The sequence below is a fragment of the Neodiprion fabricii genome, chromosome 5, assembly GCF_021155785.1.
Source record: "Neodiprion fabricii isolate iyNeoFabr1 chromosome 5, iyNeoFabr1.1, whole genome shotgun sequence".
NCBI classification, from domain to species: Eukaryota; Metazoa; Arthropoda; class Insecta; order Hymenoptera; family Diprionidae; genus Neodiprion; species Neodiprion fabricii.
This window is the reverse complement of record NC_060243.1, coordinates 20,895,707-21,157,844: the sequence shown is the minus strand read 5'-3', so window position 1 is coordinate 21,157,844 and position 262,138 is coordinate 20,895,707. Positions and strand designations below refer to the sequence as shown.

General features: G+C 39.5%; 16 protein-coding genes across 51 annotated transcripts; 10 read left to right on the top strand and 6 right to left on the bottom strand.

Moving 5' to 3' along the window:
• Window positions 1–20,701: 20,701 nt before the first annotated feature.
• On the bottom strand, window positions 20,702–24,788 carry LOC124182608 (prolactin regulatory element-binding protein). Of its 2 annotated transcripts, none has more exons than XM_046570102.1 (5): window positions 24,654–24,788; window positions 23,965–24,508; window positions 23,209–23,603; window positions 21,695–22,389; window positions 20,702–21,209 (listed from the first exon to the last, which is right to left on the bottom strand). In XM_046570102.1, exons 2-5 carry the CDS (start codon window positions 24,100–24,102, stop codon window positions 21,124–21,126), a joined length of 1,314 nt encoding a protein of 437 aa, XP_046426058.1. In that variant the 5' UTR covers window positions 24,103–24,508; window positions 24,654–24,788; the 3' UTR covers window positions 20,702–21,123. The 2 variants fall into 2 exon arrangements, with proteins under 2 accessions (XP_046426058.1, XP_046426057.1); XM_046570101.1 differs by having other exon boundaries at window positions 24,659–24,773.
• Window positions 24,789–26,714: 1,926 nt separating this feature from the next.
• On the top strand, window positions 26,715–32,356 carry LOC124182455 (venom dipeptidyl peptidase 4-like). Its single transcript, XM_046569760.1, has 12 exons — window positions 26,715–27,204; window positions 27,684–27,953; window positions 28,902–28,976; window positions 29,198–29,250; window positions 29,411–29,607; window positions 29,813–29,982; window positions 30,255–30,355; window positions 30,454–30,920; window positions 30,985–31,276; window positions 31,363–31,557; window positions 31,669–31,829; window positions 31,907–32,356. Exons 1-12 carry the CDS (start codon window positions 27,190–27,192, stop codon window positions 32,227–32,229), a joined length of 2,319 nt encoding a protein of 772 aa, XP_046425716.1. The 5' UTR covers window positions 26,715–27,189; the 3' UTR covers window positions 32,230–32,356.
• A 10,892-nt stretch (window positions 32,357–43,248) lies between these two features.
• Window positions 43,249–83,151, top strand: LOC124182454 (inactive dipeptidyl peptidase 10). 9 transcript variants are annotated; one of them, XM_046569755.1, is made up of 14 exons: window positions 61,819–62,190; window positions 62,267–62,335; window positions 71,929–72,151; window positions 75,947–76,053; window positions 76,300–76,498; window positions 76,978–77,052; window positions 78,444–78,496; window positions 78,905–79,450; window positions 79,732–80,050; window positions 80,121–80,299; window positions 80,377–80,599; window positions 80,829–81,273; window positions 81,724–81,929; window positions 82,371–83,151. In XM_046569755.1, the coding sequence occupies exons 3-14, from the start codon at window positions 72,050–72,052 to the stop codon at window positions 82,470–82,472; spliced, it is 2,556 nt and encodes an 851-aa protein (XP_046425711.1). In that variant the 5' UTR covers window positions 61,819–62,190; window positions 62,267–62,335; window positions 71,929–72,049; the 3' UTR covers window positions 82,473–83,151. The 9 variants fall into 9 exon arrangements, with proteins under 9 accessions (XP_046425710.1, XP_046425711.1, XP_046425708.1 ...); XM_046569752.1 differs by having other exon boundaries at window positions 61,819–62,206; XM_046569754.1 differs by lacking the exons at window positions 61,819–62,190; window positions 62,267–62,335 and adding an exon at window positions 43,249–43,357.
• A 6,062-nt stretch (window positions 83,152–89,213) lies between these two features.
• LOC124182850 (meiotic recombination protein W68) lies at window positions 89,214–147,469 on the bottom strand. The gene is made up of 5 exons (XM_046570603.1): window positions 146,914–147,469; window positions 91,671–91,876; window positions 91,022–91,572; window positions 90,106–90,463; window positions 89,214–90,038 (listed from the first exon to the last, which is right to left on the bottom strand). The coding sequence occupies exons 2-5, from the start codon at window positions 91,730–91,732 to the stop codon at window positions 89,738–89,740; spliced, it is 1,272 nt and encodes a 423-aa protein (XP_046426559.1). The 5' UTR covers window positions 91,733–91,876; window positions 146,914–147,469; the 3' UTR covers window positions 89,214–89,737.
• Window positions 133,516–145,973, top strand: LOC124182849. Its single transcript, XM_046570602.1, has 6 exons — window positions 133,516–133,715; window positions 142,342–142,444; window positions 142,676–142,906; window positions 143,280–143,549; window positions 144,189–144,285; window positions 144,601–145,973. Exons 1-6 carry the CDS (start codon window positions 133,705–133,707, stop codon window positions 145,833–145,835), a joined length of 1,947 nt encoding a protein of 648 aa, XP_046426558.1. The 5' UTR covers window positions 133,516–133,704; the 3' UTR covers window positions 145,836–145,973.
• A 196-nt stretch (window positions 147,470–147,665) lies between the features above and the next one.
• Window positions 147,666–149,669, top strand: LOC124183654 (elongation factor Ts, mitochondrial). 3 transcript variants are annotated; one of them, XM_046572397.1, is made up of 4 exons: window positions 147,666–147,920; window positions 148,383–148,543; window positions 148,773–149,304; window positions 149,392–149,669. In XM_046572397.1, the coding sequence occupies exons 2-4, from the start codon at window positions 148,388–148,390 to the stop codon at window positions 149,616–149,618; spliced, it is 915 nt and encodes a 304-aa protein (XP_046428353.1). In that variant the 5' UTR covers window positions 147,666–147,920; window positions 148,383–148,387; the 3' UTR covers window positions 149,619–149,669. The 3 variants fall into 3 exon arrangements, with proteins under 3 accessions (XP_046428353.1, XP_046428354.1, XP_046428355.1); XM_046572398.1 differs by lacking the exon at window positions 147,666–147,920 and adding an exon at window positions 148,001–148,130; XM_046572399.1 differs by lacking the exon at window positions 147,666–147,920 and having other exon boundaries at window positions 148,459–148,599.
• A 945-nt stretch (window positions 149,670–150,614) lies between these two features.
• On the bottom strand, window positions 150,615–154,275 carry LOC124183658. 2 transcript variants are annotated; one of them, XR_006871023.1, is made up of 3 exons: window positions 153,912–154,275; window positions 152,791–152,999; window positions 151,289–151,401 (listed from the first exon to the last, which is right to left on the bottom strand). XR_006871023.1 is itself a non-coding variant. In XM_046572407.1 (2 exons), exons 1-2 carry the CDS (start codon window positions 151,792–151,794, stop codon window positions 150,940–150,942), a joined length of 606 nt encoding a protein of 201 aa, XP_046428363.1. In that variant the 5' UTR covers window positions 151,795–151,860; the 3' UTR covers window positions 150,615–150,939. The 2 variants fall into 2 exon arrangements, 1 of the variants encoding a protein (XP_046428363.1); XM_046572407.1 differs by lacking the exons at window positions 152,791–152,999; window positions 153,912–154,275 and adding an exon at window positions 151,651–151,860 and having other exon boundaries at window positions 150,615–151,401.
• Window positions 152,873–160,373, top strand: LOC124183653 (villin-1). 6 transcript variants are annotated; one of them, XM_046572393.1, is made up of 10 exons: window positions 152,873–152,958; window positions 153,849–153,895; window positions 155,429–155,524; window positions 155,664–155,780; window positions 156,068–156,411; window positions 157,095–157,854; window positions 158,313–158,499; window positions 158,593–158,841; window positions 159,518–159,814; window positions 159,882–160,373. In XM_046572393.1, the coding sequence occupies exons 2-10, from the start codon at window positions 153,878–153,880 to the stop codon at window positions 160,241–160,243; spliced, it is 2,430 nt and encodes an 809-aa protein (XP_046428349.1). In that variant the 5' UTR covers window positions 152,873–152,958; window positions 153,849–153,877; the 3' UTR covers window positions 160,244–160,373. The 6 variants fall into 6 exon arrangements, with proteins under 6 accessions (XP_046428349.1, XP_046428347.1, XP_046428348.1 ...); XM_046572391.1 differs by having other exon boundaries at window positions 152,885–152,958; window positions 153,844–153,895; XM_046572392.1 differs by having other exon boundaries at window positions 152,889–152,958; window positions 153,833–153,895.
• On the bottom strand, window positions 160,316–162,795 carry LOC124183655 (proteasome subunit beta type-7). Its single transcript, XM_046572400.1, has 4 exons — window positions 162,638–162,795; window positions 161,916–162,095; window positions 161,526–161,841; window positions 160,316–160,718 (listed from the first exon to the last, which is right to left on the bottom strand). The coding sequence occupies exons 1-4, from the start codon at window positions 162,697–162,699 to the stop codon at window positions 160,443–160,445; spliced, it is 834 nt and encodes a 277-aa protein (XP_046428356.1). The 5' UTR covers window positions 162,700–162,795; the 3' UTR covers window positions 160,316–160,442.
• A 136-nt stretch (window positions 162,796–162,931) lies between these two features.
• Window positions 162,932–165,051, top strand: LOC124183657 (dTTP/UTP pyrophosphatase). Its single transcript, XM_046572406.1, has 4 exons — window positions 162,932–163,446; window positions 164,070–164,311; window positions 164,566–164,712; window positions 164,846–165,051. The coding sequence occupies exons 1-4, from the start codon at window positions 163,357–163,359 to the stop codon at window positions 164,976–164,978; spliced, it is 612 nt and encodes a 203-aa protein (XP_046428362.1). The 5' UTR covers window positions 162,932–163,356; the 3' UTR covers window positions 164,979–165,051.
• A 529-nt stretch (window positions 165,052–165,580) lies between these two features.
• On the bottom strand, window positions 165,581–169,552 carry LOC124183656 (cytochrome b5 type B). 4 transcript variants are annotated; one of them, XM_046572404.1, is made up of 2 exons: window positions 169,374–169,552; window positions 165,581–167,818 (listed from the first exon to the last, which is right to left on the bottom strand). In XM_046572404.1, the coding sequence occupies exon 2, from the start codon at window positions 167,809–167,811 to the stop codon at window positions 167,254–167,256; it is 558 nt and encodes a 185-aa protein (XP_046428360.1). In that variant the 5' UTR covers window positions 167,812–167,818; window positions 169,374–169,552; the 3' UTR covers window positions 165,581–167,253. The 4 variants fall into 4 exon arrangements, with proteins under 4 accessions (XP_046428360.1, XP_046428361.1, XP_046428358.1 ...); XM_046572405.1 differs by lacking the exon at window positions 169,374–169,552 and adding an exon at window positions 168,963–169,335; XM_046572402.1 differs by lacking the exon at window positions 169,374–169,552 and adding an exon at window positions 168,959–169,333.
• A 5,573-nt stretch (window positions 169,553–175,125) lies between these two features.
• Window positions 175,126–213,104, top strand: LOC124183652 (junctophilin-1). Of its 9 annotated transcripts, none has more exons than XM_046572387.1 (12): window positions 175,126–175,262; window positions 182,080–182,540; window positions 185,814–186,025; window positions 192,998–193,299; window positions 193,545–193,712; window positions 194,327–195,364; window positions 195,693–195,779; window positions 196,572–196,906; window positions 197,085–197,222; window positions 198,262–198,544; window positions 209,468–209,677; window positions 210,215–213,104. In XM_046572387.1, the coding sequence occupies exons 2-12, from the start codon at window positions 182,233–182,235 to the stop codon at window positions 210,299–210,301; spliced, it is 3,168 nt and encodes a 1,055-aa protein (XP_046428343.1). In that variant the 5' UTR covers window positions 175,126–175,262; window positions 182,080–182,232; the 3' UTR covers window positions 210,302–213,104. The 9 variants fall into 9 exon arrangements, with proteins under 9 accessions (XP_046428343.1, XP_046428342.1, XP_046428341.1 ...); XM_046572386.1 differs by having other exon boundaries at window positions 175,126–175,298; XM_046572385.1 differs by lacking the exon at window positions 175,126–175,262 and adding an exon at window positions 175,368–176,262.
• A 6,827-nt stretch (window positions 213,105–219,931) lies between these two features.
• Window positions 219,932–244,545, top strand: LOC124184080 (RB1-inducible coiled-coil protein 1). 7 transcript variants are annotated; one of them, XM_046573479.1, is made up of 13 exons: window positions 219,933–220,088; window positions 220,522–220,604; window positions 224,914–225,996; window positions 228,299–228,507; window positions 231,328–231,616; window positions 232,064–233,042; window positions 234,445–234,665; window positions 234,752–234,899; window positions 235,341–235,838; window positions 237,117–237,854; window positions 238,385–238,732; window positions 239,206–240,153; window positions 240,636–244,545. In XM_046573479.1, exons 3-13 carry the CDS (start codon window positions 225,929–225,931, stop codon window positions 240,816–240,818), a joined length of 4,629 nt encoding a protein of 1,542 aa, XP_046429435.1. In that variant the 5' UTR covers window positions 219,933–220,088; window positions 220,522–220,604; window positions 224,914–225,928; the 3' UTR covers window positions 240,819–244,545. The 7 variants fall into 7 exon arrangements, with proteins under 7 accessions (XP_046429439.1, XP_046429435.1, XP_046429434.1 ...); XM_046573483.1 differs by lacking the exon at window positions 220,522–220,604 and having other exon boundaries at window positions 219,932–220,088; window positions 238,385–238,672; XM_046573478.1 differs by lacking the exon at window positions 220,522–220,604.
• Window positions 244,546–244,892: 347 nt separating this feature from the next.
• Window positions 244,893–246,310, bottom strand: LOC124184081 (cytochrome b-c1 complex subunit 7-like). Of its 2 annotated transcripts, XM_046573486.1 has the most exons (4): window positions 246,150–246,310; window positions 245,915–245,965; window positions 245,155–245,321; window positions 244,893–245,083 (listed from the first exon to the last, which is right to left on the bottom strand). In XM_046573486.1, the coding sequence occupies exons 1-4, from the start codon at window positions 246,184–246,186 to the stop codon at window positions 245,006–245,008; spliced, it is 333 nt and encodes a 110-aa protein (XP_046429442.1). In that variant the 5' UTR covers window positions 246,187–246,310; the 3' UTR covers window positions 244,893–245,005. The 2 variants fall into 2 exon arrangements, with proteins under 2 accessions (XP_046429442.1, XP_046429443.1); XM_046573487.1 differs by lacking the exon at window positions 245,915–245,965 and having other exon boundaries at window positions 246,150–246,286.
• Window positions 246,311–247,093: 783 nt separating this feature from the next.
• On the top strand, window positions 247,094–252,178 carry LOC124182580 (tripartite motif-containing protein 45). Its single transcript, XM_046570034.1, has 8 exons — window positions 247,094–247,946; window positions 248,469–248,725; window positions 249,281–249,468; window positions 249,723–249,917; window positions 249,987–250,201; window positions 250,985–251,265; window positions 251,359–251,475; window positions 251,848–252,178. The coding sequence occupies exons 1-8, from the start codon at window positions 247,642–247,644 to the stop codon at window positions 251,976–251,978; spliced, it is 1,689 nt and encodes a 562-aa protein (XP_046425990.1). The 5' UTR covers window positions 247,094–247,641; the 3' UTR covers window positions 251,979–252,178.
• A 2,407-nt stretch (window positions 252,179–254,585) lies between these two features.
• Window positions 254,586–257,688, top strand: LOC124182581 (COP9 signalosome complex subunit 8). The gene is made up of 5 exons (XM_046570035.1): window positions 254,586–254,755; window positions 254,992–255,240; window positions 255,544–255,614; window positions 255,697–255,875; window positions 257,280–257,688. Exons 2-5 carry the CDS (start codon window positions 255,184–255,186, stop codon window positions 257,528–257,530), a joined length of 558 nt encoding a protein of 185 aa, XP_046425991.1. The 5' UTR covers window positions 254,586–254,755; window positions 254,992–255,183; the 3' UTR covers window positions 257,531–257,688.
• The last annotated feature ends 4,450 nt before the right edge of the window (window positions 257,689–262,138 follow it).

Below are 262,138 nucleotides of genomic sequence, written 5' to 3'. Positions count from 1 at the left end.
TTCTGACTCATCGGACCATGAGGAACTCAGAAAATGCAGCAAAAAGTGCGTAGGACCAACAGCAGAGAAACAACGATGGAAAGAGCACCACCTGAAAAATATCGAAAACACAGGAACTCGTTTTCAGGCTGTAACTTCTGATCCGTTGATCGCTGCGTATTGGGACTGCGCTCAATCGATTTCTCTCGCAAAAGTACGTCGATATAGTGCGCCAAAGATTTTATTCGAGCACTTTTGAGAATGGCGAAAATTTTCGCCAAAAATACAAAGGGGTTAGCCTTACTTATTTTTTGGGCAAAAAATTTTTGGTCTTACATTCGATTTATATGACACTTTTCTGACTCATCGGACCATGAGGAACTCAGAAAATGCAGCAAAAAGTGCGTAGGACCAACAGCAGAGAAACAACGATGGAAAGAGCACCACCTGAAAAATGTCGAAAACACAGGAACTCGTTTTCAGGCTGTAACTTCTGATCCGTTGATCGCTGCGTATTGGGACTGCGCTCAATCGATTTCTCTCGCAAAAGTACGTCGATATAGTGCGCCAAAGATTTTATTTGAGCACTTTTGAGAATGGCGAGAATTTTCGCCAAAAATACAAAGGGGTTAGCCTTGCTTATTTTTTTGGCAAAAAATTTTTGGTCTCAGATTCGATTTGTATGACACTTTGCTGACCTATCGGGCCACGGGGAACTCAGAAAATGCAGCAAAAAGTGCGTTGGACCAACAGCAGAGAAACAACGATGGAAAGAGCACCACCTGAAAAATATCGAAAACACAGGAACTCGTTTTCAGGCTGTAACTTCTGATCCGTTGATCGCTGCGTATTGGGACTGCGCTCAATCGATTTCTCTCGCAAAAGTACGTCGATATAGTGCGCCAAAGATTTTATTCGAGCACTTTTGGGAATGGCGAAAATTTTCTCCAAAAATACAAAGGGGTTAGCCTTGCTAATTTTTTGGGCAAAAAATTTTTGGTCTCAGATTCGATTTGTATGACACTTTTCTGACTCATCGGACCACGAGGAACTCAGAAAATGCAGAAAAAAGTGCGTAGGACCAACAGCAGAGGAACGACGATGGAAAGAGCACCACCTGAAAAATATCGAAAACACAGGAACTCGTTTTCAGGCTGCAACTTCTGATCCGTTGATCGCTGCGTATTGGGACTGCGCTCAATCGATTTCTCTCGCGAAAGTACGTCGATATAGTGCGCCAAAGATTTTATTGGAGCACTTTTGAGAATGGCGAAAATTTTCGCCAAAAATACAAAGGGGTTAGCCTTACTTATTTTTTGGGCAAAAAATTTTTGGTCTCAGATTCGATTTGTATGACACTTTTCTGACTCATCGGACCACGAGGAACTCAGAAAATGCAGCAAAAAGTGCGTAGGACCAACAGCAGAGAAACAACGATGGAAAGAGCACCACCTGAAAAATATCGAAAACACAGGAACTCGTTTTCAGGCTGTAACTTCTGATCCGTTGATCGCTGCGTATTGGGACTGCGCTCAATCGATTTCTCTCGCAAAAGTACGTCGATATAGTGCGCCAAAGAATTCATTTCAGCACTTTTGAGAATGGCGAAAATTTTCGCCAAAAATACAAAGGGGTTGTTAGCCTTACTTATTTTTTGGGCAAAAATTTTTGGTCTCAGATTCGATTTGTATGACACCTTTCTGACTTATCGGACCACGAGGAACTCAGAAAATGCAGCAAATAGTGCGTGGGACCAACAGCAGAGATACAACGATGGAAAGAGCACCACCTGAAAAATATCGAAAACACAGGAACTCGTTTTCAGGCTGTAACTTCTGATCCGTTGATCGCTGCGTATTGGGACTGCGCTCAATCGATTTCTCTCGCAAAAGTACGTCGATATAGTGCGCCAAAGATTTTATTCGAGCACTTTTGAGAATGTCGAAAATTTTCGCCAAAATTACAAAGGGGTTAGCCTTGCTTATTTTTTGGGCAAAAAATTTTTGGTCTCAGATTCGATTTGTATGACACTTTGCTGACCTATCGGACCACGGGGAACTCAATAAATGCAGCAAAAAGTGCGTAGGACCAACAGCAGAGAAACAACGATGGAAAGAGCACCACCTGAAAAATATCGAAAACGCAGGAACTCGTTTTCAGGCTGTAACTTCTGATCCGTTGATCGCTGCGTATTGGGACTGCGCCCAATCGATTTCTCTCGCAAAAGTACGTCGATATAGTGCGCCAAAGATTTTATTCGAGCACTTTTGAGAATGGCGAAAATTTTCGCCGAAAATACAAAGGGGTTAGCCTTACTTATTTTTTGGGCAAAAAATTTTTGGTCTCAGATTCGATTTGTATGACACTTTGCTGACCTATCGGACCACGGGGAACTCAGAAAATGCAGCAAAAAGTGCGTTGGACCAACAGCAGAGAAACAACGATGGAAAGAGCACCACCTGAAAAATATCGAAAACACAGGAACTCGTTTTCAGGCTGTAACTTCTGATCCGTTGATCGCTGCGTATTGGGACTGCGCTCAATCGATTTCTCTCGCAAAAGTACGTCGATATAGTGCGCCAAAGATTTTATTCGAGCACTTTTGAGAATGGCGAAAATTTTCGCCAAAAATACAAAGGGGTTAGCCTTACTTATTTTTTGGGCAAAAAATTTTTGGTCTTACATTCGATTTATATGACACTTTTCTGACTCATCGGACCATGAGGAACTCAGAAAATGCAGCAAAAAGTGCGTAGGACCAACAGCAGAGAAACAACGATGGAAAGAGCACCACCTGAAAAATGTCGAAAACACAGGAACTCGTTTTCAGGCTGTAACTTCTGATCCGTTGATCGCTGCGTATTGGGACTGCGCTCAATCGATTTCTCTCGCAAAAGTACGTCGATATAGTGCGCCAAAGATTTTATTTGAGCACTTTTGAGAATGGCGAGAATTTTCGCCAAAAATACAAAGGGGTTAGCCTTGCTTATTTTTTTGGCAAAAAATTTTTGGTCTCAGATTCGATTTGTATGACACTTTGCTGACCTATCGGGCCACGGGGAACTCAGAAAATGCAGCAAAAAGTGCGTTGGACCAACAGCAGAGAAACAACGATGGAAAGAGCACCACCTGAAAAATATCGAAAACACAGGAACTCGTTTTCAGGCTGTAACTTCTGATCCGTTGATCGCTGCGTATTGGGACTGCGCTCAATCGATTTCTCTCGCAAAAGTACGTCGATATAGTGCGCCAAAGATTTTATTCGAGCACTTTTGAGAATGGCGAAAATTTTCGCCAAAAATACAAAGGGGTTAGCCTTACTTATTTTTTGGGCAAAAAATTTTTGGTCTCAGATTCGATTTGTATGACACTTTGCTGACCTATCGGACCACGGGGAACTCAGAAAATGCAGCAAAAAGTGCGTTGGACCAACAGCAGAGAAACAACGATGGAAAGAGCACCACCTGAAAAATATCGAAAACACAGGAACTCGTTTTCAGGCTGTAACTTCTGATCCGTTGATCGCTGCGTATTGGGACTGCGCTCAATCGATTTCTCTCGCAAAAGTACGTCGATATAGTGCGCCAAAGATTTTATTCGAGCACTTTTGGGAATGGCGAAAATTTTCTCCAAAAATACAAAGGGGTTAGCCTTGCTAATTTTTTGGGCAAAAAATTTTTGGTCTCAGATTCGATTTGTATGACACTTTTCTGACTCATCGGACCACGAGGAACTCAGAAAATGCAGAAAAAAGTGCGTAGGACCAACAGCAGAGGAACGACGATGGAAAGAGCACCACCTGAAAAATATCGAAAACACAGGAACTCGTTTTCAGGCTGCAACTTCTGATCCGTTGATCGCTGCGTATTGGGACTGCGCTCAATCGATTTCTCTCGCGAAAGTACGTCGATATAGTGCGCCAAAGATTTTATTGGAGCACTTTTGAGAATGGCGAAAATTTTCGCCAAAAATACAAAGGGGTTAGCCTTACTTATTTTTTGGGCAAAAAATTTTTGGTCTCAGATTCGATTTGTATGACACTTTTCTGACTCATCGGACCACGAGGAACTCAGAAAATGCAGCAAAAAGTGCGTAGGACCAACAGCAGAGAAACAACGATGGAAAGAGCACCACCTGAAAAATATCGAAAACACAGGAACTCGTTTTCAGGCTGTAACTTCTGATCCGTTGATCGCTGCGTATTGGGACTGCGCTCAATCGATTTCTCTCGCAAAAGTACGTCGATATAGTGCGCCAAAGAATTCATTTCAGCACTTTTGAGAATGGCGAAAATTTTCGCCAAAAATACAAAGGGGTTGTTAGCCTTACTTATTTTTTGGGCAAAAATTTTTGGTCTCAGATTCGATTTGTATGACACCTTTCTGACTTATCGGACCACGAGGAACTCAGAAAATGCAGCAAATAGTGCGTGGGACCAACAGCAGAGATACAACGATGGAAAGAGCACCACCTGAAAAATATCGAAAACACAGGAACTCGTTTTCAGGCTGTAACTTCTGATCCGTTGATCGCTGCGTATTGGGACTGCGCTCAATCGATTTCTCTCGCAAAAGTACGTCGATATAGTGCGCCAAAGATTTTATTCGAGCACTTTTGAGAATGTCGAAAATTTTCGCCAAAATTACAAAGGGGTTAGCCTTGCTTATTTTTTGGGCAAAAAATTTTTGGTCTCAGATTCGATTTGTATGACACTTTGCTGACCTATCGGACCACGGGGAACTCAATAAATACAGCAAAAAGTGCGTAGGACCAACAGCAGAGAAACAACGATGGAAAGAGCACCACCTGAAAAATATCGAAAACGCAGGAACTCGTTTTCAGGCTGTAACTTCTGATCCGTTGATCGCTGCGTATTGGGACTGCGCCCAATCGATTTCTCTCGCAAAAGTACGTCGATATAGTGCGCCAAAGATTTTATTCGAGCACTTTTGAGAATGGCGAAAATTTTCGCCGAAAATACAAAGGGGTTAGCCTTACTTATTTTTTGGGCAAAAAATTTTTGGTCTCAGATTCGATTTGTATGACACTTTGCTGACCTATCGGACCACGGGGAACTCAGAAAATGCAGCAAAAAGTGCGTTGGACCAACAGCAGAGAAACAACGATGGAAAGAGCACCACCTGAAAAATATCGAAAACACAGGAACTCGTTTTCAGGCTGTAACTTCTGTTCCGTTGATCGCTGCGTATTGGGACTGCGCTCAATCGATTTCTCTCGCAAAAGTACGTCGGTATAGTGCGCCAAAGAATTCATTTAAGCACTTTCGAGAATGGCCAAAATTTTCGCCAAAAATACAAAGGGGTTAGCCTTGCTTATTTTTTGGGCAAAAAATTTTTGGTCTCAGATTCGATTTGTATGACCCGTCTCTGACTAATTGGACCTCGAGGAACTCAGAAAATGCAGCAAAAAGTGCGTAGGACCAACAGCAGAGAAACAACGATGAAAAGAGCACCACCTGAAAAATATCGAAAACACAGGAACTCGTTTTCAGGCTGTAACTTCTGATCCGTTGATCGCTGCGTATTGGGACTGCGCTCAATCGATTTCTCTCGCAAAAGTACGTCGATATAGTGCGCCAAAGATTTTATTCGAGCACTTTTGAGAATGGCGAAAATTTTCGCCAAAAATTCAAAGGGGTTAGCCTTACTTATTTTTTGGGCAAAAAATTTTTGGTCTCAGATTCGATTTGTATGACACTTTTCTGACTCATCGGACCACGAGGAACTCAGAAAATGCAGCAAAAAGTGCGTAGGACCAACAGCAGAGAAACAACGATGGAAAGAGCACCACCTGAAAAATATCGAAAACACAGGAACTCGTTTTCAGGCTGTAACTTCTGTTCCGTTGATCGCTGCGTATTGGGACTGCGCTCAATCGATTTCTCTCGCAAAAGTACGTCGATATAGTGCGCCAAAGAATTCATTTCAGCACTTTTGAGAATGGCGAAAATTTTCGCCAAAAATACAAAGGGGTTGTTAGCCTTACTTATTTTTTGGGCAAAAAATTTTTGGTCTCAGATTCGATTTGTATGACACCTTTCTGACTTATCGGACCACGAGGAACTCAGAAAATGCAGCAAATAGTGCGTGGGACCAACAGCAGAGAAACAACGATGGAAAGAGCACCACCTGAAAAATATCGAAAACACAGGAACTCGTTTTCAGGCTGTAACTTCTGATCCGTTGATCGCTGCGTATTGGGACTGCGCTCAATCGATTTCTCTCGCAAAAGTACGTCGATATAGTGCGCCAAAGATTTTATTCGAGCACTTTTGAGAATGGCGAAAATTTTCGCCAAAAATACAAAGGGGTTAGCCTTACTTATTTTTTGGGCAAAAAATTTTTGGTCTTAGATTCGATTGGTATGACACTTTGCTGACCTATCGGACCACGGGGAACTCAGAAAATGCAGCAAAAAGTGCGTTGGACCAACAGCAGAGAAACAACGATGGAAAGAGCACCACCTGAAAAATATCGAAAACACAGGAACTCGTTTTCAGGCTGTAACTTCTGTTTCGTTGATCGCTGCGTATTGGGACTGCGCTCAATCGATTTCTCTCGCAAAAGTACGTCGGTATAGTGCGCCAAAGAATTCATTTAAGCACTTTCGAGAATGGCCAAAATTTTCGCCAAAAATACAAAGGGGTTAGCCTTGCTTATTTTTTGGGCAAAAAATTTTTGGTCTCAGATTCGATTTGTATGACCCGTCTCTGACTAATTGGACCACGAGGAACTCAGAAAATGCAGCAAAAAGTGCGTAGGACCAACAGCAGAGAAACAACGATGGAAAGAGCACCACCTGAAAAATATCGAAAACACAGGAACTCGTTTTCAGGCTGTAACTTCTGATCCGTTGATCGCTGCGTATTGGGACTGCGCTCAATCGATTTCTCTCGCAAAAGTACGTCGATATAGTGCGCCAAAGATTTTATTCGAGCACTTTTGAGAATGGCGAAAATTTTCGCCAAAAATTCAAAGGGGTTAGCCTTACTTATTTTTTGGGCAAAAAATTGTTGGTCTCAGATTCGATTTGTATGACACTTTTCTGACTCATCGGACCACGAGGAACTCAGAAAATGTAGCAAAAAGTGCGTAGGACCAACAGCAGAAAAACAACGATGGAAAGAGCACCACCTGAAAAATATCGAAAACACAGGAACTCGTTTTCAGGCTGTAACTTCTGTTCCGTTGATCGCTGCGTATTGGGACTGCGCTCAATCGATTTCTCTCGCAAAAGTACGTCGATTTAGTGCGCCAAAGAATTCATTTCAGCACTTTTGAGAATAGCGAAAATTTTCGCCAAAAATACAAAGGGGTTGTTAGCCTTACTTATTTTTTGGGCAAAAAATTTTTGGTCTCAGATTCGATTTGTATGACACTTTTCTGACTCATCGGACCACGAGGAACTCAGAAAATGCAGCAAAAAGTGCGTAGGACCAACAGCAGAGAAACAACGATGGAAAGAGCACCACCTGAAAAATATCGAAAACACAGGAACTCGTTTTCAGGCTGTAACTTCTGTTCCGTTGATCGCTGCGTATTGGGACTGCGCTCAATCGATTTCTCTCGCAAAAGTACGTCGATATAGTGCGCCAAAGAATTCATTTCAGCACTTTTGAGAATGGCGAAAATTTTCGCCAAAAATACAAAGGGGTTGTTAGCCTTACTTATTTTTCGGGCAAAAATTTTTGGTCTCAGATTCGATTTGTATGACACCTTTCTGACTTATCGGACCACGAGGAACTCAGAAAATGCAGCAAATAGTGCGTGGGACCAACAGCAGAGATACAACGATGGAAAGAGCACCACCTGAAAAATATCGAAAACACAGGAACTCGTTTTCAGGCTGTAACTTCTGATCCGTTGATCGCTGCGTATTGGGACTGCGCTCAATCGATTTCTCTCGCAAAAGTACGTCGATATAGTGCGCCAAAGATTTTATTCGAGCACTTTTGAGAATGGCGAAAATTTTCGCCAAAAATTCAAAGGGGTTAGCCTTACTTATTTTTTGGGCAAAAAATTTTTGGTCTCAGATTCGATTTGTATGACACTTTTCTGACTCATCGGACCACGAGGAACTCAGAAAATGTAGCAAAAAGTGCGTAGGACCAACAGCAGAGAAACAACGATGGAAAGAGCACCACCTGAAAAATATCGAAAACACAGGAACTCGTTTTCAGGCTGTAACTTCTGTTTCGTTGATCGCTGCGTATTGGGACTGCGCTCAATCGATTTCTCTCGCAAAAGTACGTCGGTATAGTGCGCCAAAGAATTCATTTAAGCACTTTCGAGAATGGCCAAAATTTTCGCCAAAAATACAAAGGGGTTAGCCTTGCTTATTTTTTGGGCAAAAAATTTTTGGTCTCAGATTCGATTTGTATGACCCGTCTCTGACTAATTGGACCACGAGGAACTCAGAAAATGCAGCAAAAAGTGCGTAGGACCAACAGCAGAGAAACAACGATGGAAAGAGCACCACCTGAAAAATATCGAAAACACAGGAACTCGTTTTCAGGCTGTAACTTCTGATCCGTTGATCGCTGCGTATTGGGACTGCGCTCAATCGATTTCTCTCGCAAAAGTACGTCGATATAGTGCGCCAAAGATTTTATTCGAGCACTTTTGAGAATGGCGAAAATTTTCGCCAAAAATTCAAAGGGGTTAGCCTTACTTATTTTTTGGGCAAAAAATTTTTGGTCTCAGATTCGATTTGTATGACACTTTTCTGACTCATCGGACCACGAGGAACTCAGAAAATGCAGCAAAAAGTGCGTAGGACCAACAGCAGAGAAACAACGATGGAAAGAGCACCACCTGAAAAATATCGTAAACACAGGAACTCGTTTTCAGGCTGTAACTTCTGATCCGTTGATCGCTGCGTATTGGGACTGCGCTCAATCGATTTCTCTCGCAAAAGTACGTCGATATAGTGCGCCAAAGAATTCATTTAAGCACTTTCGAGAATGGCCAAAATTTTCGCCAAAAATACATAGGGGTTAGCCTTGCTTATTTTTTGGGCAAAAAATTTTTGGTCTCAGATTCGATTTGTATGACCCGTCTCTGACTAATTGGACCACGAGGAACCCAGAAAATGCAGCAAAAAGTGCGTAGGACCAACAGCAGAGAAACAACGATGAAAAGAGCACCACCTGAAAAATATCGAAAACACAGGAACTCGTTTTCAGGCTGTAACTTCTGATCCGTTGATCGCTGCGTATTGGGACTGCGCTCAATCGATTTCTCTCGCAAAAGTACGTCGATATAGTGCGCCAAAGATTTTATTCGAGCACTTTTGAGAATGGCGAAAATTTTCGCCAAAAATTCAAAGGGGTTAGCCTTACTTATTTTTTGGGCAAAAAATTTTTGGTCTCAGATTCGATTTGTATGACACTTTTCTGACTCATCGGACCACGAGGAACTCAGAAAATGTAGCAAAAAGTGCGTAGGACCAACAGCAGAGAAACAACGATGGAAAGAGCACCACCTGAAAAATATCGAAAACACAGGAACTCGTTTTCAGGCTGTAACTTCTGTTCCGTTGATCGCTGCGTATTGGGACTGCGCTCAATCGATTTCTCTCGCAAAAGTACGTCGATTTAGTGCGCCAAAGAATTCATTTCAGCACTTTTGAGAATAGCGAAAATTTTCGCCAAAAATACAAAGGGGTTGTTAGCCTTACTTATTTTTTGGGCAAAAAATTTTTGGTCTCAGATTCGATTTGTATGACACTTTTCTGACTCATCGGACCACGAGGAACTCAGAAAATGCAGCAAAAAGTGCGTAGGACCAACAGCAGAGAAACAACGATGGAAAGAGCACCACCTGAAAAATATCGAAAACACAGGAACTCGTTTTCAGGCTGTAACTTCTGTTCCGTTGATCGCTGCGTATTGGGACTGCGCTCAATCGATTTCTCTCGCAAAAGTACGTCGATATAGTGCGCCAAAGAATTCATTTCAGCACTTTTGAGAATGGCGAAAATTTTCGCCAAAAATACAAAGGGGTTGTTAGCCTTACTTATTTTTTGGGCAAAAATTTTTGGTCTCAGATTCGATTTGTATGACACCTTTCTGACTTATCGGACCACGAGGAACTCAGAAAATGCAGCAAATAGTGCGTGGGACCAACAGCAGAGATACAACGATGGAAAGAGCACCACCTGAAAAATATCGAAAACACAGGAACTCGTTTTCAGGCTGTAACTTCTGATCCGTTGATCGCTGCGTATTGGGACTGCGCTCAATCGATTTCTCTCGCAAAAGTACGTCGATATAGTGCGCCAAAGATTTTATTCGAGCACTTTTGAGAATGGCGAAAATTTTCGCCAAAAATTCAAAGGGGTTAGCCTTACTTATTTTTTGGGCAAAAAATTTTTGGTCTCAGATTCGATTTGTATGACACTTTTCTGACTCATCGGACCACGAGGAACTCAGAAAATGTAGCAAAAAGTGCGTAGGACCAACAGCAGAGAAACAACGATGGAAAGAGCACCACCTGAAAAATATCGAAAACACAGGAACTCGTTTTCAGGCTGTAACTTCTGTTCCGTTGATCGCTGCGTATTGGGACTGCGCTCAATCGATTTCTCTCGCAAAAGTACGTCGATTTAGTGCGCCAAAGAATTCATTTCAGCACTTTTGAGAATAGCGAAAATTTTCGCCAAAAATACAAAGGGGTTGTTAGCCTTACTTATTTTTTGGGCAAAAAATTTTTGGTCTCAGATTCGATTTGTATGACACTTTTCTGACTCATCGGACCACGAGGAACTCAGAAAATGCAGCAAAAAGTGCGTAGGACCAACAGCAGAGAAACAACGACGGAAAGAGCACCACCTGAAAAATATCGAAAACACAGGAACTCGTTTTCAGGCTGTAACTTCTGTTCCGTTGATCGCTGCGTATTGGGACTGCGCTCTATCGATTTCTCTCGCAAAAGTACGTCGATATAGTGCGCCAAAGAATTCATTTCAGCACTTTTGAGAATGGCGAAAATTTTCGCCAAAAATACAAAGGGGTTGTTAGCCTTACTTATTTTTTGGGCAAAAATTTTTGGTCTCAGATTCGATTTGTATGACACCTTTCTGACTTATCGGACCACGAGGAACTCAGAAAATGCAGCAAATAGTGCGTGGGACCAACAGCAGAGATACAACGATGGAAAGAGCACCACCTGAAAAATATCGAAAACACAGGAACTCGTTTTCAGGCTGTAACTTCTGATCCGTTGATCGCTGCGTATTGGGACTGCGCTCAATCGATTTCTCTCGCAAAAGTACGTCGATATAGTGCGCCAAAGATTTTATTTGAGCACTTTTGAGAATGTCGAAAATTTTTGCCAAAATTACAAAGGGGTTAGCCTTGCTTATTTTTTGGGCAAAAAATTTTTGGCCTCAGATTCGATTTGTATGACACTTTGCTGACCTATCGGACCACGGGGAACTCAATAAATGCGGCAAAACGTGCGTAGGACCAACAGCAGAGAAACAACGATGGAAAGAGCACCACCTGAAAAATATCGAAAACACAGGAACTCGTTTTCAGGCTGTAACTTCTGATCCGTTGATCGCTGCGTATTGGGACTGCGCCCAATCGATTTCTCTCGCAAAAGTACGTCGATATAGTGCGCCAAAGATTTTATTCGAGCACTTTTGAGAATGGCGAAAATTTTCGCCGAAAATACAAAGGGGTTAGCCTTACTTATTTTTTGGGCAAAAAATTTTTGGTCTCAGATTCGATTTGTATGACACTTTGCTGACCTATCGGACCACGGGGAACTCAGAAAATGCAGCAAAAAGTGCGTTGGACCAACAGCAGAGAAACAACGATGGAAAGAGCACCACCTGAAAAATATCGAAAACACAGGAACTCGTTTTCAGGCTGGAACTTCTGTTCCGTTGATCGCTGCGTATTGGGACTGCGCTCAATCGATTTCTCTCGCAAAAGTACGTCGGTATAGTGCGCCAAAGAATTCATTTAAGCACTTTCGAGAATGGCCAAAATTTTCGCCAAAAATACAAAGGGGTTAGCCTTGCTTATTTTTTGGGCAAAAAATTTTTGGTCTTAGATTCGATTTGTATGACCCGTCTCTGACTAATTGGACCTCGAGGAACTCAGAAAATGCAGCAAAAAGTGCGTAGGACCAACAGCAGAGAAACAACGATGGAAAGAGCACCACCTGAAAAATATCGAAAACACAGGAACTCGTTTTCAGGCTGTAACTTCTGATCCGTTGATCGCTGCGTATTGGGACTGCGCTCAATCGATTTCTCTCGCAAAAGTACGTCGATATAGTGCGCCAAAGATTTTATTCGAGCACTTTTGAGAATGGCGAAAAATTTCGCCAAAAATTCAAAGGGGTTAGCCTTACTTATTTTTTGGGCAAAAAATTTTTGGTCTCAGATTCGATTTGTATGACACTTTTCTGACTCATCGGACCACGAGGAACTCAGAAAATGCAGCAAAAAGTGCGTAGGACCAACAGCAGAGAAACAACGATGGAAAGAGCACCACCTGAAAAATATCGAAAACACAGGAACTCGTTTTCAGGCTGTAACTTCTGTTCCGTTGATCGCTGCGTATTGGGACTGCGCTCAATCGATTTCTCTCGCAAAAGTACGTCGATATAGTGCGCCAAAGAATTCATTTCAGCACTTTTGAGAATGGCGAAAATTTTCGCCAAAAATACAAAGGGGTTGTTAGCCTTACTTATTTTTTGGGCAAAAAATTTTTGGTCTCAGATTCGATTTGTATGACACCTTTCTGACTTATCGGACCACGAGGAACTCAGAAAATGCAGCAAATAGTGCGTGGGACCAACAGCAGAGAAACAACGATGGAAAGAGCACCACCTGAAAAATATCGAAAACACAGGAACTCGTTTTCAGGCTGTAACTTCTGATCCGTTGATCGCTGCGTATTGGGACTGCGCTCAATCGATTTCTCTCGCAAAAGTACGTCGATATAGTGCGCCAAAGATTTTATTCGAGCACTTTTGAGAATGGCGAAAATTTTCGCCAAAAATACAAAGGGGTTAGCCTTACTTATTTTTTGGGCAAAAAATTTTTGGTCTTAGATTCGATTTGTATGACACTTTGCTGACCTATCGGACCACGGGGAACTCAGAAAATGCAGCAAAAAGTGCGTTGGACCAACAGCAGAGAAACAACGATGGAAAGAGCACCACCTGAAAAATATCGAAAACACAGGAACTCGTTTTCAGGCTGTAACTTCTGTTTCGTTGATCGCTGCGTATTGGGACTGCGCTCAATCGATTTCTCTCGCAAAAGTACGTCGGTATAGTGCGCCAAAGAATTCATTTAAGCACTTTCGAGAATGGCCAAAATTTTCGCCAAAAATACAAAGGGGTTAGCCTTGCTTATTTTTCGGGCAAAAAATTTTTGGTCTCAGATTCGATTTGTATGACACCTTTCTGACTTATCGGACCACGAGGAACTCAGAAAATGCAGCAAATAGTGCGTGGGACCAACAGCAGAGAAACAACGATGGAAAGAGCACCACCTGAAAAATATCGAAAACACAGGAACTCGTTTTCAGGCTGTAACTTCTGATCCGTTGATCGCTGCGTATTGGGACTGCGCTCAATCGATTTCTCTCGCAAAAGTACGTCGATATAGTGCGCCAAAGATTTTATTCGAGCACTTTTGAGAATGGCGAAAATTTTCGCCAAAAATTCAAAGGGGTTAGCCTTACTTATTTTTTGGGCAAAAAATTTTTGGTCTCAGATTCGATTTGTATGACACTTTTCTGACTCATCGGACCACGAGGAACTCAGAAAATGCAGCAAAAAGTGCGTAGGACCAACAGCAGAGAAACAACGATGGAAAGAGCACCACCTGAAAAATATCGAAAACACAGGAACTCGTTTTCAGGCTGTAACTTCTGATCCGTTGATCGCTGCGTATTGGGACTGCGCTCAATCGATTTCTCTCGCAAAAGTACGTCGATATAGTGCGCCAAAGATTTTATTCGAGCACTTTTGAGAATGGCGAAAATTTTCGCCAAAAATACAAAGGGGTTGTTAGCCTTACTTATTTTTTGGGCAAAAAATTTTTGGTCTCAGATTCGATTTGTATGACACCTTTCTGACTTATCGGACCACGAGGAACTCAGAAAATGCAGCAAATAGTGCGTGGGACCAACAGCAGAGAAACAACGATGGAAAGAGCACCACCTGAAAAATATCGAAAACACAGGAACTCGTTTTCAGGCTGTAACTTCTGATCCGTTGATCGCTGCGTATTGGGACTGCGCTCAATCGATTTCTCTCGCAAAAGTACGTCGATATAGTGCGCCAAAGATTTTATTCGAGCACTTTTGAGAATGGCGAAAATTTTCGCCAAAAATACAAAGGGGTTAGCCTTACTTATTTTTTGGGCAAAAAATTTTTGGTCTTAGATTCGATTTGTATGACACTTTGCTGACCTATCGGACCACGGAGAACTCAGAAAATGCAGCAAAAAGTGCGTTGGACCAACAGCAGAGAAACAACGATGGAAAGAGCACCACCTGAAAAATATCGAAAACACAGGAACTCGTTTTCAGGCTGTAACTTCTGTTTCGTTGATCGCTGCGTATTGGGACTGCGCTCAATCGATTTCTCTCGCAAAAGTACGTCGGTATAGTGCGCCAAAGAATTCATTTAAGCACTTTCGAGAATGGCCAAAATTTTCGCCAAAAATACAAAGGGGTTAGCCTTGCTTATTTTTCGGGCAAAAAATTTTTGGTCTCAGATTCGATTTGTATGACACCTTTCTGACTTATCGGACCACGAGGAACTCAGAAAATGCAGCAAATAGTGCGTGGGACCAACAGCAGAGAAACAACGATGGAAAGAGCACCACCTGAAAAATATCGAAAACACAGGAACTCGTTTTCAGGCTGTAACTTCTGATCCGTTGATCGCTGCGTATTGGGACTGCGCTCAATCGATTTCTCTCGCAAAAGTACGTCGGTATAGTGCGCCAAAGAATTCATTTAAGCACTTTCGAGAATGGCCAAAATTTTCGCCAAAAATACAAAGGGGTTAGCCTTGCTTATTTTTTGGGCAAAAAATTTTTGGTCTCAGATTCGATTTGTATGACCCGTCTCTGACTAATTGGACCACGAGGAACTCAGAAAATGCAGCAAAAAGTGCGTAGGACCAACAGCAGAGAAACAACGATGGAAAGAGCACCACCTGAAAAATATCGAAAACACAGGAACTCGTTTTCAGGCTGTAACTTCTGATCCGTTGATCGCTGCGTATTGGGACTGCGCTCAATCGATTTCTCTCGCAAAAGTACGTCGATATAGTGCGCCAAAGATTTTACTCGAGCACTTTTGAGAATGGCGAAAATTTTCGCCAAAAATTCAAAGGGGTTAGCCTTACTTATTTTTTGGGCAAAAAATTTTTGGTCTCAGATTCGATTTGTATGACACTTTTCTGACTCATCGGACCACGAGGAACTCAGAAAATGCAGCAAAAAGTGCGTAGGACCAACAGCAGAGAAACAACGATGGAAAGAGCACCACCTGAAAAATATCGAAAACACAGGAACTCGTTTTCAGGCTGTAACTTCTGTTCCGTTGATCGCTGCGTATTGGGACTGCGCTCAATCGATTTCTCTCGCAAAAGTACGTCGATATTGTGCGCCAAAGAATTCATTTCAGCACTTTTGAGAATGGCGAAAATTTTCGCCAAAAATACAAAGGGGTTGTTAGCCTTACTTATTTTTTGGGCAAAAAATTTTTGGTCTCAGATTCGATTTGTATGACACCTTTCTGACTTATCGGACCACGAGGAACTCAGAAAATGCAGCAAATAGTGCGTGGGACCAACAGCAGAGAAACAACGATGGAAAGAGCACCACCTGAAAAATATCGAAAACACAGGAACTCGTTTTCAGGCTGTAACTTCTGATCCGTTGATCGCTGCGTATTGGGACTGCGCTCAATCGATTTTTCTCGCAAAAGTACGTTGATATAGTGCGCCAAAGATTTTATTCGAGCACTTTTGAGAATGTCGAAAATTTTCGCAAAAAATACAAAGGGGTTAGCCTCACTTATTTTTTGGGCAAAAAATTCTTGGTCTCAGATTCGATTTGTATGACACTTTTCTGACTCATCGGACCACGAGGAACTCAGAAAATGCAGCAAGAAGTGCGTAGGACCAACAGCAGAAAAACAACGATGGAAAGAGCACCACCTGAAAAATATCGAAAACACAGGAACTCGTTTTCAGGCTGTAACTTCTGTTCCGTTGATCGCTGCGTATTGGGACTGCGCTCAATCGATTTCTCTCGCAAAAGTACGTCGATATAGTGCGCCAAAGAATTCATTTCAGCACTTTTGAGAATGGCGAAAATTTTCGCCAAAAATACAAAGGGGTTGTTAGCCTTACTTATTTTTTGGGCAAAAAATTTTTGGTCTCAGATTCGATTTGTATGACACCTTTCTGACTTATCGGACCACGAGGAACTCAGAAAATGCAGCAAATAGTGCGTGGGACCAACAGCAGAGAAACAACGATGGAAAGAGCACCACCTGAAAAATATCGAAAACACAGGAACTCGTTTTCAGGCTGTAACTTCTGATCCGTTGATCGCTGCGTATTGGGACTGCGCTCAATCGATTTCTTTCGCAAAAGTACGTCGATATAGTGCGCCAAAGATTTTATTCGAGCACTTTTGAGAATGGCGAAAATTTTTGCCAAAAATACAAAGGGGTTAGCCTTACTTATTTTTTGGGCAAAAAATTTTTGGTCTTAGATTCGATTTGTATGACACTTTGCTGACCTATCGGACCACGGGGAACTCAGAAAATGCAGCAAAAAGTGCGTAGGACCAACAGCAGAGAAACAACGATGGCTAGAGCACCACCTGAAAAATATCGAAAACACAGGAACTCGTTTTCAGGCTGTAACTTCTGATCCGTTGATCGCTGCGTATTGGGACTGCGCTCAATCGATTTCTCTCGCAAAAGTACGTCGATATAGTGCGCCAAAGATTCTATTCGAGCACTTTTGAGAATGTCGAAAATTTTCGCCATAAATACAAAGGGGTTAGCCTTGCTTATTTTTTGGGCAAAAAATTTTTGGTCTCAGATTCGATTTGTATGACACTTTTCTGACTAATTGGACCACCAGGAACTCAGAAAACTCAGCAAAAAGTGCGTGGGACCAACAGCAGAGAGACAACGATGAAATGAGCACCACCTGAAAAATATCGTAAACACAGGAACTCGTTTTCAGGCTGTAACTTCTGATCCGTTGATCGCTGCGTATTGGGACTGCGCTCAATCGATTTCTTTCGCAAAAGTACGTCGATATAGTGCGCCAAAGATTTTATTCGAGCACTTTTGAGAATGGCGAAAATTTTCGCCAAAAATACAAAGGGGTTAGCCTTACTTATTTTTTGGGCAAAAAATTTTTGGTCTTAGATTCGATTTGTTTGACACTTTGCTGACCTATCGGACCACGGGGAACTCAGAAAATGCAGCAGAAAGTGCGTTGGACCAACAGCAGAGAAACAACGATGGAAAGAGCACCACCTGAAAAATATCGAAAACACAGGAACTCGTTTTCAGGCTGTAACTTCTGATCCGTTGATCGCTGCGTATTGGGACTGCGCTCAATCGATTTCTCTCGCAAAAGTACGTCGATATAGTGCGCCAAAGATTTTATTCGAGCACTTTTGAGAATGGCGAAAATTTTCGCCAAAAATACAAAGGGGTTAGCCTTACTTATTTTTTGGGCAAAAAATTTTTGGTCTCAGATTCGATTTGTATGACATTTTTCTGACTTATCGGACCACGAGGAACTCAGAAAATGCAGCAAAAAGTGCGTAGGACCAACAGCAGAGAAACAACGATGGAAAGAGCACCACCTGAAAAATATCGTAAACACAGGAACTCGTTTTCAGGCTGTAACTTCTGATCCGTTGATCGCTGCGTATTGGGACTGCGCTCAATCGATTTCTTTCGCAAAAGTACGTCGATATAGTGCGCCAAAGATTTTATTCGAGCACTTTTGAGAATGGCGAAAATTTTCGCCCAAAATACAAAGGGGTTAGCCTTACTTATTTTTTGGGCAAAAAATTCTTGGTCTCAGATTCGATTTGCATGACACTTTTCTGACTAATTGGACCACCAGGAACTCAGAAAACTCAGCAAAAAGTGCGTGGGACCAACAGCAGAGAGACAACGATGAAATGAGCACCACCTGAAAAATATCGTAAACACAGGAACTCGTTTTCAGGCTGTAACTTCTGATCCGTTGATCGCTGCGTATTGGGACTGCGCTCAATCGATTTCTCTCGCAAAAGTACGTCGATATAGTGCGCCAAAGATTTTATTCGAGCACTTTTGAGAATGGCGAAAATTTTCGCCAAAAATACAAAGGGGTTAGCCTTACTTATTTTTTGGGCAAAAAATTTTTGGTCTCAGATTCGATTTGTATGACACTTTTCTGACTTATCGGACCACGAGGAACTCAGAAAATGCAGCAAAAAGTGCGTAGGACCAACAGCAGAGAAACAACGATGGAAAGAGCACCACCTGAAAAATATCGTAAACACAGGAACTCGTTTTCAGGCTGTAACTTCTGATCCGTTGATCGCTGCGTATTGGGACTGCGCTCAATCGATTTCTCTCGCAAAAGTACGTCGGTATAGTGCGCCAAAGATTTTATTCGAGCACTTTTGAGAATGGCGAAAATTTTCGCCAAAAATACAAAGGGGTTAGCCTTACTTTTTTGGCATTCTTCGACCGAAAAACTACTGGTTTCAGATGTGATTCGTATGACTATGACGCCTGACTAATTTAATCATTGAGAACTCAGAAAACGCCTGAAAAAGAGGGTGGGACCAACAACATAGAAATTACGAACGAATTCTCTCGTTTTCTCGCTGTTACTCTTGATACGAGTCTCGCAGCGTATTTGGACTGCGCGTAATCGATTCTTTTTGCAAAATCACGTCGATACAAAGCATCAAGGAATTGGTTTCAGCATCGTTCAAAATATTCAAAAATTTCACCGAGAATTCAACGGGGTTAACCTTACTCAGGAGACAGGATTTCATGATTTGAGCCGACAGATTATTCCCCGTGAAAATCAGTTACCGAAAAATAGCCTTCGAATTTTTAATAATGTTATTTATGTAGTTTTGAACATTTCAAATCTTGCCCTGTGAGAAAAAGAAATGTTCACACACCTTTTTTATCACTTCGAAGAACCATGAGTTGACAATAATCAATATTTAGCATTTGAACAATTGAGAAGAAAAATATGGATTGATGAGTACGTCAATGTTACGCAGAAGGTGATGTAAATTTTGTTAGCCATTTTTCATTATATTCTCAAAAAGTTGCATTACTGAAAGACCATGTTGACACTTCACCAAAATTTAAAATAAATTTACAAGACTCTTCATGCCACTTAGTTTGCAACGAACCCCGTTACAGATTTATTCTCATTATTCATTTTTTTACTCGCAATTCAAAATTGACTTTGTAGAAAACTTTGAAAAAATAAATTGAGTATCTTAGAGATGCTGCTTTTGCTAATAAAAGATTTAATGTATTTAGGTAAATATAATCGATACACGTTCATGTATTTGATTGATATTTATTTGTCCGTTGTATAATTATAGCGTACATATTTTTCATGCGACATTTTCTCTACTTTTAAATTTCGCAACGAGGACGGTACGTCACCAATGTTTTGCACGATATAATTCTTGCTTATGAAAAAGTTCTTTTATCGGCATGGTCAGTTACTTGGTTGATAGTACACGAAACTGCTAATACCCACAAAACCATCCAGTTCCAGTGAACTATTACGAAAAATAACTCGGGGCTGTGAGCCTTGATATCCATGTATCTTGATTGGTTGTTCGTTAAAAAATTCTTAAAATTGACCAAATGACAGCCAAAAGTGTAAAGATATGCACAGTACTCGAAACTCATAGTATCGCAAATACCAATTAAATTTGGCATTAATTGAGACCCACAAGTCCCTTTTGTCGATAAGTAAAGTGAAATAAAACGCACAATCATCTAGTTTATGTTATTTTCAAATTTGGCTGGAACACATCGAAAACACTACCTTCTTTATCGTAAGACCCTTCGGATTTTTGATGCAGAATCCCGGCGTCTGAGTAATGACTGACGGAAGAATACGGTCCAAGGTTTAGGGCAATAACGTTGGTGTCCGTGAACACAAAATATTTGTTTTTTTTCGAATCAAAGTCAATAAAATGAAAATGAAGAGTAAAAGAAAAAACATATTCTAAATACATAGTCTTCATTTATCGCATCCCGAATCAACTTTGAAAAATAGCGCTTCAAAGGATGTCTAACCCCTCAAGAATTTGAATCAATGTTTTTTACAGTCGATTTTGATATATGCATTGTCTTAATTATCAACGGTACCAGATTTTTCTCTCTTTGCTTTCAATGCTGTGCTCATACATTTTTCCGCGAAAGAACCTCCCTTGCTTAATCGTCATCGCAAATACACAACGTGGCTCGCGTCTGAGATTCAGAGTATTTCGAATTCTGCACCAAGTTAAGATTTCAATGGATTGTTCGGAAGAAACAAGGAATCATCGTTGTACTAACAATAATTGCCCATTCATTTATTTACAGTAGCTTATCGGTCGACCATTCTCTGAACATACTATGGATGTTATTATACTATAATAGTTATAACTCATTCACCGAAATGGACAAGACTTACTTAAATTTTATTTAAAGTCATAATTAACGGTAAAAAATATGCCCCGGTTGATATACATATCAAACGGAATACGAGTCGTATATCAGAAACAGATAAAATGACTGAAAGTTTCGAAGCCAAATGTTGTTCAGTAAAGTGATCTTGTTGATTTCCAGGATTTATTTATTGTCGTACTTAAACCCGACAGTAAATAGCGGCGTCAAATTAATCATCTATCTTATATACAAAAAAATATTTCATAACAGCGTAACCTATATGAATAAATAAAGAGCATTTAAAACTCTCAGAGTTCATATCCCATTTTGTCTTTTCTTATCCTATTGGCGATAATTTTCAATCACTCAACATGTCTTGCTACGTCATTCATTATCTTCGCTTCTTGGTGCATGGGTCATATACCGAGATAGCTGCAGACTACGAAAGCTCCAAATATGCTCAAGACGATCAGAACAATCACGATCCAGAACGGCAGCGTGTCTGTAAGAACGAGAACGAAAAAAGTCAATTATCTCATCATTTGCTCCTATGATTTATACAGACTATCTTCGTCTCAAGATCCGTGTTCAAAACGTTAAAGTTTTAGCATTTCAGACAAAATAACATTTCACATGTTTCACGATAACGACTTTGAACAGTCTAAATTTACAGCAATATGAAACTTTTTTTTTATGTATCTCAGAGCAAACTCAGCACCGAATTTGCCGAACATCCCTGAAAATCAAACATATCTCTGACGCTTCTGGTTCAAAAATATCCTGTGATATTATCCAGGAATATTCAGAAAATTCTCGTTTACAAATAATGTTGCAAAGAACGAACTTTCACAGAAGTATCTCATTGATCTTTGAAACTAGGTTAATTTTTTTTGTCGAGTCTTTAAGAGCTCGGAGCTTTCTCGGAGTGATTTTTACAACCAAGGATAAAACTTTCAAGTCAAATATAAGCGTGTCGGTGTCACTCACGTCTGAATGGAATGCTGTGAACACATATCCTGTTGTCGACAGAGATGCTGACGACGGCCGCCTCAGTGTTGCTGGTGATAGCAGGGCCGTCGAGTTTTGTTGGTAGGAATTCAAGGCCGGTGATGAACATGCTGTGGGCGCCGGGAACATGCAGAACACGCTGGAGGCTGAAGGCGATGAAGATATCAACGTTGCCGGAGAACATTGTGCCGACAGCCACAAACCTGCCGTTATCGGAGACGGCCAGAGCTGACAGGGTCTCCTTGTAGGGCGCAGACTTGAGCACAACGCCGCCATCGGCGTCCCAGAGTTGAAGAAAACTAAGGTTCTTGCTAGACGTGGAGTTTGAGAGGATGAACAATTGCGTCCTCGCCTTGTCCTCCTCCACGAGGCGGAACCGGCACCGCTTGTACATATACTTCGTGCCTTCCGGAACCGCCCAACACAGCTCTTTCCGTTTCTCTCCGGAAGCTACGTCCCAGATGAACCCCTTTCCATCCTTGGCTATGGTCGCCAAGCTCTCGCCTCCTGGGCTGAAGTCCATATCATCTATCTCCTTAGTGTGCCCAATCATCTCGTGCACCTTCGTCATGTGTGGAAACTTCCACAGACGAACACAGCCGTCTGTTCCTCCGGTCGCCATGTACTTTCCTGTTGGACTCACTCGCACTATTCGCTGCAACGGCTCGATTTTACTGAGAAAGTTTAACGGTTTGATTAGTACAGCTCTATATCCATAGCTATTATATTGTGATCGGCAAGTCTTTAAGGTTTTGGGGTGAAGGAAAATGTATACCTTTACAAAAACGTACAAATTATAAATCGATTACAAGGATGGTAATAGCATTACAGAGATTACAAAGATTACAAATTGATATAGGTTACAATTTCACAGACTATAGACCAGTTAAAAGAGGCTACAAGGTAATAGAGATGGAAAAAAAAAATTACAAGGATTACAAAAAATTGTAGAAATGAATACAGGGTTATACATTCTACAAACAAAAATTGAAGTAAAATCGCAAGGGCCAAAAGGTTGCAAATATTGAAAACAGATCACAGAGGTGACAAAGGTAAAAAAATTGATTACACTAATCACAAAAATAATAGTAATGAACGAAATATTACAAGAATTACAATCAGATTACAGAGATCACAAATAGTTTACGAGGTGTTAAAATTATAAATGTAATATATAAAAGTGAAAGAATTATCAAGATTGCTCAGGGGTTTAAAAGAATATTACAAAAATTACATTGAGTATACAAAGATAAAAAAAAGTACATATATTACAGGAGATTATAAGACGATAGAATATTCTATGTAAGCCAGATTGCAACAGTGATTAGTTCCATGGTGAATCAAGACTTCGATGACATGATTTAATGAATTTCGAGTAGAGTCCAGCGCCACTCAGATTTGAGAATGATTTTGATATGTGGCAATCAGCAGTTATTTCTCTCTATACTGTATGAACATCTCCCACTTGCAGGTTCCTTGCTCCAAAACCTTACCTAAAATCAGTCTGAATGCTGTCAGCTGGTTTGATGACAAGCTGCAGTTTTTTGTGCCTGATGTTAGAATTGCTGTCGACAACTTCCTCGACTCTCTCCTGTTTCAGCTTTTCTTTTTCCCTCTCTGCATCATCCCTCTCGCTTCTTCTGCGCTGCCGGAGTCCTGCTGTGCCCGTTCCGGTTACACTTCCCTTAGCGACTTCTCCGTTCTCAAGATTAATTATCTTCATGTTGACGTTGTATAACTGGCAGTGGCTCTCCTGTCCAGCCACAACCACAGTCCTCTTCCCATCATTGTGAGATGCACAGTTCATCACCACACTGGGTCCTGTTTCATGTCTCGTCACCTCCTCCGCCACAAACTGAACTCCGTCATGGAAAAGCTCGAATATTTCCTATAAAATAACAAAGAAAAGTAATTGAAGCTTTGGTTAGAGGATTTATGTCGCTTGTTAGGTATTTGTGTTAGCGAAGCTGCAGCGACAGAATTTCAATTCAGCATCGTTTAGATTTTTCCACTCATTCAAGCCATCGATAAACTAGGCAGAATGAGAAAACATATGTTGAATATCAGTTTTCTTTGCTTTCTCTCCAAGCTGTCATTGGATATATCAGTAGCAAAGCAAGCTTGAATTGCTTGTTGTTATTCTACTGAGCTATAGTTTTGCAGATAAATTCAATCATGAAGTTTAGTTTGTGTTGGACTTGCTTTTGTCTATTCATGAAGTTATTATCGCTCTCAGTCATCATACTCACAAACCCATTAGCGACGCCAGTTTTTGAGGAACCACCACCGCCGCCAACCAAGACATGACGACTAGTCAGCATTTGGAGCGTGTACAGCGGGAAGTTGACTCTGGCTAAAAGCCCACCCTTAGATCGTCTCGAAGGCATTGCTCGTTTTTATCTTGGTTGATTGCCTGATTTGCCAGATGTTACACTACAGGAATAGTTTTGTTAATTATTGTTTTTTTTTTCCCTCTTTCTCGTTTTATATCGAATTTTTGTACTATGAACTATTTTTATTATTATTGTTATTTTAGTTGCTTTTGTTATTTTTATTATTTATTTTTTTTTGGTTCTTTGTTTTCTATCTTGGTGGGGTTAGAATCGTGGCTGTTTTCCTTAGACTCGAAAGCGGTCGATCGATGACGTCGGGTTGATTGTCCACATTTTGCTAGACTAGTATCGTTATATTTCCTCTCCGATAATTAATTATTCGTTGATTTATTCATTTCGACTGGCACAATAATACGGCGTCAATATACTAGTTTTCATTTATCGACTCCAGTCGTTATATCTGCAAGGTTGACACCATATAATTAACCCGGCTATCACCGTGACAGCGTGTCAATAATGCGAATTAGGTTAAGAAACTACGATCTTCTGCAACACCGAAGGCCGTACAACTTCTCCTGTCGCCGTATTTCCCGTCTTGTGCCTACCGTACCCTGCTGATTTATTCCTCATTTAGGCACTGGCCCCGCAACGCCACGTTCCACGTGTTCACGTAGGTATTCGACATACTTCACGCCACTGAAATGTATTATTTCGCACACAGAGAAGGATAGCTCAGTGGAGTAGCTTTGTCCCTTTCTGTACAATCGGGTGAAAATATTTTGAGCGGCATGACAGGTTGCAGCGTATCAGGCTGCAGCGCGTAAATGGCGAGTAGAATATTATTAACTGACTGTACGCAGTGCGAAGGAGACAGATATACCCCGCCAAGCTATTTCTTTCTGCGCGCGCCCCACCGCGACAGTTGGCGTTCCAGTTTTAAGATATTTTAGTGCTTTACGCCAATGCGAATAATCAATTCTGCCGTGCATAGAGACCCAAATTTGTCGCTCGCTAGTGCCCTCTGGGTAGTTCTGACGGCAGAGTTAGGAAGGTACTGCAGAACGTCGGATGGTTATCAAACTGAGCCTGATTCGGGTTGAGTTACCTTCTGAGTTACTCGGTTCGCCAGATGGTGAGCACAAGTTCATAACTGCCGAATTAATGAAAATTAATGATAATAATCGAATTCGTCAATAATGTTTGGACCGTACGTGAATTGAACGTATGTATGGATCATTGGTATACATACAAATCAGATTGAATTGTAATATGTGTGGATTGCATTTGGGACTTGCGTGGAATTTGCCGATATGTGATTTACACATGTGACTCTTAGGCTCTGGTCACACTTGTCGTTGCAAAATAGTGTTATTCAAACACTTCCGTCGTTTGAATATACCCGCGTTCAATAATTAGAGTAGAGAAACCGTTGAAACCCAAGCGTAGATTTTCTCGACTCAGTTTATAATTATATGTCATATAATTTTGTTTGAAAAAATTTTGTAAGGTACAATTTTGTGGGATATAATTTGTATGTATAATTTTGTCGAATATAATTTTAAGCGGTTTGATTTTGTGTGGCATAATTTTGTGTGGTACAATTATGTGTAGAGTAATTTTGTGGCGAATAATTTTCGGGTGATATCAATTTGTGGAGTACAATTATGTGTAAAACAATTATTCCTGACAAAACTGCCCCACTGAAAATTATTCTACACCAAATTATGCCACATAATATCATTCGACACATAATTATACGACTCAAAATCATTCCACTTGGCATAAATGTACCTGATTGCCTGAGAAAGGTCGTGGTTCTCGAAGTCCTGTTGAGATAGTCAATTTCCGGTACACCGGTACATGACTTTTGGCTTTCATATTGTTTGGATCGAGCTCCCAATTTCTACAGTGGCATATCTGCGTGCACTTAGCAGATAACACATGTATGTATAACCAAACACCCGAGAGCGCGACACGGCGGTCGCATAGTTCAGCGAACAACTAATTGAGCCGGTTGTCCAATTCATTCTGGTACAGGTGTAAAATCGATTCTACACGACATGTATTCTCTTACTCCTGTTGCTCCTCCTTCTCTAACTCCCACTTTTGCTCCCTTGGATTATAATAGGAATTTGGCTAGGGATTACACCAATTTAGCAGCGTGAACCATGCAATTTACAGATTGAATCGTCAGGAAATTGCACCGCTTCCCTTTTTCGGAAATACGTTTACATAAAAGCATAAGAAATCCCAGAGCCGAAAGTCCCCATGGAGCTAGTTATCTTTGAACAGAACCACCTCTTCAAACGCTCTTATGGATATTTTGTTTTTAAATTAGTCCGGATATTTCAAACGATCGATCAAATGATCCGACATATTGAAATTCAAAAAAAAGCATTAATTATTTTCAAAATTACCAAGATATCGCGGGAAGACCAATGACCCCGTTGACTAAGAGAACTTCGTATGTGGAATCAATTACACGAGCGTACAGAATGATGGGAAGTTTTCAAATACGTGTAGTCAATATCTTCTTATCTCATCATAATAATATCGAGACATGGGTTCCACTGACCGGCTCTCGAAATCTTTGTCAAAGAAATAAGGAATGACCAAAGGTAGTGGTTTTGGACTCGTCGTACTCATCGTAGAGACTTGAGCATATCTCAAGTACTAGCTGACCAATAGCATAAACCAGTTCCGCACGTTTGGTGAAGTCAGTTTGACAATATCTACCACCGGAGTGTGAAGTGATAGAATAGATATCAGTCTTGTCGCGAGCATCGCTATAAAATAGCAGAGTGTCGATATCGCGGAAATATCTGGTTTATTACAGCTGGTAGTGCGAGCGTCCCGACGGCCTGCGGAATTGCGGACGTCGTGGAAATTATCAATTTTCTCAACGCGCGGTGCTGAACGAAAAAACGAAAGGAACAAAGACAGGAGAAAGAAGGATAAAAGACTTTAGTTTACTCTTTTACTCGGTGTGCATGTTCCAGTGACGCATCTCTACGTTATAACATCTCGCCAAAATTTCAACCGGATCTCAGAGAGTCGATCGATCAACTTTTCTTTTTCATTTTTTGATTCTCTCATCCTCAACGTCACCTCTACGTAACTGCAGCTTTATTTTCACCTAGGATGTCGCTGAGAATGGCAAGTATCTTCATCGTCACCGTGTCAAGTTGAAAAATATCATAGAATTCGATAGCTGCATTTATTGCGACACGAAAATTTTCACACATCATTGAAACAAAAATGAATTTCCTGTTTAAGTCTTACCCAGACTTATTTTTTTTCTATGTTAAAGTAGCTTGAAGTAAATAACAATGGTAGTAATTTAACAACACCAATTTATATTATGCAATGTGAAAACAAATATTATTAATAATAGTTTCCCTTAATTAGGAATAATTAATCTTGTATTTCTTCTGATTTTCTGCAGCCCAGAGCAGTATAGCAGCTATTCATCCAAAAACAATTTACCGTTAGTCTCGAACAAATGAATAGTATTTGTTTATCAGCGTTTACGTAACGGATGTTTCTACTTCTTCTTTCCTTACCTTGAACTCGAGTCAATTTGGATTCAAATGCGTATTTCTTTCGTTGTTGATTATTCTCATTGCTTTTGACAGTGCCTATTGGCAATTTTTCTGACCGGTTTGGCCGGCCTCGGAGCCGGACGTCCATCCGATGAACCCGTGAAGGTACAGATCCGTGAGGATGACGACCTGGTCCCTGTTACGTTGGAAGACATCTACTCGGGATATTACTCGGGAACATCGTTCAACGGCAGTTGGATTTCAGCAAACGAGATTATGTTCCGAGAGAGCGGCTCCCTCAACGTTCTCACGTACAACGTCGAGGATTTTACAACGTCCACTTTTCTCAATGCTACTGTACTGGTGAGAAATAAAAAGAAGGAGCCTAGTCAATTTTCAACAAATTTAAAACAAACACGGAGAAGAATGATTTATCAGATCCACTGAAAAATTGTATTTAAACTCGCTCCAAACGTTTAAATAGAAAAAAAATTTCGTACCAATGAACTGATTTCGAAGGTTTGCTCTACATTTGGTCTGAAAAGGGAAAAAATCTAATCAGATACTTGATTTGTTTTAATGATGACTATTTAAAAATCAGTTGATTGTATCCATATACAAATTCAATTTGTTTACAGTATATTTCACTTCAGCTACCAGATTTTTTTCTGCTCTTCTTTACTGTTTTATATTTCTGTATTGCTAATTCAGAAATAGTGAATTTCGAATTTCCTTTTATTTACTTTATTTTACTTATTTTTATTTAACGTGTAAAGCAAAAACGTATAGAGATTTTGAAATGAAAACTAGTATTGTAAGAAGTGGTGTTTTGCGCCGACGATTTTATTAATACCTGTACAACTGTATATCAATAATGTACACGACACAATATTTCACTTGAAGCGACGAACCAACGCCTCGAGGATTAACAGTCGTATACAACCATATACCTACAACGATATATTGATAAAAATGCGCGATGTGAATTTATTGTCTCTGATATCGCATACTTGACATACCGTGTCAAACAAATTTGATAATCATGACAGTCTAACGATGATTAAGAACTCCGTTTTTTTTTTCTCCTCCACAGATTCGATTATTTAATACTTATTATTTTCTACATTCATTTTAATATCGCGAAGAAAATTATCATTGTCATTATTATTATTAAGATAATTTTATCTCACAACCGCACCGATGAAATAAATGTTTTCGGCAGATGATTCGACACTTTAGTTTTCAACTTTTACCTGCACTACAGGAAGAACTGTTGATTATTAACATTTTTTTCCAAATTCTCTGGCTCAGACTGATTGGAACGCTACAACTTATTCCTTGTCTGCCGACGGCGCCTACGTTCTTATCGGTCACTCGGCCGTCTCGGTAAGTAAAACGTGTCATTTTTCACTTCCACTGTTCTACCCATTTTTAAGTTCGTTGTTTGTTTTCACATCTGTTTATCACTAAAAACTTTTTGAGAAGCTCATGTGATAAAAGTTTCTGAAAAATATTCAGTGAGAACAAAGAAACGAAATAAAAGAACAAGTATTTTAGTATCGAGTGGTATTTTCTCATTCTTCTCTCGTTTCTTCCACTATCTGCAGGGATTCAGACATTCGGTGTTTCGGAAATACGTCGTTTACGAAATTGCCACCGAGTAAGTATACAGGAAGTTAATTATAGCTGTTATTTTTTGAAGTTACAAAAAATCTGGCGTTTTTCCGCGGCAAATTTTATCCGTTACACAGAATAATTTTTATTTTTTTTTTTGCTAAATTCTTAATGCTCGCTGTTAAAATGTACTTTTTTTCGTCTAGAAATTACGTCGAGGTAGCGGACGGGGAAACTCTACCCCTTGCCAAGTGGTCACCGGTTGGCAACTCACTGGCCTTTGTTCTGGAGAACAACGTTTACTACAGAGAAATTTCTGACGGCAATGTTACCGAGAGACAGCTCACGTTCAATGGAATTGAAGATGTTATTTACAACGGGGTTCCCGATTGGGTTTACGAAGGTTTGTGAAACGGATGGATGAAGACAAAAGTGAAAACAAACGAAACAATAAGGGAAAAAAGTAAAATCAATAGAACTTGAGATCTTTCAAAAATTTTTGTTGATGGCTTTATTCATTTCGATTCATCAAATACCACACAGATGCGAAATATCTTCATGAAAATCGGTGCTGAAAATTAAGTTTCTAATCGAATCGTACCTTTCAGAGGAAGTACTAAGCGCCGGAAGTGCCCTCTGGTTTTCTCCGGATGGTCAGCGGCTGGTGATCGCATCCTTCAACGACACGGATGTCCTAGAAGCGGAGTACTTCTATTACGGTGAACCTGGAGACCTCCAATATCAGTATCCTGAGAAAGTCACGCTGAAGTATCCAAAGGTGACTATTGATGTCTGACTAGTGGCAATGAATTCCTAGGGACATTTTTAGAGATCATAGTTTCTTCATCCGAAGCACGTCTTTCAGAACCATTTTTCGGTATATATACAATTCGATGATGTGATAGAGAGTATAAGCCATGAACAGGATTGCTTTTGAATTATCTGAGCTGTTAGAAGACGCGGAATAAATTCAGAACACGAGAGCCATTCCCAGCTTGTTATGGAAATTTCAAAAATGACTTCGAAACATGTTATTTTATGTTTGTTCAGGCTGGGACGACTAACCCTACAGTCACTTTGAATCTGATTGACTTGAGCAACAGTTCAGCATCGTGGATCGACTTATCAGCGCCCGAAGATGTTGTGGGAGAGTGAGTAAGCAAAAGAGCGATCAACGACCATTTCTGACAATCACTTAATAACCGGTCGAATCTTTATATGGTTAAAAATTTGCTCTTTCACTTACTAGGGACCACATCATCTTCACAGTGGCTTGGCTAACGGAGGACTTGGTTGTCGGAACATGGACAAACCGAGTCCAGAACGTGGCTCAGCTCGTTCTTTACAACGCCTCAACTGGCGAAGGATCGAACCTACTCACAATCGAGGAATCCGAAGGTTGGGTCGAGGTCCCGACGCCGATTTATCACGAGGGTTCGGTACTCCTTCTGACGAACCAGGACTCGGGAACGTCTGCCGGGTCCTTCTCACATCTGACCAGATTTACTTTGAACAATGGCGTTCTCTCGAATGAGACTGACCTCAGCCCCGGAAGCCAAGCCGTGACTTCTCTAATCGGGGTCGACAGCCTGAATGAGAGGGTCTATTTTCTGGCAACTGGTGATGGCGCCCCAAGCCAGAGGAACTTGTACGTCGTTCCTCTAGATGGCTCAGATTCACCAACCTGTATTTCCTGCGCCATAGAGACCCCGGAAGGTGAGAGAAAACAGGAAACGAGATCAAAAATGGGATATTTTCATTCACCGTTTGATTCCTCCAGGTAATAACTGTCTCTACGCTGCGGCCAGCTTTTCGAGCGATTTCTCCCACTACGTCGTGACGTGCTCAGGTCCGGACCCAGTCACAGTCAGAGTATACAACTCGAGTCATGAGCAAGTGCTGTCCTGGCAAGAAAACGAGACTCTGAGGGCAAAGATCAGCCTCGTTCTCAAACCGGTCATCAAGGATTTCTACGTCACCGTAAATGGCTACAATGCAAAGGTCAGGCTTCGACTTCCCCCCCAGCTCGATGAAAGCGATACTGATACAAAGTATCCGATGCTTGTCTACACGTGAGTCTTTTTTCGCGTTACTGCTTTTTCTTTTTGTGATGCTGGAAAGACGATTTTCGTCTTATCTCATCCGCACCTGATTACAGCTACGCAGGTCCAAACAGTGCGAGAATAACGGAGTCCGGCTCTTACGGTTTTTGGAACTACATGGCGACAAACCGGAGTGTGATTCACGCTGAGATCGATGGTCGAGGAAGTGCCTACAAGGGTAGCAACATGCTTTACGAGATCTACAGGAATCTTGGAACCGTCGAAATTCAGGACCAGATAGCCGTTACGAAGTAAAATAAAATATCACGCTTTCTTGTCTATCGTTGGTGCTATTGTCACCGATGACTCGAATATCCATTTAATCTGTACCAAACCTTAAAAATGTTTGTCCATCATATAAGAGCACTCCAGGAAACTTACGGATGGATTGACGCGGATCGAACTGCAATATGGGGCTGGAGCTACGGCGGTTTCACTTCGACCATGGCTCTCTCTACCGATACTGACTCCGTCTTCAAATGTGCCATCGCCGTGGCGCCAGTGTCGTCATGGATCTATTACGGTACCGGTCCTTCGCAATACGAGCAAAATCACTCTCCTTCTTTCCTAATTCATTTCATCCATTTCTCAATGATTCAGACTCGATATACACTGAGAGATACATGGGACTGCCAACGGAGGACGATAATCTTGCTGGTTACAACGCCAGCGACGCAACGAGACTGGTTGAAGGTATTCGAGGAAAGAAGTACATGCTGATCCACGGGACGGCCGATGATAACGTCCACTATCAGCAGGCTTTGGCTCTTTCCCATGTTTTGGCGGCTGCAGATATTCAATTTGAGCAAGTCTCCTACACCGACGAAGCCCATGGTTTAACCAGCGTTTATCCTCATCTTTATCATACCATGGATAAATTTTGGGGAGATTGTTTCGACCTCGAGGATATTTACTCGACGTAATGTATTATATGAAAATATAAGTTGAGATGCACAGAATGCGTCATATATTGATGTGTAAAATATCTTTTGTTATTATTTTTGCTGAATACCTGAGAATAAATTGGTTTTACACCATGCTATATATATATTTACTTTTACTGGTTTTCTCATTTTTGTTATTCTCACGTTTCACTCCTTCTGTTTTTTTTTTTTTTTTGTAACTGAAAGAAGCTGAGTTTGGATAAAATATGAATTTAATCGATCTGCCTCCCGTTCTCTGTAAAAGCAGAATTAGCATGAAGCCGTCGACATAGCTCGGTGAATAACTAATTGAACTTGTCCTATTATACCTTGCACTGATGATGTGAAAATATTGGTTATACCCAACGTTCTTCCACCTACCCCCGATGCTTGTTTTCTTTTTTCTCATAATTTTCCTCCTTGAGATGACGTTAGAAATTTAGGTAGATATGCATCACAGTCGACGTGACTGTTGGTTCATATTCGTCGAGGATGGGGTTGAAAACGGTACGTATATATCGGCATAAAACAAGGCTGAGAAGACATGTCGATTTAGCAAATGAATTATTGATACCAAGTAAAATTCATAATCATGGATTTCAACGTCATCGTTAATGGCTACGGTGCAAAACTGAGACTTCGTCTTCCTCCTCAGTTGAACGAAAGCGATACTCATAGGAAGTACCCGGTGCCTGTAGAGACACGAATCGTTTTGGCTTCTTCTTCGAAGATTGTCTAGACCTCGAAGATCTGTATTCGATAATGCAGTATTTTATTGCAGTTACAGTTATTATAAAGTTGCATCATATTCATGTTGAATTGAACTTTTGATGTTTTTATTGGTATCGGACTTTCGGAGATAAACTCATTTCACACTGTGCAATTTACGTTGTGTCCTATGTCCACATTTTTGAAAAATAATGCACTCGTTCCTTATAATTTCATCAAGATTTGCTCTATAGATAGAAACTGGATTGTTCTTGAGTGACAGTCAATTTTTGGTGATTGTTTATGCTTGACAATAATTCTTTACGATTAGCAACCGAAACATTTTGAGACCACTAATTTTTGTATTTTACGGTCGTCTAGAATTGCAATTACAGACACAGCGTTAGTTACATCATGATGTTCGAACTAACTAATATCAAATCAGGAATAAACGGAACTAATTTAAAAACAAGAATTGATTATCGATGCTGCTAACCACATTGTCCTTAATCTTGAAAGGTCCAAAGGTCCAAAGTGTCAAAGACAGTCAACCCTACGATTCTCATTAAACTCGTTGGTAAGCCAGTGCCATCTACAGAATTATGTCTGAAACTGATAAGAAAAATGTCGGTAACCAACATCGAGTCAATTTTTAGGGTAGTTATTCTACTTTCGAGTTCAAATTTATCCAGGCAGATCAACCGGTGCATGGATTTATTTCGAGACTCAATCTCAAAGTCAGAACAATAGTTTCAGAGCTGGTAAGTAAAATGAAACCTGCACTGCTGACAGTTGAATCTATAAAACTACCGACTGACTTGAACAAATTTCTACCCGCACGGTTGAGTGCATTGGGATGTGGATATCAGAAGACAACCCTGTTTTGTTTCTCCAAAACAATCTAGGGAGTAAAAATAACTCGAAAACAAGTTATGGGATAAATAGTCTGGGTCGTTTCTTCTTCATGCAGAAATTCAAAAGTTCGGCTCACTCTGATTAACGCAAAATACAAATCAACCAGTTGAAATATCGACTGGTGAATAAAAATAGCCGTAACTGAATTTTTAGAAAATCAATTCCGCTCGTTATTCAAAAGTCCTCTGGTTTCTGGATTTACATGTTGAATTAGCATTTAACCACAATCATGGGATGACACGATATAAATTTTACGATATTCGTCGCCTCATTCATTTTTCAATTTATTGGGGTTTAAGAAATAACGAAAATGCTCGTTTCCGTTGCCAGGATGGCTGACTTCCTATCTAGCTGTTTGCCCAGCAATTAATGGGTTTGTTTCGTGACGCGGAAGCAGCAGAGAAACCGATTATGGACTACTATACGCAATTCCGGTCACCATAATCAATTCTACGATCTTCTGATAACCAATTATAATCCTTCAAGAACAGTATTACTGTTATTCAAGCTATTCTACGATTCTATCGATCTAATCATCTTGCTGATGATTAATAAACGAAAACATGATTATAGAGAAGGTCCTGACCCAAAAGTCATACTATTAAAGATTTTGAAAAGTCAGCATGCGAGCCAAAGTTCTTCGTCTCGAAAAAAGATCTTCTCTTTTTTGGTTCAAAAATATTCGCAAAGGCATCTTTCGCATTCAGAATATAATTCAAGCATTTTAAGCTTTGCTTGAAAATTATGGTCAATACTATTTTTGGCACGAAAATATACCTTAAAAGTTATTTTGCTTGAAACGACCAATTTTCGAAACATAGGAAGTCTTTTGCAGGACTTTTGGCTTTTGGATTATTCAAGTTGAGCCTCTTCCCGCAACGCGTAAATGCGTCCACATGGCAGATTATACATGTAGGTGTACCTACATATGTACAACCTGAAGCCCAAAGCCGCGGATCGGCGGCCGCATAGTTCGGCAAACAACTAATTGAGCCGCAAGTCTAATTGACTCTGGTACCGGTATACAACCGATTCTACACGAAGTTTATCCGCTGGCTCCTGCAGCTCCTCTTCCTCAAACTCCGACTTTTCATCATCCGGATTACAATTGCAGGAACTTGTCCTAGGTATCACGCCAATTTAGCCACGTGGATGGTACTGTAAACTGCAGATTGATCTGTCAGCGAACAATTTTCACCTCTCGTCTCTCGTCTGTCTGCAAAATACTCTCCACCAGATATCACAATGAATTTCTTTTCAACGGATCTCTGGATTCGAGACTGTTTTTATACACGACTGACGCTAAACAAAACCAAGACCAAAACGATAAAGGAGACCGAAAGAAAGTTTGAAAACGGTAAAGTGGCCCGACGTCCGTCGAGGAAACTATCTCAATTTATCAATCACCTTCTGCACATGCGGCTTATTTGTCACTTCATACATACACGCAGTCTTGCACACATGCATGCCGTTTCTTAACGTGTATGCAGCGTCGCGGCGCCGCTGTTCTTCCCCTCTCTTCCTCGCCTGTAACTCGCGATGTCGATATTTGTATGAAACAATTTATTCCCAACGGTGCCAGAAACCATGTGCAGCTGCAGCGAACGATTTGATTCGCATTCCTCGCCTGCGAATTTTTTCTTTTTACTTTTGTTTCTACATAAAAAACTATCCCGAGATAAAAAAATGTCTCATTTTTCATCAATTTTAAACTGTTTGGTTTATAGCATTTTTTTTTTTTTTTTTTAAATCGGTAAATGCAGTTGACGTAAGAACTACAGTATACGAATTTAGAAATTCAGATCTTCAATTCTTCATTTTTAAATTTAATTTATTTTTTTTTTCGTCATTTTCACTTTTCTTCGTAAAAATGATAACAGAATGATAGTGCGTATAAAAAAATTGCGTTCCGTAAGTGACGATGATCGTGATGTACATCCGTGTATATATCTGTCCCTATGTATCATGCTTTATATACACACACGCACCACCCACAATTCGCGATCATATATCTCATTTGAGGCGACGTACTAACACCCGGAGGATTACCCGCCGCATACATATACCTATGTACGAACAATATGTATTGATAAAAATATGTACACACCAAGCAAACTTGATGATAACGTTCACGGCAGACTTTAAATTGTCACTCCTGTTTTATAAAACTCATTATTTGTATTCCAAAATCGTGCACTAGAAATTTTGATCTCTTCACCTGCGATATTATATATACACGACACGATAAATTTCAATCTCAAGAATTTCACCCTCGCTGTTTTCAACATATAGGTGTGGAAAAATATAAATATATACATAGTGAGTAAATTATGCATCAGGCTAATGATTATTTATGTATATTTATTTATGCATATTCGTATCGCGTTACTTATTTATTTATTTATTTATACACTCGTTCGAGTAGCCTTCCACCCGAGGGAAAGTTTATTACAGGCTGCATTAATAACCCCCCATTAGGGTGGTTTGGACAGGCTCTGAGTGAAAAAGGAAGGACAAATCACCGACGAAATATAAAACTTCGAAATTTCCCGCTGAAGCAAAGATGACAAGGTGTCCATGTGCCTTCACTTATCGTGTTTCAATCCCGGGAACGGCGGGAGTAAATACCGCGATAACAGCTCAGCCCCCGCCTTCTGCGCTTAAGGGCTCGGAGGCACGTTACAGCAGGTATACCAGGTGAGAAGATGGGTCGAGGTGAGGGTAATTATTAGTTGGCCGGCTGGCGTGTCCCGGAGGCATCAGTCAGGCCGAGCAAGCGAGGCGAGGGTTGCCTTGCCTGACGCGACGCAACTCGACGGGTCGAAATAGCAGACCCTGAACTGATGCTCGCGATGACGATTTGGACGGCGATGGCACGGCCAAGACTTACCTACCACCTTCACTACTCAAGGCTGCATATTGTCGGCATTTCCTGCTGCACTGTGGGTAAAAAATAACATCCGTGATATGTCAAGGAGAGTCAAGGATAAAACCTCATACCGAAATCGAAGGTGTGGACTGTCAGGAATGAAGTCATCGGAAGATAGTATGGAGGTGAACAAGGTTCAACTATTCGGTGATGATGGCACGATCAAGATTGCATTTTTTGCACGGATCCTGTACGTCAGACTCCAAAATGGAGGACTGGATCCCTTTGCTTCTTCTGATGCCTTAAGAAGACCGTAAGATCGAACTCGTTGTCTGTCTAGTCTCGAGGATTCTGGAACGACTGTAACAGTGTCGATAGAGTGTCTCAAGTTAAATGATGGAGTGCTTCAAAATCGAATACTAATCACGGATTTCGCGATTCCATGAGATAGAGGATTTAATTCTACAGTTGTCGAAAGCCTCCATCGCGAGCGGAGGGCGACAATGAAGAGAATGTTCGGCGGTTCCGAATGCCAGTATAAAAAGAAGGCCAACAAAGAGTTGGAAAGGGTGAGGCAGGGTAGACAGGGTAGCTGGTCGTGGTGCATTGCAGTTGTGTGGCAGGAAAGGTTAGACAAAAGGTGGTCTATTTCCCAGCGGTGGTGTAGCGGGCTTATACAGCGGGCCGTTTCGCCATTGTCGAGGGAGGACGGAATTGACGCACAATGAGAGGCACCGAGACGCTAGCGCCGCAACGCTTGTCCACACTTACAAAGCATACGCGATGCCGGGTTGGTATCTCTTGGTGTCCCTGACTTCCCCGCCCACCAGACCGGAGGATAATGATCTCTTCAATTCAGGAAATGAAGCAAAGTTTGACCGTACGACGCGCTCCTAAATGCGTCAGACAACGCGTATAACTTGATTCCAAGTCGGTCCACGTGCATGGACCTTCCTTACTCGATATCGCGACCATGGTCGAACTAGTTCACGCCTGTTCATTCCACAATGATTCATGCCACCCTAAGACCTTGGCGAACGGTTATCTCGACTTGTCTGGAGAACGGTAATTAACCGAGTTTGACGGCCGGTGCGGGGCGGGAAAAAAGGATTCCGGTCACGCGACCGGAAGTAGGTGAACCGAAGACTCTGAACCGTACGTCAGAAGACTCCATCGCTGCGTCCTGCTGACGGGCCTCGAACCGGGAGGCGGAAGTGGAGTCATCCAGTTCCAGTCCCGAGGAAGCCTTGCGCCATCCGAAGCTGATAACGTCGCGCGTTGAGCCAAAGCTCGATCATCGGTTTCGGTTGCGGAGCTGATTGGCGCCCTTGAACCGGGGACTTTTGGTGCTTGCAGGAATGAGTTCGGAATCCCTGCTTGACACGCGATGCACCGATGCCTTCGAGGCTGCTCGCGCCGACCGGAGGCAGACACGCACGTCTGACGTCACGCGTGTTTGCATAAACACCCTGGTGGCGGTGGCGCGGCCTCCTTCCTCCCCACCGTTCCCGAGCCAAGGGCATCAATCACCCATCGAATCCGCGTCTTCTTGATCTCGACGCGACGCTACCGCTGCCAAGCTTTATTCTCCTGCGTGACTCACAAATGGGATGCGGTTTAACGGGTGGATACATTTGAATTTCAGTTAGCAAGGGTAGGATGATCATCATAATCATCCTACCCAAAGATCTAAGACTGGTTCACTGATTCGTGAAGAAAATTAAAAATTCAGAAACAACGTGGTCACGCAAATGTGTGTGATGGAAAATTAGTGACAGCGGTGGGATGCGAAATATCGGAAAAAGTCATTCCGAGTAAACCGATACCTTGCGGAGCATATGCATATGCACTGTAAAATTTCAGATTTCAAAAATTCTCACAAAAAGAATAGGGTTAGGCTAGGTTTGAACAAATGACGAAGGTTTCTATCGACTTTGGTTGATCGGCAGGATGATTGAACACAGGAATGAAAAGAAGGATGAACGTGACAGGCTTGTGGGTAACTGTGAATGCGAATAGATGGAGAATTTTTCACTCATTCTGTCTATGTGTGTGGAGACTTCGTGACTGGTGGAATTTGAGAAAAAAGTACAATGGCTGCTGTTCGACTCGGCCTGTGCCTACTTCATCTCCTTGTCGTTCATTGGCATAGGATATTGAACACGTTGATTTAAATTCGAATATTCGATATCGATGATAACTTACCAGACTAAAAAGTTGAATCCAGGAAAACGAATATGCGCATACAACCACACGGAGAATAGTTATCCACTTTGAAATGTATATCAGTTAGTCTCGGGAGGCGTCGGTATATTTCAAAGTATACCAAAACAATTTATCATCTGTTACAATCCGTTGTGAAAGACGTTGAAAGAATAAAATAAAAGCGGGAATAGAAATACAGAAAGGGGAGAGAAGAAAAATTCCAAGCCTATATGTTTCCTATGCATAAACATTCGTTCCCGTTTCATTATCACGTGCACCGAGGTAGTTGCGATGTTAACCAAATTACTTGCGTACACCTGGTCCTTGATGCTTTTTTTCCTTTTCTTGTAATTATACATTCATTCTGTGAAGGTTAGATTGTAATGGATATTCGAATTTCTTTGCGCCACGCGAAGTTACAGAGACAAAAGAGAAGTACAATAAATAATTGTAAAAAAAGAATTTTCGAACAGTAAAAAGTCAAAGATGAATGTTAAAATTAGGAGATTTGAACAGGCCGTGGAATTATTTAAATTACCACGTGACAATGACTAAAATAGTAATAATATTAATCACCACTACGAATAGATTGAATTCATAGATACATATAACAAGTGGGCCAGCAAAGAAGGTTTCTATCAAGCGCGTAAGATTATAATTGCGAAGTCGAATGAAAGCCTTGAATTACTGGAGCATGGTGTACAAGTGAGTTCGTACAGCATAGACTATACACATAATACATACGTAGACGACGACGGTAAATCAGTCAGACTGAATTTGAAGTGAAGAAACTAAAAAAACTGTTTTAGATTAAAACTACTTGCTATGTTTAAGGGTAGAGAAGTGAAAAAAGGGGGTCAAATCGTACAATGGCGGGACTCGAGGATAATTACATTATCAACGATTGCTGAAACGTCGAGGTAAAGGTGGCGAAGGGGGGAGGGGAGGGGGGCGCGAAATGGGTAAACTAATTTTTCGGAGAGCAGCTACTGTCGGCTATCTTCGGTCGCAATAAATCGACGATTAAGTTGTTTATCCCCAGCGGTGTTTGATATCTCGCCAACGCTGCCGGCTAGCTTCCAGACTTCTTGCACAACGGGGGCTGAACAAACTGAGCAAATACGAGATTGATCGACCCTCCAGGAGAGCGGCGCATTATCGCATTTCTCTCTCGCTCTCTCTCTCTCTCTCTCTCTCTCTCTCTCTCTCTCTCTGTTTTTATCCACCTATGTACAATTTGCTAATCTGTCATACGAACTGGCTGCAGGTAAAAAAAACGAAAGAAAGATCTTCAACGTGAGTCCACCTTTTCACGTCTAACTACGCAATAACATGTCCAACCAAAAATCGCTCACGAATTGAACCCTTTGTAATTTCGTTAATTATCACCCGGAACGCGAGGCGATCCTTGCAGTTTCCGATCTCGTTGGTTTCCTTTGCGAAAAATGAAGGAAAGGAAAAACAGGAAGAAAGAAAATACAGAATTCGGCATACTTGCGGGTGTACATAAAACTTTTCTCTGTGAACTGATGATATAACGATGCCTGCACGATGGAACCGTAACGAATTTTTGGCACAACACGCGGCTGCGCGATGTAACGCATACATAGGCACACGTAGACATTGTACATATGTATGTATGTAAGTATTATATATACATATACACATATATATATGTTTGTGCACGCATTTTCACATGTACATACCTAGCAATCTCTCCGCAGGCGGCCGTCCGCCTCCTCGCTACCCTCACTGAGCATCTCTTTCCCTCCGATCATGGTTCCCGTCTTTTCATCCCTTGTCGTCGACGTTGCAAAGGGTCGAGCCTAGACGCTACGCGCCCCGCGCCTCACGCATCTTTACATGAGGTTCGAAAATGGTTTCCATAATAGACGCTAGAAACGAAAATTACACACGTACACTACAACATTTAACAGAGTGAATAATTTGTATAACGAATTGAAGCTCCATCAATTTTTCAATACCAATGATTTCAAGATTATTTTTCTACTCCGTATGGACGAGATTAATCATCCGCGCGTCGAAAGCTCAGAGCCTTAGTTTCTGCGGCATGATAAGGCCTCCGTTTCAAAATTTAATATCAATTTTTATCGATACTCCGTATGAATTTGATGTTTGGAAAAAAAAAAAAAATGAAAACTTTTTTATAACCACGTCGGTGATTTCTTGTTGCCAGGAAGAATTCTCAATTTTCAATCATGATCGATCAAAAGTGTCTTGATTGCTTAAGCCGGCAAAAAAAAAAAAAAATAATCCCGATAACGTATCTGAGGATGATTTATAACCGATGGCCGAAATGAATGTTTTTATAATCAAGAGAGACGTTGTATACGTACCATCATTACAAAAAGCTCGAAATACCGATTTTTAAACGACAGAAGAAAGAAAAATTAGGGCTCCATTTATCTATCTACTATCTGTTTGTTCATCTTTACATCTAAGTCAATCAGAAATGTCAAAGAATAATCTACTCGTGGCTTTTCCGACGGTCTAATTGTTTCAGGGATTAAAACGCTCGATTGATAACAGGAAAAAAATATGGGGTAGGGAGTCGAAGAGTTGTAAAGTATGATAACGGCGATATGCTTTTTGAGAAAAAGAAAAAGAGATTGAAAAATAGAACGCGAGTTGAGAAGAAAACGATAGGGGGTGGGGGGCGGTGGTAGAAGAAAAAAGAGTGATCCTTGCAGATCGGGGAGCCCGAATATTACAGCGTTGGTTTTAGCTTGTATATACAGCTAACTGTCGAGAAGGGCAGGGGTTGAGGGAGTGAGTGAGAGGAGGAGGCTGCGAGGGATTTGGGTTGAGGGGGGGGAGGGGTTGAAAGAGCGGCCTGAAGCTGCGGCGGAGGCTCAGTGCCGGCGCAGTGGCCGGGCCGAGATGTCCTGCGCCCCCGGAATAAGAGAATGATAATGCAGTGACAAGAGTAATGGAAAAGGATTAAAATCGTTAAAAAAAAAAAAAAACGAAAACGAAAAAAAAAAAAAAACACAAAGAAATGAAAGAAGAACATGAAAAACGAAATTAAGAAAAAAACGCCTCGAAACAAACGTGCTCCGTTATTGTATATAAGTGAAACAGAGAATATAAATAAGAAAAAACCACAAATAATAATAATAAATAAGTAAAGGAAACGAAGTAAAACGAGAAAAATAAATAAATATAGAAATGCGTTAAACGATGAATGACAAAATCGACAATTGTTAAGGGGAAGAGATTGAAATTTAACTAGTACGTATAAGAGAAAAAATAGTGATAACGTGAGCTGTAGGGGTGAAACGGGGTGAGACGTATAGAATTGAAGAAAAAAAATCATTCTCATGTAAAGAGAAAAAAACATGTATATGAAGTGCGTGAATTTTATTAATTTGCAAAAGGAATCGCAGGGTTGTTCAATATTGTTGTTAGAATATTAGATGGAAAATAAATTCTATAATTTCGTTGAATATAACAATAAAAGTAGTCATAATAATACAACGCGACACTATATACATTTATTTATGAATATATTATGATAAGACAATAACAGCGAATGAAATTTGAGAAAATCAAAATCGTAATATCATGGAGGTAAAAGTAATCGAACAAAATAAATAAATACACACGTTGATGATATTTGAAAACACGGCAAATAATTTTTATGCATTCATACCGCCTGATACATATTGGTACATATGTACGTGTTTAATACGTGATTACAAGCGTTCGAGTGCGAACGGTCTTTTTAATACAATTTTTTTTTTATTTTTCACACAGTTGTCTCATCCTTAGTTTCAGTTGACAGTGTTTATTCTTTAATTTTCTTGTCTCTTATATTTTTGCTTCCGATCGTTTCATCGTTTGTTAATCCTATTTAAACCACGTTTAATTATTTAATAAAATCTGTAAGCCTACGAACAGTGCAGTGAAAAAGAAAAAACTAAAATAATCGCAAGTGAGAAATTATTACCAGCGGTAAGAAATCGCGTGGCTATTAACTAACAATAAACGACTTGGAAGATACTCGCGAAAGAGTATAAAGAAAATCATGCGAATTGAATAGATTAAAAAAAATAAGAAATAAATTTGAAAAAAGGTAAAAATACCGTTACACACTTTGGTATACGTCTATACGTGTATACCTGTATAGCACATACACGCGAGAGGGAAATAAATTGTATTACATCAGGATCAAAGGATACTACGGCAGCCAGCGACCGCTGGAAGAGGAGGCGAAGGGGGGTGAGGACGCAGAGGCGGAGGCGGCAGCGACGAGGGGGAGGCGCGAAGGAGAAGGAGGAGGCGGGGGTGGAAGAGGGGGAGGTGGCGGAGGAGCCATGCCGCCCGGGCGAGCTTGCTTTGAGCCCCCCAGGATTCTTGCGCTACCCCCGGTTCCCCGTTACTCGAAAATACTAACCTACCACCTATAAGGTAAGACCTCGTTTCCCCCGGGTGTATTGAATTTTTATTGGCGAGGGGAAAAAACGGTACAAAAATTGGAAACATCGGAATAGAGGATATTCTGGGATGCGAGAATTTACTCCGTGACTTGTGAAAATACAGAAAGTCGTCGTGATGTCGATAAGTCAGAGTGTAGACAATTCGAAGTAAAAAAAGCCAAAATGTGAAAGCAGTCTGTTATGTAGAAAAATCGAACTGTCTTAGAAAGCCAAAATCTAGAATCGTTCTTTACTTTGACCTGTCCATGAATATATAGAAACTGTCATTCCTTTGAAAATTCGATATTTTTACCCTTCTGTTTTACAATCTCTCCGCATATTTACCATCACCCAAATAACTACAACAGTGACTTGAAGAAAAGAACGGGTGAAAGTCGAAAAGTAGAATGGCCACACAATCTAAAGTTCAGAAAAGCCAAGTTTTAAAAAGCTTTATAAATACATATATATTTGGTAGAATCTTCAAATGCAGAAAGTCGAGGGATACAAATGTTGAAACATAGTATTACAGAAAACGTACAAATGAATGTAGAATATGGTGTTCATCATTTTGGTCATTTAAGAATTTTCTTTAATCTTACCCCAGAAATATGTTTATATTATACAAAAAAAATTCCTGCCAAATATGAATATTTCTGAATAATATTGACATGCATCACCAAGTGATTGAAATTTGATGTGTAAAATACATAAAAATTTTCGATGTTTATTCATTATTTTTTATTCAATCATAAATTGAAATGGCTTAAGAAAATTAATTTGAAGCTTGGGAACAATGTTTATACTTCCAATTAGACTTAGGAATCATATTTCGAATGACCGCACGTATTTCGTAGAAAACGACACTCGATTAAAACGTAAAAATTATGATTTGTGAAATATAGGAGAGCTTCGAGATTCAATGTATTATTAATGCACTTCAATATAATAATTTGATATAATGTTTTTATTATAACGTATCGTAGGAAATAACGTCGAATTCAAATATAACGACAAAAACGGTGATAGGGGGATGGGGTAAAATGAGCCCCCTAAGAAACAAGCACCAACCATTGCTTTTAAAAGTTATTTTTCAGGTCGGTCATTGTTCCCGACATTCCGACTTTCCTTGTAATTACTGTGTCACAGTAATATCAAATATTCAATTGGTAACTCAAAATAATTCAAAATAGTGAACAAAACTACAATCATTGGCTATTGTTCCTTAGGACCTTCCACCTCTCATCCTTTTTACCCTTTCATTTGAGTTCAATGTTATTTTCTTGAGTACGTTGCAATAAAAACATTATATCAAATTAATATAATATAGTACATAAATGATACATTGAAACTAAAAGATCTCTTATATTTCACAAAGCCATGATTTTTACGGTTTTATTGAGTGTCATCACTTGTTCCAAATTTTTTGGTCCTTACATTTATTTGGAAGTATAAAGATTGTTTTCAAGCATCGATATACTTTTATAATCTATTTTAATTTATGGTAAATAATATTAATCAAAGAACATCGTAAATTTCAATATATTCTGCATTTAAAATTACCCTGAAATGTTCAGATTTGGTAGGACATTTTTTTCAATAACATGAACATATTTCTGGGGTAAAATTGAAAAAATTCCCAAATTATCAAAATAACGGTCACCATTATGTAGAAGTACGGAAAAATACAAAAATGTGGGTAAAAACATAGAAACCAAAATACAGAATCGTAAGAATAAATATAGAAATGTAGAAAAATGTTGAAATTCGGCTTCGTAAATTTTACCATTATACATCTTAAATTTCTATTAATTGTAGATTTTTGCCTTTCTAAGCATTCTGTATTGTAATCGATTTATCATGTGGCTATTTTACTTTTTCACCCCCTTCAAAGAAATACAATTGACTGATGGTAGAAAAAATTGGAAACCCGTAAAGCATTAAAAAGGTTCGGCAAGCCTAAAAGCTAGGCAAACCATCGAAAGTATTTTAGTCTCAAAGAAACGTGACATGATTAAGTTCAAAATTTTTATTTATCTCGACAGCGAATAAACTGCGTCAACATATATGGCGCAGTCGGTTCAGAATGACGATACTGGTATGCCGATCAGAAACGATCTTCGACATGGAATTGGGGTAAAGAAAAACAGCCGAGACACAAGAAGTACCTAAGTAGAGAAATAAGAAAAAAGTCAAAAACAAAATTGGTAATCTCATTTTCACGGTCGGTTAATTTTGTCCCGTCCCTCTTGATCTGGAACGTTAGACGCTAAGTACATATTATACGTCGTGAATCGAAAAACGACAAAACTTTCAATCCTGTAAGTATAAGTAACAAACAAAATTTTAATGCTCTCATTATATACCACTTTCCGTTTCTCTTTGGTAAAAGGAATCGCTGATTGTTATGGTTTAAAGAGGTATCAAGCAGAAAAAGAAAATAACAATAATAATAAATTGGTGAACCGAAGGTTCAAGAGATACGATTGAACCCGATGGAGTTCGATCTAACTATAACGACCTGTCCTTGGAAAGGTGAAAATGTCTAAGCTCCCGAATTCGAAGTCCAAAAGCCCGGGTATCAGAGAAATTCAATATCGTAACGTAATTTGATAGTTTTTTCAAATTTTGATAATTTATGAACGATTCTGTTCGTGCGTGAGATTGTATGACAAACAACAGGACTTGGGGCTGAGACCCTTTCGAGGTTACTCTTAATTGCAAAACTTTCTCTACTCGAGCTTACAGATTTCACAATTTTCTGTTCACATTCACGTAAGCATAGATTCCTCGAACAAAATCTAACTCAATTTACGCGAATTCAAGTTTCCAAGTTTAATTTTTCAGTATCGAGTTTTTACAGCGTTTATTACAGTATCCCTCGAATCCCAAAGTCGATATTGCACAAGCATCCCAAACTCCAATAATATAATATCACAGTTTGACACCGTCGTAAAATGCCTCTATATAACAGCCACAGACAGATAGACAAGCATAAATCGTAATACTCTGTCTGAAAAATGGTGCATCGTATGGCATAAAATATGCATGAATATAATAATATAACGCGCAAAACGCTTTTGCGGTATACATTATACGTGTGTGTATATGCATATCGTCGACATATACAAGATACGTAACACGCGTGTGAATGCGGTGAACGGTATGCGGCTGTTCACGTAATATCCCATCACGTTTCCCTCGGCTTTATTTACACACATTCAAGTATATATCCGAGGCATATAGAGCTAGGTAAATAGATTATGAATACCTATATATAAGACCAAACGACGTACAGTGCGGATATTTGCGTTGCATCGTATTACAAAACTAATTTCCTAAATCCTTTTCGTTTTGATTTATTCATTCCCTTACTTTTGTTCAACAACTCTGCTCTGTCCATCTACGAAAAGGATTGTAATTACAATGGTAATGAGAAGAACGACGACAATGACGATATTTCGCTTACCCAAAAGTCGAAATTCCGCATAATTCCAAGCAGCGAGTAAGCACGCTAGATCCAACGTGGTACGCATGTTCAGATGTACACCGTTACATACGTGTTATCTACATGTAATATGTATAATAGGGGTGGCCCAATGCTGGCCCCGTACTTCTGCGCCAGTCGCGCATATTCGTCGGCGTGGCCGAGGTACATCGACCCTGACTCTGCGTCACTATCTGGCATTGTTGTGAACTCTGCGTGGTTATTGCGGAATGGGAATGGAAAGGGAGGATGAGGATGACGATCAGAACAAGGGTGGGCGGGAATAGGCAAGGAACAGTTCGCTCGTTTGACGCATCACATACACGTAGGCTTGGTGAAGAATGTGTGTGTAATGTGTTCACGATAATGTATGACATCAATAATTTCTAACCACTCGGTTCCTTCGGGATGAGAATGGAACAGATACAAAAAAAAAAAGCAGCAGATGTATACCAATCGTTCATGCAGTTTTGCAAAATGATTAGTATTTGAATTTGATGTACAATAAAGTGAGTCACGTTCGATTAATTGCACTAACTTGCAGTTGGTATTTTATCCACAGTTGTGTAAGTCTCTTGGCGCGGAGACAGAATGAAAGAAAACGAAGGACATTTTGGAATAATGCTAAAGAAAACTGTGAAACACACATAGAATTGAAACTTGGAACAAAAGGTTCAACAAGAAGACCAAGAAGAAAAGAAATGAAGCAAACGAGAACAATTGGTATTATAAGAAAAGTAATTAAAAAAATTAATGTATAATCGATATTAATATGTATAATTCATAAATAAGATGAACTGTACGTATAATTATGAATTTATTTTGTTTTACTTTGTTGTTTGCGATTATTTATAGCTTAGGAATAGTTTTTTGTTAAATCGAATTTGAGACTTATTATTTTTATACCAATTTTATGAGAAACGCTAAATTTTTACACCTGCGATTGATGTTCTTACTCAACACTGTCCACCTTATATTTACCACTAATATTTATTCCCAAACTAATGTTTTCCCAACCTGAACCGTCAATGAATATTTTAACATAAACATTTTGATTGCTTGTACTTGATTTTCGAAATAATCAAATTAGGATAATCAAAAGCTGATCCAATATGCTTATAAAAACATAAATTCCCCATATTCAATTCACCGCGTAAATCCGGATGAATGTGCAATCCTCGTTTAGCGTGCGAGGCATCAGTAGAAGATCCGGAATTAGTCAGACGCGCCAATAGTGGAATAAATTAAGCCGAGACCTGGCCATGAAGCGCTAGGCGAGCAATGAGAACCCACACTGGCGGCGGCGCAAGCGCAAGTGATGTGAGCCGATTAAGTCAGACACGCAGAGCCGTATAAACAGCGCGAATGCAGAAATTACAAGGAAGGTATCCCGGGTCGATCTCTCCGATTTGATTTCTTTTCTAATTTGTTACAGTAGACTAAAAACAAAGCGACGCGTATTTTTTTTTTTTATCTGCCATTAAACAGTTTAAGGGGGTGAAACGACCCTCCAAAGTAAAGCATGTCGACGGGCGATTTGGCAGTTTCATCCACAAGAACACAACATTTATCAATTAATCCTATTGGAAAATTTTTCTCATAACGAGAAAAGAAAAATGCAATTTTCTTATGTAAAAAAAAAAAATATATATACTACTGCAAAATCGCCCCTCGCTATGCCGTATTTTGGAGAGTGGTTTCACCCCCTTTAAAGTGTTTAATGGCAGACAGAAAAAATACGTGTCGCTTAGTTTTTAGTCTAATGTAACATATTACAAAAGAAATCCAATCGGAGAGATTGACCTGAGATACCTTCCTTGTTAGTAGACAAAAACCGTTCGTCGTCAGCAACGCAGTTCCGCGGCGCTCGGCAGTCAGACAAACGCCTCAATTTGTTCAAAGCTTGCATCGAGGGTCGTGTTAAATATTAGAAATTGTGGGTATTGTCGATTATTAGTTTTTGGTGTTATGCATTTATTAAAAAAAAAAATTAGAATGTATCTTCATCCTGTACATAATTCGAATTTCTAATCACGTCAGCAAATTGAACTTGGAATAGAAATTTTTTCATTCCATATCAAATTTGGTATCGTTGGTTCTAAATTAGCACAAGAGTGAAAATCAAGTTATGCATATAATATTGGCATATATTAATATATGAGGTAAATAAACTGCAAAATGTGAAATCGGGTGCAATCAATATTCCAAAAAACACACGAATTTCAGTGAAATTTCTATAAAAAATTAATTTTGACGATTCAATATAATATAGAAATATTTCCGAACGGTTCGACATCAGTTACAGTTTTGTACGTACATGTACGTTATATACAAAGAGGAATGTCTATACATCTACACCCGCAGTAAACGTAAATCCTAAGATAGAATTGGGATTTGTTCCTTTGTTTTTTTTCCTTTTGTTTTTCTTTTATTTATATATTTTTTTTCTCTTTGTCTTCTCAACAGCATCCACACATCGTTATTGCGCGGCCATACTATAAGCTTTTGTGGAAACGGTTTCCTGTTCCGACGTCTTCTCCGTTTTGTTTGTGTTCTTTTTTTTTTTCCCTCAGTTTTTGTTTTTCCTCTTACACTTTTCCTATTTCTTCTTACATTTTGGCAGCGATTCAAGAACGTTAATGCCTGTCGAAGCCGAACGGATGCAGCGGAACTTGAATCGTACCGGTCACGACGACAAATTCTTTCCGAGTGACTAAATTTCCATTTTTCTGTAGACGTGAAGAAATTTACCGATGAAGAATGATTTCATTTCTTATCATTTTCCTGCTATTGTTCTTCTTGCTCTGGATGAATAAATGCTTACATCCTCTTTACCTTGCATTGAGGTTGTGACTTACACCTCTTGTTTGAATAATTGCGCACAAAATCGTCCCCAATTTGATTTTAAATCATTTTCATATAGCCGCCTTCGCACCAAATAGAAAATGGATGCTGTAACCGCAAGAGTGCATTTAAATGGGTTCTTTGGCTTAAAATGTAGCCGTGGATCTGTGGAAGGCGAGGCGACAGAATGTATAACAGGAATACATCTATAGGAAATAGATAACCGCCGGCTAACGACAGCCAAAAAGAGTATGAGGGAGGGTAAGAATCAGACAAATATGCCCAGCGTCCTGCAATGACGCACTCGCGGATGTTTGCCGCGGTTGAAAATGCATTGTGTCTGACCGACTCTTTGCATTCTCAGTCGTCTCGAACGACGTCGAAATGTCGTTATTATTTTAAGTAGGTAACCAGAGTTTGGCAAGCTCGATGCACTTCCAGACGCTTTTCAAGAAAAATTGCAGTTTGCTGCTCAGAAATCAGTCGAAAAAAATGTATCAGTAATCGAATGTCCTCTTATTGGATATATTTTCACCCAAGTTATATCTTCAAACTTGTTCCAAATCATTCAAAAATAATGCGTCTAAAATTCCAACCCCCTTCATCCACGGAATTGAAATTTTTATTGTGTATCAGGAAATATAAATACTTCGTGACTAAATATTTTGTTTTTCTCGTCATTTTTGAGTATTATTTTCATCGCAATATAAGATGGTGAGGCGAAAAAAAATCTTTAGTTGTCAACCGTATAAATTTTTCACTAAAAGCCATTCGAATTTCCCGGTATGAAAATTTTTCATGCTTGGGAATCAACCCTAAATAGGAAAAATTCAAACTGCTTCCCACACGAGTTCTCATTGATGCAAGGGCTTAAAAATTTGAAAGTATTATTTTTCATCGATTTTGAACAGATTTAAGGGTCGAAGGGTGAAAATTTCTTCGAACCTAGATTAAGGATCACCCTAACATACAGTAATGATTTTATTGTGAAGAAAGGAAGCGAGAAAGGAAGAGAGGAAGAATCACGAGAAACCGAAGGGAGGAGAAGGGGGATGATGTTGAAACTGTGCGCAAAAGAGTTTCGCAGTGAGGGACGGGGATGAAGATAGAGAAAAAAGAGAGAGCAGGGAAGAGACTGAAACTGAACAAGTCGGATGCCAGGGATCGATAAGCCCCCTTCGTCCCTACAACACCCCTCTCCAAAAACTCGTCCCTGATCCCTTATAACGATGCTTGGTCGTTCAGGCGGCACGTGCACCGCGACGTCGACGAATCCCGTCCCCGGCCCATACTCAAGCTATTTCAACGGCAACATTTGCTAAGTAGTAACGAATTTAGACGCGGCGTGGCGTCAGCGCAGTTTGAGGAAATTGAAAGAAAAATTTATTTTCTCAGTGAGGGACAGAGAGAAAAAAAAAATTGAGAAAGAGAAGAAACTCGGGGGGAAAAATTCTTCGTCAGATAATTTCAGACCTGGATTTAATCACGGTGAAAAACTTTTCTTTCATTTCTTGGTATCTATTTTCACTTTTTGATTTGTTCGATTATTTATGAATAAATCTTATTTCTCCGATCAAGTTCTATCATAGATTAAATATATTGCAGTTGAGAAGATATGTGGATAAATTTATTGGATTCAACGTTCATTGAGTAAAAAACATTGAGGATATAAGAAAACATTAAATGGTTTTATTTTCCATATTATAAGAAAATTTTAAAACCTTAGAACTTTTCCACATAATTCTGAATAAGGTATCGAGTAATGACCTGTAAAAAAATTGTTCAAATAAGATAATACTGAGAATTTTGATGAGGCTTTTAGAAAAAAGGCAAATATGTACCAGTTACTCGACTCGATGTTTTTTGTTACTTACATTCATTTTTCATTTTCAATTTTGATTCCGGTTCGTTCTTTGTTAACGTTGCTTCACGAAATAGTGATAATAATTATTATCAGAATGGTTATTATGCCTATACCGGGGTAATAGTATAAACGAGTAATTTGAACGCGACGTTAATTGCGTTGATTGTAAGTTTTAGTGGTGCAGAGAGGGGATGGAACACAGGGTGCGGAGTGTAGTTTTAGCGGCGTCTCCGCAATAAGTAGCTGCACGTTATATGTGTGTGTATATATATATATATATATATATATATATATATATATATATATATATATATATATATATATATATATATATATATATATATATATATATATACATATATATGACGCATGTATATAGGTGGGTATATCTTACGAGACTGTAGGTATACGTATAATTTGACACGGAATCAGAGAAGGAACACCCATTACCCTCTGCGACGAGATTCTCTGGGGGTGAAACCAACGACCATGGACGTATATAAATGGATACATACATACATACTACGTGTGTAATACTACGTACCCATGGATATGCGTATTATAGACTAGGCTCTACCTAACCCTGCCAATTAGAAGACGATATCAGTTTCTTTGCTTCCTCTAATTTCAGATCAGGGATCAAAATCTTCGAGCTTGCGAGTTTTTACTTGCCACTCCTGACGTTACTCGATTTCACATTCAAGAAGCAAACACTGAATTCGTGGAATGTGCTCAATAACGAAATTATTCAATTTTATTTACGAATGAGAAAAATGTATGTACAATTTTTAAATATTTTCCTCAAAGATATCATTCTATCATCCTTATTAAGCGTTAAAGTCATCATGAGGTCAGAGAAAAAAATTGGAATTCATTGAACAATATGTACGAATATGAAAAACGGAACGAAGAGATACGAAGTACAAGATAATTCAAAGCTTCGCTTGTGAAGTAGTAAACTTCATGTTACACGTCCGCGTGTTCAGTTGCGGTTGAATCACGAATAAAAACTTTACTTCCCGGGAAATGAATTTGAAAGCTTCGGATTTTGCGGAGTGATTAGAATTTTGACATTTTTACGACTTTGTCCATGCGTCGATACGCGAAATCGTGACAGCAAAAAATAATTGAAATTGCCGTATAGAAAACACGAAAAAACTCGAAGGCTTCCAAACAATTCGTTTCCAAAGTCCCGTGCTGTTCCTGAACGAATCTCAGTCTTTCTGCTGAATTCAACCTTACAAGTCATGTTTCGAGGTTCAAGGAAGCCGCTGAGATTCCGGAAAAGAAGCTTGCAAGCTGCGTACGAAATTCAGCTTTTCGCATGGATTGGTACACACTTCGCTCTGCTATCTCAACGCCGGAATTTTCGTCACAGAGGAGAATTTGCGAGGTGACCGGACGTCCGGGTCAGCTGGAGAATGTCTCCACTAACTCCGAGATGAAGAGCATAGCGTCCCGTTCTGGGAGAGCCCGGTGTCGTCCACTAATTACAACACCCTGGACGATGGCCTAGGTTCAGGACGACCATCCCCGCAAGCTCGTTTACCCTTTGGGGCCCCCGGCACGAAGGGGGCATAAATTATGGCGCCCCGTACAGCCGATGAACATCTGCAAAACTCGGTCGCGCACGTCGTTCACGTTTCGAGATCCAGTATCACAGATGATCCCGGAGATATCCTTGCTGTAGGATACGCTTCTTCAACATCCAAACTTGAATTATTAATAACACCAGCCAGCTCAGCTCCTCAAAAATCCAGAACCACTTTGACGTTTGCGTCGGAGCTTAAGTCAAAATGCCTTTTAGAGTTTCGGTAAATTGTGGAATGCAAGTTCAGATGGAAACGGAATCGCGAAAACTGAAAAAGAAGCTCTGAAATTGTTCGGACATGTGTGATGTTCAAGAGAAAAATATTTGAGACGTCTCCGAAAATTCGTTGAAATGCTTGGAGCTTGAAGAAATATTCGCATTTTGTTGAAACTTATAATTTTGGAAGTGGGTCAATCTTCGAAATTTCAAGGATTCTGGTGGCTCGAAATCATTCTTAGAACCACGTAGCAATAAAAAAAGTCGGGTATAATTCAATATTGAGTTAGAATTTGACAGTCGTGAAGGCTCGAAAAAAGTCCATTTGGTTATCTGAAAAACGTCCAGTTGCGTTTCATTTTCAGCATCGAATGCACGAGACATCCTATGAAAGAATCAAAATGGATGTACACATATATTTTCGGAAACATTTCTCACTTCGAAAGCTCAAGCTTCACGAATTTCGAATGTCACGACGAATCGAAAGGTTTGCCATAGTGAGGGCTATGTGGTCAGATAAAAACCTTATTGGAAAATTAAATATTCACGGTGCATATTCTCTTTTCAAAAAATCTCCATATATTGTAAACCTTTACTCGATTTTCGAACGATAAATTCGGTTTCAAGAAATTTTTCATCGATACCACAACTGAAATTTTTCAAATTTTGAAACTCTCGCGAAATGCAAACTAATTGTCAGTGTTATCAATCCCTCTCCAAGAAGAATTGAACAGTCTAGGGGGCAAAATGTTGGAAAGACAAGCAGATAAATATGTCAAGTCCCAAATTTGAATAGCAGTTGATACGTGAGAAAAACTTAAAGGGATGTTAAAAATTCGTGGATGAAATTCGCGAGGTGATAAAGGGTCAGAAGGACGTCGTGTGCGTATGTGTGTGTGCGTGTGTGTAAATATGCGGGAAATGAGCTGTGAAGGTGAACATCGAGCTGCTTAAGCCTCCTAGAAAATTTTAATTGCAAGGCGGTAAAGTTATTTCACAAGTCTTCTGCAAGTCGACGCGACGAGACGCTACGCGGGTGTTGTAAGGCCGCGAGGAGGAGGGTGAGGGTTGGCTTTGCGGTAGTTGAGAAAGAGAACGCGTTGCGGCCGACCCTCAAACCCAGCGTGACTCTTGGCCGCTTCTGCCGCCGACGCTGCTACTTTAATTTAGGCGTCCCTCCGGCTCCGCAGATATTTTCTCATTTCGCCCTTAATTCACTGCCTTTACAGCTCTTCCTTGGCTTTCGTTGCAAGACTCAAGTTCGCATGGTTTTTACTACAGGCCGGTTGCGTAGCTGGGGCTACACATGCGGCGCGAGAGCGAGAGACAGAGAGAGAGAGAGAGAGAGAGGGGGGGGGGGGAGTCAGCGTCGCGACGCCCGAGGGCTAATTACAGGCCAGGCTTGTTTTAACGGTCCTCATTTGAATAAGAGTCAACGTGACCCGCACGCCCTGCACTATATATATATATATATATACCTTACACCCTCTCTCTCTCATTTTCTTTTCCTCTCTCTTTTGCCTAGAGAAACTCAAACGCCCAACACGAACTGGCCCCGCAGTGCGTTATGTTAAAACACGGACTGGCAAAAGTACGAGGAACTTTTTTCTCTGCTTTACTGTTCTTTTCTTTTTCATATTCTGTAGCTACTTTTTTTCTGTGGATATGTATTAGGATGCATATAACTCGTTCCGCATAACTTGACCCTTACTTACGATCATTACTGTGGGTATGTCAACGATGCGATAGACGAGATATCAGATATTTCGAGTCAGGGAGTCTAAAATTCACAATTTTGCATTATCTGTTAATCGATGCCGAGATAAATTTTCATATAAAGTAATATAAACCATTCATCAAACACTTTTTCGCTCAATTTTCACCTTCCATTAAAGCTTGAGATCACGATAATTCCAATTTCCAGATTTCACCGCCATTGAATTCTTTTCGGTATTCGATTACTTCAATGGTCGAGAAAAAATGTCCAATGCGTAGCGAAGTATCAATTCAGCATAGTTCAATCTTGGAACCTCGTCAAAGCTCTGAATCTCATTTTTTAAAGAAGCCAGTTTTTCTCAATATGTAAATTATTTTATATGTTGGCAGCTGTTATATATTTGATTGTATTAAAAATATTAAATACAAGTAAAGGAATCATTTCAGAAATTTTATATGGAGTGGATCTGTTCTCAAAAAAGCTTTGACTTTTTTCATTAACGACGGATATTGACTAATTACTGTGAAGGTTGAAGTCGGTCAAATTTAAAATTTCTTTTTCTACTCGATCCTTTCCTTTCACCATTCGAAGGTACGTCACGTGTATTATGAATGGAAATGCGTGAATGCGGTGCGGGGAAACGATATTGAGGTATGCAAATCCAGGCAAATACTCAGAGAGTCGGCTCTGCGAGGTCGGTCTTTCCTTGGCTTTTCCACGTTTCGTATCATCTCATTCCGTGGAAACTTAACCCGAGGAAAAACGAAGAGAAAGAGAAATGAGGGAAATAAAAAGAAGAGGAAAAAAAAATCCAGGAGCCGTAACGCGCAGGTAATTTAATCAGAGCAAAGAACTGATTCCGCAAGACTCTCGCAGGAAATTAGTTACAATAATATGATATTGGTGTACCGATGCATGTATCTGAGTGTCGATTTTCTTATTAATTTTTTTTCTCTTCCTTTGATCTCAGAAGCGGAAGAGAAAGAAATTTTTTTCCTACGTTTACCGTATCCGAGATTAGCTGGGATGTATTGATACACAGGTGATATGATAAAAGGGGCTTGTCAAACATTTTACGTCGTCCTTTTCACCGTACCCTCACCTCTTGACTCCGGAGAGGGTCTTTTAATGGGATGAGAGAGAGAGAGGGGAATTGAAAAAAGAAAGAAAAAAATCCCTGTCAACATTTCGAGGTAGTTAGGAGCGCCGATCGAGGTACCTGAAGGTTATAGTGGGCCCACTCGAATCGCGTCGAGCCGTTGACAAGGAGTTTGCGGATTGAAGAAGGTTTCAAATTGGCTGCTGCGCTGCTCACGCCGAGCTGTTGCAGGAAAGGAGGGGTGAAAACTGAAGTGGCTTAAATCTAAATTGCCGTTTATAAAATTCAGCTAATTTCGCGCCCTTATCTTTATCTCTCTCTCTTTCACCTTTCACCTCGCGCGATCCTAACGCCCGGCTTCCATTCTCACGTTCAATTTTTCCCCCAATCTTAGCGGACTTTTTGCCCCGTTTACAGCCGGACCAGCATCCACATTGGACCCAGATATCCTCATTCATTCTCGGCCGGATAACCCGGGGGCATCTCAGTCGGGACGCGGGAATTTTAGAGGTTAAGAAGCGCTGGAACGACGAAGCGTATAAAGCACAAGTCGACCGGATACAAGAGCACCAGCCGTCGCTCGTTCAGACGTGAAAATCCGGTGCCAAGCCGAAAGCGTCCGGAGAACGATCGATGAGTCTTTTCAGATCTCGAGGAGCGATGCAAGTGCATCTTGTCCACCCTGCAAGCTCTATATGCCCCGAAAGCGTTTCCCGATCTCCAGTTTTAACTTTTCGCCCTGAACCTGAAATTTGGTTCACGAAATTCTGCGAGAATCGCGTTTATGCATATGAAAAGAAAAATGAGAAATTCATGAAAGCACTACGGCGATTCTGGGACCCGATTTTTCACAGGCTGCACTCGATATCGTCAGAGGGCTGCCAGGTTCTTTTTTCGTTGAGCACAGAAGACGTGGAATCTCATCGTTCGATCCGGGGTGTCCTTGTTCAAATTGAACTCGGTTCGGTGCCCAATAGAAGGAGATTGCTCAACAAAGCGAATAACTCTTTTAGAGGGCGGAGATGAATCGAATTCGGTGAATCGAACTGGGAATAGAGAGAAAGATGAAAATTAAAAAAGATTGAACTGTAAAATTTGCTGTTTTAAATAAAGTTCCAAGATCCTTGGATGGCATTTTTTAAGGAAAACGACACACCTCGACCCAACGAGTTCAGTTCTTCTGAATCGGAGTGTCGAGGCAGGTATATATCGAAAGTTTAGTGCTTTGAGTCAGGAATGAATAATTTAGAGAGCTTCAAGGGCAACACCGCGCCGACTAAAAGTTTGATGAACGATTTCAGCCTTTCCCCAAAGCGCAAGGCGCGAGCCCCGCTGATGTAATTGTAGCATGATTCCCGGAATCACGAAGAGACCTGGAGAATCGGAGGTCGGGTGTGAAAAGATGATATCGGAGGCAGGCGGTGAGCGAACCTCGTCGATATGCAGATGACGAAAAGGGAATATAAAGTGACCCGGAGCCAATTCAGCCCTCGCCTCGACCCTGGACCCCGGAATATTGAATCGCCGAGTCCCGCGGCCGCCTCCTGCCATCGGCTAAAAGCTGCCGGTTCTTCCGCGGCCCGAATCCGACTTCCGCTCTTCAATCGGAATATTCAATGACGCCCTGCAGCTGCGCCCGCAGAGATCGAGAAAAGTGGTGACAGCGGTGGGACGCGACGAGACACCATGCGTCTCCCGGCCCGCCGAGCGAAGGCCACGCCGGCTAGGGGAAACCGGACGAAGAGCTCCCGGGAAGTCAGGGACCCGTGGTTCGAGAGCAGAGACTGCGTGGGGTAGTAGCTTCGCTATCGATCCCAAACGCACCACGCGTCTCGGGTAGGTAGGTAGGTTAAAGCTACCGGCAGCGGTCCCCGACGAGCTTGCTAGACTTACGAGAGGTGGTGCGAGCCTTTCTCTCTCCCTCTTTATCTCTCTCCCTCTATCTAAGTGTTAAAGCGGATATGTAAGACGTTCGCGGCCTTTGATTCCCAATTATTCAACCCTTGAGGCATAATCGCGACGCCTTCATCCGGTGCATCAACGAAATCCTTGGATGGAATTTTCCTCGGTATCATGATCCGAAGTTCTCCAAACTCACTGAGAGGAAAGTCTTGAACCTGGAACAGTGCGTTCTTTTTTTTGTTTAATTCGTTATTACACTTTGTAATTATATGTGTAAATACTGAATGAGGTAAATACGATGGCTCGGAAACTTTGCTGACGATTCTATGCATGAGCAAACTTTAACAGTGTGAATAATTTTCGCAATTTCTTGCTTTTCGGAAGCTTGGTTCAGAGAGATTTCTTCCATGATTGGGTGGAGAGCTCGAATTACATCATAATACAAGTTACGAAATTTAAAATGATTCGTGATTTTTTTCTGGAATACGCACACCATGGATAACAGATCGACAATATTCAGAGCCTCGTGGGTTGTTTCACTTCAGAATTGTGGTTCGAAGGGCTTTGTTTCACAATTGACTTGCGAGCTGAAATTACATCGTAATAAGAATTACAAAATTGTAAAGGATACCCAACTTTTTTTCTGGAATATAAATACCTTGGATAACACATTATTACACAGGCTATTGTGCATGGTGTTTTTTTCCAATGGGTTTCTGCGACCTTTCAAGAGAAATACAATGAAGTGCTGAAGTGCAGACGGGGGTAGTTTTTCCACAATGAATAAGTCATCGTATCGAGACAAGTTTAGAGTTGTAGAAACGGTGGAGAGGCCGAGTATCAGAGTATCGTACACCTGTTTGCCGGCCGCGACGGGGCTGGCCCTGACCTAGGATCCGGGAGGCCAGAGCCTGGTAACCATGGGAACCGCAACCCTCACCTGGGTAAGGTATAAACGGGAAAAAAGCTCACCGGGAGTAACACCGGGAGTAGGTACTTCTCCCTTCTCCAGCCTTCTCCCCTTATTCCGCTTTCCAGTATTCTCGTTCTGTCTCTCCTTCTTCCTACCCCCCCCCCCCCCCCCCCCCCACCCATTTGGCTCACTCTCTCCCTCTTCCGAGTCTCTCCATTCCGCCCTGCCCTTCCCCCTCGCTACACCAAGGTTACTCGGTTAAGCGATTGCCCACGAGGGTTATCCTCACACGCGTTCGGCCATCGATCTCTGATCCGTTCGGTCAGTAGGAATGACACCGGCTTCTGCCATGGCTTTGATTTTCCTGGAATTTCCGGCATCCCCCTAGAGAAAACTGCATCGCACCATTTGGGTTCTAGGTAATAGCGGTAACGAAAGTATACGAAAGCTACTGATTAACCACACACTAGCTTCCAGGTTATAGCATCTCCACTTAGGAACCATACGGTTGATTTTGCATTTCTTTTCTGAGTATCCTGAAGATTAATGACCATGAAGTGATCTCATGGAGAGACATCTGACCTTCAATTTTCGACTTCTTTTGGTTTCCAGCTTTGCTGGTCATTCCTTTTCGAAACTACATCGCACCGTTCAATGTCGGAAACTAATAGAAACGAAAGTCTATCGTGGTTACCGATTGACTGTAGTCGCAGATTTCCAGTCTACTTTCTTTAAACTACATTTTTGCTGAGGAACCACACAGTTGCTTTTATTTTTTAAGTGTCTTGAATGGATGACGTCATCGAGGAATGATCTTACTTTCAAGTCAACTTTTCTTCGGTTTTTCAGCTTACCTGGTATTTCTCTCATGAGGGTGTATGGCATTGTTTAGTGTTTAGATACAAAAGGAAACAGACATCCGTAGTAAAAGCTTGACATTAAGGGACACTTGCTTGAATTTTTGAATTTGTAACAAATTTTTCACGACCTCCTTTTTTTTCTAAGCGAAACTAGATCGCTTCGTTTGGTTTTCAGATACTAACAGAAATAAAGGTGTACCATAGCTACTGAGTGACCAGAAACTAGCTTCCAGTCTGCTTTTCTTTAGCTATATTCTAGCATTTTAAATCAGGCACTGTACAGTTTCATTTCCATTTTGAGTATCCTTAAGGTGAGAATGTTTGCTTCAAGAGCATCTCAAATTTTCAGCTTTCCTGACGATGGTTTTTATGAAACTGCAGGCTAAGGTTTGATTTTCAGGCACCAATAAAACGAAATATTCAAAAAATGTCTGAATCAAGAAGATCCTGCTCTGATCGAGTGACGATCAGGAGCCTCTAAAGGCTTTAAATTTTGTCAGTCGTCTCAGCTTTCTTTATCTTCTCACTGTACGGAGAAACTGCAGGATATAGTCGTCCGACACTTGAAGCCTTAGGGAAATTTGAGTAACGGTGTTTCTTTAATCGTGCCAGAGTCGTTACGGAAAGCGTTATACAACCTCTTTCTACCGTTCTGCGCACCGTACATACCATCTGCACTGCAGGAACGACGAGCTCTACAAGCATTCAAGTAGGCTAATAAACCGTGCTAATAAAGCTGAAACCATATCCATCGTCGCCCTTCTCGAGCGGTGACGAAACAGGTCCGTTTGCCGTTTCCTTCTTTAATTCGTAAGTTAAATTCCAACTACTCTAATTCGCCAAATATAATAATTTTACGTCTATTAAATCACCTCGCAATTTTTATCGTTTCGACATTGTTTCGATTTTATTCAAATGAGCGTGAAGTTAATTTCTTCACTGAACGCTCCGATTTTTGCAATATCAATTATTCTGTGTACAACGGGAAATGGATTAACCAATTAACAGAGTTCTCAATCCGACCAGAATCGGAACTTTAACCTGACCTTGGCTTTGGGCTCGCATACAACTTCAAAAATTACTATATTTCGTAAGGCATCGGCGCAAAGGAAAATGATTTTTTTTCCAGTATAAATTTTCAGCGGGGTGAAAACCTGAATCGATTTTTCCCAATTTTAATGTCAAACTTTTATTTGATGTATGCATTTTATCTTTCGCCTCTGCTAGCTATTTTTATTATTCTCAACCAGACTCGTTCTGGACACAAATATAAATACTGCATTGCCGTAGAAATTTATTTGGCAAACCAGCCAGGTGATTTTCACGTACCTTTGGAGTATGTATCTAAGTTTTCTCACGTTCGTTCGGATTTGGGCTATTCAATTCATACCGTGAAATAAAAATTGAACGACGAGGTTTTGAAAAAAGAAAACGGACATTTCAAATCTATGGGTAAACGAAAAATCGTGATCGACGATTAAAATCTATTTTCTTCACTTTTCTGAATGAGCATTTATCGTCTGGATCGTAAAAACACGGTGTTCAAAAATATTTTTCGCGTGATAATTTTTCTGGCTGTGAAAACACGTTGCCGCCCAGATACGAGAGCAAAATAGAGGTTATAATAATCCGAGAAGGTCTTTGAAGATGCACGTCGTTGTGGTTGGTGACCGTTTCGGTTATTTTTGGCTGTTGTCGCCCCTCGGCTCTTATTCCAAGCGTTTCTATAGCTATATTGAATAATGTTTGCTGCGTATTTACGCCCGTCTATTTTGACACTTAATTTCGCAATGAATTTCGAAAACTGACCTCTCTATCTCCTTTTTTTTTACTCTTCTTTTTCCATATTTCACGGATGCCGCTAATGTCTGACACGTGGCCAGCTGACCAGCACGTGGATAGAGTTGACTCGAAAACTAGGAAAAAAATAAAAACAGGCGGAGGAGATGCTTCTGACCGAACGGAGACGACGACAGTACAAAACGGAGACCGAGACCGTCGAGATTCTCGTCTCTTTTAAGAGCGTCGTTTGCAGTTTGCAAAGGTTCACATAAAATTCACGCGGATATCGGCATTTCCATCCAAGAATAATCATCTCATCAACTAATGATCAACCCGCGAGTGCATGAATGATAGAGTAACAGAATTTGAATTAAGCGGATAAGATAAAAAAGAATTATTTAAAACGGAGTTTGATAATTTCGATAAAAATGTGCCGAAAAATGGACGAAATTAAGTTCAAGCTCAAGTGAGGCTTGCAACGTACAGGACTTTTGTTATTCCTAAGATAGAAGAGTAAGAAGAATAAGAAGCAAGGATAAAGAAGAAAAAGGTTGACTTTGTGAAGGGTAGATATACATAAATTACGCTGGAGAAAATTTTTCTTTACAAATTTCTCTAACTCACAGCCGCTTAAATGATAAATTACCGTGAGAAAAGAAGAAGAGGTTTTTTTGAAGAACAATCTAGAAGAAATGGTGAGTAAAATAGAAAAAAAAAGAACACGAAAAAAAATAAAAACGCACCCGCGATTGTTTCTAGAGAAGAATAATCAACTAAGGCAACGATGACAACTTAATTCTTCTAGAGTTTCTCAGCTCCTTTCATTCTCTCGTTGACAAGAGCTTTTTCCGTTTTCTCAACTTTGTAATTTTCACTTTTGTGACTTTTGCTTGCTCACGGTAATTCGTATGGGAGAAATATGAATGATTTTTTGATAACTTTGATTTTTCTCGCGTTTTTGTTTTTCTATATTCTCAAAATATTTGTTAATGACACGTCTATTCAATTTTGTGTATATTTCCAGTCAAAAAAATCTCTTCCTCTGTGAATTTGTTAATATGCGTACGAGCGAATGATACAAAAAACGTGTGAAAAAAAATAATTTAACGACGCACAAAAAACCGATCACGTAATAGAATAGTAGCCACGTGCAAATAGATCAGCTTTGCACCTCCCTGGTTCACATGAATATTAAACGCATGTCTATACGCTATAAATACACACGACGGACTGTATAGAGCATTCCATGCTAATTCAACCAACGTTTTCAACCCTGACCATCCAGTATTTGCTCCATGTTTTCCTACACATACATTATACATACAATATATACATATAACATATATTCCTTAGTATAAATCGTACGCACACATGTCACATCGCACTTAATTCTTTATTATTCACGATGAATTTTTCTTTGCCTCAAAATTTGCTTCTCAACGCGCATTTACCTTTGAACTCAATTCTTCACTCAATCACTATTCAAGCAACGCGATGTTTTCTCTTTTGTTTCATGTTTTTTTTTTTTTTTTCTCTACGTTAATTTTTTCAATTTTTTTTTCCGCCTTTCTGCACACTCTACAGGCTCATCGTTATTAATTCGCTGCCCCGAGTGAAAAGTACTATACAACCCCACTTAAGTAGTTTACGTGTGTTTCACATATACCTACACATATATAGATATACGATATACCTATGCACGTATAAAATATGTATACATACACACACACGTGGACGCGTACACATTAATTTATGCGCACACATTCACACACACACACACACATGTCATATATATATATATATATATATATATATATATATATATATATACCTATGTATATACACAGTTTAGTCAGCAGGTTTGAAGAGACTGATAATTAATGATACGTCAGATATGGCTGGCGCGCTCAAGCTCTGTATATGTGTATAGGTATACACACGTACACGTTAAATTATATAATATGTATGTGTATGTGTGTAGCCGACTAAGGTGCGTCCCTGCAGTGTCATCGTTCATCTTCACAGTCACCAAATTTCGCCGTCGTACCGCCACTTTATTATGTCTGCGTATATATAAATGTATATAATCTACCTATATTGTACATACCTGAGGAACGAAATCAGGTTGAGTCAATTTCAAACCCCGACACCGAAACCACCCTTGTCAATTTTATCACTCCTTAAAAACCTGAACCATATCCGTTTAAGCTGTTGGGAATTTTTTATCCACTTCGTGCATTCTTTTTCTGTTACAATTGCGATGATATTCTTTTGTTTTAAAAGTGTTTTGACTATTTTAAAGTCGATGTAAGATATTCCTACATTTGTTGGATTGGAATTTTCAGACGAGAACTAAAAACCAAATGAAAAATAAGAGCACCGTATAATCATGTGATGAATATTTGAATTAGTGAAAAATTTCCAAACTTTCAGAGAAACTTCGAGATTATCTATCACGGTTGGAAATGTTCACGTTGTAAAACGATACACGGCATACAGAGAGAATAATTTATGGACGTTGCTATAGACGAGACTCTCTGCTTGAGAGAAGCATGTTCCTCCACCTCTTCATCCTCATCCTCACTCTCATCCTCGTATTTAACGCGCCATCTCATCTGGCAATGTAGTATGCACCACGAGGGACTTGAGCTTGTCTCTCTTAATTCTCAAGATGGTGAAATGACGCGGCTAATGACCCCTTACTCGTCATTACTTTCCTTATTACTATTATCAACGTAATCATTGTCAAAGTATATTGTCTGCACGTATATCTTTGCATCAAGGCTTAAATAGTGAGCTGAAAAAGTTCGACAGCGTTAACTCTTTTTGCAGGTCCGAATAGCGTAGTATAAGCTGATAGCTCAAGGCGGTGACGAACACCTCGAAGGCACTGCAAATTTGGTTTTGGTAAAGTTAGACGTAGATATAAGAGGCTATATGCAAAGCCACCAAGCCTGAAAGTTTACCAAGATTCCGTACAGGCTGCAGATTCGACTCAGACGAAATGCACCACGCGCAACCCCGGCAAATGGGATTGAAATTCCAGACTTGAAATTGCGAAATCCACTCGAAAATGCGGCAGCTAAGTGGAATCGACGTAAAACACAAGTGGTCAGATTCTGATGGTTCAAGTGACCGTTTGAACAAACTTGTTATGGCAGCTTTATGGCCATTCGCTCTATTTCGACTTAGAACCGTCGAGAGGCACTCGAATGAACATGTGAAATGTAATCATCGCTTGCCTTCGCGACGTGAGATCGATTGGCGAAGGTTCGCTTCTCTTGCATATGGCGTTTACCAATTTCTCACCATTCAAGACAACGTTAAGCATTGAACTTATCTGCGATATGGTGCGACTTCGTCAAGTTCTTTTCAATTTCTGCGTAAGCAGTGTTTGTAACATTACGTCAGTTGCGGACTATGAGATACTTCCATAGTGGTTTCTCATACTCGGTCACCAGCAGTAAGCTTCTCATTTCACGAGCCATCCTCGAAAGTTGCTCAATTCCGGAACAATAGCCGGGTGAGGGGTGGCTGGTGGATGGCGAAAACTGGAAAGGGAAACAGAGAGAGATTGAGAGATGGAAATTTGAAACAATAGCGTGGAGAACAAACAAGACAGTCCCGAGCGCTCTAAGCATCAAGCACGTTATAGGCATGGGTAGGTATTGTTGGGCATGCGGAGAAAGTTTTCCCTCCTACTGCCAAGCGCGGAATTCGCACGTATCTAAGGCTTTGAGGCTCACCGCTGCAGCACCGTACCGGGAAGAATCTCTTCCAAAAAGATGAGGATGCGGACCGGAGGGAAACCGTGGAATGGAAAAGACGGAGAATGGGGAACAAGAGCAGGCTAACGCGCAAGAATTCAGTGCCTTGTTCTCCGGTAGAGGCGCAAGCCTCTGAGGAAGGAGAAGAGGCGGTGGCACAAACAGCCCGATGCAGTGTTCACAACTTAGCGTCATTGTTACAGTTCATGCATGCAGTGGAAGGCAGAACGTCCGATGCAAGTGTCGACTCTCTGCCTACGTGACACACAATACTGCAGAAGTTAAGTTAGGTACCTGTTAGCCAGTCCTTCTGGCTGTGTTTCCTGCAGTTTTACCATCACACATGCCTAAGCAAGGCTGGAGCAGCACTATCCTTGTTTCGAGACACGGAACTGTTCGTACATATATCGCGTTGCGTGACACGAAATGGAAGCAACGTTCGTCACCCCGGCATAAGCCACCGTAATTAATTCGGGCCCGACCCAAACGGGACCACGCTCAAACCTTATTTTAACCCGGAAGTCACACCAGGACGTCGTTATGCCACTCTGAAATTGTGTACACCGTGCTTCTGTCACCATATGATTCGCGTGTATTTTTAAACAGGCTTTCTTCATACCCGTCATACTTTTGTTGGCTCATCTCTATGTCTGGGTGAGAGAACAAAGCGCATTTGGCATTTTGGTCAGAATTCATCGTGCTCCTGAGCACTCGGTGATCGGAGAACGAAATAACATGTAAGCTCCTGTTGGTCGATGACTTCAATTCTTTGATCGAATTCGTTGTCAAATAACGTTCAGTAACATCACGCGAACTCATTTTAATTTAAATATGATCAATCTCTCGGCTGCACGCGTTGCTGAAAGAGTAAAACAAACCTACCAATTTATTTACCATCGAAGAGGTGATTCGGAACGAATTCACCCTATCAGGATGATCTTCAGGAGTGTCACCCTTTACGACGGTGAATTCTTTACGACTGGAAGACTTCCCTCCTCAACTAACGTCTACCAATGCTGTCATCGTTAAAGTTCACCCATGAATAAGTGATGACCGAGACGATGCACCGCGCAGATATACACTGATAGAGTGTTGAACCTGTCCTCGAAGCGAACGTCGTGATATATCGTTGATGGACTTGCACAGCTTGGGAAAACACTGAGAGTGAAGTATCGGGCCATTGGACCTGTAGCACCGTAGCAGATGCTGCAGTCACTAGTTACACGTATAACCAACCGCCAAGGTGTAGGTGTGTTTTGTGTATAACTCGGAGAACTAGATGGAGGAAAACAATCCGAAGTAACGATCGGATATCAGAGTACGACGATCTTGTTTGGTATAACGATCCTGCGAACTACATGACTAGACTAGATTGTAGAGTGTAAATATATATTATAGACACCCACATACTTTGCTCCGTCTTCTCTTTTTCCTCTTCCTCTTTATCTCCCTTTTTCAACGTGTGAAATAAGGATGCAGTAGCAGCGGCAAGTGAGACCTGAAACAGGATAAAGTCTCTCTGGTTGCAGTTATAACATCTAAGTAGTGTTTCAACGTTAAATATACAGGAGAAATAGAGAGAGAGAGAGAGAGTGAGAGAGAAATTCGGGAAGAAGCTGTCTTTGCACTGTCTTGGCGAGTTGTGTTTTCAAGAAGAATATAAATACCCCCGGGCAGTACGTATAATGCTGTAGTTAAGGAAACTTTCTTATGAGCATTTATGGAGCATTCCATGCTAACTCCTCCGTCGTCCAACTCTAACCATCTCAAGCGTGATTCATGCTATTTTTCGAGATCGTGTTCCAATTTGTTACCGAATTTTTTTATTTTTTGCTTATCACTGTCTCGACATTTGGAAATTATTTTCGAACTTTATTAATTCTTCGACTAAAAATACAAGTGCAAAGAAGTGCAATCTAAAATAATAATGCATGCATACATATTGTACGTTTTTATAAAAGTTTGGATAAACGCTGAAAACACAATGAAACAATCATAACAGCAAAAAATTAATGCAAATAAGCGCACTAGAAGCGCAAAAGCGCAGAAATGAAGTAACTAGCAAGTGAAAAAGCGCAGGAGGAGAAACAGGAAGAAAAACGAGGGCGAGGTAAAAACTCGAAAAGCTCGTGCGGAGTTTGTTTAATTCACTTCGTAAGACTGCAGACAGCGAGGGGAGGCTGGTGTCGTCGGTCTGTGTATTTGTGTATACATAGGTTATTCCTATATTGATTTATGCCACACGGGGTAAGAAACGCCGTGCTGTCTGTCGCTTTCCCGTCTTTCTTGATCCTCCGGAGCACCCACATACATATACAGGGGTGGATGGAGGGTGGAAAGACAGGAAAGAACCGAAACAGTCGAGGAAACAAAAAGAAAAATCTGGCCGAAAAACTTGATCTACAGATACAAAGAAGAATCGAAGTCAACTAGATTAAGAGATCTTAACTAATCCGCAATCCCCCCCCAGAGAATATATATATATATATATATATATATATATATATATATATATATATATATATATATATATATATATATATATATATATATATATATATATATATATATATATATACAGAAAAATGAAACGGATACTCAAAAATTGGACTTCAGGAAGATTCTTATAAATTTCAAAAATCTCTTTTACCTTATTTAATGTTTTGGTTTTCACTGTACGTACTACATGTCATGTGCAATCTGATGTTCTTTATATTTTTAAGTGTTTTGCAATGTTGGCAAAATATGCATGTAACGTGCATAGCGCCGGGCGGAAAAATTGGCGGCGGTTGCCGAACCGAATGCGACTGCCTCCCGTCCGCCTTTTATCTCCGTTCCGGTTGTTCGCCCCCATCCCGCAGCTTTCATCCCCTTCCCAACTCTTGTTATACGGCCGCCCACCCGGTCTGCCGCACTGCCGCTGACGTAACACGCTTCGAACCTCTGACGTCACGGGCAGTGGAGGGAACAGTTATATACATACATATGTGTATGTACGAAGTATATGTATATTATAATATGCTGACGCCGTCGCCGCTGCATCGGCTACACGCCGCAAATCCCAGGCACCTCCCCCTCAGGACCCCTGCGAGGTGTATGGATAATATAACCTACCCCCCATCAGGTTCCCAATTCGTCAAAGTTTAACATCGGGTTGATCATGCGCTTGTAAAAGCAATATCTAGCATGTTCCCGTACGTACTTCGAATCAAACTTTTGAAAATAATAGGCACGGTATGACAGAATATTCGGAGGATGGGGGGATAGCGTCCTGAGGAAAAACGGGCACCTGCGGCAAAATAGGATCCTAGAACAAAATGGGATCCCTGGAAAAGAATGGTAACCTGGGGCAAAACAGTCCTCACCCTCTCTGAAGGAATCGTACACCTTTTGTGCACGTGTCATTTACGGTTTACAACATTTTTTTTTTGTCGAAGGACCATTTGATCCCAGAGTTCACTTTTGACCCGTTTTCCATCTGCATGCAGCGCATGTTTTTCTTTGATTTTTTTAATATACTTCACTCGTGCAAGAAAAGAGAAAATGTGTAAGCATAGATATTCTTGTACATGTTTCGTATAAGAACAGAATTTCAGTTTTGATCATTCTTTCGCAGTGTTTTTCTGTTTTTTTTTTCTTTTTTTCCTTTTCATCATACTATTTCCTTCTTTCTTCATTTTCTCGACATCGCGTTTACATAAATACAAGACATGTATACCAACTTACCAATGTGTGATAACGGGAAAGATAAAACGAGTGAAAAATGGGTGGAAAAAGAGAACGGGATAGATTTAAAGAAAAACCAAAGAGAAGAGTGATATATACGTGGGGGAAAGGGGAATTTGTTTTGTCTACGCGAGAATATTTTGTTGTTTTAGGTTAAGCGAGCGTCTACATATGTATAACTACGTAATCTATGCTCAACGATGTGGGGGCAAAACATATTATGTAATACGTATAGGACATACATACACACCTATTTTACGTAAACCGATTTCTTTGCGCATTTTTTTTTTTTCATTTGTTTCAATTCTATTGTTTATATTTTTTTTTAATAAGACACAGAGAAATTACTGATAATAGAATGCACACTGCAAGTACTTACAATGTTTCCTCGTATAATAAATCACAATAACGATAACAAATTGTAAACAGCGGTGAAAACTATACCAAAAAAATTAACCACTCACCGTCCATGGATTTGTTATTTCAGATAATATGTCGATACCGATTGTTTTCTCATCACCAGATTGTGTCTAAGTAGTACATTGGTACTTATGTACAACATCAACTTATGTACATATATAAATGTGTAAATATCTTCTGCAAATTATAGATGCGGCATTGCTAATGCAGCGTCCAATAATGAAGAATCGATTGGCAATATAGATAGATAGGATACGGAACTTGCACTTCGGTTTATACCGTCTGGAGAATTTTCCCGCTACTTCATCTACTCCTTTTTCTTCCGCTTCCTCTTACTTTCCTGTCACAAGAGCTACAACGACGACGAATATGCCGCATCCAAATCAATCTTCATTATCGAAGCTCATCCCCCGAAGACTCACACGCGAAAGTAAATTTTACCGGCTACTTCCGCATGCTTGCCTTATACAGTGTTACACTGCGGATGTGCTTTAGTTAAAAGAGCGTGGCGCGGGAGGGAGGGGATGGGAGGAGGAGAAAATCCGAACCACGCGGATGTAAATATGAGTATGAATAACGTGGGCGATAGAAAATTGATGATATTATACGTGGAACAAGTTTAAAGAAAAATTTTGCTCGCCCTGTTTATCATCGTAAAAGATTCCCACGGAGTTTTTTAAAGGCCAATCAATGGTCGGCTTGGAACTATAAAACTGATTTTAACCGACGAATTCTACGTACAAAAAGACTATAACAAGCATTCCCTTAGACGGGTAATAAGCGAATAAAAACATTTCCTTCTTCTTCTTCTTATTTTTCCATCAGGGAGGTATTCAGTATTTTCCTTACTTTTTTTTTTTTTTTTATATTTATCTTTCCTTGCACATGTAGTCGTTATTGGGAACGAAGGGCCGCTATTCGCTTTGTGAAATCACTGAGCGCCCCTTCTGATTCACATTAATATAGATCAACACGAAATCGCTTGAAATCACTCGGTGAACCGACACTTAAAACCACATAAAATCACTCGCCATTGGCTGACGCAGATGCGTAATAGAAAATTACGATAATCAATGATACCACTGGAACCCAAATTTGGTCTGAATTTTCTTCATTTCGCGTACGTGTTCAACGCGCGAGGCTGTGTATTAAAAAATTCTAACCGCAGAACACTTGACGTCAGTGTACGCTCATGTATACATGTATAAAATTCATACTGTAACTTGTATACACTTTACGATGCGGAGATGCTATATAGGGATATATAACCAAAGGGACGTAGGGTTTTCTCAATATCATCAGATATCGTAGGTACTGCGATGCGTATACGCAGACATTATATGGTCGCATTCGAGAATGGAAGAGGGATTTTTTTATGACCACGTGTCGTGACACTTTTATTTTATGTTTACGGTGTGGGTGTACGCACATAACACAAGTCGCAACTGTGTAGACTAACTGGAATTTCAATTATTTTCTCATCTCATATTGTTTCGCCAACAGTGAACAGCAACATTTTGTCACAAGAGTGCCTTATCTCTCTCTCTCTCTCTCTCTCTCTCTCTCTCTCTCTCTCTTTCTCTTCATCTCCGTCCAAAAGTAAAAATTAAAACAAATGAAAACAGAGTAGAAACGAGAAAACTCGAAAATGTTTTTCAAGCGTTTCATATTTCTGGGTACAAAACTCGGGGCATCTAGACGTAACTGCGAGAGAAAGAGAGACAGAGAAAGTATAGAGCCCTGGATTTCTGGAGCAAGTCTCAAGCCTCTGCAGGCTGCGGGTATTATAAGTTATATACAGTTTCTGTAGGCCCGGACTAATTCCGGGAGAAAATCTATACAATGGTAGATAGATGTATTCCCACTTACCTCGAATAACCATTACGAGGATTGGAAGCCACAGAGAAAGTCATACCCGATACATGCTTCACAGAATTCATCATTCTCTAATACGTTATAGTACATCAAAAACCATTGGACACGTATTTTTTTCTACTTGATAATGTGGCTGTTCAAGGGGTAAAAACCACCCCTAAGGTTTGCAAAAAAAAATAAATGCAACCCCTGGGGACGAAAACAGCACCCATATTATCATCTCATGGTAGTGAATATTGTCAAATTGATTTTATCCATACATTTTACGTCTTTATCGAGAAATCGTAAGAATCGAATTTTGGGGTGGTTTTTGCACCTTGAACGGCTGGATTGGCACGTTGAAAACAGCCGTGTGTAATGTTTCTTGATGCTCTACGAAATGTCACAGAATAAAGAAAATCAGTGAGGTACGCTTCGGGTACTCTCCTTGTGATTGACGAAGGAGGCGAAAAGTATCCACTATCCATATGTGAAAACCGTTTGTCTCGTTTTGGTTCAAGGTGCAGAGCTGTGGATCGGAGAGCTTCCCGTCGGCCCCAGGAGTGGCCCAGGGGTTACCCTGGGGAGCCGATAACGCGAGCCCTGAACGAAGGTGGCTCGTAGCTGAATGAGGCAGACGCTATGAACGCCAGCGTCAACGTCGAGAGGAACTCCTGGCGGCTACCTCCCGACGAGACCGTCCAGGTCGCCGATCCCCGGTCAAAGTCTGCCCAGGTAAAAGAGGTAATCAATCGCCGGCTTTTCTCTTCTCGATGTTTCGTCGTTATATTCGTTCGTTCGTCCGCTCGTTCGGTCGTCAGTGTTTCGTATATTCAGTAAATCCCGGTTCACGCACTCACAGATTTCACCTACACATCCATCAGGGCATGCTCGCACCTCCCACTCACCGTATCCAAGCACTGTTTGACACTAATTGCCCGTGTATGTGCCTCGGTGTATGTATGTGTCTCTATCTAATCAAGACGAATCACTCACACGATCGCTCACTGAATCGCTCATTTGACAATAAGTTCAGGAGCAGTAAAATTACGATCACGATGACGAAGATGAAAAACCTTGAACTGATTCACTTGGTCTTGAAAACCCGGTCGAAAGACTTATCTGAGTAGCACCGTGATGGATTTCACTTCGTTTCAAGAAGATTCAAATTATTACAGAAAAAAACAACAAACTAAGATGAGAACGAATATGAAGAACCCGAAGAAACACTGATTTACTAAAGTTTTCAAAGCGATCGAAAATTGTTAATGATTACCGATTAGTACTCTGTGAACTTGCATGTAAGTCGTAGAAGATCGAGTAGAAAACGATGCAAAAAAGAGATGACAAATAAAAAAAGAAAGAACAGCTGTTTCAACAAAATTGTACAAGGACTGAGAGAACTTCACTGTTCGCTGATCATTCTCAGCGGATTCAAACGGATGAAAGAAAATGATGATAAGGAAGAAAACGAACTTAAATGATGATGATTTTAAGTGAAGTGAAGTGAAGTTTTAGAAAGTTTCCGAAATCTACCGAAGATATTACTGATTACTAATTAAACTTCTACCACATTGGCTATGGATTTAAAAGAATTGAATGAGAAAAATAAGGAAGCAAAAAACGATGAACCACCGAAAAATTTCATACGGATAATGTTCAATGACGATGGTTGTCAATAATACAGGTCTGCGGATTAAAATACGATACAGATATGCCTGACTGGAACACGGGAAAGCAAATTAAATTGTAAATCAATGATTGCGTCGAACGTTAAACAAAAGGTTGTCAAGATGGTATGCAGGGAAGAGAGCGTGAGACTGAGGCAAATCCGTCCTCGCGCTGGTCTAATGCACGGAATCGATACTGGCGAACGACACTGCGGATAAACCATAGCGTGGGGCTTTTGGTTGCGAGGGTTTGCGTCGCGGTGAGACCGAGCGTCGAGTGAATAGAAGAAAAAGAAAGTGTCGGTCGTCAAAATCGTCCTGAGAATATAAAGGGAGTCTTTTGAACGAAGGGTGTAGCCAATACCTCGTTTATAACTGTTTCGAACGATCATCCCGAGGCTGGGGCTTGAGATCCTGCATTTTGCGGCAGAGTTGAGGAGTCTTTTGGAGTCTAAAACCTTAACGATCCTCGAGAGCAATTGACGAAAAGTAATAAATATCACGGCTCTTCCTCGCCTCACGTTTTGATCCTTCTCACGGTAATTCGAGCAAGTTCACGGCCGGTTGTCACTCTCTAATTCTCCTTACTGGTATAATTCATTATTCTAACGTGGCGCAAATCTATTCCAGGGATAGTAGACTGGTGCAGACTAGGTTTCCTGGTGGATCTAGTCGTAGTAGAGTTCCTCGCAGGCACACAACGTAAATTCGTAACTCGATTACCACCTGATAGCAACAGCCTCCTCCTACTTCTCCTTCTCCTCCACCTCCTACACTCCCATTCTCGAGGGTGGGACGAGGAAATAAACACCAGTCCAGCTTAGCTGCAGACCACAGCGTAGTCACAGACCAGACTGACAGAATCGCGTCCTCGATTGCCAAAGTGAGGGTGAACAAGTTTTCCTTTTCTCTTTGGAAATCCAAACAAAATATCATCTCCACACTTCAGAAGTCACGCTATATTCATATCTGTCTTTGGCTTGCAAAATGGCCTTTTGCAACGCCGTCTGCAACTGGGTAGGTAAGAGGCTGATTTTTGTAAATATCAATTCACCTTCTCTGATTTCGATTGTCCTCAGTCAGTATTCTAGAGAAGGTTGCGCATTTGTGTTTAGTTTGTCAGACGTGACCTTGCACTGTACGGTTTCCAACTGGAGGTGTCAATCCACCCAGCTTTGTATATATTTCTGTCACAATCTGATTATAATTAACAAGAGGAAAAAGTACTTCATTTTGTCACCAAAATCAAGTTTGTGAGCGACGATAAGTTTAGTTTAAGATTTTTTTTGTATAATCAAAAAGTGGGAGTGAATTTTTATTTTACAATAGAGGAAATTAAGAACAGTGGCATTTTATAAGAACTGGAAGAATAGAAAAAGAAATATAATAAGAATATCATGAGGAGAAAACACTGGTAGTATAGGAGAAGTGGAAAATAAATTTAAAAAAAGAGGTTGAAGGAGGGTGCAATATTTAAAGGGTGATAAACAAGTCGTTGGAAAACGATTACCGCGTCTGATGCTGGCCAATCAGAGATCGTTACTTCCAGAGGAAGTCAATCATTTGTCAATTTATAACTTCGGTTCAAGGTTCAAGGCAACGTCTGTGTATGCACGTGTGTCTATATATATATATATATATCTGGAGATACATATATATATATTCGTGTAAAAGATGAGTCTTGAGAAGTAAAACACGTAGATATGATTTCAGCGTGTGCCACAAGAAATGCGGCATGGCAGATCTTCATCAGTGAACTTGAACGTTTTTCTTAATTTCGTTCTTGATTTTTTGTCTCATTCTTCGATTTTGGTTTGTTTCCTTCTTGTCGACTCATGAGCATCAATCACATATACGACGAGGGTGAGATTCGATGCTAATATATTTTACTCTGCCAATCTGCGGACTGCTGGTAATTGACATTATTTTTCTAGACCTGACGATAATAGCTAGAACGGTTTCGTTGGAGCCTTGAAATAAAGAATCCGACTTCAACCGTCAAGGCGTCTGACAATATTTTTAGAACTATTCAACGTATACACCTCGCTGAATAAACATCGTTGCAGAACAGCACCAGAGCTGACTCTATCAACCGCGTACACTGTGGCTATCGTAAAAACGTTTTATTTTTTAATTTAACGACCGAGTAGTGAGGTTTACAATTCGCGTCAATCAAAGATTTCGCATGGCGCTAATACAGGGAAAAAATATATACGTATAATAATAATAAATAGCAAAAATTAGAGCAACGAGATTAGGAATAAGAAAACAACATGTACAACACCCGTCAGTTACTTCGTAGAGCAGAATATAAAAAATAAAAAATCTTTTTACCGTATCGCGTTTCGCACTCTTTCCCACCACCGAAGCTCATTGTAGAGTATCTCCAGATGTACCCATCGACCACTATCGTCAGTTTTACACCAACATTCGCTTCTATCATACCGTGAACACTGTCGCTTTTCAATTGACTTATTAAAGTTAGTTTTCATCCATCGTCTAATCACCAAAGTGAATGAACAATATTTAAACCTGACACAATGGGAAAATTGCTGGCAAACTAAATTCACCAAAGTACATACCACGTTCGACACGAGCACGGAACATGCATGGAACGAGTTCTTAGGATGTCTGCACCTTGCGAAAACTTTTACTAGGATGGTGGTAATAATTCGTGATTTGATTTTGGCGGGAGTATTTCACTCACGTTGGAAGAACTCCGCGTTGTTTTCGTTCTATATCTGCATGCTCGATGCCTAGCAAAGCTTTAACTCGATCTTGAGCTCCTCGTGGACCGTCCAATGCCGGACAGTTCCGGGGTGAAGATGTTACGCCTTTTTCTTCCTCTAGGAATCTGACCATGTTTCAGGACCTGACTTACGCCGAGGGCGGGCACAACTGGAGGAGCATCGTTTTCTCTCTGCTGGTTATCGGCTTCGTCATAGCAGGCATCGTAACCGCCATTTATCTCCTCGGGTAAGCCAAATAGCTCGTCATTCCTTATGTAGAAAGCACCAAGGTGATGTTGAATCGCGCGTTCGATCATGCTTCAGATTGATCAATTGTCTCAGTTTCTCCGAAGCCACAGTGTGAAGAGAGTGTTCGTTGGACTTGGAAGACCATTGCCAGAGGCTTTGGCGGAAGAATCAAGACTCCCGATAACCAATTCCAAACTCTCGTCACTCCGCGGTGGTCTAATTGACTTTTTTTTATACAAACTAGGTACGTTGACGAACTTCTTTACTGGAGCGGGAAGCGTTTGACACTAGAAGAGTGCCTGCGCGGTGATTTGACGCCACACCGTCTACCGCCAGCCTGGTTGTCGCACGACAAGTTTGTCTTCCAAGCGGACGACGGTTCCCTGGCGCTTCTGGACACCTCAAACAACTCCGTGTCGCTATTGGTCTCGAATCACACCCTCGTAAGTTAGGTTAGGGTTTATACACGCGGTTGTTCGGTATATGTCCGGATACACGCGCATGTCTGAAAGGTTTGAAGTGACCAAAAAACCGAGAACTCATGCCACGTGCCAACACGCTATTCCATATGCTGAGGACCTTATACCAGGGCCAGCTCAAACTCGCGGAGCATCATCGATCCGCGCGGTGATCACCGGGGTGCGGCGCCCTCGGCACCGCTCCAGTCCACTCCGCACCTCGGTGCGCTTTTCGGTAGACGCACAAATACACACCCATGTACATTATATGTACATCTATTTCGGTAAGGACGTAAAATCGAAAAGAAAAGTCAAATAGTCGCAATATCCAGAATAACCTTTTCTCGTGATTGCTGCTGCGGAGCTTTGCGAGTATAAATTAAACCAACTCCCTCACCCATCCGCTGCCCCACCAGGACTACACTGATATTATCCGATTTGCATTCTATCTTGACCAATTCCAGAGGCAGCTCAATGTTCAAGGCTACCAGTGCAGCTCTGACCTTCGTTATGTGCTGTTCAAGCACAATGTCAAACCGGTGAGTACGTCAATGACGGTAAAAATCGCACTATCTTTATCGGTATTAATTTTAGAACAACGGGGAAGGGGGCCTGGATAATTAATATATCCCACTTCAACTAGCATTGCGCATATGCGCTAATCTATCTTTCTAACCATATATAACAACGACTGCAGGCTTCTGCAATATATTAAACGGGCCTCGTGCCCGTACACCCATCCGGGCTGGGAGGTGGGTAGGTACCACGTTCAATCGACCGTGATAAATACATATACTCTATATACGGGGCTCAGGTTATGTAATAGTTTGAGAAAAGTTTCGCGTTAGTTCCCCTCTCCTACCACCGATAACCCGCGGTAGGCACTCTGCTTATACCGCGGGTGGCTAATTTTTACTCACTTTTTTATTATTCCCATTCATCTTCCTTTTTTTCCTCCAGCTCGGTTTGCTTTTTCAGTTTTGTTTATCGGATTTTCTCTTTCTCTCTCTCTCTCGCTCTCACTCTCCCTCTCTCTCTTTCTGGCCGGTAGAAAAAGTTAGGCGGTTCCGCGCTAATTAAAAGCAAAACTTTGAATCCTATATTTTTAGAAACTAATACCCCTCGAATCTTCTCTCTCTTTCTCCCTCTTTCTCTCTATTCCTCGGCTGCTGCTGAATTCTGGCACCCGAAAAATTGATTGCCCGCTTCTTCTAACAGCTTCTGATCACGCGAGCGGGAAAGAATACTCATCAACCTCTCAGCGTATAGATGTACAATGTACATACCTATAATGCATATACTGTATGAAATACGTGTATAATATACCTACGCAGAACAGTTGGGAATAAATATATGAATCACAGTATCGCGGAAATTTGTGATTATCGTAACATGAGCTTCAGCAATAAGTTATTTAAAAAAGTGAACCGAAGAAGTATTTTTCCGTTCTGGTTTTCGCTTGACTTATAAATGATAGAGTTGAAAATCTACACCCTGAGCTATCGGAAGGGTTGACTACTTATAAAGAGACAGAAAACGAGGAGGGGAGACATAGAAAGAATGAGAGTTTGTTTTCCTTCCAAAGTGTTCGATTAATTTGTTGGCCATTGACTCGGGGGCGAAGTATAGTAGTAGGTATATATAACCACGTATCTTTAGATAACGTGACCTCCGTTCCCGAGTAAACAGATGTTGATGATGTCTTACATAGAGGCACAGTCGTAGGTATGGGTATTCATATAATGGACGGAATTCAAAGAAATATTATGGAGAATTATAAAGATAATTCAGATCATTCGGCGAAATAGGGCATGAACATATTTATCCCGAATTTGGTTATACCCACCTAGGTTTGTTTGGACTAATGCCGTCTTTTCACTACCCAGCCTTGCTTTTCTTTCTTGACTGATTTTTTTTTCCGGTCCCGCAGGTCTTTCGACACAGCTTCACCGCACATTACACTGTTTACGACGTCACCAACGAGTGAGTAACTCAGTGATAATGAAATCTATAGGTTTACTTTTCACCACACTTTTCAATACCATGTTCAATTCAGTCGAGTTTTCTCGAAGATAACTACTCCATACTTTTTCGTCAGTTTTTTCAACTTTTTTTTTCGTGGAATCATTATTATTCTCCATTTTCCCAACTCACACCATTCGTTAATATTGTGTTCTACTTCTTCCTCATTTTCCCTACCAGTTTCAACACTTTCTATGGTATTAATTTTATTTTATTCATGGAAAGTCTGAACATCTTTATGTTATTCTTCTTCAACCTTTATATTAACGAAAACATTCTTTACGAAGGTGATTTCTTCTCATCACTTCCTGATTAAGAATATCTTCAAGTGCAATACACCGACCTTGACTTTTTAATCTGTCGCTCCAGCCACCACACGCCTTTACGTCTCAACACGTCGCCAAGAGTGCAGCAAACGAGGTTGCAGTTCGCGGCTTGGCTCGGTAACACGACATCATTGTTGATGATATCGGACAACGACATATACTTAAGAGCGACGCCGTCGGCGGGCGAGGACACGCGTCTGACGGACACTGGGATACCCGGTGTTGTTTACAACGGAGTTCCGGACTGGCTCTACCAGGAGGAGGTGCTGCCGAGGTCAGAAGTCGTCTGGCCGAGTCCGAGTGGGTCCCACATCCTCTTCGCATCGTTCAACGATACCAGGGTATCGGCCTTCCAATTTCCCTGGTTTGGAACTCCCGTTGGTCAGGACGGTGTTGACGCTGGCCCCCTCTCGTCGTCCAGACAAAGGACTTTCCCCCCCTCGAGGTCTGTCCGATATCCCACGCCTGGATCGCCCAATCCTGAAGTCGACCTCTGGCTCGTCGACCTCGCCAACGCAACTGCCATGAACGGTACCAACACCACAGTCGCCAGAACGAGGCTGAAACCTCCGCCGATCTTTGACGGACAGTAAGCATTAGGGTGATGATGAAGTTGAATTTGATAAAATTCGTTTAAGAGGTACCATTTATGAGTGGAACAGGTCAATCGTCAATTTTCAGGATACTCTTCAGGATTTCCAAACAGTTTCGCACGAGTCCAAAACCCTATAGTCGAGGAATTACTACAAAACAAATGACATTTCCTTATCTTGAAAATTGTTTCACCAATTTGAGAGTGTCAAGGGCACGTTCTTGAGGCACTTTCACCTTTCTTCTTTTCACTTTGTCAAGCATCACTATAAATTTCAGGGAATACTACCTTATATCGGCTGGCTGGGTCGGGAACGACGCGACGCAAATATCTGTGGTGTGGATGACGCGATCCCAGAATCTCTCAGTAGTGTCGGGATGTCATGCACCGAGTTGGAACTGCGAGGAGACGCACTCAGAGCGAGCGCCGGAAGGGCAGTGGTTAGACGCTCAACCACATCCGGTTTTCGCCCCGGATGGTGACAGCTTCCTGCTTCTAGCCGCTGTCCAGGAGGGTAGTCAGGAACACTTCACACACATTAAACACGTGACTCTGACCCAGCAGAGGATAGCCGTTATATCCCACGGCCGTTACGAGGTGCGTATAGGGTTACACGGCTTTGCCTCGCGCCGAATCCTCAAATTCTCACCCATGCAAATTATTTCAGGTCAGCAAAATCCTCGCCTGGGACACTCAGGCTCATCTTGTCTACTACTTGGGAACGCGTGAGCGGCGGCCAGGTCAGAGGCATCTTTACGTTGTTCAGGACCCGACAACGGAAGAACCGAGGCGGCTGGAACCGCTTTGCGTAACATGCGATCTCGGTGGTGTTTTGTGGAGCAGTAGGTTAGTCAAGGAAGACCTAGAAAAGCTTGTCTTCGTCATTTTGCTCAGTCTATTAACCTCATTTGTCATTTTATCAGACTTTACTACACCAACTGCACACACTTCGGAGGCTCTGTTAGCCCATTCTCAGAGAGCGGTGGCCAGGGGTTTTACGTCCTGCACTGCGAGGGTCCCGGGCTTCCATTGGCCGGTGTTCACTCGGTCATAACCCACAAAATGGTCAGGGTGCTTTACGACACCAGGGTACAACGGGCAGATAAGCTATCACAACTCGCACTGCCGACACGTAAGAGTTTCGAGGTTAGTCTTGCGTCCGTTACTAATCAGATAACCAGTTGTTCGCAATTGGTTCTAAGCGCGTTTCGAATACTAATCTCAATCTCTGAAGAGTTTGCGATGATTCAATTCCGCAAGAAACGAGCATGCACTGTTGTTGCTCAACATTCACTGATCAATCTCGAATGACAAAATTTATCCATCATCTTTCATGTGGCGGTTGAAAATAACTAATCCTTCTTTCTCTGTTCAGATCCCACTTCCCCAAGGCTGGAAAGCGCAGGTCCAGTTGCTGCTGCCTCCATCATGGCGAGAGGAGCTTCGGGACGCAGCATTTCCTGTGTTGGTGGAAGTGAATGGTCGACCAGGTAGCGAGGCAGTGACCGATAGGTTCGGTATAGACTGGGGGACGTACATGTCCAGCCACAACGACGTGGTCTACGTTAGACTCGATGTCCGAGGTGCCAGGGGTCAAGGAAAGCGAGCTTTGTTCAGGAGGATCGGTGGCGTTGAGGTCCAGGACCAGCTCACCGTCCTCAGGCACCTTCTCGACACCTTCAAGTACCTCGATGAGACCAGAGTCGGAGTCTGGGGCTGGGGTTATGGCGGATATGTCACTGCCATGGTCCTTGGTAGCCAGCAAAACGTGTTCAAATGCGGAGTCGCGGTCAGCCCTATAGCCGACTGGCTCTACTACAGTGAGTTCATAGCCTGAAGACAGCGCTCCGCTTGTCAATAACGGTGAAATAAAGAGCATGAAACGTTCGAGTCGATCGCACGCAAATTTCACAGTTCTCATCTCTGTTTCATATAAATTGACAGTGATGAACATTAGGAAAAATATTCCTCACCTTGAACTGACTCACGTCCACGCTTGAAAAATAGTTTTACCCTGTCTATTAACATAAAACATCTCTCAATTCACCCTAGATCGAGTTTTTGTAACTTGGAAATCGACCACACTGGGTTTCCGTAGTTTGTAGCTTGTTTTAACTTGTATTGTCAATGAAGAACCACAGGAAAATTCCTGTTTAGCATAAACTCACTCGGTTTCGTGTTTGGATAAGCATTGCACTCTGTTCATCAATAAATAGTACTGTCAATTTCATCACTGAACAATGTGGACCACTGATTCCGGTTCTTTTCAGATTCCGCCTTTACGGAACGAGTCCTTGGCGCACCTTCCGAAAATTACAAAGGTTACGTCGAGGCTGATCTCACTCAGAGGGCCCGACTGGTCCCGAGTCACAGTCTCTACCTTCTCCATGGTTTGGCTGACCTCACTGCTCCTTACACACACGGCGTTGCATTTGCTAAAGCTTTGGCAGAGGCTGGAGTGATCTTCAGGTATCAGGTGAGCGAACTTTCTGCTGTTTTCTATCGTTTTACAGTGCCTTACATACGGCTGAAATTCCCCCCCTCCTCAAATCCCGCAAAAATCGTCTCACAAGTGTTTCTGAAAATATTGTATGCAATTTTACTAAACGATTTACATATACACAGGAGATTTTGCGACAAAAAACCTTATCAGCAGGGCACGGTTCAGGTTTATCTTCTTCGTTTCACCATCTTCGCATTTTTGTTCATTCTTTTCACGCCGGTGACAGTAATTTTCACGCCGCTCCTCGTGTTCATAATAATTTTATTCAAATTCTTCGTGGTCTGGATATTTGCTTGGCATTGTCCTTGCGGCTTTACCATACAAGGTTAGATTTTCGTCTACCTTCTATCCTGCGATTTCATTCTCTTCGTATTTTTTTTTTTCAAATGCTTCATCATCAGACGTGAATTTCAGAGTTACGCGGACGAGGATCACGAGTTGACTGGAGTAATCGAGCACGCCTACCGTTCCATGGAGGACTTTCTCGCCGAGTGCCTCACCCTCGAGCCCTCCTAGTGCCTGAGGTTAATTTCCCTCTTTACCACGGTGGCGTACGAAGAAAAGGCCTACCTATCTACCTAAGTCATAGAGCTGTATTAGCCAAATACCCGGAGGCTAATAGTTAGCATATACATGTATGTATATATATATCTATACAGCTGCGAATGGAGCAACGACAAAAAGAAAAAATAAGTGAGAGAGAAAATATTTCTTTCTTTTTTAAAAAAATACTTTTTCCATTCTTTCTCTCTTTCTATCTCTCCCGCTCCAGCACTAAACTATCGACCCTCCACGACCCGTCGACGATTTTCATTCATAATGGTAAATTCCCCGGAAATTAAACTAATTGTTGAACGGAAGAGAATAGGAAATATGAATTTGCGAGTGAATATTAAAATGAACGATCTTAACGATCGATTTAACCACTCTATACATGATAAATAATTCATTAGATTGTTCTTACGAGATAACAAATTATTATATGATAAAATTGCGAATATTTCCATTTCACATTATTTGTATCCTCGAGGCACATTATAGTATGGCAATTCGTATATACGTACATATATACATTAAATTGTATATATCTATATATATATGTATATACGGGTTTGTATAATATCTGTAAGGCCGAATCGGCATTCGTATTATATAGATATACCTTACATGTAATTATTAAACTTGAAAGCTGTTATTCACTGAATCGACATTTCTGCCCCATCCTTTTCCCGCAGCTCACAATTATCCCCGACATGTATAATATACGTCTGAATTTTAAGCGAAGCAAAAGGAAAAAACAAGGCAGGTAGCAAAGAAAGATGAAGTTTAAAACAAGGAAAAATTTCTCATCGGTCGGCGTCGTCAATTTTACCTTCGTATAAAAATTAAAAATCCTCAGCTCCTCTACCTGGTCATTATCGTTATGATTACTGTTATTATTATTACTATTATTATTAGTATTATCATTATGCAGGTATAATATAAGAAAAACTGTGTTGTATAGCTTCGCGCCTACATAGTCTGTATATGTACAGTAATGTTATATATTATTATTATTGTAATAAAAATTCCACGTAGGGTTTAATGCATATTGTATAAATAATTGTAAAAAAACAACGGGAAAACAACACGAAGAAAAAAAAAAAAAAACACAAGACAAAAAATAATTAATATTAAAACAATACGCATAATATCTATATGTTTTTGTATACGTATATACTACGCATGTATATATATGCGTAGTATATACATATATATAAATACATACAGGGTACCTGTAAATTCTTATTTTTATTTTCCCTAAATTCATCTTTTCGAAGAAGAAAACGAACTTACACGTGAATGTAAGATTTATGTTATTTTAAACTTTATATAAACCTTTGACTGCATCCGTTCGTTTGATTTCAGTTTCTTCGTTTAGTTTTACAATTTTCACACTCGTGTAACTTGTCATGATTTTTTTTTCTCGACACTTGTGTTCTAATTTCCGTTATTTCTGCTGATTCTTCTTTTTTTTTTTTACTGCTAGTTTTTCCGTCTCCGAAACTTGGGATACCCTGTATACAATTTTGAGAATTATCACGCTATGAAAAACAGTTTTCTCTACCCTCAGGAACTCCCCTGGATATATGTGAATAGTGAAATCTTGGCCTCCCTTACACCCTGCTTCCCTTTGTCTTTATCGAGTTTGCGATAACCGCTAGATTGAATCTGAGTAAATAAACGTCTTGAAGACGTCTTCGATACTGATTTTTGATTAGAAAAAATTTTTTCTTTCAATATTTTTATCCCTACTCTGCCATCTTTGTCAGAATGACTTTCAAATCTTATTCTTCGCGTATCTTTACATTAATATATTACTCTTTTTTCTTCAGCCACTAAAGTTTTTCGTCATTGGTATTACAAAAATTTTCGTTCATCTTTAACGTTTCAAGACGTCTTACTTAAACCCCGAAAAAATATGTCTTCTGAACGATTGTTATTCATCATCATCGATGATATTGTATGTATTTTTTCTTTGTTCCATTTTTGAGGACAAGATAAAAGAAAAAACTTTCAAAATGGAACGTTTTGATTATTTTTTAAAATTCTTTCTCCGTCTTCATATTTGCAAAATCCGTTTTTTCGACTTTTCAACCTTCTTCTTTTCTGTGGTTTCCATAATTCCTCACGTTCTTCTCGTGTATGATTCACTTTAAACATTTACCAGATTATATTCTGGGTTTCTTTATTACCCCTCAAGGTTCGATCTTCTTTCAATTTTGCGATTTTTATTTTTTCATCTTCTCTTTCGGGCGGATTAAACGGCGACGCCACGCTATAACGCTGCTTTCGTAATATATAATAATTGTATAAACACATATTAATTAAAATTATAAGCAGCCTCTACATAATTATGCCGACAATCAAGGCTAGTGCAACTAATCAAACAATAAATAAGAACTAGCTGAGGACAATTAAATTTAAAAACATACTAAATTAAATAGAAAATATTGAATAAACTTGACGAGAGAAAGAGATATACATATATATATACATAATTTATATGTATAAAAAAAAAAAATATATATATATATACTACAGCAGTTATATATTCTTGTCAAGAGTCACATTATTACAATATTTAAATTGATTGAGATCCATGTATTATTGATTGTTCACGAATTGTTGTGTCTAGATTAATGAAAATTTTCGAATTTGTTTCTTTACTTCTTGTTTCCGCTGTTTGCCATGAAACGTGTTTATAGTACTTAAAAATATCATGTCTGTCGTGAGTGGCGAACGAATCGGGGTTAGAAAAAGGAAAAAAATATTGGAAAGAAAATTGCATACCTAGTTGAAAAAAAAAAAAATCAACCACAATACTAAGAAGAAATTAATAAAATTAGGGAATGAAATATTGATTCGAAACTAAATTGAGTACGATAGATTTCAAGGTGAACAACGAACAAGAATTTCAAAATTAACCGATATATCAGATGTTCGTTGAAAAATTTGAGTACTGGTTTCAATCTGTTATAATTTGTGTACAAAAATTTCGTCAATTTATTGTCACATTATTGACAGCAACCATGTTATAATTGCAAGAAGATTTTTCAAAAAGTGTATAGAAGCGCTTGTATAACGTGAATCAGCTATGTGCATGACAGCTACGAGCGGTATAGGACTAATGGTTAATTGATACATGCAAAAAAAGAAAAAAATACTTTCCAATACAAATGAGGAAAAAAAGAAACAAGGATAAGCACCTTGAAAATTCCGGACGGACGCGCGCAACGCATCAAAGTCGATAATTTCAATCATTCATAACGGCATAATGAAAACGACGAATTTAACAGTAAGTGAATTGTTAGAATTGTGATTCAGTGAAATGAACTGTAATAGTAAAATGTATACAACAATAATTTCGTCAGCATAATAATAATTTTAACGCGCGAAATTCTGACAGAAAGAAAAGGAACTTTAAAATAAGATGAACCGTGAACCTGATTCATAACAGTATGATTACCATTAATTAATATTACTATTATTCTTCTCATTATTGTCACGATTATTATTATTATTATTATTATTATTATTATTATTATTATTATTATTATTATTATTATTATTATTATGCTTATTATTATTCTTGTTGTACATAGATGTATAATGTTAAACTAATTATTGCCTTATTATATTACCTGTTCATATGTAATACATATTACACATACATTAGATAAACATAAAAATATGCAAGTCCGGGATGACCGCGTGAGTCCGGAAATCGAGGTATATATTCGACTTGTACTGGTTAAATAGCGTTGAGATGATAATTCGGTAGCGAAAAAGCGACGAAGGATAAATATCGAACGAAAGAAGTGAGAAACACGCGAAGGGTAGGAGTATAGAAAGGTAAAGAAAAAAAATTAAGGGTTATTACATTCTCGCCTTTGAACTGAAGCCTGAATTCCCCAGAAGCAACTACAATCAATTATTAACTATAAATATTAACACAACAAATTGACTATTAATTAATCAATCAATCAATTGATCCATTAGTTAACAACATGAATGTAGATATTTACTAACGTTAACAATAAGAACAATAACAATAATTATAATATTCATGTGATAAGCATGAGAAATTCAATAATAATAATAATAATGATGATAATGATGATAACAATAACAATAACAATAATAATAATAATAATAATTCTAATAATGATGATGATAACATTCAATAAATTATTACAATACCGTTAATCAATAATCAATAATAATAATAATGATACTAACAGTAAAAATAATAATTATTGGAAGGGAAGAAACAATAATGCATGATAATGATGAAAATGATATTGTTAATAAAAAATTGTGAGCTATTAAAGAACATAAATGAAGAAATAAAAATGAGAAAGAATCTTTGTAGCAGCGCATAGAATTGGTTTACTGTAATAACATATGATAGCTGTTGGTAAAATGTGTTTCCTTTGCTAGGCTATATACATATGTATGTATACATTAGAGCGGTCCTTATTTCGGGATCGGACAAATTTTCATTGGACGCCCCCCAGATATATTCCTAATTGTTAAAAAAAATCTGTGTAAAGTTCAAGTTCAAGCCTTTACGTCAACGGGAACACGTGCCTTTAAGCTCCGAAAGTTTTGAATGTAAAATGCATGTAGTTTTTTTAGGCAGTTGTTTCATTTTGTATGACCGATTTGAAACTTGGCAGAGCTGTTGCTGATTATGATAGGAACAAACCTGGAAAATTTCGATATTTTGTAATTAATTTCCCGAACACGAAAAAGAAATATATTATAAAATTATGATAAAATTTTGATATACTAAGGATTTGTTCGTATCATTATAAGCAACAACTACGCTAAGTTTCAAATCCGACCCTTAATTTATACCAAAGTCATAAAAATCGAAATAACTGGCTATAAAAACTACATGTACTTTACGTTTCAAACTTTCGGAGCTTATTGTTAGAGGCACACGTTTCAGTTGACGCAGAGGCTTGAAAACTTTACACAGAATTTTTCGGAATGATTTGGAATAGATCTGTGAGGGTATCCCATTGACAATTTTTCCGACCTCCAAATAAGGACCACCCTGGTATACATGCATACATGCATATGATGTAATAATGAATAATAATAATAGTAATGATAACATTAATCATAATAATAACTGAAACCCCGATTTTTGGAAAAAGTCGGCCTACTTCCAGTGTAAGGATAACTACTATTAATATTGTTTAAAAAGAAAATGTATCCACGGAATCGGTAGACAATAATGTATCAATATTTGCGGATATACACACATTTGTAAAGAATTTTATCATCGTTGTAATTGATGTAATCTGTTTGATCGAATGAAAAAAACGTGAAGGAAACTTCGAAAGCTTTTGAAGCAAGATTGAAAAAATAAAAAAAGAACCATACACGCTTCGTACAAGTTTAATTATTGTTTTCTGTCATGACGCAAAATCAATTAAAAACATTATGTTTTCACCAATTTGAAACGATTCATTTTATTCGCTAGATTTACATTGTGTCAAATTTATTCGCGATTGTTTGTATTGCTCTTCCGAAAATTTGTAACAAGTGTGAAAATGTAACGGTCTATGTATATATTCATACCAAATGAGCAAAAAAAAAAAAAATAAAAAGAAACAAATAATTTGTGAGTATATGCATACCGGTTCCGTCGATCGTTATGTATACTATACATACATATATACATACAAGTATTGAATAATATGTATATATGTATATTCTATACTACATATGTAATAAATAATATACATGTATATATATATATATATTTATGCATTATTGTATACATACATATATATATATATACGTATATACGCATATAAATTATATGATAGTTAACTACGTATAATGAAAAAAGAAGGGAAAAAATAGAGACGAGGGAAAAAAAGAGAAATTTCGTGTAATACGCCCAACAGGATAATCAATATAATCGTGTTATTAATCTGCGTTTTTTAATATCAGCGATACTCGCCCAACGTACGTATGCAGCACGAAAGCTGCGTCGACAAAAAATTGTTTTCAATAAACTGTTACATTACCTGAAAAATAACCACGACTCACTTTGATCATCCCTCCTCCCACTCTCATTCGTAGGTCGTATGTGACAAAAAGAGGTACACGCCTGGAAAGGTGGATCGAAAATAACTGCACCCGGTATGTTGCCGACAGTACCGCAAAGTTGATAAAACAGTACGAGGATCTCTATTTCTTGATTGGTATTTGTTCGAGTAGATGTCGATCGATTTTTAAAATCGATTCTGCTCTTCAGTATTTTTGTGTTAGAAATTAGTATCATCGGCACGTCAAAATTAACCGACTACAGTTTATTTATTCTCCGCTCATATTGAATATTCTCATTCTCACGGTTGTATTTTACTAATTATCAACGCGTTGATGATATTGTCCCAAACAAAATATATTCCGATATCACAAGCGTACCGCAGTGGAAATTACAATTTTTATTCAACATAAATTTTGTTTAGATTTTGTTCGGAAATTTTTCTGAAACAAGGTTAGTCCGTCTAAAGCCCATTATCCACAAGCGAATGAACACGAATAAACAATGCGTTCACCGCGAGATACAAAGGCGAACGGTATATATAGAGAACGGGGTATAAAGAGAAGGAAAATCTTCCGTCGTAAAAAAGAAACAAAGCAGCTCACCTCGAAGATAAACGAGAAACGAGCATTATACCTCACGATGATTTGTAGAGAGAAACGAAACCGTCGACTACATCGTAGGTGAGGACAAGAATTTCAAACTTTCATACCATCAAGTGGAAATGATCAAATATGTCATAACGTGTATTTTTTTCGTTTTCTTACCTTTAGGAACCAGCTTCGAAACATCGAAAAAATTCTGCCGGCTGAGCGACTACTTCCTCGGCTTCGATCATCAACCTCGGTTCAGAGCCTTTCGAGTGTTACTTACTTGGGTACTTTTAGGAAAATACCCCAACTCATTGTTCTGGATGACAATGAAGATACCGAGGGTCCTCGAACTTATCCTCAGAGGCACCAAGTGCTTTAAGGAATTTAACAAACACTTAAAAGCAGAAAATCCTTCTTTAAGTTGTGGCGTTATCACGTGAAAGAACTGTCGTATACTTGATACATCGTTCGACGTCCTTCAAAACGCGCCAACACTGTACATTTTATTTTCTCTTATAGTAATTATGAACGAAAATCCTATGTAACGAAAATTGTTTACAACTGAATACTAGTAGGTATTACAGATAATTTTCGGCGGTAATTTTACTACTAAGATAGACGGTGGTGAGAAACCGGGATGAGAGACCGGCGACGGCTTCGATGTCGACTTTTCCAGTTCGCAGAAGCTGAAGCTGGTCCAAAATCGTCTCATCAACGTATTCGCGGCTCTTGAGCGCGGCTATTTTTGCCTTATCCGGGGCAGCGAGAGGTTTGGAGGAGAGACCAAGGGCCGAGAACTCGGATGGATGAATGCCGATCCATCGAGCACCGGGCAAAGCCAGTTGCCGATCTTCCCGCGATCGAGTAGCTGATCCGTATCTTCAATGGAGTAAGAAATTCGAGGAGTAATTGAAAGAGGGAAGGGACCAGAGGAGTCTTGACAAACCTGTAAATGCACATGATCTCAATCCCGAATGGATCGGCATCGACGAGAACGTAAACCGGAAGCTTGAGCTTGTTGCCAAGAAAGCTGACCAGCATCCTCGTGTTGATGTCCGGGTATCCCTTTCCGGTAACTAGGATGCAATTCAGGTACTGTGTGCATTCTTCGCCGATGAGTCTTTGGAAAACGGCGTCCTTCTCGACTACCAAAACGTATCTTGCCGAGGTTCGAGCCGATGTGACTCGGTTGACGTTCTGCGGTATTAGTACACCACCCGCAACCTCACAGCTGACCAAATCTTCTTTTGAGAAAGTCAGACTCAGGTCACCGCATACCAGACCTTTACTTGTCGCGGTGAAACCTGGTCAGGATTTGGAATATGTGATGGGAATTTGAGCCAGAGGTGCGAATAAAGAAAATTTGGAAGGTCGATGATTAATTAATTATGCTCCACGAGGTAGGAAAGAAGGTGGATCAATTACAAAGGTGATGAACAAGGTGAGAAAAATGATAAAGAACATGCGATAAAGATGAAAAACACTGAAGCGAAAGATAAGGTGACTTACAACGTGAAAATTGTAATGAGACACTTGGATATAAGGGAAGATGATGTAATGACTATGCGGAAGAAGTTCAAGACAATAATAAGAGTATAGAAAAAATTGAAAATGAGTGGAATATTACGTAATATTCTATGTTTACAATTAGAAGAAGGCCAATAATGGATAATTTAAAGAGGAACAAGAGGATTGTTTTAAAGATAGCAAAAATGTAATCAAAAACGGAAGAAGAAATACATAATAGACCTGTTGAAAGAATATGAAGAGTGAAATAAAAAATATCACCACAGGATGCGAAAAAGATTAACAAGAAGCTGAAGAATACAATACAAAAATTGAAGAAGATGCATGAATCTCACCCAATTGCCATGGTGGGCATTCCAGAAGGCTGGCAACATGGTTGACGGCGTTATCGAGGATGCGTTGATTCTTAGCGAGTCTAGCCGAGTTGCGTTCGGACTGAAGTTCGTAGTAGAGGGATCGCCGAGTTTTGCTTGTGCGGTTAATCAGCATTTTGTGAACATGGGACATGAGAGTGACGAGAAGAGCGAGGTTCTTCCTGCTCTGCTTTCGCCTGAAATCGACAGTTATCGATCTGCCAGTGTCAGAATCCTTTTCTGATTCCAAATCCTTATTCACAGGATTTTGGGCGTTCTGCGGGGTTTCTTCATCGTCAACGAGCCAACTCAACGATTTTGAGCTGTCAAATGAGGTCAACGGATTCAAAGCAGAATCGCTCAAGTTTCGAGCGCTGGTTTGTCTGTTTCGAAATTGTTCAACGCTGTCCTCAAGTTCAGCTACTCTACCACCTTTTCTTGCCTCCTTGTAAATCAACTTGGGAAATGTTCTCGAACTTATTTCCTTGATCAATTGTAAGGTGAGTTCCTCTATTCGACGGATCGTCAAGTTCCTGATGATAATCAAACCGGTCATTCGAAATTCGAACCCAATTTTACAACCTTTCTTCTTTTTTTCGCCCTTGTTTCTCTTTACCCTACAATTTCTTACCTAACTCCGTCGTCGCTGACCTCTGGTATCTCGACAAACTTTTCCTCCGATCGGAAAGTCATATTCCTTGATATGAGCGTCTTTATTGCTTGTATAACAGAATAATATCTATTGTACGATTGATGAAGCTAACTTGGGTTAATGGGCGAGTTTATCACTTTTGTTCTTGTCGTCTTCCCTTCTCTTTATCTCATCTATTACCAAAACTGGAACAAAAAAAACATAAACTGACCATCACTTACTCCGATTAATTAATCAGAAGCATCTTCATATCATGCATGCAGAGATCATCCCCTCGACGATAAATTATCAACTGCTACGGAGTTATGTATGCATGTTGCATCAACCATCGGTTTCTTACTGAACAACGACGAACAGCGCGATCGGTCACTAGTTACCATTCGTCGATAAAGTCGGTTTTCACAAATTAGCCTACAACTATCGACAGAACGCGGACGGATTCCGAGAACAGAAATTTATCGTTGTAGTCGCGGAACCACATTTCTATATGCGTCCTAATATTTATTTATAACATTCGACCAATCTCATGATCACGATTATGGTAAGCATTTGTGTTATTTTATACCGATAGAAGTCTGAGCATGCCTTTTTTTAGGTTTTTGGCTTCTTTTTTAATTCGCATTTTCACAATTTTCTGAGACAAAAATATTTCTCATTGATGCTATTCCTTTTTCTTCTCTTTTTGTCCTTCGGAATTATTCTTACCTTTATTTTATAATTTTTTAATCTAGACAAAGACAAAGATGATATAAAAAGAAAAACAATATCGCATACGGTCGTAGTATGTAATGAAAAAAATCGAAGAGATTGAATAAAGCTCGACTTGTTGCCTTCTGCCTTTCTGTGAATACTCGAGGGTAAAAAAATGTACAAGAAAAACGTTCAGCTTCAAGATTTTATCTTCCTCTTTTCAAGAAAGGCGCGTAGGTGTACCCCAAATTCAGGCAAATTTCGATACAATCGGTTCACTACAATGGTATTTTTTATCTGCTATTGCTGCTTCCGAATATTTTCTTCTATCTCTTACTTTTGGAAGTCGTCTATACAGCACACATGCATATGTGTATACTAGACAGTATAAAAAAAATCCACTATTTTTCAAAATTCAACTTGGAAATATTGCTTGAAATGACAAAAAAAAAAAAAAATGCTGTCCAAATTTGAGCTTTTAATATTATTGTTTAAAGGTGCCTCATCACGTTTTTCTACTTCCCATGTAAATAATATGGAAAAATTTTATTTTAAACTTTGGATTTTTGTAAAACATGATTTGAATAACATGGGAATTTTTTTTTTTTAACTATCGAATTTTATAACTCGTCAACGCGTTAGTGTACCGATAGGACCGGAACGTATATTTGTAGGTAATTGAACGCTCTACAAAAAAAGGTTTTTTTCATCATTTTATGATAAATCTACTCATTCAAAACTTATTTAAGGTCAAAGGTCAACAAAGGACCTTGGAAATATAAAATCGCGACGAGGCACCACTAAATATTAATATTAAAAGCTGAACCTTGGACGGCATCTTTTTTTCGTCGGTTGGAACAATGTTTTCGACTTGAAATTTGAAAAAAAAAAATAGTCGATTTTTTTGATACAGTCTAGTGTATACCCACACCGGAGGTAACAACAGCAGCAGCGCCGATCGAGAAGGGCCGAGAAATCACAATGGTTGTTGAGTGTCTTTAGTTGAACAGTAGCCCCATTCAATGGTGGATCTAGGTGGCTGTGCAGGCACAGGGCTGCCTCGAAGGCAGGCGTTCTGAGCACACAGCAGCAGCAACACAAATGCACAGCGGGGCGTCTCTCACTCAAGATTCGCTACTCGATATGAATGCTCCACCACTGTGTAACATACGCGTATATAGGTATACATAAATGGTTGGATTTTCGTTCCCGATCAACTATAATATTTTATTTATACAAGTATGTTTCTGGGCTTTTTTCTCCATATTTATCTCCTTCATTACTATGAGAAATATATTTCGCATCTATGGCATGTCGTTTTGAGTGATACGAGAATTCTATTCCAGAAAAACAGATGTTTCGAAAGCCCATTTTAAGCAAAAATTGGAATTTCGACTTTACGAATCATGTACGCGAAATATAGGAATGATTTTCATCTCTCTTGATCTGGTGAAAACGGATGAAATGAATAAATTGAATTTCTCTGCTTTTTAGGGGTGTTTTGAGCGCATAACAATGACGATGTGTAACCGGGGTCACCATAGGGAGGTTTCGCAGGGGTTCGGTCCAGTCGCAATTACAGACCATAGAAAAATAGAGAAACACGAGGGATTTTGCGCTTCGAACGGTATATCGTAGTACATAAAGTATGATAAATCATCGTGGACATGTAAGGGAATCGGGAGTTTTTCCTTATATCGAACAGCGTGTCCAGTGTGGTAGTATTTGCATCTGCAACTGGACATATCACGGTGATTTTTACAACCATCACAATGTACTGCCTAATGAACCGAGCATCCAAAAGTGCCAAAATATTTGTTGAATAAGTGTGAATAATTTCCATGGTGGTATAAAATCATGACCAGGATCAATTGTAGGGAAGAAAAAAAACGAATTGGTCAATAAAATAAGAACTTAAACTATATTTTGTCAGAAATTATGGTTGCTACGAAAAATTGTATTTTGAAAAGCGATGTAAAAGTTTTCAAAAACACGAGGAATTCGATTTTATTCAAATCCGATTTGCCAGGATTTATTGTTCAGAAGATAGTGGGATGATTGTGAGTGAAATTTTCATAGACTGATCTATTCTTGCATTGCGTAAGAGAGAATGAAAGTTTGACCAACTATTCGGTTACACTTACGATACTTTTACTGTGTTTATAATGGACATCGGTATGTGTACCTTCTGCAAGGAGGGTTGAACGAGCTTGTTCTGCCTTACAAAGGGGTAGGTATAGGTAGTTAGGGCACAGATCAGGTTAGGTTCGGCACTGTATTTCATTGTGGAATAAGTGTATTTTAAAAACACCCTTAAGACGACTACTCAAAGCCCTCAAGTGGCCCGTATACCTTCGCTAAAATATATACCACGATGCGATGATGATGATGATGATGCTCTTCTCAAAATATCGGTTGCGGCATTCAGCACATTGAAGAATCTATGAAGTACAACCGTGCCGTTATAATGCCGTTTGTAAGCATTCAAGGTGGCCATAGAAGCTGCAACATTTAGCGATTGTTTTTCCATTCGTTGACTCGATTTTTACAGAATTGAACCAGATTTCCGTTTTCCCTCCAAACTGGAAGTGACGGGATTTTTTTCACATGGTACAGCGATTAGCATAAAACTCTCCGAGAGCTCGTCCTATTTGAAATTCAATAACCACGGGGTTTTCCGCTCCGTTGCTCAATTTCGAATTGTAAACTCGCGAATGATGGAATTAGACTTGTGAGCTGAGAATGGAATGAGGTGACACGAGAATGTCAAAAGCGTCAATCTGGCTATCGAGCGTCCTATTTCCCTGTGCTCACGTGTTGAAAAAGAGAATCACGATTTGTGGCTACGGTAGATGCGCTGGATTTGCCAGCCGAAGAATGTCTAATACCTGTTCAATCTCGTTTCCGGTTGACGAATTTCATGTTTTCACATATTCACTCTCTGCACGTACAATTTTATAACAGTCCATATCCTGGGCCACCTTCTTAGCGTTCTTACGCTTTTCTCCTCATCTCAATCCATCAGGGTCGAAATACGACCCCGATATGTGGGCACCGACGACTGTTACTTAAGGTGCGCTTCTATAGTGTTGAAAAAGCGGCGGTGGTGGAAGGTTACGAGCGTCAATCGAATATCGGCCGAATTACGCGACGGGCAGTCTTCTTTGTGCTTTTGGTTGAGGCTTTTACCCTATGAGGGTATCTCTTGCCTTGACGACGTTTGCATTTGATCATAAAAAATATACTCAACTATTTTCACGTATAAGATTCACAGAACTACCACTCCCGGAGTTCAGCAAAAGTTAATTCCCTGCAAGAAGCTATAAAACAACCATTGAACGGCTATAGCTAAAGTCAATCAATGTGCATTTAGTTGAGGCGCACAATTTGTACCAAAAGCGTTTGATTATTAATCGATTTACCTTTCTTAATACCCAAATCGTTTGCCGTTCATTTAATTTTCATTAATCGCAGTTTGTTGTGTTATCGTGAGTAAATTATCTGTCATCGTTATTCTCGATCATGTTATTCAACGATATCTGGAACGAGAAATCCACCAGCATCGTATCCTATTGAAAATTTCAACAAATCAATATTATACTGCCTAATATCGAACGCGGGATCGATGCGGTATTCTTGATACAGATTTCGGTTCAACCCCTCGAAAATAATGATTTACTTACACGGTAGGTACATGCTTAAACGTTACATACGAAGGTATAGAGGGCAGATCTTATCTGCCGTATACGGTACGATTTCTTCCCTTTTTTTCTTTTTCTCTCTTCACTCTCCACACCGTGACTCAAAAGTCGAGTCCTTACGGTGAAAATGTGTTATACTTGTACAAAAGTGTCGTATGTGGATACCTACATACAGGTATACACACGGGTGTATTGGTGGTTGCAGGGGACCGCGATAAAATCAAATCTGTCCAAACAGTGCGGGGGGTCGTTGCGCGGTTGTATGAGGTAAAAATTTTGCGGAGAGATGTGGGGCTGGGCGCTTTTTCACGCGCGAGTCAACCGCACGCAGGTAGGATTACCCATTGCTGGAGAGAATGAGAGGTGGAAAAAACAACCCGTAGCCATTAAAATTTTTTTCCCATACACGTTGCAAACCGAAAAAAATGAAATTGGAACAGGAATAGGAAAAAACATGCGAGTAAACGATAGTAATCAGGAAACGTAAAGAGAGAAACTAAAGAGACTTGGGTTGTAAAATATTGGTTCGATCTAGATTAGCTGTTAATACGAAATTTGTTAAAAATCCTACCGAGTCTACATTGTCGAAAGAATCTGTCTGAAATTCAATACACATTTGTTGGAAATATTTTCATGCAGATACAGTCTATAAAAATTCAAACGCGATATTGACAATTAAAGAAGTGTGCTTTAATCATAAATTCACCGTGTAGTAATATTATTATGCAAGTGTATTTTGTCAATCACGTGTATGTAAAGGAATTTCAAGCTGCAAGTATATGAAAATGTTTTCCTTTATCGTAATATTCCATGTTACATGCGTCGTATTTTTAATTCGACCGCGGTTAATATTCTAAACTATATTGCATTTTTAATACTCTGTTGGTTACGAATAATTTAATATACAAATTTTGTAATTTTCAGTAAAAAATTTATCATTACTAAACATGATTTGTAAATTTCTCAGCGGGTTTTGATGTCGACTATCGTGTGTATTAAACTTTGCATCAATGCATGAAAATTGATGTGCAAACACAAATTTAGCTATGCAAGGGTATGAATGGTCATTTCATATACCTAATTTGTAACCGTCATACGACTTTGCATTATTGGAAATTTAAAATCTCTTTTAATAGTATAGATATGCCACTTTTTCAATTTCCCACGATGAATCACTGTTTTATAACGCATCATCTGATTTTGAGTAAAGTATTTATTTCACTTTTTGATTTAAATTTTCGTGAATTGCATAGGAATAATACATTAAACTGTCACTTTCAGTGTTCTTGCAGCATCGTTATTTACCGTATATTCCAAGAACATGTTAACCCTCTGTGATTGATAAGAAATTAGTAAATAAATTATGCAAAACAGTAGAAATTGGCGAATTATTATTTTACGAAATAGCCGAAAGAGAAGAGCCCTCGATCATCACCACAGTTTTTCGTACACTGAATACATGTAACATAGTACGGTATAGTTATTGTAGCAACCGCGCTGGTTCACACACTCTTGAAGAGCGCTTGACTCTCTAGTGCCTGCGTACTTATCGTTTCATTTCGATTTGTTCTGATTTCGTGTCAAGTCAGGGTCGGAGAGCGAAGTACTAGAGTAGGTACTTTTCATACACAGCTTGGGAAATTCCTTGCCCTTCTCTCCCGTTGCCGTAAATTTTTTTCTTCCATCTAATTCTTCCGTCTACTCAACATTTTCACACTCTGTCACGTCATTAGTTTCCATCATTGCGATTTTTATCACCCTAACATCGTCGTTCGTTACTTTCATGGTTTTCTTCGTCGCGTTCACGTTCTGCATCGCCCTCACGAAATCGCGAAAGTTTCTATGTTTTCGGTTTTCAACGTTTATGCAAGATTCGTGAGTGTGTGAAAAAAATTAATGCAAAAAAAGGAAATTATCAAGAAAATATAATAATCGAGAAGAGGGGGAACGGAGTGTTCCGTAGGCTTTAAGGGACATGGGCCAGGTGGACGATCTATCACGCCTATCTCCGTCTCCTTCCCCCTCTCCCACGAGTCCTCTTTCTCTTCCTCTGGGGCTTTGCCGCGCTTATAACGTGCACAAGTATGAATACCGGATTGCCGTATGTGCACGGTGTGAGCATAGGTCAGTAATACCAGCCGGACTGGTTGCGAGGTGATTCGGCTTTAACCGACAAACCAGTGGCTTAACCTATCCCAACCGAATGTCTTTCGAGACAATCTGCAATTCATCATCTTCGCAAATGATCGTGATACAGTCTGCAGAGTCGGTCGCGTGATGCGTGATTCTCGGAGCTACGAGTTTAAAAAACTACAGCAATTATGCAGCTACTGCACCTGGTGCTCTGACTTTCATCGTATTTATTCAATCACCCGTTCAACAGAAAAGTGAGAAAAGAAAGAAATAGACACTAAATTGCGTACTGCAGACGCAAGTACTTTGCGCATAGGCTGGGTTGAGTTGGGTTAGGTTAGACACGGCATTGCGGTCGCCGGGTAAGCCGCATCTGCCTTTAGAGTACCTTCTGCTTTTTACCACAGTTTTCTACTTCTTATTCTCTTTTTTCAACTTTTACTCCAAGATCACTCAATATATCAACGCGTCTATGCACCGTGCAGATTTTTGCCAGACGGTATAGCAGTATATGTCAGCAGTTTGAGAGACGCACTGAAAACGGTAACCGGTTAAGACGCCTGAGCTCGCGAAGTTTCGCCTCTACGCCGTTCACACTTCCAATAATCGAACAATGCTTGACTAGATTAATTGATTCTTACGCCACTGGTCAGCAACGCAACTTCGAATCCAATAATTATCCAGTATTCTTGGTAGGGTGCAGTGCGTCGTTCGCAAAAAAATACGAAAAATACTGGAAGAACAAGTATGCAGGTCAATTTACGGCTCCCTGAACTTTTTTGCGACAATATTTTCTTTTGTCCGTAGCCCGGTAGGAATTTAGTTCGAGGAGGACCTCAAGTGTTATCGGTAATTATCGCGGTCCATAGCGGACTTAGCTTTTCCCCGGTTGGGATTATCGGTGAGGGATGAACAGCCATCAACTGTAAGCTCGCTCTCTTAGCTCGCGGAGGAACCTAGGATCAATTCTACTCCTTGCACGACGGTATAGATAAGGAAACCGGACTCGCAGGAGTCCGCTTGACTCCGAACCTGAGACACGAAAATCAAGAGGCTGAAGCAGGGTTTCAGTGGTCATGCTGTATATATCTATATGTATACGTCCGTAACCTCTGAAAGCTAGCTGTAACGATGCCACAATAAAACGATTCGCAATTGCCACCACATTAATGGCCTCGATTGGTACATCAAGAAATTCGAAATTTAGGCACAAATGATCTATTCAATATCCATTCAATATACTATTTGAATGAAAATGGATAGGGAAACTGTTCGAAATTCAATTCAACACTCAATAAATAGCCTTTGGTTTCTACGAAATCGCATTAGTAAATTCATAAAATTCGTCTCATTCCTTTATCTCTACACCAAATGAAAATGCATTGTCTGCACAGAGTGTTTTTGTTCAGGGTTGTGTATAAAATCGGGTTGTTGAGCCCTTTTCGCGATTGCGATACATGGACTTTGATACGACAGCGTCGAAATCGACTAGGGCACCCCGTTAAACACTCATTAGAATACGACCGTTTGTTTGAGGTTGAACGTATAAAAGCCTGAACCTATCTTGAATTTAGATTGTACGTACTGGCGCAGTGAATAAATTGATACGAACTATCATAAGTATGAATCAAACAATGGTGGTACAATAACGGTAAGGATGTGTTTGGTGGTGTTTCAAACGATGCCTACGAACGTAGTTGCGTCTGCCCGTCGGCTCGCGTTGCACCGGCATTGTCCACGATCCAAACATATGTTTTTCATCGAGTGTTAAGCTCTTAACCGACGATTCGACGCATGCCTACAAGAGTCGACTAGCTGATCGAAACGAGAGAGAAAGACGGGACCCGACTATTCCAGCAACATATTCCTCCTTCACTGCAAGGAAAACGGAACTGCATGTACACGCATACCTACGGCTGTCCTCCCCATCACCTGGACTATCACTCGACTGTCGTGCCAATGCTGCAGCACGCGCCGTTATACCTTCCCTACAATTCAATACGCATTTTACTCTACACCTTCACACACAACGATCGAGGCTCCACGGTGAAACTGTACACCCACCCCAACCCAGCCAGCCAGTTCCAACTCCTCGATCAGAAAACGAGGAGTGAATACCAATCGTACCAAGTTACGGTTAAGACCGGACAACACAACTCTGAGTTTAAGGTTCTCCCTGGATTTTACTGATGGTGTAGTGGCTTGTACCATCCTGAAATCGATTCGAACCCATGCGTTATTTGAAGTCTACATATCGATTGTATTTCCACGAAAAGTAGAATATTCTAACAGATTTATTGGCTGCTGAAGAAAATGACAAGAGTAATAAAGAGTAATTGTTTCGAAGGGTTTGAAATTTGTTTGTTTGGTCATTGGGATGACGGATACCATTTGGCTAACCAATATAGGATAAAGAAATTCGGCACGAGGGAGTGAAGTGTAACGATATTAGGGCGAACAATGCGGTGGGTACTCGTCAGAAAAATAGGCAAACCCCCTTGAAAATCCTGTTAACTCCCGCCCGCCGGCACATACCTACTGACAATGCGTGTTTTTCACCGACGCACTCAACGGGCCTGTTGCGGCTTCGCTCGAGTGCAGGGATGGCTAAAAGTTGTTGCGCGCTTGGACTAGCCCATTGTCATTCTGATTTCGGGACTTCGGTCACTCCTCATATACAAATAACAATAACACATTATATCGGGTATAGAACGTTAATACGTCACGGGAGTGTGTCGCAACTTTCGAAAGTGATGATGACAATATTTGCAACGCAGCAGACGGATGTCGTAACCCTTTGAAGCATTTTGTACGTTGCACCTTTTAATTGTTTAATGGAAAGTAAATTCTTTTTAAAAGTAATTTTTACGATCACCGGTTAACTGATTCCGAATTCGTACAGTGACAAGCATCGAGCAGCTGGAATTCACCTTTGTTAATGATGTCGCGTTATTCGCTGCAGTGAAATTTAACATAGTCGGTTACTATATCTAAATCCAGTGAACAAATTAGAGGATCATAAGATGAAGAGAATAAGAAAAAAAACTCTTGGAAAGTCAGGGAAATACTTGGGGTGATTTGGTGAAGTGATGAACGCGGGGTTGGCACCTGGATGCGAAGCCAGCTCTCCCCTTCCCTGAATCAGTGAATTTAGATAGAGAGGATAATTCTTTAGTTGTCGTTTGGTTTGACGCGCGTTGCATGAGGGTTGGCTGTGAGTTGACTTCCTCGTTTTGAACACGGTGAAAGACGTCTGGTATTTTTTCGTGTGAATAACAAAAAGAAAAAAGGATGAAAACCCTCCACGAAGAACTTCGCTCCGCGTTCCATTACAATCGTCTATATAATATAATATTTTCGTCTAATATAATATCGCGGAGGAATGATGCGTGCGGGCGTTTCGTTGGGGATATCCAGCTCTTCCTCACTTGTCTTATCTGATCGCCGCATAATAGGGTATATATAAAAAACGTTCTCATAACTAAACTTACCTACATTAAATGTGGGATCACTGTGCGGCCTCGGCTGTGTACGACATAACCTAACCAGCCAAATTTTTGAAAAGATTCCTATAAGGCCCTTTTATAGGCCCCGTGATGGATCACTAATATGGGCGGGTTCTAGCTGCGGTCGTGGGGGTGGTGCACGTGTGTCGCACGATGCGAAGTAGCGCGAGGATCTCTTCATCGAGTAGTTTTTTAGCCATGACCACGTTTCACTCCTTCCACATCATTTCTAATACACACCGTGACACATTAGCGTCTCACTACTGGATCAACTATACATAATAATATTGTATCAGTGTGTCCCAACGGCCAACAATGGGAACCGTGGAGGAGGGGGGAGAGGAAGAAGCGGAAAGAAAGGAATAAAACGCGGAATCTTGCCATTCCCAGGCGATTACATCGCTCCTTCGGTTATTCCGAGGGCCAGTCATTGACGGGACGCTTTGTGCCAGAGTCGCTCTTTCTCTCTCCTTCACGGTACCCTCAGGAGTCAATGGGCGACACCCCAAACAGCGCCTTGAACACCGGTAAGTCGTCGGTCTCCTGGGCGACCCCGTCGTAGGTATCGTCTCCTTTGCTGAATGAGAAAAACTCGATTTTCTCTCTCACTCTCTCTCTCTCTCCCTCTCTCTTTTGGCGCTCTGAGTATGCGTGATCTCTGTTATACTTGGTCCCCGTAGAGCATCGGGACGCACTAGTAACGTGGAAACACCTCAGACGAATGATGGTTTTATTTACAATACATACCAAAGCGATGCACAGGTCCGCGTCAGGTCCTTTTGTCAAAGCTTATAGTTCAGCTAGCGTCTTCTCTCAAGATGTCGGTTACAGGTATGTGCCGTTTTATTTACCCCTGACAAGTGCCACTGTATACTGCACCAGCTTCTTAGGTTATATACCTGCTAGTGGTTACGCACTCACTGCCTTGAATGTTCATTCATTTTTCAGAGTTTTCGAACGTTTTCAATCTTTCCTTATCCTTTCCCTTAACCTTACTTTTATCTCCATGTCCCCTGATAAAATTTACCTAACTATGGAGCGGCTGATTGTAAAAGACCCAACTCTGGCGTCACGATTATAATCCAAGTAACTCTGTGAACCCTGATGATAAAACAGTAACTCCTGTGTATAAGCAAAGAAGATAATTGTTTTATCATCGGGGACCGTATAATAGGTTTATTTGGATTGTAATTGTCACGTGAAAGTTGGATCTTTTATAATCAACCTCGCTAAAGTTGAGTGGATTTTGTTAAGGGTCATCGATCTGTACGCTGCCAGATTTTTACATTTCACGAAGCTTCCTATACATCTTTGCAAGATGTGACGACAACTTTTTTAATTACGTCACATGTATTACACCTAGGTGTGTATAAATTGTAACGTGATAGTATGCGTGTGAACCGAAGAAACGGCTGCAGCTTTGCGTTATAGCGTTGTGCGCGAAGATCGTAATCTTGTAAAGGATAGATCCACGATCGTTTTGTAGCAGCTGCGATATTTTTCCTAGTTGTTAATGGTCCCGCGTCTCGGTGCGCCGTTGCTGCGGTTACCTTGCTCCTGTTGCTCCTGCTTCTGCACTGGCTTGCACTTTTAACATGCGTTATACGTCGCCTGCACGTTATGTACACATATAAATATATTGCTAGGTCACAGTGATGATAAATGTACACCGCAAGCTGCGAGCCAAGTACGGCGAGTGGAAGGACATTTCGTTTGAAACCAATATCGATTTTTAAAAAATTAGAGAAACCAAGGTAAAAAAAGCGCCGACGATACGCGAGTTTGAATACCGATCTCGGCTACCGGTTTCTCTGAGAAAGATGAAAAGAATGGCAAAAGTGGGCGGACAAATTATCGGCCTCACGGGGTAGCAACGGAATTCTCTACTGATTTATTGAAATATCAACGCCACCCCGACGGTCGGGGGTTCGGACCCCCTGGGTTGTCGCCGAGATCCTGCCCTGGGGAATTCCTCGGCGGTGGTCCGATCTTTGCGACAAGGTGGACATCGGGGAATTGAATATCAATGTAGAACGTGGCATATAATGCGAAGACATCAAAATGTATACAAGATCACTCAAAAATAACAGACATGCATAGAATTATAGTAAGTAATAATTACAGACTGATGCCATATGTATATCCTATAACCGATTTCATCGACAATTATTTTAGTCTCATTATAGTCGCAGCTTATCTTAGAAAATGCACGCAATCAATAATCGGAGACTTGCTTTGAGAATGGTGAGGCTTGAAATTGGCAGCTGCCGATTCAAAACCAATATATTATATTATGGTAATTGGAGTGCGTTGAAAACAAAATTTTAATCCGTGACGCAATTCGATTTAAAAAAAAGCACTGAGAACGATTAATGGCGCGAGTCTTCAGAACCGACATCTCGTGATTTTCAATACAAACATTGTTAGAGCAGAAATCGAACTCTTTTACTGCACTGAGAGAAATTTTTAGTTTTGTTTACCGCTCGGTACTTAACTATTTTCATTTTTTACCACAATCGAAAAATATAGCTCTAGGTACAAAATGAAAATTAGTTTTCTAGCTTTTACCAGAAAGTCTAGTATCGGTTACTATTCTTTCTCATTACGATCACTGTTACTGTATTTTCTTGTAACTGTTGCGAAAATTGAATGCTTGTGCAATAACAAATTGATGTTCAAGCCTTGTTTAACTAAAAAAGTAGAGTAAACCGAACAAACTGATTTTTCGTTGCAATTACCAGAAAAGGATCGACAATAACGCAAAATGGTTACGTGTGCCTCATTTTTCGTAATACCAACAATATTCAAACAGTTTTTTTATCGATACCTGTTTTACTGAATTTTTCTCAGTGTGTATAACTAGACCAGTGTTTAATCGATTTAACATATGAAAATCGACCATTTTCAGGCAGATTTTCATTCGTTTTGGGAAATCGGTTCAACATTTTTATTTCATTTTCCCTACCCCGTCAAATACAGGATTGTATTCGAGGTTTGGATCACTCGTGGAGGTTGAAGGCACGCTTCTGTTGGATCGTTATTATTGAGATGTCAAAGAGGAAAAAAAAACTGCCTTGGCAGATGTGTGCTAGACGATAGACTCAGTTCTCCACCAAGCCGAGTCTTCTTCTTCGGAGACTCCGTGCATTTATATTATACACACCATACTCTTCTTCGACTGTATCTCAAAGTAGATGACACGGACGATATATATTATTTATTTTCTAAGGGGTTGCGATTTGACCCTGGCACCGAACCCCTCGAAGACGAGGCCGCGAACCCCCTGGGGTACACGGAGTTACCGATCAGATAGCGCAGCAGGCTTCATTTTTTTTCCCCTTTCTCATGTGTTTTTTTCTCTCCTCTCTTTATCCCGATTTCCCTTTCCATCATTTCTCTCTTCCTCGTTGTATTTCGCCAAAAATAATGCTAGGTAAATAAACAAATGCATGAAAGTGTTTAAGCTGAAGACAGTTAAATTAATAATCGTACGCTGCATTCGTCCTCTACGAATACCGGAATATCTGGACAAGGTCTTCAACACGCGGCACGCGACCAACTCGCTGTCGGCTCGGCAACCACGACTGGTCGAGAAATCTTCGCTGCATCAGAGATGCAAAACGACCGAGATGAGCCTGGAGGGATCAACAAGTCGGCCTTGGAATTACTAACCCACTTCTAATCCTGAATAACACGTTATTCCACCCACTGACACAGATTTTTCTTCATTCAACTTTTCAACTCTCAGTTTATTGTTCCCGTCTCTGTTCATCGAAACTTATGTACATCCATTTCCATTTTTGCACTTTGATATACAGGCTTTATCGCACGTTAGGCGTTTTGCTCAATTTGAAAAATATCACGCTCGAAGACTTTTATATGAATAAATACCTACATCACGTGATGTCTGTGATTATGTAATTCTCACGATACGTCTATCTTTGAATTTGAAATTCGTGCGATGTCAGATTGAAAATATTCTTCTACGAAATTTCGAACTGGTGTTTTAAAATGTATTTGGTTTCACTAATACTGTCCACGCACGGGAAAATCTTACAGCCCAGACGATGGGATGCATCTTGAATATATGAAATTTCTTCATAAATCAATTCCCTGCCGAATACCTACAATATTTCATGCGATATAACAAGAACGGAATATCAATATAACCACTCACAAGTAGGTAACAAATTGAATATAAGCTGTGCTTACCTTGTGAGACATGCAGTAATGCGACAAAAAATGAGGAAAAAAAAAACTAAAAAAGATACAAATATTTTTTACCCCGATTTAATCTCTGAACAACGAATGTATAATTAGGCACACAAGGCGTACGTGTCAGGAATTCTTCTTTTCTAACTGCGCATACTGTTCAGCCATCGCCGCACTTGTAGATTTTCTCATCCTAGAGCTTTTTTCTCATCAGTACGCGTGGACTCAACTCGCTCGGTAATAAAATGAAAATTATCGTCTGAGCACAAGTTAACGTGCGATGTTCCAGACAAGTAACATACAGAAGAAACGATTCAACCCATCTTTCTATTGGAAAGAAACGAAAATAAATGAACAATGAATTGAGAGAAGAACCGAATCACAGTGTAACTATTGTCAGTTGAATTCGTATTCTCTTAGAGTAACCATATTGTGGCTATTAGTTTTGTTTTCTTTTCCATATTCGCAAGGGAAATTCGTAGGTGCTGGAAGGAGTTGGAAAGCAGGTCTCGAATCGGCACCGCGGTCGTTGTGGGGTTATCCTATCGGTATTATACGGTCGTGCGCACGGCTCGTGCCCCGTAATGAGCCCGCATGGGATGCGGCGAGGCGACACGACGTTGGACGCGCGCCTCCTGGACGGACAGACAGAGGGTTACGCACGGTGTTTAAAACGCGTCACGAAACTGTAGAGGGTCAGGGGAAGAAGAGAGATACGGATAGAGAAAGTGAGAGAGAGGTGAACGCGACGCACAGCGAAAAGGAGAGCATGAGACGCGTTGTGTTGTGTAACGTGCCGCGAGGTTGGGTTAGGGTTGAGTCGAGCTGGCTTCGGGAAAAATAGACCAAGGCGAACCGAACTGAACAGGGTTTCGCTAGTTCCCGCCCATCGCGCATGCGTGAACATGTTCAGGCTTTGCGCACCTGCCGAGCCTACTTATAGGTTATATGGATGCCTACGTGCTGCGCCATCTAGACGCTGCAGCTTGTTTAACACCGACGAAAAAGTTGTCACTAAGAGAAATGTGACGCGCGATGAAACGAAAGCCAGGCTTCACCTCCAGTCTTCAATTTTCGTCGACGATTCTTACTATTCGTCATCTTTCTTACCGTCTACCCCATGCCGGGTGTACAAGAGAAACTTTTGCATAGGTGCAGAAGATAAATGTAAACATAAGTCACATAAATTTCTTGCGGTCTCGGTTTTCCTATACAAATAACAACAAGCTAAACAAAATAGAACGGAGGAACACCGCTGCCTGCATTCTAAGGAAGGGTTTTGCGGTCATTTTATACGAGCTTGCTGCTATGAGGATCCCTTGAGACTGTATATAATATACAAGATGAAGTCGAAGACGAGGACGAAGGTGCAAAGAAAGAAGATGACGGCAGATGCCACGCGCCGTCTTGTGTCTACGTTCGCATCTTACTTTTCATCAGCGGTTTTTCACTCTATACTGCTGATCAGGATCGCGATACCGTCACGAGGTGCGGGTCTGCTTCTGCTTCTGCTTCTTATGCTTTTACAGACACCGGATTAATGTAAACTCTTCTCCTTGTCAAACAACTCGCCAAGAGATGCTTGGCTACGACCATCTCCGAAAAAATTTGTCTCTGCTTCCAAATCTTGTCCCACTACATTTTACCTGAACGATTTTCTATTTTTATCCTAAACTGGGACACACTAGGATGATGCTCAACTGGGCGGCCTTCTGTTCACTGTTTTAACCACTGTGACGGATGATGGTTGCCAATGAGAGTGTAATCAGAGCTTGTGGTATAGGAGAGACTTTGATCTCTCAGATGTTATACACTCTCTGTTTATAAAGGTTGAGGTAGTATAACGCATCCTACTTTTTACATTTTTCTCTTCTCACTTTGCACCATTCGTTAAATCCCTGAAATAAAATAATTTCACACAACTTGTTGTCTTCTTATTTCTATTTTTGTCTCCGATATTTTTTGCTAGTTACTCTGATTCTTGAGCTTCAACGGACATAAAATTGTTGAATTTAACCTCAGTAGGGATATTGCATTTTATGGAAGAATTGCACAGGGGATAAGCAAGACTCGGACATATGCATCCAAGGCTCAGCATATACCCATCCATATACTTATATAGGTATACGAAACACATTACGTACATAAAGTAGAGCCATACTTCACCACCTTTAACCTCGGCATGGCTCGGTTGGCATGCCGAACAAAAGACGGTGGTCGAGCGTCGCTTTTGCGGTTTTTGATTCCCTCGTTCCTCTTCACCCCCCTCTCTCGATCACTCTCTCTCTCTCTCTTCTCGTTTATTATTATACAATTTTCTTCATTGGTACTGCAGCATGTACGCTCGCCTCGCTCTAAAACGCATCTTCATTTCATTCATCTCTCTCTTTTTTTTTTTTATTTCGCTTTCCCCCTGCAATTTGGCACGCGCTTAACGTGCGCACGACGAACGCAACGTCGTATACATCTAGCGCCATACATACAATAATACGACGTTGTCTGTTATAAGGTAAGCGGATATCCCACAAAGCACTTTATTGTGTGAAATTCAATACCCGCTAAATACTACAGGGATTCATTCCATCCCTCCTCCTCCTCGCCCTCCTTTTCCTCCCCGTCCTCGTCTCTGTCCAACCGACTTTCTCAACACAAGAATTTTTTTCATTGCTCAATGGATCGGTATAACGTGTCCACGACTGTGCATCATTTTACACGAACGTTACGCGTTGCAAAATTATACACGAAAGTGTTTGCCAATTTGGTTGATAAGAAAATAAGGAAAAATTGTTTTCAATGCCAAAATATTTCTTTTTCAAAATGAGAAAATATCCAGCCCGTTCCACTACGGAAGAAAATAAATCAGTCTAAATGAAAAAATCAAGAGAAATGAAGAGAAAAAACGAAGGATAAATATAGGCGAATGTTGGATGAACGTGACACGTGTATCGAGGTCATAGATATATATATATATATAGAAAGGTACACGAATCGCGTAGAGTACATATGTGAGATGTAGTTGTATGTATATGTATAACTTAATATGGCGCAACTGGAAATCAATTATTTAAATTCAGCCCCAGATTAGGCCCCGCCACAGAGTCGGTTATTCACTGTGTCTTGTGAGGAACAAGGCGGTAGATTATAGCTACTTCTCTTCGGCAGCGTCGATGAACTCGCCTTGTGCATGTGTGCGTACAAATGGCTGTAATGTTGGGGCAATATCGAATTAAATAACAAGGCGATAATGAGCTGCAATACTCGACAGGTGTCACGCTAGGCTGCGCCCAACGAGTTACAAGATGTGCGCGCATCTGTATATTACCTGCTTTTCACGTACGTATTAAAGCAACCAGGCATCTGGAGACACTGATAAAACCGAGGACTTGATCAACAGTGATGATGTTTCGCAGTGAAGTTAATTCTACGTTTTATGGCGATTGAATCGAGCGTGAAGCTGTTCAATCTGACTGTGTATTTAAATTGTTGCAAAAGGGTGAATTTAAAAAATTCAATCGATTGGTCATCGGTAAAATTATAGTTTGGGATTATTTTGAGTTCTGAACAAGTAGTCTCAACTCATTCAACATTATTTCCAAGTCTTACAAAGTCATTCAAAATGATGCGTGATTTTATCCTGCATGTTCGCGTCGTTAATTGAAAGATTCCAATATCCGTTGCTTCGTTAAGTCGTTACAAACATATTCGATGACAACTCAAGCTGGCTTAAAGTCATCGCAATGGGTGCTAAACTTGTTTATTCAAGAGATGGTTCAAAGTGAAATAGTTTGACGTTATTTTGATCGTGTAAGGTAATTTCGAGAATCGCAGAAAGTGTAACAAACTCCCACTCACATTTATTTGAAATCAAGTATCGGCGTCTCATGCAGTCACTTTTTCTATCCACAGAACTCAGCATTCAAGCTTAGATGGTGAAAATTGTAGGATTTGGAAGATGCGTCCCAATTTCCACCCTCTCATGGTACGCGGTGGAATTCTCTGTAAGTATTAATAGTCGCGTTTGACGTTGGGGTCGATAGGTCATAACTCATATCGCACACCCCAGACCTTCGTACTTTTACAAGCAGAAGCGAGTCTAATCATTTCAACAGCATCAGGTCAATTCCTGACATATGGACCCATCATCGCCGCATCTCGTGCTATCGTCACTTAACCAGCATCAAATTTTTCCCTGATGACTGACTGACGCAGTTTGAGCACAAGCATGCCGAATCCATCCAAAAGCCATAAATGCATCGACGTAAGGGAGCGTACCTCGTTCCGAACTTTGCTCTGAAGTGAACTTAACTTTACACGGCCACTCATACGACTTCTGTTCTCTGTAAGTCCGAGTAACGGTGGAGATGAACCGAATGCTATAGATCACCTGTCAACATAAAATGATGGCGGAAATGATGAACGGTAAACGTTGTCGAAGCGAGGCGCGACAGCGTCGAAAGTGAGCCGCGTTCAGCGATAATCAGCCCCTATGATGTTTTGTGAACACGGCCATTTGTTTTACGCGTTATCAAATCAACACGCGTTTAAAAAGCGTTTCACCTGCCCCTCGAGCAGGGTAAGGTTTGCTTCCTAGAAAAGACCCGCGGCTGCAGGTAAATTGCGCAATAAGTTGATCCTCTAGTTACGCCGATGCGGTGGAACGGGCCTGAAGATGAGCGCGGTCACGGCGATGAGGCCCTAGTTTCCCTATGAAAGAAGCGAATAAGGGGCCATCCGAAGACACCGAAGGTGCCACACACGGCGGCTGGCGTCGCGGGTAACCGAAAACCCTTTCCTTCCTTTCATTATGGAGAACCGCGACAGACATGCCTTGGCACAAAAGATGCTCTCTAGGCCCTCTCGAGGCCCACGCCGGGGGAGATCATCTTTCTATTGATGCTCCTCGAGAGTTCTGAGAGTTTTGCGAAGCCGCGTGATAATAACAACGGTTCCAGTAGGCCTCCTCCTCGTCCTCCTCCTCCCCTTCCGCGTCTCTTCTTCTTCTTCTTGTGGGTACGCATAGGTTGGAATACCTGTTATACCACCGGACCTCTGCGTCACTATACACAAACTTAATGCGGCTAAGACCCAAAGCACCACCTCGTCATCTCGGGTCGCTTTAACAAACTCCTTGTCTAGTCGTGTCACTTTGGGGTTTGGGGTTTATAAAAATACCGATCTATTATTTAACGAGTTGTGTGCCGACAGAAATAATGGAGGAGGGTAGGTTAACAGATGAAACGAAAACAAAAATATAACGCGCTGGTACTTACAAATACTGACAATGAGCAGTGGAATTCTTCGAGTTACATCGTTGATCATACGAGCTAGTGAAATTGATCAATGCATAAAAAAAACTTTCATCAAATTTTTAAGCATTGAATAAATGAAAGGACAATGCCTTATGAATGCCGATCAGAAGTATAGTTCACCGTAATTTACCATTTGTAAAAACGGCATAAAACAGTCGGTCAGTAGAGATGAATCAGAAAATTTCCATACGTAATTGCTGCGATTACGCTCTCAGGCAACTGGTGCCGGTTTTTTCCCCCCTTAGTCGATCCTCCCCCGCGACGAACGGACGGCTCGTGCCACCACCGGGCCAGGGTGCGGGTCGCGGACCGCGGCACCATAGAACATAAGCATGCATTCGTGGCTGGTAAAGCGCCCCACGTTGACTTGTGCGTTTATAACCGCGGCGACGGCGGCATCCTAAGTACGAGTTACCTACCCCAGATACCTGGGTCCGATTATCTGCGTTAAGGTATTTAACAACCCCCAATTCTCTAATCCCGGTTACATACTGGTGGTGTCAGCCGTTTAGCCAGGGAATAAATTACGGCATATGGGGTGAACAATATGGCGCCAGTCACCCGTCCCTCTGATCATTTCGAGTACGGATGCACGGAATGACATTATATGCATCGGTGTGTCACTACGTGCCGTACGTCAAATAGTAGCTTAAACTTTTTATAAGAATATTTTCGAAATCAGATAAAACGAATTACCCGGATATTACCACTATGCCGTATGACGTCGCCGAGTTCGACAAGGACATTCATCATTCGTTCTTTCATTTCTTTTTTAATTTCGTTGATGGACGAATCGGTAAGACCTCCAATGGTCGCTCTATCACCCCTGCATGAGTACCGATCACGCGTCTCTCGATGACATGAAAAATACGATAAGATCTCGAGATATTGGAAAAAATAACGTGATGTGAGTACAATGAACTCCGATGAGTAGCATACCAGGATTCACGATTGAAACATTCTCCGAGTATCAGTCAGCATAAGAACATTATAAGAAATAATCCCAGCTCATTGAAGCACGTCCAACCAACCTCTTGAAATAGAAATTTTTCTTGTGCCTGACAATTGTTTCGTACTTGTGCACTATTAACACATTCGCGGTCAGGGTTCGCACAACTCTGAGGGGGCCGTATCCTCAAGGCTTAACAGGACGCCGGAGAGCCGCTTCAAGAGCAGGGAAAGTACAATGAGCCAGTTTTATTTTCTTCGAACGTAACAACGTCTGTTACTTTTGATGGTTATTGAACGAGCATTGAGAACTTTCGTTGCTTCTATTATACCCGGTTTTTTTGTGGTACTCATTGTTTTAATTTCAGAGCTTTGACGGTCGATCTCTGGGTGCGAGATTTTCGTGAACAATTCACTCCGTGTTCGGTAAATTGCACTGCTCTTTTGGAGCTGCTATAGTATGTGTTGGAGAGTTCGATATCGTTAACCCCTTTATCCTCTTCTTCTTCTTCTTCTTCTTCTTCTTCTTCTTCTTCTTCTTCTTCTTCTTCTTCTTCAATATCGTTGTTACCATTCATTCCATCATTGTTGGTGCAGAAATGGCACTGATTATGAGCTGATACTTTTTGATATTGTCGAATGGGTATGTGGGGCAATAACCAAGGTATGCATTGATCAATGTACATGCCTGTATGGTGCATGTAACGAATAAGTTGAAGTAGGTAAGTGAGAGGGCGAGAGACGCTACGGGCTGAATTATAGTTATGTGCATGATATAAGAACGGGAGAAAATCGAGTTAGGCTTAAGTTTCGTGTACATATTCATTTAGACGACGTACTACTGCACCCGGGGTAAATTGAGGATGATATTAAGAGGTGAATCATAGGTTAACGCGTCGCTCGCCGACGGCTTTTAATTGTCTGTGAGATGACGAGCGATATGTAGTATACATGTACTTACATACGGACACATACTACACATTCGTTCGAATATACCTACTGTTGGGGTAGATTCGGACGATTATACAAATACATGGCCTGTGTATATCCTGGACCTTCGTGACGGGCAATTTGTTCAAATCATTATATCACGTAATTATACACTAGCCGACACTCTGTCGACTCGTTTTTCGTTTTTTTTTTTAATCTCTTTCTTTGCCCTTTCTTCTTTCCTTGGCTCTTCGCATTTTCGTTTATTTCAAGCCCGCAAAATAAAGCGGTTCAATGCCATAAAGCATCACAAGTTTGATTTGAAATTTTTAGAAGAAAAATCCACGCGCTATGTTTTTCTTTCGTGACTCTGTATATAATTCAGTCTCTCGCCGCCGGAAGTAAAGTGGCGACGCGTAGTCGTCGTCACGGCGGTTAGTCAAATTAGCCTAGCCGAGGTGAATAAATAATCCGTAAAACGCTTTCCTCACCCTTCTCCGTTCTCTGGGATCCTGGGGGGCTGCGGTAGGGTAAGAAAGAGTGGGGTGTAGGGATACAGGGCGGACGGATAGGCATATGGCGTCGCTGAAATTCCGCCACCACAATTAATGCGGTGGACGTTTATATTAAAGTGATACGTTTTATTACCCGTGGATTATGAACAATCCGCTTCATTGTAACCGCGGGATCTGTTAGACCGAGAAATACCGGTGGGGCTTCAAATTTTCGGATGTTGAATTTTATCGTGAGGTTCCCACTTGGTTTTTTCTATCTACCTCAGTCTTGATTTTCGTGATTGTGCCCAAGGAACTGAACAGAGACAGGAGTAAAGGAAACACCAGTTGAGAAGAGTCAAAGATTTTTAAGGATGGATTGATTTTTCTAAGTTGCTCTTTTTTCACGCTTCGGTATTTACCCGCCACCCTGTCGACGAGTACCTAACACAATGTACTTTGCACCATGACGTGTGTGAAACCCGCAATTAACGGGGTATAAATATATACGCAAATGTGTCGAAGGCCACGACCACGACCACGACCACGACCACCACTACCACCACCAGATGGGCCCGACCGACATTCCTGCAGTAAAAACTACATAACCGAGTTCTCGGGACTCGTAGCGTATAGTCCAGAGTGCAACATCCATCGCCGGCCCTTTATAATAGGAGCAATAAATGAATTAGTGTCGGGACCAAGAGGGGCGGAGGCGTTTGAAGGGCGTAGGGCGGGGAAAGTGTCGCGTTGCGTTGCATCGCGTTGCGTCGCGTCGGCTCACATGGTTTGAGGTTAGGGTCTGCCTTAACTAGTTAAATTGGACCTGGCCCGAGCCTGCAGCTAGCTGCTCCAAGGGGAAACACCAAGTCTGAGGGAGGAGGTAGACCCTGCCCGATTACACTGTAAGATAAACATCATACCGCAGTTAACGCCGTGCTACGCTTTCACCCACTGCCTCCACGTCGTCTCGCAGGCTTCACCAACCGCTTTATATGCCTATTACGGCATGACCTTTAGGTGTACGCCTCACATAAACAAGCATAAAATATCTACGCTTTGAATACGCAGCGCAAAGGTCCAAGGGAACTATTAAAAAGTAGTTCCACTTTGTGTAGTTGATGATTTTTTCGCTATTAGATACCTGTTCTTTCCATTTTCTTTCGTTAAAGTTCCTCATTACACTTAAATTGATATCTAACAACTTACTTCGTTCGAGTTGCATTGCCTAAATCAGATTGCAACGTCCTTTTACTCTGTTTAAACTTTGTCGCAGGCTGGCAATATTGAACACCTGCAGTAATCAGAATTTTTAGACTTGACCATTCTCAGTCGAGAAAATAAACTGTTCGTCGACCAGTTGAAAACTGATTGTGTGCGCGTTTTTAAACTTTTCATCCCTCTGATTTCTGTCCAGCATCGGACTTACAATATGTAGTACAAGTAATTCTAGTCAGATAACCAAACATTCGTGATTTTGGTAAATTTTCATTATTTTCCTCGAGTATTAACCATATAGTTGTTTTAAAGAAATTTGTAATTTATCATTACCTTTCCTAAGTTTGATGCCGCTGAACAATGAAGTCGACATGATGAGCTCACTATCCCTTTTACTGAGCGGATCCACGATTATACTGTTGATGCAAAGGGTTTGTAGATCAGTACATGAAAACGATCTTTAATCTATGTTATGTTAGAAGAGCATGTTAACGGAGAGTTTAAGGGATGAGATACCCCGCCTTCTGTGGTCTGCTCATCTCTTCTGTCGTCTGGGGTTTCGCTAAGTTTGATCCAAGCATCAGTCGTAGTGCGAGTTTTAGTGGTGGCGGTGGTGGTAGAATTGTGGTAAGTTAGTTGGCCGGGCTTTGTGGCTTTGTGCATCTCCGAAACAATGGGCTCTGTCCAGTCGTAGAACGTTGGCATGTGTTTGTGACACCCGTTAGATAAACAGACGGCTATCAGCCCTCCGCCGTTAACCGATCCCTAATTAATCCACGCACCCCCCGATCGCCGGATCGATTACACGAATCTCTGCTCTCTTCCTGTTTTCCTCTGCCAGAAACAGAGTTTCTTTTCTTGGTCGGTTCGACCCACAATCTTCTCTCACTTTTGGCCGTTCGGACGAATATGAGCAAAAATGTATTTTGTCGCTGGATCTTGAAGTACACAGAGAGATTCTGGTTCGGTATTTGTATGCGGGGGTTAGTCGTTTGGAGAAACGAAGTAAATTAGGGTGCTTTTAGAGAGTCGAGAGCAACAAATAGTATAAAGCAGTAGTGGTGGTGGTGATCGTGGTAGTAGGGGTAGATAACTCCCTGGGGACTGCGATGACTATAAGAGCTAGTACGAGGAGAGAGAGGAGGACGTGGGGTGAAGCGGACTACAGGGGTGCCGTTTGATTGGTGTGGGAAGATCTGCCACCAGTTAAGCCTCCGGTATTTGCTCTGTGAATATTTCCGTACCAAGCTGATTCTCCCCTCCTCTGGCTCCTCTCGCTTCTCTGGAAATTTCTCTCTTTCTCTCTCTCTCTCTCGATTTATTTCTCTATCTCGATCTTCCTGTAAATACGTATAAACACGCGAATCTTAATTCCACATCGTCCCATGCTCTCTACTTGCATGAGAAGTCATGATCCTGAATCAGAGTAAACTCGTTTACGTTCTATCTTCCTTCATTATTTGTTAAGTTTATCAATAATCATGCCGGTCAGCTCGTATCAATCATAACTATACTGAACCACATGATCGAGCTTCAACTTTTCGTTTTTTCTTTCAGAAACGTTGAGCTGCCAAGATTTGGTAGCTAATTCGAGGCTGATCGTTGGGTTCGCGTCCGGATGTGGTATGAAGGTATCCCAAATTAATGCTGATATCGAGAGTCGGATTCGTCGAAGCGAGCGTTCATACGGCATTGAATTAAAATCCCGTCAACTTCCCCCGCACAACAAAAGGGCTTGTCGAACGGCAATCATACCCCATTATGTAATCCCACCCCCGTAGCGGTACCTAGACAAGCGAACGTACGGCTCGTGTGAACGTGAACCGAGGGAAGATAGACGAAAGATACACCTTCGCACTCATACGACGATGATGAGAATTTTGTACCTAATATGGTGGAGTGGGCTGGACGTAAAGAATGGTAAACTGATCGGTCACGTCATGCCTTATTGGCACGTCAAACCGCCCACATGAAGCCCATCGCCCCTCCACCCTGACGTATGCACATCAGCTCCTCCGTGTAGTACATCAATTTTAAACAAAACACTCCTCTTTCGTGACCACGATGTTTCTCTAGGTTATCAGTTCCAGTACCACATCGGGATCACTTTCCATGATTTCAACACAAGCATTTACCTTTTTTTGTTACGCTCTTCGCTGACGCACTTCGCAAGCTTGGACATCGTCACCCTTCACCTACCGACTTAGAGCGTCACCTGAATGGCCACAAGGTCTATCGCAGCATACAGTCGGCTAAGTGGGACCGAGGTAGGTACCTACGACCACCTGGTGACCTTCCTGCTGGCCACGTGTCCGCCGTGGCACGTACGGGAACGGCGGCATTTAGCGGACGCGTGACCCGCGTCGGGCGATTCCATATCCACCACCCCGCCCTTGCTCGTGTCTATCCTGCAGGCCTTTTTATCGTCATCAATTCATTATCAAACGACGATCTGCACGGCTTCGTGGCACATCTTCTCCTATACGTGACGTAGATCTCTCTTCTGCCCCCTTTTTTAGATGTTGCACGCGTTCGTCCATTTCGTCGATCACGATGATATAGATCGCGATAGTGATTTATGAAAATTGTTCCAACTCATGTCTTGCATACTCACCAATCGAGTCTAGTTACAAATACCTATCATAATGAAACCTTTGCTTTGAACACGAAAAGCTCAACGGTCCTCTTGAGGTACGTGCCGGCAAAACAGTTCGAACAATCTTATCGAGTAGTCGGTGTCTTTCGACGATAGACAAGACGGTAGAAATCCTTTTCACATTGCGAGTTAACGCTTGCCAGAAGTTTTCCATGGGTCATTAAGTTCTTTTCATTGGGTCATTCTGGAGAACTTCTACTTCAGTGTCGAGTACCAGAATGATCGCAAATACGCCAATCCAACGGGGGTCTCCGGGCAAAATGATGATTCGCAGAATCGGATTTGAAATAGCTGGAGGGATGGTTTTGGAATGGGTTCAGGGATCCGTTTTCCGCTTCGGTACCTATGACTATACGAAAATCGTTTCTTCCGGGGCTGGTATACCGATGGTTGGATATATATTTTAAACGAGCCCTACACAACAACGCAACGGAGTCACGTGTGTGCATGTACCGGGTTGTTTTGTACCCGGGGGCGTGCAGCGCGCGGGGATGATGCATGAGTTATTTTTCGCGCACACTTTATCTCCGTCTTCTTGTATTCCCCTTTTTCCCACTCTCCACGACTCCATCTTCCTCTCTTACTCGTGCAGCCTTACGGTCCCTCTGCATCCATCCCCCGCACAATGCTACCATAATGCTTCACCAATGAAAACCCCCATTATGTGGCCACAACTAGTAGGTATACCGACCAACCCGAGAACCCACGGTCAATTATTTTCGAATTCGGAACTCATTCGCCACCCTGGCGAGTAAGTCAAGCTTTGGAAAGACCAAACATCGATTGTCTCACCAGGTGGGGTTAGATTATGTTGGATGAGCAAAAAGAAAAAATACTTTGGCTATCCACTGTATTTTTCAAGACATATTTTCTTTGCTTCATCCTTGGCCTCATTTTAGTCCTTCTTTTTTAGTATTTTCGCACTTCTGAATTTGAAAAATCAATAACGATGTAAAGTAAACTCATGTTGTTTCAAGAACAATTTTCTCTGTTTCGTCGTATATCCGTTCTCTGGGTACTTTTGAAGTTCAAACTTGAAAATGGCCCGAAAGGAATTTCATATACTATTTTGACGTGAGTATGAGGAGTCGGAAGTCCAGTTTCTGGTCCTTTTCATATACTTATTGAAACTCAGCGTGTAGAAAACTTGTCGTGTGCGGTTTTAAATGACAGCAGTATTGGCACGCGCCCTTCGGGACAGCTACGCGACACGATCGGCCGATCGATCACCGTGTGTATCCTTGTTAAGGATCTATTGTTAAATTTGTATATATACCTATATTCCGCGTCTCTTCACGTACAATATATGTACACATGCAAAAACTAGGCACGTGCGGCATATACATTCAGCGTACAATAATGTATAGATATAACGGTCCAAGATTTGCAAGTAATCGCATAACGATTCTCTATGTTCGTATAATTTAATCCGTTGGACATAATTCGGAGTATCAACCGGTCTACACTTTGTGCAAAATTTAGTCCCCAATCAAAACTGATTTTAGATTCGCTGCGTTTCAACTTCATTAATATTTATTTTCTGCGAATTTTTTATACTCTTAGTTCTTTTATCTTCTTTATCTACTTCCAGTATGGACGAAAATCTGTGACTAGGATCTTCTTTGAAGAAAGAAATTATAGTGTCAGATGAATGGATGATAAATGTATCACAAAGTTTGAGCTGGAAATCAAAAAAACGAACGAAAATGCAAACGAACGGGAAAGGTAACAAGTAAACAAGAAGCGAGGAAATAAATAACCAGTAAATTTTCACCTGAGCTCATACGAGCGTTTTAAATAATAATAAAAGGAGAGATGGAGTGGAAAGTCGAAGAAGATGAGATCAAGGAAATAGAAAAAAGATGTAAAAATGAGAAATGAAAGGCAAAAACATGAATTGAAACGAAGTGAAATGTTTGTAACAAAATTAATGACTTCCTGTAAAATCAGATGAAGATAAGAATGAAAATATACGTCAGTGCAAAATGTTCCCCTATATATGTTATTATATAGTCTCTGTCTAGTGGCAACCGGCAGACGTATATAGAATATGATGTACCTACCCATTATGTGATACATATATATGTATATCCTTGTTATTATACCAAGTGTAGGAAAAAAAATCGTCCCAATCTTTTTTCTCGCTTCACTTCTTTTCACTCTTGTGTTATACGTGCGTCATGTGAAAAAGAAAAATTTGTGATCCTTACAAGGATTCCTCCCCCGCCCACCTACGGTGTAAACTTACATATAATACGGCTCCAACTGCAGAGCCCTCTGAGCCAATTTAAATCAATTTACCAGCCACCCCCGACTAAACAAGACTCAATTGGACCACAATAGAGACTGAGGGTATTTCGCCTCTTCGCTCTCTTTCACGACGATCACGAATTATTATTCTTATAATTATTATTATAACGAGTAAAAAAACTCAGAGAAATAGTGAATATTTTTTTAAATCAAGACGATGGTTCATGCATCATTTTCGCTTTTTATTGTTTGTTTTTTTACCCTGTCCAAGTTTTTTGCTACCGATTTGTAACGCATGAAATTTTCATCCGATCCGCAGTAAAAATGGTATTTATTAATTGGTTTAGGGTCAGATAAGGTTATGGATTTTGGGCATGTGAAAGAGATTTTTATCATTTATTGACTGCGTCGAGCCTCCTGCGATCATTAACGACATTCACCTTGTTACGTCGTCTATGGTCAGAGACAAACGGAGAGAGGCTTTTCCCATGGCGTTTATCGCGTTATCGCGGGGATTAGACAACGAGTCATCCGACCACTTCAGGGGTGGTGATATATCGATATATCTATGTACCTACTTCAGAATTACGACACGAACATATTGCATTTTGCTCCGCGTGCAGGGTCGTGTTTCGAAAATCTCGCCATAATCAAACCTGATGAAAGATAGTGAACATCGCGATGATTGTATCAGCGTTACAGAGATATGTATATCAAGACATATGAAATTGAAAATGCAAAGAAAGTGAAATTTTTGCAGGAAACAAGACGCCTTGTAAATGACTGACAAAATTTGAGTCATAAATAGAGTGTTTTCCGTAGAGTAGAGTGATAATAATTATTACGTGGTCTTTTCCCAATACACCCATTAGGTGACTTGCATGTATCCACTGAGAGAAATTTTTAGTTCCGTTTACCGCTCAGTCCTTAACTATTTTCATTTTTTACCACAATCGAAAAATATAGTTCCAGATAAAAAATGAAAATTAGTTTTCTAGCTGTTACCGGAAACTCTAGTATCCGTTACTATTCTTTATCATTACGATCACTGTTGATATATTTTCTTGTACAACTGTTGCCCAAATTTAACGCTTGTGCAACAATAAATTGACGTTAAAGCCTTATTTAACTAAAAAAGTAGAGTAAACCGAACAAACTGATCTTGCGTTGTAATAACCAAAAAAGGATCGACGATAGCGCAAAATGGTTACGCGTACCTCGATTTTCGTAATTCGAACAATATTCAAACAGTTTTTTTTATCGATACCTGTTTTACTGAATTTTTCTAGTTACTGTAACAAATGAAATTTTTCTCAGTGTGGAATGCATAGAATAAGGCTCTAGAAGATTACAGGAAATATATAATCACCGAACGTCTGCTCGACGACGGTAAAGATTTTTGCGCCGAGGTCCGGAAGTGGTGTTACCCGCCAATATCCACATGCATATGGGAAATTCCATGCGAATCCGACCAACGTCTGGCCCTCACCATTTCTGATTTTGTTTCAAAAAATTTCTGCAATAGCTCCAACTCTGAGAAAATACCCTGAATTTTTTCAGATTTTTTATTCAACTGCCTAATTCATCATAAATATTTAAACTGATTTTGAAAAGGACCTTTTTCAAAATTCTCATGAACTCTATTTTCTGTTCGAAACATTTCAAGACCGGACCCATGGCGGACCGATTTTTTTTTCCATTTTATTTCAGCACTTTCAATTTTATTGGTCAACTAAAACATTGTTTGAACGATCTGAAAATTTCCGAAAAATTCTCCAAACTACTACTTTTTATTTGTAACATATCTAGACTGGTTCCATTATGAAGCGATTTTTGCCTTTTTTTGTTATGCTATTGCTTCTTGTCCAATATTTCCATACGCACAATGAATTATTTACCTATCTTCCTACCTATCTATTTATCTATATACCTACATATATATATATATATATATATATATATATATATATATATATATATATCTATCTCTCTGCCTCTCTCTCCGATTACTGCGGGAATAGATATTAATATTGATTGTGGAGAGGTATTGTACAGAAGTCAGTCACTGCAGGAGTTCGTTTATAGGTAGATATATAGGTATACGTAATATCGTGGGTGCAACGGAGCGTGCATGTTTGGTGTAGTGATCCGGTAATCGTTCTTCCGACTAATAGATTGACGTGAGAAAATTCGTTGGAGGAAAAAGAGTAATCAGACAGCAAAAATTAGCTTTTAGGTGTACAGATATCCATCACAGATATTAATACCATTTATTAGTTGAATTGACATGATCGTTGATCGAGCGGATAAGTGATGATAATTATAATATGACATTACTCGTACAGCCAACATGTTATACGTGAAGTTCAAACTTGAAATAAAAAAATCATACGGTCATATTAAAAGTCATTTTTCATCCTGATTTTCTTTGTACCAGTTCATATTTTGTAACATCTTCATCGTTGTAATTAAAATTTTGGGAAGAATACGATATATATATATATATATATATATATTATAAGTCGCGCAGGATTTCAAACAGATCGAGAAACATGTATTATATCGCTTGACAATAAAACCGACTCCTTAATCCACACGTTTAATTCATAGCCACGAACTGTATACAGATGTCGATAATTATTTTCAAGGGAAGAATATTTCTATTGTTTTTTAATATTTTTTTCTCGAATTCTTTTGGTTTTCCATATAAGCTGCCCGACGGCGTGACGCAAGGGTTTGAACATAAAATTTATGGGAATAACGCGTGCCCGCGTGACATAGCTGAAAGATCATCACCACGGGTGGTTCTCCCCCCCCCCCCCCCTCTCTCCCTTCCTCCCTCACCCTCTCGCAATCCTCGCCCCGTTGTTTTTACATCAGAGAATTTTTTACCGCCGTTAATAGCGGATATTTAACACGTCACAATGCCCGAATGTTTCACGCTGTAAATTATTATTTCGTATTGTAATAAGGGACAAAGGAGAATGAAAAAAAAAAAAAAAAAAAAGTTCCTCTTTAACAATAAATCATTTAAAAACTGGACCTAATCTTTCCTCAAAAAAATCCTAAGAATTTACCAGTTTTCGGTTCGCTCTCCGAGTTTCTTTCACCCCGTGAAAAGTGTGCCCCGTCTATGGGTACAACTTAATACCTCTATACACACACCTAAGAGAGTTTAGCTAATAGAGTAACACGATATCCGGTAGTCGAGGTTGGTTAGGGTGTATCACAACGTAAAGGGGTTATCGCAACAAATGCGTTCAAACATAAATCTATAATGTGAATCGTGTTCGTTTGTGGTAATTGTACAGAGTGATTCAGAAGTAAATATTCGAGCAATAATCGGCATTAATTAATTATCGAAATTGTACGATGACTGTGAATATTATTCCGTTTTGAATAACCCAAATAGAATCACGGTTTTTTGATTTACGGTCTCTTCTCGTTAAAAAACCGTTCACGGAACTGCGGGAAAAAATAAAATTTCTAAAAATATTTGGCCCAGCACAGATTTTTGCGAGACATCTAACGAGGTTCAAAAAATCATTCCATCACACCTGGATCACCCTGTATGTAATATACTCGTCTACTGGTGTATCAGTACTGCACCCCCTGTGCAAACATAACGAACCCTGTAATCCTTTCGAGTATCGTATAGTGTGTAGAGAACGGTGCAGCGTTACTCCGTTAATGCGATTATAACCGTTGAGAATTGATTCTAAGCTTCTCTATCTCGCTCGCTCTCCTCCCCTCTCCCTTTCCCCCTCTCCTAAATACTTCAGACGGACGTAATAGGTGGTTGTAACAGCACGCGGGACGCGCTGCAGGGGTTAAAACTAAGTCCATATTTACCGATTTGGCTCGATTTACTTCCGCCGGAGAATACGCCGTGATTCTGTAAGCAGTTTTTAATTTCCGATGAAGAAATAGTAAAAAAGCTGATTCGGCAAAGGGTGAATCTTGCGTGGAATTTAACTTCAATCGATACAAAAAAAAATTCCCCGCAATTACATCTCAATCGCCTTATTCGCGATTAAATTAGTGCGTAACACCGGCACATTGTACTTATAGTCACATTTGTCGAACAAAAGGGTATCGCATGGTTATCTGTTGCGTGCGGATACCGACGACCCCGTCAAAGAAGGGTTCACACGCCCTCAAATCAAGCCGATGCTAGACCCTCCCGACGTAAGTGTGGAGTGCGTATACATCCACACATGTGTGATATTATATACCATCCCCTAATGAAGTCAATCTGTTTTCTTCCCCATGCCCTGTCTCCCCGTGCTTCCTGAAGTCCTTGTGTATGCGTACATCCACACACCCTGCGCACCTTTTTGTTAACCGCGTCATGTTACCCCGTATACAAGTTTCTACAGCCCCCTAACCGAACCCCGGCAGCCAGAGAAACGCATCAGCTCAAATTCCGTAAGAGAACTGACTGTCTATCCGTGTCTCCGTGTTACGGCAATGAATCGGGGCGTCGCCGACAATGAGCGAAAGTTCTTTCTTCTTTACATTTTGTAATCTTTTAATCCCTCTCCTCCATTCGCTTAAGGAGGAGGGTTCTGGTGTAAACGCTTGTTTTTTTTAATTCATTTTATAGAAATTTTTTACGATTAATCTATGAAGAATTTGGGGATTCAGATTTTTTCAGCAATAATACGAAATTTGAACTATCTTTTAGAAAAATTTTATCGCAAATAAAAGTCAAAATAGTTTGTTTTTTTCTCTTTCAGATGATTTTTAGAGTTCCAGTTGTTCTGAACGTATAATTCAAAAGATTATTGAAATATATGAGGATGCCTATGGTTGATATTACAATCATGTTGATATTGCAACAATTTGCAATCTCATATTCGTAATATCATTATTTCACGTTTTTTATTTATTTTTTTGCTACTGTTTACTATATACTGTTGTTCCTTAAATAATTTCTATCGAAAATTACGTCACTCAGTAAAAAAACACATTTGTTACACTATTGTGCCTAAATACAGCCACCAAATTGCAACATTTTGCAATAAAAAAATTTGGAAAGATAATTAAAATCCTATATTATAGACAAAAAAAAAACCGAATCCCAAAAGTCTTCACGGATTTTTAGAAAAGAATTCTAGAAAATGAGGTGAAAAAAAACGGGTAGAGGCAAGAAACTGGAAATCTCGATTGATGGAGGACCGCAATATCGAATTTTCATACACACGAAAGTGTGATTCGAAAAATTTTTACAAAAATGGATAGTCCAAATAAAGAAAATTGTGAATATAGAAAGTCGAAATACAGAATGACGAAATATGGAAAGATCAAAACATAGAACGGCAAAATCTAAAATCTGTATACGATTCTATATTATCGAGAGGAATTCTGATGATTCTACAGTTCGGCGTTCTATATTCCGTTCTTTCTATGCCTTAAGTTTACCTTACTTCAACTTTCAACATTTTTAAATTCTATAAATGAAGTTTTAGCTTCTTTAAATTCTCCACCTTGTGACTCTTAAATTTTTTGATCTTTCTCTATTTTTACCTCAACCCAAAAAAGCAAGCGCTCACACTAGAATCCCTCCTTAAATTCCTAAAGGTTGATCAAAATATCAAAAACAAGCACTCGAAACAAAGAAATAAAAATAAACGCAGCCCGTTTTTGATCTTTGGATCAAGGCGAGCGGGAAAATTGAGGATTAAGGGGTCGTTCGAAGTTGATGGTTGAGATATTGTCGTACCGCTGGTGTTCGACGTGTGACGCACGTGGACGCGACATGGTCATGAGCACGAGGATCGGCAGGTGACGGAATAACCAACGAGTATGAAGACGCATACACAGGGCATTGCATATCGGAGCGTTTAACCTCTTACGCCTACATCGACGGCTATCCAGTACCTACATACGTAGATATATAGGCACGCGACAATTTTCCATTGTATGCAAATCATGCGACGACTAGGCGGCGTAAGAATTAAGGCAGATGCGCCCGGGGGATGTATAACCGAAGCGTATATTTTTTATTATTCGTTTATAGGTTACGTTATTTGAGCACTTGGTTTTTTCGACCGTCCCAGTAACCCTTGCTTTTCCTTCTCCTCCTCCAGTTTTCACTCCTCACACTCGCCGTTCGTTTATCGACGTCCCCATGTTTCGTTTACTTTCTAGGGATTTTGAAAAACCTGTTTTTTTTTTTTTTCTTAATTCATTCTATGAAAAGCAACGGTCGTCTTTGATTTTGAAAAACATGAGAGATAAGAATTTAAAGAAAATAACAAGCAACGCATGGTCGTAATCGCATTATATATACACAATGTAAGGTTCGTTAAGGAGAATACAGTATGATAATAATAACGATAATGCAATGAATGAATGAAGCAACTAAAATGTGGGTGTCAAGAACGACGCTATAACAACGTCACGAAACTGAGTTATGGACGGATGGAGAGTGTTAGAGGCATAATAAAGAAAAATTAATATGGATTTAAAAAAAACTAGATCCATCCCCAATTTCTGTTGGACAACGTGATCGTCATGTACAGTGAAAAAATTTTCGGCAAGTTTGAATCAGTTTTGCTTTTTGTCAAAAGTTTTGGTGGAGTCTCGAACCAATTGAAGGATATCTCTGTCCATCCCAATTCTCGTCACGGACGAAAATACTTCGTTCATTAAAATACCGATCTAAAACTGACATTAAGCTGAAGTTTAACTACCTACACTGAGAGAAATTTTTAGTTCCGTTCACCGCTCAGTCCTTAACTATTTTTTTAGGAAAGTCTAGTATCCGTTACTATTATTTCTCATAACGATCACTGTTGCTGTGTTTTCTTGTATGACTGTTGCAAAAATTTAATGCTTGTGCAACAATAAATTGACGTTAAAACCTTATTTAACTAAAAATGTATCGTAAGCCTCAGAAACTGATTTTGCGTTGCAATTACCAAAAAAGGATCGAGAATACCGCAAAATGACTACGCGTACCTCGTTTTTCGTACTTCCAACAATATTCAAACAGTGTTTTTTCTCGATGCCTGTTTTACTAAATTTTTCTAGTTACTGTAATAAATAAAATTGATCTCAGTGTACGTGAAATGAGCAAAAAAAAAAAATTGAAGGGTGTAAAAGATAACAACCAAGGGATGCTGAGACTGTCGCTAGTAGAATTTCCACAACTGCTCGAGGCGTGGTTTCTAGTGGCGGAAAGATTGTAATCTCATATTATAAACGCGGTTACGTAATTCAATTTATTGCGCAGAAGTGCGCGCTCATAGATAGTGTCAGGGACAGAGGCGGGCGAGCAAGCGAGAGAAGGCGGGGAGCGAGCAAAATTGCGGGGTGAAGATCGTTTCGCCAAATTACTCGCAGAATGGGCACCAGCCAGCTTTACTCGGTCTCGATGGTCAACGCTCGGTTAATAATAATACCTTACAATTTGACAATGGGCTCGGGAAAAGCGTTCGCGTATTTCGTATGGGCCATCCCACCCCAATTGGACCAGCTAACCTATACACACTATATTTGCGAGAACCTTAGACAACATTTTCCACGTACTCGAATTCAGATTTTTAGAATTGTGAATGATATTTATATATATATTTTCGTCACAGGTAACGTCTTTGGGAAAAAAGACTTTATGTAACGAGGAAGAATTTTTTTAAACGATGAAACGGACTAGGTCTTTTTCGTTGATTATTGAATACGGAATCCCGAACTAAAAAAGTAACCAGAACTTTTTCCTACTTTGTTACTAAATCTAAGGAGCCCTGAAATCCACGATACGTTAAAACTCAAAATTATCTCTACAATTCGAACTTTACCCAACGCCTGTAGAATATTTCATTCTAAAGTCTAATTTATGCAACAATTAAATCCCTAAGCATTCCTAGAGACATTTTTCCACCAAATTCAGACTTTGCTTTTAACAAATATACAAAAATGTAGATGTGCACAACAGCTGTATATTATTCATTGAGAATTTATAGAAAATTTGGCGGTCAAAATTTAGAAAATTGGTTAAACCAAGTTGAAAATTGTATCTTATAGACGTTGGGTTAGGTCAACAGGGGAAACGAAACCCTAAGAAATCGATGGAAAAGAAAATCTTTGTCGTGTCGGACAAACGTGGATTTTACATGGAATGCCCCATACACGTGCTCATACATACACATATATATATATACACACGGCAATCAAATTGGCTCGCTATCAGTAGGTACGAACCTCACTCTCCGCCGCCCCTTTGGGTCCTTTGATCATCTCCCCGTCGCTCTCTCGATCCGCGGATTTCTCTCTCGGTACCAACGAAGCGTTTCATACCTATACACGGCTAAATCTATATACATACATGTGTATATATATATATATATATATATAGTTATATATATATATATATAGTTTTATACATATATACGTACGTACAGACCGGCAAACACCCTGATTGTTCACCCTTCGTGTTTAAACAGCCCCCAAAACTCTCGCTCAATCGTTTCTCGCTCTCTTCGACTCTTCCAAACTGGGATGATAATTTCAGATTATTCTTTAGGCCGCACGCGATTTCCGCAAATTCACTTGGCAAAAATCATCTCTACGTTCGATGTGTCGTGAGAACATGTAACATAAAACCAGATCGTCGAGTTCGTTCCTATTTACCTCTTCTTCTACGAATTATTTCGACGTCAAATTTTCGAATTTTTCCGCTCGCAGCCCCGAAAGCGTTCTCTTAACGAGAGGACAATATATTTCTTTTTTTTTTGTTATCCATTTTTTTTTTTTTTTTCACCACATTTTTCGCATATATCCAGATTTGTGATCAATATTACGCTCATGCCAACAGGTTTAATTTTCTGTTTTACTGCAATTTGTTTTTGAATAGTTAAATAAGCTGATGAACAGCGCGTGCCTAGCGATTTAACGATTGCAATGTGCGGTGGTTAAAACCAGCTCAGCTACACCTGCGCATGTACCTACATAAGTAGGTATGTATGTGCACCGCACATACGGCACGTGGATAGAAAACTCACGGATCTTTTACCTGTTCTTTCTTTCTTTCTTTCTCTCTCTCTCTCCCTCTCTCTCCTTCCCGTTCTGTTTCCTCTCTTCATAATCAGCTCGCAGTCTCTCCTCGTTCCTTGGACTGCATCCGTCGGGACGGACTGCAGCCGCGCACGTGCGTCAAATCACACATGCATGAAGTACAGCTTCGTTATAAATGAAGTCGAAAAACATTTTTGAATCATTTTTGAATTGTCTCGAATATTTTCCCGACGATTCGATGTATCAAAGTCTTTTTGTTCCAATCGACGTTCAACGGTCCTTCACGGTTTTTTTATTTCTAAAGATAACATATCACCGTCGTAGAATAAAAATTCATTGTTTGCAATTTTGAGTATCGTTCGCATTTTTGATCGTACCGATCGTTCGTTATTCTCCATACTTTTATTTTTTATCGTTGTTTACATTCGTATCGTCACTAATTTCTATCTGTTTTTTTCTCATTCAAATTCCAACCGGAATTGTACTTCGATTTTTCTATTTTGTTTGACATCTACAAGTAAAGAGACACAGCTGAAGGGATTCTTCCAGGTCCACATCCCAGTCGCCCATCCTCTAGCAAGGGTGGGATGGAAGGATAGGATGTTCGTCGAGCACTGAGCAAACTTGAAACTACCCTTGATTGGGGGCTAATTGCGACCTCCTCCCCCTACGAAACCGCCCCGGCAAATCTGAGCTCTACAAAACCGTTTCGTTAATCCGTTTCAAAGGATACGTACATATACAGATACGTATACATGCACTTCGTATTTGCGTGAGGTATATATCGGTATTTGGACCCATCCAGGCGCTCATCGATAAACAAAGGTTTTGGTTTTACCGACGTATAGGTATATGCAATCCAGGGAGAGCGAAGCAGTGGAAGTGATACGTTTAGGTTCATACAAGTCGATTAAGTCTTGAAAAACAACAGTTCTTTGTATTCCCGAATCAGGGTGCGGGCAAAAAATCAGGAAAACCAAAAATCAGAATGGTCAGAATTCCGAACATAAATATATCGAAGACTCACAATTACGAAAGAACAAAGTGATGAATCTTCATTAAGCAAGAAATAATGGAAATAGAATATAAAAGTATCGAAATTTGAGGTTATAGCACATAATGAATCATAAAGTAGAATTTTCGTCTGTTCGAATTCGTAAATGCGAAGGATCAAGAATCAAAACACAGAAGGCTAGGAATATAGAATTGCAGTATATCAGAATCGTCAGAATGAAGAATCGCAATACATCAGAAAAGTCAGGCACATCGTTGGCCACACTCTAAAAGCCTAACCCAACAACTTTAACAACTCAAAGTTGTCCATTTGCGTTGCGCTCTTTCTTCTTTATCAAGTATCGAGTGAAGAATTTGTTTGATTCTGTATAAAAAAAACATTTTACAAGTCAAAATAGATTAGTTGGATGGACTCAAAATGTGAAATTCTGGTGGTAAGCCATATGTACGGTTACTTTGGGAATACTGATCTTTCTGAATTCTACGATTCTGAATAATGACCCTTCTAGATTCTGGATATCTGTTTTCCGCCGTTTCTGGATGATGGAGTTCTAACTTTTATTTTTATAATATTTTCACACTTGAGAATATGAAACTTTCTACAAATTCGTTCTCTAGAATATTGACTCTATACATTATTAAATTCTGCATCTCTGAATTCTTGGATTAACGTTTTCTGAAGTAAGTGGGTTCGGATAATAAAGCCCTGTACTAAATACATTTTAGGTAAACTGCAGCTTTTTATTCGGCACCATTCGGGATTTAAAATTTCTGATAGTATTTGTTCTCTCATATTTGTTATTCGAGTTTATTAAATTCTGGCCATTCTGGCCATTCTGATTTTCGGTTTTTTCTGATTTCTTGCCCCCACCCCCCGAATCACCTTTAGTGTACACCAATTCCTTGACTCGATTGTCCTGCTTAAATACCAATGGTCAATTTCAAGTTTTCTTCGAACGCAGGAATATGGTGTCATTTTTATATCCACACGCTCTATGCACCGCGAGGATAAGTTTTACCGTACCAAACAAACATGGAGTCGCGTAATACAGCCATGTATCCATCCGCATTCAGGTACATATGTATACGCATTCTGTCATTTGCGGCGTGGGATCCCGATGATCGACCCGATTGTAGTAACGGCCTCCGTTTGCCGCGGATGCGGGTAGAGTAAAGGTTCGATGTAGCTGCTAGTGTATACCCTTCACCCTACAACCTACACCCTACACCTTCGCCTGCCGACATACGTGGAAAACTGGGTAATACCTGGGGCGAGTAGGGTGGATCGGGCCAAGCCGGCGAAGAGGGAGAAGAGCTGGTCTCGGGGACTCCCCGGGGCTTCCAGGGCTCCCTCTGCACTCATTCTTGTCGCATAACCTCATCCTTGTCTTTGACCGTCGTTTGCGTGTCTTAATTTCCACGCTCAGACGCCATTGCGATGTGCAGTTTGATTTTTTCGATCAAATCGCGAGAAGCAACGGTGCGGAGAATGATTTCTTAGCTCTCTTGGGACGCGAATTTCATTTGAAGAAAGTGGATGCGCGAGTTGTACGCCTACCGTTTCTAACTCTTGACTTACGAGCACGGAAAATTGTACAAACACCGGAAGTTGACTAAATCGATTTCCGAATTTAATTAGTTTTTCGGCGAACTTTAGTTTCCTTTATTTTTTTTGCCTCCGCGGTATTTAAGGTAGAGAAATTTTTTGTCGCAGGATCGATCTGTTGCAATCTAATTCGACTACGTGAGAATGACGAAAAACGCTATCAGAACATCGCATGATCAACCGTTCGCAAAACACGGCAAGTCATGTTCGTTGAAGCAAAATTTTAAATATAATTGAACATTGAGCTGTGTTTTGAACTGCAGTTTGCTTCTCCAGCATCTCTGAACCCCGAGTTCATACTGCTTGTGGGAAAAGTACCAAACTCATAGGTTTCTTTTGACTCGTATTTGATTTGTTTTTTTCATCATCTCTGTACAGAATATAACTCAAAAACTGCGAGTGCTGGGGACTTGGAACAAAACTTGAAATGCCGCTCAAGGTTGAAGCTACGTTTTTAATTTACTTTCAACACTGCGGCATTTTCAGTCTCAAGAATCTTTGAAATCTCACGAACTGTACTGACATATGTTTGAAGTAAATAATTACAGTTCAAAAATCCTCAGAAGCTTGTACGATTCCGAATGAATTTCTGAAAAATCCCCCCAAAAGAAGAGTTCCAAGAAATCTTAAAATTCATTTTGCAGCCCGGTCATACGACATCTTCAAACTCGAATAAATCAGCCAACTTGAATCGTGTATTTCAGGACCGTTTAAGATTCTGTCGCAACGTTATTGACAAAAAAGCTCAAAGAGTGTAGTTTGTAAATTGAAATCTGGAATACCAGACTGATACCAATACTGGCGATAAGAAAAAAATTAATTATTTCCACCATCGTCTCACCATAAACGCCATAAATCACACCCACAGATCCAAGGCTCGAAAGATATTGAATAAAGAGAAGACCAAGCAGCAAAGGGAAAAGGGGGGATGAAGGGATGAGTAAAAAAATCACCCTCGTCATCGACGACGCCGATTGGCCGATGCTGGCTCCTCCTGGAGGCGGGGTGACGGTAGACAGCCAGCCAGATCAGAGTGCGCAGGATTCTCTCTCTCTCTCTCTCTCTCTCTCTTTCTCTCTCTCTCTCTCCCTCTCTCTCTCTTTCTCTCTTTCGCCTTCTCTGGTTCCCGCCGCGTTATCCTGAGCTCGGCTTCTCTTTCTAGCTACTCTGCTTCGTCCGGGAGAGACCAACCAACGTGGTCCCAGCACTCAGTCCTGGAGTTTCAGTATACGCCACGGCTCCGTGTCGCACGCACGCAGGCACGCAAGCACGCAAGCACGCACGCGCGTTTCTCGCGGCACTAACGTGCGATTAGAGACGCGTGAACGCGATACAGATTTTTGAATACGTACGTAAAATTAGCTCGTGCGAAAAAACGAATGACGAGCCAGTCGGTGATCTTCGACTATACGTATTTATTTTTCATTGTCGATATTGTTTTACGTGGTCGTTTGTATTTCTTTTTGGAAATTTTTTTTTTTTTTTTTATCATGCGGACTTTGTCCCACCTCGTTTCCCTCGCACCATTTGAAATCATCAAGCGGTAATGCAGGAATGTAGTACAAAACAGGAAAACGCTATAAGGAAATGAATATCTTCGATCTTAGTTATTGTCCACGTTTTAAAGATTGTAAAAAAGAAACAATTTTAGGAAAAATTTATCCAATTTCGAAGAAATTACGTTAAAGTATACGAGAAAAATAAATATTTCGTCGTGTGGTTTTTTACGAATAACAATAAAAAGTCGTATCGATAATTGATGAGCAAAGTTAACGAATGGGAAGCTAAGTGAAAAACGTCGTAATTAAACCAAGTACAATAATTATCCTATACAATAATGAAATGAAATTTGATGATCGTTTTTTATGAGTTCAGAACTTTTTTTAATCCTGTTAATCTAAAACTATGAAAAAACGAATGAATATTAAAAATGAAAACAACAGTATATCAGCAATAAAAATCAACACTATACAACACGAATAATTGCTGAAAATGAAAGAAGATTTTTTTGTCAACTTCCCGTGGAAAAATAATTGTATGATGTAAAAAAGTTTGAATAATCAATGAAATTGGTGGTGCTTAATTTCCTCATCCCCTTCTCTCTGGATAATACAAAATTGTCGAATAACTTGACACGTGTGCGAACGTAACACGATACGCAGTGAGCCGGATTTTGAAATAAGAATGCTGTAAATAATTGACATATTCGATTACCCAGGCTCCCCCTCATCTTCCTTGAGTAATCGTCGATTAATAAAATACAGAAACTTGATAATAAACCGTGCCATTGCACAGCAACGAAGCCTTACCAAGAAATACACACCGACTATGGTTGTACTGTGAGTATCGTAAGCATTATATATTCATTGCAAGATCAGTTTTCTTTTCTACTTTTACCTCATTCGATCACGTTATTTGCACTCGGATTAGTTAAGAGATTGAAAACCAAGGCTTTTGTTTGTATTTCGAATCATTTTCTCTGTTCTGTGGACAAGGTTTGCCTCGTGACTGTTGAAAAATCGTTGATGAAAGACGAAAACCTTGATTCGGAAAGTAATAAACAAAAAAAACTTTATAAATTGATCTTTATTTCACCTGAATGATTTTATGCAATTAATCGCGTATAATTGTATCAATTTTTCACCGTGGCTTTTCTCATATTCATACATCGAATGTCACTAATTATAGATTGCAGATGTGAGAAAAAGAATTTGAAAATATATAAGCTCCTCGAATGAAATCCGAAACGTTAGACAAGTTGGCGCGAAATAATTTTTTCTCACGTACGATCAATTAATTTCAATCTATCGATTTCACATCAACCTGTACAATTATGTACGTACATAACATGTAGGGTATGTATGACTGTGCCTATGTACGTCTCTACCTATATACCTTGCCGTAAAAAACCGATCGCTAAAGATAAAGGGGAGGGGGGTGGTTGGGGATATCTGGACAATAACGAGGTGGGCGTGCACTATTATCAGAGCCCGCGCTTCTCCCCGATTGGCGCGTGGGCGTTTATTATATTAGTTCGCAGCCGGAGGAGCCGAATGCACCGTCCTGTTCGCTAAGGGATCCTCTACTATAGACGAGACGCTCTTTCGTCTCTCTCTCTCTCTCTCTTGCTCTCTTGGTATTAGAGAGAGGGAGGGCGCTGTTGAACTGCGCGCGCGCGACCCGCGCGACCTGCGCGAAGGCGCGCTTATCCAAAGCGCCAGAGAAAGGTGGTTAGATAGCGAAAGAAATTTACGACCCGAAGGCTGTTCCCGTATAATCCTCATCGTTTTTCTGCACACATGTCGATACGACAAAAGAGATAGAAATGAGAATGGACAAAAACATTCTATTCTTGAAATTTCTTACGGACTGAAATACCGGAGCGGTGAATGCTGGGAATTTCAACCGAAACTCGAAATGACTAGCTTGATTCTTGAGCTCGATTTTAAGCTTTGTTCGAAGTCACTAGCTCGTCCCGTTCTCGAGTTATAACTTTACGAAGAAACAAAAAGAATCGAAATTTATGTCAGCAGCTTGTGTCACCTCCTCTAGCATTGTTTCTAGCATTTTTCAACAGGCTGTAACTCGAGAATAAAACGTGCTAGAAGCTTCGAACAAGGCTGAAAATAGACCTTGAATCCCGGGCTATGTTTTCAGTTTTGTTAAAAATTCTCGGCACCCTCTTTCTCGGTTTCTGCGACACTTGACCCGTCAAAAAATACCGAAAATTGGACATTGATTGAACAACTAGACCAAATCTAGAATTTGCACGTTCAAAGGTCGGCAAAGAAAACCCAGTCCTTGTGGAATCTTCGGAAATCATTGCTTCAACAAAATTGACCTCGGATTTTAGATAACAAGCACATTATGGATCTACGCAACCCATCATCGTCGTCATCGACATCGTCATTGCATAGCTGTATCTATGTATTATCTATGCCTACAGGATATCTTACTATATATCCTAGGCAGTTTAGCGAGTAGTTCGGCCCACGTAGTACATATATACCATATTGTATGTTATACACACACTTACGGCATCGATGACCATCCAAATTTGGTACCCACTCAAGTACTTATACCTTGTCCCGCGGCACACGCCAAGTTCATGCCGACGACGTTACAGGTATGTGATACCAGAATGAGAGGACAAAAAACAAAGCGCAGGTACAGGAAGAAACGATTAATAAAAACTGATAGCCAAACGGGAATTGCATGCCTATTCCGAATATTATCGAGTTGCTTAATTAATCTTTTTTTCTTCTTTCCCTTTCCACATAGTAGGTACATCATCTACTTGTTTGATTTAGACTCAACTTTATCACGATTCAATACCGCAGATTCAAAATACACGATAAGTTGAAATTTTTTTTCAAGCAAATATCGTAACAAGGTGAGGTTGATGCGCGATCCATGTATTCGGATCAGGATAAAAATTGATTGAATCTCATGTATGGGCGCCGACCTGTCGATACAAAAATTTGCATACGCCCAACAGGCGCTGTGTACGACTTAATGTTTACCATTAAAAATAAAGAACAAAATCGCATGCAAATTGAAAAAAGTACGAACGAAATAAAGACATAAACGAGTGTCGTCATCCGTTCCTACCACTATTGTCTTTTCCACTCTCTCTCCCATATCTGTCTACTTTTTTCACCCTCGCAGTTCATTTCGAACGTCACAAAAACGTTTCGCAAGTCTTGCGGCGGATAGTAATATTTTCGAATAAGATCGAGTCGGGAGAATACAAATCTAAATGGCTTCTACAACTTACACCTCGCTCAAAAATCTACCCGATTGGCCTTGCGTCGAGCAAAATCGTGCGTCGCGTCGGAAGAATTTAGGCGTTGGGCATTTCGATCTGCGTTCAAGTGCTAGATGTAACAAGTCATGAATTATACATACCTCAGACGCAAGATTATAGACTTATCGTATTGCCGGGCGTTCCGTTCGGTCCGATAAACGGATTTGAAAAAATTAAACGACTCGATCTTACATACGTAACGCCTCGTGTCGTATAGCTCTTAACGGCTCTCCTGAATTTGAACGCTGTTACTGCGTGGGTGGGACGCGTTTCAATATTCATATACACGTACGATGTGTGTATACATAATAAGTGTCTTGTATGTACGGTGGATGGTTATATGGTTTGCGTACTATTGGGCTTGTTCTAGGCGTACCGACACGCCGTGAGGGCGTGGGATTCGGCTAATAGCTTGCGAGAGTAGAACGACCCGAGCCTCTCCGTCAAACGGGTGAAGATCGAGAATCGTTTATTTTATATCACGCGATATTAGTACATAGAATAGTGAGGTGTGCGTGTGTGTATACGATGCGCGTACTTATGTTGTAAGGTTATTTTTCTACCTGTCGCTACCTACGATTTCAAAGCGAGCCGCAAATCGTCGCCGCAATCGCGTATAATAATTAAATAAATAGTCACTTGGATACATCGCACACGAGTACTAGATACCACGATGACAGATGTCAACGAATTTTTTTACTCTTTGCTGTTTGTATTTTAGTTTTTTTGCTTCTTTCATTCTTTTTATCGTTTTTGGGAAGAAAAAATTTTCAAGACAGGGACGTAATGAATATGTTTATCATAGGTGTAAAAAATTCGCGAGATGTTTTTTAAAGGTGTAGGTATTTAAGAATACTTGAAACCCGCGACTCGACCGAGTCTCTCGATTATTATACCTTGTATTTAAATCAAATTTGTACGGGTAAAAAGTCGATGTAAGTACATATATAGGTACGTGTCACACCGAATATAATAAAGATACGGTCAAAGACGTTGCAGAAATTTAGAAGTAAAGAAAAGAAGTAATTTCAGCATCACTCAAATCAATTAATATATGCTGAACCTCACCTGGTGTGAAATATAATTTGACTAGTTGCAAGTCGAATCAGCTTTATTCAAATCTAGTAAATTCAATTGAGATCTGATTCAAAAAAGAAATATCGTAGTTTGTCAAACAACTAAAACTAGTCGAATAAATCAATTCTGTGGTATCGGCTAAATTTTTTTCTCCAGACAATTGATCGTCGAATAGATTCGTAAAATCTGGTAAAAATAACAAAAAAAAAACAACAAGAAATAAAAACATCGAGTGGATACAGCAAATGTTATAACTCTTTATTGGCCGAAAACGATGATTGATAAAATCAATGTCAGGCATCGGGACAACGATTTATTCCGACTAAAAATCGCTCGACTGTGTTTTTACGACCGTGCATATAACACGCGACAGTTTTTACTTCTTTCCTCTATTTCCCTCGTTCTCACCACCGCGTTATATACAATAAACGTGTAGAAATATCTCGTTCTCCGGATCAGGTGAGAATTGTTTAGTTTTTTTGCTCGCGTTCCCTTTTCTCTTGTTGTTTCGTTTTTTTCTTCTTTTTATTCATTTTTATCCACTTTTCACGCGACACGTTTAAACAGATATATTTAGTGGACTGTGCTCGGTGAAGGGACGTCGTGCCGCGCAGGGTGTATCTTCCTTAATATCTCAATGAAGCCTGCGGCTTGCCGCGAAGCTCTGATGCAGGAGACGCCGCCACGCCATGACCATCGCCAACTACATTATAACCTCAAGCCAAGCTCAGAGTCCGAGCGTCGCCGACTATATTATGACCCAATCTAGCCGAACCTAAACTCCACACGCACACAAAACACCACCGATCTGATCCTCCCTCTGGTTCTCTTCGCTTCTCCTCGTCGTCGGCTCTGCTCGCATGGTGGGTATATCTGATCCTGCCCATCTCTCTGGCCCTAACCTATGCTCGATGTATCATCTTACCCCTGCATCATAGCCAGCTAGCTCCGCAGCGCGAGCAAAGCGAACGGATAAACGAACGGCTCTCTGTTCTTCAGGGCTTACGAATCACCCCGCTATTATACGTCTTGTGCGTGTCCCGAAGACACCCGATGACTTTATCGCCAATCCGGGGTAATCACTCAACCCATGGCGTTCGTATTAGTACATCCCTGCGTGTAGACACATGTGTGTATGTTTGATACTTTTATATCAACTGTCCGCACTTGTTCGGCCACGTGAAGATTGTTTCTCATATTCTGTGTTCAATTCATTTTCAATTTCTTCTCCTTTGTTTACTCGAATTCATCGGTTTTTCGATAATCAAGAATTCTCGATCTTCGTATACATGCTTTTTCTTCTCCACTTTTAGAATCACGGTTTTCCACACGTCCTTTCGATCTTTTAGTTTGTCCTCGCACTGTTTGCTAGTTTCATTTTCCACTGTTATTTCAGTCAATTTTTTTTATTTTTTTCCTCTAATGTTGTTCTATCCTTTTGTTCTTGGTAGACAAAGTATTTTTTGTCCTCCGTGTTCTTTTCGTAATGCTCTTTTAAACACGACGATAGCGATCATCCCGATCGCGGTGCGATATCGGCGAAATGTGTAGGCGTGGACCGATTGTAAACGTCCAAGTTGTACAGGTTTATACAGGATGATTCAATAAAGTGATATAATAACGACCTGTAGTGTAATAGTATACGCGTACGTACCTGTTGCACATAAAATCGGATCTTCGGTTATACATAGGAAATTCCATAAATTCAACATTTTTCTCAGCGTCAATAGTATTTTGTACGTAATCAAGTAAGCTGGTCAACCTTTTTTCAGTCGACATCAAGGTATTGCGATATTTGATTTCATTGTTAATTTTTATTCTTGGTGTTCGTTTTAAATTCGTTTTTCCAATTGCTTCTGATTGCAACTTTCGTTCTCCTACCTTGGTATTTTGACAAAAAAACAACTCATTTTTCTAACCGCGGAATTTTTCCAAAAACTCCCAACTTTACAACGATATCACTTTATTCCGATTCGTCCTATACTGTTTGGTTCTCATCTCTATAAATTAAATAAAAAAGTATCTTGATTGTCGTTACAATTGTGTTTAGAAAACGGAAGTGGACCAATTAGATGATGGAACAATTATCAAAGCGTTTGGAGGTCAAGATATACCTACATTGATAGAATGTAGAGGATAAAAAAACAGATTAAAAAAAAAAAATACCGATATACATATCTGATCTGAATCCGTTTTGTGCCCGTAACACATGTAGGAATGGACCTATAAAGCGGAACTCATAGGCGGGTTAGTCCGCGGCACGGCGATTAACACTTCTATATGTGGCAACCCTAATGATTATATGTAAGAAAAACACTTTTAATTGACACGAAATGCGAGGTGGGCGAGCACATATATTACTGTACAGAAATACACACGCGATCAGACATGCTACGTGTATAACGTGAATAATCAGATAAAGAAGAAAGAAAAGTAATAAAATTGAGAAGGAGAAGCTGGAGGTGAAGAATATAGCAATAATAATGAAGAGGAAGGTTGATTATAGCCGCGAGCGGCGAGGCGAGCATCGAACCTATAAAAATTTGCACACAATCATACGAAGCTTGAAACTTAACCTAACTTTCAGCGCTGAATTATATTTCCCGCCAAAAAAAATTAGTTCACGGTGAAATCCGTCCGACGTTCGCGCTCAGCGTCAACAGCTGGGATTTTTCAACCCGTGGACGCATAGGCGATACACAGCGAAGCATCCGCCGCTTTGTGTAAGAGATAAAATCCAGATTTACAACTGCACTGTTGTACTGGTGCTGCAGCGCGACTCGAGATACTTATGACCTCGGCTGCAGGGTGGTCAACGCGCGATGCGTGTATATTCTATGGTTATGCGTATAAAATCCGGGAATATTTTCTTACCAACAAACACGAACACTCGTGTGGAAGTTCCTTCACACTGTATCGGCGTATCAAGCTTAAATGGCTTTCGCCGGATCAGCATAAAACAGCCATGTCTGTCTAGATACGTGTCCATGCTCTATGGCCAAGGCATCAAAACCGTGACATCGAACTAGAGATCAATCTTTATATTTTTCGAAGTTTTTCATTTCTTCCCACTTTTTATCCATCCATCTTTCGGATTATACTAATATCTTTATCCACGTCATCGGCTTTTATGAGTACCAATGGATTCATTTCTTGCTTTGCTTCGAATAATTTGTATCGATCAATATCGAGAGTCGATTTTTCGAAATAAGGAAAAGATCTCTCAAATCAAACTTCACGATCTTGTCAAGTAATGCGAGAACACAATGGCTCTGCAAACACGAGGGCTTACGTATAGATATCAGCTGCCTACCTATATTCATGACTATTTCATGTTTGCGAGAGACAACTCGATGAGGCGCGAGTCATTGACCATGAAAAATTTACGCCCACCGTTGCAGTCGCGGTAGTGTTTCTCATAGTTTACAACTATGTACGCTATACCGATCAAATCTCCGCACGAATCGCGTTTCGCATGGGAAAAGGCGTCCCTATCCTTATTTCAGCTCGGTTTCAGCTGTACTTTTACATACGATTTTTCTTCGAGATTATATTCATCAAAATCCCTATGCACTACACACACTCAACGGAGTTTAAAATGGAATAAATGACAGAAATACTGAATAGGACGAACAATTGAATCGATTCAAAAAGTTTGACTTGATATTATTGTATCATCCAAGATATTTATGCAATGTCTTTATAGTTGATACTGTCACACACTGCATCACTTTCACATCTAATAAGCTGACAAAACCTAATCAGCACAATCACAAACAACGAGTAAAGTAAGGTAGTGCTCTTCTATTGATAACTTGTGGACCTAACATACATATATTGAATTTTGATGTGCCAAATATTTTTGAAATACAGAACGTTTTGCTGACTCAGCAACAAACTTGGTATAATTATACTATTTTTCTTTTTTTTTTTTTTTGTTTTGGTTCTGAAATCTTTTATTAAAGATTTTAGAAATATTTAGTTCTTTCTATCGGTACATACCGTGATTTCGGAGATCACCACTGTGAATTTGATGTAATGTGATGTGGGATGCTAAAAAAGAGCGTAACCACACCGGATAAACAATTTGAAACAGTTACTAATATGTAGATCGGAATTGTTGAGATTTGCCTGAATTTTTTCCATGTATTATACTGAAGAAAAAAAGACGTTTGACAAAGAAAAATGTAGTATCCATTTTTCCGTTTTGAGAATGTAATTTCGAACATCTAATTTGGCACACGTGCTCTTCTTCTAGTGGCTATATCTTTGGAAATAATGAAAGTAATTGAACGTACAAAGAAGCAACGCAAAGGATATGAAGTACCCTCCAATCTGACGTACTACATTTTTGACGGTCATTCGGCCGTGAATTTCATTGCTCGAATCCTTGACATTACTTTTGGCGATCGATTGCCAATTTTAAAATCATAAAAAAATATCGTTGTATTCATTTACTGACTGTACAGTCACCGACAAACTTTCAAAATAGAAGCATGATGCGATTTTTTTGAAAAAATTCAAACGTCCAAAAATATGGAGAAAACATTTTTTATTTGTGTCAAACACATACCTCTTTTTTCTTTAGTAAAATACGTAAAAAACATTTCAGGCTGATCAAGATTGTCGATTGCTATGTTACCTTCGGAGTGTTCGATTTGATAAGTATAACGATTCTTGCGTTTGCGTTTGAGCTTGCGCGCGTGTAGCGCAGCTTATTCCGCATGATAATCCGTTTATTCGATGTGGTTGCGCTCTTTCCCAGAACCCTAATAAAATTTACAATAGTTCTCTCCGGCGAAAGAGTTAATGACTGAATATTGAAAGAATATTTGTTTAGTGATTTAAAAAGAATATGGTTTTGACAAGTTTAGTCCCGAGTCAGCAAAATCTTTATTTTTTCAGAAATGATGGCGTTACTAATTAGCAAAGATAATCCAGTCAATAGTTATAGTTGCTAATTGTGATTGCGTTCATTCGGCTGTGCCTGCTTACAAAACGAATCATTTTCGGAACTACTGGAATTCGCTTAATTTTTATTTTCATTTATTCGATCCCTCCCTCTCTTTATCTTGCTTCAGGAGCCGCGTTGGTTCGCCGACGATGTCAGCGACAGTCGCCGGTAATCAGCAACAGCAACACCCTCACCAAGAATGGGACATAAACGACTCGAATGTGCCTAGAGTGAGTATTTTTCGGATGTACAGAAGAATTTCTACGATCTGTTTCACCCTCCACGTATCAATATCCTCCACACTGATTACAATAATAGCTGTTAGCTGTAATTGATGAAAAGTGACGCGGGACTCTACCGAGTCTCCCGTGTACAAAATTCGAATGGCTCTTGATTCGTATCGCCGTTATTCTTAATCGTCGCTATTAACATTCCAAATTGGTAACGCAAATTTGTTACAGGTTGTCGATTACGACCCGTGGTGCGAGTGGGCCGACGGTCACGTCAGACGGGTCTACGGCCCGGATTGCGAAGAGGCAAGGAGACACGCGTCCGGCTGGGCGATGCGAAACACGAACAATCACAACGTCAGTATTCTCAAAAAATCTTGCCTGGGTGTTCTAGTTTGCTCTCTCGGATGTCTACTTCCTGGCGGTGGACGCGTTCACCTTCGTCCAGCTATTTGTGACAAGGTATGCCGCGCATATCTCTTTTTATAATGGATCAAAAATTTGTACAAAACAGAATTTTGGATACCGAATTTTTTGTTTTACTAGTCATCGCCATTCCACTTTGTATTCTTCTTTTCAAAAAATATACAAAGACTCGATCGTCCAGTTTCCAATTCTTAAAATTAACCGTACTTGTCCATCTTTGGTCACACTGGCATATTGTTTTTCTCTATCGATTATTTTTTACCACTTCATGCGTGGCACGAATGAGTAATTCAGCCGTTCATTTTTTGAGTTCATTGTAAACAATTTCTCGCTGTCATAAGTCGGTGTTTGGACATTTTTAAAATCATACCCGAAAATTTCTTTCAAGTTCCACCCCTCAACGTTTTAGGCTAGAAAAAAGCAGCAGGGCAAACCGTGCCCGAATCGTCAATGCGGAGGTCGTCTGCAGATTCTCTCCTGCCGCGGTCACTGCGGTTACCCAGTGACACATTTTTGGAGGCACACAGAGCACGCGATATTCTTCCAGGCCAAAGGACAACATGACCATCCGCGACCCGAGGCCAAGTCCACGTCTGAGGCGAGACGAAGCGTCGGTGCCGGAAGACGGGTTCGAGGACTGGCAGTTCTTTTGGCGAGAGAAGCCGCCCTTGGAACGAAGGTAGATTTTTGCTCCCTTCTGTTCGTTACCGAATTCAAATTTTGAAATTTTTAATCCGATATTTTAATCCCGTGAATTGTATAATTTGAAACATTTGTATTTCTATATGCCTTCTTCGTCTGTTGAGCCGCGTATGGTAGTCAAGTACGTTACGATCAACAGCTCAAGCTGCAGTACTACGAGAGTCAAACTTGAGTCAATTAGACTTCAGCCGTCCCAGATTGACTTAGGTTATTGTTGCGTGCCCTGCATCAAGGGCAAGCCGTAATAGAGGCTAATCTGTACTGCATGTATATACATACATACAGTAATAACTATTTAAAACGTTACACTGGGAATTTTCATTGGAACGCCCGATAACGTATACCTTTATGTACATAAAGTATAAGCCCCTAATTGATATACACGGGTCGTTTCATCAGTCGAAAAATCATAGGATTACTGTTTGCAGATTATTTTAGAACAATGATAAAAAACATTTCAATTTTTCACGATTAGAGTATAAATATAATTCTGATTGATTGGTACAGCTTGATTCTTTCTTCTTCGATTCTCGTACTTGAGTTTCTATTAACAATTACACTGAAAAAAAAGTCCCAAATATAAAACACTAGTAACAATTCAACTTTTTTTGGTCAGTTAATGTCGCTGAGGGGTACGAAACGCGTGAATTCGGAACCTCTGGAGGTTCCCGCAACTCGAATGGCGCAACCTCCTCCGCTGGTATCAGACAAAGGTTAGTACGAGGGTATCACACATACGTGTAGATACTATTAATGTGTCAGGATTTTCAGTCAAAAATAGGTTTTAGGTAATATCAATGTTCGATTCAAACAAAGCGTTTAAAAATAGAAATAGAAGCCCAAGCTAAAAACTTTGAACACAGTACAAAACATCGGAAACAAAGATCACTTTCATTTTCAATTACCAAACAAGAGAAAACATAGAAGATAATTGAAGACAATACTTGCAATAGTTTGGAAATACCTTTATACATCTTATAGAAGACGTCTGACGGATGAATCTTTATTTATGCTTCGGTCTGTTTCAGGTTATTCCTGTTCCTGTCCACCCTTCGAGTGCATCTGTGGTCTGCAGAGTAGCCTATCGCCTTACCAACCGACTCCCCACGGTCATCATAACCAACCGAGTATTTACCCTCACCAGGTCACCTCAAGCTCAGGCGAAACCCCGTACTGGCTGCAGGATTCACTACCAAGCCAGGAGCCGAGCATCGGCGGAATGCAAGGCTATTGTTCGACCGCAGGAGTCGGTCAGGTTTCGCAAGTGCCGCAAGAGGCTGCGTACGCTGACTTCTCTTCGTTCACCGGAGACCTCTTCCAGCCTGAAGAAATATTCCAGCTGGACCAGCCGCTCCGTCCGGAATTTCCGAGCGCCGGAAACGGCACTCAAGATGTGACCAGGTCGCCACCCAGCCTCCTTGACCTTGGCAGCGGAACGATAAAGTACGAAGCGTCGAAGAGTGACTCTGACCAGACGACGACCTACTGGAACCAATTGCTGAGCGAGGACTCGAGCAGCAGCCACTTAAGCCTGACTCCGGCGCAAGACGAGCGGCTAGCTTTCCCCGGCTTTGAGGGGTCCAGACGACAGCCTGCCGACTGCTATATTGCCGGGCACAAGGACCTCACGGAGCAGAGTCAATGCATCAACGATTCCGCGGCTTACCAAACGCGACATAAAAACGGTACCGAATCCTCATTTTGGACCCAGCAGCAAAATGACGAGAGGATGAACTTTCCCGGGTTTGATCAGCAGCGGAGAGCAGGCTGCTTTCCCGTCGATAAAGAAGATACCGTGAATTGCCACACCGTCAATGACAGAACGACAAACTCTGTTTTCGGACCTGCGTATGCACAGCGCGCTCGGGGCCCGAAGGATCCGGGGGACGGGACACATCTCGGATTCAGCAGCTTTGAAAGTTACCATCAGATGGCAGAGCAGCAGCCGAATCAGTGCGTCAAGACCTCTGAGGACGTTTTTTACTACCCTGGTAATGAACGGTGTCATTACACCTGCGAAGTGCTCGATACTCGACTTCCGCAGATGCCCGTTAGTATTGGGGTGAATGGAGGCGGAGCTCCCGACCAGGGCATCGCTTTTGGGGATGTACCGGAACTGGACATGGCACCATTCGTCGACTACACCTTCGTCGGCATGCTGTGCAGCCCTGCGGACAATGAACCGATACCACCTCATTCGATACCGATACCTGGTTCGGGGTGCGGCGCCCAACCGACGCAAGCGTACGTCGGTCACCACTAGATGTTACTATATTATCATTATTCTTGTTTTAGGTATGAATATAAATATAAATATATATGTATAATATTGTATATATACCGTAAAATTACGTGGATGCGTACCACAGGGACTCCTAATTACAGGCAATTCAGGGCACACGTGCAGTCTTAGCAGAGCTCTGAGTTTCAGATTTTTGGTTTGAAACAGTGGATTGAAGCCGTTAACGCCACTGACCTCTAAATGGTACTATGAGTACGTTCCGAAATCAGCTGGCAGCGCTAAAAACTCCCCAGTACAGAAGCAAAACTGGTCACAAATTTAGCAGCGCAAAAGAGATAAACGATTGTTGACAACACTGAGAGGTAATATCGGAACGCACCCTATGTAGAGTTCAATGTAGCGTGCGACTGATGTCGCTCTGGGGAAATTCGGAGTTGCTCAAAGTAGATTTGTACCCTTAGTTGCTTATAATTAAAAGTCCTTATGTTTTGCAAACACGTAATCTCATGGTATAGTATGAGATCTACGTTATTTGGATCATAGGGTTATGCAATCTGCAAACGATGATCAAGTGTTCGAACAGTCGGTGAAGAATTTGTAACATATGAATGAATAAATATCAGTATGAATAACGCCTTTGAATATATGTATTGTCGTGAAGCATCTCTACGATACCAATGAACAATTTCTATGTCCGAATCGTTAAACTCGTGTGCTCACTTTCTTACTTATCGGTGTCTCGGGAATTTTTCATTGTTTAACAATTTCTACTAATTAATTAATTGAAAATTTCACAATGCAACCTATTGGAACATCGAGTAGGCACCTGAAATTGATTACCTAAATTTTTTTGAAATTTTGGCAAGCCCTAAGTAGGGGTGAAAAAGAGCCCAGGAGGGAATCGTCCACCTTGACCGGCAACATCAGTAAAAAGAATCACATGGCCGGCAGAGGCTTAATTTGAGGGGCGCCTCGGTAAGAATAATCATATTACTTTTGTGACAAATACAAAAGATGTCAACAAATAAATCGCAAATTATCATTCGAAAACAACTCATCAACATACTAGTTACACAAAGAAAGGGAATCAAAAACTCACCTAGACTCGCCGATATCTTGAGTCAGGGCCTTTAACCTCTGCAGCTCGTTCTTGGGGCTGACAGAGGAGAAAATGGTTCCGTCTCTTCTCGGATTTGGATAAACGTGATGTTAGCAAACTTCAAAGCCGTTGAGAACCACTTGGCACAAAACTTTTGTGTTGAGTACCGAACACTACGCGACGCACGTTGTCCTACCCACGGTCTTTCGTACAGGCCTTGCAACGAATGTGGTGGGGGGTTGTCAGTCACGTCCGAGACAAACGTACAACTTATGGCCACGAGAGCGCCGCTACAAGTTATTCATAAGCTTATTATTATTATTTGGCGGAACCCTAACTAATCTTTTTGATACTCATACACAGTCATACATGTATATGAATGTTTACGGCGAAATACAAAACAGCTTCGTGCGAAATTTATTACTTTTTTTACGGAGCACTTCTCTTTTACTGAGTCGACCCGTGTTGCAGGTCGGAACCGCACAGGACTTAATCGTCATTCCATTTATTTCTCGTGTTATTAATTTTAATCACAGTCACATGCTGTTCGAATATAACCTTACGTTGTAATGTCACTCATATGTGTATGAATAACTGACAGCGCCGGGTAGTGGCCAGTAGTGGCAAAAAAAATCTGGACAATAACGCGGCTACCCCCACCACTCAAATTTCATGTATAACACCGTGGTCCTACCATAGAAATACATAAGTCGTTCGGCTCAAAAGCCCACGTGACACATCACATGGTCGATGCTAGTCGATCAACCCATCGTAGCGCTGCCGCAGCCAAGCGAGTCGCGGACCAACTGACGCTGGGTTAGCGACACCTTACAACACACCACGTTGCGCCAAACAGCAGGCGCTGCGAACTACTGCGAGCCGAAGTTGGCGTCGAAACAGGTTAGGTTGGATTACTTCGTCTGTATTGACAAATCCGGCGTATCCTGTTGGGAATAAACGAGGAGCAGTGAAAACCGGCGACCTCGAGAATCACCGACTCTTTGGCAGTAAGTATTTTATCAACGTATTTACTGACTTTGTTACGTCGCCTGTGAACATCAACAACCTTGACCTGACATAACCTAACCTAACCTAATCCCTGTGTTGATACTGACACAGTAAATTCTGCACCGAATAAAAATAATTCCAGCGTCGATTAGAACGAAAGAGCAGAGTCCAATCAATCTCTTGTCAAATTTCAAGAAACTGACACCTCTGTAAGATCATAGCTGTTTACATAACAAGTTTGACTCATTTTGGGACTCTGGATAACTCTAGATACAACTTGATACTTTCCTGTCCTCAGTTGTTATCTTTTAGCTAAATTCTATTCTATTTTTGATGTCTTATACCAGTTTTACCTAAATTCTAGAAATTTATGCACTTGTTTTTATTTCTCATTTTCTGCGTTGGCTATAAACGGAGTTCATCTTTTTACAAAGATTTTGAATTGAATTTCTTCTTCCTAGGAAACATGCTTGCGAGCAAATTGTGTCGGTTCGTCCATACCAATAATTCAGTATGGCAGGCAACACAAAAGACAGTCTTATCCGAACTGAGAAAAAAAACTGGCTACACCTTTGCAAATTGTAGAAAAGCTCTTCAGCTTCATGGAAATGACTTACAGAAGGTATCAACACGAAGTGAAAAATCAATAATTGAGCTGTAATTTCACAACAGATGAGTGTAAAGATTGTTGATAAATTCATCAGACATGTTATTCTTTGATTCCATTTTTTCAATACCTGTACGATTTGTTGCACTGATTATGAGTTGTGGGTCATTTCGTTTAAAATTCAAGTTTCAGGATCAATACTCTTGTTTTTTAAACACAAGAATTTTCTTCCTACCCTTAACAGGCCGAACAATGGCTAACAGAGCAAGCGCAACAGCTGGGTTGGATGAAGGCAACAAAACTTGAGGGCAGGGCGACGGGTCAAGGGCTAATCGCAGTTTCAGTAAGCGACAAGCACGCAGTCTTGGTCGAGGTCAACTGTGAGACGGATTTTGTTGCCAGAAACAAGTACTTCCAAGGTTTGGTAACAACTGTCGCATCTGCGACAATGAAATTTGCCTCAAACTCAGTCTCCGGCACCGATCTGGTGAACAAAGTCAGCCTGGATTCTGAAACCCTCAAAGAACTCCCTGCACCTGACGGAAAGACCCTTGCTGATCACTCTGCCCTCATCATCGGCAGTGTTGGAGAAAACCTTTCGCTTAGAAGAGCTCTGTGTGTCTCTGTCAACGATGATATTCTCATCGCCGGACTCTCTCACCCAGTGCCAGCCTCTCCATCGGCGACACTGCTTGGCAAATACGCTGCAATTGTTGCATACAGAGCTCCACCAAAATCTGAACAGTTGGGGAAACGACTGTGCCAGCACATCATCGGTATATTTTATTCTTATTTCTGTAGTTTTAGCTGAAATTTTCGAATTTTAACCCAATTCCATAGAGAAATTTTTTCCCATTTCGCAGGAATGAATCCGGCCAAGATCGGGGAAAAGGGTGTTGATGAGCCAAATCCAGTTTTGGATGACGAAACAACAATGATTTACCAAGAATACTTACTTGACCCAAATATTACGGTTGAACAATTATTAACTGATAATCAAGCTCAGGTTATTGACTTTGCACGGTTCGAAACCGGAGAGACACTTGCAACAGAAAAACAACCCTTAGAAGCTGTGGAAACGTGCGGCTAAATATTTAATTTGATAAGATATGATCAATAAATTAAACAATTATTCTATTCAGTGGGTGATTTTTTCTTTTTCTTATTCTCCTTACCATTGTTTCAAAGATGTGCTAACAATAATGATCAATGGTATCTAGAGCATCTGATTACTTTACCTTCTCAATGAGAATTAGCTCTTTGCTCAAATTGGGGACTATAGTTTTATCGAACATCAATCATATATGTTTTTACTTTTCACAGTTATCGAGTCCTTATTTTGAGTTTTATTGAGGATTCTGCAAGATTTGAAGTTCAAACAAATCGAAATTGAGAGAAGTTTGATTTCTGGTGTATAATTCCGATACCATGCATTTCATTTTACAAACTTTTGGCAGTATAGTTATTGGTTGAAAGTACTTCGTAGGTCGTTTTTATCAACTCGCTCGAAGCTACTGCCAGAATATTCGACGTAATCTTCATCTTTGCAACAAAAGGCTTGAATCCAAAACTAGGAAAACGAATTTGAGAACTTATTTCCTATTCATACTCACCTCACGAACGCTTTCAACCGCTGTCCTTGCGCACACAGAGAAGCAAGTCCGCCTCACGCCGCCTCTGTTGCTAATCCAGTGAATAACAAGTCCCTTATGATTTCGTGATGAACCGTTCGCAATGTTTTTCATGTGCCCAAAATTGTAGCGGCTTTGTCACACGAAATAAATGCGCGACGATATAAAGTACGCCAGAGTACGAATAACTGATTTGTGCTTACCATCGAGTTACATCGAAAATTACTTTGAAAAACCTACTTCGTGCCAGAGGGCGCCACTACTTCAAGGATACAAAAAACCCAAGCACGAGCTCTGTTGCAACCATAGTTCTTACGTATCTATGTCAGATCATAGCTTATGTTCCGAAACTACAGTCTGGAAATTTTTTTTGTTAAATTATTCGAAACTGTTTATTAAATTTTATGACATTTGGAATTTGTTTGTTTCTATCCAGAATCCATACTGATATCCGCAAGTCTGTCTACTTTTGTGTTTCAGTCCCTGCTTATCGGTTTTATTCGCTTTTGTTTCACCTCAAAGTTCAATTGAATAAAATAATTGTCCACAATGCACAACTATCAAATTCGCCGAGAATAAAATCTCAATTAAATATAAATAATTTGAGACAGACGGCAAGTGTTGTTATAAAAAATATTTGCAACAATTGAAGGATAAAGTTTGAAGAAAAATAATTTAAAAGAAAAACACTTAAAGTATAAAATCCGTCGATTATAGGGTACATTTCAAAACTTTGAACAATTAAAATTTCTATCTTCCCTTCTCTTTCCAATTCTTCATCTATTCGAAACCTGCTCCTCCTGCTGCTGCCGCTGCATCTCGTTTATCTCTATTACTGATAAACGACATAGTACTGGAACCGGAAACTGAGGACGATATTCGATTCTTCCGTTTGCGAGCGAGACGCACGGATTTCCACAGCCACATTCTCGAGTCCTTTTTCCAGTAAGGCGCGACGTCTTCCGGGGCCTGTTTGGTACCCTGGTAATTCAGGATTTCGGGACCGTGTATGACTAAACGCAACGACGAAAGTTCCCGCGTTCTAAAACCCCCGACAGGACCGCTCTGCTCCAGGCACCCGCAAGGACACCGCTGGGATGCTCCCACAGGATTTTCTGGTGGCAACATGTTGCATTTCGACTTAAACCTGTCTTGCAATATGGAATCGGTACTCAGCCTCAGACCCTCGAATGCCGATGCAAAATTCCCCGAATCCTTGACCTCTACTGTCCTTTTCTTGGCCTAGAAAATTCACCATTTTATTAAAAATTGTATGCTTTGGAAATAGAAATTTTCATTTTTATTGCAAGAATTATACTTTCAGAATATATTTATAGTTGAAAAATTTGAAGTAAAAAAAATTTAAAGAATTATGAGATGAATAATTTCACTCATCCAGAGGTTTGAAGTGATTTAAAAAATTTCAGAATTACCTTTACGTGGCCAGTTTACTTCGAAACTAATTCTACGTACGATTGTCAATGGACACACCTGATGAATATTCTTATAACTGCAGCACCAGTTAAAGTTTGAAAAATCTTCGTTGTCGGTTGACGTTTCGTTCGTCGATGTCGAGATGGAAATAACTGCACTGTGTGATTTTCGCTCCAATTCCGATCCGCATAGATTTCTCATGTATTCATTATATTATAAATTCAATCATAATATAATTTCAGTATAACCGTGAAGAAGTGTAGGATGGGAAGAATAGTTTTCGAGTATTAAAATCTTAAGTATTATATCGAGATATATAAAAAACGCGATGCCGCCGATATTCGTGGAGGAATATTTCTATATGACGACGCTTAACTACTTGTTTCTTCTTTCTTCCCTCCGGAATATATCCCGTAGATTCTACCCATCACAATATTACATTATACCTCCATATTGACACATTGCACCCATAAAATAATGCGATCGGATAATCGATGAATACAATCCAGATGATACAATCAGATTTTCGATTTTTTTCGACGATACTGCGACTCTGCTTTGCGCAATTGATAGACGTGAAGCCAATTGTTTATTAGCTTGAATTTGCTTTTGCTGTAAGAATCCTTAATTCTAAAAATTCACACCTGACTAAATTGAAAATTAATTATTATCATACTTATATCTATATGGAAAGTTCCGTATTTTTTTTTTTTTTGTTATTAGGCAATGTTAAGACTCTCCAGAACGGAATGAAAAAGACATTTTCAAAGAGTGACAATCAATTTACTAACTTACTGGAACGAATTCGTGCGTTCTTTCGAATCTGTAAATCAAATTTAAAAAAAAAGAGAAGAAAAAAGACACATATCTCTCGCAGTGTTCCATAGCCATGTATTATTGCTAGAATCTGGAAATATTTTTTCACATTGTTCAGAATGAATGAAAAAAGATAATCAAGGTACGACAAAGTTCAAACTATGGCCCACATGAGCATATTTGCCTGATATTCCGTCGCAGGCTCACACAACTCGAGCTGCCGGTGCTTCTTCACGGATGGGTGCCCCGAGTTCCGGGCCGACTTCCGGACGGCTGGCAGGCTGGCAGGCAGGCAGAAAGGCATGTATGTGAGTGCAGGGTGCTTCTCTCTTTTCGAAACCCGCTTTATATATGTATGTACATGCGATACGTCGTACGTACCGTATAACGCAAGGTGTGGAAACACCGACGGATGGACAGCAAACGATCGGCGGTCGTCGCGCTGCTGCTGCTGCCGCCTCAGACCTCAGTCGCAGTTTGTTTCAGCCGACGGTCGGGCCAGATCTCCATGCACCGCTAAGGACTCGGTCTCGAAATCCTTTATCCTCGGTATTTGCAATTTTTTGTCGTAATCGGGAGTTTCGTCGTCTCTGTTGCAAGGAAAAACATATTTTAAAACGATGAATTTTCGATGCTTGTGACACTTTACAATTTGGTATAACTTCGATTCATCCAAAATTTGTACTACTATGCTTGATTCGAAGAAATTTATCGCTGCCCAAGCTGATAATTTTTTTCAAAATTCACAAGAGCTTCATTCATCGAGAAGTTTATCGGACTACAGTATAGGTGTCATTTAAGACTTGTCAAGGTGTTAATAATTGTTCAACAATGAAAGTGTTGATTGGATAGATTCTTCAAACGGAGTACAGTATTTTGATTGATTTATTTCTTGCTATCGAAAAATAAAAACAAGTCGTTTCATTGACTCGAGAATATATTTTTAGTCATTGTCACGTGTATCAACAGAAAAGTTTATATTTTCCCGCTGCACGCATTATCTCATGTATTAAATTTTGATTGCCTATGACTGTGTTTAATTTTCTGTTATTATCACCATCATTACATCATTACTGTTTTTGCTGCTCACATTTATCAATATGAATTTTTCTTTTCCGATGTTTTTTTTTTCTTTGCATGTCGTCTTTATTTTCAACACTTGGGTAAACCTCAATGTGAATTACTAATTACAACTGAATTCATTATAGTGACTTGACTATTTTTTTATTTCCTTCCATCTCATTTGTTCTCGTCGGTTGTTATGAAGAGAATCCTAATTGATCAATTAATTGAATAATGGTGCAATTAACAATTTAACTTTAACAATTCCTTAACTACATAACCGTGAAAATAAGAATAATAGTAATATTAATAACAACAACGACATCAACAACCCTCATAATACCATTTGATATACATGCAGTGATTTTATAGAACAGAAGAAATTATATCAACCAGAATTTATACCATGGGCTTTCTTACGCAGGTGAGATGAACGATACCTTTAATTTTCTTCGGCCCTTCATCCTTTATTTCTTGCACTCTCTGTCTTGTTAGCAGAAAACTATATGCATCGAATGAAAATCGTTTTTACGGAGCAGAATTAAAGAATTTAGTAATTCTTCTTTCTTTCAATTGCGTGTGTTCTACTTATCAATCTTTACTAAAAATTATTCGTAACAAGTATTCATAGAAAACGAAATACAATGCATGTAAGTAAATTTCCAACGAATATTTGAATAGAATAGCTGGTATTTCAGGCGAACAGAATTTTTCGTTTTTAGCTAAAAATCGACGTGTAATAACAGTGTTGTACGAGGTATGCGGAACACACCGGCCGTGGGTATGAATTATCTCTCGCACATATGCCAAATAATATACTTGAAACGTTTCCTGCCTCGGTAGGTCACATTCATACAATTCGTTGAGCGCTTTGAACAGCATGTATAGGTGCATGTAGGTGTGTCCATTGCCTCATTACCCACGTACGTACACATATCTTTACAATAGGAAATATTATGAGTCTAATCAACACAGGTTTGTTCTACAATATTTTACTGAAATATTTATCTAGCATATGGATGTATTCATGTCGTTGTAACGTGTAATTATTGGTATAATAATTGTCAATAATTTGATAAACGATATCAGTGAAATTTTTATAAAAAAAAAAATATATTCATGGCGTCTATCGGGAATTAATTATATAAGTCTGGGTATGTGTCGTAAAAACATAACTCTCGTTAAAAACAATCTGAGACACCTGAGAGATGTCTTGGTTTGTTTCAAGGCATTCATACAAGCCGCATTGTAGATCTAGTCTCTCGCAATGTAGGCGATCTGTAAAGAAAAAACATGACAAAAAAGTGATCTATACAGGAAGAGAGAAGAACAGTAAAACAAAGTGAAATAAGTAAAAAAGAGACTGTAGACTGACGAGGAGCAGGATCAACGTCGTGATCCTTTTTGCCCAGTGTTACACGTATACAATATCTATATACATATATATGGGAGATTGGCATTATATCGGTACAGACTTGCGGGCTAACGGTCGACGTTAGATATACTGTCGACTATGTATTTATCTGTGGTATATATAGACTGATTTATAAAAAGAGCTAAAAACCAGATTGCAGATACAGATTTCTCCGTTATAAGCATAAATACGTATCATCACAAGTCCCGGAATAATGTCGGAAAACACCGAACGAAGCTAAATTTTTGTATGCGTCGTCTGATATAATTATGAAGCACATTTAAGTCAATTCAATTCTTCAAAGACGTCGAAACGTGCTTTTTAAGTCTGGATGAACTTTGAGACGTGTAAAGTATGCAGGGTCGTTTTTTGTACACTCAAATTTTTTTCAAGATGTCCAAAAGACATGTTTTCGGTGTACCTACACGTCATTTACTTTTTTCTGTGTTCTTCGGAAAAGAATGACTGCCTCAAAACGATAAGAAACGCATGGAAGTTTTGACTTCGAATTCACTCGTTCATCTACTTTTTTCATTTTTTCAGGATAACAGGAGCTGCTGTTCCGAGGATTCTGTGAACAGCGACGTGTTCCGCAGCATACCCAAGCATGCGGTGGTATTTTACGTGTGGAGAATCGAGGTAAGGTCATATTCCACATGTGTGTAATTATGTACTCTACATTTCACGCTTGTCATTTGAATCCTCCAAGAGGCTCGGCAGAGTCTCGCGCCCGGCAAGTACCGACACACTGTAAACCATCATCATCTTACCTCGGCAGGGTCTCGGTGCTGTTGCTGTACCTCGTAACAAGATCGGATCATTCCTCACAAACGCCGCCTACATCGTTTATACGGTGACTCCAAAAGGCGGGCCTCTCCCTTACCCAGGAATACCGGTAAGTCAGAGGATAATTTTTGAATTTGTAAAGATTCGAACGGTTTTTCATATCCGGAAAGACCGTTAGATCTATAGATTAACCTCGAAATCGTTGTTGTGTCCTTCGCAGAATCTTGTAACGCCTGAAATATTGATGATACGCATTGAATACTTGGAACTTTGTATCCAAGGAATTTGATTCTCAAAGAAAGAAAAAAAAGAAAAAATCCTAGAGGTCCGCAACTAGCTGATATTTAAAAAATTATCCTAATACACTGCAAAACTGAAATGCTGTACCTATTTCAGAGCAAGGACATCAAGGGGCCGGTGATTCGAGCGGTCCATTTCTGGATCGGAGAAGCTTGCGAGACGACTGTTGCCGGAGGTGCGGCGCTGAGGGCGGCGGAGCTTGATGCTCAAGTTTCGGCGACGATTCTTCATCGGGAAGCAGAGGGTCGAGAAAGTCCGAGGTTCCTTGCCTACTTCAGGGACAAAATTGTCGTGGAAAGGAACCGACCCGAGGGTCTGACGACATGTTGCAGCCTCCACCGAGTCACGGGAGTAACGATGCCAATTATTACCGAACTTGAGGAAGTCGCTTGGGATCATTTTTCGTCCTGCGATGTTATTCTTTTGGATTTTCACTCAAGGTAACTATCACGGAAGTCTGGAGATGAAAACATAGTCCGGTACTGTATGGGAAATCTTTTGAGTCCCAGTGTAAAATCGGTCAGCACCGTTTAAAATTATACCTTTTCGGAACGTCGAAGAATCATTGGATTCATTCGAAATTTGCTGAGTTCTTTTGAAATCGTGTGAAGTCATTTGTAGGAAACGTGAAAGACCGGTAAAGTTGCTTGGAATCTGATGAATCTTTTCAGAAAAGTGCCACGACCGTAGTTAAGAACTGAGAAAGAAAAATTGAAACCACGTGTAACGGCATGAAGACCTTATAAATTCGTTGAACTCTGTTACAATTCGTTGAAATCCTATAATCTATAACGTATCACGACCCGGTAAAAATTATATCAAATATTCTGACGTCTCTGATATATTTTCGAGTTGGTTAGAATGTGTTAATGTATTTTGAAAATTCTTTTGATACCATTTGCATCCATGTGGTATCTTCTACTATCTCTGAATTCACAAAGGGATCATATTATACAGATTTTTTGGAATCGCTATGATAACTAAGCTGTTAATAAAATTCTTCTGAAGGGTATTAAAACCGTTTGAGCTTTCGATCCAAATACCTATACAATTCCTTCATTTGTTGGGTGATGAAAAAATTGACCTAACCACGCATGTCTTTTCGAATTTTATCCATCCGAAGAGGGGTGATCTTCCTCTGGATTGGATCATCGGCTCTTCCGCTGCACAAAAAGCACGCGGCAAAGATAGCCGAGCTTCGGAAGGAGAACAACAATGGTCGAGTGGTGATGGTGGACGATGGTTACGAGCAGACAATGGGGCGGGAGGACAGAGCTTTATTCGACAGCGCGCTGTCTCCGGAAACGAGGGTTGTGATGCCGGGACGAATGGGGTCTACAGGTTCGCCGAGTCCCATAAAGTTGTACAAGTGTACAGAGCAGTCGGGTAAGTACAAAGTCGCGGAGCTGAAATCGGGCCCGATTTTCCGTGCCGATTTGTCCCCGGAATCGGTCTTCCTTATCGACCGAGGCGAGGCAGGGGTTTGGGCCTGGGTCGGGCGGGAAGTCAACGCGAGGGAGAAGCTCGAAGCCGTCAGAAACGCCCGCGGATTTGTCAAGAAGAAGGGATACTCTTCGGCTACGCCGGTCGCTCGAGCCGTTGACGGACACGAACCGTCGGAGATGAAATCTCTTCTCCGAGGATGGGACTCTGAGAAGAAGAGGGCCCTTATTTTGCCCTCCCATTTTGAGCCCGACTACATGGCAGAGCGGCCCAGGATGGCCGCCGACTGCCAACTCGTCGACGACGGGTCTGGCGATAGGACTTTTTGGAAGGTCGCAAAGAGCGATACGGCCTCGATTCGTGACGCAGGAATTTACTACGCTGAGGCCTGTTACGTCATGCAGTACAGATACGGCACCGGAAGGAAGAGTCGAGTCGTAGTAAGTTATCCTTCTCTTTTCCTCCGTGTATCCAGCTTTCATTGTTACACAATGACTTTTACGTATGTTCTGAAAAGTTTGTACCGTAAGGGCCTGTTCTGAGTATTCTCAATCATTTTTCGTCATGATATTCCGCACTGAACGACACTTGGTTTTCACTGAATTCTCATCACATCTTACAATTTTCTTGTATGGAAATATGCATTTCACTCAATTCAAGTCATCAATGTTCTTCCGGATCAGTCTCACATGAGTTTCGACTAATTCCGGAAAATGACCAAGTTCCACAGACTCTGAGACCTCAATTAGGTCCCTTAAAAGATCCCAAAAGGCAATTCAGCCGGATTTCAAGTATCCTTTTCAATTCCGAACGGAAATTCTTTTCAGTCTGCGACAATTTCTCCAAAACACACCAATAGAAGCTTTTGAATGATTCTAAATCCGATCGTCATTTGCAGGTTTATTGTTGGAAGGGTGCGCATTCGTCCAGCGTCGACAGAGAAGCAGCCCTGGAATTCGCGTGTAAATTAATTGAAGAGTCTTGCGGTCAGTTGGTGGTAGCATCTCAGGGACGAGAGCCGTCTCACCTGCTGCAAATATACGGTGGAAGATTGACCATTCTGTCCGGTCAGCACAGGGACAAACGTACACTGAACATTCTGATTAATTGTACCTCGTCAAGATCCAGAAATCAAATATTTGGAGGATGAATAATTAGCTTTTCCACGATTTTCACAGCCCCAAAAAAGTACCTCGTCAGGGTGCTTGGATCGACTCCGTACACCTCGAAGGCCGTCGAGCGACCACTTAGGTCCAGCAGTCTCGACTCCAGCGGGGTTTTCATCCTCTTTTCAGAATCTCCTGTCGTCTGGTGCGGGGGGAGAAGCACCGGAGACTTAAGAGAAGCTTCGAGACGTTTGGCGTCCAGCACAACTCCGCTGATAGCCGAGGGAAAGGAAGACGACGGGTTTTGGACGCAGCTTGGAGGTAAAGAGACTTTTTGCCGCGATGCTTGGGTAGAGACCCTACCGAGATTATTCGAGATCGGTGGAAATCGGCTTGAGCTAGTTTAGTGACAGATTGTATTTAAAGGGTTACCATAAACTGTGATGAGCGTCGAGACATGCCAACTTTCAAAAATTAATTTCGAAAAGACTGCTGATGCGATATTAATCATTTTTTCATATCAACTCATGTACGTGTTAAGACAGAGCGTTGTTTCCTTTTTGGTGAAGAGAAAAAAAATCCTGAATTTTTTTTCATATTTTTTATTATTTTATTATGTTATTAATAATTACTCAAAAAAAAAAAAAATGATGACGATAAAATCGTACATCAGCCGGAAAGTACTATTCCTTTGAACATACGTACCAATTTCAAGTCGATTTATCATTACAGATCGCGATATCGTGTACATCGTTTTGAAAAAGATAGTTTCGAGAAAACACGTTTAAAGTTTGAGCACTTATATACTGAGTGAAAAAATTACCTCATGCGAAATGCTGTAACTCAAAAAATATTTTGAATATCGACGTACAATTTATTGCATATCAATCTTAACCATTCGACCTGTTTTTAAAATACAATAAAAAGTTGTTCATTTTGCTAAATTTCGTAGAATGACCCCGTAAAAAAAAATTTGGACAATTCGCATAACTTTCAGGACGAAGTGTCTACTCAACCGAAACCGTGGACGTCGTTGAGGAGTGTGAAAAACGACTTTACCACTGTCAGGTGGAGGCCGCAGCTTTCGTAGGTCAGGAAATCCTGGGATTTGGACAAGCCGCGTTGCTGCCCGAGGCGGCATGGCTCTTGGACACGGGAAACACGATATGGGTATGGCTGGGCGATTGGTCGACGGTAAAAACGGTCAAGGATTGCGTCGAAATGGCGACGATATTTCTATACACACACCCAGCTAGTCGGGACCGGAACACGACCATCACGGTGATCCGGCAAGGTGGGGAAAAGACACAGGAATGGGCTCGAAAGTCGAATCTTACGGTGAATTTGAACCATTTTTGCAGGTTTCGAGCCGCCAACGTTCATCGGCCTCTTCGAGAATTGGAATCACAACTCGCTTAGGGATTACCAGAGCTTCAACGCTCTGAGAAATTCACTTTTGGACAAGCAGATGGCGGGGCCAACTAGCGGTAACGAAGCCGAGGAAAAAGAGGCGACGTCGAGTTTCGACAACTTGGTCAAATATCCACTGAAAATGCTGAGGAATGAACCGGAAAATCTGCCAGCCGGCGTAAACGTAGAACGAAAAGAGATGCACTTGACACATGACGATTTTTTAGCGGTCTTCAAAATCCAACCGTCGGAATTCGAGAAATTACCCGCGTGGCGGAGGCAGAGACTGAAACAGGCGGCCGGCCTGTTCTAAAACCTTACGAATCAGCACTCGAGAATATTTTTTTAATGTGTTTTGTCGACGTTCAAAGGTTATAGGCCAGAGTCAGAGTATGATTGAAATTTATTTCCAGATATTTAATACAAAAACGGAACAAAACTAACGATTATTCCTTGTGTATTTAATTTTAAATGGTTTATTCACGTTCTTTATTCTCCCATCGTCCTTCCGTTCACGACGACGTGTCCATAGACTCCTGCTCGATCCTGCGGATCACCGTCTTCTCGATTATCACAGGGCGCACAACCTTGCTTAGCACAGCCGTCGTACCCTGCTTGTAGCGGTACGATCCCTGCTTCTGCCCCTTCTTGTTGGCCACATCAAAAGGCCGGATATAGTCAACCGAACCCTTTCGGATCACGCAGACGTCTACGTTCGATCCTGATCCCAAATCGTTGAAGATACCGGCCCTGATTGCATCCGCAACGAGATTTTTACCCTCTTCCTCCTGGTGAATAACAAAGCAATAGAAATCAGAAACAGTAGAAGCACCCTAAAGTTCTGATATCGATCTTCGAAATAATGGTATTTTGAATCACTGCAGGCGATTCTGGGCCGCAAAATTTCGTCATTCTAATTGGCTGACCATGCACTTAAAAAAGTGATGCGATCACCCCGAAGGTTTTAGAAGTCTCACAAGCATACCCTGACCTCAGAATTGCAAAATTCTGAGCGGTAGGTCCAGTTGGAGTTAGAATCGTATTCAAAGACGTTCAGAATAGCGTTTAGAATAACAGTCCAACATACTAGATGCACGGTTTTCAATTAAAAAACTTTTTGAGGTGCAGGAGGTCGAATGCACACCTTTTTTCAATAGATAAAATCCATTGATAAAAAAAAAAAAATTAGCCAGTTACACAAATCAAGGCTTTTCTCTACTGAAGAAAATAGTGTGCAAAACGCTTTATAAATTTCTATAAAAAAATTCCGACTCTGGAAGACTTAACCATGATGATCGTGTAAATTTCCCGTAGAACTTGTGATTTGCTATAAAATACTAATTTGCCGGGTTCCCTAAAGCCCAAAATTTCCGAAAAAAATTCACCCAACTTTCAATGCAACTCTCATTCATTTCTGAACTTTCTCTGCAAAGTGTGTCAAAATTGGATATTCCTCACAGAAATTCACAGAGCATTTTTACCAACAAGATTATAAAACAAGTTACATTCAAAATCGTCATTCATAAATAAAAAAAGGATACGGGAATCAACTACGTTGATGAAAAATATGCACAGAGAAACTTGAAGATACCCACTGTAAGGTTCGGCTTCCATTTACTCTCAAATACAGCCATAGCAGCAAGAGATCCAGATCCCATTGTGCAATATGGTAGTTTGTCGGTTGACCCATGGGGATATATGCAATGGAGATGGGGTCCCATCAGGTCAACACCGCCGAGGACAAGCGCAGCCCCAATGTGTCCTTGGTGACGGAACAGTAGTTGCTTCAGCATCATGTTGGCTGTTGCGACAGGTACGATACGACCAGTGTTGAGGCGATGTAGCTCTAGCTGACTCGCGATCATCTGCGTCGTCATTTCGGTGTCAGCTGCTGTTCCGGCACCACAGCAACTGATTCATGATCAAAGTTTTGTTGAGCGCTTAATCCAAATTGAGTCCAAATCCCTCCTCTTCGTCATACTTACTACATATTTTGAGCCAAGAAGTGAATCTTGCTGCAGTTCTTATCCGATACTATTGTGTCCTCCGTTGCTCTGGTGTCTGCGCCAAGGATGACACCATCCTTGAATACTATACCGACAATTGTCGTTCCAGTCTTCGTTGCCTTTGGAGCTGCATATCCCTTCTGAGCAAGGAACGCATTTCTGTGCAAATGTAACAATCGTTGTAGATCAAATCGGGTCCGTTGCTAATGACTTCGTAGTAATACAAACGTATTGATTTAACGGTGAATCTCCAAACTTTTCCAAACACCTAGTGTTTGGGAAGTTTTGAAGATTTTGGATCGCAGGCCAGAATGAATAATCAGATTATAAATTTATAAATATTTATGTACATATATGTACATATATGTAGAAATAATAGGTATATCACATGTACATAAAAGTATGTTCAATTACATGCTAAACATTTACAGACTTATGCATATATATCCAAAATATATATTTGACATTTATTTTGAAAATACGTCGAGAAAGCGTTTCTTCTAATATTTTTATGGCAAATTATGTTCAGAAAATTGAGGTTAGGTATTGAATTTGTTGCTTTTCGTGACACAGCAACATTGCATTTAGATGAACTACGAAATGCGATTAGTTTGGTACATTCGGGGTTAGATCGGAGGGAATGAGGCTCTGGGATGAATTCTGAACGCTGGGCGTCTGTTTACATATTTGAAGCTTCTCACCTCTGACAGTTATCGAAAGAAAAACCGGGCGCCGGAATGTTGGGGATCAGAAGAGACGACATGATGTATCTTCCTGCTAAAATACTGACAGAATGCACGCACAGTCGCTTTGTGACTGGCAAGTTAACGTGTTTACAACCTCACCAGTCCAATGGAATCAAAGTCCCTACGACAATCGCATCCCGAACAGTTGGTTAGCTTCGAGTGGTCTTCGATTATTTCTAGCACTGACACAGTTGGCGCTACTGATAGAGGGAAACTTCAATCTGGATTTTAACGCAAATATTACGTGACAATCAGTGAACGAAACTCAACAAACGACTGGATTGTTGACATTTCTAATTTCTTTATTTTTATCGTGATTCACTTCAATTTTGTACAGTGCATTAAGAATTAAATCCATGTATTTTTTTACTAACTCTAATACACGCAATCATTTTCAGCAACTTTGATTTTTTTCTGCATAAGAAATCAACCATTACGTAGATTAGAATTTGATTGATTGGAGCTCGCAGTTACAGCTTAGCTATCGATTTGAAATTGCAAGGTTGGTACAGCTGGAAAATATGAAAATATACGTATGTCCATGTGAACAGCATGCGCTAGAGGCTAGAGCTGCGTAGATATAACCTAGCAGTGGATTTCAGCATTCGATAAGACAAATCAGACTAAAATCAACATAGTAGACAAATTTTTGTTGGAAAAATTAATTGAACAACATGTTGGAACCAACAAAACAGATTCTACAAGCCGGGCGTATAATTCTAGCCAGCGGCTCTCCAAGGCGGAAAGAAATAATCGAGAATTTGGTAAGTCGCAGAGAATGTAGTTAAGTCCATTGGAATGAGTCATGATCACGCGCACGTCTCAAAGCCATGCTGCTACACCGTGTTGCGCCCTTATTTCAGCGCTCTCTCGTGGCTTTTTCGCGAACTATCGCAGTTTCAAACAGGGATTCGAACACGGAGTAGAATACCGTGGTTTCGAAGTACGGCAAGATCGTTCAGATTGAGAAGAAGTTGAACAATTTAAAAGGGAGTCTATGTCGTTAATCGCATTTTCAAGATCACAATATAAAATGAGTGGAAAAATTAGCGTACAGTAAAATGCATAAAGGCCGTAACTTACCGCTTAACTTGTTTTTGGGCTGAAATAAAATGCGACTTCGCTTATATACGAATTATGTGACAATGCATCGAATTTTCTCACGTCAGCTGCATCTCCAGTCACTGTCAAGTAATTCGTATAGAATCGAAGTCGCATTTTGTTTCGGACCGAAAACAAGCTCGCCTGAAAGTTAAAACATTAATGCAATTTACTGTACATAATTTGAAATTCGACACAGGTGTTGTAGGTGGTTATCTCTCTATCTAATAAAAATTTTTAAAAATTTTCAATTGAAACAGCAAATCCTTTCTTCAATCATTTCAAGGGCTTAAAACCAGAGGTCGTTCCTTCGACGTACGATGAAAATTTAGACAGAGCAAAGTACAAATCGCACGGTGACTATGTCAAGGATTTAGCCTATTTTAAAGTGATCGAAGTTTACGAGAGACTCAAGGGCGATGAGGTGCAACCTAAACTCGTTATCGGCGCCGACACAATCGTCACCATGGGCGACGTTATCTATGGGAAACCAACGGATTCAAATGACGCAATTAAAATACTGTCGATGTAAGGCTGATACGGTGCTAAGTACGCATACGTACGAATGACAAAAAAATAAATTCTCTGAATTTACGTTCATTGTATTTTCCAAACCCGCTGACAACTGTTTGCAAAAAGTTTTGTCTCGTGGAATTTTTCATTTCTCATCTAATTAGAACATCGTGAAAGTTGATTTCAAAAAGTTGAAAAAAATCTCCACTAATTATAATATAACCACAACTCTTATCGATATTATTATTCTCACCATTAATTAATTTTAGTTTGGCTGGAAAAACGCACACCGTTTACACGGGTGTTTGTTTAAAAACAGACAAGGACGAGGTGAAATTTTACGAAAAGACTGATGTAACATTTGGCGATATTACGCAGGCCCAAATCGAAGCATACGTCAAGACCGGGGAACCCTTGTAATTATATTTTCATCAATAAGTAACTTGCTTAAATCTTTATTATTTATTGGACCTTTGCTCCATGATTGTATGATTCAATAACCCATCGATCGATGTTGCATCTTCCTCATTAGCTATGTATGTGGTGCAGGGACAAGGCTGGTGGATATGGGATTCAAGGATTCGGTGGCTGTCTTGTTGAGAAGATAAACGGGGATTTCTTTACCGTGATGGGGCTTCCCGTTTACATGCTGACGAAGATTTTAAACCGACTTTACAACTGATATTATTCGTATGTCTATAGGCACTAGAGACAGAGAGAGCGAGAGAATAAATAAACTTTTTTAAACGCGTCAATACTTTTTACTCCTATACTTGAAAAAAATATAAGTATGTGATATAATGATAATAATCTCCTCTTTTTTGTCCCGTTATTCGATCATTTGAGCGACCCATCCACTTTCAATATACACGTATAATAGTACGTGTATGTGACAAACAAAAAATTGGCTTATCCGCAATCCGAGACTTGATACGTAAGTCACTTGAGTACTGCTTCAATTTTTTAATCAATCGATCAAATGTCTCCACCATTCCTTTTGAAAAAATGAGAGTGATATTTCAGACTTTCAACAAACGGTCTGCATGAAAAATGCAAAATGTCCAAGCGGTTCATCCCTTTCTTTTTATATTGCAATTCTTCTTCATGAACTAAGAGTTGATCCGAATCATTTGCGGCGAGGGTCATTGATGAGGAAATAATTTGAAAGTTCAATTAACGCAAGAGCGGCTAAAGTGTAATATTTATAACATACATATACGCGATTGCACATGTATTGAAGATGTGAGATGAGGAAAAATGGTCAGCGCACGCTTAATCGTTTTATTTTGGTCAACTTTTTTTATTTTTCACATGACAGATATAACAAGTATACCACTGTATGTAATCATAAACTCTATTACGTATCTTGTGTTCTAAACTGATAATATCGACTGACGAAATGTTCACCAGTTAATGCGAAACAAATTTACGAATCGAAGTCTGACATATTTGGCAACGCGATAATTTGAACAATAGTAAAAAATGAATCGAAAAAAAACGAAAATAAAGAATGAGAATTCAAATAACCTTATATTGATATGCATAAACATGAACTCGTATTGCACAATTATCTCCCAACAATACGGTTATAAATTATTCTTAATGGTAATATCATCATTACGTTTATTACTAAAGAAAAAACTTTATGTATGTATGTACAATATATCTACCTTAGTATTCTCTTTACTTTCTTTGTAATACTGTGCAGCAATAGTTTATTGCTGGTAACTTTTTCCGTATACCTACTGCCGTTATGATTTTTTTTCAAAACTACTTAGCGATCAACATCCATACGATCTAAGTATAATATAAGTATAGTATTAGTATTTAAGTACAAGGAGAAAACATCTGGTTCTCGTGCCGAAACAAAACAGCGTCTATGTAATCAAAAGCTGAAAATAAAGAGACGCTGCTCGTTTGTACAATATAATATATTCGATAGAAATAAAAATAAATAGGCAATCAATAAATATATTACTTTACGTGCGGTACGATTGATTTCATAAAAGAAAATAAATAAAAAAAAATTTCTTCGTTTGTATTACAAAATTGCTTTTTATCGTGTTGAACTGGTATCTAAGATCGGACGACGAGGTTCTGACACATCTGCAATGGGTTTCATCCAAGAAGACGTATCTACACATACACTTATAAACAAGTGTATGATGCATCTATCAATTTTCTCCGAAGCATGATACGTTGTATCGTAATTACATGCTGTACACTCACGGAAATTCCATCAATTAAATTGATTTTTTATCGAATGTACGATTTCTTATGTTTTCATTTTTTCATATGCATAATCGTCAGCCGATTAGTCGGTAAAAAACCGAGATACAATTGCGACTGAGTGCAGTAATGTAAATTGATTCGTTTTCTTGAATTTACCACAAGACCGGGTTTATCGTACAGAAGTTCCAAAATCGCCCTTCAAAAATAGTATAATAAATATTCCGTGGTAAATGTTTAAATTGTCGCTGGCTTAAACCTTCGAGATTGACCGAGTTAATTAACTTATCGATGAAATGAAATTCCGCTTTGTGCGGTATTAATGTAAAGAAATTTTGACGAGTGATCAACTCACTCGAGAAAACAAAAAAAAAATAATCATTTCATTATTCGAGGCATGTTTCTGTCGTGCATAAAAAAATTCCGATAAACTACACGCGATTGAGGACGGAATAAAAATTCATTTAAAACTCAAACAATATTAAAAAAAAAAAGTCTCAAACGCCTATCAGAGGGATCTAAACATGCTTTGAGTAAGAAATCGCTATCCTGAAATCTGAGAATCTTTGAACGAGTAATTTTCGCCCCAAAAGTAACTCGTACAACAAGCGCGAGCCGAAACTGTCAAAAGCTCGAACCTTCAGTGGTTTTAATTCTGAAGTGACAACTGAGAGATGCGAGAAATCCTTCACCGATTCGCACCTCTCTTAATATTTCCTAGCTTCCGATTAGTATCCGAAAACCTTGACGCCGTCAGCGATTCGAAATATCCTCTCAGAGTGCGGAAGCTCGCCGATGAGATATCGCTCGAGGCTTTTTCGCGCGAATTTCGAATGGCCCGCGCCGATGAAGGCGAGCGTCGCATCGCGACCTGCGTACTCGAGGAGGACGTCATCGCCTCCGGGATGATCCCTGATGAAGCTGGTGCAATCGTACACGTAATCGTAAATCGCAAACCAGCAATCGTCGGGCGTGTCGTGCCAGGCGATCTCGTCGAGGGAAATTATCCTCAGCTCTTTACCGCAGGCCTCCAGAGACTCGCCGCTACTTCCGCTTTCGGTTGGGCCCGTCGCTCCTTCCGTAAGGCCCAGTTTCACCCCGTGCGAATCCACCGTCTCACCGCTGCCGGGGAGATTTGCCACCTTCTTCGTCTGTTTGTCGAATTTTTCAACCACTCTCGTGCTCGCAGTTTCTTCTGATATTTCGACCGATGCTATGCTCAGTATTCCGGCTCTTCCACCGCCGTTCTGAACGCCAGCGTCCGGCAATTTCCTCAGGTTCAACATCGCGCTTCTGGATTTCAAAAATTCAATTAGATTTTAGTTGTAGGGAAAAAACAACTATCCTTTTATCCTTAATTTTCTAAATATCCGAACGCCGAAGAAGAAAAAAATCTCATGGTTATGAAGTTTTTAAGCTAGTTTCCTAAACTGTAGCAGCAACTAGAAATTCGTTCATCTATTTTTTCAACCATTCGTTCTGGTTACAGAATTTTTGCTTTCAAAATAAGTTTCTCTCGAACAATTTTTACTTCATTTCGGTCAGATATTATTAACTTTAAATTCTGATCATAATTTTTCAGTCGAACTTGTATGAACTTTTTATTCGTCCTCTCAAAAGAACTTGACCACCAAAAATTATTTCTTCTCACAACCGACAATTTTCGCAACGTTTCCGGTATCGTGCAACAGACACCTTTACAAACTTGTTTTATTTTCATCGCGTTAAACTTGGCTACAATTTTTACGGGAGTAAACCTACGATTTGGTTAATGATTTTACATCCGAGGAAAACGAGGATGGAATCGCATCGAGTTCCCGTTCTAAGGACATCGCGGCGCCTACAACTAGATTGCGATAACGAAAGGTGGGGAATAAAATTTCACGAGGCATGTTACCTACTGTAATTTCATTACCGGTTTGAAACCCGAAGCATGCGTGAGGGTGTTGCCTTACTAATGCGGTAATCCAATATTCGAGACAATTTTTCCTACTTTTTGTGCTGGAATTATTTTTACTTCTTACATTGACCGAGCGATCGAATCGTTGAATTTCTCATTTTACCTTCTGTTAACTGTATCTTTTTTTTCGTCACACATACTATTCAATGCCAAAATTTGAAAGTAACTGTAAAAATTATTCACACATCGTAAGTGTGAAAATTCTAAACGTGGGCTTTATTCGAATTTCCAATTCCTAATCACTTGCAAAAACAAAAAAGAAACTCAGAGACGCACAATCGATACAATCGTAAGAATTTTGTGCACTTTGACAGATATTTTCACCACTGTTATTGATTCTTCATCTTTCGCTTCAGACACGGTTAACGTATCTCTTCGTTATCACAACGATGATTATTATTATTGTTATACCTTAAGATACGCAATAATTTTAATAATAATTTTGAACAATGAAATATGTCAAAAAAATTTACCTGCCAGTTATTTCGAGGATATTATAAATTTCACAGCCGTTTGATGGCTTACGACGTTTGAAAATTTCACACAGCTACACCGCGTGATTCCGAACGACTTTTTCTCCTTAAATTCGGTATTAAGGTTTTTTTTTTTCTTTCTTGAAACGAATTGAGACAACAAAGAGAAACAAATATTTGCGATAAATTTTGCACAGTTCAATTCTACGGTTTAATAACAAACGTAATCACGACGAATTGATCAATATTTATTTTTGACACTTGGAGCGCTTGAAGATCATGTGATACGGTTTTGTAAGGAATGGCGAACGCAGTGAGACTTGATCTTCTTTATACGATTCGTTGTCGCGGTGGCTGTTCCCCCACCTTTTATTTCCCCCCCCCCCCCTTTCGTCCCGTCCTCTTAATTACTTACATTTTGTTCTTATTGCCGAAATCTTGTTCAGATGTAATGTGTGAAAAATACTATTTTGACATCGTACGTACAACGAAATTGTGGACTTACTCTACACACGCATTACGCGATAAATTGCGCGAGAATTCGTGATTTACGCGATAAGGTAATCGCGCTGTGCGAAGTTCGGGTCACTCGCGATCACTGCACGATACATGCGTATGTAAATCGATTATAATTACACACATTGGTAAATATAATATATTCATCTGCACGATACTGGGATACGTGTTACATTATGGATATGGATATCGAGACGATGAGTCTCATTATCCATCTACATCGAAATATTTATTTGCCGACTGACACTGTACGCATAATTCATTTATGATTATCGCGAATTGAATTTGGTCCTGCGATTTAATGATTACTTTTACTTTCTCGAAAAATTTTACTACAAATTGCATCAAATTGTGGTTCAGGAGACCGGTCAACACGAATTTTGAGTCTTGGTTCTAGATATCAAATTTATATTTCATCGGCGTGACTAATAAAATGAAAAATTATTTTATCGGATAATGTTTACTTTTGTAAAAATCATAACAATTGTTCGGATTTTAAGAAAAATTATTTTCTCAAATATGTATTGTGAATAACAGTTAAGCAAGCCTCAGTCTCGCATTTAAATTATCTTTATTCAAAATTAATAATTAATCACAGATCAAAAGAAATTTGTTTTACCACGAGTTCATCTTTAAGATAATAAGTTTTGATTCTGCACGTCGAATAATAACGGAAAAATTCATTTGTTACATATAAGTATGCCTTTACTTTTTTTTTTTTTTTTTTTTCTTCAAGGTGATAAATAAGTCTCGAAGGTTTTGGTCATATAGCTATCAACCAAAAACTTGCAGACTTATTTAACAACGTAAAGAAGACGAAAGCAAACTTTATAGGTAATAAAAGAAGATTTCCGTTATTATTCGATGTATAGAGACAAAATTTATTTATTTAAATATAAACTCCAAGAAGGAAACTTTTTTTTGGTGACCTGTGTAATCAAATCATTGAAATGAATATACATTTTTCAGGACAAAAAGAAAATCTCAGACAGTTTGATTGTTACATGGCTATATTTAACTTACTTCTCTTTTTTTTTTAATTCCTTATCATCCGAACCCAGCCTCGTAAACTTAAAATGTTTATTATTTGATAAGGGAGAAGAAAATTAATTGATGACTTAAAGAGGGCTCAAAAAGAAAAGGTAAAACAAAGTCTCCTCTATCTTGTTCTTCTCTGTCTTCTTTTTTTTCCTTCTATTCGTCATTTTTTCAGTGATCGCAATAATCCTATCTTGTTTGTACAGCAAATTCTATTTCATTATTACATTTCGTTATATGCGTATAAAAAATACACATTTACGAATTTTTGCAAGTGTACTCTCTGATACGTTCGCTGTCCAATTTGTGCGTATACTTAATCAAGAAGAACGTTGATTTTGTAATCCTCGTAATTAAACCGAAGCGGAAAAAAGCTCTGAACTGGTTGAAAAAAGCAAATGAAGTCGTGTGTGGCAAGTGTAAATAGGAATTTCAATAAAGGTGAAGTGTTAAAAAAACCCAACAGTTCTCTGCCACATTGATTTTTCTAAATTTAACTCTACAATGCACAATTTTTATCTAATGTCTGACATTTTATTTTCTCATTCAATCAGCTATCTTGGTCCCGATTTTTATTTTCCAAGTCGGTAATTTTTAAACAATACTTTCCGTATTTCTATCATATGTATCGAGTGGATAGAAGAAATCACAATGTCTTTTGAGAGAAAGGATTATGTCAAAATCAAGTGAAGTACGATTCGATAAATCGCAAACTCGCGACAATTTCACAAGAATAATTCATACAATAATATTATTGCATTTCGGTAAAACGAAACGTACATTGCCGTTGTGCGTTACAGTACCTAAAAATGTAAATATTATCGTCGTTACTTATTATTTTGTGTTTCGAGAAATCGTTACACAATAATATCACATGGAGTAATAACCGATGATTATTTCGCGATAAATATGCGTATAACCCGCAGATTGGTGTATGACAAAACGCTAGAGAGCGAGCTCGTGAAATTGATCACCGCTGTTGCGTCAACTTTTCGTAATTATTATCACTGTTATAAACAGGATAAAACCCGTGCAAATAGAGATTTCAGAAAATTATTTGCTCGCACATTTCTATATCTGTAGAGAAAATTGATTGATTGATTAATTTTTTGATGTATCATTTATGGATGAAAATTTTCAAAAAGTTTTCTTCAATAAACCATACATTCACATATATTACATATATACTGGTGATAAAGTGGATAATATGTTCGTCATATAAGTTTAAAACAATGTTGTTTTATATTATTTTCGCGTAGTCCTACTAAATTTTCAGACTATCGTTTGTAGTTATATCAAAAATCAGTTGATGATCTATACCTCTCTTATTAATACTGAGAATGAATGCATGAGCCTGCATAATTCATACTCGTTTGTAAGAAAAAAGATTTAACTCCAAAACATAATGAAATTAACCAAAATTCATCAGACACTTGTTCATTGATTTTTGTAATCAATTTTTACCACTTGCAAATGTTATGTATATAGCTGAAAAATGATATGACGCTGGATGAAACGTTAAATATGTGTTCTTGATAATGATTAATTAATAACAAAGAAAGAAAAAAAAGGGATTAAGAAAGACATAAAGAAATAAAATACGAAGAAAGAAAAAGAAAACAAAAGGTTCCTGCTATTTGAAACTGATAACTCGCTCTTACTCAATAGCGACGATCGCGCGTCTGCAGTGAAACTAGAAATCAGCGGTTGAGGTCAGCCGGGGTGAGTAAGAAATTCCGAAACAGTGTATAATATGCACACATAACTTGAAATATTTCAAATGTAAATTTGATTTGATTTATTTTACGCGCAATTTTATTGAATCTCTATTTTTTAATCATAATTGGATATAATTATACATATAAATGCCTTTTGCGTATTGAATTGTTATCACCTTGGCATTGACTTCCACAATCTGTGATACATTGGAGATTATATAAGCGTGATAGTTGAATGCAATAAGAAACATAATTATTATGGCAATTATAGCATGTTTTTTACGTCTACAATATAACGTTCATCGATTACTAGACGCATATGCAAGACAATTCGTCGCACGATTTATTTCCCTTGGTATATATTTTTATTCAATAGGCCATTAAGTCAATCATACGATCATTTTATAAATTTCCTTCTTCGTCGTCGTTATTTCATTTACACAATTGTGCATCGAATTGTACATAAAAATAAGAAGGAATTCATCATTTCTGGATCATCACTGTCATCCCTGTAATTATTGCTAGTGTCACTATCGTTATATTAATTAATGTGCTTATTAATTACATACAAATACGAAAAATAAGATTAAGAGAAACGACGGACCGAAATTATTGCTAACGTGAAAAAAACGATTTCTCCCAATTATTCGTTCGAATTCAAATATATCTGATATATCTCCAAATTTCGTGTCCATAATTATTACATAAATTGTTATAGATAGTCGGTAATGATTCCTACATACTATCCAAATTCGGTAAGGTCGTCACTCGTGATCCATACGAGTACCATATGAGAAAAGCTCATTTACCCGCTGCTGGTAGTACAATTTTTTCCGTTACCGACGGTGTCGCGACACGCGCAACGACGCAACGCAACGGCCTGACCATAACGGGCTATTACTACTCGTTCTCTGGAGATTCAGATCAGCGCGGAACAGAAACGTAGATTCAATCGCCGAGAAAAATTATATTTTCAATTTTTCCTGAGATGGTTTCATTGTAGTTTTACAACTGACGACAATGTCCATTGATATTTGTTCTCTCAAGCTTAATAAAGAATAAAACAATGTAAGAACTTGGAAAACCGTAATACAAATACATTTTTTTCCGCTCAATTCGTTCCCTTGTGCTTTTCTTTTCGATTTTTCTTTGATTCTTGTTCTCCATTTAGATTTTTTCTTCTTTCTCATTTCGTCGTTAGGGTTCGTTTCATTCACTTTTTTTCTTCGTACGAAATGTGGCTGCTTCATAGAAAAATTCTGTCCTATACTGGAAATGTGAAATACGCATGTGTACAGTAAATCTATGTACGACTTGTTCGGTGACGTGACAGTTTCTAGAATAGTATTCGCAATATTTCCTCTTTTCGTACGTCCTCCGCTGTTTTCCACCACCCACACTAGCCACGAGAATAAATATATGCCAAACTTGCTGTCTTTTGTGAGTATAGGTATATATTTGACGTCACTTGGTAGAGCGGAAAAATAACTCTACTGAATGACATATTCCTATTAGTATTGTTATTATAGTATACGCATATGTATGTATCTGTATGTAGAATCGCGTCTGAGTAAAAAAAGAAATAGATTCATGTGTTAATAGTTAATGGATATAAAAACTAAAACCTAAAAGCAATAAGATGAAACCTAATGATAAGATTTTTGTTAATGTACGTACAAAACTTTTTAATAATTATTCAAGTCGTCGAGAAAAAATTCCTATTTTTTTATCTGTTTTCGTTCAAATACTCTGTGACGAGTTCTCAGCTGCTTAAAGTGTCCGAAAAATCTATTCGAGCAAGCGACCCATTAATAGTAGCTGACTGAAATGAGTGAATGAGACAGGCGTTCCTCATCAAATAGAATAATAAAAACTCTCGATTTATAAATATGAATGTCACATCGGCATAATGCCATGATGATAACTGAGAACACAGCATTCTTTTACACCAGGTTAAAATAAAATCGAACTTCCGCTCCAAAATGCGTTTTGTACAGTATACTGTAAATTCTTGATAAACATCTAAGTGGACACCTGATATTTGTGATTAATATCAGATTATAATTCAGAAGACGTCTAGTGAGACGATGAGTACAAGACAATCGAACGAGTTACATTTCTCTATCGTACAACTATATTTGAACGATATTTTCTCTCAACTAGTTCACGATGGATTTGCGTCAATACAATTTAAATATTTGTACAACGATAGAAAATAGAAAAAAACGTTTAAAAAAAAGTACAAACTATGTATTCCGATGCCATATTTATAGCCCAACGTACTCATGCCAATGGCAGCTAGACATCGAACAAAGCTGTGTTCGCATGGTAATAACATCGATTTATAAGAAGAAACAAAAGAATAATGTCGTTGGTCCGTCTTGAAATCGGCCATGACGGATCTTCGAGAAAACTTATTCCGACGGTGAGACGTCTTCCCGATAAGGCTTGCCTGAAAAATATCGGAATTCAAAGCATCGTGAGATTCAAGAGGTCTCGAAGCCGTTTAAAACTCGATTATCGAGTCCATGTTTGGCTGGGGCAGGATAATAGAATGGGGTAGGTAAGTTGAATTCGGGTACTTCTTCCGCGATCACCGGTTCGAGGTTTATGGAACACGACGATGTCTGAAAGTCTACTCGTCTAGATAAGGTTGGGTTAGGTTAGGTTGATTTAGGTTAGGTTGGGCCACAAAGACGGCCGGGTATCGAACACAGGGCGCATGTGTTCGGGGAAATGGACGCCGCCGGTTTGCGCCGTCGTGGCGACGATAGGAACCGAATGGAACGGAACGGAACGAAACCAAACGAAACGAAACATCGAGGCGAGGCGAGGTGAGGCATCGCACAACTCGTATCGTCATGGAACGCGGGCGAGGGCAGTACTGAGGTAGTAGTAGAGTCGGTACAATGCCACCACCCTGACGTATCTGATACTGCGATATATCCAACCGTGCCCGTCGTGTGTGCCTGACTGCCTGCCTGCCTGCCTGCCTCGAGCCCCTGCCTGCCCGCAAGGCCCGCGTATTCGCCGTAATATATTCAACGCTTCGGTTTTCAATCGCTACCGTACTTATTATTATTGTTGTTATTATTATCATCATCATCATCATCATCATCATCATCATCATCATCATCATCATCATCATCATCATCATTCTAACCATTTTTATCATCCCCGTTACTTTGTCGTTACATTGTTACATCGTTCTAATTCTATTCTAAAAGCAACGGATAAAAAAGAAAAAAAACAACACGAGAAATAAATTATTGAACACACGATCTAACATGTGTTCGTAGATATTCGTATTTTTCTATGCAAACGAACAGGTATGCAAGCTAAAGATATAACGACGAATATACGCCGATAAAGTAAAACAGAATTAACGATAAAATAAAAAAAAAAAAATTATAAAACGAGTACGAGAGAAGAGAAAGAGATGCGATAAGTCCAGTGGTGCTTCGAGCTGTATACCCGTTGTGTTAATGACTGTGATTGTGGTGATGGTGAGTGGTGTGCCTATGGTGCACAGTATCGCATTATTATAGGGTTGGTCTGTGCCGCCTGTGCCGCCTGTGCCGAATGGTTATTAATGGTGGTGCTGGTGGTAGTGCGGTTGTATATGTTCTGTTCATCAATCAGTTGTTGAGGGTGATGAGGTGTGCTGTTGATGGTAATCATTCGACGCGCGTCATATGAGTATTAATAATAATAACAATAATACCAATAGTAAAAAATACGAAAATTCGAAATTCGTAAAAGAAAATAAGTAAGTAGCGATATCACCGACGCGAACCGAGGTATATAACCTGAGAACAAGTAAAACACGCACCGTTTTCATCGTCAGGGATTTATAATAACAACAATAATAATTATAGTAATAATAATAATATTCCAAAAGCATCTACGGTATGTTCATGAATATATACATAGATAATTCAGAATTCTCTTGACTGGAAAATCTTGTTGGGAGGCAAAGAAGAGGAGGTATACAGATTCGGCGGATTATACACAGGCAACAACCCCTCGATGGTACGACGTCTCGACGCCTCGTCGCAACGTAACTTATCGGTACCAACTTCTCATCCACGAAGGTATCCAGACGACAATCGTATCGAAAAAGCGACTAAAGAACGTCCACGAGTCACTAAGAAGCATCGAAAAGTGTCTTAGGCGTCTTTTGGACACTTTTAAATGCCCCGATTGCATCTGGCTACCTTTTTATTAAACCGGAATAGCTAGAGACGTCTAAAAGAGGCCGCAAATACGCCTGTAGAATAATTCAAACGTCTTTCAGGTCTCTTTTAGAACGTCTGAGCTGTTCATTTATCTTATATATCTCATACGCCTTGTAGGTCCTACCTTTTCCACCTATACTTTATACCTAGCACAACTTCCGAAGAGACAGTAACGCTATATAATATCGATAACGTGGCTACGCGTGCGAAACTTCGAATTTGAAGTAAATACTTTTTGCACGCTTTCCTGTTATTTCAAGACTCAAGTTTATTTTTTATTCGGTAAAGACGAATCTTGCGGACATTTTACAAGTGTGAAAAACCTTACATATCTCTTTTGGCAATTCGAAATCGTCTTTTTTCGCAATTTCGTTTACACACGCGTCTTGTCTGGGTGAAAAGCGATGAGATGATAGGGAGTGGTTATTATTATACCTACACAGTTGCTTCCGCCAGTCGCAATGATTTAATAATAAATCTCAAAAAAAAAATACAAGATACCTTTTCTAAATGTCTCTTTTTAAAAACATCTTGTATCCCCACAAAGCTTTATCTATTCCAGAATACATCATTAAGACGACCAACAGAGACTTCTGCAAAATTTGAACGATTCTCATGCCTCTGTTGGATGTTTTATGAGCGAAAATAACGAGATTTATAGAATTCAACTCATTAAACGAGTCTTTGAGGAATACATAAAATTATAAATTGGGATTTTATACGACAAGGACAATATGGATAATAATAAAGATAATGACGAGTCTCTCTTATTTCCAGGGGGTACAAATCACATATATCTATAAACGTACCTGAAACAGCAACGTTAGCTTCGGATGAACGCGAAAAAATATATAAAGCATGCCGGATTTAATTAAATACGAGATATTGTGTATATATGTATACCCACCTACTTACCCCACGGGCGGCGGGTCCCGCAGCGAATAGCTTGTGCTCTATATAGTTGCAGAATACAGAATATAGGGAAACCCGATTCTCAGCTGTTGACCGTCGTCACCCAGCAGTAGCTCTACCTACTTTTGATACAGTCCTCTACATGTCTTTGCGACCGTTTTCTTCGCTGCGACAATTTTTTTTTTGTTTACTTTTTTTTTATATCCGCGTTTCGTCTATTTTCTCCCCAATCATTACACATCGGCGGCATTTATTTTATTACATACTCAAGAATTACTTTCGTGATTGTGTAAATGAAGAATAATGTAAAAGACACATCGGAGACGTCTTAATTGTATATAAGTAAGACACCAACATCTTAAAATAATCCCAAAAGCATCTGATGCCTTTGATCGACACATAAGACGCCTTGAAGATGTCCGATGTCCAAAAGACGTAAAAGAATCCCGAAGACGTGCTGAAGTTGGATGAACGTAATTCGGTTCAAAGATGTCGTCAAGACTTCTCGAAATTGGCCAGAAGAATAGAGAGACGTTCAAATTTTCTTCGAAAGACTTCTTTCGTTATCGTGGATTTTTTATGTCGCAATAATCTGGCCCAATCTAATCTAAAACCAAACCTTTGGATATAGGACGCAGCAAGACGTGCAACGGTGCAGAATGAAATAAACTTTTCTGATTTCTTTTCTATTCGAATCAACTTGGTTTCGAAAAATTTAGGGCCTGTCGTCTTGCGTTTTACGCACATGGTCTAGTCCAGCGTACAATCGGGGAAATCGGAGGACAATGGTATCGGCCAGTGATTGCTATGGTCGACATTCGTTGGCAGCAGCAGCAGCGGCGGCTAGCTCTGTGGCCGGTATTAATTCTCGGGCAGAACTGGACTATTTATAAAACGGTTCGAAACCGCCGCCAGCACTCCGCTTCTCCGTCGCCACGGCTCGCGGTGACTCGGTTTGCTGGCTCTGGGGTTAGGTTGCCGATGATCGCGTCCAGTCCCGATATCCCAGTCCTCGACGTCTCAGACTTTGCCGAACAATCCTCCTCCGATGCTATGGATAAAAATAGAAGGCCGGCTCAGCTAGAGGAACGTGCGACTGCCGCGCGAACACGCGAGCAAAACGGCGAACCAGCGGACAAGACGGTGTATATATCTCTGCTGGTACCTAAACACCCCTTGCCCCCCTCCCCCCTGGCACTCCTCTTCCACCATCATCATCATCATCACTATCATCTAACGCAAGGGAAATAGACTGAAAGAAATATCTAGTCGAAATTACACTAGGCGCATGTATGTTTCGGCTGGCTGGCGATACTTCACTCCGCCTTAACCTAAGCTCGAACCCTGAAACTGTATAAGCATCATGCATACTTTTCTCAGTAAGACAGCCGGGCAGTGGGTGTCTAGTGTACGTAAAAATATTTACCACAAAATGTCTGACTAAACGTTTATCTAGAAAATTACACTGCTGGATCCGGTCTCTGTATATACACATGTATAATATAGTTATGGCGGATATCTACTAAGTTTTTGATCATAAATAATGATAACATTGTGTTTCAGCCGTCTCTTTTGTTAGTGATTCTAGTTTCTTCTTCTTCAGTGCTCAAAGCTAGCAGAGTTCGTGTCCATGAACTGGATCAATGCTTAAGTTCATGGTAGAATAAGATCAAAATGGGAAGTAACTGATCCCGATTAGTCCAGTAGTTCCTTTTGCTTCAATGCCCAATCTGAAATACGGTGGATTGATTAGTTGGCCATTGAAGTCTCGTCCAATTCTATCGACCAATCAATCCGCTGGATTTAACGTTGGGTTAGAAATGAAACGTGAAAGTGTTTCTCAGACAATTAATAGATTACAAAATCAGAGCGGTTTAGTAGATCTTGCCTTCGAATCAGTCATGTTGTTACTGGTCCTTGCGGTCACCAAAAATTACTCACTATTCAACTGATATTCAATGTGTTATGTAAAAATGTATATGGCTGTATCTATACATGAATACGTTTCCGGTTGAAATACACCGTATGTCTAGCAGCGAATGAACCGACCATACTATCACTTAAATTCATGGAACTACTATAAACAAATTTGAACTGAATGAAAATAGAGTCGAGTCATTTTTCGGAGCAATAGTTTCTTCCGGTGTATAGCGTGTAACTCACCGTCCACACTTTCGAGTATCCTTGATGTTCACAGTGTCATCAGTACCTCGCCATAAAATCTTGATGAGGGGTTTTTTTTTAGGGTATCTTGTCGATCTTGAATTAGCTCGACTTTCCTTGAATTCTAATGAATAGTGCAGAAATTTCTTCAATTCTTAGTTGCACAATTCGTCAACTATCTAATCAGTTATAGTAAAAACCTTTTTTTGTCGTCACTGCTAGAAAATCAGTACCTACTAAACTTTTTTCATAGTTCACATTAGAGTACGGTTTAAAGTGATGCCAGGGAATTCTTTTGAAAGTCATGGGAGGTTCAGATCAAGAGTTGGGTTTATTTCAGATGTTCGGAAAAGGATGTTGAACGGTTTAAGTAAACACCGCGCCTTTCTGTTTTACCGAAAAATTCAGCAAATCGTATTTCATATTTTTCACCTGAGTATGTACTGAGAGATCTTAGACATTTTGGAGACTATAGAGTTTATGGTCCCATTTGGCTGTTGTGCTGGGATGAGCTCAGAGAATTGACGGTATTGCAGCTTACTCTTCAATTGAATGTAATGCTTTCGCATTCTGTGGTAGATTTTCTAAAGTCTTCTGAATGCCAATCCAAGCTTGACCGTAAATCCCCTATTTTTCCACAGTTTGAACAAATTTTATTACCGAGGGGGATGAAGGAGTCTAAAATACGATTTGTCGCGTCTATCGGTAAAACAGAAAGGAGGTAGTACTTGGATTCGCAGTTCTCCTCCGAAATTCCGTTCGCCGCATGCGGTCCTCGTGGCTAGTAAACGGTAACCTGAATGGCGGTGCTCGGGGGTTAGTCGAGCAGGCATCGCGACGCTACAGTGACGCCGCCCGGCGCGTCGCGAATAATTATTGCGAGACCAAACGAAGAGTCGCGGCACGGCTCGCTGCATGACACACTCGGGCTCAGCTATCGGCATCTGATATTATTCCGCGGTCCCGCGTTGTTCCACATTACATCTCATCGTCAGCTCGCTGCGACCCATTTCTTCCTCCCCTTGGTCTGTCTGTCCGAAACAAATAATCACCAAAAAAAAAAAAAAACCCCTGCGAATAAGAAACTAAAAGCGAACAGCTTTTTCGCAAAGTGCATTTGAACCTGGATCGGGGCGAGCGAAAAAAATCGGTTCCAGTGGTCGCGGTGGTATTTGGAAAACAAAAGTGCACGTACATGAGTGTTCAAATTCTTTGTAAAAAAAATTGAAAAAAAAAAAGAAAAAAGCTCTTGTATACGCATTGAGGAATATCGGTGAAGTTTTGCGGTATACAGGAGATGGGACACCGAAGAGAGGCCACATTCCGAGCAGATCACGGATGCTTATAGAAGCGTTGCGTAACAAACCGAACGACTTGAACCGAGCGTGGTGGTGGTGCTGCTGCTACCGCTGCTGCTGCTGCAGTGGCTGAGAATACAGACGAGACGGATTGTGGATCGCGAGGGATTACGAGCGTTGGAAACGTGCGGTGCGCACCAAGTTCGAGCAGTTTTACCGGCCTCGGATGAGAGTCGCAGAGTGCCGATTTTTCAATCAGGTCGAAACCGGGTGTCGGGATATACGGTAAAGAAAACCCTGTGATTTAGTGGCTTAATCCTCGCTGCAACCGATTGGAAGAGTCACGTGTCAGTGCAGTGTATTTAAATCATTGAACAGTGGCGTTGTTTAGGTCTAGGCAGTCGGGGATGGTGAATGTGCGTTTCATTTTCCTGTCAAGTTCATAAAAAAATCTGTAAACTTTTACCAACGCCTGAAAGCAACACTTGCAAAGAACAATGAATTCGTTTTTTACTTAAAAATCGGAGGAAAGTGACCGGAAAAATTGCGCTCTATCGGTGGTTTTGCCTCATTTTCGGCCCTTCTTTAGTTACACTGTTCACTTGATAGATTTATATTATCGTCAATAAAATAGTCGTATTTGTTACCGGTGTTTTTGTTCTGCTTGATCACATTATTTGCAAAAAATCGGTCCGAAATCGGTTTGAAATTCCACATGCTTACAGATAACTTCGCATTCTAAAACGAACAGAATTTTATAAAGTTAGCTGAATCACAATAAATAATTGTATTGCTAAGTTGTAAAATTGGTAGGCTGAAATCGGTTAGTAAGGTGATTTATGATGGATTACGAAAATAGGGTTAAAAAGAGTTGTTTGCAAGCTTGATAATGTTGGAGTTTATTCGATGATGTATTCGGTCTAAGATTGTAAAACGCGAAACGATCGGTAACTTAATACCGTCAAATAAATTGGCAATATCGCCGAAAACTCGAGTTTGTAACAATTTGATCGGTATAACTGGGTGCCAGTAAATCGGTACGGAAACAAATTACACTGATAGAATAAAGCGGAAATATATATCTGCGTTTCTCGTTGAACCGGTAAACTAAAAATTAAAGTAAAACGGAGCAATAAATGTTGAGGAATTCCTGTTCCTTTTCTCCCCGAAATCCCGATCTCCCAGTGAACGTGACAGAGGCAATCGTGCGAGAGTGAAATCAACGATCGGTTTTCCAGAATACCGTCGTCGGTCTTAACGAGGCCGAAAAATCGGGGGAGGGATGGACGTCCTCGTGTCAGTCCGACTGTTCTGACGACTAAGGAAGTCCCATCCGTCACTGACCGGCCCCCGGGCCGTAGAAAAGAGACTCGGGGCCTTAGGCGAGGGTGATGCAGCAGCCCCAGGGGGCGACGGCGAGCGGGGCGCCTAACGGCGTCGCCGGTGGGGCCCAGATTCCGCCTGCGGGAGGCCTGAGTCCGGTCCAGCCGGGGACTACCGCCTCTAACTCGACCGGCCAGAATCGGGCCCAGGTAAACGGAGGGCGATTCGACTTCGACGATGGCGGGACTTACTGCGGTGGATGGGAGGACGGTAAGGCCCACGGCCACGGCGTTTGCACCGGGCCCAAAGGACAGGGTGCATACTCGGGGAGCTGGCATTACGGGTTTGAAGTTTCGGGCGTTTATACGTGGCCCAGGTGAGTCCAACAACCCTAGAATTTTTCTTGATGTAATTATTCAGGCTAAAAATCGATCTCAGATGTTTTTTTCCGTCTGCTTTTTTCATTCAATTATGCACAGTTATCTCAAGTTTTAGTTTATTCCGATATTTGCACTTTTTTCTCCTTCCTTCTTGCGATTCCTTTTTTTTAACATTGCAAAAAAAAAAAGAATTAACGAAAAAATCAAATCATATTCCTGCTGCATTGAAGAAAACAAATACAGACTTCATTTTTTTCTCGTGGTATGCAGGTGTTGTTCGGAATTAAACATTTTTACCACTACTCACTTCCATGACAATACGATAAAATCGTTAAGAAATCTGCGTAAAAGAACAAAAAATCTAACAAAACTAAAATAAATACTTGTAAATCACACTGCAATTTATATGGTGAACCATGTTGGTTAACCTTTAACAACTGATCCAATTAAGTTAACTACGATAGTAGAAAAAACGTGTCGTACGACTAAAAAAAAAAATGTTTTTTCTCTCATAAAAACAGTAGGAAAGGAAAATGAAAGAGAAACAAACGAATAAAAGTATCCAAGTTTTTCTTCGACCCTCGCAGTAAGATACATGAACCACGAACAGAATCGGAACCAAATGAGTACATAAATTAGTACATACATAATGCGTTTATGCGTTTGTCGGCTGGATATATATGTGTGTGTGCGTCCTCTTCTGCTATGTAACATATGTCGTACTTGTACACAAATATCAAGGAAGCAACAAGTAGCCGCTTTCTGATGCGTCAGATAATTGGTTGAAAAATTTCACTGCGTTCCATTACATATATCGGGCCATATATTGGCGCAGATATTATGTTCGCATAACGTACCAATTGATCGGTCGAATATTTGTTGTTGAATTTATGTTTGCCTGCACGAAATTCCTTCTTTTGAATAATGATATCTACCGTACTAGTGGGGGTGGAGTTTGTCGATTCGCGAATCGGTTTCAGACGGGGTGTAGGGAATGCTCTATAAGTCCTCCGTGTCAACCTTGACACAGATTATACCGTAGATCCCAGGGGATAGGAATCGTCGTTGATCTGGAAGTAGGGCACCAGGGTACAAGGACACTACTCCATTCGGGTTGCCGGGCCACCGCGCTTCCCAGTCTTGCATTCGATTCTGCAGCTAAGTCGGTAATTCTGTAAAAAGTGTCGCGCCCGATGTGACGTCCTGGGAAATCCATCGAGCTTAGACTAACTTGAAATATTTTTACATTCATGATGAAGTATTTTGAAAATGAAGTAGATGAACCGAAACGGAGCACTCCATTTTTTCTCAAATGATTCGTCAGTCATCGATGACGAAGCGAAATCTGCCGGGTGATCTGTTTTTTTTTTCATTTCAAATACGTATAAATACGCACACATTTGGAAATTGAATTTCAAACCTCTCGTACAATAGTCGCGGATATAAAATCCTATGCCAATACTCGGTTCTGTATTTAGCAATAGATTTTGAGTACATATTTCGGACGGACACACAATGTTTCCTAGAAACACTTTAAGAGGCGGCGGCAGTAGCAGCAGCAGTATAACCAGCATGAGGCTCTGGTCGCGCGGGGTGATGCGATTCCAAAAATAATCTAGTCATTCGTTACATCTGGGTGATGCCAGTCGACGAAAGAATTTTCAACCCAGATAAATATCTATATATACATATATAAATAGGTATGTACATGTATAAAATACATACTTCGTCGTGTATTTATATAAATGTTGCAGTACATACATTGGTAACACCTCTTTTAAGTCTCGGTACACATTCCGCCCAATTTCCAAAAAGAATGAACGAATTCGAAGAGGCAAAAATTCTCGTATATATACGCACCATGCATGACACATCAATCACACTACGGCGATGATGCATCTACCTCGGCGCATCACGTTGGCAAACCTTGCTGCGCTTTCGTATTTTTATACCCCTACGTATTACACGGCGTATCGTGTACCTACAAACCCGACAACTTACCTAAACATGCATACACAGGGTGTGCCTAGCCACGTAACGGCCAGCACGGAATTCTATTTTTCTAAAGCGACGAGAAATGAGCATCAAAAATAAGACAGATTTGGAGTAGAAACCAAATAAGATTTTTCCACTTGTATTGAGATGGGATAAGCTGGGTTTCGCTTTCGAATCTTCGAAGAAAGTGTACTGTTCTAGGCTTGAATGATAGCTGAAGTCGTGGAGAATCCAACAAGCCCACGTTCGACTCTGTATGACAACCCAGTCCCGAGATGTCACGTTTCGGAGTTTTGCCTGGCATGCTATACCAGTCAAGCATCGTTCAATGCGTCGCGCGTCGTGGCGTCGCGTTACGTTGCTATACCTGCTTACGCACCGCGTGCTAGTTCAGCACCTATTCCAACGCCGCTTTTATCATCGCTCCGTTTCAAAGCTCATATCTCCTGACTTCGTTGACGGATTTTGGTCGTTCAAAGCTCGCTGTGCCCGTCTCGATGTCAGCTATTACGTGGGCGTAGAAAAAATGCTATCGATCTGAAAAAAGATCGTCGGCAGCGCGATATCTGAAAAATAACACGTGACGAGGATATAATTTGTTCAACAAATTGCCGGCGATCTATTATTTCTGATCCTTTATATTGTTTGATATTATATTTATTAGATTGATATTATAGTATGTTAGGTGTACTTAAAAACAGAAAAATGGAGAGTGCTTATTGATCTGTATTTTGTTTCGTTGAAATTTTATATATTTTCATCGGGAGATATACGTCGATAAGCATCTAGTGACCTGAAAATTTTGCTCAAAGGTTTCACTCCGTGCCTCGGGTGTATAATTACCTGTTGGCAACCCCGAAATTAAGCCGTTTACCTACACGTATATACACAGTTAGGGTCACGGGCATCCGGTCAAAGAGGAGACACACAAACGCATGCATACCCACGCACACTTGTGTCCGCGCGTTCCTCACACCGAATCGTGGAATGTGAAATCGCGTGCAGATTATACAATTTTGTAAACTAAACAAGTTTTACTCAACAACGTGGTTAATCGACCGACATGAATTTTATTTCAGCTGGCAGTAGCTTCTACAACGGCTTCACGTGATAAGCTGTACGATATAAGTTGATGAAACAATTGATTCGAAATATAAAAGCTCTCGAGTCATCCTGGAAATAATATAAAAGAATGATCAACCAAATGAACGTCTGCTTCGTCTACTCGTCATAATTTGCTTCGTTATAATTTGCTATTGCTTTGTCTTGTGTAGCGGCTCGGCGTACGAGGGACAATGGCAAAACGGAAAACGCCATGGTCTAGGGATGGAGACACGTGGCCGGTGGTTATACAGAGGTGAATGGACTCAAGGGTTTAAAGGACGGTACGGTGTTCGCCAGTCCACCACATCCACCGCAAGGTACGAGGGTACCTGGGCCAGCGGACTTCACGACGGTTACGGATCCGAAACGTACGCGGACAGCGGTGAGTTGCTTGACCTTTACGCCATAAGGAGGATTTCATTTATCCGTGGATTTATTTTGTTGGAAGAAATTCGCCAAACGAAAAATTAGTCTCTTTTTCCTATTTTATCTTACCGAGGCATAAACGTTTCGACCGAATGAATACACTTATGATAATGTATTCATACTACGTAAGTATTGGGGAAATTCGGGTGTGTTTTACGCAAGTGGTATAACGAGATCCTGTGCAATACCAAGTCTCCCAGACATGTATTACGCATATACTGCGAAGGGACGTTATGTACGCAATAACAGAGAGAAGCTTCGAATAACAGGAGAGGGAAAGAGGGGAGGTGGGAGTGTAGCGATAGCAGGGGGATGAAAGGAGCGGGGGGGGGGGGGGGGAATCAATGCGACCTTGACGACGACGCAACGTCGCGACGGATTGTCGCGTGTAGTGGATACAATGAAAATATATACTAAGAAATGAGAAAAATTGTGCGGAGGAATAGATGCGTGAAAATATTATTTGCTTCATATTTGTTTTTTCGAAACTTCGTGATATCGAGCTTGGATTATTCGTCAAGTAAAAAGCTGATAGATATTATTGTTTTTCATCACATTCTTATGACGAAATTCGCTGATTGTGAGCTAAGTTTAACTCCAGTTGAATAAGGATATCAAATATTCTGTCAACGCGTATTAACAACTTCTCAAGGTTGTGCTCGCATCACCATTCATACAAAAAAAGGACTCTGTAGAAGTTCTAGTTTGTTCTGCAAGTCTCTGAACGCGTTTTTAGTGGCTTCTCAAAGTTGGACTGGATTACCATTGTTGGAAGAAAAAATACTACAAGTATTTTTTCTCCGCGTTTTTATAACTTTCCAAAGTTTAACTCGAATCGTACAAAATGAAGTGAAATGTTATTCTTGGTCTTGGTGTTCATCGGGTTTTCAGAAAGTACGCAATGAATTAAACTCATGTCAAATCGAAAAAGAAGAGGTATAAGTAGAGCTTGAGAATTTAATATTCGAACTTATAAAAGCCGAGTAAATTAATTGCAATAAAGTTTTTTGCTATCGCACAAATTTACAAAAACAAATTTGAGCTGAACTTTATTTGTCCAATGAGAAAATTTTCCAAATGCTTACAAGCGATAAAGGCGCAGGTGCTTCAAGATATACGCCGATAAAACAGCCTTAATGCGTCTAATTCCGTCATAATTTGACTTCCTTGATCCTTGACTGTGGTGTGGGTATAATAATATATAAATACCCTATACGCTATTAGCTCGGGCTGTAATAACGGCGGTAGCGATGCTTGAAAGCTCGATACGATGTACGATCAAGTAAAAGTCTCTTGTCGAATAAAAATGCAATAAAACTTATCTCTGCATATAAGTTACATACATACATTTACGACGTAGATACTGGCGTAATTTATTTTGTGGCTATAATGCTTCTCCCGTCGATGCTGATACACTTTAAAATGCGAGTCAAGAGTGCATATCGTTGTATTAAGAAATTGTAGCGTATAAAACTGAACAGGACCAGTTCAACCCCTCTACTGAAGAATTGTCTATATTTAATTGTTAATCGAACACGTGTTTTTTTTTTATTCACGATAAACCTATACATGTACCAAACTTTTGGAAAATCTTCAATATTTCAATTTCAAAGTAAGAATCATAATTTTATTTACGGCTGCTAAACATGTCTAAATCAAGAGTTCCGCAGAATTCAACGGCGAGCTGTCAATTGCTTTCACTTTGAACCGCCATATTGATCGTCAGTTCATCGAAATTCTATATTGGGCCTGAGGACAAAACATCCGACTATAAAGTAAGACAAGATCCCCGCGAATTCGCGCAATAAATTGAAATTATTCGAATAACAACTCTAATTTAAAAAATGAACTTGAAAAACATTTCGTACGATCGAAGAGACAATTCGAATAATCAGAATTTTGCGATCAAACAAAATCATGCGTATATGACTAGCAGAATTTGAACTGGTGAAAAGGGGGACAACTCAGCATGGACCTCGGGTCACAGAGATCGGTTAAAATAAACTGACACCTATATGACCAGTCCGTTTATATAATAACTATATCCAGGTCGTTCAGAATTGGGGGATGTTCGGATAGGTATAAAGAGCCGTAAGATCATTTTTGTGCTTCGGATTTTGCGCCTCCCTCGATCAGGTTCCTGGTTAGTCAGAGGTAAATAAGCCTACCTACATATATACAGGCATATACACCTTTTATTATACACACCAAGGGGGAGGAGAAGGAGGAGGAGGATATCGAGTGGAATTCGGCGCGTGTTCCGGCCCGGTTAAATAGCGATCACGATACGCACGTTGGTAGGATATACACATATATGTATACATGTATATATACAGAGTATTTTCTTCTTACTTTTCTGTACATGCAATGACAAACCAGTTACAAAACGTACCTACCTAATTCGTTCGTATAAATTTCAACCCCTCGGTTGTTTAAATCGATCGATTTCCCGCAGGCGGGAAACCCGACGGTTAACGGAATTCTTTGAATTCAAACATATTCGAATGAAAATAACAGTGCACAGAAAAACACACGAATGGCGGAAATTGTTAGTTCCGAAGTCTGGCTATTTGTCTGTTTCGAACACCTGTATCGTATTATCAAAATTGACTGAAAACCCGACGGCCTGCAGACCAAAATGGGATGATGACAAAATCGTTTTCCGAGTATCTATCTTTCTATCGCTAAGTGCAGGCATCCAACGCCATGTGGCGACGCGTCCATTCGAATGGTTGAGGTTATAGTAGGCGCGTCCGGTTGCGGGTATGTCAGGCGTACCGCCGCCTTTCACATGGACCCGACCTGCTCACCGCCTCAGGTTTGGCGTCTGTAACAGAGCAACCAGCCAGCCGGCGCTTCGTTGAAACGAACTCGACGAGCCAGCGAGCGCTCGATAGCACTCCTAGTCCAGGGAGTACGCAGGGGGTCCCCGGTCCCTCAGTGCCTACATATCCCGCCCGTATATCCTCCACCCAGCTCGTTACCGCACGCTATATTTACACGCCTTTTCCCTCGCTCATAAATATTAAGTGTAGGTACACCGCATATATTTTTCTGCAGTGTATAGGTAACTCATGTATTGTAATACGCATCGGAATGCAACCGGAATCATTTTTGAGTCGAGACTCTCAATCCGTTATAGTGCATAAATTGTCGTAGGTTAGGACTGTTGGATTGGGAACAGAAGCAATTAGAACGAAAAGAAATCGTGGGAGTAATCCGGTGACCCCGGAATCAATATGGCGGCCGAAGACGATACAGCTCGTTACGCCTCGGATTGTATTTCGTTCGCAGAATAATTACCAAGACAAAATAATTACCCCGTGATACATGACGTTGAAGAAAATAACAGCAGGATAGGCTGGTCACGTTTTCACCGCAGGGGCAAATTCGAAACGTCGAGAATTCGGGGAGGAAAGTAAATCGGCAATGGCTGCCGTGTAACTACTTTTTTCAGTATACATGCGATAGAGGAAATGAAAAGATAAAATTAGGGAGATATGAGTGTGGGAACTTCTTTACACATCGATAAATTTTGAAGCTAAATTTTTTCTTCTACGTACCTTTACAGCTTTCTTCGTTATTGACGCTGTATGTACTATAGCGGACAAGTACGGTTGAGTTGCGTAACGGCCTTATAGTTCGTCGTCGCCATCGTCGTCGTCGTCTAGCAAATACTAAATTTAACTTAACACACTCACCCTGTTAGGGTATACATACTCAGACTCTCGATGTCTCTCTGATTTTATGCCGCATCTTGAATATCGCACGGCAGCTCTAATCCGTCCACTTGGCCCTAATCCCAACCCTAATCCAACCTATACAAATCCGAACCACCTAAAAAGAACCTGAAAAAAAATTATTATTGTAACGATAATCGATTCATTCAACAATTTTCTTTCCACAGCAATTTTAAATATTTTCAATTTGCACAAATGTGACGATAATAGTTCAGGTAATTGAAACACTAGAGAACGAGGTGAAATTTTATTGAACATATTCAACTCGTGTGGCGAACGAATCACCGATTCTAAAATATATATTTCTTCAAACTCTGTGTGTAGACGTATGTGTGTATATATAGTAGGCATGCTAGAAATGTAGGCATGTCTGAATACTCGTTTGGGCACGTGAACAACCCATCCTCATCACGTTTAATACTCGTGTGCCTTAAATTTTGTTGAATCGAACAACGATGATGATAATAATATATGGAAATATTCTAACCGTAATTTTTTTCATTAAAAACTACAATTTTGTTTCTTCTGTTTCAATTTTTTTTTTTTTGTAGTATATACGACGACAGAATTAAGGTATTTTCAAATATTGACTTTGATATGATAAAATCTATTTCAACAACGAGAATATTGAAAAAAAAAGTTACAACTACGGAATTACGTTTCTTTCAATTGAGAAAATCAACCACATTTTTACAATATGTGTGAACGCCGCTTTACAGGGTCGACGGTACTGTAATAGACTCGTGCTTAAAGCTCGGCTCTAACCATCGACACGACTTGAGCGTTGCTCCGCGTACACGAGGCGAGAATTTATCAACATGCCCGCGGTTTATACAATTCAACCCTGTTTCCCCATCTTTCACTCTCTCGCTCTCACTCTCAGTCTTACCTTAATCGAAAAATTCATTTCAACGGGAAAATTTGTCTCGGAACTCGTCATGGTAAAAGATTTCAAATAACGTGGAATTCAGGTTGCGTCTTTTAGACCTCCTGAAAATGTTATTGTGCGTCGGTTTCGTCTCAACATGAATATTAATTAATCATCAGCGCTTTTTCTCTACCCGACAAACAAACGATTTATCGACAATGCTAAACAAAGAAAAATAAAAATATCGCACGTATTAATCAATTTTGCCAGTCAATTTCTACGATTCGGTTTCTCCCTACGGTTTATCTTTCAAACAACTGTCTTCTCTCTGTGCTTTTCTATTCCAGCTCTTTGTTTCTGGCACTAAATTTTGTATACATCGAGTTGTTCTATACTCTGAATTCCGTGATGTCTGCAACATAATGTTCTTGTTTCATATCTAATTATCTACTTCTTTTTCTACCATTACTCTCCTTTATTTTCACTCTAGTTTTCTTTCTGTAACTTCAATTTAATAACTTTCAATTCGATTCACGTCCGTTTTCATTTTAATCACTTTTGTCTTCACCTTTGCTGCTTTACCGATGAATCTAGATTTCGAGCCATCGTGCGATTTTTTCAACTTTTCCGAATCATTTGTTCCCTTTCCTTTTGTTTTTCTTTTTTTTTCGAGATGAAAGATGCGAGGTGGTTGGTCGCGGTTTGTAACTCATTGTCAGCTAGGTAAGATTCAGCTAATTTCATACATTCGTAAAGAGCCTGCTTCGCGCTATTTCAGGATTGACCAGCTATATAGTCCCACTACAGTTACGACAGGGCCGTTCCTTCCCGCGAATCTCCCCCAAAAATTACCTCACTCGCCACTGACTTAACGACCCGAATTACCAAGCGTCATTCAAATGCCCCGAAATTGCAAATTTCCCTTAGAAATTAATGTTCTTACCAGTTCTATTATACACGCGTGACTTTGCAGCATCTCGGTGGATTATAAGACATTTCGCGACGGAGCTTGCGAGTTTGAAAATATTCACTGACTCCGAACGAATTCATGAATTCAAATTACTTTACGTAACTTTGACTTAATCCAGAAGTTTCATCCTAGTAAGATCAATAAAACAGATCTCTTGTACAAACGTTCAAAAAATTTTCCATTGATGTTGATTCTTCTGAAGGTTTATTTAAATCGTTGCTATATCCATTTGATCGTACGAGGAGTCTAAAAACTTTTCTTTACCTCCACCCGCCATTTTTCATTTCAACTTTCCTCAATTCTAGACCAGAAAGTAACAGTGATAAAAAAAAATATATATATATATCTAGGCATGAATAGACAAGCCAATCAAACGGAAGTGAGATTTAAAAACTGCGCGCAATAACGTCGATTAAGTTTTTTGGTCCAGCTAGGTTATTATTCACTGTACTCGTACGTATTTGGTTAGAAAATCATTGGAAAAACTGAGTTCATTTTATTTCGTAATATTTTGGATTTAGAGAAAAGATTTACCAAGTTTTTTTCCTTGTGCTTCCAACCAAACACTTATGGATACAGTAATTCTTCAATGGCGTCAAAAAAATTCATGTCATACATTATTAAGGTGGTTTGAGCATGGGGGCACGTGACCAATTTAACAGGATTTACAAGAATCTGTCAAATTTCTTCTGAAAACTATGATGGAATTCAAAATTTTCATTTTTCCGCAAGACGGTCTTTGGGGCTATATTTTACAAATTATTCTATTATTAAGTAATATGATAATATATTAGTTGTAGCTGACCAAAGCACACTTCCTCATATCTAAAAGCTCATATTATGAAAAATTTGAATTTGAGCCGACGTTTTGAGAAAAAATTATATCGAATCTCATGCCAATCACAATCGCAAAGCCTTAAAAAGATGCAATAGTCACTTTTTCCTGACCGAATAAAATTTCACTTATTCGGACAATTACCTACGCTTACGAATCACTGAAGAAAAAAAGTCGCGCTATTCCACATGGAATGCTGAATGCAAATATCCAAAAAAAGTTTTGTTTCACGCAACAATAACGCCAAGGAATGTATTCCTGTAATTGAATTACCACTTATTACAGGAATACATTTTCTGACTTTATTTTTGCACAAAAAAAAACAGGTTTTGGATATTCTTCTTCGAAATGGCATTTAAAACTGCCTCGACTGCAAGATTTTCGCAAAAGCGATTCGCAAGCTTTAGGAACAGCCAAAACAAGTGACATTCTACTCGGTCGGTGAAGACCAACTGCAGAATCCTCTTAACCCTCGTTATGATTGACTGTAAATAATTGCTGTACCGTTCTTGAAGGAACCTATCAGGGCCAATGGCTCCGAGGAATGCGACACGGTTACGGAGTGAGGGCGAGCGCCCCGTTCGGCCTCGCTTCGCACTACAAGCCGCCGAAGCAGGTGAGGGCGTCCCTGACGTCCCTAAGAAGCGCCGACGGGGGACCAGCGCCCCCAGCTCCGACCCCTGAACCAACGGACCGACGAGATCGACGGGTTGATGACAGCCGAGGGGGATTTGTCCTGAAGGCGAGGAGCGACGATCCTCCAGCGCGACGGAAAAGTCTGACAGAAAAATCAGGCCTGAAGAAGGGATTACTCTCGGTGGGTAAAATTGTGTTTTTGAACGAGGTTGTAAAGTGAGTGACGTCAATGTAACGAAACATTGCTGGAAAAAAACCTACAAGATATCGACAACTTCAAAATCAATTTGGAGGAGTGGAGTTTACAGAATATGAGAATGTTTGGATTTATTGTACGGCTTACTGAATTTCACTGACGACGATTATGATGAGAGCAGGAACAGATAGTCTCTATCTTGAATCACATTGTTTTTTTTTCTTTCTCAGGGTTTGAAAATCCGCAAGCAACGGAGCACCGGTGACCTTGAAAAACGTGGCACGGGCGGAAGCATACGAAGCAATGCGAGTTCTGCGTCATGGATGTCGACCGAGAGCTCGCAGAGCCAAGCGTCGGCCTCCGTCCACACGGATAGCAATGCCTCTTTCGTCATTGAGGTAAAGTTCATCGGCAGTTGGATCACTTGAACCTGTACTTTCAACTCGACGAATAATAACTGCGACCGTTGAATCACCTGTATTTTGATGTTTCCTACAGCACATTTGTTTCGCAACTTGAATTATAAAGATTTTTCACATCGTGATCCCCGAACTTTTTAAAAAGAGGCAGACTTCGAACAGAAGGATTCTATGTGGCATACCGGAGCCGTCAAATTGCAACCACGAATTTGGTCACTTTTCTGAAAAACCACGAATACCAACCTTGATGAGAGTCTAATCAGTTTCAGTCACTTTCATTCCCCATATTGGGATTTTATTTGGTGAGTTTCACCGTTTCGAGTCAGGATTAAAATTCTAAGGTTTCGAACATCCGCGGAAATCAAGTGTTACCTACAATATTCTGCTTAACGGTATTTTTGTTAGGGACTCTCATTAAAGTCTTGGCGAACTGAACAGAAAAACATTTCTTAGTTCATTTGAAAGAAATTGGATTTTTCGACACCGTGATCAGTATTCCGAGACCTCAGAAAGGTGCTGAAACGCGTTGAGCATCATGTTTAAGAGTAAAAATGGATGAAAAAGTACATTGTATGAACGTGATGACGTTTCAGGACGAGCAGATGGATGCATCGGTGACCGAGACGTACCTTGGAGAGTGGAAAAACGACAGAAGAACAGGATTTGGAATATCGGAACGAAGCGACGGCCTCCGATACGAAGGGGAGTGGTTCAACAATCGAAAATACGGCTACGGAGTAACGACGTTTCGCGACGGAAGCAAGGAGGAGGGAAAATACAAGAACAACGTGTTGATAACGAGTCAGAAGAAGAAACACCTCTTCCTGATCCGCTCAGCAAAGTTCAGAGAGCGAATAGAGGCGGCAGTGAACGCCGCCCAACGGGCGAGCAAGATCGCTCTGCAAAAGGCGGACATCGCGATATCGCGGACGGCAACCGCTAGAGGGAAGGCCGAGCTCGCTGACATAGCGGCGGAACATGCGCGCGAGGATTCGGACATCGCGCAGCACACCGCGCGCCAGTTTGCACCTGACTTCAGGCAGCCGGGACTGGAGCGCCTGCGCAATCGCGAGATCCCAAAGTACGTCCCGCCACCACAGGACGCAGCGCCGGCCAAGAGCATCCTACTTAAGAGCAGCGGGGCTCAGGATCAGGCCCAAATTCAGGGCCCTTCCTCGCCGGGAGAGACCACCGCGAGTCCCTCAGCGCCTAGTCAATCCTTGACTCAGTCAATAACGCAGTCCATGCGACGGGCTAGCATGCGGCCGGCGCAGAGCCTGAGCCAGAACCAAAACCCGGTTGGTAGCACTCAGAACCAACAGAACCAGAATCAGTACACGGCCCAGAGTCAGAACCAGTACACGAACCCGCCCTCCAACAATCCGTACAATCAAACGCAGCCGAATATTAACCAGATGCAAAATCAGTTTCAACAGCAATACGTAGCGCAGAATTCTTATGGTCTGGGAGGGCAGAGCCAGTTTGGAGTGCAGAACAACGGCGGTACTCCCACACAATTCGGACAGAGCCAGGCGCAGAATCAGGAGCAGACCGAACAGTATCAGGCTTACCAGACCGCACAGGGGTACCAAAACCAGTACCAGAATCAGCAGGGGTATCCGAACCAGCAGGTAATCAAAAAAAAACGCTGTCACGAATCGATGTTCATACAACTTTCTTTTGAAAAGGTTACAAAGTTAGCGCGCAGGAAGTTGCGAAGAGTCACGTTTCATTCTGTTTCTTCAGTGTCTCGAAAGTTGTGCGTGATTATGTTATTAATTCCAGTTAAATTCTGCGCAGAATTTTAGTGATCTATTTCTGTATATCCGTGGATTAGTCATTCGTTTCTTGCCGTGTATGCCCTTGTTGATGATTGAGTAGAGGAAAGATTTTGCCAGATTACGGGGACCGGGATTCACTGATTCATGGTCGCATAAACGGACCGACTTTACGTTCTAGATGCTAATATCGCCTTTTACTACCTCCATCGGCCCGATGACGCAGCTACCCCAGATGAATCATTTTTACGGGGAACAACTGTACCGCGTAAGCCGTATTGTTATTAGTACTCGTTGTTTCTCCTCTTTGGAAACTAAATATGACCATACCCTGCGATACCATTTAAATAACCCTGGCCTAACAAAACTAAGTGAACAACAAAAATGGTAATTACCGTTCAGTCTTTTGGATAACTTGCGTCGATCTTCCAAAATCCTTTTTGTTTTTAGTACTTTTTTCAAGATTATTATCGTTGTAAATACCTGTGACTGATCTTCAATAACGGTCTTTCGTTCAATCATGTTTTCACCCCCTACTTAAAGGAACTTGTTATGGTGCACGTGTGTATGAATAGTTTCTCAGTGGAGAGTGAATCGATGAAACTGACGCACGAAACTGAAACACGAGTTTCTCAGTTAAGAATGGATCGATGAGACCAACACATAAAACCGATACACGGTTGTTCTTCCCAACCGAGCGAAGCAAGCGACGATGCTGGAAGCGAGCAACAACCCGGGTTTGGCACGCAAAGCGCGTAGAGGCCAAGGCCGAACATCGAGGCGCGGTAAAGCCGATTTTCGCTTTTGCTATATGCGTCTGTGAAATAAATATTGAATTTCCAAATGTATTCCACTTGAACATGCATTTCATTTTAGTTGAATTTGATATCAAAACGCATAAGAAGTTCCTTCTGTCGAGCGTCCCGCCACGGCCAGCCCCATTTCTTTTTAAATAACTACCTACTGTGATGTTAATAAGAGGATTCGCTCCGTGGTTTTTATGGTTCACACAATGTCACTGTACTCAGACCGTGTTTTGATAGTAGTCTTCTGATTCCAGAATGCGGTGCCCAACCAGTACGCACCAACACCGCTAAACAACCAAGTGAATCAAACTAATCAGATGAGCCAAATGAATCAAATGCAGAACCAAATCAACAGCCAAGCCCAAAATCAGTACATGCCAAACTACGTCCAGCAGCCGCAGCAACATCAACAGCAGCAGCAACAGCAGCAACAGCCACAACAACAACAGTACCAAAACGACCCGACTGGTGTTCTTCAAGATCAGCAAAGGGGCATCAACACCGGTGCCAGCATACGAAGGAACAGCAGGATACTCAGCCCTCAGGACAGACCTCCGGGACCTCCTATGGCCCAGGCATTTAGCGACAGGTGATTTACGATCTTGAACCTCTTCCAGGGTTCTGTTCAAGACTTTGGTGGCTGCTCTACTCTTCGGCAGTCTCGATCGTGATGGATTAATTGATGATTATCTTGGATTTTTGTTACGAATGTATTATCTCCTCTTGTTACTGTGTTGGTTGATTTCGTATATGGCCTCTGTCTGCAGACTGGATCACTACAAACGACCTCCCAGCCGAGATAGTTCGGTTGATCGGTACGCCAGGGCTCACTCAAGGCTTACCGGTTCTAGACAACCGTCAATCGACAAGGGACAAGTTCCACAGTCCCAGGAATCGATCGACAGGTAATTTTCAGAATGACAGATCGACGGGTGCGAATAGTGATAACCTGTTACGATCGTTATTATCCTAAATGTCTGATCAATAGAAGATCTGAAGTAAATTTCAATGAAAGAAGAAAAGACAGTAGTGGTGTAAAATAATACATCACGTAACGTGCCAATAACCGGTTTTATTCCCTTGTTGCATATAGTATTTTATTTCCGACTTAACCATGGCCACTTTATTGACTTGAAAAGTGGCTTCTTCATTAGCGGGAGAAAAGTCCTACTTTTTTCCCTACAAATTAACGGGAAAAAAGAACTTTCCTGACGCAAATTGAGGGCAAAAATAAGTATCTGGGGAAAAAGTATGAGCTGAAATAATATACCATTTTTGTCCTGTCTTTCAAGTCAATAAAGTGGCCATTACAGTTAAGTCGAGAATAAAGTATTTGGCAATCGGTTATCGTCGTCTTATGCCTAAATTCACTTTTAGGAATAAACACAAGCAATGATAAATATCTACATTTGTTTCAGACAAAACAAATCAAGATCGATTAACACAAATCTTTGAAAATCTGTCGGTATTACTATAACCTTGAATTACTTATGAATACCTACACTAATTGCAGAAAATAAACACGAGATTGACGTATACAAATTTCTGGAACTCAGTTAGCATTATTACGATCTTACAATCCCGGATACGTTTTTGAAATACAGTAATCAATTAATTCATAGATATGTAGAATTTATATGCTGAAAAAAAATGAGAAATTGACATATTGTATGTATATGATTAATATTATAAAATCGGTTATCACGAATACAATTTTTCCGAGTCTGAATTCATTCCCACGGAAAAAATAAAATGTAGAAATCGGTAAACAACCAACTTACGAACTCCCTGATGAAAGTAAAAAAATAGTTTGAGTGAAAACCATGTAAATCGATAAACGCCGTTAAACATCAGCCGTTGTCATTAAAATATGGCCTCAAGTTACTGCCCCAAGTCTCGGTGACATTGACAACCGATCGATCCATATTGCTGAATTAATTTCAGATCGGCAAGAGGCGCGAGCACGTTCAGATCGGCAACACCGTTGAACGGATCGGCGATCGGTAGCGGCGCTGCTACTCCTGTGTACACGGTGCCGACGTCGAGTCAGTTCGAGGGTGCGCTACTCCGTAATCGTGGACTTGGCCAGGACATCCTGCCGAGTCCAGGACAACCGAAACGTACCGAGAGCCTCTACGTCAGTCCGGCTCGAGGGGGTTCGATTTCTGCGATCGGCGGAGGCGGCGCTGGGGGCGGCGGCGGCGGCGGCGGGGGCGGAGGACCGAAGGTGAGTCTTTAGCGCACTTGCATCGATATGACTATTATCATTACTACTACCATCCTTTATTTTGTTATTCTTATTACATGTTATTTTACGAGACCTCTTTTCATTTCCCGTTCGTTCTCTGCTTTGTTTTTGCTACTTTCGCAGTATTTCCTTTGTGCACAAAACTAACGAATTATCCTTATATTGTTTTGTTTGGTAGTTTGGTTGTGCGATCGCCATTTACAGTTTGACTTCACCAATCCTGAAATCTGACAAAAACATCCAGAATAGAAATTATTTAGATTGCAATTCAGACATGGGCGTAATCAAAAAAATTAACGAAAATACACCGTGATACAGCAGAAAAAAAAAGAAAAAACCAAACAAGGTCGAACGTTTTTCGTGGTTTTTATTCTGTTTTCAATTTTATTACAAAATATCATTTCCCTCACGTCATAAATACCTCTCCTTTATTCTTTACACGTACACTTATTATTTCGTTCCTAATGTACGTATACCTATACATATGTATAGACATGGGTAAATTAATCATAATTCAGTAATCCATAGCAATTGTGTAGTATGTTATCATACGTATACGTATATTACACCCTACGTATCCGTATACATATTTTATACTCACCTAGCGTATTCTCTCCTAGGCGCAAAACCAAGTATTACACACGTTAATAGTAGTCTGATATAATACGCACTTCGGTCTCACTGCAATGTCTTTGTTATACGATTTTTGTCTCCTTTCATTCTCATTCCTCGAAATTCTAATTAACCTAATATACCAATTCATTACGTACACGAACTTTCCGAGAACCGCATTACATAGAATATTAGTATACTATACAGTGTAGTGAACCTTAATTAGATTATACTGTATACATATATATTCTTATAGTGTATCTACCGTTGTTAATCAGTCGCCCTTCCAATTACACGTAGTGTACACATCCGACAATGAGTATTTAAATTAACTTTTTCGATTCTTGTTGTCGTGGAGACGTTTAATTACAGCGTAAAACCAAAAACTAGCTAAACATAGATAAAGACAAATCGCACGATAAAAAATCCAATCGAATAACGATGGTGACAAAAGTGAAAATACACGGTACAGTAATAATATCGCGCACAATATAAACCGATCGGCGAATTAGATTGTTAAACTATTTAAATGGAAGAAACGAAGCAGAAAAATAACGTGCTGAAAAAACACAAATCAGTGAAGAAAAATTAATACCGAGGAAAAAAGAGAGGGATGAAAAGGTCCAGTTCCCATTCGCTCACATCTCATACTTATATTTTTGTTTCTTTTTTTTTGTTCTCTCTCTCTCTCTCTTTCAACACAGGTATAATATATCATACGTATCCGATTCAAACGAAACGCAAGACGACACGTGAATATGAATATATTTGCAAACTCATGGCGTTTTTTTTTTCTTTCATCCGTTCTTTGGTTTTCTGTCATTGTATTCTGTGCATGCGATCCCAGGAATCGAAAAGGAAGGTCCCTGCCCCCGCCGCCGCCGCCGCCGCCGAAACCAGTTCCGCGGGGCGGGCAACCCTATGAGAGTATAAGTATTTATAAATACCACTATAATATATACGTACACATACATACACGCATACATACATTCATACATACATACATGCTGCATATAGCGATACATATATGTATATACATATACATATATATAGATATTAAAATTGAAAAGCCTGGCACTGATAATAATATGAAATGAAATAGCGAGAAAATTTGACACACGGGGAAATAAATATTGATAAATAAATAATCGTAATGAACCGTTAACGAGGTTGACTTATGTTAGGCATATATAGGTATATAATACGTATTTTGTGTACAAAATAGCGAAAGCATTTGATGAACGTTACTGTAACTACCTATTAGTATTGTTTATTATTATTACTATTATTATTATTATTATTATTATTATTATTATTATTATTATTATTATTATTATTATTATTGTTATTATTTATTATTCATTTATTTATTACTTCGATTATTATCATTATGGATGTGTATGTAATGATTACACGCATGTGACGTAGATATTATAGTAAGAATAACCAGTAATATTATAAAGTGTGAGTGTCGTATGGTCTGAAGTGTGCGCAATGTGGATGGGCAACTGGGTTATTAGATGGCCGTGTTTTAGGTCAATTAGATGAATATTGAGTCGTGGAAAATTTCGTTCAAACCACAAAGGTTTTATTGTGTCGGTTTCAAGTGATATAAAGCAGCATATGCGACAAAGCACAAAGTTCGTTATTTAATGTGGCCCAGTTATTAATCTCAGCGTATTCCGGTACTTTGGATTCGTACATACATGTATATTTAACGTACAGTACTTGCGACCACGAAACCTTTCGCTTATTTTTTTGATATCATTTATATATACGTTCGGTTGTTTATTATCGTACGGCATGTATAAAAAAATTCCATCAATAATTTCAATCTCATTTCATTCGTGATTTACTTTCGTTGTTTTCATTTCTTCTTACATTCCGTGTTGATTTTTCTTATCAAGTTCCTTCGCTGTTTGATTTTCACTTTTCTAATTTAGTCCGAGTTCTCATTTCTAAGCTATTTTCGATATTTCAAATGGTGTCCTTTTTCACATTTCTTATCGTAGTTTTCAATTCGTTTGTCAACGAAAACAAATGTAAGACGTTCCCGTTGCTGTTATTCTTGTTGTTGTTGTTGTTGTTGTTATTGTTGTTGTTGTTGTTGTTGTTGTCGTTGGTGTTATTGTTGTTGCCTTTAATTAAATTGCTGTCACTTTATTTAGATACCAAATGTACTTAGTTAGGTGTTTAACATGTTGAAAATTTCTTTCCTATGATACAGGGCTATTTAATTTTTCATTAACTCTACGAATATTTTGATCTTTGCTTTTTATTTTTATCGATAATTTTAAAGTAAAACAAGATAGATACAACGCCGCTGAAGACACATTTTCACAGACCAAGTTCTTTGGCAATGTTGTGTTTATTTAGTTTGATCAATGTTAGAAAATTTGCGGAAAATGACAGCAGGGTTTTTTTTCTCAGATACAATATCCATAACCAAATTGGCCAAAATCATAGTAAAGAATGAAGTCAGTAATACTAATTTATTTCAGTAGTAAATATACTAGATTTGTATTTCATACGTACATACATACCTGTATACATTATATGTATATTGTTCGATATAGAATTTACCTAGTTATATTGGAATTACGTAATTAAAATCACGGAGACACGCGTGAAAATTGCAATTCATTCTATGGAAATAAGAGTCACTTTATCTGCTTTTTTTAAAAAAAAAAGGGTCTCTCGATTATGCATCCCTGTTCATAAATTAATTTATCAGCGTAGTTTGTTTTCAAATATTCATCTTCATTTTCCGATTTCATTTTCACGCTATAATATTTTATATTCGATGTGGAATCGTGGGAGGAATAGCTTTCGGGAGAGAAAACAAAACAAATGAAAAAAATCATTCCGTTTATTTTAAACTGTTAGTATTGGAATATTGAAGAGCGATTTTTCGAGGATAGTATAAATCGCGTTATTCGTTCTTGTTGAATGTATTTATACACTTCTGGAACGGTATATAATATGTGTTATACATGTGTATTTATAGACTTCCGATCGTCGAATTACTGGAAACGTTCGTCAGTTGCCAATTTCAAACGGAAAAACGTTTTTTATTCCCGGAAAACATGTTATATACGCGTATATTATACATATATGTATACATAGCAGGATATTCACCTGCTCATCTCATATATATATATGTATAGGACTGTATAATATCATAACAGCGAGATGTTAATTCGGTCCAGTCAAAATTTAGAGAAGTATTTCAATAAGATGAAGCTGAAGAAGTTCGAAGAAATATAAATTCATATATTTGGCCGTATTGATTATTATTCCAAGCACGTATTATGCATATAACAACGCAACTGGAAACTCAACGCTTCATTATTTCTTCTTTCGGTATTTGATTTTTTTTTTTTTTTTATCCTTCAAATTTTTAATCCAACCGTGAAACCAATTCGAAATATTTCCTTTTCTCCTATACTCATTAATCGAATTATTCATGGTCTCGTGATTGAGTACACATTTAGGTATATAACTGTTTATTGTAAACATGTTGAACAGTATAGTTGGACATAGTTATTAGCTGACTATATCTTATATATTTGAACGATCATATAACGGACGAATTTACAATAACTAGTAGTAGAAGAAAAAAAAAAACAAGTGTGGGGAAAAAATTGTAAAACTGGGAAATTGAGAAAACCGTAACGAAAAGAGAATTTAATTAAACATTATTATCTATGAAAAATTTGACCGTCATTAAAAATTTAAAAGATATGTACATAATATAAAATTTCAATACTAATAATGATAATTAACAATTGATACCGTGTTGAAATTGATAGTTCCTCATATTGTATTCTATGGCACAAACAAAGTATATAACCGAAACATTTTATATACGAAACATACAAACACCTATTGCTGAAATAACCCAAAACTCAGCGATCTACGAGAAAAAGAGAGAGCGAGCGAGAGTGAGAAAGAGACAGAAACAGAGCAAATAGAAATAAAGAACTATTATACTAAAAAAAAAACAAAAAAAAAACAACAACAACTTAAGATAAAAATAACGTTGGTGATAATGATGATGAAGTAATCAGTCAATAGTCTAGAAACGAACGATGAAAAAAAATAAATAAATGCAGATGAACTTCAAAGAAAGAATAAAAAATAATAAATGAAATAAGAAGCCCTCCATTCATTTTCGATAATGATAAAACCAGAGCCAAAACATTCATTTAAAAAGTAATATACACATATATTATATACATAGATTCACAATATTTTATTGTGTGAGCAGTATATAAACAATATGTGTAATATATTTGATAAATATTACAATAACTGTATTAAGCATTTTTTGGAATTGTTGAAACTATTGTAATTTAAATAATGTTACATATATAATATTTTTCTGAAATAATTATGCTATAATAAATACGATGTAAAATATGTATATTCTTTATGAAATTCAGGCGAAACCTCAGAGTGAAAGAAATCTACGACAAAAACGAAAAAGTTATCGAGCAGAAAAAAATTCTGCTACGATATAATATCGCGAAGACAAATTTCCCAACGCGTAATTGCGAATCTTCGGCACGCACACAAATACACCTAAAATTGTATGATAATATTGAACAATTACACTTATGGGTACAAAGTAAGGGTAAAAAAAAAATCCTATAAAAGGAAAGATTATTAAAAAACAAAAACAAAGCGATTTGTTCACGTTAATCTTATATCGTGTTATACACACGTAAACTGTGTATTTCGATATGTAAAAAGAACTACATACAAATGCATATAATATACAGTGTAGTTGACAGAAATAAAAAGAAAAGTAAGAAACAACATATTTATTATTTCTTTTATCTGGTGAAAACTATTGATACAATTATCATTGCTATTATATTGTTGTTGTTACTACTATCATTTGTTAAATGAGGAGGAAAGGTTGCGCGGCCCGGTGCGGCGGGGACCTTTCCAATATTTTATACATGCATCGAGTTTTTTCTCACTTATAGATAAGGTTCAAGCACATATTGTTAAAAGCGTTCATGCATATACACGCATGTAATCAACGAAACTAATAACATTCAGTTGGCATATTGTCACAAGATTTTCACATATTTTTTTTACGCCTACGTATGCTCTCTCATAAATCATTTTCGTCGTTGTTATTATTATTATTGTTATTGTTATTGTTATTGTTGTTATTGTCGTTATTATCTTCTACGTTCACTTGAGGTTCTTTTTTCTGTTCTCGTTTTTTCTGGATGACTTTCCTTGTCCATTTTCGTAATGACTTCATTTTGTTTCACATCTTCTAACCAATAATACATTCCGGGATTTTTACGCAGTATAAATCTAAACATTTGAATATCATTTGAACCCCCTCCCCCTCTCTCCCGCAACAAACCCCATGTCGTCTCACCGTTCCACGTTTTCAGCGTAAATCGCAAAGATTTGTGTGTAATTTCTAATTCGTTTTGGTTTTTCGTTGTTGCTTTTGGACTGCAAAATAATCTGCACGCTTTCACTTAAGTATACGTTTCAAATGTTTGGCCAATGGAGAAATATCTGATTTGAAAATATCGTTGCTGACTTAAATATTCGTCGATATTGTAATTAGTATGAAACACGTTTGTCATTTATGTTGCTGGGTGATAAAAAAAAAAAATGTACCAACAGAGGAAAAAAACCAGTAAAAACAAATTTTCCAAAAACTAAACTTTTGATTGAACACCAAAAAAAAAAGAAAAACTAAAAATTGTACGGAAATAAAAACCAGTGGTGCACACCATCAACAAAAATACGATCATCAAAATTATCTGTAAATCGGTTGTACAAGCGTAGGAAAGTTTTTCCATTTGGAATGGGTCCAAAGTCTTTCGCGTTGTCACCGCATCTCTAAAAAGCGAGAAAAATAATGGAAGAAAAGTAAAAAAAAAAAACGAAAAGAAACGAAGATACGGCGTGAAATTTCAAACCTTAAAAAGTTCTCAAATACAATTCAAATAATATTACAGGTGTTTGCAGAAATAAGAATACGTTCTATACGCGAGAGAATCAAGTACAAACAAAGAAGACAAAAACCAAAAAAAGACCGTTGGTCGGATTCTAGATGGTCAGGGTTAAACGCTGGTCGAGTTGGCATAGAAAGCCTCGATTTAACGAGCATCCGCGCATAAATATAGGCATAGAGTGAAAACGTTGATGTTACACAGCCGCAGCGGTGACTAATTGCAAAAGGAATCGTTGAGAGGAGCGTGGCGGCAGCAGCTATTTCGGCCTCAATAGTGGGGCGAATCTATTTTCGGGTTACCCGGGCCAGGGGCGGGCGGTTGGTAACGCTCGGTCAGCAGTCCTCGGGAGATGTTCATCAGGCAGACTTAATCTTCGATTCTTGATGGGAAAGGTTAATCGGTCAATACGATAACAACGACACATCGCCGTTGGTCACACCATAATTACTATTAATCATTGTTACGACATACCCTCGGCGAACGACGACATGGGTTAAAACGCGCAGGCGCGCTCTCCCAGAGTGAAAGTGGCTCAAGTCATCGCGGTGTTCCGAAATCAAATTCAAATTAAATTTCAAACTTTCCGGCCGTCGGTGAAATCGAACACACTCACGCTACGTCAGCATATTCAAATAAAATAATTATCGTCCGTATGGGGGAAGAGGAAAACGATTTCTCCCCGTTGTTTAGATTCTGAATCTCAAATCCAGAGCGAAATAGACAGCATCGAGGGCCGGACGAACGTTCGAAATTCAAATTCGCGCGCGAAAATCTCGGTTGACCTGCAAACATGCTGTGGTCGGATCCGGACGAGGAAGAGGAGGCTCTGCTTTGCAGCCCCGCGCTGATGGCAAGGAGGGCATCCGAATCGTGGATAGTCGCTCCTCCCGTTGAGGTATGATGATGTCCGTGAAGTATGCCGCAGTGTAGATTGCGGCTAGTAATCTGCAATACCTTTTTACAATCTAATTTGATTCTTCGGATAGATTGTTTTTTACCTCTTGGAATTCAATTCCGAATTGTTCATCAATTTTTCGAATTCGAAAGCTGATGAAAAATGTCTTTTGTGCCTATCTATGAATTTCTCAATCCATGATTCGCTACGTTGGTCATTTTACGTAGGACAAAATTGAGAAAAAGAAAAGAAACGAATAACACATTTAAAACGACTCAAAGCCACTGAACTTTGTTTAAAGATGTCCAAAAGACGAGCTCATCCTTTGAACACACTGAAAAGATGTTTAGATTTTGAAGGCGTCTTTTCGTGATTGTGTTAATTTCAGAATGTTATAATTTTTTCAATATTTTGTTTTTCCGAGTGTTTTGTTGTCATTTAAGTTCTGTCAAAAATATACAGTAGAAATTACCATACACATGATGAAGGGAGAAAACAGAACGACATTAACGATTATAGATCGACTTGATCTATCATAATTGATCAACTATTCTGTAATTTTTTATAGACTCCTGCCTTACAACGTATAGTATCACGGCACAATTTGATAAAATATAATAAACTTAATATAACGTACATGAACTTGGCTCGCCAATTGTCGAAAATGTGAATTCGGACTATTGCATAATTTGCCGTTAATTATCCGTAATTTAGTCGCGCGACTTATTTTTTTGTCGCACTCAATTTTCAAAAAAAAAGCGGATGGCGTGCTAACTTTTCAAAAACTTAGCGCGCCATCTACAAAAAAAAAACGCACAGCGAGCATCATGCGTAATTCTGATTTGGTTGATAATTTGCCGTAAATAAGCCGCAAATTAGTCGCCCGGCTTTTTTTTTTTGTCGCACTCAATTTTCAAAAAAAGAGCGGATGGCGTGCTAACTTTTCAAGAATTTAGTGTATATATAGGAATGTAATAAGGATTCAAAAGGGTAAACACATCATCTACACGTTACATTCCTATATATACACTGTGCTTGAAGAGACGAAAATTCTTATACATTCATACCAGGCACACGAAAAAAAAAATTCGAACTCACTGGTGATGAGAGAAATTAACAACAGAGTCAGGGCGGCTAGGTGGTCCAGTGGAGTAAGGCTCCGGTTAAGCATCTCTAGACACCAGGTTCCTGGCTCCGTCGTTAATTTTTCGAAATCACCAAATTTTCGAATTGTCAATTTTCAATATTTGCTATCATTTGATCAACGATCGGCACACAGATAGATAGAGAGACCTGTTATTGTATGCAGAGTTGTGAAAATAGTAATGTGAAAGTAATGCATTACTCATTACTTTAAAAAATGTGTATTGGATAAGTTCTCGATTATAAATTACAAAAGTAATGTGTAATGGATGAGTGTTCCATAAAAAATTAAAAAAAGTAACGTGTAATTGCCATGAAATACGAAATATTATGTGGGAAACTTGAACATTTTGAAAATTCACAGCTGGTTAACAACATCGACTCCTAGCTGGAAATTTTCAGCGTTGTTTGGGGAAAGAATGAAGTATTTTCCCTGAAAATTTGAAACGATTTCGAGTCGATAGAAAAAAGTTACAGCTATCTGAAAACAGCGATTTTCCAGAAATCAGTTGGTTTCGCGAGGACGTATATAATAAGGAACGTGGTAATTAATAATAATTCGTGTAGGTAGTGATAAAGTATACTTAGACGGAAAATTTGCATACAATAACAGGTCTCTCTATCTATCTGTGTGCCGATCGTTGATCAAATGATAGCAAATATTGAAAATTGACAATTCGAAAATTTGGTGATTTCGAAAAATTAACGACGGAGCCAGGAACCTGACGTCTAGAGATGCTTAACCGGAGCCTTACTCCACTGGACCACCTAGCCGCCCTGACTCTGTTGTTAATTTCTCTCATCACCAGTGAGTTCGAATTTGTTTTTCCGTATGCCTGGTATGAATGTATAAGAATTTTCGTCTCTTCAAGCACAGTGTATATATAGGAATGTAACGTGTAGATGATGTGTTTACCCTTTTGAATCCTTATTACATTCCTATATATACACTAAATTTTTGAAAAGTTAGCACGCCATCCGCTTTTTTTTTGAAAATTGAGTGCGACAAAAAAATAAGTCGCGCGACTAATTTACGGATAATTAACGGCAAATTATGCAATAGTCCGAATTCACATTTTTGACAATTGGCGAGCCAAGTTCATGTACGTCTTTACATAGTTACAATACATGTATGAGCATATTACGTCTACGCCTGTCTATACTTATAAGACATGGTACAATACGATATACATTATATGTAAATATATTGCGTAATGTGCATTCCGATAGCGTTGTATATTGGGGGTTATACACCACAAATTCCGATGCTTGTTGACACATTATGTAAATAGGGACTTTATAAAACATATATACGTAGTTTGTGTGTTGTTATGATAATAAATGCATGGGCATGTTTAGTACATATATATATATACACATTATTAGAAAGAAGAAGAATCTGGAAGAATGAATTTGCGTCGAAGATCCAAAGCCTTGGCTTTCAATTTCTATCCATGTAATCCGTGCATACTTGTATATAACACAATATATACATCGCCGGAATGCGGATAGTTGTTTAACTTAAACTCCCACAGCTCTACTTCTTCTTTCTTCAATATATTAAGCTCATCCGTGGCATCTTTCCAACTATAGAAGTATACCGTGAATATTTTCTTAACCTTAAAACTTACCCAGCCCTTTTCTCACATGCACCTATTGTATACGTAATTATTTCTCTATATGTCTACCGGATATAATATATCATATTCAGATCGTGTTCAAGCACAGCGGGATGTTTAATTTACAATGCTGAATGAATGAAATTCGAACGAAACAAATCTTCCAAACGTGTTCCTATCAAATCCAAATTTTTTAATTTTTTTTTCTTTGTTTTTGCTGCAACTTCAAAATCGATCATATCTGAAATCTATATTTTTTATGGACCGAATTATTAGTGATTGAATTTACTACGACGGGCTGCAGTAAAGTTTTAGTGAAAAAAAAGATCGAACATCTAGGATATAACGATTTTCAAATGGTAGCTATTCGAACGATGTTGGACGAAGCGAGATGCGCGCCAACTGGCGGTAGCGTCTCGCGTCAAAGTGACAGTCCGAGTTATAAATAACGGCGGAATTACAAATTCGATCCAACTTAAAGACTGGTAACGGCACGTCGATGAAATTCCCCCACTACTTTCATGCAAGACAGTCAATTTTTCATCCCTGCTGCGTTTGAAATATCGAACGTGAGCGACCGTTACTCGAATTTGCAAATTTGAAGGAGGAAAACAAAACTTTAAAAACACTTTCATAGGCGATGCCGGTAACCGCAATGCCTCTGCAACGTAAGAAATCACTGCCCGACGTTGCCCAGCCAATTCAACTCACCGCAAGCTCGCCTCTGTCACGGGAAGAAGTGAGCGTCCTCAGCAGCGCGCGTCGCGAAGAAATCAGGAGACAGATTGACGAGGGCGAGAGGCTCAGGGCCAACCCCTTACTTTACCTCGTCAGCCCCCAGGTCAAAGTGCGTAAACGAGATAAAAAAATATATTTATCAAGTAAACTATCTGTAAATATATAACCATCGGTAATTATTATTTATTGCGTAATCAGGCCTCGAATTGACTGACGGTCACTCACATTTCGTTTTTGTTTGTCAAATTTCTATGCATTCTGTGTTGTTTTTCATTTCCGTTTTTTTCTCCATTTATTTACCTATTCATTTTTCTTAATTTTCTACTTCGAGAAAGAAGAGGAAAAACGAAATCGACAATTATTTTCTCGAGAATTGTTGAACTAATTTTAAAACCCACACTGTAACTGAAACGACATTTCAGAATCCAATAATTTTATATTTGAAAGAGATCAGAAAGCAAATCCATCTTTTTTCAACTTATAATTCGAAATTGAATTTCGAACAATCTCGAACAACATTAACTGCATTTAATTTCATGTTCAATTTTCCGTTTTTAAATTGTGTTTTCACTTTCACTTTCTTCTTCGTTGACTCGATACCTATCATTTTTATTGTTGGGACTTAAACCGTGATATTTTTTTTCAGGATTGGTTCTCTCGTCAGCAGTTGGTGATGCTGGTACTTTTCATCAATATATCCCTTGCCCTGATGTTCTTCAAATTGTTGACGTAGCAGGCAGCTGGGAAGTTCTTTACCGGGAAAAACGAAAGAATAACGAAAAAAAAACCAAAGAAGCACTCGACATCATCAACGTCATTGTAATCATAATCATCATCGTGATAATTATCACCCACATTCATACGATAATAATAATATCTATAATAATACAATAATAATAATAATAATAATTATGAAATGCTGCCGTACGAGAAGAATTGTAAAAAAAAAAAAAAAAAAAAACATCGGCTGTGAGGATTTCGACATCGCAAAAATTATGAGAAAAATATGAGACGATCGCGGCGAGAATCGAAAAACATGAATAAGAGTTTATTGATGAAACGCGACAATGCAATTTTCAAATTCCGAACAAAAAAGTGAGCGGGAGCTGCAAATAAGGGATCGATCGAAAAGCGAGGCGTGCGAATCGAGTTGCAATGCCTGCGATTGCGCATCCGTTCAAACGATTATAATACCGGTTATGTTATTATACGGTAAACTATGTGTACCTTATAATTCATTGTTACATATTGTACTATCGAGGAAGAGGAGGAAAATTATGCGGACGTAGAATCGCGTTTGATTTTCTTGTAGAGTGAAATAAAAAGATGAAATACACGATTCACATAAATAAATATGCGTAATATGTATATTAGGGTGTCCCAGGAAGAATAAAAAAGTTCAATTTTTCATGCTCCTACCCCTCAAAACTTTAGTTTTAATAGAAAAAAACACATCCTCGCACTGGCCGAGCTCTGTAGCTCAATGGGAACCTGCCGCTAATTGAACATTTCTAATTATACAAGTTATAATAACGTCTGTGACGAACTTCGTGAAAGAATTAAAATTGGAGACTATGAGGATTATATTTCAAATTAAAAAGAAATTTTCTTCTTGCACATTTCCAATGTTTTATGAACTAAATATTAACAATTTCGAGTTGAAATTTGTTTCTCGACACCATCGTGTTCTACATAACAATTCAGATCAATTCTATTCATGATAATAATTTAGTCACTCGAATAATTTGTCAATCTTGTCTTTTTTATAAATAATTAGAACTGTGCTATAAGAAAGTCTGTTTATTAGTTGAAAATTTTGTTTTTAACTTGAAATACAATTCTCATAATCTCGAAAGTTTTTTTGTTATCCACAAAGTTCCTCGTAGACATTAATCAGATTCTATAATTAGAAATGTCCAATTAGCGTCAGCTTCCCATTGCACTATATAAAGCTCGACCCGTGCGAGAATATTTTTGGCTATCAAAACAATAGATTCAAGGGGTAGGAGCATGAAAAATCAAAATTATTTTTTATTTTTTGGGATATCCCAATATATATACGCATATAATACATGTGTATATTATAAATTGTTATGTTGAAGAAAAAAAGAAAGATATTAATAAATATTATTGATAGAAAATTCGATAATGTAATAAATGCTATATATATATTTACATATAAATATATCTTGCGTTTTCGTGGATACGCGCTAGGACACCCCTAATTATAAGCAATTTAGGGTGCGAATCCAATCCGAGCAGCTCCGAGTTTCGAATCAGCCGCCTGCTAGCAAATGAACAGCGGAGCTGCTCAAAATGAACCTGGAGCGCATCCACGCAAATACACGGTATTTATGTATATGTGAACAGACTGTACTATATAATATTACGGTGTACGTAATGTATGCATACTAACTTCGGTATGTGTATACATACAAAATGAAAAAAACCAGGAGAAAAAAAAAAAGAAAACGAAAACTAACGCGGAAGAAAAAACGGTACGAGATGTGAAAACGATGGTTTTTATCATTAATAACTATGCATACGCAATATTATTAAATTTCGTGAAATTGTGAAACAAATAAATGTTAGGAAACATCACGGGATATACCCGTATATAGAATCGCACATAATATGAAATAATATATTAAATTATATGCATATCTCGTGATTCGTTTCCTCGTATTTGTTTTTTTTTTTTTCAGTTTGACCAAATTTCACAATATTATGTCGGCTGTAATATAAAATGAAGAATTATACATAAAGAAGAAGGAAAATGAAATGAAGCAGAGATAAATATAAAATTGAATCTACTTACGTCGTCATATGATATAAGAATTATATTAATGAAAACCGACCGACCAATGAAAATTCTAAATAAATTTTTCTTTAAATTGTGCTACAAGAAAAATATCTGAGAAAAATTCCGTGTAAATGCCTGTTACATTGACGTCTTATATATATGCATATACATTACTGATGTTTATTTATTTTTATTACCACTTTCTTCCGTCTTGTCGTGATAATATGTTGATGACGTTTCAAAAATGAACGTACAGAAAACGAAATTTGAAATGAAAAACTAGGCAGAAAGAGAATCAACGAGTAAGAAACAAGCAAATTATATGGTCCACCTGCACAGCATTAATTTATTTATTCGTTTTTGGTTTTTGTTTTGATGGTATTTTCTTTAACGAAGACGAGAAGAGAAAGAAAGCTAGATCGAGTAAATAAGCCAAAGAAAAAATGTGAGAATGAGAGATTGAGAGAGATTGCAAGAGTAATAACTTATATTCGTTGTCTATCCGAGTACTTGTATATTATGTATATGTATTACAATATTTTTACACTATATACATATGTATAGCTGCATACATGAATGTACTATTTTTTAATACTAAAAGACTTAGTATCGAATTGCCTAAGACCCCAACGCCTAGGTTTGGGTTGAAAAAAAAAAATATTAAAGAATACAAGAAGTCGAGGAGGCAAAAAAAAAAAAAAAAGCAAGAAAAAACAAAGAGAAATAAACAAAGTTGGATGAATCAAAAAGAGAAGGGGAGAGAAAAAATTTATGTAATAAAAAAGAACTGTCTATGTACAGGTACGTAGCTGTAACGATAATGATAATAACAACAACAATAATAAAACAAATTTCGCTCATGTAATACTTACTAAAACGTATTATATACTGTTCAAAAATATTTTCTATCAAATCTATTTACGTTTAACAATCGATTACTAATCTAATAACGTGATTATAGCTTCATTAAAAGCGAACGATTGTATATGAATGGAAGTGCGCGTGTGAATTTTTTGACTAGGATTCTCTGTTCGTACGAGAACTAGTCGACGGTGAAGTCAGACGTAAAGTATTCTCGCCATAATACAGATCAGTGTGAAATATATCTCGACAACTGGTGAGTGCCGAAAATGATTCTGCAACCTAAATGAAACCGCCAGCGAGTCGGCACGGCGATCATGAGTTGATTTAATGATTGATTTTATTTCAACGCTTCAACTATGAACTGTCAAATAAACCAAGTTAAAACTATTGTAGAATTCATATGCAAATAGAAAATTGTCTGAACTGCAGAATAAAGAATCGTTTCGAGGATTCATTTCAAGACGTAATTGAAGCTTTTTTCTCAATATTATATTCAATATTAATTGTATTGTATTGGGACAGATATTTTTTTTTTGTTCTGTGTAAAACCATATCACAAAATATTGTTCATCTTTCTAGTAATGTTATAAGAAAATAACTATAGATCTGTAACGTTAAATATACCTCTACAAATGCTGCATGATTGTTAAATTTAACTGTCATTATTGTTATTGTTACAAAAAATTTTTTTTATTCATATGAAGCTTAACAATTACGTGAAAAAAAAAATATATATATATATATACATCTATATTGTTTAATCTGAAGAACCGCATATCATCGCTAAATATAAGTATGTATAATACATCTATTATGCATTATGCAATACATTCATTCATAACAATGCACATAACGTATTCGCATATTACTCATATACGATACATGCATATAGGCATATAAATAACCCTAGAACGGTAACGTTATTTTGTTTTACCTATTCCGGTAACGTGGGCTAAAAAAACCCCGCACCAATCTTGTAAATTCCATCTCTCGGGTACATCGTATCGTCAAGGGTCCTATAGGATCTTATTATCTTAGTTTTTTAATAATGAATTACGTGGGCCAAAAAACTTTTTGAATAACTTCCAAATAAGTGGTTAAAAATTCATGTTTCTCGAGTCGAAAATGGTAAGCTCTACTCTTGCGGCGGGAAATTTAAATTCGCCTGGGGTGTTTTTTCACCCCTCCGTTAGCGCTCTAGGGATAATGCAGCATGTGGTACGTCCATATAATTATATCTCGTTACATTATTATATTCTACATTATATTTATACGATAATGTATAATTACCATCATTATTGTTTTATCTCTCATTGTTATCATCGTTGTTGTTATTATCATTTTTGCCATGGTAGTTATTTATACTAACGAATCGAGAAAAGAAGAAAATAGAAGAAAGTATCTCTGAACGCATAAATAATTATCGATCGATCGAATTTGAATAATAGATCCATTTCGTAATATTATATAGTGTATGATACAAATCTAAATCTTTAATATTATTACGTTCATGTATAAATCTACCAATAACTGATCCACCTTGTTGATTTACTAAAACCTATTTGCATAGGTTGAAAAATGAAACTTGTATCATAGCGTATGAAAAATATATTACACGCATTATATACACGTAAGCAAACCTATGATAATCATAATATACTGTGTTTTTTTTCTTTCTTACAAAGATTGATTGGGATGAATTTCGAAAGCGTATATCACAATGATCCAAAATAATAAATAAATAAATAAACAAAACAACTCCTGTTGCGCTGTGAACAGGCAATCTGAACGACGTGTACTAATCGATGAAACGCGGGTTGCATGAACCGGATAATCGTCAGGCGTTTATTCGCCGCGAATTCTGAATACACGCAGGCATAAGTTGAGCTGGTGTAACAATAAACAGAACATCCCAGAACGCCAACGAAAATTACTGGCTCCGTTCCCGGGGATGAAGCATTTTTAAAACAAACCAGCTAATCAAGCCGAGCTTAATAAGCAGCCAAGATCGTAATTCTTAGAAGGAACCGTAAAACGTATTATAATTATAATACCAGCGAACCGATAACAAGGTGAAGAATCATGAATCAACAAGGATTGAGGAAGATAAACGTAAATGGTAAAATGGTTTTTCAACAAATTTTCACGATTCTATGACCCTGCGATTTGTTATTAGAAAATCGCGACCGTGCCTGAACTCAAAATTAACAATAACAGAGTTTCACGGTTTTCGTTGAATCCTTTCGAAGCCATTGTTAATAAGTATCTCCGTAAATTTATTCTAATAATTGAAAAATCATTATAAAAACTTGGTGAACTATTGAATTGGTTGTGTCTAATATTTGTTCCTTTGTTTGACATTTGTCTTTTTTTCTGTAAATAGAGGCAGGTTTATTATAAAGAATTTTCGGGGATCCGATGTAAACGTCGGGCTTTATTCACCTGAATTCTTCGTGCGCTGCGACGCCGCGACGGGGAAAAGTGAATTAAAAAAATAATAAAGAAGAAAAAAGAAAAAGAAAGAAAGAAAAGAAAAGAAGACAGGGGCGATAAGGGAAAAAGAGGAAGTTCGAACGTGTAACATGGACAGACTCTACTCGGTGTATGACATGAACCCGTGGCGATCAATACCCGGAGGGTTGCCCGAAGCCACACACGTGAATGAAGCTGCTGCATACCTCACAGCCATAAGGTAATATCAAAGGACGCGCGGGGCAAAGCCCTCGGTTGAACCAGATACACAATGTGCAATTTACGAGGCGCTCCGATAACAGTAAAACTGTTCAACTTGCACGGCTCGTTGTGAGGATGTTATTATCGAGGAACGGTTCACCTCGTAATTTGCTGAAATTATTCAACGGGAACTGAATCGCTCGCACTTATTTTGTATTATGGCAAATATTGTACACGGAGAAGTTGGTTCGGTAGGCAACAGGAGTACACTGTTAGAAAAATTTTACTCAACATAATGTCCAAGCAGGTCCACTTTATGTTTCAGTTATTTTTTACATTTCTGTTACTAAATATGACAAAAATTATCGTAATTTTAACATTTAAATTGTTATATCAACACTTGATTTGCACTTTTTACTTTCTTTCTCACTTGGTAATAGATTAAAAAATTTTAGTCGACCTGCTAGGGACTTTTTTTTTCTAAGCGTGTATATAGGATAAACAAGTGAAAATCAAACCAAGGAATGCAGTTGTACTGGTTATCAAAATTTCTGTAATATCCTTGCACTTTCCCTGTACTTTCAGATCTATCGAGTGGATTTTGTTTTTCTGTTCACATACAGCGTTTAAATAATATACACGATTATTGCGTTGGACATCTTATTTATAAACGTCGTTAACCCAAGTATCATTCGTGCTAAATTGGTCTTGGCTAGAAAAATGTTATTACACATTGTACGCAGCCGATATCTTGATTACTGGAAATATCGGTTTGTATCGATTGCAACATCTTACAGCTGTTCGTCAAACTTTTCCTTTCACAGTTTCCAAACAAGTTATCATTTCGATTATGTCCACTTCTTATGAAACTATGCATGTAAAAGCAAAGAAAAATTGTACACAGTGTTCCATATTTCAACACAATCATTATTTCCACGTGAAAAACGAAAGAAAAAAAAAAACACGATCAAAATTGACATGCTAAATATTAGTAGATTGTGCATCAAGAAGACAAAGTATACCTTTTGATGCTTATGGGGAATATTACATGTACGCGGGGCGAAAAATATATTACCCACTATTACTTTATGTCACAAAAGTGTGCTTGACAAGTTCTTTTTTCAGAGCGGAGTACAAAAAATGGGCACTTATCAATACTCGGACCCTGCACTTTTACTTGCTACGGTGCTCTTTTTTTGTACCGTCGCGAAAAAGACTACGCGGGGTACGAAACGCTGGCAATAAAAAAAAAAAAAAAAAAACGAAAAAAAAAACCGTAAACCGTACTGGTGTTACATAAAAAATATTATTACATAATATTCAACCCATGATATAACATGGCGCAGAATAGCAGATTCAACATACGTTTCAGACCGTTTATCAGTTAAGGGTTACATCCGTGTGTGTCCGTAAAAGTCTATAATTAATACATACGCCTTGTACAAGCATGGCCCTCGGGACTTAGTGTGTAGGTACAGCTCAGCACGCGCGGCTGAAACCGTGCGCTCGTTTACCAACACAAACTGTGAAACACTACGCGTAGCTGGAGGTAGGTTTCATGCTAAAAGTGCACGTGCGTAAAGTGACCTCGGTTTTCTACGCCGCACGTGGTTCGTGCGTGCGAACCGAACGGATCCAGTGCCGCGATAGACGTCGAGTTCGCCAACTGTGTTTTGGTTTCTTTTTCTCCTGATTATTTTTCGATTATTTTCTTCCTTTTGCCACTTTTCATTCGTACGAGCAGCGATCTCCAAATTTTACATACCTTTCTGAGTCTACCAAGTTTCTCTTTACTCATGCATGCATTATACATATACATATACATATATATATATATATTATATATATATACAAACAACTCGTCGGTTGGTTCGGATTAGGTTACTTAATTAGGTAGTCTAAGTGTTATAGACAGACTGACCCTCGCGCGCACAATCCGAGACCTTCGCAAACTGTTTTGCGAAACTGCCGCACGTATAAATTATACACGTAGATGCTACGTTGTATACGCGTGTTTGTGCATTTGTATGTATAGATCTGCAAGAGCGTTTATACCCGGCTTTTTCAATGCTAAATTCCTACCAGCTCTTTCGTGTTTTCATCGCGTTCCGTACAGCAATTTTAATACATGTTATTTTGATTGTTATTTCACATGTTTTCGTGTAAACGAAAATAAAATTAAGGGATGCATGAGAATTTTGAAGAGATGAAAAATTATGCATTCACTGAAATTACAAAATGGGGCATGGACATCCTTGAGGAATTGCATTGAATGAACAGTTGTCTAGATTAATGGCAAGTGATTTGTTTCACTTATTTAAATGGGAAACTGTTTGGCAAAATATTAATTATATGTTCGAAATCAACTAGAGATATATATAACGAAACTGTGTTGTGAACAGTGAAATTTATTTATTCAATTATAAAATATCGATGGTCTGTCTAGTTTAGAGAGAAGTGTTCGAGTCAGAGGTTGGAGAATAAGTTTTCTAATACGAAAATTTTTCTAAAACATTTACTATGGTTGGGTTGTAGGGGTGGGAATTGTGGGAGGTACTTTATTTAGAAATGACCTGCAATATGGACAAGCATGCCGAGGTACGAAGGGTGAAAGTACGAGGGTGCTGATTGTAAAGTTGCGAGGAAAGCGCAGCTGTTTTGCAGATGTACGAAAACCGGAGCTGAATAATAGATATTTGCAGCGGTCATTGGTAGGAGAGGTTGTAGAGATTTAGAACCTGAGTTCTATGACGGAAAAGTTCGGTTCTGCGAAGGATCAACCTCCCGAGGGAAACCATTTCCTAGGGTTCCTTGTTCAGGCAAACCCTGGGTAATGTCATAGACAGAAATAGTTTTGTTTCAAAAAAAAAGTTGAATTTCATATTTTCAGCTTATAATTAGCCACATGAAACCGTCGGAGTGTCTAGTGTACGATGATACAGGAGCGAATTCGATATGTCTACTTGAGATGTGGTAAAATCTAATAGAAAATGAGATCTAAAGAATTGTTAAAAATTCCTTCGAATTGACAAAAATAAATGGGTAATATACGATCCAGGTTGCCTCCAGAGGGTGAGGAATTGTGTTTCACTTTGCGATGACACATCTGTATAAGTAAAGTCTGTCACGAACCATAAAACCATATTGAAACTTAGTTATGTAAACAAATAAACAAACAGCAATAGTTCTCCGTTATCATTAGTCGCGCATACATATACACCTCAAATCATAGACACCAAATACTCGTAAAATATTGTAACTGAATGTTACGTACGTGTAAATACTTATAGTGCGCTATGTGTAATGTCACGCGCGTTGTTTCGTGGTATGTGTCACATGGATGCGTATAACAACACGATCGCACAGAAATGTGAAAATGACGCATAGTCGTTACATCCATACTTATTGTTAGACCTGTAGTACATGTATATTTACACATGTATATGTAAGTATTTATATTATATGTATATCCCTCCTCAAGCCCGGAACTGCGAAGTGTGTACGGACAGATTCGATAAGCGGTTCCTCAGCGCGCCACAAGATGGCGGTCTAACCAGCTTTCACGGAACTTGAGACGACCGAAACTGTTGACTTTATTGATGATTGTCGAATATTTTCCGATGATAGTGTTTCAATCTTGTTTTATTTCTCTTTTCTACGATGCGAAGACATTTTATCAGTCCAGTTACAATCGAGCATGATTCAAGAGAAAAACAAAATAACATTTACGAGCAGAACTGCGCGAGGTTCGTTAGTTTCAAAATTCTTGCCTAACGGTTATGAGAGCCGGATTAGTGTGGGTACCATGGATTATATCTGTCACGGAATGCTTAGGTAGAAACCCTGCAAACGAGGGTTGCAAACCGTGCAAATGGGGATCTGAGAAAAGGACGAAACTGATTGCTTTCGAACAATAATACATCCGTTGCATAGCGCATGCGTTACAAAGTTGGATTCCGCGCAGCAGGTAGAACGCCGACCCGAACCGAGTCTCGACAAGACTCGACTCGCTTCGACTCGTTGTTCTCGACAACGAGTCGAGTTTTGTTGGTTGCCAGTTGCTCCCTGGCAATCAGTCGAGCTGTCTCGGTTATTTCGCTACTTGTTTACACCGTCGTCTGCATATGCGTAGAACCGTAGACAACAGCCGCGTATCGGCCAATTGAGAATAGAAATGAGGGTATTCATTTTTCTTCATTGAATTCAGTAATTTTTTTCTGGTATTTTATCACCGCTGTGTGGTTTTTTTTAGTTTCTGTATACTCGTATAACAATCAAAAAGCACCAAAGTCAGCTACGAACGAATCTCGTTTGCGATTCGATCCGTTATTTGTCAAATAAACAAACGCTTGCGCAGCGTCGGTTTATTTATTTATAGGACTTGTCTTCTTTCACGGTATTTTTCGTTGTTGTTGTTGCTTCCACGTAAATATTGTGTTTAACGACGATGTGTGTATAGGAGGAGTAGTGATTCGAACTCGAAGTGGAAATAGCGAGTCAGTTGTCATTACAATCGTTATTAATCAGTGCCGTGTTGGAAATAAGAATCCAATTTTTAAATACATAGAAAAAAGTAGAAAAAGATTCGACAGTAATCGATTGAACGTGTGTAGTTTGACCGACCGATGTTCCAACAAAACAGAAGAGGAAACAAACAACAAATCGAGCCAACATAAACAAACTAACATCGAGACAGGTAACACGCATCGTTCTCCTGTTCTGTGCGCAGTGCAGCCTTACGGTGTGTAGATTCGGCATCAATGAACCGTGGCCAATCTTAGATCAAGCCGATAAGAATAGCTGGAAAAATGTCGGAAAAATGGCAGTATGAGTGAGTAGCCGAAACAAACGGAGAGTGGAGCAGTGAATTGAGGCAGTTGCTGGGCATCGGATCGGCTGAGTTTGACTCGCAGCTGAGCGGAGGGAAAGTGGCGGATCGTCGGAGCTCAGGGGGAAGAGGGAGACTCGGATTGCCTGGTTGCCAGTTGGCTGGCTCTCTTTGTTCGGGTTTGGGTTTTCCAGCTTACCTACCCGTTGCACAGCGCAACGCAGGCAGGCGGGCGGGGAAAGCAAACAGGGTCTTTTTCCCAACTTCGATTGTTATTGTTCTCCTTCTTCCTTCTCGCGACTGCACTGTGTTATGATTTTACTCCTCGCATTCAAATGTCAGATTCGCGAAAAATGGTATGAGAAACAGAAAAACCAAAAACTAAATGTAATCCGATGTATTATACCTGTAATAGGAATCGCTCAGTTCTTAAATATACATGGCTCTTTGAGTACATACATAGTTGCTAGACAATTGATAAATAAAGGAGAATCGTCGAAGGCGACCTTTTTCTGAAGCAGACGAGTAAATAATGAAGAAGAACCAATAAGTTCCCAAATAATATTGATTTTTCTTCAACTCCCATGTTAGAACAATTCGGAAAATTTCGGTATTGTTTAATCGTAGTTTGGGTGATTCAATTTTTGCGAAGAAACGGAATGGTGGCCAGCATATCTGCTATGAAACTGTCAAGTGTCCATCCACTTTTTTCCGACTTGAGCTCGTAAAGAAAACTTTTGAAACGACCGGACTGGTTTCAAACGGAATAGCGAGGTTGAGAATCTGAGCCGCAGTAATTGTCAGAGTTTTGTTTTGCTGAGCAGCTGACTACTGACGTTCACTCTTATACCTGCCCCGCTACCTGGCCAGCACCAACCACTGTTGGCTGTCTCACTTCGTTTGGCTCACTTGGCTCACATTCAGCATCAGACAGACACTATTACATTGCACCTGTGATAGTATCTGGCAGAAATTATGATATAATTATCATCAGAGGAGCAAAAAGAAGAAGCGAAGTACCGTGATGGTGTTTTGTTCGTTTTTCTTCCATTCGCGTTCATCATCCTCTACTCATCATGATTATTATATTGAATGATAATAATAATAATATCAGTTACCGTGTAAAGTTTTTTATTCTTTTAAAATTCATTAACGCCGGTACAACGATTACCATTTTAATGATGACAGCAATTGTGATATTTGGATGAACGGCTGATGTGCAAAAAAATAATCGAGTAATAAAAAGAGGAGATCGAAAATGTGTGGTTTCTCAAAAGTTTAAAAATAACAACAATCGTAACAATAATAACAATGATAATATTAAGAAACTCATGTGCGAATTGTAGGAAATAGATGTTGAAAAAAAATGAACTTTGAGACATCAAAATCAAACTCTTGATAGAATTTCCGCCGATTAAATCAATTAGCGTGTTTTTCCGGTGATGTAAACCTCCGTCTCAGCAACCTTAACCTTAACCTCAACTGCGTTGTCGTCATTATCGTTGTTGTAATCTCTTATCGAAATAATAAATACGAAGGCATCATGCAGATATATAAAGGTATGATAGAATTGGTCGTGATTAAAAACACCTCTGAAATTACGCACATAGTGTAGTAGTTGACTATTGTGGAGAGATGGGAAAACTGATCGATGCATTGTGGTATTGTTGCTGTTGCTGTTGACGACATTGGAAACATAGGAAACGTGGTGAAAATGACGTGTGGTCAACAACTACGAGTAAATATTTACAAATCGATAGACGCATGTCTATAAATCCAAACCGAATATTGAAAATAAGAATCAGAATATTTAAGAGTAGAGCAAAAAACTATGAAAGTAAAAAAGCAATGGCGATCAGATAAGAGCTAAACAGGTAGTAACACTCAGCCACAGAGTTTGTTGTACCTATTGCTACCATCTCTGACTTCATACCTTCCTGCAAGAAAAAGACGACGGCGTTGCCACCGCCGCAACTGATGAGGTCATGCCCAACGATCAACCTCGACGAAAGTGGGGGAGAAATTTGCCAACAAATTTACAGCTCAGTTTGCGTCAGGCTTGTGGAATAGCGGAGGATTCTCCCTCCCCCCACAAAACTGTTTCATTAGTCTCAAATACGGGCTTTTTATCGTTAGTACTGGCAATGAGCTGACTTCAAGTCAAATCAAGCCCTTTCTGCTTGTGTTTTTTCCTTAGCTTCTTCGAAGTTTGGAAAACGGAAACCGAGATGCGAGAGAGACAAAAAAACAACATCTCTTGGTTTTCCGATCATTAAGAAGGAGAAGAAAAAAGATAAAATGCAAACAATAACAAGAGTCGATGTAATTTCCGATGTACTAAAAGATAATTCGAAGTCTGCACGCTGCAACGTTTGAAATTGGAACGATGATTGAAACCAAGTGTAATTCCGAAACCGGTGAAATACATTGAATAAATTACACGTTCCGCACACATGCAGTCTCTGCATCAGCATCAACAACACAGCAATAGCGATGCTATAGGTGTATAGTTGATTATAGGAGGTGGAGTCCTTTGCTTTTCTTTTTCATCCTCTCGTTCGTTTCGCGATGAACGGGAAGAAGAAGAATGAGAAGAAGCTGAGCAGAGCTCAACGCGGAAACGTTGTCGAGGAGGTCGAGGAGGGGGAGGAGGAAGGATTGAAGAGCGCGAAGCGCGTTGGCCCCGCTTTTCCCCCACCATCCTAGGATTTGCAGCGAGTTCAGGCGAACGGTTCGACTCAGCTCTCCGTGGTGCTTCCTTCGTTTTGTACATCCGTTCTCGTGATGGCGACGAGCCGACAACCAGCCAGCGGCTGTGCAACCAGTAAACCGAAGTCGGTTTGCCAGCTGATCGGAAACTCCGCGCGTCATCGCGGCTCTGCCTACGCAAAACGAACACAAGCACCTACAGCGAAATCACTAGTAGGTATATTACTCGGTCTGGTTGATTTTGCTTTCGGTGCTTGTGCCTCGTTTTCGGGTTCCATGGACTAAAAATTTTTGTTTTCATAATTGCTCGAAAATTATAAAAGGATCAGTATCTTCGCTAGAACGTTTTGAGTATTTGTCGAATCGCAGGAAAATTTGATACAAGGAAACTATTTATTTTTATCATAGTTGACGTCTTTAGTTGATTATCTTTTACGAGTGAGTGAGGTCTAATAAATATTACTTTATATTGTTCCACTAATATCAAATTATGGCAATAGTTGCACAATTCACCGTACGCAAAAATAGATTAGTAAGAACGAACACATGTTTGGTGGATTTTGTCGTTACAGCTACAAAACTGATGTTCATTCTTTACTCAAAACTAATGATACTTTACGGGTATGGAGAAGTACAAATATTGTTGAAGATTGTGCATTTAGATAGATAAATAGGTAGATAGGAAAGGCCCATCAGAAAACTAGTATGTCATTGCTCAAAAACGATTGTGAGCGAGGACAGAGTCTGACCAGCAGTCAACGTACGTTGAAACGAAACAACGCGTCCGAAGATCGCCGAAAAAGCGAGGTATGAATACCTATCGCTTATCTTCAGATTGTACGTGACGTGTGCTCTTGCATAGAGGATAGAGGATAGCGTATTAGTAGGAGATAAAGACGTGCGTAATCAAGAGTTTGTGAGGTCGTCGACAAGAGGATTCGCCCACTTCTGCAAGTATAAATAACATAGAATAGATGAGCTTCGTGATGGAGGAAAAGAAAGAAAAAAAAGGCAATTACAGTGAGAAAGAAAGTCAATAAATAAACAGCTGACATCGTTAAGGGAGACAGCAAAGAGAGAGAGAGAGAGAAAGAGAGAGAAAGACGAATGGACGAAAGACTCATGTGTCGTATCGTAATGTCATTGTGAATCGCGTAAATCATATTCACATTGAATAATTCTTATTCCTCTTCTCATATCTCTTTTGCGTCTTCTTATTTCACCTAAGTGTATAAAGTGTATCCAATTATTGATGTACAATATATAAATCACAATACGGCTTGTGTAAACGCGTTATTTCATCTTCCTATCGTTTAACGTTGGTGCTGTATTATTTTTTTTGTTCACTTCTCATTTGTGAATCGTCGAACGAGTGTAAATAATATATAAACCTTTCTGCAAAATAGAAAATAAATAAACATACTCAAATTATAATCATAGCGTAATATGTGTCTTTTTTTATTTGCAGTTTCCGAAGAGAAAGGAGAGGAGGACTAATAAAAATTGTGATACAAACAATCCTCAATGTGATAATTGCCAGTGAGAGAATCATCCTAGGAATCGAGAAAGTGTACTCGAATGTTGAGTAATTCACGAACTCCTGATTGGAGTATGAAAATAACAGTTATATAAATAAGTTAATCAAATTGGTGAAAATATTATATGGAACAAAGAATATTATTTGTCCCGGCTTTATTGTCCGTGCGAAAGAAGACTAGGATCAGGACAACAAAAAGGGTGAGAATGAGGAGGAGGAACACTGTTCAGGATTGATTCTTATGTCGTCGTCATACTACGCCATAACCTACCCCTAACCCCAAAGAGCCACGTCTTCTCGCTCCTCCTATTGCACTCTATTCGCGAATAGTTGTACAAATATTAACAAGTGTTGTTGACGCTGTGTTTTCATAAAGAAGAGTGTGCATACGGTAAATTGGCGGTGAAAGAAGGAATAAGGACGATAATAATAAGAACAATAGTAATAAATCAGCAACAACAGCGACAGCAGGAAGAGGTGAAAGGGAAGGAGACGTTAGCGGATTTCTTCTGATCAATGAATAACAGCACAACGGGGGCCGGCCTCGCGGCTGCTGCTTCTGCCACTGCTCTTCCAGAGGAAAAACAAGAAGTCGAGATTCGGCCCCGGCCCAGCTGACTACTGGCAACGCCGGTTAACGTGCTCGTTATTACCACAGCCGTCGTTAAGATATCTTCCCCGATACTTTATTATTTTCATCCACGCTACTGCTCGGTATAACGGCGACGAGAGGACATGCAGCGACGGTAGTGCGAGAGCAAAACGGAAAAACGAGAAGAAGAGCGAAAACGGCAAGAGAAAAGGGCGCAAACGGTACGAAAGAGCTCGAAACAGAGAAGAATCTGAATTTGTTACATATTTGGTCCATATCTATACATATAAAAACTTGTGTGTATATATACACCTGTTATCGTTGACTCAACACTTGAAGACACAAGGCGCAAAGATGCTTTACGTATTTCACGTTGATACCGGAACGACGGTCACCTTCGACATGAAGCTGGCCCTTGAGAGGTAAAGTTCATATTCCAATTATTACTCTAATTACAACGTTACTGCTCGTTTTACGTTGAAACCACGTGCCGAATGCTGAAATTTTTAATCGAAGGAGCTGCTTTTGTGAAAAAAAATTAATTGGACGTGAGTGGAAATAAGTAACATTCCACTCGGTCGGTAAAGACTGAGTGTAGCATCCTCTTGAGTAACATTTCATCACAGAACATATGAATGGTAAATGGAAGTCGATCCGATTTGGCGTGTAAGAATTAATTTTACACAGTCCAATTGGGTAGAAAGAAGGGTACCGATTTGATTTGGAGTTGTAAATTCCTTCAGAAAATGGTTTGTTAACTTAATTCGTTGTTCAAATTCCTATATTTCCTTTATTCTCCAGTCGGTATATTTTTGATAATTCTTTAGTCCGATAAAAAATGAAATGGGGTTCTTGGTCTTTTCACTTATCTGGACTTTCTGCTACGCGCTGGTCAAGATTGTGCATACACAGCGGTTGATTACTGCATTTTCAGAGTATGTGTGCATAGAGTAGAAAGTGTAAAGTACAGTGTACAAGAAAATTGTAGTCGCAGCGTGGAGAGCTTTTAGTTGCTTATCATTTCACTTGGTTGTTTGTTCATTAGTTCAATTTTTTTTCTAATCGAACTTCCAATCACCCGTGCATTGTGGTTCGTTTTCTTCTCTCTGTCTCTCTTTCTTTCACTCTCTTTACACTTATTTACTCATTCTCTTCCACCTTTATTCGCAATTTCATTTTTGCCACGCGAGGACGGCTTTGGCAGGTTCTTTTGCACTACTCCTCGTGTTGCCTGAGTTGGCGCAGTTGTTAGATGGTGCGTGTCTTCGTTATACAGTGCAGTAGGTTGAAAATGCGTAGAATAACACGGTCATTGCAATCATTATTATCAACAACAACGTGATATACATCCCCGCATTAAGAACCGATATGAATATTCATATTCCACATTACAGTTGGCTGCGGTATAAAACACAATAAAAAAAAATTGGTGAAAAAATTCATGTATTCAAGGTTAGAAAAAAATACATTCATGGCCGATTACTTTTTTCTCTCTTATTTTTTGGATTCTTCGACAATTTGCTGGAAAAACAATCGGGCAATACTTGAGAAATATTAAAAACTGTCACGAATGCAATTACGCAATTCGCTGGAATTTTTTGTAAACGCGAATCGTCTATTGTCTGTTTTATAAGCCTTAATTCGTAGATGATGAGTCAAATAATCAACCTACAGACATGCAGAGATAACGAAAATGGATCAAACGTGCCCCGTTTATTTATATATTTCTTGTTTACTTTTTTTTCTCTCCGTCGTATGTTGATTTTATTAATTTTGACGCAGGAGGGGGTTAAAATAAGCGCAAAGAAAAAAAAATTGCAATATGCGCCACAAGGAAAAAAGAATTGGGTCAAACATTATTATAGTCGGTCAGGCGGGCGGTCGGTGTCTCGTCTACTGTGTTGATTATCTGTGCGACGAGCAATAATAATAATGGCAATAAGCTCTTCTACTCCTTGCTGCGTCTAGTCGTCGTCACTTTGGGCCAACCAAGTTACACCCACACACACACACGCACACACACACAACCGTTATACCATTGCACATTTGCATTTGCTCTCATTTGAATATAACGTACATACTTATTACCCATGCACACTGACACACGTCACTGTTGTGTTGATTCGCACTGCACGCTGCTTGCACTTCTAGAACAAAAAATATATGTAAACGCGTGTGCAGTATATTTGTAATAATAAATATTATTATAATCATTCTTGCTGGAATGTATTGTACAAATCGTTGATAAATACAAATCATGTACAGAAAGTTTCTAAAAGACAAAAAATGCTATGACATATTCCATTAGGTGTTGATCTTTTACTCATTTTTCATTGGTTGCTGCGTCATATTTTACGTTCGTAATTATTCTTTTTTTTTTTTCAAAGTCTTTCTATTATAATCTCGGAACGAAACGAAGAGAAATGAAAGTAACAGCTGAAAATATTGTATTATTGTTTGTTTTTTGAGATTGTTACCTTTTATCAAAACGCACGAGTTTCTGTTCGTAATATTTATATATCCACTGTAAAATTACTCTAAATCCTGCATATTTCAACTAGAATGCTAAAAAAATACGTAATGAAGTATTAAGAAATATAGCTACAAAGGAAAAAAAAGCATTAGGAGAACGAATGTTATCTTGTTAGATATGAGTTAATATTGTTAATTTATGATAATAAAGTAACAAGAGATTGACAGTCAATTCTTACTGTATTATCACAGTGTCGCTCAGCTGAAGGAGGCTATAGAAAGAGTATGTGGAGTGGCAACCGAACAGCAGGTCCTGCTCGTGAGCGGGGGTGAAAGTCTCGAACCGAATGCAAGGGTCTGCACCTATTCCGCGGGGACGGACACCAACCCCATTTACCTGTTCAGCAAAGCGTCGATTGAGAGTCAACAGCCTCCCGTGCCGAGCATAGAATATGGCTCAGGTAAGATTTGAGATGATGCAAAGACGAGCATGATTTTGCAATACGCGTTCACTGTCTATTTATATTCGTTTAAGTCAAACCGAAAACAGCACGGGCCGAGAAACGCTTGAGGGAATTTTCAATGTCCCGAGGATCGTTTAGAAAATTACCATGCTTGATGAGTGACTATATCATTACTGGAAGAGATATTAGTCTCATAAGTTATGATAATCGATTGTTCTTTTTTGACAAGAAATTCTCATTAAGATTTTATCTTTGTTTCAACGGCGAATTTGATTCTGAATTTGATAAAATGATCTTGTCGGTTTGCCCACGAAAATAGAAAATAATTCAAATCAACAACTACCGTTCGAAAATAAAACTGTAAACTCGGTAAGTTTTCGACGCTCTTTTTTACCTTCTGCGTTCGTGAAAGCCGTACGGTAGTGTTATTCCGAAAAACATATTCAAATACGTAATACTGGTATGTTGCATCCTCCTGCCTTTGTTGACGGCGGAAAAATAGAAAGAAAAACTGAAAACTGGAGTCAATATTCTTATTCTCGTATCTTTGACGATATGGATACCAATTATTCTTTAATTAATCATATCGTAATGATGATAGAAGAAAGTGTAAACACTGTGTGGAGGTTTATTGTCGCCTGCCCTTTTTTTCCTCTTTTTGTGTTCGACTGTTCTGCTCTGTATCGATAATCTTCTGTGATTGCTGTGAACAAATTTTATTGTCTAACATTTTTCAATATATTTTTTCCATTCTTCTTTTTCTTTTTCTCATTTTGTCGTACGATCAATTAATTTTATTGCCACAAAGGCAGCTTGGGGGGTGGTCGAAGAAAAAAGTGAGAAATATTTACACTTTCAATTATATCTTGTCACGGTGCTTTATTTTTAAACACTGCTATGTTTTTTTTTTTTTCTGCAATGATTTGTAACATACATCAATTACACAGGGAAAAATACAGATTCTCTCATGCAGTCGCCTCCTGCATATGATATTATTAATATTACAAAAGAGTTAAAAACATCAATAAATGCGTATATACAGTTTTTGTTGAACAAACTGTCTCAGTATATCGGTCGAATAGAACCAAACATAAAAAAAGTAGTTTACGACAGTAATTGGAATATTTCGTCGAAAGTTGAAGAGTTGGTCTGATTTTAACTTTAACAGAATAATGAGCTGAAGAGAAATAACGCTAATAAAATTTCGTTGTAATGGAATTATACTCTAATTCGTATACATATCTTTGAATATTCACTGATACAGAAAAATTTTATTGGTTCATAACCATTATTTACGCACTGTATCTTCGATTAACGATGATTGATGAACCGAATTGAGTTTCTCAGTCAAGTTTGAACCATTGTTGCAGACAGAGTGTTTTTTACTCACTGCAGTCGGAGTAATGTGACGAATGAGGTTGTTAAAACCACGTTTTTACTCGTTTAGCTGATTTTTTTGACTATTCTCTTCCTTTAAAATTCCAATTCCGGGTGGAATTTCTCTGTTGGAGTTTAAGCGAAAACCGGTCGGCAATGAACAATGACAATAATCTACTCGTACCTAGACTGAAAAGCTTTGAGCCATCTAAAACCACTCTGATGTACTTGTTTATTTACGATGCAAATATTACTATGATCGTCATCATAGTAGGCAAATCGTGTAGTGTTGATTTTGATAAGACAGCAGTTCTTTGATCAATCGTTCTTCCCACAATTTAAGTCAAATGTTAATCTTTAACAGCGTCCTTGAAACAGAGATTATCTATGTAAGTTTTAGAACGTGTTATACTTCTAACACACACACACACACATACACACACACAGGCACGCACGCACGCACGCACGCACACACATGTATATACATATACTGATAATGCAATACGGACATCGTTTTCTCTCTCTCTGTCTGCGGTCCGTCTGCCATGACGTTGTTTTACACCTTATCTCTAGGTCGTACGATTAAAAACTTTGTCTCACTTATCAAACTTGTCGAAGTCTTACCTCTTGTCCCTCTTTTTCCGACATACACTGAACATCTGGATATATATATATACATATATATATATATGTATATATGCTTGTTCGCATTTTCGTTTCCTCTTCCAGTTTATTATCGTCTTCATAGTTATCTTAACCCCCTTTTTTCTCGACGTTTTATTTTTCTACCTTCTGTTTACACATGATTTCAATATTCAGTTATTATTTATTCCCGTTACAGTGACTCGAAGCAGAGTTTGTTTTTAGAATTTTGTACCTACTTCCGCTACTCGAAATGTTCAATTCTCCGATCGGTAGATGACAAAATCTTGTTGAAGACTAACTAATGTCGACTATGTGTACTCATACGGATCTAAAATTTTATTTATGTGTATCACCTGTATTTAAATCCGTATCTGTGTATTAAAAAATTACAATAACGTTCTTCGATCCCCACTCAAATCGAATCCTTCGCTATTAGTCATGTAGAGATGAACAAATATATACGAAATTCATTACCGTCGAAAGGAAATAAGCGAACGGTGACGAAACCGTGTTACCTTCTTGAAGAAAAATAAATTGAAATCAGAAAAGAACCTGAAGAAAAAAATTCCCCAGAAAAAAGTAAGAAAAGTCGTTAAGAATAAAAATCCCTATATCGAGGCGGGAAAAGTCGTTCTGAATAAAAATCCCTATATCGACGCGGAAAAAGTTCTTAAGAAAAAAAATCCCTATCCAAAAGTGAGAAAAATCGTTTCATATTTGAAACAAAAAGCTTTGTAGAGAACGGCAAAGCGACATATAGAGCTAACATATCTCTTTTATGGGTAATTTTTTCAGATGTAGATCTTCAGGGGCAGATCGAGGCATCGTTGGTGATGCCGGCTACGTATCAAACGGTTGTGGCGAGAGCGCAGCTGGGTCAACAGTGCTGGACGCTGGCGAGGAACCAGACAAGTGTTTGCGAGAAGCTCGTCCACGACCAGCATCTGCAGCAGCAGGGCTGGGCAGCGGTGGTCGCGAACCTCGAAGACATAACACAGATGTTTCAATCGAGGGCAGATCTGCTCCAACAGAGCTTCACTCACTACTTGACGGAACGGCAGCAGTACATCGAACTCTTGAACAAGTAGGGCTCCTCAGTTAAGGGGGTATATATGAATAGTCGGCTGGAAAACTGGGGCAATTTTGGAAACTTATATCTCGACATTCAATTATTCGATTGGGATTTATTTTAACAAAAAGTATGTAGATGAAGCTATGTTTACGTCTTTTAATTTCTTACGAAGATTAAATAGAAGTAAGCATTGTTAGTAACAATAATTTCAACCATTCTGCTTGGTGCCGTGTTTTGCGTTACCCTTGTTATTTCAAAAATGGTTCATCCGATTGACTAAATATTTGATGACAAAATTTTTAGATAGTTGGCTCTCTTTGCCACATCGCCCAGATTTGAATTCCCGACATTGAGCCACTTTTTCAGTCCGCTTCATATAAGCATGCTTAATCTGATCTTCCTACTAGTAGAAGTTATGAGTCAAGTCGGATGCTTCACGGCCCAAAATCCTTATTACAGCTTCAGTGAGGACCTCGGCATGCTCTCAAAAATCCCCATCCTCCCTGCGCTTCGGGCGCACGCGGAGGGCTTCCTGAGCCCCGAAGATCAAGATGACGCTGAGTTGGGAAGCAACAGCTCGACGACGAGGGCGGAACCGTCGAATGACACCGAACGGGGTGATCAGGCATTGAGTCTGCTAAAGTGGATATCGGCAAAGGACAATCAGAGCAGCCTCGAGCAGGTCGCTGAGCAGTGCTCGAGGGGCTTGGCAACGTTCGACGAGCGGGTGATGGAGTCGCTGAAGTCTGAGGTGAGCAGCGCCGTCGAGGCGGCGAACAAGCAGGACTTGAAGGAGATCAAGGGGCTCGGGGAGCGGCTCTACGGGCTGGAGCAGCTCATGTTCGAGGCTAAAAAACTGGTCCAGGAGCAGGGCGACCTGGCGCAGGCCTTCCTGCAGAACCAGAACAGGGCCAGCAACCTCGGGGACGCAAGCATCCTTCCAGACCTTTGCGCGTCTCACAAACGGCAGCTTCAGGTCATGCTCCAGAACCACAACCACCTCCGGGACATAAGGAGACGATGCACCAAGGCGAAGGAGGAGCTCTCGGTGAATCTTTATCACCGATTGAAGTGGATAATGTACGTGGAAAACAAAATGATGGAGGTCGACGGGAAGCTCATCATGTACCACGAAAGCCTTAAGCGGCTCAGACGCCATCTTGATGTGCTTCAGCAAATAAATCTCGCCCCTGAAATGTATATGACCGCCGTAGCCGAGGTTGTCCGGCGCAGGACGTTCTCTCAATCTTTTCTCGTGTGGGCCAGTAATCTCGCGTGTCAGCTCCTGACTGTTCATAGCGAGGAGATCGCCAGAAGAAGGGACTTTCTGGGGAAGTTTGAAGGGCACTTTTTGAACACCCTTTTCCCTGGACTCGAGGATACTCCCCCGGATTTCGCCACTCAGGCTCCTTCTGTTTTCGACAGTGCATTGCCAAAGGTAAGGATTAACGGGAAATCGGACCTTGCTATCTTGCCGCAGGTTGGGTGAGTCGCATTTCACAGTTTCTTCTCCTGAATAACAAAATGGTATTCAAACTCAAGGAAATCAGCCAGTTTAATGTCACGAGTATCTGGTTGGTCTCTTAGAAATACAAAACATAGTTTGGACCGATTGTACAGTAGCGTTCCATGACCTCAAGCTGGTTGAGAATCAGCTGTAAGTATATTTAAATTGTTTACGAACTTACCTTGATGACTACCTTACAAGCATGATCACAAACTGTATAATTTTCTTGAAACTGAAGAGATTTCATCACTTCAAAAGCGAGATCACGAGGTACAATAAACCAATATGAATCACAACAATTTTAAATACTCGAGGGCCAAAATAAAGACACCCGTGTTTTGGCGTTTCGCGTAATGGGCATTTATTAGGTTGAAAAAAACTGGAATATTGTGTTCGATATCATCCGGAAAGTGATAAAATTTATTGAGAATTTTCTTGCATTTTTATTTGGAGCCATTTTGTTTTCAAGAATGTCATTATGAAATGAAAATTTTGTTGCCTATAGGTCAAATATTCTAGCCTGCCTGCAGTTACCTAACGTTGTGTATAAAATATTTAACGAAATATGAGCTAGTTGAAAAAAACTATTTGGCATGTTTTCAGAAGATTAATAGCAAAAAAGAACGATTTTTGGAAGACATCGAAAGCAAGTTTGAAATATTTTTATTCTCATCAAAAACTGGCTATTCAGTGATAACCCGAAACACGGGTATTTTTATTTGGGTCCAAGACGGTAGTTAACATTCATTTTATTGAAATTGATCTGTTGTATCGCGTGATTTTCTATTGTCAGGAGAAGAATAAACTGTGTATTACGATTTCTTGAATTTGTTAGGAAAGCAGGATGGTCTGGCACACCTCGCATGGTCGAAAATCAGTTCATCAGTTCCCAAAAATCGGAAAAGAACAGAAACGGATTGAGAATTTCAATACGATCTATTCCGATTTCTTTGTCCAAACGGATGTTTCGTATTCTTTGAAAAGAATTAACTCGGGTAGAAAGAATTGAATCGGTTTGATAATTATCATCCCGTATTCTAAATGAATAATTGAAACGAACAAGCTATTAGAGGTGGCATTGTCGCGAATATGACGGGATAGGAAAGAACAGATAAAATCAATAGAAACGAATAAACAGATTAAAACGAACAGTGTCTCATTGGAATAACTCATGCTTAATTCGGAAACTTAATGATATGGGATTCATAATTCTGCTAATCGTTCCGTTTCTATTCTTTTCCGATCGTTGGGTTGTGAAACACTTTCTGATCACCTCCGTTGTGGTCAGCTAATGAATTCGTTCCTTTTTTTCACCCATAAATTCAACAAACAGCTAACTTCGCACGATATGGAATCGTTGAGAAAAACTTTGCCGGATCTTGCCCTGGCAGTGTCTACTCCTGACCTGAACAGCATCACTCAATTCTTTCTGTCGAAAAGTCTGACCGAGGGAAGCAGCATCGAAGGCTCAAAGGACAAGGAAAATGAGCAGGACTTAACAAACCCTGACGATAAAAATTCGAGCCCTCTGAGGGCGCCGCTTCTCGGCGATCGGTAAGCTACTCGTTGAGCGATTCACCCTGTGAGGCAATTCCAAACCTCGAGAGAAAAGCATCAAAACTATTTTCATCTATTTTCAGTGGCGGGGGTTTCGAGTCTGAGACGGATACCGAAGAGTTTGAAAAAATCGGACAACAGGGTCAGACGATAACGGAGCTGAAGCAGGGTGGAGTCAATCTGGAATCATTCGACGGTGACACGGCGTCGGATAAGAAAAAACGATCAGAGGTTTGTCCCTCGCAGAGCGTATCCCTGAATTCTTCTTGCTCTTCTTTGGTTGGATCGTCATCGTCGTACCGATCTCAAAACATCAGCACTCAACCCACGATTAACAAAAACCATAATCAAATCCCCAGCTCATCGTCAGTCTGTACGCCACGCATCATTCATCCGGTTTCGTTCGATAGCGCAAATAACTCTTTCACTACGCCTTCTAACCATAATTCTTCGAGTTCCTCTTCGTCCCATTTTTTACCCGGTGCACCTCAGACAGCGAGCGATCGCTACTTCTTAATTCTTAGTCCTCTAGCAGAGTGTTCGGAAAATGGAGATTCGAATTTCCGCCCATCATCCGTATCATCGTCATCGCCAGTTCGCTGCAGCTGCAATTATTCTTATTCTTCAAAGGAAAATGATCTTGATTATTATTGTGATAATTTTGGTAATCAGTTAGCCTCCGCTGCCGCGACGACGTCAACGACGACGGTTAACATTCAAGATCATCACCATCATCATCATCGCCGTCGGTGTCACTCGACGAAGAGCAACAACACCAACAAATCTGCTGCTGCTACTTCTTCTTCTACTGTTACTCATTCTCCCGATGGTCATAATCATCCCGATCCCATAAATAATCCTTCCTTAAACAATCCCGCGGTGTGCGACGGTGGCGGAAGTGGAAACGAAGGTTCGGGCGAAGCTTGCGGACCAGGATCAGGATCAGGATCAGGATCAGGATCAGGATCAGGATCAGGATCAAGATCGGGAACCAGAGAGCAAGGAGGGCACCAGCTCGACAGTGCGGGGAGCAGTTCTTCGTTGGAAAATGGAATCGGGGATTTCATGGGTACCGAATTTTATATGGACGAATCATTGCCCAGCAGCCTTAGTGAACACCCGGGTCCAAGTGTCGATGTTCATCATCAAGCAATCGTTACCCTATTACAGGTACTTTGCTTTAAAGAAAAAAGAGTCAGTAACAGCAAAGGCAACAAAAAATTAGACGCCTCTTATTAGAATTGTTTTTTAGTGAATGAGTATTATTATTCTTCTTATTATTATTGACTGAAGTTAATTATCGTTGAGATTATCAGGTATCATCGTCTACATCATAATTATTTCCTAACGACAATCTGTATACTGCAGTATTCACCGGAATACAATCTTTATTGCTTTGATATTTCCAAGTGACTTAGAAAAACTAAACACAAAAAAAAAAGCTATCTTCAGTCAGTAGGTATGTACTACTTGTTCATATTTAATTTCTGTACTGTGTAATATGCAGACACACGCTAACCTTTTTCCATCCACCATGTAACACAGCTTAATCTCAAAGCAATAACACCACTCTACATCTGCTTTCACACTTTGTTGCCTAAAATTCTTGTAAAGAAAGTATTACCTTTTAATTTGAAGCTTTTTTTTCCTAATTGGTTTTGCAATTATATTGTTAATCGGTATTTTGTCTTTGTTATTTTGTTTTATTCATTGTACGATACTTTTATTGTTATGTTTCGAATAATTGATTCAATTAACTTTGACGATTACTTTGCTGCTTGTGCACTTGAGAACTTTTTTTATGTAACCCCGTTTGATTTTCAGTTGTATATTGTAGTTATATTATTATTGCTATTATTGTTATTGTTAAATATGTGCGCAGCTTCAGCTACTTTTAATTTTTTGTTTTACAGGTTAAAATAGCTGCCGTCGCACCCCAGAAACATGAACAACAAAAAATAAACCTTCCCCATAATATTTATTCCCCATACTCGTACTATTCGTTGTGTCCTACATAAAATAACATAATTTTATGAATCATAAACTTTCGACGAGTAACGTAATTATATATATTATAATACCATTGATTATCATTTAACGACAGATAAACAAGGTTGATACTCCACAATGCTTTGAAACAACTTAACACAGCTTTCATTTTCCGAAATTCATATTAAAAGAATAAAATGACCACCACGCATCAAATTCATATTCGAAATTTGAATTGCTGTTCATCGATTTATAATAAATTAGGCCATTAAAGTGTTTGTACAGATGTCTTTGATCAAATATTTCGCGACTTAATTCGATCACAGAGAGAAACTAGTTTCGAAATTAGTAGTAACAGAAGAAGAAGAAAGTGTAATGATCTGATCAAGTAACTTAAGTGTCTAGCAAATTTTGGTAATCGAGCCAACCGTAACTCAGTTTTGCTTCATCATTTTTTAGGAGAACTTGGGAAACACGCGGGAAGAAGTCGAACGGCTCCAGTCGATACTTCGCTGCATGAAATCAGTAGCAGGCGAAGCTCTGCTGGCTTTACGTCAGGAGTTGGCGATAATAAGGGAGCGCATGCTGATAGGGAACTCAGGGCTGACGGAGCTGTCGGAGGATGTGAGACAGGCACTCGAAATTCACTCTAGAGAATGCGAGAGGACGCTGCAAGAGCGAGAGCAGGAACTGACTGTCGACCACGAGCTGGAAATGGCCGATTTACGGAAGCTGATGCAGAGTCGCGAGGACGACATCCGTTCCCTCGAGCAGACGATCGTCGAGAAGGAATCCGAGCTCTCGGAGCACGAGAGACTGCTCGCTGCTCTGCGCCAGAAGATGGACGCTGACCAGACAGAGTTCCGCCAGTTTCAGTCCAGGATCTTAATGATGGAAGAAGCCATCGAGAGGGCCAATATGGAAAAGGATATCGCTCTCAAGGAGAGCCAGCAGGTGAGTAAGGCCGAGATCGATGCACTCAATGCATCGCTCGCTGAAAGCCAGGAAAGGGTTGGACAGCTTGAGGAACGCCTCAACGCTATTGGAGCCGAACACGAGGAGGCCATCAAGGCTGCCACCGAAAAGTACCAGAAGGTTTATAAAACGGAACTGGAGAACATCAGGAGTAGGTTTAAGCTCATGGCAGCGTCGACGATGGAAAGAAGTCCGAGCGATTCAAGTCTTGAGAAGATCGAGGTGAGGCTTTCTCAATTTTTTTTTCTCAACACCCTTTTAACACAAAATGAAACTATAGATTTTTTTAATTTAGATCGGAATCGATAAGGTTCTTTTTACCTGGAAGTTGGTCAAATTTTAAGCAGCATCTGTCGAAACGTTTCCGAGTTATTCGAAAAAATGTACATTTGTTAGACAATAATTAAGAATTGGATGAATCGATTTACATGCAACTTGGTCCATTAGTTCAGCTTGATTCGATTTAGACCTGATTAAATTTTGAAGAAATTCGGCTAACATAAGCCGATGTCGAGTTATGTACAAATATTTACACTTCTCTTTTCGACGATAACTCGAAATTGGATGAATCTATTTAGATAAAAGTTGGTCCATTGGTTTGGCTTCGTACAACTCGAAAATGGTAATATTTTGATCAAAATTTGCTGAACCATGTAAAGTTATTTGACGAATGAACAATAATCGGATTAGTTGATGAAATCTACCTCTTTGATCTAACGACCTTAAACCTGCTTTTTCATATCGAAACTTAGCGTCCTGAAATGATTGAGCTTGTCAACCACGAGGCGATTGTGGCAAAGTTGCGGGAGGACATGAAGACTGAGAGGACGACAGCCATTCGTGGTGCCATCGAGAAGGAAAGATCGGAATGTGCTGCCAAATTGGACCATGAACTGAGACTGGCCAGGCAGAGAAACGACGCCGAGAGACAGGTCTGGTTCAATGAAGCCATGCGCCGGGTGATCGAGGAGAAGGAGAGGCAGCTCGAAACTCATAGGTCCAGGGAAGCCATGCTGTCCGAAGAGTGTGAACGCTTCAAGGTAACCATCAGGAGGCTCACCGAGTCGGAGACCATGATTCGACAAACGCTTACCGAAACCGTAAGCATTTTAAATCATTCATGTCAATTGTAGTTTTTCGGTGTAAATCAGAGATTGTTCGGAACGGGGCGATGTATGCTTTGATCAAATAAACTTTTTCTGAGTTTAAATCGAAAGGCACCATTTGATGGCACTGCAGGCATTTCACGGTTTCAAAATCACTCGTATTTGATTTTAATAGTCTATTCCTTCCTTACTTTGTATCACGTATCAATTTATTGTAATAAAATAAAAACCTGACCGCTTGTATAAGGTTTTCTGTATCTTAAATTTGATATGTTTGACCTAAAACGACCGGCTAGTCTTTCGACGCCATGTTGTTCAGCTATACTCATGTTATGTTGGACCTCAAATGAACCTTTGTTTTGTTATTTTTTGATGTTTGGTTCCTACACGCGATTGATAAAAAACAAAACGTTTTTAAAAAGTGGAAAAACAGATGTAAATAAAATCGAGATAACTATTTTTGTCAGGTCGAGAGTCTTGAGGCAGATAAAGTAAGACTAGAGGCGAACATGGAGGCTGATAGAAACGAGTTGAAAGACCGTGAGGACAAGTTGAAGGAGTTGGAATCCGAGAGAGATAAATTGCGGGCGGAGCTGAATGACGAGCGTCTGAAGATGAGCGAGGGAGGTGGGTGCTTGGAGGAGGCTGTGAAGATGCTGGAGGCGAAGAACGAGAGGCTGGAGACGATAAATGCGGGGGCTGACTCACGACTGCAAAAGCTGGAGGCGGAGAAGGACAAGCTGAAGGCAGAGCTGGACATCCACAGAAAAATTGACGACATCGAAGTCTCGGAGTCCAAGAAGGTACGGCTTGAGTCAGAGCCAGACCTCCACGAATTGATACGGCGACTCGAGCTAGTCGAGGGCGAGAACAAGCGGTTAAAATCGGAGATGCGAATCCTCCACGAGGGCAGAAGCATCCTTGAATCAAAAGTCGAGGCTCTGAAGTCCGACAATGTCGCCCTGAAGATGGAACTCGTCGAGGAAAGATCGCGGCGCCGGAATTGCACCGGCGAGGCGATGACCGCCTCCGTTGCTCCTGATCCTCGCGAAAAAGACATGTGCGCCTCAGTCGCCGTGATTCCGGAATCTTCGAGCCGCGATGCCGCGACGAGCCCCGAACCCAGCAGGCGAAAGTCGTCGGTCCACGTCGACAACAAACTTACTCGCAGCACAAGAAACCTCATCCAAGAGTCAAAGATCAGCATCTGCACTAGCAATCCAGGCGACATCGTCCTCGTGCTGTGGGAACCTGCTTACTCATCTTACACAGTACTTCAAGAAACCGATGCAATATATTTCGTGCACTCCGACAGTATCGTCCTTCTCGATCTGAAACTTAATCCCGACGGCACTCCGAAGAAGAATCACACAGTTGCTGAGGTTGTCAAAAAAGAGTGGTGCCTCGCGAAAAAGGTGAACAGAATTTTGGTTAGAAAACTTTATTAGAGATTCTGAAATTTGAGTTGTAACAGCAACATCGATTCACATCTAAAAGATGCCATGGTAGTGGAAAATGTGCGATACTATCGCGTCGTATTTCATTTTAAAAGTCTTTTTGTGACCAATATTTTTCTCCTTGATGATCTTAATGCATTAGAATAGAGGTTTATTCACTTGCACGGTGCTTTCTGTCCTTTTATATTCGTGTTATTCACCAAATACGATCAGCTGATAGCCGATTTCCAAGCCATGTTTTCTAGCCGTGTCCATATAATATAAACCCTCCTAGTTTAACAGCGACAGAACACGAATTTTGATTACCTGGTATTCAATTTAAAGTGAGATAATCCATCGGATTTCTCAACGTTATCAAAAAAATCCCATTCCGTAATGAACTTGCCATTGTAACATAGGTGTTAATTAACTATCATGTGTGCATTTCCTTGATTTTTCAGGCAAATAACCGATATAAAGTTGAGGAAGGCAAAACATTTTATCGGGTTAAACTTAAGCCATATCAGAAAGAGACCAGTAGTACTTACACTGGAAGTAGAGTCAGCAGTAGCTGTCAGACGAGCGAGGCATTGATGAAAGGATCTCCGTCATCGTCTCATCAACATCAGCCTTCATCCCACTGACAAACGGTAGCGTCGCATCCCGACTCAAGTTCTGGAACACGATTAAACTGGTGTAATGATACAGCAAATGATTATCAAGTTAAAACTATGGTATCACCTGTAACGAGAATGTCGAAATTCTTTGAATTCATTAGTATATCTTTGTCTGATCAGCCTATTTAAATGCCGGGTGATTGGCACACGAAATAATAATAACAATAACAAGAATAATAATAATAATGACAATGATAATAGGCAATTGAGACGTACTATTGGTTGATTTCATAGGATGTTCAATCATTTCTAATCGATATGGAATTTTACCGTCACTCATGCGTGAAGAAAACGAGTAACGCGATATTTAAAAAAAAAAAAGAAATTCAATCATCAACATACCAATTTGGTGCTGAGATTTTTTTCAAAATTTCTCGGGTCTGATAATATTTTTGTTTGTTTCTAATCGGACGTTAATTATGAGTAACAAAAAAATTATAAAATTTGAAAAACAAGAAGCGGAGAAGAAATAAGAAGAAATTAATTGTTCAGTTGAAGAATTATAATTGAAATAAGAAAAACGAACATATTCTGAGCGGGTTTTCTTTTTCTTCGGTTGTTGTCTCCTAAAGAATGAACGAGGTTGATGAATCCAGATTCGTATTTATACATACCAAACGTGCGTGAAGTCTTGATGATAGAATGAATTCTATTATACAATATAATATTATTACTATATTGTACCTAGATGATGTTAATCAATTGATTACCTATACTTTTCGTGATATAAAATATTTTAGTTGTAATATGAATAGTAATATTAATAATAGGATACATAGATAAGAATATTAAACTTTATGATAATATTGAAGATTTGAAGTAATAATGATAGTGGTGATGAATGAGTAAATGATACAAAATTAATAATAATAACAATAACAATAATGATAATGATAATAATGACAAAGGTATGAAAAATATGATTATTTGCGTATTCAACTTGGAAATGAGCCTAAAAAAAATAAACAATAGATGAAACGAGTAATCCGGAGGCGAGTGAATACCTACATAAAAAAAGAGGAAGATACGTAGACGTTTAACACGGGACCTAAAAGCAGATAGCTGACATACCTATTAACATAGGCACGGCGTTTTATTGTGATACACATAAAATACAACATATATATACACCTCTATCAATAATTTTTATCACTATACCATTTGTAGATAAAATAATATTAATAGAAAATTGAATGACGTAAAAATTTTATATTGCGTTAAAGAAAAAACTTACTGAAAGAGGGTTAAAAATTCTTTCAACCTATTGAAACATCGCGCGCTGTGAACGAAGCTGCTACAGTAATAGCAAAAAAATATTAAGAAAAATCTCATTGATTCTCTGCAATTTTATGTGGTAACAAATGGCAGTGAGATTAAACGACTAATAAACACAATTAAACAAACGAACAAAAATAATAAATATATGAATGTACGTTACGTAATTTAAACTGATGAAATAAATACAAAACGAATCAAAACATCGTTAATTTTATAGTTTAATGTCGCACATTCTTGAATGTTCCGTCTTCTTCGATATAATTGTAGATGATAATATTTATGAACGAAAAACAAATCAAACAATTCTGACGTGTTTAATTTACGTTCATTGTAGTTTATTTCCATATTTTCGAACGGGAAGTGAATAAAATGTACCGTCAACCACAAATATAATGTTGATAATCATAATGATTGATATTGATACGAAGGTAATTAAGAAAGTTTTGTGATTCAATTAATTATAGTTATTATATTATTACATTATATTGTGTAGTGTGTTAGAGAAGTGACACTAACAATAATAATGATAATAATAGTAACAATAACAAGTTATGTTATATATACTTTATTTTCGCTCTAAATTTCTAGTTGGTAACAGATATACCCATAAAAAATGCACACACAGGATGAAATATGCAAGAAGAAAATCATATTCTATAGCGATATTTGTAGAAATATTATTATTCTTATTGAATAAAATAGGTACGTTCGTGTATTTTAGTGATTTTATATTTAATATTGCATAAATAGATCATAAGAGTTGTCAAACTATTTTGGTGAGATACGATAGAAGGAAAAACACTTTGGTTTTGTCTATAGTTCACAATTATCGATTATAAATTACATTCAAATAATCGTATAATAACACCCAATTTTTTCATTATCCTCTAATAAGCCGAGCCGTCGAATGCAAAGTCGCAGAAGAAGAACGAGGAGAAGAGAAACGAGGATATAACTGAATTTAGAAAATAATGTCATTCTCCCTCCTTTTTTTTTTTTTGGTTCCTTACTATTTTATTTACTGTTATTCCGATGTATTTCCTACAGGATTTGTCGGATATTCTACTGAGAATTCGGCAGTTAATCGTTCTGTATTTTTGTTCTGTAACAGAACTGTTGAATTGACACGGGGTAATATTTTTTTGTCGATTTGATGATCAAAAAAAAAAAATTTTTCAGTTCAATCCATTGCGTTATTATAATTACTATTATTATCAAAATCCTACTGCTAATCTAGCTTGAAAAATGACTATCTTACGAGAATTAATCTAGTATAAAACGTAAGTAACTAATTAGCATAAACATACATATATATATATATAATAAGTATAATAAGGTATAATAAATCTATGATGAAACATAATAATAATATACTAATATAATATCTAGCGATTGTACATAAAAATTACCTTCGATACTAATGTAATGAATTACAATACCAGGCTTGAATATGCGATGTGATGAATGTGTGATCATAAGTATTTACGTAAGCACTGTATGCATATGTACGTGCAATAATTGTGTACAATATCGTGGCAGCTGCTAATTAAATTTATTCATTCGTCTTTTTCTTTCATAGAAAAAAGTTGTTTTTGTTCCATTTTTTTTTTTTTGTTTTTTTTTTTTTTTATAAGAAAAAAGTACCACAACTGTGTCATTATTATTGATATCAAATATATTGTATCTGATAGCAGACATGCTGTGTAGTAACGAATTTTCAAATCTAATTATTACGATTTATATACACCATTTATTACAGACCACGTGCGTAATATATGGTAAATTCTTTATAAGTTAAAAGAATCATTTGCTTACACGAAAAAAGAAAAAGCCACGTGAAAATAGAGAATTAACTGCATAATATTTACTGCAAATGCCTAAATACACCGTAAACTTGATGTAATTGCGTAAAATAAAAACATACATACATATGTATCTACACGCTTACACCTAAATGTCGATTAGGTAGTAAGTTTTATCGATTTTAAAACGTAAGAAGGTAAATAGATCTAGTTAGGGCGAAAGTATAGTTCATTCTAATTACATTATACATCAAATATTACATAAGTAGTATGTAAGTACTTACTCGACAGTTGCAGCGTACGTTGGTACATACGTGTGAGATGGATAAGGAAGTAAAATATGGTGATTATTTTTTCATATAATTCAAAATATCTTTTCTATGTTCCTTAATTTTTTACTTATATTTTGCATTCACTTAGTTTATGTTCTACATTTTTTTGTTTTGCAAACTGCTTTATTGATTCATGTCCAATTGTCAATCTGGTTCAAATTTATTGATGATGTTTGAAGATTGAGGGGAAAAAAAAAAAAAAAAAATTTGAAATACAAATTAGAGATAAATTGATTTATATTGTCAAGAAACCGTTTTGTGTAATTCCATATTCTATAATAGGTGTAAGTTATGATATTGTATCGTAGATTGAATGATTGAATGTAATTGTTGAAACGACGAGAATTCATTTTTTATTTAATAATACCATATGATTATAATTCTACATTAAGATGATATAGGATAATCAAAAATTATTGGGTGATAAAAACACGATAAGAATAATAATAAAGAAAATTGCATTTTAAACTGCCTCGTTTATTATTATTTATTGCGGTTCTATGTGGGCGTGATGAACCGAGTTTTTGGTAAAATTTTTATGTCGTCCAAAATCATGACGGTGACATCACGTGCCTTTCAATAGTTGTTACAGCACAGAAATTGCAAAAATAATACATACAACTCGCTACTTAGATCGTAACTGTATGTTTTATTAATTTCAAATAATATTACACATCGTTATTTAATATACACATAACATAATATACCATTTATATGACTAAGAAAGAACCGTGCAATGGATTTACATCTTGTTCCACTGTTTTTTTTCTTCTTCTTCTTTGATGATCTCGTCGATGTAAGGTCGTAAGTATCTAACATCCTGAAAAGAAATGTTGGGGGTGAAATTACATGACCCAGATCTTAAAAAATATTGCTTCCTCTGATTCTCACCTCTTCGTATTTAGTCCACTCTTCCTTGGGTAAAATGGACTTTGTAATAGACAACTGGGTAGCGCGAAGTATGCGGAAATTTCTTTCATCAACCAGTTTTTGTGGCAATCTTTTCAACGCTTTCGCCACCACCTCTGTCTCATGGAGGCAGTCGTCGTGATGCAGACCTGCATTCAAACACGGATAGTGCAAGACTTAAATACTCACCATATTTCTTTTTTACTGAGATATTAACCTGGAAATCGAGTCGTCTACCCACCAGTTGTATAGCTACGACTGAGACGATTTCAATGATATGTAACCCAGTATAATTATCTCCACCAAATCACAAATAGATCAGTTTTAAACACTGAAGCCGAACACTGAGTGTTCAAGCATCTGAAGGTTCAGATCCAGATTCAATACTCACACTGGATGTTTGAAGCCAAATAACTCTAGACTGGATGAGGATAAATATATACTGTCACACATCGTTGGATTCATCTCAATTTCCTATAAAAGACTTGTTCAAAGACGACACGATTTTTGATAACCCTATTGTTAACTCACGTTAGCAGGAGAGAATGTAGTTGAAAAGACGGAAAAGGTTATAGGTTTACAGAGACACTTGTATATTGTCGAAACATAAGGTTCACTAATTTTCAACATTGTAATCATCAGTTACTAGCTAGCTGAATATACGCTTATACGACTTTAGAATATGGAATTTAGACGTGAGAGTGACTGACAAAGATGAAGATAAATAAATATAACGTCTTACCATATTGATTAAACCGGGAAAGATTGTAAGCCCATTTTTTTATACCTTCGCCTGAAATGTAGAAGATAAAATAACATAAATACAAAGATCTTAAGTTATGTAAGGTCGCGGAGTGTCATGGTCGTGATGAAATCTCAGTCTTGTGCTCAGGAATGAGTGTAGTCTGAATTTTGGTTCAATTTATTGCTATATCTCTCAATGATAGTTGCAGATAGTTAAGAGATCTCGAACTTACTAAAGAAGCCCGGGGTTTTTTTAGGTACCCAACTCATAGCTTGATACCAGACGAAAAGAACCTCAAAATTCTCAACGTCCAAGAACAGCTATCACGGCTATTACGTTCGGTACTTTGACCACTAACTATCTCACTCCGTGAACCAGATGCGCTCATTCCACATCAGTTCTGGCACTAGTTCGGTATATCATTTACTCATTCATGCCTCGTCCGCTCGCTAGCGCCACCTGACTGTCTAATTAGTGTCTAACTACGAAATCCAGTTTAAACTAAATATTAATTATTACTTGCAGTAGAAATTGAGAAATTGTTTCAGCAGTTACATTTTTTTAAAAATATTATTAAAAAAAAAACATTGAGAAAAAATCATTGCTTTGTTATAGTAAAGTTGATGCAAATTTGAGATTTTATCAAAATTTTTGTTGGAACGTTTTTCCTATATTAGATAATTTGCTGCACAGATTATTTTAAAACTATATTCCATTGCGAAATTCATGAATGACACCTCTACCGCTGATAATTCTTTGGGGAAATAATTCACATTCAAATGATTGCGGCATTGCCAAGCAGCGCCTCAAAAAGAGGAGACGATTGAACAGTAATATTGACTGGTTAAAACCAGCAGCTGCCCACGTGATATTTTGATAAACATGTTTCAAGGATGCGAGGGAAGCGGATTGGGTAAGAACGTGTGTAAAAAAGCATCCCTCATTTAGCCCTTTATGAATTGCTCGACTGCGACTGAATCGTAGCTGGCCGCAACCTTCGAAAATATATCTGAACAAAAACTAGAATAAAAATGCGATTGTTGGTGGTTTAAAGTAGTCCATGTAGTTGTAAAAGTAAGTTGAAGGCGCGGGAAGAAGGGCGGCTGCCTAATCCCTGACAGAAGATTCCTCAGAGAGCTAGCATTCGTGGATGAGTATGCGTGTGCCCACTGCAGGGTACCGAAATATATTTTTAACTCCTCGCGGCATAGTGCCATACCTCGTAACCAGGGAAGCGTGGGAGGTATGCGCATTGCTTGTGGCCGCATAGGCAATCTGGTTCGCGGACAAGCCCTGGGAGTCGAGACGATTAGTGAACAGAAGTTGAGTGGAGAGGTGGATTGCAGCAGTCGGTTCGAAGCAGTCTTCGGTCATCCCGTAGTCCGTCCACCAAACAAACCAAACCATTCGCTGATCTTTCGATTTCGTCCAGACGTCACAGCATTAGCAACTGCCGTCTATTTGTCTGCGATGATAGTGATCGCTGGGACTGATTCATCCGACCAAACGATGTTTGCTTTCTAAGCCACTCAAGCAGCGAAGATAAATTGATTATTCGATTCCACGAGGTTTCCTAACACTGTTGGTCCACTTACCCACTTACGATTCTTGGTTTCCGCATGGTGAATCATGTGTCATTTTTAGTGCAGTGAACATTTATCCTATAAAATAATCAAGATCGCAATTGTACCGCATCGATAAGATCAGGTAATTCGCCTGGTGGGATGAAAGACGTTGACGAATCGGCTCGTGGCTTGATGAAGAAGAAGATGAAGGGTAAACAGCAAACGACCTCGATTGACCTGGTTGATATAGTGAAGAATTCGGGGAGAATACAAGCTCTGGCTCGCGGTTGCTGCGGGCGGGATGAACTTCACAGAGTTGATGGTAACGGGAGTCAGAAGACCACCACCTGCAAGGATCAGAAGGAGGCATTCATATTCGGCAGTTGGAAGCGTCGGCACAAGCGAAGACCAGCCGCGACCGCCACGGTCAGGCCAGTGTCGATCAGCGATGAGAATTTCGAGAGGTAAGTCGACGGCATTTTTCAAAAATTTTTAGATCCCGGACGCGCGAGACGTTTGTTAGTTGGTTGGTTGGTCTGCTGCTGAGGTCACCGGTGAAAACAAACCAGCGCGTTCTATTCCTGATCACGCGAGCATTCCTCTTACCGAGTTTAAGGATTGCTGAGATTCCGAAAGTGTCGAGGGACGCTTTAGTGCTATTTAGATCAATAACCGAAGAGCAGAGACTACGACCAATTCGTTTCAGGCCACCTCGTGGCTTGCCGTACTGGCCACTCAGTTTAACAGCAGTGTATATATTATTTCTGCCTGACGGTTTGCAGCACCGGAGAATTAATGCCCTGACATCGAGTGGTTCTAAACATAGAATAGCGCGACATTCACCGTTTAGAATAATTGTTGTAACTGACCAGCTCGCACCTATGCTTTGTGAGGCTGAACGAGGGTGTAGGAAATGGCTTGAATACAGTATTAGATGCACTAGTACAACAGCGTTGTTGACTAGTAGCGAATTGCTTTTGCCGTAGGAACAACAACAACAATTTAAGACAGGATGACTCGAAACGAGGAATCCCCGCCTCTCAGAGAAGTTCTACCTACTACCCCTCCTCTTACACGACGACCAGCGTCACTTCCTTCGGTCTCGAATGTCGTGTCGATGGCAACGTCCCTTGCGAGGAGGAATTCTGGTGTCCGAGATGCAGTCAGCGGATGCAAGAACCGCGACTCCTCCCCTGCCTCCATCCGATCTGCACTCCGTGCGTCGACCAGCTAATGAGCCAAGGTAGGTTGAATCGATAAATATCAGTTACCGATCAAGGAGATGCGGATTGATCATGACAAGACTTATCTTCGATCGTGTCTCGATGGCATTAGATACCAATAATGTTCCATTGACGATGGGCTCTTCAGTGCTTGTAATACTCACTCAGCCGCCAGGATGTTTGGTTCCAGTCAAATGCGCACATGTGCGTGATGTACGAGTGAGATCTTCGCGGTCGCACGCGGCCTAGAACCAGAACGCACGTGTTGCCCCTCCTTGATCCATTGCTTGAACTGTGCGCTGCGGGTAAGCACAGCCGCATATCGTATGGCAAAAGGCGCAGGATGCTTCTGTTTACTGAATGAAAAACGAGAAGACACTGCGCGCAAGATACAGACTGCAGGGTGTCGTCTTGCACCGCAGCGACTTCCTTTCCTCTTCATCAAACCTTTTCCGAATTTACATGACGTGTACTTGGAAAACCGCGAACAAAGATTAATATTACAAAGGGATTGACGGTTGCCTGTGTGAATTTTATTTATCGATCTTTGACTAGGAGAACAAATATCCTTTCAGGAATCTCAACCTCCGGTTTTCGTGAGGGATGCCCAATTTGCGAGACTCCGTTACCCTGCTTTGCTGGCTTGACTAACGCCTTACCTCCACCGCATTATCCTCTTCAGCATCGTCTTGTCATGGACGCTGTCAGAAGGCGGCTTGCCCATCAGGTTCTCTGCTGCGATACTTGTCCTGAGGAGGTTCAGGTGAGCAGTAATAGATTACGTAACACTCGCTGGCTGTACGTTTAAACGAATGTTGAGTCTAGGCGTCTACAGTTAAATATTGAAATTCACTTTCCATTTTCAATATTTACTCTTTCGCGAATCTGTTACCAAGTTTCAAATAAATCTTTAGATATCTTCACTATATCGATGACTGATTACCGAATTTCGCAAAACCCCTGACAAACTTGGTAACGTCCATTTTCTGATCTAATATTCTCTTCCGGTCTGCACAGGCCTCGGTCCACTGTCCTGCGTGTCTGCGAAACTTTTGTTCGGACTGTGGGACGGAGCATCAAGAGCAGGAAGTGAGAGCTTACAAGGTGCACGAAGTGCGACCACTTTGGGAGGCGCGTCGAGTTCGCCGAACAGCGTTGTGTTTGGCCCACCCGACGCATGCTCTTCGCTTCCACTGCATCGCGTGTCAGCAGGTCGGTAATCGGTTGAAATGATGTACAAGAACTTGTTTAAATAATGGCAACGTTCTTTGCCAATTTCAGGTGACATGCAGGGAGTGCATGTGGCGCGGAGCTCATCGAGGCCATGCCAGCGAGGGTGCTTCTGGAGCCGGAAGAAGGGCTGCCGCCCTCATCACCGCCGCTCTCCAGCGTGCCAGGACCCTCCTCAACTCCCTTCTTGTTGAATACAACAGTCAGTTATTTTCTCCCACAACCCTCGACAGGAGGCACAGTCTATACAACATCGAGAGCGAAAGGTTGGCTGGTTTTTTTTTAGCATGTGTGTCTATGTGTCTTGTCTTTCAATTTGAGACATTTTTTGTGAGTATCGTATCTACAGAAAAATCACCCATTCCGAATTCTCAAGGTTAAGTAGGCCGTTAAAAAATGTTCTTTTTTAGCAATCGTGCGATAACGAGTTTTTGAAGACACACAAAAAAAAGAGGTACTTAATCCACATGAAATTTTAAATATGCAATTTACAGGGGTGACTACAATTATATATTTAACATTGTTTTTCAATATCTTTTATAATATTCTTATCGGAATCCAAAGTATGCGTGCAGTCGAGCAATATGGCGGCGCAAACGGGCAACAGCTGACCATTTTAGCTGAATAATATGAATAAAACTGGACAATAAGCTTGGTTCCATTTCAGTTGTGTCACATTGAGTTGATGAATGTAGAAATGCATGCTAAAAACCACTTCTATAGTTGAGTACGAATCGGTTTGCATTACAGATTACATTTTATACGACTAGATAGTATCTCTCGGTATTGAGAACCCGAGCAGAGCAATATTGCAGAAAAAATTTGTAACAGACATACCAATAATATCAATTTATCAAATTCCGTTGCATTATGATTCACAAAGAAATTTCTGGGATTTTGGAACCGTTACAGCAAAAAATTGAAACTCTGTTGACGTGGATCAAAGTTGCTAAAAGAGCATAATCACTTTTTTCTGGCTTCATTGAAACTTTATAACTGTACAAGTACTTGTGCTCATATCTGGGCTGATATATTTCTTGCATCGTCAGGTACTCAGACACCTTGTCACGAATTCATCACTCCAGAAGTCGTTCGACGCTGTCATCGCATACAAAAGAGGCCAAGGCGCGTATGCAGGAATTTGCGCGACTTCAGAGAGCTCGATATCTCCTGGACGCGATAGCGCTATCCGAGGAACTTCTAGCCGACGGCGCGGATGTCGAGATCCTCAGCCTCAGTGGTATCATTTTGAAACGGCTGAAAAACCTCGGAGTGAAGCCTCTGCAGCCGGAAAAATCACGGAACGACGACTCCAATGAATTTTGCAGTGGTAAGAGGATTTTTAATTTTTTTTCAAACTCTGAACCGAAGAATTTTCGTAGAGCCACACAGAGGTAATTGTTGATATTTTATTACCTTATAGAATCCCAGGACGACAACGGGCTGAGAATTTCGCATCCAGGCGTTTACCACTGCTGCACATTTTGCTCTAGTGGTGGAAGGAAAGAGGCTGTCTGTGCCTGCCGTGGAACGATGCCAGGTTAGTGATGAAATAAGTAGCCACACAAAGTTCCGAGGTCCTTAATTTCATTTAAAGATGTGTAGTGGCTGTCAACGAACTTATAGCACACTAATCCTGTCACGTATTAAATATAAAAATACATTCTTATTGTTTATTTCACTCCAACTTGTCTCAATGTCACGAAACAAAGATCCACTAGCTTCCACGATTGATTCTGTGCTTCGAAATTCAGAAAATTCTCCCTAAACTACTAGCTGATTGTCACTTCCGACGCCATATTGCTCTAACTAAGCCGATATTAAGGATTTAAATGATTTGATCATCTGAATTTGATCATATGCAGCACAACATGAATATACTTTTAACTTAACGTACTCACGTCATCTCCAGGAGGATACAGAGGCTGCGGTCACGGGCATGTGGGACATCCTGGCGTCAGCCACTGGTCGTGCTGCGGTTCTATTCATCGGCACGGTGCATGTCGTTCGCCAAAAAAATGCGTATATCAAATAATACTTTAACTTTGCAGAGTTAAAGTGTATAAGAGCGAAAATATATCGTTTAATAATATATTATACGATAATAAATAATGTTATTATTGTTATTAAATTATTTCAAATTGACATATTCCTCGACAATTTATAAATTTTAGTACGTATACGTATATATATAATATATGTATTGTATCTTTTTAGGTATTTTTGAGTGGGTGTGTATAGTAATATCCTCTACCACCATTACTACTACTACTATAAGCATTAGAATAATGTAATCACACATATATAATACAACTGATATAATTAACGGCCGAATGAAAAATAATTTAATTTATCGAATTAAAAATATATCCTTATACTCGACAACCACTTATTTCACGTATGAACGGTAAACAAGTTTGCGGTACACTTTGAATATAAAACGAACGAACTTAATTATTTGCATCGATTATTCTGCTTTAATTGATCCTTGCTGCTCATATTCTGTCCTTTGAATTGAGTTTCAAGTAGATTTTCTTCTTCAAATCTAGTTTTCCGTTTATTTTCGTGAACGAACAGGGAATAACGTAACGTTGGTACACTCTTCGACTACCAGCTCTTTTTCTACAGTTCTAATTTGTGATCCGAACTAAGTGAGCTTAGGTTTGGTTGGTGGACAAATTAGGAGTATTCAGCAGTAAATAAGATTGAGTCAATGAATGAGTCCGAAAAACGTTGGGGAGATCCTGTAGCACAGTAGGACGCTTTCTTCGAGTCTAATACTTGTTATAAGCGTTATAGATATCGCTGAGCATTCGTTTCTTTCTCGAACCGCATGCGCTATAAATAGCACTTATAATACAGCTGTTATCCAAGGGTCCGGACATCTGCAGCTTGAGTTTTTTCCGCATTAGTTTACAGACAAGCTTGCGGTGAGCGGTAATAACCTGAAATACAAGGAAATAGAATGTAATCATCCCATTAGAGAAACAAAATGAGTGTTAAGAAAATGATGTGATCAATATTATGAATCATTTTAGTTCATACATTAAGGGGGTGATCTGGTCGATTTTGACGTTGATGTATATATCTCTAAATATCGAAGTTCGCGTGTCTCAAAAGTGAAAAAGGGCGCAACAGCCCCATTCTATACGTAATTCTGAATAAAAATACTCAAATACGTTTTCATTTGACGCAGAAATAAAGAAGGAGAATGAATTATATGAATGTACTATTGTAATTTTGTAGAATCCATATCATTTCTTTATATTTACGTCACATGAAAATGTACTAAAGTGTTTTTGTTCAGAATTGGGCATAGAATGGGGCTGTTGAGCTCTTTTTTGCCTTTAAGATACGTGGACTTAGATATTTAGAGATATATACGTTAACGTCGAAATCATCTAGGGCACCCCCTTAAAATTGGGCTAGCTTCGTCTTTATTCCGTGTTCAGATATGACCTAATTTTTCTCAAATACTATACATACATAATACGGCAACTTATGGATACATATATACCTATGAGGAAGTCAAGTTTACTATTTTCGTTCATAACAGCTGGGCCTCTTACATGTTACAAGTGTGTAAACGTTTACATATGTCAATACATATGTTTCAAACTTTGTTATGAAGCCCATATATTTGAGCTAAGGAAAACAACTACAGCCTGCATGAGAAATGATTGTTGTTTCTGCTACAAGTTAGGATGAGAATATGCGGGGTATTATACTACATGTGGCATTTCCTCAGATTTAAATCTGTTTATTAATAGTGGTCATAGCTTGTATATCTTCGATTTGAAGGGTCCTGTCACCAACTAATTAAAATCAACCTTATTAAATGAAAAAAAAAATATATATATATATAAAAATTTATGTTCACGTTCACGTGAAAACAGAGGAAGAAATGTTTAGTTAAAATCAGAAAATAACAATATTTTTGTTACAGTAGCTATACATAGAGATTTGAGTTGAATTATGTGGGAGGTGTGTAAGAGTAACGAACCCTGTATTGTCAGTCAATAGTTTCTTGTATTAGCCACTGGAGTCGGGCGCTACAATCGGGCAGAAACGAAGCGAGCCAGGGGTAGCGCGCTGGGTTTCAGATTTTTCAGTCGAGCTCTAGACATGGTGACTACCAGAAGTGCTCGAGACGATTAAGTAGATATCGGTATCCAAGCAATAGCGACACGAGGGCGAGTCCATCATTTTGAAGTTGAATAATAGTATGCGCAAATACATACATATTAGAGGCGTCTTGATTATAGTCAAAAAAACTTTCAAGAATTCTATTCTGTGCTGAAGGACCTATGACCTCCGAGTTTTGCAAAAACTCGGATGCTTATTCCTGCAGATTTAAAAAAAAAGCAAATGAAGTACCAATTCTAAAACTCGCTGTCACGAATTTGTTTATATCCTGTGCCAGGCACACATCCATGTCATTCGTCGTTACTGCGTATGCGCAGAGAGACCAATTATTCGTTTACTTCTAAAGGCAGAGTCGCCAGCTCAGTGATTTGGTCACCAGATTTAATACCTTTCATGACTCTTTCGGTGACATTGTTTTTCACTTGTGGCAAGTACCTAATCTGGTGATTTAGAACCCATTGCGGTGATTTTCAGTGACATTACGTATATTTAAAATTTTTTTTTCGTATTAGTTGGTTCTGGTTGTCGTGAGTGCATTCGAGCGGCATTTGATCGTTCTAGGGATTATAGACTTTTCAACAGAATCCTATGACACAACCAACGCGATCCTCGATATAAGATACAGCTTAAAAAGATCAGGGCAATGCTATCAGGTATAGGAGTTTCCAAAAAAGGTAAGTTCGAAGAGTGAAACTTTACAAGCACATCAGAACAATACTGACAAAACAGATAATTCTCTACGTCCAAACAGTTTATATGATTAAAATATTATTTTATTCTGTAATAATAAATATAAATACATCTATATTAATAATTGTGGAAGTACAAATTAATAAGGTTAACAACATTTATAAAAGCGTTTTAATAAAGAAAAGGCACTATAAAAAAATCTGGTGACGTTTGTTCCTAGTGACATGCCCGGATTTTGAGTTGGCAACAGTGTCAGAGCTCGAGTGAGAAAGAGACACAGCTATACGAACACGAAGGACGGTATTTTCAAGGAAGTTGCAAACTGTCAAATAAAAAATTGAACTGGACAACATCATCCTTGCGAAAACTTGTAACAGTCAAAAAGTTCACGGAGACGTAGTGGAGGCTCAATATGGTCTTGAAGGAGGTTGAGAAGTTGCTTGATGAGCTCGAGAAGGCAGAACTTGAGGTTAGCCGGTGAAAATCTTCGAAACCTAAGTTAATCTTAACTACACACACAATTTAAAAAAAAATTCTTACAAGCGTTGAAAATCACACCTCAATTGCAACGAATTGCGGAATGAATTAAATACTACGAGCTAACCTAATACAATACATTTTTTATTTTTGTTTCTAAGATAAAACTCAATTATTAACCTAAAAACTTTCAAAATCTGAAGATAATAATTTTACACGAAAACGAATAGCGATCAAATTTTTACGAATTCTCTGCTATATCTGTAATCAAAAAGTTTGTCTTATTTCGTTTCAGGCACCTAATGGAGGCGCAACACCACAGACTTATACCCAGCTACTGGCGGTTTACCTATACCAAAATGACATGTAAGCCATACAGAGACGAGATAACGAAGGGAAAAAAATATAGTAGATTTACTTACTACACCTTGTATCTTCTGTTTATTAGATGCAATGCTAAATATTTGTGGAAACGGATACCGGCCAACGTCAAGGCAAACAGCAATGAACTTCAGCAGGTCTGGTTAGTCGGGCAGCGAATGTGGCAGCGAGACTGGCCTGCAGTACATGCAGCTCTGAGCACTGAATGGAGCGAAGACATAAACAGCATTATGAATGCTCTCAAAGGTTGTTTAATCTAATGATAAGAAAATTCGATATCAAAGGGGGGTATGCTGGTCCAAAAATTTGGCAAAATCGATCAATTTTTTTTTTTGCATATTATTATAGCTACCTCTTTTAAGAATATTTTGACCAAAGCCCATGTCGAACTTCCAAAAATTGAGAAAGTTATGAGCATTTGAGTGAAACAGTGTACGACCGCTCGTCGTGCGCCTCAATAGATTTATTGGCTTGAAGGCTAGAAAAATTTGCCTGTAAGGAAGCTGCGAATGTGACAAAAGGCTTCGTACATGCCTCACGAGTCGCCGATCAACGGTTAGAAAAATTCCCATTTCAGCTGATACAGACGTAAGTGTCAAAACAGAGGTCAAAACTTTAAACGCATTAACTTTAAATATGTTTATCTGAAAACTCCATATTTCAACCTTGTGGACATAAAATCTCGAGTTCTATCCAACCGGTTGACTTAAAATTTGGTATGAATCTTCAGTATACATTCTTCTATAGCCTATACCATAGGGATTGCGAAATTATTGTTATCACTATTTAAAAAAAGTGAAAAACATCGAAAAACACAGGGAACATAATTAATTCTGTTTTCAAACAGTCACCGTTTTGTAATATTTTTTCCTTTTCTTGGTTCCGGCTATAGTGACATTTTCACTCATCAAGAAATCTCGCTGTTTTTCCGTTCTTGGTGAATAGGAGCACTGGAATCGTGTCGTCCACCTCACCGTTTTTTTTTTATCACGGCCCTATTTAGAGGCCCATAACGTTTTTAAAAAAAATTTAAGAACAAGTTCTTTAAACACCAATAATACTTCTGTGAAGAAATGGATGGTGAAAATATAAATTTTTTTTATATCAAGCCCAAAAAAACGCCTGAAATCCAGACCTCTAGACCAGAATAGCCTCTGATACATAAATAGATTCATGGTTTGAATACTAAATGCATGAATTTTGTATAAAGAAAGCAAGTAAAAATATCAGGGTGGTACTCTCATGAGTTAAAAGTATCAAAATAGATTTCAAAATATTTAGCTACCACTCCAGGCTCATACCTCAATTCTAAGTTCTGTTCATATTTTTTGCATTATTTCATTTAAATATCGGGATTCCTAGGACTTCACAATTAATTTTTTTTTGTTTTTTTTTTCAACTTTATAAAGTGTCAGATTTTCCGACAACACACTTCAGTAAAAAAAATGTACCGCGAATCGTTAAAAACTCTGTTGTTCAAATGGAAAGATTGAAAGGATTTAGGACATAACTGAGAATGGGATAATAGCCTAGAATTTCGGCTACTTCCTTTTAAATTGATTTTGATAGATTTTAATCTATAGGAAATGGGAAAACTCACTTGGAAATGTGAAACTTGAGGAAAAACAGCATGAAATTATTTTGTTTCAGAAAATGTTCGAGAACGCGCGGTAATATTGATATCAGAGGCATATTCCTCGTTGACGCTGATCACGTTGGCCAGCATGACGGGACTGTCGGCGCCAGAAGCGCAAACTCTTGCTACCGAGAGGGAATGGAAAATCGAGGGTGACATGGTACAGCCGAAGAGAATAGATAAGGACTATCATCTTGGCCAAAACAGCCTCACTGAGGACCAGCTCCACAAGCTTACACAGTTTGTTTCGTTCCTGGAAAATTAAAATATCTCCAAGTCCGTTTGCGATACACGAATCGCATTTAAAATACTTCTATATCGTAATTTAATGATCTCTTGTCATATAAAATGTATAATTATTCATGATATTATTATTACTGCTATTATTACTAGTGAAGAGAATCTACCTCATCATATTTCATACACCCGGTTTTTCTATTACTTTCTTCCTAATTTTTTTGTGAACAACAAGGCTCATGGTGGCTACTCTTGATGGAAGGCCTGGAAATCAGAGAAAGCTCAGGGAATCTTTTAATTGGTCAGAAAAAATGAACGGTGGTTAGACGGAACGGGAAAAAACTAAGCTTATTCTACAACAAATCAAAATTCGGAAAAATCGCATGCTACAAATTTTGAATCAATATAGATCGCGTCAAGAAATAAAGTGCTTTTCGGATGAAAAATTTCGTACTATGCACGAGAGATATTTTTATAAATTACGTAGAAAACAAAATATTACTTCCGCGTATATTTCTTGGATTAGCGTTACGCACCCATCCAGATATTATACATAGAATAGGCAAGATGCAGGGGTTTGCATAAGTAGAAAGGATGTCCTGGTCTCTATAAAAGATATTCTATCTACGCACTAAGTAAGTTTGCATATCAATCTAAATATTATACAAAATTTTTCTTCAAATAAAATAGAAAATGTTCTCTGTAAACGTTTAGGTAACAAAGTGATTAAAAAAAATACTGTTGTGCTTAACCTCGCATGAATAATATAAATTATTCTCAGTCACCATTAAATAGATCGTGACGATATTATTGGCGCTATTACTCACCATTTTAGTCAGGGAAAGTCATAGAATTTTTCGACTGTTTTTAGTGGCCACCGTGAAGCTGCTGTTTTAACCAAATTTCATTCCAACATCATGGGCTTACGGAGAAATTTAATACGAACTCGGCATACGCGTAGGGGTAAGTTCAAGCCGAACTTATGAGTCTGATTTCTCACTCGCAAATGGAAAATCTATAAGTGATCGCGTATTACCGGAGCCTAATGCCTGTTCATGCCACTCGACGCTCGGGAATGGATTTGCATGGGTTCAGAAGATAGCCAAGTTGCACGAAACGGTTGGTGTAGTCAGTCGTTTCCACGCAATTTAATATGAAATCAACTTCGCCTCCTGCCTCATGTATCCTCACGTATTGTAATGTTACCCACATTATTATAGATGTAAAGATTAGTTCGTTACGCAATGCAAAGAACCCGATTTCCGAGACGAATCACGCAAACCGTCCGCACGTCGGCGTGGGAATTTGAATTATTTATAAGCTCTCTGAATTCGGCTCTTCTGGTAGGATTTTACAGGTTATGCCTGACGCGTGCTCATAAATTCATTCCAAAACTTGATAGAAATTGTCGGCCGCATGTGTTAATTTGCTCTTCATTCTCCATTGTAAGAGTTGACGCGAGACAAGTGTAACTTGTTTTTTTTTTTTAAGGCACTTGCGATTCAGGCAACTTTCTTTCGCAAATTATGTGTATTTACCATTGTCACACAAAGTTTATTGGACTTTGGAGTGATTTGATTTGGAGTTACCGAAATTACTGGATGTTGATATCTCCTTCGGGCTTTTTTAGTATTATTATATGCAGATTGCCGGAATCCTATTATTTGTCCTAGCATCTAAGGTGTCACGAACACTTTCTGGATTCATTTCAGGCAATTAACCACTTAACTGCCGAGGCATCGTATCGGCGTTAAGCGCGCCCGTGCCGTAACTGCCAAAAATCGTGGATTAGCGTCATAAAGTAATTCAATGTTTTGGTGCCTCAGGTGAATATTTACTTTTGAAAGCATGTGTTTTAAGTATTTTTGAGGTTAAGGAATCCGATTATGACATTCATACAGTTTTGAGCCCTCGAAGTAGACGAATTTTTGTTCATTTTCTCAAATGGCGTCACAAAACAAACTAGCATTAAATCAATACGAATGTGCACAAGTATCTTCATTCATTTATTCAATGCACTCAACTTTAAATGCTCGTATCGAATACAAGATGAACATTTAGGTGTATAGTAGTCTTCACTTTTTATAAACAATTTGGCTAACTCCAAAATGAAACCAAAAACAGCTCCCCAAGTTGTATACTTTTCGAGATATTTCAGTTATAATATTTGAAAAATTCAAACCGGACGCGACATCTTTTAGAATATTGCTACCGAGTTCCGGTTTTAGGAGGCTTCGTTTGAGGCTAAAAACTAACTTTTGGAAAGATTCCTGAGAAAAAAAAAAAGTTAAAACATAACCACCCTAATAAGTATAGCTTAAATTAAAAAAATTACTCGATAATTCTTTAAATTACGTATTTATACTCAAAAATACTATCATTCAATGTTTTTCCAAAGAAAGTTCATTCCGAAGAAAGAAGATGATAATTTGTTCTATGACAATGCGCGGAAAAAATAACTTTTTGTGGTCATAATTGAATTCCTTGACCTCAAAAATACTTAAAACACATGTTTTTAAATATAAAAATTCACCAGAGACACCCAAAAACGTTGAATTACTTTCCGACGCCATTTCGCGATGTTTGATAGTTACGGCACGGGCGCGTTTGATGCAGCTATAATTAATATGACACCGGCAGTTAAGTGGTAAAGGGTACTGTTCACGGATTGCTAATTCGATGGATACGCATACCATTTGGGTGATTTAATTGATATATTATACTGTAGTCCATAACCTGTGATGCGTTGACTGAGAATATATGTATATATATATCCTCAGTCAACGTATGATATAGCCTTTAAGTTCATGCTAATAACGTTTGGTGTGTTTAACAATTTTTGATGTCATCTTTTCATGTTTTTCTTGTGTATCGCAGAGACGATACGATAATTCTCTGTATGGTCAATTTCCATCAGGGATCATTTTGATTATAATTATGTTCATTTATACTATTATTTTTTTCTCTACTTACTCAGATGAATCAATTTGGTTTAAGCTTCCCAATACTAATGTTACTTGATAGCTTTCAATTTTACCCCGCCACTAATCTTATAAAACTCCATTATTGCTCGGACAACGAAAACTCGTCCCAGTGAATAAATGTTTCCATCGTATTTATTCGCTTTCAACAAAAATTTCTATATACACGTGCGCGATAGAAAATGTAACGCCACCACGCGAAGATACCTCGACGAGTATTGGGTGGTACGTACGTACTACGTAGGTTCGATTTGCTCGTGCTTTGAATAATGCAAATCATCATTATTCCAATGTACGATGATTGCGATTCGATTGTATTTCTATCGTATAAGCGAAAGCCTACGCGGAAGAGAACTCTCCGAGCGCTCTGAAGTTATCGCTTACCACTTGTAAGCCCAGCAATGCTGCAGACGCCTTCTCTCTTTCTCTTGCTCAAAGACAATGCCTATATAGCAACAGCATGAATTGAAGAGGAACAAGAATACATCATCATGAGAAGAATATGCTGAAAGTGCTCTTCTCTTGCGTCGATCTCTTTGTTTCTTCTTCAAAATCTTCGTCATGATTTCCGGATGGACCAGTTTCTTCTCTTCGACACTACGATGAAGTGAAAAGAGGAGAGTCGAGGCCGGCTGCAAAGTCAGCATGGTGTTTAATCGATTTAATGCCTGAGAAATTGTTGCGGTTGGTTCGTAATTCGAGGTATAACCTATAATCGGGTCGATTGATCGGATTGCGGTGATTCGACATTGAGGATGGAGTGACCAGCTGCTACACCAGGCTGACAGATCCTTGAGTTTTCAACGTCTATTCCCGCGAGAGTGAGAAAGGTTTCTCTATACGCGGACTGGCAGGTATTGTCGGAGGGAAAAGAGGCCGACATGCCGTGGAAGAGAGGATAGAAGAGCGAGATGAGGCGAAGAAGCTGGAAGACAGAGCCGTCGAAAGCGCGGAACACAGGCGCCGAACTCCGAGGTCGGGCGTGTCACGAGGAGTCGAGTCGGGCGATAATCGACACGGGAGGAGCAAAGGTCGCATTGAGGAGGTGAGCGCTGCAGAATGGAGATTGTTCAGCGTCCCGATCGGCTCGTTTCGATCACGGTAGGTACAGGCTTTTAATTACGTCACCGTCCTCGTCGACGGGGTCGATCATCTTCACTCGTAAACCCACATCGAGGTTGCCTAGGTGCGCCGCTGCGTAGCACTCCATCGTCGAAGCACTAACCATTGTCTCGTTTGAGGAATTTGGCAATCCTAAGAAAACAAGGCTGCCCAAACAAGAAAAATATAAAAAATAAGATTCCTGCAGAAAGCCATGAAAAGCCAAAATTTTCAACCAAGTTCCTGGTAACCCAGTAACCTCACCCTTCCTTCACTTCAAAGATGTTCTTTTGGACACACATGAATGAAAGGGTTGATGGTAGCCTGAGTAGATCCATTCACGGGAGTCTAGATTCATCCGTTACGTCGAATTATACAGTAGAGATCTCAGCAGAAACTCATGAGGGTTTTGGCAAATAATAATGAAGGCCTGACAAATTTAGTTGGAACAAGTTTCAAGAAGAGTCACAAAAATGATTGAAGTTGTCGCAAAATCGTCCATTCAGCAGAACACTGACGAAGATGAACTGTTCTCATAGAGGCTAAAGCGAAAT

Excerpts from the sequence above, each read along its gene's own strand:
- LOC124182608 (XM_046570102.1), bottom strand. The coding sequence starts at position 24,102 with ATGCCTTCGAGACGATCTAAGGGTGGGCTTTTAGCCAGAGTCAACTTC. Across the intron at positions 22,390-23,208 it reads AGCATTCAGACTGATTTTAG|TAAAATCGAGCCGTTGCAGC; the intron begins GTAAGGTTTTGG and ends AAACTTTCTCAG. Across the intron at positions 21,210-21,694 it reads TCACAGCATTCCATTCAGAC|ACACGCTGCCGTTCTGGATC; the intron begins GTGAGTGACACC and ends TCGTTCTTACAG.
- LOC124182455 (XM_046569760.1), top strand. Across the intron at positions 29,251-29,410 it reads GTTTACGAAATTGCCACCGA|AAATTACGTCGAGGTAGCGG; the intron begins GTAAGTATACAG and ends TTTTTCGTCTAG. Across the intron at positions 29,983-30,254 it reads TCACGCTGAAGTATCCAAAG|GCTGGGACGACTAACCCTAC; the intron begins GTGACTATTGAT and ends ATGTTTGTTCAG.
- LOC124182454 (XM_046569754.1), top strand. The coding sequence starts at position 72,050 with ATGAACGCCAGCGTCAACGTCGAGAGGAACTCCTGGCGGCTACCTCCC. Across the intron at positions 76,499-76,977 it reads TGGTCTCGAATCACACCCTC|AGGCAGCTCAATGTTCAAGG; the intron begins GTAAGTTAGGTT and ends GACCAATTCCAG. Across the intron at positions 81,930-82,370 it reads GAGTGATCTTCAGGTATCAG|AGTTACGCGGACGAGGATCA; the intron begins GTGAGCGAACTT and ends CGTGAATTTCAG.
- LOC124182850 (XM_046570603.1), bottom strand. The coding sequence starts at position 91,732 with ATGACTTTCCGATCGGAGGAAAAGTTTGTCGAGATACCAGAGGTCAGC. Across the intron at positions 91,573-91,670 it reads GTCAGCGACGACGGAGTTAG|GAACTTGACGATCCGTCGAA; the intron begins GTAAGAAATTGT and ends GATTATCATCAG. Across the intron at positions 90,039-90,105 it reads GAGATCATGTGCATTTACAG|ATACGGATCAGCTACTCGAT; the intron begins GTTTGTCAAGAC and ends ACTCCATTGAAG.
- LOC124182849 (XM_046570602.1), top strand. Across the intron at positions 142,907-143,279 it reads GTCCAGCTATTTGTGACAAG|GCTAGAAAAAAGCAGCAGGG; the intron begins GTATGCCGCGCA and ends TCAACGTTTTAG. Across the intron at positions 143,550-144,188 it reads AAGCCGCCCTTGGAACGAAG|TTAATGTCGCTGAGGGGTAC; the intron begins GTAGATTTTTGC and ends TTTTTTGGTCAG.
- LOC124183654 (XM_046572397.1), top strand. The coding sequence starts at position 148,388 with ATGCTTGCGAGCAAATTGTGTCGGTTCGTCCATACCAATAATTCAGTA. Across the intron at positions 148,544-148,772 it reads ATGGAAATGACTTACAGAAG|GCCGAACAATGGCTAACAGA; the intron begins GTATCAACACGA and ends TACCCTTAACAG. Across the intron at positions 149,305-149,391 it reads ACTGTGCCAGCACATCATCG|GAATGAATCCGGCCAAGATC; the intron begins GTATATTTTATT and ends CCCATTTCGCAG.
- LOC124183658 (XM_046572407.1), bottom strand. The coding sequence starts at position 151,794 with ATGAGAAATCTATGCGGATCGGAATTGGAGCGAAAATCACACAGTGCA. Across the intron at positions 151,402-151,650 it reads GTTATAAGAATATTCATCAG|GCCAAGAAAAGGACAGTAGA; the intron begins GTGTGTCCATTG and ends TGAATTTTCTAG.
- LOC124183653 (XM_046572393.1), top strand. Across the intron at positions 155,781-156,067 it reads TCCCTTACCCAGGAATACCG|AGCAAGGACATCAAGGGGCC; the intron begins GTAAGTCAGAGG and ends TACCTATTTCAG. Across the intron at positions 158,842-159,517 it reads GTTTTGGACGCAGCTTGGAG|GACGAAGTGTCTACTCAACC; the intron begins GTAAAGAGACTT and ends CATAACTTTCAG.
- LOC124183655 (XM_046572400.1), bottom strand. The coding sequence starts at position 162,699 with ATGTCGTCTCTTCTGATCCCCAACATTCCGGCGCCCGGTTTTTCTTTC. Across the intron at positions 162,096-162,637 it reads TCTTTCGATAACTGTCAGAG|AAATGCGTTCCTTGCTCAGA; the intron begins GTGAGAAGCTTC and ends ACATTTGCACAG. Across the intron at positions 160,719-161,525 it reads AATGGAAGCCGAACCTTACA|GAGGAAGAGGGTAAAAATCT; the intron begins GTGGGTATCTTC and ends GTTATTCACCAG.
- LOC124183657 (XM_046572406.1), top strand. The coding sequence starts at position 163,357 with ATGTTGGAACCAACAAAACAGATTCTACAAGCCGGGCGTATAATTCTA. Across the intron at positions 163,447-164,069 it reads AAGAAATAATCGAGAATTTG|GGCTTAAAACCAGAGGTCGT; the intron begins GTAAGTCGCAGA and ends AATCATTTCAAG. Across the intron at positions 164,312-164,565 it reads GCAATTAAAATACTGTCGAT|TTTGGCTGGAAAAACGCACA; the intron begins GTAAGGCTGATA and ends AATTAATTTTAG.
- LOC124183656 (XM_046572401.1), bottom strand. The coding sequence starts at position 168,417 with ATGCCTCGTGAAATTTTATTCCCCACCTTTCGTTATCGCAATCTAGTT. Across the intron at positions 167,819-168,286 it reads GTAAAATCATTAACCAAATC|AAGCGCGATGTTGAACCTGA; the intron begins GTAGGTTTACTC and ends TTTGAAATCCAG.
- LOC124183652 (XM_046572387.1), top strand. The coding sequence starts at position 182,233 with ATGCAGCAGCCCCAGGGGGCGACGGCGAGCGGGGCGCCTAACGGCGTC. Across the intron at positions 193,713-194,326 it reads ATGCCTCTTTCGTCATTGAG|GACGAGCAGATGGATGCATC; the intron begins GTAAAGTTCATC and ends ATGACGTTTCAG. Across the intron at positions 198,545-209,467 it reads GCGGGGGCGGAGGACCGAAG|GCGATGCCGGTAACCGCAAT; the intron begins GTGAGTCTTTAG and ends ACACTTTCATAG.
- LOC124184080 (XM_046573478.1), top strand. The coding sequence starts at position 225,929 with ATGCTTTACGTATTTCACGTTGATACCGGAACGACGGTCACCTTCGAC. Across the intron at positions 233,043-234,444 it reads TCGACAGTGCATTGCCAAAG|CTAACTTCGCACGATATGGA; the intron begins GTAAGGATTAAC and ends TTCAACAAACAG. Across the intron at positions 235,839-237,116 it reads CAATCGTTACCCTATTACAG|GAGAACTTGGGAAACACGCG; the intron begins GTACTTTGCTTT and ends ATCATTTTTTAG.
- LOC124184081 (XM_046573486.1), bottom strand. The coding sequence starts at position 246,186 with ATGAGTTGGGTACCTAAAAAAACCCCGGGCTTCTTTA. Across the intron at positions 245,966-246,149 it reads AAAAACCCCGGGCTTCTTTA|GCGAAGGTATAAAAAAATGG; the intron begins GTAAGTTCGAGA and ends TCTACATTTCAG. Across the intron at positions 245,084-245,154 it reads AGTGGACTAAATACGAAGAG|GATGTTAGATACTTACGACC; the intron begins GTGAGAATCAGA and ends ATTTCTTTTCAG.
- LOC124182580 (XM_046570034.1), top strand. The coding sequence starts at position 247,642 with ATGAAAGACGTTGACGAATCGGCTCGTGGCTTGATGAAGAAGAAGATG. Across the intron at positions 247,947-248,468 it reads AGCGATGAGAATTTCGAGAG|GAACAACAACAACAATTTAA; the intron begins GTAAGTCGACGG and ends CTTTTGCCGTAG. Across the intron at positions 249,918-249,986 it reads ACTGCATCGCGTGTCAGCAG|GTGACATGCAGGGAGTGCAT; the intron begins GTCGGTAATCGG and ends TGCCAATTTCAG.
- LOC124182581 (XM_046570035.1), top strand. The coding sequence starts at position 255,184 with ATGGTCTTGAAGGAGGTTGAGAAGTTGCTTGATGAGCTCGAGAAGGCA. Across the intron at positions 255,241-255,543 it reads TCGAGAAGGCAGAACTTGAG|GCACCTAATGGAGGCGCAAC; the intron begins GTTAGCCGGTGA and ends ATTTCGTTTCAG. Across the intron at positions 255,876-257,279 it reads CATTATGAATGCTCTCAAAG|AAAATGTTCGAGAACGCGCG; the intron begins GTTGTTTAATCT and ends ATTTTGTTTCAG.